Here is a 263,761-nt window from a genome sequence, read left to right as displayed (position 1 = left end):
CGGACTTTTTTTTTTTTTTTTTTGATTTTTTTTTTTTTTTTTTTTTTTTTTTGAAATGTCATTGTAACCCACGTCATAAAGAAATGTATTATATTTATATTATTTAATTATATTATATTTAGCAGAAGTAAATTTATTATAACATCTACTCTTCAGTTATTTATATACAATATTATTTCACCGCACTAATAGACTGCACTGACGTCACTCATCCACACGCACACACGCCAGCCAATCACAGACCAGTATCCTAGTATAAACAGGAAGCATGAGATACGGGAGGAGAAGGCTTGAATACGGGAAACGATCAAGCAGCAGCTGAAAACGCAGCATATGAACGGTAGCACGCACACCCGGTGCTCAGCAGACAGCACTTTACTAACTGTGCAGACCAGCGGTTGTGCCTTGCACCTGACAAAAGGAGCGATCGGCAGCAGAACGGAGGACTTTGTATAGGCGACTCAGATTGCATCGGCCAGGTTTTTTAAACCCCCCATGGATCTAAAGATGGTGAACTACCCACGGAGATGACGTAGTGGACGGTGAACTGCAGGTCTACCAGAGCGGTAGGACCGCCGCACCGATCCTCTTACCAGGAACGCATGAACTTCAATCCTACCAGGGTGGTAGGATCAACTTTATTTAATTAGGTTCTCTTCCAGTGGACCAACCCAACGAACTTCAGTCCTACCAGGGTGGTAGGACTGACTTCATTTATCGTTGGAGTGGAACTATTTTTTTTTTTCCCCAGGCTGTGACGCCTTATGAACTGAGCTAAATCCCAGCGGGTGAACTGGAGTCTGTTTTGAGACCACTTTTGTTTATTATTATTTTCTGTAATATAATAAATCCATGGTACTTATTTTCTATAAACAACAAATTGTCTGTCTATTCTCTGCACATCTTAGTAATCATTCCCAACTCACACTTGAACCTAGAAACTAATCTCAGAGAAAAAATTTATTAACCAACAGTAAATGTACAATTGGCTACATCATCTTAATGACAACATGCACAAAAGGGCACTATTTGTTTTAAAATATTGTAGTGGCATTATGTACAAAAAGTGCACTTTAATTTTGTGTTTTGAAATGCCATGTGAGTTGCATCCTGCACTAATGTCTTGTTTTGAAATGTCTCTGTGACAATTTTGCACAGAACGTGCACTTTCTGTTGACAATTTTATGTTTGAGCCACTCACTGTTTAATAAATACAGTTATGTCAACTTTGACTTAGTTGTGATATCCCCTTTTTTGCATGAAAGTTTAAAATTGGCATATATTAATGCAGTATGATCAAGAATGTTTTAATGTAGACATATAGAATCATCATACTGGTGTGATTTTGTGCATCAAAGTGTTAATTCAAGGGTAATGCAAAATATCGAGATATATATCGTGTATCGTGACATGGCCTAAAAATATCGCGGTATTTATAAAAGGCCATATCGCCCAGCCCTAATCACACATATCTATTTCAAATGCATTTGCTGTACGTTTTATTACGTCACTGAAAAACCAATAAAACAACTAGTGTTGCTGCAGTACACTAAAATGCTGTGGATGTGTACAGGGTAAACGTTTAACTAAAGCAAGCTATTATAAAGCAGAATAAATGTAAAACTAAGTTGTTGAATTGCATTCTTGTCCCTTTGATAATAAATAAAAAACTTCAACTCCCAGTAAGTTGCTGCACACGAGTGTCTGTGTTGAGCCGCAATCGGGATTCGAATTGAATCGGGGACCCAAAGTCTGGATTCAAACCAAATCATTGGTTGAGTGTATCCTTACACCTCTATTTAGTAAATAATAGATATCATACAAAAAGAAAAGGAAACAACTATAATTAACATAAAATAAAAGTTATTTCATGTACAAAAACTGTATTACTAGAAAGTCTACTGAGATAACGTATTACCAAACAGAAAACCAAACCCAAAGGGACTTTAAACCTTAAATGTACAGAGCACAGTGATTCAAGTGGACAGATGCCATATCCAGGCATGTTTCAGCGGCACCCCGTAGTGTCAGGCACTTACGTCACTGTAATATTACAGAACGGATGCATCCTGTGAACTCAGCGGAGGAGATGTCACCTAATCAACAAAGCTGTGTTTCACACTGTAGCTGAGACAATGCTCAGCCTGAGCAGAAACAAGTCTGTGGTGACACTGCTCTGCACAAAATAATACCAACGGGCAGGAAAAAGAAGCCCAAACAACAAGAAAATACCTGCTAAAAAAGCTAGAGAGATAGTAGCAGGCATTGATTCCTCTATGTATCGTAATAATCGTGGTCATTTCACTAAAAAATATTTGTACTTGTTACTCTGCCACCTTAAATATATTCATACATTTTCTATTCATTTGCCCCACCGTCCCTTCATGCAATTATCAATCTTGTAGACAAACTTCTCACCACCACTTCCTTTTTGCCTCAATGGTAATAAAAACAGTTTTTCCGGACTAAAATGTGGCAAGTGCGAGTTGTTGCTCCATAAAACAGGAAGTTGATAAAGAAAACATGCCCAGTCAGCAGCACAGCACAGCTTTGTGTTTCCAAAACCATAGTAAAAGTTTCTCTTATACACAAAATATCCACTAGCAGTTGTTTAGAACCAACAACTTTATTTCAATAATACAAAATTAGACATAAGGAAGAGTGAATTCTGGTAAAAATCCAAGCACGACTTCATTCTTTATATCAGATGTAGGCAAGTGGTATAATTTTCTGCAGCCCCTAAAACTAAATTGTCATTCATGAAGTTGGAAGTTATATGAAGCTCAACATGAAACACAAAACTCCAGAAACACAGAAAACAACAGCAAAACACACACAATATCAATGAAAGTACACAAAATGATAGACAACCACTTAAGTACAAAATAACTACAAAAACAAAAGCGTATACAAAATGTCAACAAAATGACAGATTTTATTTTTTTTAAATGACAAAAACACAAAAAAACCACAAAAAGACAACAATTAGACCTGGGCCGATAAATCAATTAACCGGACGGTAAATAAATTGAACTCGGTAAGTTTGCCGGGCTCGGTATATTGCCATATTCATGCGTATTTGGCGGCGCACCTGTTGGCTGCAGAGGCCAGTGTTAGCAACGAATATTAAATAGAAGATAACTCAGTCAGTTCTAATAATTTCTCAGTGAACCTGCATCATAATTACTCTAAAATAGTATACCACCGCCAGGCAATCTTAGATTTAGGTAAATCAAACAGTTATAGTCCGGTAGATGCGGCAACTCTGGACCTACTACGCAGCTTCGGATTGCTACGTCGACTACACCCAGCGGCCTGTGAGACAGCGGAGCCTCGTACCAGCGATGTCTGCCAGCAGAGGAGACGTAAGCGGTGTGATCGGAAGCAGAAGCGGGGATGCCGAGCGGGGCTAGCAACCAAGCTAAGTCAGTATTTGTTTTCCTCGTCTTTCCTCCACACAGGCTGGATGACAAGGGGGTTCACCCTCAGCACCTGCATGTTCGTTCCATAGCGGAATGAACGGAGTAAACTAGAAACTATTTTGTCCATTCTGTATAGTTTAAGACTGAATGAAAACGGAAACGCTAGCATTTTTGTTTACAAAAGTTCTAACTGGATTGTGTTACCTGTTAAGGAATGTACAACTATATGCCTCAATGTTTATTATTTATTGCAAGTGCAGATTTGTTTTTTGAGAGAGACTTGATAAATCATTTTATTTATTGCTTTGGTTGTGTGTGTGGTTTTGCATTTGAGGTGTTTTTTTTCTTAACAGAGACAGGATCTATTTTATTGTTTTTGTTTGTGATATTTATTAAAGTGCAATTTTTTGCTAACAGAGACTGAGAGTCCATTTCATTTTAATTGTTTGTTTCATGTGTTTAAAATATTTAAAAGTTCTTGACATTCCAATTACAATGGTAAAAAAATACTGATGAGAAATACAAGTTGATTGCATTCGAAAGGTTGTATTTAAATTATTATGTTATCATTATATTAGTGGTTAATTTGGTCAAAAAAAAAAAAAAAAAAAAAAAAAAATCGACAATAATATCGTTTATAGGCAATAATTTGTGGGAAAATATATTGTCCAGCATAATCTGTTATCGGCCCATGACTAACAACAATAAAAAAAATCTAACAAAAACACACAATGACTCAAAAAAAAAAAACACAAAAAGGCAACAAAAATTCACCATATTTGCAATTTTGTTTTTTTCCTGTATTAATGCTCAGATTGGGCATCATAATTAAAAAATGAATTTCCAAAAATAGCACCTCCAGATTGGCTAAATAGATCCTCTTAAAATATAATAAGTTATTGTGAATACTACTGATTCTGAAGGATATTCATTTTATTTCTGTACTTTTCAATGTTTTTCTTTTGGCAATATGAACCAAAACTCATATCTCAAAATGTATTTCAAAATGTCAATATATGATATAAATCTGATATAAATATTGATATCTTAAACTCAAAGTCTTACCAAAGACAATTCTAGGTTAAATTTGCTGATGAAAAATGCCACACAGGTACATTTATTAACAAACAGTTGCACAATATGTGCCTCCTTTAGCTTTTTTCCCTATAAGGGGCAGTACGTGTGAGTGAGTTCTGTAGTGTGGCTTGTTTAGTGGTAGGTCTAGATTAGGACGCACTCAGAAATCATCTAACTGTGCTAAAAAAAAAAGGGAAAGCAGTGACTTCTAAACTTGGTATTTTTTATACAATATAAGATATAAAACAAAAATACATCAATATATGCAATAATGTGATTTTCTATAACACAAAAATAGAAATCTCGATATAGCTTGACTCTCGATATATTGCCCTGGTCTATTTGTAGACTCTGAAAGCTATATGCTTGGTTTCCAACACATTCTGCACTGTTTTCACATAACCTCAAGGTCATGATGCAGTCTACTGGATTGGTCATGGTGATAAATCAGCCCAAACACGTTTGCGCCAGCCTGCCCATTGTACGCGCCCCCTTTTTAGAGCCCAAGAAGACTCCCAAAAATCTCTGCACACGCGCACTTTTCCTTCTGATACTCACCTGCATGTGAGCTGTTTGCAGGAACAGCAGGCCTGCTAAAGCATTCCTTGTGACTAACTAGAATAAACGACACTGAGAAATAGCACTACTCTTGTCATCTGTCCTCGGAGATGTTCAATTAAAAGATCCGGGAAGAAGGAATAAGCTTGAGAGAAACCTTACATTACCCTTAGCATGTGTACCATAAAAATGAAAATTGCAAACCAGCAAACCAAAAAGAAAACAAAACTTACAAAAAAATGCTGTAACAACTTCTTTTACCTGTCATTTCTTCAGGGCGGAAAAAAAAAGTAAACTTCCTTCATTTCTATGTTTTTCTTCAACAATAACCACTCAAATTTAGCTGCAGGTCATTCCTGCAGATATTTACAGAATCTGCCTCTTATGCAATCTACAGAGCCAGACTCAGCTCCCCGAGTCAGACGGAAAGGTAGGACAAGGAAAAGAAAGGGAAAAAGTGAGGATCAGGGCTGAAAATGAGCCAGGTGGACCAAAATGACACAGCTGATGGTTTGGCTACTGGTTCGTTGGAGAGATTTCAATGACGGAGTAGAAAAAATAGATACGGCATCCAATAATGGAAAATAGTGCTTAAAATAACAAAGACAAAGAGATTTTACTGCAACAAGGACAAACAAAAATTGAGCTTCAACGTCTATCTTTCTTTCTTTCAGAAAAGAACAAAATTGCAGGGTAATAATCTCACTGTATTTCTGTATGAAAACAATAATATCTCTCCTTCGAGTTAAGGGGTTACTCTATCGAATTTAAAAGCTACCAGAGTGCTCATTAGTGGCATTTCTTCAAAAAAGCAGGAAGCAATAACAAATTCTTAGGGCATAACTTTCTAAAGACACCTTTAAATGAAGATAGAAAACACACCTGGTTAATTTAGCCTTTAAAGAGTAAAAAAAAAGTCAACTATTAAATGCTTTTTGTTACCGTGTGACTCCCAGTATGTGTATAACATTTTTCCAGGTTTAAAACATAGGTAATAAATTAAGAGACAAAATCCTAGGAAGTGCAGATGTTTTTCTATCAGGTTTTTATTTTCTATGAGATAAATCCCTCACATCGTAGAAAGGCAGAAGATGGGTTTAAAATTTTTTTTTTTTTTACAAAGATCATATCGCGTCTCAAAGTTTTACTTCAACGCTTGTCTTTATTTTAAAGTCAGTACTGAGAAAAACTCATTGTGAGATAAGATCTACTCTTTCATCTGTGATGTCATGCAGACCTAGAACAAGGAGATGTTTAAACAATGATGACTAATTAACCTGGTCCATGACTGGATTTAAATGATTGTTTGTCTAGACTTTAACACTGGCTACGTTTACATGAGAGCTTTAATTCCCCTTTAATTCAGAATAAAAGTTAAATAATCTTTAAAAAGATTTTAAAAAAAATCACCTTGAATACACCCAATTCCGAATGAAATTGTACATTCCAAATTAAACTGAAACTAAGTAGAATACAATCCTTTTTATTGTCATTGCATAAGTACAACAAAATTGTACATGACACTCCCAACAACAAGTACACAAAGACTCAAGCCAAACAGACACAATCATCATAAAAACAACATAAGGAAGGTACGGTAAAAGTCTGACGAAATAAAAAAGTTCATCAGTATAAAAGTGCATGTTATAAAATATTACAAAAGAGACAAATTTAAAAAGAGAGTATTTCATTTTCCATAGTAAGTTTTTAATTTCGAATTGATTAATTCCTCAATGTTGTCAAAAACAAAAGTGAAAATAGCTCTTATTTTGTGGTCTTATATGTTGTAGCTGAAAAGAAAAGATGAGCTTTGTGTTTTTTCCCGGTTGACGTAAATACATAATTAATTCTGAATTATAAAACATCACGTAAACGTAACCAAAGATACAGTGCAAATACACATGCATTAAACAAAAAGGCACCCGTTAAAGCAGGTTAATTCCAGCGAGTTGCTACATACCTTTAACCACAAACATTTTTCAGACACATACCTGGTATTTCTATTACACAATAAAACAACACAATCCAACTGCACACCTGCCTCAGTGTTATAGTCCTCTCTGCAGTTTTAATTTAGTACAACATTTATTCCCAACGTTAACTTGAATTAAACCATAAATGTAATGGAACAAAAACTTTAGAGGAAAAAAAGCACCAGTAAAAGGTGTGACCTGCATTGACAAGAGATTTTATTTCTGTGATGAGGTCATACTGACCACTATACCACCATGCTGACTAATTCCTATGTAATTGCCCAGTGACTGGACTGAAAAGAAACTTGTGGGCCATTAAGCTAGGGTGGGAGCGACTTCTGGTGAAACTAAATGTATTTGCATTCCGTACGTTGCTTCCACTACTCACTGCATAATGGCACTGTTGGTTCTTTCTTTTTCTGTTTTTTTATCATACAAAGGTTCATTTTCTTTTTTCATTTGGTAATACCTAAACTGATATTACCACTTGTGGCTCAGGCTGCAACAACAATAAAATCGATAAAAATAGCGTTGGCAACAAATTTCATCGATTTGTTGTGTTGTGGGATACTGCATATGTCACTGACCGTGACGCAGAGCTGTTTGCTTCACCTGCAGAGCTTTGTGCGCGCGTAGGTGCACCACGAGTGTTTGTGTGGGCATGCAGTGTGTGTGTGCACGCACGCAAGGCAAATGTATTTGTATGGCGCATTTTATACACAAGGCAACTCGATGTGCTGAACAGCTTAAAATCTATAAGAACATCAGATAAAATCATCAGTAAAATAATTTAAAATCATCAACAAAACGCATTACATCAACATGAAAAAAAAATATCCCTCTCAAACATACGTAGGGCCCTATAAAATCTGTTTTATTTTTTTCCAAATTCCGTTTTTTCTACTTTAATTTTTTTAATTCCGTTTTTTTTTTAGAAACAGTCATAGTTTTTTTAAAGAAAATATTAGTTTTTAACTCCTGTGAGGAAACCAAGTAAATGCTAATAAATAAAAAAATTCATAATTAAAAATGTATATCAAAAATAAAGTACGATACAATTAAAAGGTAAATATAAGTTGTAGTGACATGGATTATTCTGACCCTTTTGAATTATTTATATGTTATAAACATGTATGAGAACTGCATTGACGACACCTGATTTCCTCTCAGGGATCAATGGTTTACTGAATCTGAGCAGGTTTATTGATTAAGTTTTGAATGATCCTGTCTTCTGTAGCTCTGGTGAGCTGTTATTAGAATGTAACATTCTAATAACGTTGCTCCAATGGACTTTTATTTTGTAAACCAGAAGTTCCCATTATAACTGTTGTTCTTCAGGTAGCCAGAGTGTGAATGTGTACCTACGAGGTACGGACAAAAAGCTGGAATCAAAATAACTAAATTACAACACGGACTAAGTTATTCTTAGTTAGCCAGGCACAACAGTTCGACTACTGACTAGGGGAAGATGATTAAAGCTCATCACGTTCTCACAGAGCACCGCTGCATTACACGAAAAACGGACGGAGCTTCACAGGCACAGCAAAGTTAAACGGGCACTGGTAACTCTGTGTTTAAGAGTCAGTGATGATTTGCGTTGCTTTTTAGACAGTGTTTGTGATGGTTTAAGATGAGTGTAATGCAGCCAGGACAGGAGGAGGGAGGGCGATGCACCTAATATGCGGTCCCCGGAAACATTTCCCCATAAAAAAAAAAATTCTTTGCTCTACGGTGACGGTGCTTCATGCCGATCGTTCATTTCCGTGTTTAACCGTTTTCATTGGTCAATTCCGTGATTACGTCCATGATTCAGTTATAGCGGATTTTATAGGGCCCTACATATGCAGAAGAGAAAAAAAGTACCTTTAACTTTGATTTAAAAATGTTCACATTAGATGCTGACTTCCACCTCTTTGCAGCATAACAACTAAAAGCAGCATCGCCATGTTTACTGTGCGCTTTGGGCTCCACTATCTGACCTGTCCATAGATCTGAGAGACCTGCTGGGTTCATACCTGACTAACATCTCACTGATGTATTCTGGACCTAACCATTCACAGATTTATACACCAGCAGCAGAACTTTAAAGTCTATTCTGAGGCTGACTGGGAGCCAGTGGAAATATTTTTAAACTGGAGTAATGTGTTCTGACCTCTTTGTTCTGGTTAAGACCCGAGCTGCAGCGTTTTGAACCAGCTGTAGATGTTTGATGCTCTTTTGGGGGATTCCTGTCAGAAGACCATTACAATAGTCCAGTCTGCTGGAGATAAAAGCATAGACCAGTTTCTCCTGATCTTTCCGAGTCGTTAAACCTTTCACTCACGAGATGTTCTTTCGGTGGTAGAAGCTGTTTTTGTAATAGAGTTGATCTGACTGCTGAATGTCAGATTTGAGTCAATCAGAACACCAAGGCTTTTGACTTGGTCTTTAGCTTTTAAAAATCAAGACTCAAGACACTCACTGACAGCAGTCCTCTTTTCTTTGTTACCAAAGACAATCTCCTCCATCTTGTCATGATTTAGTTGAAGGAAGTTTTCACTCATCCAGCAGTTTACTTTTTCTAAGCAGTCACACAAGTGCTGCATGTGTGCCAACGTTTGTGTGTGACTTGCGTGCGCGCCCGTTTGTGCGTGAGAGACTTTTATTTCAGTTTAATCAGCTTAGGCAGGGTTTAAATGTGCTTTATAGATAAACTGTTCTCAAAAAAATCAAAAAAAAATCAATTAATCGATTAATTTATTGAACGATTAATTGATTATGAAAATAATCGTTAGTTGCAGCTCTGCGTGTGGTCTCTGCGCCCTCAGGCTATAAAAACTGTATCATTTTTTGTCATGTAAAAGAACATGATTATGACAAACCACTACAGTTCAACACACTGCAAAGAATTATCAAGTGATGAGAAAAGCAGATGGAAAGGTAGCCGTAAGGCATGAGAAAGAAATGTGCTGGTGGCGCTCCAGCTCTCCGTTACGCAATCCGAGGAAATGGTTTGAACATGTATTTTCTCTAAACTCGTGTAAGTTCTTATGGTGTTAGGTTGTTAACAGCCGGTGGCATCTTTGAGACATGAATATGAAACAGATGATATCCTACACAGCGTCTACAAATCTACAACTACAGCAGACGCAGGAATTATGCTGATCAGATGAGGATTTTAATCCACTAGGGGGGAAAAACCCATAAAATTTAAGCAACTAATAATCAATCAATCAATCAATCAATCTTTATTTGTATAGCGCCAAATCATAACCAATGGTATCTCAAGGCACTTTACAGTAGAGCAGTCTTAAGGACGGACTCTTCATTTTATGGATACACACATATGCATATATACGTATATACACATACATATGTATCCCACACCCAACATGAATTCATCATGGCGGCAAGGAAAACCTTCTGTTAAGCAGCAGGAACCTTGTGTGGATCCCATTCCTATGATGAACAGCCATCCACGTTATGCTGTGTTGGGTGTGTGCAGAGAAAAGGGTGGAGACAGAGCCGCTGAGTCTCTGTAACTCCACACTGAGGATCCCACAGACCTGCAAGACAAAAGCCAGAAGGAGTACAGGAGCAAACACACAAGGGAAGAAGCAGACATAGAGGGAGTGTTTGAAAGAGGAATGGGACCCTCTCCGGTCCCTCTCTAACCTAAATGACCTCTCTCTTAACGCCCTCTCCAACCTCTCTCCAACCGAGCATGCCAGACCCCCCCCCCCCCGGCAGTCTATGCCTATTGCATCTTAATTATGAGCTATGAGCTGGTTCCTAACTAAAAGCTTTATCAAAGAGGAATGTTTTGAGCCTAACCTTAAAGGTAGAGAGGGTGTCTGCCCCCCGAACCGTGGTTGGTAGATGGTTCCAGAGAAGTGGGGCCTGATAACTGAAAGCTCTTCCTCCTATACTACTTTTAGAGATGAATGGAACAACGAGTAGTCCAGCATTTTGAGAGCGTAGTGTTCTGGGGGGATTGTATGGCACTACAAGCTCCTTGAGATAGACTGGTGCCTGTCCATTTAGGGCTTTATAAGTGAGAAGAAGAATCTTGAATTCTATTCTATATTTTATGGGAAGCCAATGCAGAGAGGCTAATACAGGAGTAATGTGATCTCTTCTCCTAGTTTTAGTCAGTACATGTGCTGCAGCATTTTGAACCAGCTGAAGTGTCTTAAGCGACTTGCTCGGGCAGCCTGCTAAAAGAGAATTACAATAATCCAGTCTAGAGGTAACAAAAGCATGGACTAGTTTTTCGGCGTCGCCCTGAGACAGGATAGATCTGATTTTAGCAATGTTACGGAGATGAAAGAAGGCAGTTCTTGAAGTTTGTTTTATGTGAGAGTTGAAGGATAAGTCCTGATCAAATAGAACCCCAAGGTTTCTAACAGTTGTGCTTTGTGCCAGAGTAATGCCATCTAGGGCAGTTAGGCTAGCATAGGTTTCTCTAAGGTGTCGCGGGCCCAGTACAATGACCTCAGTCTTGTCTGAGTTGAGAAGAAGAAAATTTTGGTCCATCCAGGCCCTAATGTCCTTTAGACAGGCCTCAAGTTTAGATAGCTGATTTGTCTCACCTGGCTTCATTGATACATACAGTTGGGTATCATCAGCATAGCAGTGGAAGTTAACAGAGTATTTTCTCATAACATTACCAAGGGGGATCATATAGATACAGAAGAGGATTGGACCTAGCACAGAGCCCTGAGGAACCCCGTAGCTTACTTTAGTGTACACAGAAGACTTATTATTCACGTGTACAAACTGGTACCTATCAGATAGGTAGGACTTAAACCAGTTTAGGGCAGTCCCTGTGATTCCAAGTAATTTCTCTAATCTCTCTAGTAGAATATAGTGATCTATAGTGTCAAAAGCTGCACTAAGATCTAATAAAACCAGCACTGACAGGTATTTGTGGCAGTGTGGTTGTTACATGTTAAGTTATGAGTCTTGCTTTGGTGCATTTCCTGTTACATTTGAGGGTAATCTATTAATAAGCCAACAGCTGAACAAGATATGTTCTGTTAACTGTGGTTTAGCAAGATAAGTGATATTCTGCTGTCTTGTAAATACTAAAGGGTACCTGTAATGGAAATGTATATAAGCATGAATAGGGTTTAGAGACAATAAACAAAATATGTGCACTTTAGCAAAACAATAATTCTTTTTTTTTTATTTTAACCCAGTGTTATTCAACCTGAAATGTCTAGTAATTGATAAAAAAAGTTACTTATCTTTTTTTTTTACTATTACTCTTTTCAAAATTAAAACACACAACCTGAAACTACCTTATTCTATATTTTCCCTTTCTCAAATATAAATCTAAAATATAATATGTAATTAGGGCTGGGCAAAAAAAAAAATCAATTTAATGATTTATCAAATTTGTAAATAAAAATGATTTTATTTTGCAAATTTGAGTTTCAAAAAAAAAAAAAAAAAAAATATATATATATATATATATAATTTTTTTTTCCCCCACCGCGGTTTTTTTGGACTTTTGCACGTTCCGTCCTTGTGGGTTACCATAGCACGATGTGGGCTGGCCCCCTCTTTGTTTACATATTGAGTAGGCTATATGTGTGCCACAGCCATGTTTAATTTTTTTATTCGCACTATGTACTAATATGCCAAGGGAAGATTTAATATTTTTTTAATTGTAATGTTATAAGTTATAAAATATGTAGTTATCTGATTTATTAATCAGAAAATTTAAGCAACTGTGAAGTTGCTGTTGCACATTTGCTTAAACCTGGGTTAAAGCTTGAAATTGTTGAATGACAGAGGCTCATTTAAAAATAAAGTATTTGGGGTCACCAGACGTTTGTGAAATTAAAATAGGGTCACAATCCAAAAGAGGTTAGGAACCACTGTTTTAATCCATAAAATACAAATCCATGTGCATATTGGCTGGCTACTACCTGATTTCTCTTTTATGTTCATTTTTGTAGTACTTTTCTTTAATATCATTTTATTTATTACTACAATACGAGGATGTGTATGAAGCTGTTAATGTGAGCACCACAAAAATAATTATATATGAAATTGTCACACTTTTAATATTTAGATTATTCAAAGCTACAGAATGACAATTAGAAGCCTAGAAACAAACTACTGCCAAAAAAGGGTTTGTGTTGTTGTTCTTTTCAAGGAGTGAAGACTGCTCTGTGCCATCTGATGCTTAGTTTATCTTAAATTAATGTAACTTAAGTTGTTTAGAATTTGCAAGTTCTTTCAGGAGATTGTCATAATACACATACACTGAATGCATCAGGGTTTCCTTAAGTGTGGGGCAGCAGAAAGGGAATGTAGAGAAAATGTATGGTTGTATTCATGGCTTTGAAAATACATTAAAACATTGGATTTTAATCCCCTCATATTTGCATTGATTTTTAGCCAATTGAGGATGTATCCTTACATTCCTAATATATACAGTATATATATAGCATTTCAGAATAGGGCTGCACAATTGTGGCAAAAAAGATAATCCTGATTATTATGATCAATATTGTAATCACAATTATTTATAATGTTGTGGAAAATAAATCTGTTTTTATTACACTACTTTTAAACAACAATGTATACAGTTTACAGTGCAAAATTAAGCTTTAAATAAGAATTATATTTAAAAAAAATATAAACAAAATCAACCCAAGAATTTAAAGTGTAATAAAGGCGAAGTGGATAAATACATTATTACAGAGTGCAGAGCCCGTATTCTAAATGTAAATATTGGTCACGATCAGGTTAATTTAATTGTAACAACCAAATCGTGATCAAGATTAAAATTCGATAAATTGTGCAGCCCCATTTTAAAATGACAGATGACTAAAACTGTAGAATTGAGCGTTGTATAGTTCATTTTCAGGGTTTTTAGTTCATGTTAATTTACACAATTTAGTACCTTTAACATAACACATACAGAGTTGAACTTCAACATGTGCATGTGAAGGTAAATTTTCCAACACATTTGGCAAATGTCAGGTATGGGATTTTTCTCTGAGTAGGAAGAGAAACAGAGCAGAGCTAAGCTGTTTTGCATGGGAAGATCAGCTCTCTCATGACACAATACTAAGCTTATCTTACATGTTACACAGCAGGAAGCCAAAGAGGTTTGCACACACACATGCACACCCACACACATACACTAAAGTGGTCATTGGTTTCATTATGTTATGGTATTTTATGAGTTAATAAAGACAGTATCGCTGATGATTTGCCACCCGAGGTACAAGTACATATATATGCTACTCAAGTAGAAGTACTGTTCCTAGATTGAAATTATACTCAGCTATAAGTAATTCATACATAAAATACTCAAATACAAGTAAAAAGAAGATCAATTAAATAGTACTAAAAGTTAGTTACTAGTTATTTTCACCACCTACCATTATTTTTGGCAATAAATCTTGCCACGGTTCCCTTGCATACAGTAAAACATCTCATGTATGAACTTAAAAAGGAACAATTGGAACTTCATTTATTTTCCACAGACAACTGTATAAAATCAAAAAAATTACGATTATTTAAAAAAAAAAAAAAAGTAATTAATTCAATATTTTAAAAAATTATCAGGCTCTAAATATAGCTACATTTACGAACTCTAATACAGATGTTTTAAAGTTTTGTGTCTGTTTTGCACTGTGCATTAAATTTAATCTGATTGGTCGGCTAAAATGTGATGCATTTGATTGTTGTCTATGTCTAGTAGAGCTGGGCAATATGGACCAAAACTATTTTTCCTCAAAATAGCGATATACAATATAAAGCTCGATAATTTTATTTCAAATGAAGTCTGACCAAAAAGACAATTCTGGGTTAAATTCAAAGATCCAAAATGCCACACAGGCACAATTATTAATAAACAGCTGCACAATGTGTGACACTCTAGTCTTTTTCTCCTGTAAGGGACAGCACGTGTGAGTGACTTCTGTTATGTGGCTTGTTTAGGAGAAGGTCTTGGTTAGGCTGTACTCAGAAATCCATCTTAACTGTGTTTTTTATGCTGTTTTGAGAAGTAGTGAAATCAGCAACTCATAAAACAAGTATTTTAAAACAAAATAAGCTATAAAAATATATATAAATACATCAATATGGGCGATATTGTAAATATTTATACTAGAGATGTCCCGATACAACTTTTTCACTTCCAATGCGATGCCGATATTGCAGCCTTGAGTATCGGCCTATATCGATCCAATATCAGCACAAATCATACATACTTTTATTACTTATTTTGTAGCATGGAATGTTATAAAAGGCTTGATCGTGTGATGTTACTCAAACAGAAAACAATAGTCAGCAACAGTAGGGAGGAGAAAAACTGACCCATTTATTATTAACCTATTGGTCACATAAATTTTAACCTTCAACATAATATCTACAGTATTCTACAACTGAATAAATATATATATCGGAGATTTTAGATGCAGTCTGATAAAATCCAATATTTGTTTTCTGGCTGATATCGGACGGATATCCAATATCAATATCGGATCGGGACACCTCTCATTTATACCTCCAAAATAGAAAACTTGATATGTTGCCCAGCCCTAGCTGACAGCTGTCCATCCAGATGTGACATGTACTATCACTGATATGATGTGTTGCAAACAGAGGTGAACTCACATTACTACAACTATATATCGCCCAGCTCCATTGCCTGGTCATTTCATTTTTTGTAGTTTGTCCATTAATCGTTTAAAAAAAAAAAAAAAAAGTAATGATTCACTCAGTAACGGAAGTGTAACACATTACTTGGTTTTAAAACATATACATTACATAACTACAAGTCAATTTACGGATTTAGAAAAATACTCAAAAAATAGCACAAGTACTCATAAAAGCAAATCAATTACAGTAAGGTGAGTACTTGTAATCCATTACTTTCACCTCTGTTTGCAACCCATCACATCAGTGGTGGTGGATGTCACATCTGGACAGCTGTCAGCACCTATTGGTCAAATCAGCTGCAGAAACATGGGAGCTGGCAGCAGGCAGCATGCAGGGCTTAGTGTGGGACATGGAAACAACAACAGTGGATGATGGTTTAAGGGCATTAGATGGATGTTACTCACCGAGTGGTTTACCCCCCACATGAGCACACTGAGCAGAGGGTCACTGGCACGGAACAGCTTCACTTTCTGAGCCACGAAGTGCTTCTTCTTGGTCTTCGTTTTGCTCGCAATGGCTGCGGCAATGTTGCTAGCCGAAGCCATTTTAATTTAAAAAAGAAAAAGGGAATAAGTCTGGCTGGTTGTTGCTCCAATAATCCCGACCGACAGTCACACGGTACGGCAACCAGCTCACGATTCACTGCCTATCGATACTACTCATTTAGCCAAGTGTCCCGATTCTGACAGCTGCCGTGTCAATGTGTGGCTGCTTTGAAAACACACGGGGTGTGTTTGGAGCTAACACTGCAGCTTTTCCTCACCCAGCAGTCCTTTGCTTCCTCCAGCCCACATCATAAGTCATCAGTCTTCCGTCTGGAGCCCCTTAACACTGAGCTAGCGTTAGCATAGCCGCGTAGCGCTGCACTGCAGTGGCTGCTACACGCTAACGACACAAACACACAAACTCAACTGTAGTCATTAAAAGAGCTTGAATATGTTAAAAACAGGATATTAATAACCATTCCCATGCGGTAATCTCAGCTGTTTTGACTAGCAGCTAACGTTAACAGCCCCGACCTTCGTTAGCCCAGCAGTTTGTGTTAGCCTGGTGCTAACGACCCGAGAGCCGCTCGGTTCTCCTCCGCCTACGTGTTCTCAAGAACCACAAAGGGTTAATCCTCCTGTCATGTTCCTCTGCTCTGCTTGAATCACGGCACCGAGGAGCGGGTGGAAGCGAATAGAGCCGGTGGTCAGTAGTTCCTGTGCCGCAGCACTGACGCTCATGTGCGCCGCTGTCAACTGACAGCTGGGCGGGTAGGAGGGGCCAGCACGAGCTGTGCACTGATTCGCTGCAGTTTTCCCTATGATCCCTCTGCTGGTCCTGTGATCCATGTGATCCCTCTGCTGCTTCTGTGATCCATGTGATCCCTCTGCTGGTCCTGTGATCCCTCTGCTGGTCCTATGATCCCTCTGCTGCTTCTGTGATTCATGTGATCCCTCTGCTGGTCCTATGATCCCTCTGCTGCTTCTGTGATCCATGTGATCCCTCTGCTGGTCCTATGATCCCTCGGCTGGTCCTGAGATCCCTCTCTATGTGCCACTACACCAGCAATTCACCAGTAATTCTGATCCAAGGACCACATTTTTAACAGCAATGTTAGTATTTAGAATTATTAATAAATAATAGAACAAGAGATTTGTGTTTTGTTTTTGGGGTTTTTCGTTTTATATGTTTTTCTGACATTGTGTATAATTATGTTGTCATTTTAACTATTTTTCAATAATTTTGTGTAATTTTTTGTCATTTTAAATATTTTTCTGTAATTTTGTAAATTTTTTTCAAATTTTTTTCAAATTTTTTGTCATTTTTCTATTTTCTTATCATTTTTGTTGTAGTTTTGTATATTTTTTTGTAAATCTTTGTATTTTTTCTTGTCTTTTGTATGGTTTTCTGTCGCTTTGTGTATTTTTCTGTATTCATTTTGTTGTTATTTAAATATTTTTGTGTCATTTTGTATATTTTTGTTCTCATTTTGTATATTTTTTTATTCCTTTTTGTTGTCATTTTGCATGTTTTACTGTATTTTTTTGTATTTTTATATTTCCATGGTCTTTTGTATATTTTTCTGTCACTTCATGTAGTTTTGTCAGCCACTTGTGTTTTTTCTGGATTCATTTTGTGTGTTCTTTCCCTTTATTTGTAAAAATACATGTAAAAAAAAATAGATATTTATTTTAATCTCCGTGCCTCTATACCAGTGACTTACCATCGATTTGTCTCAGAACCCGCTGCAGCTTGGGTCTTAACCAGAACAAACAGGTCAGAGCACATTACTCCAGTTTTAAAGTCTTTACACTGGCTCCTAGTCGGCCTCAGAATAGACTTTAAAGTTCTGATGCTGGTGTATAAATCTGTGAATGGTTTTGGTCCAGAATACATCAGTGAGATGTTAGTCAGGTATGAACCCAGCAGGTCTCTCAGATCTATGGACACAGGTCAGATAGTGGAGACCAGAGCTCACAGTAAACATGGTGATGCTGTGTTTAGTTGTTATGCTGCAAAGAAGTGGAACAAACTGCAGCAGAGCTGAAGTCAGCATCTAATATGAACATTTTTAAATCAAAGTTAAAGGCACTTTTTTTTCCTCTACTGCATATGATTGAGAGGGAGATTTTTGGTCATGTTGTTGATGTAATGTGTTTGTTGATGATTTGAATTGATTTTACTGATGATTTTAATTGTTCTTATTGATTTTAAACAATTGAATGTTTTATCATGTAAAGCACATTGAGTTGCCTTGTGTATGAAATGCGCTATACAAATACATTTGCCTTGCCTTGCCTTACCCCTTAGCCTTTTGGAAATGCTCACATACCCACATATTATATAATCAAAGTGGACCCCCCCCCCCTCACTTTGTATATTTTTGTTGTCATTTTAAATATTTCTATGTCATTTTTTTGTTTTCATTATGAGTCATTTTGTATATTTATTTGTCATGTTTTGTCTTAAATGAAAAGCTATTTTATCAACAAAGGTATTTGGAAATATAGAGGATCATGACACAATCTCTTTCAATCCTGTTTTGTATTGTACTGTGATTATATACATCTCAAAATGAGTAGGAGAGCTGAAAATAACACTCCCGTATAGGTGGGGTCGCTATGCTGGGATTGGACCATAATCCGCTCATTAAATCTTTCCAAACATCATGACATTTTTTCATTTTGGACTCTGTGCGTGTGTGTGTGTGTGTGGGGGGGGGGGGGGGGGTCTGTCTTAATGTCAGTTATAATGTCCATCTATAGTAGAGGTACTATCATCTATAGAGGTCATCTGTCTTTCTGGAGTATAGGAAATGCTTCCAGCTGCACACTGCTGTGTCAGGCCTTACTCTAAAAGTAGGGGGCCATAATGTGCTGATGCTGTGTGGTTTTATGACTCACTCATTTCATCTCAGGCCACATTTGTAACTCAATGCCGTAAACAGGCAGCGCACGATCTTGTGCAATGACCTATATTGTAATGTGATTGTTCAACATTTGCCCCTCCTTTTTATGCAACATGCTTACAAGTCAGTACCTTGTCCTTGGTTGCATGCTGCACAAGTGTAGCACACAACACTGACATTATATGTGCAATGTCTAATTTTGCTAAGCCCATAATATTATTGTGCAAGTCATACATGGCTGATTTGGACACATAACATTTTTTTTTCTAAAAAAGATTTTATAGGAAATATAAGAATGTATTATTGGCAAAAACACCTTTCTTAAGTCAAGCGTATAATTTTTCAATTGTATGTGTTAGTGGTTATTGGAGTTTTCAACAAGTATTAGCCTACTTGTTCTATCTATTGTATGATATATAACACACGCACAAAATGACACCAAAAACAGACAGAATGAAAAATCCATACCGGCCCGGTCTTGTAAGATCTTGTAAGCTATAGCGGGTCTGGGACTGGTTAGTAGTTGTCCCCCACTGTCCTCCACTGTTCCCCAGGTGTCACAGTGGGGGACAGTCGTTCCAGTAGCATCTGTGATAGTGTCCTTGGGCAAGGCACTTCACCCACATTGCCTAGTATGTACAGTATGTAGTGTGTGAGTGAGTGTTGGTGGTGGTCGGAGAGGCTGATGGTGCACTATGGCAGCCTCACTTCTGTCAGTCTGCCCCAGGGCAGCTGTGGCTACAATAGTAGCTTACCACCACTAAGTGTGGAGTGAAAGAATAATGCCTTTATTCTGTGAAGCGCTTTGAGTGTCTATGATAAAGCGCTATACAAAATCCAATGCATTATTATTATTATTATTATTATTATTATTATTATTATTATTATCAAAAGTAAAGATAATTGACACAAAAACAAAACAAAATGTCAACAGAAACACATACAATTTACAAAATAACTCTTAAACCACACAAAATGATATCAAAAGTACACATAAATTACTGTAAAAACACAAAATGACAACAAAAACACCCAAGACAACAACAAAAACACATGCAATTCATGAAACTACTCCCAAACCACACAAAATAATATGAAAAGTACACTAAATGACTCCAAAAACACACAAGACATCAACAACAACACATAACATTTACGAAACGACTCACAAACCACACAAAATCACATCAATAGTACACACAAATTACTCTAAACACAAAGTGACAACAAAAACACAGAAGATGAAAACAAAAAAACATGCAATTGACAAAATGACTTCCAAACCAAACAAATCGATATCAAAAGCACACACAAATTACTCCAAAAACCCAAAATGACCCCTAAAACACACAAGAAAACAACAAGAACACTTAAAATTTACAAAACGACTCCAAAACCACACAAAATGATATCAAAAGTACACATAAATGACTCTAAGCACACATAAAATACTCAGAACACACAAAATGACCACAAAAATACACAAAATGACACAAAAACTCTATCTTAAATTTACAAAATGATAATGAAAACACACAAGACGACAACAAAAACACTTATAATTTACTTGTGCAAACAATGAAAAAAAAAAGAATCCCTGAAACTATTTGCACATCTTAACTGTACATAACTACAGTAAAGTTCTCTCACTGTACATTTTAACCAGCAGGTGTCCTCAGTGAATGTTGTGTCATAGTGTGATTTTTCACTGTGCTACGGTTGTGTAGCATCATTTAAAAGTGTTTTTATGCCTTGTTTTGTGCTATAGCTGATGTTAGTTTGTCTTTTGACATCATATATTATGGAGCTAGATTTCCTTTTATCGCGATAACTTCCGGGATTTCATCTCGCTTGACTACAAAGCTGGAGCTCAATCACCATGGTAACTGGACGGCATGTCGGGACCAGAGGGGTATTCCAGAAAGCGGGTTCTGTTCGAACTCTGAGTATGTTCTGGCTCAAATAGGGAAACTCTGAGTATCTCATTCCTGAAAGCAAGGTAAGGTCTACGCTTGTCTCTTTGTCACCATGGTAACATTCTCAGTAAACTAAACCTGCTCGCTGGCAGGTTTTGTGTAGAAACCCTGCAGGGCTTCTCAGGAACACTTTAATGTAGCTTCACACTTCCCTGACACAGTAGTAACATCACACACCACACAGACGTGCTCACATCATTACTAATGTTGTGCTGCTTTACGTGTTTTTGTAAACGGTAGTTGTCTTTACCGAGTGTCTATTCATACGTATCAATAGACAATGGTTCTATTAATACGGATGGCCGAGTGGTCTTAGCGCCTGACTCAATAATTATTTTTTATAATCTATTTTATAATTTATTTTTCAAATTAATGAACATTATACACAAACAAACATTGGCACATATTCATAAACATGCTATCTTCACAGGTTCGCCTGACTCAATAATTCTTGCCTCCGCAGCCTTGGGTTCGAATCCCTTTTTTGTCATATATATTTTTCATTTTAACAATATATATGAAAAATATATATATATATTTAACCCGGCAAGATCCACCATTAAAAATACATATATATATATATATATATATATATATATATATATATATATATATATATATATATATATATATATATATAAATATATAATGCACCTATCATGTCACCTAAACTGGCCAATGAGGGACGTTCCGTATGAATAGACTGGAGTTCTATGCATACGTTCAATGCTGTAAACCTACGGCCCTATGGTCAGTTTTAACCTAAGATTATTTTTAATATTCTACAGTAAAATTTCATGAAACTTATTACAGTGATACTAGGGAGTGTCCACTACAACACTGTCGTGGTTGTTTGTCTTGACATTCTGTATTTAATTTTATATATTTTTTTTAATATTGGCCCCATTACTGCCTATATCTATATTAATTATTTTAAAGTTCTTTAAAAAAAATGAAAATTAAAAAAAAAAAACTTTTAAAGAACTTTATTTTTTTTATAACAGTGACGTTTAAATCGTCATGATGATGGAATTCTTTTTACACCATTAAAATGTAGTGTATGAGTTTTACAAGCTGTTCCTGAATCCAGCACCGTCCATAACAAGCCTTTACCGTTCATGCTAAAATAGACGTGCAGCATTATTTTGAAGCTTGGATAGCGCACCCAGTAAGTAAGTAATCTTTATTTATAGAGCGCTTTTCACAGGTAAAAAAAACAAACAAAGCAGAGAAGACGTAGACTCAATAAACTTTGCTCTCCTCTGATAAGTCAGATGTTGGGGTTCAGAGCCAAGAGTTCAGCTGGGAGTAGGGGATTGGGAGGGGGGAGGGTGAGGACAGAGTCACATCTGTAAACATCCTGGTGAAATCCTTGAGCGTGTTGGGGGAGGCCAAACTAAGGAAATGGGAAGCGTTACTGCAGTCTCTTCCGGGTGGTTGCCATGGTAGTTTGTGTGATCTTTGCTCAATTGTTTATGGCCTTTTATCGCACTCGTGCACGTAAAGTAACCCAAGGTTTACATACTCAGGGTTGATTGACCCTCGGGATGTCCTGATACAACTTTTTCACTTCCGATATGATACCGATATTGCAGCCTTGAGTATCGGCCGATACCGATATTGAACCGATACGATATCAGCACAAATCATACATACTTTTATTACTTATTTTGTAGTGTGGAATGTTAGAAAAGGCTTGATTAAATGATGTTAATAAAACAGAGAACAATAGTCAACAATTCAAGTTCACTTCAGTTATATTTTACTGTCAGTATATGGTGCGAACAACTGAGGGAGGGGAAAAAAACAACAAAAACTTATTGGAGTTCTTATATCAAAGATTTTAGATGCAGTCCAATAAAATCTGATATTCGTTTTTTGGCTGATATTGGACCGATATCAATATTGGATCGGGACACCTCTAATTGACCCACTTCATACCAGCTGTAATGGAATCAGATATGGTATGTTGACTCAGAGTTTATGGATAGACTCAGAGTTTGTTGAACCTCCTTTTTGGAATACCCCTCAGGTTTTGTTCTGGCTTTTAGGATCAAAGCGAGTATTAAAGTCCCACCTCCTCACCAGTCATTTCTCTTCTAAAATATGATGTGGACGTTGACCGGACAGAGAATATTTAGAACATGGATGGAATCCTTTCGTTTAACGATGACATCATATTGGAAATGATCTAATGGACTGATAAAGTAACAGTCAGCTGATAAAGCCTGCGTACATGGGCGCTTTCAGACCGATAAATTCATTAATTAATTCATGTATTCTGGGGTGACGCACAGAGCCTCAGTCCTGTAAGATAATATCAAATATAGATATATTCCACCTTATGATTTAGGCTGATCTGCCTGAACACAGCATTAGAGCCACGGACAAGGTAAATGTGAAAGTGTCGGTTTATTCTCTGTTTATAATCTCATTAATTTAATCATTAACACTCATCAATTTATATAATACTTGTATTGTACAAATGTGATATATCATTTGCACAATATAACTATATTGTATGAACATTATACTTATATTGAACAAACATATCATACTGTACAAATAAGATTATACTGTGCAAACATTATATTGTAGAAATAATACACTTATATTGTACAAACATGATATTGTACTGTACAAATAATATGATTATACTGTGCAAACATGATATATTGTTTCTACAATATACTATATTGTTCATATAATATATTTATATATCCTGTGAGCGCTGCTAGGTGTAATTTGTGTGACAGAATGGGAAAGAAAGGAAAAAAGGAGATGGAAACGTCCAAGGAAACGGTGAGGGAATCATTGCATTTGAGTCTGATTAAGCACATTTTTGTTAGCATAAAATGCAGAATATATTTATGCTATACATGCTTACATGAGCAGTAAATATATATATTTCATTCTTTCTCTCTGACAGTTTGATCCTCTCCCTGTTGAAACCAAAGCTCCAGCGACGGTCGTGCTGCTGTTAAACTCACAGGAGGAAGACGTGTTAGTCAAAGCCTGTGAAGCCATTTATACATTTGCAGAGAAAGGTATGCAAAAAAAAAAAACTATATATAATTTAAGAGCGAATAAAAAAAAAAACCATTTAAACTACGATGCAAAAATGAAACAAGATATTTCTACTGTTCTTGGCTAATCAGCTAAGTGAAATAATACTAAAGTAAGTCTTGAAATTGTGTGCAATCATTCAGTATTTCTTTCAAAGTGAACACAAATGGATCTAATATAATATATAGATATTTTAACTTCTGTTATGTCTCTACACATTTAATACTGGTTATTTTCATATTTTTGTGAGTTAAAATGCAAGGACAGTTATTGTAAAGCAGCCTTTACTATTTTTTTGTTTTAACATTTAGATTTAGATATAATATTTAACATTTAGATTCAGATTTATCATTTAAGATTTAGTTTTGACATTTAGATTTCGATATAATATTTAACATTTAGATTCAGATTTATCATTTAACATTTAGTTTTGACATTTAGATTTAGATATAATATTTAACATTTAGATTTAGTTTTAAAATTTAGATTTAGTTTTAAAATTTAGATTTAGTTTTAAAATTTAGATTTAATATTTAACATTTAGATTCAGATTTTACATCTAAGATTTAGTTTCAACATTTAGATTTAACATTGACATCACATTTTTACGAGAAAAGTAAATACAAATATTGCTAGAAATCTGGTCATTTACAGTGTGTATTTATTTATGAAATTTTTTGAATGAGTTCAAATCGTTGAAAAAATATTTGCAATCTAGTATTGTTGTCTTTTGTGTGACGTCTGATTTATTTTGGTTTTAGTTGTGTATTGTGTTTTGATGAACCTTTGTATATTTTGTTATTGTAGTTATTTGTTAATAATAATAATAATAATAATAATAATAATAATAATAATAATAATAATAATAATAATAATAATACAACTGTTTTCTAATTCACTGTCTCCCTCTATTGGTAGGAAATGAGAACAAAGTTTCTCTTTTTGAAGTTGGGGCCCTGGAACCTCTCTGCAAGATCATTTCTCACAGCAACAACTTGGTCAGACGCAACGCCATCATGGCCCTTGGCTCTATGTCCACCAACGGTGAGGCAAACTATTTAAATTATTATTGAAAACTTAAATTTAGCTGGTCTCACTTCACAACACAAGTGTTAAACTCAAGGCCCGGGGGCCAAATCCGGCCCTTTAGGGCAAAGGTGGGCAACTTCTATAACAGCAGGGGCCACAAAAATGTGAGCACTGAGAAGAATGACCAGTCTGAGCATTAATACATGCTCATTTTGTGTGTTTTTTATATCCATTTTGTAGATTTTCTCCTCAATAAGGCTTTTTTTTGGTTTTTGTAGTCATTTTGTGTGTTTAAGTGGTTGTTTTGTGTGTGTTTGTTGTCATTTTATGTGTTTTAAATGAATCATTTTGAGTTTTTTTTTTTTTTTATCATTTTGTGTTTTTGTTACTTTTTGTACTTTTCTTGGCATTTTGTGCATTTTGTTGTAATTTTTTGTGTTTCTGGAGTTTAGTGTACTATGTTATTCTTCATATAGCTTCCATCTTTATGAATTACAATTTTGTTTTGGGGGCCGCAAGTGGCCCCCGGGCCACCAGTTGCCTATGTCTGCTTTAGAGCATCAAATTCAGCCCACCTGAGGAAGTAAAATATAAACATGAAACATTTTGCAAATGACCAACTAATTCAGTTGTAGATATCTCAGCCCCTCCAAAAAAAAAAAAAAAAGAAGATTCATTTGTTATTTCATGTCGGCATTCTCAAATTATTACACAAAATTTCCCCAAATTTGAAAAAATCAAGAAAATATGAAGTGAAGATCTTGCAGGGACTCTAATTATACATGGAGAAGCAAACCAGGGCACATTATTGTTGAATTTACTCTTTTTCCCAACGTGGTCCGTATTTGTCCCTGAACTAAAAAGAGTTTGACAATAATAATAATAATAACCATGACTTTGTTGTGTCGACCAACAGGTGAAGTCAAGAACGCTCTAAAGAAACTTGATGTCATTCCATCATTAATAGAAAAGCTGTCAAATGAAGGTATCGTGACATGTTTTTTGTGCATGTTTAAGAAACTCCAGGGATTGTTTCCACTTTTTTTTATATCTTTCCACAGAAGACGTGGTCGTCCATGAGTTTTCCACCCTATGTCTGGCCTCTCTGTCAGTAGATTATGTTAGTATGGCTCAGATCTTTGAGAGTAATGGATTACCCCCCGTCATTCAGCTCCTCAGCAGTTCAGATCCAGACGTACAGAAGAACTCACTGGAGATCATCTTTAATCTAGTCCAGGTTGGTTACCCAGCATCACAACAACGTTATCTTTAACCATATGATTTAGATCATGTAAAAATGTTATATTTTTACTATTATACACTCAGGACTACAAAAGCAGACAGGCGGTACATGAGTTTGGAGGGATGGTTCCTCTACTCGAACTTCTTAAGTCGGACTTTCCTGTCATTCAACAACTGGTGTTGAAGGTTCTGCAGAACCTCACCATGGATTTAGAAACGAGGAACACCTTCAGACAAGAACAAGGCTTTGAGAAGCTCCTGGAGATCCTCAGTAACCAGGTTAGTGTTTGTAGGACTGAATATGAGACGTTCTGCTCCTGTATGTCCTTATGAATGTGCTAACGGAGTGGTTCACAAACTTTTTCTGTTGTGCCCCACACCGCAACAACAATTTCAACATAATGGGTGACGAATGTAGACTTTACTTTGAAAAGGTAAAAACGTTGACTATTTTTCCAAATCTCATAAAGAGAACATAAAATGTGCAATCACATATTTTAGAACAGTAATGATAAAGTTCTTTGAGTGCAAAGAAAAACACATTTTTCATGCTTAATGTTCACCATAGCCCACGACTCTGAAAAACAGGAACAAACGGCGTGAAAACAATGGATGGATGGATGTTTATATATATATATATATATATATATAAGGACGCTGGGCTTGTAATCGGAGGGTTGCCGGTTCAAGCCTCACCTGGGCCGTCACTGTGGGATGTTGAGCAAGTCCCTTAACCCTGAACTGCTCCCCAGGCGCCATTAATGTACTAACATTACATGGCCAATTAAAGGCGAAAGCCCCGATTTATATATACTGTATATATATATATATTAGTGGTGGGACTGAATTAAAAAAATGTATCTAATGAATTAGAGACTTTGTAATTAATTATTCTTAATTAATATCTAACAATTTTTGACACGAGACGCAACATTTTTCCATTTTAAATGTATTATGGTGTATGACTGAATCAATGAAAACAATAAATTAGTTTAAACAACTAAATAGTGTTTAGTCAGCATCCAATGTGAACATTCTTGAATCAAAGTTAAAGGCACTTTTTTTCTCTACTGCATATGATTGATTAGGAGATTTTTGATCATGTTGTCGTTGATGATTTTAAATGTTTTTACTGATGATTTTAAATGTTTTGTTGCCTACTTTAATGTTCTTATTAATTTTAAGCTGTTTTCTGTTGCACTATTTGATCATGTAAAGCACATTGAGTTGCCTTGTGTATGAAATGCACTATATAAATAAATCTGCCTTGCCTTATTATTTCCATCACTGAGTGCTAACATAATGTGTAATATGAATTACGAATGTGACTGCATTGTTCACAAATCACAAACTTAAATTTAACTGTTATATTCATGCTTTTCTAAATTTTTTTGTAAACTTTCTCAAATAAATGTGTTTTTGTATTAAAATAAAAAATAAAATAAAACAGAACTTAGTATAGAACATTCCAGAGAAGTGGGAACTGAACAGTGCAAAATAGTTAGAATACATATACATATATATATATACAGTATATATTTATGTGTTTGTATGTGTGTGTGTGCAGTTTTTGCTTTAGCACATTTTTAGCCTTGTGTATTTTCTTTACAATATATCCTAATAGTCCTCTTTTATTTGTTTTTTTGATCCCAGGACTTCAGCGACCTACACAGTGACGTCTTACTAATCGTGGCCAACTGTTTGTGTAACAGTGAAACTATCCACAGTCTAGCTGAGGATGGAGGACTGGCCAAAGTGATGGATTTTATTCTCCTCCCCAGCGTACCTGAGATTCACTCCAATGCTATCAAATGCATCTCCAGATCAGCTCAGAGCTGTGAGTGTACACAGAGATACAAGATTAGATTCAAACTCAAAAACTGATTTAAAATCTGGCCCTTTAGAGCAGGGGTGTCACACTCATTTTAGTACAAGGGACAAATACAGAGCAGTTTATTTTAAGTGAGCCACGGAATTTAAGTAGTAAAATTAGTAATTTAATCATTATTGTGCTTTACTTTACATTCCACGTATAAATAAATGATAAAATATGTGATAGTCACAGTAGGATCTTCAGTCAATTTATTTGATTTTGTGACCCATTTTTATGTAATTTGAGGAAATTTTGTATAATAATTTTAAGTAAATTGCAGGATTTTGGTAACATTTAGAATTCTTTTTAATAATTTGAGGTGAAAAATGACTGCCATCATGAGAGTCCTGCAAATATTGTAGAGCTTCATTGAATTTGTGTATTCATTTGGAGATATTTACAGAAGTTGGTAATTTTCACAATGATTCATTCATTCATTGCTGCTGCGGGCCGGATTGGATGATCTAAAGGGCCGGATTTGACCCCCAGGCCTTGAGTTTAACACGTGTACTTTCTCAACTGGTGGGTCGGGACCCAAAAGTGGGTCGCGGACCTGTACTGGGTGGGTCGCGGACAGCTGGTCAAAATTAAATAAATGCTTAATGTCTCTCATGTTGTACTTTATTTTGACAGGCATACTGTGAAATGCATGTTACACATAGATTTATGTTTGAAAAAGTATCATATATGTGTGTTTTCAACAGCTATTTTTACATTTTGTTGGTTAAATTATTTTGAAAAAAAAGTGGGTCACGATTTAATGTCTGTGGCAAAATATGGGTCCCAGGGTGAGACCATTTGAGAACCCCTGCATTAGAGCATCCAATTTTAATGGAACTACAATATTTGTTGGGGTTTGCAGTTTTCCTTTGTTTATATCACATGAATCCAGTCATTTTTAATTGTAAATTGTGGACAGAACTCTAAATCTTGCAATTGCTTACAAACAATTCCACAAAATTTTTCAAAATTACACAAAAATTGGTTACAAAATCAAGAATTTTCTAAATTAAGATCCGGCAGGGACTGATATTAAAAACTACGGCACAACTGATGTTGAAATTGTTCTTTGGCCCCTGAACTAAAATGAGTTTGACACCCCTGATTTAGAAATTAAAATTATGTTTTTGGTTGCACTCTAATGCTTGTTGTGTCCACGTTCAACCCTTCATAGCTAAGTGTTGTAAAGTGCTCCATGAACATGGCGTGGAGAAGGTCCTGGTGGAGCTTCTTTCAGTGGAAAACGTCGACGTAAACATCTCCACGTGTCACGCAGTGGCAGCTATGAGCCTCCACCAGGCCAGCAAAGACACTTTCAGAGACCTCGGTATTTACTGAACCATCATAATATCACTCACGTCTCCACCTACAGATATTCAACTGTATTATTTGTCATGTTTTCAGGTGGCGTCGCCAAACTGGTGGAGTCAATGAGCAGTGAGAGTTTGCATCTGAAGGAAGCAGCGAGCGCCGCGCTTTCTAACCTGACACATGACAAGAACAATTCCATGTGAGTAAAGATTTTTTGTAAAATGTTAATCATTGTAACGATATAGAAAACAAGAGCACTCAGGACGCACCAAATCTCTGCTTTGCTAGATATTGCCAGTTATTTGGATCAGTGATCCTGATTAAAGTACTATGATCATTCACACTTTAAAGCACAAATGTCAAACTCAAGGCCCGAGGGCCAAATCCGGCCCTTTATGTCATCCAATCCGGCCCGCAGCAGCAAGTAAAACAAGTCAGAGAAACCATTGTGTAAATTACTAACTAATTCAGTTGTAGATATCTTCAAATTAATACACAAATTCAATGAAACTCCACAATATTTGTAGGGCTCACATTCTGCTTATATCACATGATGGCAGTCATTTTTAAATCTCGAATTATTAAAAAGAACTCTTAATGTTCCCAAAGTCCTGCAATTTTCTTTTTATTCCACAAAATTTTCCTGAATTACATAAAAATGGGTCACAAAATGAAATGAATGATAGTGAGGATCCAGGGACTGATATCTGTCACTTATTGCTTTGATATTATCAGTGCCGTACTTATTTTATAATTTATTTATATGTGGAAGTGCAAACCAGATCACAATAATGATTCAATTACCCATTTTTGGCTCACTTAAAATAAACTGCTCCATATTTGGCCCCTGAACTAAAATGAAATTGATACCCCCACTTTAAGGGGTAGTAAGAATTATTTATCCCTAAAATACAGTAGGTCCAAATGTATGGGCACCCCCATTTTTTTTTTAAATAATTTGCGATTAAATGTGAAATCCTGATATCGATTCATATGATACTCGATGGGGTATATGAGAAACCAACCAGACATAAGTGAGTCAAATTTAATTGAAATCGGTCAATTACAAACCAAGATATGTATAATTGAAATTTAGCCAATGATCAAACTGATCTAGGATCAGTATATTGATCCAGGTCCCTTCCAAAATGTAATGGAATGCTCCATTGTGTAAGGTCTATATTTGGTAAAAAATGTGTCCAAATTTGTTTTGTACTTTTTAACATAATCCTGTAAAAAACAAACAACAAAACAAATTTAAACACAGCTGAAAATTTTAACTCCCTGGAGGAGGTAATTACAGAAAAATACACAAAATGACTGCAAAAACATACAAAACGACAACAATAACGCACAAAACAATAACAAATGTATGCAAAAATATACAACAAAAATACAAAAAATGACAGCAAAATAGCAGATTATGCCATAAAAACTCTAATTGACAACAATAACACACAAAACAACAACATAAATGACAACAAACCCTTTGTTCTTTCCTGCAATAACGCTCAGGTTGGTCATTATTCTAAATGTCGACGTGAATGTGGATAATGTAGCTCTAGGATCAGAAACACATTAGACAGAATGTATCATCTTATCCTCTATACCAGGGGTTCTCAAGCTTGAAATCAGGACCCCATTTGGGGTCAGGAGACATTGGGAGGGGGTCGCCTGATGCCTTTAAGAAACTAAAAATATTTTCTAAACAATTTAAGCCCATTTTTGCTTATTTTTATCATATCTCTGCAACTACACCAAACTTGTTGTATTTGAACCTATTTTCAACACTTTATTGCCAAATTTTTGCTCCTTTTAATGCATTTTTGCAACATTACTCCAATTTGTGACACCTTTCCATCAAATTTCACTGCCTTTTCTGCACACTTTTTTCTACTTTCAAGACATTTTCATCACTTTTTCCAACTAATATGTTGACCTAATATTGTCACTTTTAGCCTTTTTTCATCATATTTTATGCTTTTCTTTTTTTGCCAATTTAACCACAATCACAATTTGTCATGCCCGTTATTTGCCAATTTAAACTAATTATTCCAATATTGAGACCACCACTATTTTTGCCACTTTTCTGTCAACTTTTAACCAATTTCAGTGGGTTTTTAAAATCCCATTTTAACTTTTCCACCACTTTTTTGCCACTTATAACCCACATATCCTAAACTCTATACCAGTGGTTCTCAACTGGTCTCACCCACATTTTGTCACAGTCATTAAATCGCGACCCACATTTTTTTAGAATTCATTCAATCTTTTTTAAAACATAAATCTATATTTTCCTGTGCAACCTGCATTTTACAGCTTGCGTGTCAAAAGAAAAGTTTCTTTCAAAATAAAAGACAAATCCAATTTATTAATTTTTGACCAGCTGTGCACGACCCACCCAGTACAGGTCCGTGACCCAGTTTTGGGTCCCGACCCACCAGTTGAGAATCACTGCTCTATACAATACACAATAATTTAGGGTACAGATGTAACACTACATCATTTTCCTATGTGTGCATTCAACCTCTTGTGATTTCCTGTTATTTTCCAGGACAGTGTTTGAGGTCGGAGGTCACACACTCCTCATTAAGCAGTTGTCCTGCAGTTGTCCAAAGACTGTAGCAAACTCCGCCTCCACTCTTTGTAACATGGCTGAACAGGTGAAGATCCGCCGTGGTATCTGGTCACACGGAGTTATGGAGGCGCTGGTGGAACCCCTAAAGTCCACTGACTCTCAGATTCTGCTCAACAGCCTGCAGTGCCTGGCTCTGCTGGCCTGTGATAGTGAAGCCAGGGTCGAGGTGGGTGTGTCATTTCTTTTTTCTCCTCTACTATCCGTATATATTATAACAAAGCAATTTTTATCTTTTTGTCTGATTAGTTTCAAAGTGCTGGGGGTCTTCCACCTCTGGTCGATTTGCTGCGTTCCCACCACAAAGATGTACTAGCCAGGGCATGTTTGGCAGTGGTTGGCATTGCCATTGATGAGTTTCCTGCTGTGGAAATGTACAAACTTGGGTAAGAAAACACATCTTTATGGTGGCCAGTAGGTGTCAGATGATATGCAAATACCAAAAAATGAAGGAAACCAATAACACAAATGCAAACGAGAAAAACACGAATGCGAAAGCTACACAATGACTACTTCAACTGTTACCTGTTATGGTTAGCTGTGTTCTGACGGACGATTGTCTCGGCAAAACTTTCCGAAAAGTAAGTAAAATGTTTTCTGTGTTTCAAAACTTCAACAAAGATTAATATATCTTCGTACGGGTCTCAGCTTGTGATAGAATAGATTGAATAATTTGAACATTATCATGTGGCTAATTTTAGCTATTTTTGGCTAATGTTACTATGCAAGTAGAATAAGTTTAGATTCTTTGTTTGTGAAAATAATAACATTAAATAGGGGCTTATAGAATTTCAATACATTAACTAAAATTGTGTTTTGAAAGGGGATTAATTTGCTTTGAAAATTGTATTTTAATTTGAAACTTTAACTCAATTCTAAAATTTCAAACAAGTGTATTTTAAAATGATAGTTCTCTAAATTCCGATTTAGTTCAAATGGGGAAAGTGAATCTATATTTTGAGAACTGAACATAAGTTAATATTGTTTAAAATTTTAGAATGGCGTTTCAAATTGAAATACACTTACTATAACACAATACCAGTTATTAATCTATCACAAGGTGAGACCCCGATGAAGCTATATTTATCTTAGCTGTAATTTTAAATCACAGAAAACAATGTTTTACTTACTTTTTGGAAGTTTTTGTGATGCATCCGTTCATAGCTTTTGCATTCTGGTTTGCATTTGTGTTTGTTTCTGTATTTGCGAATCGTCTGACACCTACCGGCCACCATACATCTTTCACTCAGCCAAAGTCTTCCTTGTAGTTAGTTGTAATACTGTAATGCACCACCAGGTGGTAGTATAGTAAATATCTAACTTGTTAGTCCTATGAACTTTTACTTTTCTATGTTTTAGGGCCTTGGAGCTACTTGAGGAAATCAACCTTTCTGTGAACAGAAGAAACAAATTCAGCAAACTAGCAACAACGGCTCTGCTGAAGTCTAACTTGTCAGTAAAATACAGCCTAACAGGTCATTTAGCATCAACTGACATCATTACCCATGGATTCTACGATGCTGGGAAGGTTGGTAACATGTTCGATCCTTAGATACGTTAACATCTTACAGTTTTCTTTACATTTGAGAATGTAAGATCTCTTCAAACGTTGTCCATGTTTTTTCCGTTCTGTCCCTCAGGCCCGTCAAGGTGAGAAGGTTCCAACGTTAGACGAACTGTTGACGCAGCCAGTCAACCAGCAACGACCAGTAGTCGTTGTCTACATGTCAGCAGAGTAAGATACAAACAACATACACAATTACACACCATGGATTCCTGATGCTTAAGCACACCACTCACATTTTTTAAACTGTCCTTGTGTGTCATTCAAAATGGTCATGTGACTTGTATTTCGGAAACGTTTTTCGCACATCGCTTTGTGGGATTTTGAGTTGCGTAGACAAATGCAATGAAAAGTTTCTTTAAGAAGTATTTTTCCTTCATTCTTACTGTGATTCGTGGAAAGCCACAATATCAACAACAGTCATTAGTGATGCACGATATTATCGCCCGTTATCTGTATCAGCTATGAAATTAAGTATCGGATAATCGACCACGCCATCAATGCAAATAACAGGCTTTGCTTCCTCAATCCACCCTTCGACATCATATACGTCGACGCCTCTTTGTTCGTGGAGGGGTGGGACTAAGCGCCGCCATCTTGAAAACTGCAGAAGTGTTAGTAACTTAATGAGAGTAACAAGCACTTAGAGTAGAATTATTTACTGAAGTCATCAATTTTTAAAGTGCTGGTTTTTTTTCTTCATACATAACTATGACAAAGAATGCTTTGATCTTGGAATTTTGTTTTTACCGCTTAAATACAAAATGTTAGCAGGTAGTAACTGTTTTGTGGAAGAAAGGCTTTTTTGAAATAATATGTTAAGGTTTCATTTATTCCGACAACTTTTTTTTTTTCCAGGAAATTTAATTTCAAATTGACTTTGATCTTTGGACATGTTTCAACTGCTAACTGTCAGTCTTCCTCAGAGGTATCTACTGATCTCTTTTCCAGAGACAGTCAGACGACAGGAGACGTGGCCATCCTGAGAGAACTCTCAAATTGGCCACGCCCAGAAAGAACTCAAAAGGACACATAATAATAATAATACTAATACATCCATTTTATATGATTCTTTTATGAAATAAAAAATTATGATAAAGCCATGAATAAAATGACATGTTTTAGTTAAAGTTAACATGATAAAGAATCTGCATAATAATACACACAGACACTACATGATTTCTACAATTTGGTGTGAGGTCAAAAATACCAGTATCAGTTATCAGCCAAATTAGTTAAATATTGGTGTATCGTATATCGGCCAAAAATCCTATATCGTGCATCCCTATCAGCATTACTTTGAATCTGTGAAAACAGCAGAAAAGTCACTTTAGCATTAGCAGCAGTGGATGAGAACAACTTTTGGATGACATACAGGTATACGGCTACATAATTATGCTAAATTATATATATATATTTTATTGAAAGATATTAGCCAACTATAAAAAGTGGTGTTGATTTCTATGCAAACCCCACCTCCTCTTTGCTCCAATTCACAATGCTCTTTTTCTTTGCCCCGCCCCTTTCCCTGTCGTGAACCTCTACTGTGGCCTCACAGGGTGAATAATGACCTTTTCTCCAGGCTGGCACTAAACTCAGAGCCTTTGTTCTGCAGCATAGTAACTTGTCCAAGTTCCCTTTAAGGTTCCCCAAGTGTTACTGTGCATGGAAATGTGAAGCATTCCTAAACAGTGTGTTACATAATCCAACTCTTACTTCTTTTTCTTGTGCTTCAGTCAACTCTACAAGTTATGGTTTGATGATTTTAAACTAAAATGCATAAAATCCATAGAATTCAGTATATGTTAATGTTGTTTATGTCACAGACAAACAAAGGCGATTAAAGAAGAAGAAGATGAAGAAAAGGCCAGCACCAAGGAAGAACACAAGAAATCAAGGTTTGGAGTTTGATAATCAAACATCATGTATTTTACTTTCTGGGGAATTTGGGGTCCACATAGAGTTCAAAGACATGCACAATCTGTTAAAGGGCTTAAAATGAGTTGATATATTTAAGGCACATGTGTCAAACTCAACTTAGACTTAGACTTTCTTTGTTGTCATTCAAACTTGAACTTTACAGTACAGATAAGAACAAAATTTTGTTGCATTGGCTCGTATAGCAGGAAAAAACAGGATAAACAGCAGCAAGCACTGACAAAAGGTAGTACTGTATTTTAAAAAAAAAAAGGTGCAGATATAAATAGATATCAAGAGGGAAAGCCATGTCTAAGATTCCTATACAGATAAGTAATCAATTATCAGTAAGACGTGTCAAACTCAAGGCCCGGGGGCCAAATCCGGCCCTTTAGACTTTAGAGTATCCAATTCGACTGAAAAAAGGACAGGAAAACATGAGTTATTGTGTAAATCACCAAATAATCTGGTTATAGATATCTTAAATTTACCTTTTTAATGAAACTACAATATTTTCAGGGGGTTGCAGCTTTTCTTTGCATAATATACAGTATCACATGAATTCAGTTTTCAAATTGCAATTGCAAATTGTGGAAAGAACTCTAAATCTTGCAATTTCTTACAAACCATTCCACAAAAATCGGTTACAAAATCAAGAATTTTGAAGTGAAGATGCAGTAGGGACTGATATTAAAAACTACGGCACAACTGATGTTAGAATTGTTTTTTTTTTGACCTAAACTCTGTGGCCCACTTAAGACCAAACTGGTCCATTTTTGGCCCCTGAGGGCTAAGAAAACTGAGAACCTGGTTTGGACATTAATTTAAACCCTAGGAAACTTTGCTGCTCTTATATTACGTTGACTTTTTTTCAGGAAGAAAAAGAAGAAGGAAAAAGAAGAGAATGAACCTGTGAATGTGGTTGAAGACGTTCATCTGCAGAAGTTGATAAAAGATGCAAAAGAATGCATTCTCCCACTGAACGATAAGGAGCAGTACGTCACGTTGGCCAGGTGATGAATTTACTGAACTTTAAGAGTTATTACTACTAGCTTTTTAAGTCTTATATAGTTAGTAAGTGTAAGAAAGAAGAGCAACAATTTTACCTCTGACAGCAGTACTATAAATATATATAATGCTATAAAATATATATTAATATTTAATAAACGTAATAAAAGGTATCTATTGTGATAGAGAATATTATTAATTTAAATATTGCCACACTATTTTTTATATTTAAAATGTATTGTATTGAATAGTATAATATTAATATTATGTACATGTCATGTGTATGTATGTATATGTGTATATATGTTTGATGTGCATGTATAAACTGTACATATAAAACTGTAGAATATATATTGAATGTGTATTGTAAAACTAATAGCATGAGTTTCCTTTTTTTTAATATTATCTAGAGAACCCCTTTAGGCTGATTCGTTCGATAATTGAGTTTGTTTTGTTTTCTGTTTTTCTGAAGACAGCCGAAATGAAATGTAAATTGAAAAATGTAAATTGGAAAATGCAAATTGAAAAATTCTAATTGAAAAATATAAATTGAAAAATGTAAATTGGAAAACTTGATTTCAAAAATTCAAATTAAAAAATTCAAATTGAAAACTTCAAATTAAAAAATTCAAATTGAAAAATTCAAATTCAAAAATTCAAATTCAAAAATTCAAATTCAAAAATTCAAATTCAAAAATTCAAATTCAAAAATTCAAATTCAAAAATGTTAATTAAAAAAATTTAATTCAAAAATATAAAGTTAAAAATTCGAATTTAAAAATGTATATTTAAAAATTCAAATTCAAAAATTCAAATTCAAAAATTCAAATTCAAAAATTCAAATTCAAAAATTCAAATTCAAAAATTCAAATTCAAAAATTCAAATTCAAAAATTCAAATTCAAAAATTCAAATTCAAAAATTCAAATTCAAAAAATTTAATTCAAAAATATAAAGTTAAAAATTCAAATTTAAAAATTGAAATTTAAAAATTGAAATTTAAAAATTGAAATTTAAAAATTGAAATTTAAAAATTGAAATTTAAAAATTCAAATTCAAAAATGTAAATTCAAATTCAAAAATGTAAATTCAAATTCAAAAATTCAAATTCAAAAGTTCAAATTCAAAAGTTCAAATTCAAAAGTTCAAATTCAAATTCAAAAATTCAAATTCAAAAGTTCAAATTCAAAAGTTCAAATTCAAAAGTTCAAATTCAAAAGTTCAAATTCAACTATCAGAAGGAATAATAATTTAAAAAAAAGCATTCATCAACTTGAGTTAATCTGTGTATTAGGTATCACGTGCAGGATTCATTTTTAATTTGGAACGTTTTATGTGTTCTGCTGGTTCAGGCTGGTGAGTGACACCATGGGTGGAGCTGTGGATCAGGAAAAGTTGCATGAATTTCCGTGGCTGCTACACCTCAGTGAGCTCAAATCCCATCTCCAGTCTAACGTCGTACCGATCGATTTGATCAAAAAGGCGATCTACGGCGAACGGGCACTTCTGTTCAAGGTATAAACAAATAAAGCACTCACGTTTAGATAATGTTTAACCAACATGTCTTTTCATATTTTCAGTGTTTGGCAGATCAGATTGGATTAAGCTGCACACTGGTTCGTGCTGAATACAACCGGGCGTTCAATGAAATAACGCTCTTCGACAGCCCAGACTCTCCATTACCCAGACGCTACATAGTGGACCTCATACACCAGCCTGGAACCCTCCTGGCCCTCAACACTCCATTAGCTCTGCAGTATCAGTCTATATAGACAAAGATTATTATATTCTGTGTGTAATGGCAGACATAGTAATCATGCAATAAAGTTTAATAACATTGATTTATAGCAGTAAAAAACATGGAAATGTGAGTCTCAGAAGAAATAAAGAAAGATAAGAACTAAGATGGGGTCACTTCATGTTATTCCAACTAATTTTCAGGACACTCCACACTTCGGTTGACAAAATTCTGAAGTTGTTACCAATTGTTCTGCGATGATATATATATATTCAATCGGCACACTGTAAAATTTGTATTTTTCTTCAATTTTCACCTTCCAATATCTCAGGAATTACATCACATCAGAAACTAAAAATTGGTATAGTAATATAGCTCACCCACTCTCTCAGCTATACATCCTATCTGGTGGACATGCCAGACCCTCAAATTTGGAAAAAAGTGAGCGTGTGTTTGGGCCTGGAACATGTTTGAACCTTCAGTAAACTACTTAGCATATGTCTCAGCTCCCTGTAATTTGATCAGCTTAGAGCTATGAACATAGACTGTTCACGTCACCAATGATTAGTCACATGTATGCATTGGTTCTTGGGTGACACGTTCTGGAAATCTGAAAAACTACTTTTTTTTTTATTATGTTCATTGGCCCATTTTTTCTTTACAAACGTGTGCGTTTGTGACCCATTAAAAAGAGAGCCACGTTCCATTTTGGGTCCTGACCCACATGTTGCGAACCTTTGCTGTAGGGCCGTAAAGCAGCTATTCATTTACCACGGCTCGCTCTTTGTACATTGCTATCACTGAAAAAAAAGGCAATAAACGTGCACTATAGTCTTTGGACAACATTAGGTAGAAGAACTGTGTGTTTGGATCAGATCAGATGAGGCGCGTCCCCTGTGCACGCTCTCACGTGCACACACACACTTCATACTGACTGAGCTACAGCAAACATGTCCAACATGTCCCGCTTCATTCGAAGACTTTTCACGGTTGTTTCCCAGCCTGGAGCAGCCCGCAGTGGTCTCACATCACCCAGGACTATTCCGGTGTTCTTCCGCCCTGTGACAACATCTCAAGGTACCATTGTTTTTATTAGATATGAGCTGCAGGAATAGTGACAGATCTAAAGGTGCATCTGCAAAGCTGTTATTTATACTATTGCTGAAGTAAGAGTTACTATATTTTAACTACACAAACCAAATTTAATCAGTTCATTTATTTTAACCAGGCGCATGGTGGCTTAGTGGTTAGCACGTCCGCCTCACAGCAAGAAGGTCCTGGGTTCAAGCCCTGGGGTGGACTTGGGTCCTTTCTGTGTTTCTGTGTTCTCCCCGTGCTGCGTGGGTTTTCTCCGGGTACTCCGGCTTCCTCCCACAATCTAAAAACATGACTGTAAGGTTGATTGGAGTCTCTAAATTGCCCATAGGAGTGAATGAGAGAGTGAATGGTTGTCTGTGTCTGTGTTGCCCTGTGATGGATTGGCGCCCTGTCCAGGGTGTACCCCCGCCCAGCGCCCTATGAGAGCCGGAGATTGGCACCGGCAGACCCCCGCGACCCTGTTAAACGGGATTAAGCGGGTACGAAAATGGATGGATGGATGGATTTATTGTAACCCTCTATTTCAACAATACACTTAAATGATCAAAAGCTATAATAATGCTCATGTAATTATTTAGAAGAAAAAAAAGTTAAACGTTTCAACGTATTTCCAATAACCAAGAGGTGGTTTAATTATTATAAAATATTATCCTCCTGTCTGCTTTGGATTAGCGCGCCATATGTTTAATACCATGACCTACATTCTTTTATAAATATGGTAGCAATATATTGTGTGTAAAAGTGGATTCCGCACACCCATTATTGTTGTTTTTTTTACTGCAAAAGCTATAAATCCTAATTTTTATTAGCCTTTTGTGTGTAAAAGTAGATTATTTAGATGCAAAAGCAATAAATCATTTTTTTTTATTAGCATTTGGTGAGTAAAAGTGGATTTCTTAAATGCAAAAGCTATAAATCATAATTTATTTTAGCTTATTTTATGTAAAAAGGACTACATATGACAGCTTTCTGGCTAAATTGGGTACATTTTCTACTTGGATATTAACGTTCACTGTCCCTGTTAAATAAACCAATAAACAAATAAACAGATTTTTTCTCTATTTGTGTCTAAAAGTACTGTAGATTTATGCAAAATTTCTAGTAGCCCTTCGTGTGTGAAAATTAATTTTAAAATGCAAAAGCTGTACATTATAAAGTATTTTAGCCTTTTGTGTGTAAACATGGATTTTTTTAATGCAAAAGCTACAAATCAATTTTTATTAGCCTAATGTGTGAAAAAGTTGAGTTTTTTAATGCAAAAGCTATAAGTCAACATTTATATCAGGTGTGTTTTTAGAACCACACATGATTATATGGACTTGACCTCTGTCCCATGCAGGTCTGCAGTCCCTCATACGCTACGACAAGACCAAAGACTGGCAAAAACAACTGACCCCAGAACAGTACGTAGTCACCAGAGAAAGAGGAACTGAAGAGGTGAGACGGAGGAAACAAATGAACCATTTTTCAGCCAAAAATATAGTCCACGAGTACAGGGCGCTGTGCTGAGTCAGCTCTTATCTCTATGTACCAGACTGATCCATAACGTCACACAACAGGACTTTGATCTTGTTGCCGTTGGCCTACACAGGGTCACTCAGCCCATTATCAAACATTTGGGATGTTTTGTAGATATTGAACCATGACGTGTGTTTTTTTAGTTGTTTGTTCAATAAACAGAACAGAAGATAAAGATTTTTTACAAACACATTTGTTAAAGCAATAGTTTCTACACTTTATCCTGAAGGAAAAATACATATTTTAATGTGAACACCTCAACCACAACTTCAGTGATTAATTACGGGAGCAGATTAGGGCCAATTTTGATGGAGAAAATAATTTTGGGCAAATCAGGAATAAAGTCGAAATGTCGAGATTAAAGTTGAAGTTTCGAGATTAAGGTTGAAAAATAATGTCGAGATTAAAGTCAAAAAACAAGATTAAAGTTGAAAATTTGAGCTTAAAGTTGAAATGTTGCGATTAAAGTTGAAATGTCGAGATTAAAGTTGAAATGTCGAGATTAAAGTTGAAATTTCAAGAATAAAGTTGAAATGTCAAGAATAAAGTTAAAATGTCGAGGATGAAGTTGAAATTTCGAGGATAAAGTCAAAATTTCTAGAATAGAGTCGAAATTTCTAGAAAAAAGTCAAAATGTTGAGATTAAAATTTAAATGTCGAGATTAAAGTTGAAAAGTCGAGAATAAAGTTTAAATGTCAAGAATAAAGGCAATTTTTTTTTTAATAGAGTCAAAATTTCTAGAAAAAGTCAAAATGTTGAGATTAAAGTTGAAATGTTGATAATAAAGTTTAAATGTCATGAATAAAGTTTAAATTTCTAGGAAAAGTCGAAATGTTGAGGTTAAAGTTGAAATGTTGAGATTAAAGTTTATAATTTGAGAATAAAGTCGAAATTTTCAGAATGAAGTTGAAATTTTGAGAATAAAGTCGAAATTTTCAGAATGAAGTTGAAATTTTGAGAATAAAGTCGAAATGTCAAGATTAAATTTGAAATTTTCAAAATGAACTCAAAATACAATATCGTAATAAAAGTAAAAGATTTACTATTAAAATCAAATCTACGGAAGCTGACTAGAGCCTCTACATTTTGACTCTAATCTAGATTTTCCCAAAATGACCTTAATCCACTTCCGTAATTAATAAATCTTCACCGACATTTATTTATTTATTTGTTTGTTTGTTTGTTTGTTTGCAGGATTACATTAAAAGTACTTGTTTTTATGCCATGGAAGATTCTATTACATTTTGGAGGAAATCAGTTTCATTTCCTGATTCTGGATCTGTTTGAAACATCAAAAGACACTAATCCTCATTGTTGGTGAAATAAAAAAAAACAAAACATATTTTAGTTTGTAATTGACCAATCTTTATGAAATTAGTCTCAGTTATGAAGGCTTGGTTTTTAATTAACCCACCAAGTGTAATCCGGATTGGATCCAGACTGTGCATTTCTTTGTGATTTTTCAGGAAAATGGGGGTGTGCCCACACATTTGGACCTACCTTATGATTATTAATGAGGATAGAAATGTCTTCTAAGCTTTTAAATATTCACTAATCATGGGACCATGATCAGGATCAATAATCCAGAAAACTACTGTATATAATTATCTGGCACTTTGCACAGATATGCTTTAGTTTTTATTTTGACTCTACATTATTGTGCTGCATCTTTTTGTGTGTCCTCAGCCATTCAGTGGGATCTACCTGAAATGTTTTGAAAAGGGAATGTACCACTGTGTCTGCTGTGATTCCCCCCTGTTTAGGTAACAACCTGGATTTCACCAATGACACCCTTCACAAACTGTAGAACCTAAATCTAATATATACTTGTATTAGATTAATTAATCTATACGACTATATATGTTAAAAGAAGATCCATTTCTTTCTCTACCGTTAGTTCAGAGGCAAAGTACGACTCTGGAACTGGATGGCCAGCGTTCAACGTGGCTCATGGGACGTGGGAAGGTGATGAAAGCCACGCCTCCATTTTACGTCGTCCTGACAACAGCCTGGGTAGCCCTGGGACGGAGGTCATTTGTAAAAACGTGAGTTTAGTTCTTACGTTACGGTAACTGAGTTGCTTTTATGGGTACTTGTATTTTTAAATCAGTCATTTTACTTAGTAAAATAATTTGTTACATTTCTACACCCAATCATTACTAAGTAAATTATTATTTTTTTGTTTTAAAATGATCAACAAAAACTACAAAAAAAAAAAGAAATGACCAGACAACAATCAAATGCATCACATCATAGCCGACCAATCAGATTAAACATAATAAACAGCATAAAAGGTTATTTTCTCAGTTTTAGAGTTCATAAATGTTGCTATACTGAATTGAATTAATTCATTATTATTATTATTATTATTATTATTATTATTATTATTATTATTATTATTATTATTATTATTATTATTATTATTATTAATAAATCTTTTTAATTAAAAAAAAAAATTGAAAAAATGATAAAACATTTTTATGTAAAAAAAGGACTTTTTGTGTGTATTTGACAGGGACAATGTACATTCATAAACATTACAGTATATGTAGCAGAGTTAGCCTAATGGCTATATAGGACAGCTGTTAAAAGTCACCTTAAAAACAAAATCCATCCACATTAGAACAATTAAAAAAAACATCACATTCTAAAACAACATAAAACATTTAATACAACTTTATAATTCACTTTACTAAAAATGTACAAGTCATTTTCAATAAACAGTTCAATACATAATTTAAATATAAATATAGAATAAAATTGCGTTTTAAAATTGTTATTTTTTTTAAATTGTACATTTTGACAAACCTTTTATTTGTGGAAAATAAATTTAATTCCAATTGTACAAAATGTGGTCTCTTTCTTCCTTTTTACGTGTATACATGAGATGTTTTACTGTATGCAATGGAACTGTGGCAAGATTTATTACTAAAAATAGGCGACCGTGGCTCAGGTGGTAGTGGGTCGTCTTCTGATCGAGAGGTTGGGGGTTCGATCCCAGTACCTGACTATGTGTCGAAGTGTCCTTGGGCAAGACACCGAACCCTAAGTTGCTCCCAGTGGTCGACTAGCGCCTTGCATGGCAGTCCTGTCCCACTGGTGTGTGAATGTGAGAGTGATTGGGTGAATGAGCTGATGTGTAAAGCACTTTGAGACTGTTTCAGTGTGGTGATAAAGCTCTATATAAAATCAAGACCAAATAATCGTGGGGGGTGAAAGTAGTAACTTTTACTTTGAGTAGTATTTAACCAAACTACTTTTTACTTGTACCTGTGTACAATTACAATTAAGTAACAGTACTTCTACCTGAGTAGATATATCAGTACTTTTTACACCTGTGGTTCTCAATGTGTGGTATATTTGACTTTGTATTTACTCGTCTGTGTTTGTGTGCTGCACAGTGTGACGCTCACCTGGGCCACGTGTTTGAAGACGGACCGGAACCAACCGGAGAACGCTTCTGCATCAACAGCGTCGCCCTGACCTTTAAACCCAGAGTCACATACAAACCTGAGAAAAATGAAGAGGAGCCTTAAACCAAGCTTTTGGTCAATGACATTCCATTTCAACCACCTTTTCCTGATTTTGAACAAGAACATTAAAAGGTTGGAACTATGATGTGAAAACTACTGAGCATTGCCGTCTATTAAACAGTTAGCTTACAAAGAATATTTAGACTGCTGTCATTGTTGCTATCTGTGAAGTGATTAAAAAAAAGACCAAACTGCATTTAATAATCAGGTTTCTGACATATTAACGTAAAGAACCTAATAAAATAACTTTTGGTTTAATCTAATACATTTGTCAAAGCTGATTGGAAGAGTTTGAATTTAGAAAGAAGAAACCAAGAATATTTTTTAAACAATTTGAGACAATTTTTGCTTATTTTTACCCTTTTTCTGCAACGACACCAAACCTTTCACATTTTAACCTATTTCCATCACTTTTTCTTGCCATATTTTTGCTCTTTTTTTAATGCATTTTTGCTACATTTCTCCCACTACATAAAATATCAACGCCTTTTCTGCACATTTTTTCCACTTTCAAAACATTTTCGTCACTTATAAACCCTTTCCACCTCTCGTCCCACCTTTTGTCACATATGTTAATCAATTATTGGCACCTCTTTTCACGATACACCATACTTATTTTGGCCAATTTTACCACATTCCTGATTTGCCATGCCCATTTTTCCCCAGTTTAAACTAAGTGTTACTACAAATTGTTCCAATATTAACACATTGAAGCCTTTTTACCACTTTTTCTGTCAGTCTTTTTGCCGTGCATTTCAAGGATTTACACCTTTAAGATGACTATATACTATGGTACAGATAATAATAAAATTCCTGGATAACAGTGAATATTATTCAGATCAATAAATAAATGTGGTTATCACAGATTCACAGAACAATGGACCATCATTTTGCTGACTTTATGGATGGGCCCCAAAAAGCTCTCCAAAAATTACAAAAAGTAAAAAAATGTGTAACAAAAAGTGGGAAAATGTAGGGAAAAAAAATGAAACAAGTGGTATTTATTAGGCAAATGTTACCGGAAAAGTTACTTATTTGGATGGAAAGTGGCCCAAAATCTTTAAGAACGGACAAAAAATAGATAAAAGTGTCAAAAAGAACTTGCAAAAATGGACAAAAAAATAATCTTTATAATCAAAAGGTAGCTAAAGTCTGAAAAAAGTGTCAGAACTTTTTGAAAAGCGGGAAAAATGGGACAAAAATGTTGCAAAAGGAAATAGGTATAAAAAGGGGTTAAAAAGTTTTCTGGGAGAATAATCATTAAAATTAAGACATAAAAAGCCACATGTTGAGCATCATTGACATAATAACAGCTTCTAAAGTACATGGTGTCACTGATAATGTAGTGGACTGGTCTGAACAGAAAATGCCAGGGTGGAATGTTTTGTCCCAGTCCACCACTGGATATGAATAAATAGATAAATCAACGTTGTGTTTGTTCTGTAAGTTCAAGGTTCTGCTAAACTAACTGTGGCATTATTGAGAATTTGCTTTTGGCTGAAACAGAGTTCAGAGGTAGCGACACAGGATTTACCGTATAGTACGTCCCTAGAGAAAGTTAATGTTTAACTCCATCCATCACTGTTTGCCTCCAGTTCTCTGTTGTTTGTTTGTCCGTCCTTTGTGAACATGAGTTGGACGTTTGCTAAAGCAGGCGGGTGATGTGGACGGAATAATCTGGAACCAACGACCGCAAGGTTTCTCACAAGTTATTTCAGTTTTGGTTAAGTTTTAATGATGGTTGTAGTTTGGCGCTGCGTGTTGGTGATGTTAGTGGTGATGTGCGCTTGCCTCTGTGGCTACACCGAGGCTGTGGGGGGAGCAAAGAGTCGTCAACGACCCCAGAGGCGACCGCCTAAGGAGCCAAAGGTTGAGCCTGTTGATCAGCTCATACCAACGCAGAACATTAACATACCACAGGTAAGAGAGACAATAGCAAGTGTTTGTACAGTTTTTATACATTTTTAGTTTGTTTTTAAGAAAATATTTATTTTCAAATCATTTACGGTGACAAAAGATATTTTTTGTATGGGGAGCTAGCTAGTAGCGCATGTTGGTTTGTCTTTTGTTTATACCAAACTGTTGACTTGCAACCAAAACTGTCAAGGAAATATTCCCAAAAATTATAGGAATTCCAAGTCATTATAGATTGTTAGACCCTTGGGGCCTGTACTACAAAGCTGGATAAGCATATCCGACCACCTGTCCAAACATTCTACGTCAGAGAGAAGCTGTTCTACGAATCACAATATGAAGTCGCTAATAGAGTTTATTTCAGCCTGGCTACGTGCACGTCCCAGTGGAAGGGGCGGAGATTGCAGGGTCAGACCAATCACAAACAGAGAAACTGTGCAGACTTACGAATAATTCTTTCAAAATAAGAATTAAAATCCATAATTCAGACCAAAAACAACACTGTTGCTGCAGAAAAAGCAGGAAGGAAGGAATGCAGACATAAAGCTGCCGACGCTGTTAATATGTAAAAGTGTGAGATTATACAATATGAATTAATGGGATGATAAATCAACTATCCTACTTCCAAACAGGTTAGGTGTTCAGCCTAAGTTACCATGGTGATTTAGCCCTGTAAGAAGTTAGCCAGCGTCATAGTACAGGACACACTGAATAAACCACATGCGGCCCTCGCTCTAACTGTACGTAACTCTCAGAATATAGTAAAAACATGGCTTAAAAGAAAAACATACACTAGAAAAAAAAAATACACAAAATGACAAAACTACGATGACGAAAAACAAAAGAAAGAAAAATATACAGAATGACAGAGAAAATTTACAAAACAACAACAAATGACCACAAAAACCACCAAAAACTCTCTAAACGACAACAATAACACATAAAACAACAACAAAAATATTTAAAATGTTCCCTCTTATATCATTGCTCAAAATGGTTTATATTCGACTTGCTGGTATGAATGTTATTAATGAGGCCCACGAATAAGTCAATCATATTTTCTTTGGCCCCCACCGTCATAGCGGTTTCCCACTCCTGACAGAAACGGGCAACTGGTGGCCCAGGGGCCAGTTGCAGGCCTCTGTTTAATTTTGTGAGGCCCCCAAAGCAAACTCACAAAATGACAATAAATAAACAAAAAGACTCAAAAGGACAACAAAAACACACAAGACGACTACAAAAATGCACAATAATTGAAAAACATGTAAAAGAACAAAAATATGCAAAAATGGCAAAAAAAAAGCCCTATAATTAATAATAATAATAATAATAATAATAATAATAATAATAATAATAATAATAATAATAATAATAATAATAATAATCAAAACGATAGAAAGCAGGTTTTAGTAAAAAAACAAGCAGCAAAAAACTATTTTCTTTACGTCTGGTCTTTGTGTGCTGCAGATGACTGGAAAGTGGTACCTTCTGAACGTCGCCTCGAAATGTCCTCACCTGATCAAACATGGAACTCAAGTGGAGCCGACCACCATGACGCTCTCTCAATCCTCCACTCCTGACAAAACACTCTCCGTTAGCACCAAAACACGCCAGTAAGTACGAGATCAAGAGAAAGTGTCTACAGTATGGACCAAGACACTTGGAAGCAGTGCTGTAAACAAAGGCAATGACTAAAAAATGAGGATATTATCAAAACAAAAGATTAAAAGAGTTCATTAAATCAGAGCTTAATTAATCAATTCATTCAAAGTGATCAGAAGCAAACTACAATGACCTCATGTAAAGGATTTTCAATATCGGTGAAATAACCCAAAGATGGGGTTCAAAATAAAAACGAAGAAGTTGCATAAAGAGAAATTGTTTTATATCCCAAGAAAGTGTAATGTTTATACTATAAATTAAACTTTTTTCTTACATTCCCACATGCAGTTATGGGCCAATGAAAATAATAAAAATAGCATTTTGTTGGATTTTAAGAGCATGTCACCCAAGAACCAACGCACATATGTGACTAATCATTAGTGATGTGAACAGTCTATGTTCATAGCTCTAAGCTGATCTAATTACAGGGAGCTGAGTTATATATGCTAAGTTATTTACTGAAGGCTCCAACATGTCCCCAAACAAACTTTTCTCCATTTTCGAGGGTCTGGCATGTCCACCAGATAAGACATACTGTATAGCAGATATTTTTATATATTCTGAGAGAGTAGGTGAAGCCGTATTACTATATCAAATTTCAGTTTCAGATGTGATGTAGTTCCTGAGATATTGGAAACTGTAAATGGAAGAAAATAAAGGACGAGCAAAAATCAACACCTACACACCTCACTAAATTGGCCATTTTTCAAAAAATATTCACCCGATCGAACTATTGGATAATTAGGAAAAAATTGGTAAAAATTTCAGAATTTTTTTTTCCTCGTGTTTTTCCAGTAACCATCAGTGCTGGGAGATTCTACAGGTTTATTATCTGACTCCAACTTCAGGACGACTCATTCTTAATGGCAAGTTCAGCAGAAATCATACCTGCATAAGTCGCTTTTTAGCCTTAATAATAACATTCTGTTGGGAGGAGTGCTTTGTAATTTTAATTCTGTCATATCCACCAGGTACCCAACCCGGGAGGAACACTGAGATATCAATAAAAGAAACCGACTACACCACCTACGCCATCATTTACTACCGAAAATATGGCAAGGTGACGATGAAGCTCTATAGTAAGATTTGCATCTTTCTCCACATTGTTTTATTTGACATGATTAAAGACGTAGCGTAAGCCTCAGAGCAATCAATTAAAGATCATTGGCTTTAAAAAAAAAAAAAAAAGATGAAAATGACAATGCATTGTGGGATGTGGAGTCCCGTAGACGAATAAATGGAAATGTTTGCCCTCCAAAAACTGTGCAAAAAGTGACTTCCCAACACTTCTAAGGTGTTTTCACGGACTGGAAGTTGTGGCAAATCAATGGTGGATGTTTATTTCTGGATTTATATGGAAAGATCAGAATCTAGCAAAAATGTAATGTCTCGTAGAGTGAGTTAAGTCAGTGATGCTCAACGTGTGGCTCTGTATGTCTTACATTTCATTATCATTCCCCCACAAAAACTTAAAAAGGGGAAACTTTTTAACCCCTTTTTACCTATATTCTTTGGCCATTTTGCAACTTCCTTTGTCCCATTTTCATAAAGTTCTGACACTTTCTTCAGACTTTAGCTACTTTTTGCCAATAAATATTTATTTTTTCCAATTTTTTTTGGTCAATTTTTCCAGTTCTTTTTGACACTTTTATCCAATGTTTGTACTTTGTTTAATTTTTCTGGCCACTTTTAATCCAAATAAGCTATAAATCCCAACAAATACCACTTGATTCCCTTTTTCCCTCAACATTTTGCCTCTTTTCACTATTGTTTGCCACATTTTTCTCATTTAAACCACCCTTTGCCATTTTTGGCCCATTTTAGTCACTTTTCACTCTTGTCTTGCCACTTTTGGACAATTTTTGGCCACTCGCTCATCAAAAAAAATGTAGCGGACCAGACCGGCCCACCAGGACGATGCCAGATGGCCAATCCACCCCAGTATCACAGGGAATACCAGGAACAAACTATGGTGTCAGCGAATCATTGACCTTGACTTTGCAAAGACACACAAGAAATTTACACTAAGAATGAAGTTAAAAAAAGCAACCTTTTTTGCATCTGACTACAGAACTCCACATCCCACAATGCAATGCGTGAAAATTTTCCAAAAATGATAATAAGAATTTGTTTACAGTGGCAATTTCAACCTTTTACATATTTTTTTTGAGCAAAACGGTCTTTATTTGCTAAACAACAATATTCAGTTAATATTGACTTGTTTACTGCTACAGGCAGGGTTACAGATGACCTTTCAGAGCCACTGCTGACAAAGTTTGAAGAACAAGCAGAAAAGCAGGGCCTTGGACTGGCCTATCATTTCCCCTTCCCTACGTACAGTAAGTTGAGTTTTACTCATCTGAAACAATCCTTCATGCACAGTTTCTCATTTAATGGAGCGTAGGGCAGGATTTGTGAAATAAACACATTTTAAGTCTTTTAATGCTAATGGGTGATAAAGCGTTCAAAACCAAATAGAATGAGCCCACACACATTTCTCCCTATTGCCTTGAACAGACTGCGATGCATTTTATTCTGCAATTCGGGGCCTGAATTTCCCACGTAGTTCTGCAGACGTGACGTCAAATGACGTTGGTGCGCGTTCTCAATGGCTTGGAGAGATGTCCACTCTGCCAGAAATAATGAAGAAGAAGAAGAAGAAGAAGAAGAAGAAGAAGAAGAAGAAGAAGAAGAAGAAGAAGAAGAAGAAGAAGAAGAAGAAGAAGAAGAAGAAGAAGAAGAAGAAGAAGAAGAAGAAGAAGAAGAAGAAGAAGAAGAAGAAGAAGAAGAAGAAGAAGAAGAAGAAGAAGAAGAAGAAGAAGAAGAGGAAGAAGAAGAAGAAGAAGAAGAAGAAGAAGAAGAAGAAGAAGAAGAAGAAGAAGAAGAAGAAGAAGAAGATGAAGAAGAAGAAGAAGGAGGAGGCTTGGAGATTGAAAGAAGAGGACAAAATACTGTTTGTCATGGAGCAGAGAAGGACAGCTTTGAAGCCACAATCCTTCTTCTGCACAAAAACATAAATTATCCTGAGTTTTGATTTGTGGATTATGTAAATAGATCCTCTGGGTCTCTTGCACGCACTACGTTCCACTCTGCCGTAAATAAAGGAGAAGAAGAAGACCAAACTACTATTTGGTTTCACGGAGGCATGCGCAGAGGTCTTGCAGTGACAAGTCACATGAACTGCGAGTAAATGGTTTGTCCACGGTTCATTAAATAAAAACAGTGGCTATTCGTACGGTTGCCGTATCAATATACCGACATTCTATCCGTACGCAGCGCCCCTCATTGGCCAGTTTAGGTCACGTGACTAAGACGCTACGTAAGTGTTTTTCGGTAATCATACCAATAGCACCGGGGGTTGTCCATACGCCAACCGTACGAATAGACACTTTCTTAAATAAAACACTCCCAGTTTTTAACAATAATTTTACAGCCAATAATGAAATACATAATTATTCTACCCGAACAGTTCTCAAACTTCAACCCCCCCCTTTTCACGTACCCCTACTTCTCTATTTACAAAATCCCGAGGTCCCAGAATATGGAATTCTCTTCCTCCTCATCTGATCAAACTTTTCCTGCTCATTTGAAACCTACTCCTTAATAATTAACCAAACAACGGTTGCTTTTCGTTCTGTTATTTGTTGTCAATGTTTTGATTTTGATGTCGATGTTTCCTGCTCCTTTTCAAAGTTTTGCTGTCGTGACGTTGCTTTATTTTGCCTCGACTTTATTTTATTATTATTGATTTTTTTCTCTTTAGTTAAAGTTTACATGTTATATTAGGAGCCCTCTTCTCCGTCATGCCCGTTGAGGGTTTTTTGGGTTTTCCCTGGCATGACTAAAGCGTATTGATTTCTGTTTATGTCTGTTCATTGTGATCATGTTTCATTGTATTTTAAACTGTGCCAAATAAAAAACAATAGGAAAAAAAAAAGAAAAAGAAATGAAAACCAATAACCGTTGGAATGCGGATCCGAGTCCGACCCGACAAGCATTTAGATATTTATACCCTAGACCAACCCATCTATTTACAGAAAAAAGCCCAGAACAGCAGAACAAAATGCATCACACAGTCTGTTCAAGGCAATAGGGAGATGTATGTGAACTCATTCTTTTTCATTTTGAACGCTTCATCAATCATTAGCATTAAAGTACTGCCCTATCCTCTGTGTTTTTAAACTAACTACTATGTTTTGTGTGCTCTCTTTAGGCCATTGTGGAGACACGGACCAGGATCACATAATCAGTAAGCAAATAATATTCTTTTATACAATAAAAAAGAAAGGTAATTCAACTAAACTAAACTTTCCCTCCATAATTTTTTATTGCTGCAAACACAAACATGTGTTTTATTATATTGACTGAACAACAGAATAACTTTGAGGTTTGATGGATTTTATCATAGCTTTTCTAACTTCTCACAGGCTGCTCACATGTTTTGAATCAATGTGCGGGTCGTCAATAGCGTTCCGTCTGTCAATAACTCATGTGCCTCTTTTCATAACTCTTTTCTCTTCTCATAACAGACTGTGTTCCTACATGCTGAGGGGGTGGAGCTGCACGAAAGGAAAATTCCGAGAAAAGAAAGAAATAAATCAAGGATCACTAAAAAAAAAAAAAATGTTGAAATAAAAAACACTGAGGAAACAATGTTTTTTCAAAAGCTTTTCAAAAGTGCACAGGGTCACAAAGATTTATCTTTACATAAACAACATGAAATAAAAAGCTTGCTCCAGTGTGAATGTTTCTGCTGCTTTCATAACGACACATAAGATGGATGTGGGGGATGGAGTTCAGATGAAAATGATAACAAAAAAAAAAAAAAAAGAGTTGAAGGAGTTTGAGGATGATTTGGAAACTTGTTTCGTAACCAGTGTTAATCTGAAAAATGTGCTTCTATTAAAAACATATAATAATGATCCTTTATTATTATTATTATTATTATTATTATTATTATTATTATTATTATTATTATTATTATTATTATTATTATTATTATTTATTATTTATTATAAATATCCTTGGTCAGGTCACTTTTTCAAGGTCTATTTTCTGAGACAAGCTTCAAAACATTTAATTTTGACCAAATCTAGCCGATACAACCCCAGTGACACACAATATCACTTAAAGCTGCAGTTTGTAAGTTTTTTTTTTGGCATCATTTGGTCAGAAATCCATAATGAGCATTGAGCATATTGTAATCCAAAGTGTTCTGAGTGGACAGTGAATCTATTCTCGTTCTTCTGGATCTGTAAAATGAACTTTATAAATCCAGGAGCGTGACGCTCCCAGAATCTGGATGTTTAGCCAATATAAGATCTTTCTACAAACACGTGTGCTCCATGAGCTGCTCGACTGAAGTCAGGCGCATTCACAAACCATATAGTAAACGTGCATTTGCGGATGTTCCAGCAGAAGTCTCGATAACAGCGTAAGGCGCAACAGTTACACAGCAAATCAAGCGAAAAAAAGGCAGACCGAGGTGAAGAAGCAACAGAATAAAGTCAAACACTGAGGAGGAGCGGACCACTTTCGCTTTGCGTTCTCGCGGACCTCCGTGACTGCACAGGGTCCGCCGCACACACACACTGGCTTCAGTGGGAGAGCGAGAACAGATGGGATAAATCGCGTGTAAACCTAAGAGAGGCTAAATCAAGGTGAATTCCTTTTACAGTCTGAATGCGGCAGCCCCCTCTCTGTGTGCTCTCTCAGGCGGGAACGAGCCGATGCCAGCAGCCGCTGCTCAGTACAGTAACTACAGAGTAATACGTGCATTCATGTTATGCGTCACAAATTTTTGCGAAAGCTTCCGCAGGATTGAAAAAACGTTTTCCCCATATTTGCTTCATATGCGCGTTTGAAGCAAATATAAAAGCGCCGCCAACCAGAGTCCCTTTCTTTTCACCACCAACTATTAAGGACCCCAGTAAAATCAATGCTCTTTACTCTCTGTGGAAGCTTAAGTGCCGTCAAAATGCTTGAAGCCGGCGTTCCTTGATTCACTAGGTTAACCAGCGACGCATCCAACTTGGTGAGATACACTGTTTTTCTCAGGTGCTGCGCCAAATCCTTCTTGATCCAGTCCCGGTAAAAAAAACTGGCCGTGTTGTAGAGCTCCAGGTGGTCACACAATGCCACGATTGTTTTCTCCTCCTTGCTGAAATGGATAAACAGACCGGTGTCTGTGTTGACGGCCTGACGTCATTGTTAAAGAGAACTCTGATAGGCTTTCGCGCCTGCGCGTCACACGAAGCAGGAGTTCAATATTATCAACTCCAGCGAATGATGAATGTCTCGGAAAATTGGAAGCGCGCATGCCGTGGCCGATGCTCTTGCCGCACGGATCAAACCGCGCCGCCCAACAAGAGAAGAATTCGCCACTTAGCGCGTCAATTCCATTGACTTTGTATGTAATCTGTCTTAATGAGTCTCCATAACACCAGAAAAATCTCCTTTAGCACAAGATAACGTCCATACATTTGTCACTATGTCTCTATTGAGAAAAAAGTTGCTAAAAGCGTTCACAAAACATACCAGTAGGGAGGTTGGGTTTTAGTTTCAGTTTCAAAATGGAGTGGAGAGAGGATTCTACAAACTGCAGCTTTAACCTTTGACTCTGTCTCTCTGATGCTTCTCAGGTTTGAACAACTACTAGAGTAATTTCACTCTATTCTAACAAAACTCGATTTAAACAACATTCTGAGTGTGTTTGTGCAACTCTTCTTATGCAATAATCTGATTACAAGTTGGTGCCAAAGTTCTGCAATTTTAAGCATCAAAACTTCTTCACTTGCAATGACTCAAATATTCGCAGATAGTGTTTTTGCACCCATTTTGCAATACTACAACATCTGTGTGATCTGTGTACCATATGGTGAGTCAATCTGTATTCTTACCAAACAGCCACTGTGTTGATAGGCCACGTTTAAAGGAGGGGGAAGAAGAAGAAAAGGGGGACGTTAAAAGGACCCTATTATGTTGCGGCTTCTTCTCCCCCCCCCGTCCATCCACATGTGCCAGTTGTGTAACTGCAGTGATTTATTGGCGAGCTGTTGGGTAATTGGAGGCCAAAAGGTTTTGTAAAGAAGAAAAGGGGAGGAGACAAGAAAGCGTATAAAGAAGCCTCCTGTGCAGACGTTACCTTACCACTTAATCTCCACGCTTTGCTGAAGACGCTCAGACACAGGAGAGGAAATCATGACGAACTCACTGCTGAGGATGATGACCACACTGTCATGTTTGCTGATGGGCGTCTACGCCGAGGTCACGCCTGTGCAGGACTTCAGCTTGGAGAAGGTAAAGTTATCACAAGGATTACACACACACACAAAACACACACAAAAAGGATTAATAGTTAATTAGAATAACACAATTCTTTCCTAAATAATTCCAGCAAGTTCACGTTATTCTTTTTTGAACAATATATAAAAGTACACAGTTCAAACTTAAGGCTCGGGGGCCAAATACGGCCCTTTAGAAAAGTGTTTCTCAAACTTTTTTGGCTCAAATACCCCCTTACTCTTACTAAATCCAAGGCCCCCCTTTGTCCGACGACAACATTTATGTTAGAAAACTATTTAAAAACAACTATAGACCATAATGATGGAAAACATGAGTGATAAAACACATTTTAAAGATTCTCATTTTGTGAATAAGTGGAAAGAAACATTATTTGGTGCAGTGGTTCCCAAAATTCTTTGGGAACGTGACCCCGTTTTGATAAAGAATTTCTGGCGACCCCAAAGACATTTTTGTTCTAGGGTTAATTACTTTTTGATCATGTTTCTTTTACTACGTTTTAGTTTAACTAAATTTATATTTCACATAGTAAAAGTATAGTAACACAGTTGTTTACAATTGTGTTTTAATAATAACAATAATGAAAAATAAACAGAATTAAAACATTTCAAAAATCTATTCAAATTTTTCAGAAACTCGATACAAAGTTTGCAAAACCTTCATTTAGTGGCTCCTGAATAGATTTATTTCTATAGTTTTTATCATTTCCAGTAGTATCACGCCTGGTGTGGGACCAAGACTGACAATTTATTTGTTAATTTTCCATTATCTCTTTCTCTTAAGTACCCCCTGTAGTGCCATCGCGTACCCCTATTTGAGAAACACTGCGTTAGAGCATCCAATTCAGCCGGCGCAACAAGCAAAAAAGTCAGAGAAACCATGAATCATTGTGTAAATTACCAACTAATTCAAATTTTCTGTTTGAGCTTCGTTTATTCAGACATCTTTTTATTTTTAGATCGCTGGGAAGTGGTACCTCGGAGGCATCGCCACCAACGCTGAGTGGTTTGTTAACAATAAGGCGAGTATGAAAATGGGCACCGCCATGCTGACGCCAACTGAAGAAGGAGACCTGGACCTCACTTATGCCAACCTGAAGTAAGAAATTATGTTGGTATCCTAATATGTCAAGGTTTTATTTATTCAGACAAACTTTTGTCAGGAAATTCATTTTAATATCCTGACATGTTTTGATTGCCAACTGTCAGTCTTCCTCAAAGGCATCTACTGATTGCTTTGATGTGTCATTATTTCTGGGTGTGGCCAACTTGAGAGTTCTCCCAGGCTGATCACGCCCCCTGTCGGTCTTTGGAGAAACAAAAATTCCTCCCCCTCACTTTTCACAGAGGAATTCATTGTTGAAAACATATTGGTCCAGTTAGATTGATTGATGTGATCAAGCCAATCACAGCCAGCCATTTGATGAATCTGTTGTTCAAAGAAGGTCAACAAAGAGTTAACAGCAATAAGAAAAGTGTAAGTAAAGTGGCAAAAAATAACAGGTGGCAAAAAATGCTCCAAAAGTGACAGAAACGTAGCAAAAAAAGAGTGAAAAGTGACTAAAATGGGACAAAAGCAGTCAAGAGTGGCAACAAATTGACAAAATAGAGGAAACTTGTGGAATGTAATAGCAAAAGGTAGCTTAAAAGAGCAAAATGTCGAAAACAATAGTAAAAAAGGGCAAAATGTGGAATAAAAAGAGACAAAATGTAGTGAAAAGGGTATTTAAAAGTGGTATTTATTTGGCAAAAGGGAGCTCATTTGGATGAAAAGTAGCAAAAAATGGTTAAAGAATCAACAAAAATTGCATAAAAATGATTAAAAAGGGATATTTATTGGCAAAAGGAAGCGAAAATCCCCCCAAAAAACTAAAAACTGTGGGGCAAAGGAAGTTGCAAAATGGCCAAAGGAAAAGGTACAAAGGGGATAAAAAGTTGAAGTTTTTCTAAACCTAAGTCATAAAGAGCCACATGTTGAGAATAACTGACTTAATAATGGCTTTATCATGCTTTCAGAAATTAATTAAATAAATTAAATTGGAAGATGACAGTTGCCCTACCTATAGAACACCCAAAGCCATCAGTAGATGCCTCTGAGGAAGACTGACAGTTGACATTCAAAACATGTCAGGAGCTAAAAGATAATTTGCTGAAAAAATTGAATAAATGAGACCATAACATATTTCATATTTCAAAAAGAAGACACTTGCTAGAATTATAATTTTAATAAATGAAAATTATTATGATAAATATATCATAATAAAGCATCACATTTGCCAAACTTAAGGCACGGGGGCCAAACTTGTCCCGCCACAGCGTCCAGTCTGGAATGAGTTTGCACACAGAAAAATCTACTTATGATTATCTTAAGGGATGTTATGTAATGTTTTTCCCAATCTGGCCTACGTGTGAATATTAAAGCTGTATAATATGTTTCCTTCACATCTCTGACGATGTTTGTTTCTCTAGTGCTGATGGTTCCTGCTGGAGAATGACCAACTTAGCCAAAAAAACAGACACCGCTGGACGCTTCACGTTCCACAGCGAGGGTGAGGAGAACACCCCACACTCTATTCTTTAGAGTTACACACCTGCTGCTTAGTCATTTTTACTGGTTACTACCTGCTGCTTAGTCATTTTTACTGGTTACTACCTGCTGCTTAGTCATTTTTACTGGTTACTACCTGCTGCTTAGTCATTTTTACTGGTTACTACCTGCTGCTTAGTCATTTTTACTGGTTACCACCTGCTGCTTAGTCATTTTTACTGGTTACCACCTGCTGCTTAGTCATTTTTACTGGTTACTACCTGCTGCTTAGTCATTTTTACTGGTTACTACCTGCTGCTTAGTCATTTTTTATCTATTTTTTGTAGTATGGAACAACGACAACGACATGCGTGTTACGGATGCCGTGTATGATGATTACTCTATCACGTACACCATCAAGACAAAAGAAGGCGTGTCTCATGTTCTCATCAATCTTTACAGTAAGTTCTGTCATAATAATTAATTACGACATATATATAATTGTAATTGAGAAAGATGTGTTGCTATTGTTATTGTAAATTAATTGTAATTGAGGTCAGATAATTGACTTTGTAATTGTAATTGGCACGGATATTCAATAAAAATGGTAATTTACAATTTTCTTGAATGCAAACAGAGAGAACCATGTTACAGTTCTATGGCTTACACCACATGTGTCAAACTCATGGTACGGTAAACACAGTAAAAATGACAGAGAAAACATTAATTAATGTGTAAATTACCAAATAATCCAGTTGTAAATATCTTCAATTCCCTATTTTTTTGAAACTCCACAATATTTTTAAGGGCTTTACATTTTTCTTTGTTTATAGAATGTAATCATTTTTAATTGCGAATTGTGGAAAGAATTCTCAATTTTTCCACAAATCTTGTACTTTCTCACAAACAATTCCACAAAATTATTCTATTTCCCACTACCTGTCAGTTCTCTTCAGGATAATTTTACCATTTTACAAAAACTAACTAACTAAATAAATTCATTTAGGGGAAAAAATGCACAGATGTCCACAATAAAAATATTAATACCAATATTTCCATTGAGCCTAATAAGGTAACAAAGAGATAAAAACAAATTGGATGATAAATAATATATTTTTTAGTGTATTTTACAGCTGATGTAATATATGGGTCAAAACTGACCCGTCATCATAGGTGATGCTAACACAAGAATTAATTAATTTAATTTTTTTGAACTTTATTAATTGAGAATGTAATTGACTTTCAAGGGAAAAATATTAATTTTAATTAGAAAAAATGACAGACACCAAAACCATAATTCAGTTGTAATTAAACATGGGTAGTTGAAGACTGAAAAATGTAATTGACCCCAGCCAGGGGTGGGGTCAATTATAATTGTAATCACATATTTGATAATTCAAATTATGGCGTAATTATAATCATAATTTTAAAAATCTGTTGCTCTCATAACTGTAATTCATTTGTAATTGAGTTTAGATAATTCACTTCACACTAATTGTAATTGCCATGAAAATTCTATAAAAATTGTCAATTATAATTCAACGTAAAGTCGGGGAACCATGTTACAGTTCTATGTACAGTTCTACACATATGTAGTTATTATTATTTAAAATGTGTTTCATATCAAGCTTTCCCAAATTTTACTATTTTAAAAACAATTTAAATCGAGGGGTATAGAACAACACCAAAAATATTAAAACTTAGATTTTCAAGGTAACCGATAGGGGGAAAAATAGAATATATATATATATATATATATATATATATATATATATATATATATATATATATATATATATATTTATTTTTAGTGTATTTTACAGCTGATTTAGGAGCCGTTATCATAAGAGATGCTAACATGAAGCTAACACAAGAGGAAAGTTCAGTTTTATGGGGTTATGTATTAAAGGCTCAGTAATTGCGATTCATAATGGAACTTTAGTAATAGAGAATTAAACTGTAATTGACTTTATGAGGATATAAAAAAAGAATTGTAATTTAATTGTAATTACAAAAAATGCTGGGCACTATCTTAATTGACTTGCAATCGAACATAAATAATTGAAGACAGAATTGTAATTGAAAAAAATGTAATTGACCCCTGCTGCTCTGTTTGTGCAGGTCGTTCCCCTGAGATCAGTGCTGAGCTGCAGCAGAAATTCACCCAGTTTGCTTTGGCCAATCAAATCCTGGCAGACAACATCGCTATCCTGCCAAAGAACGGTCAGTTATTATCACCTATAGGTCACACTGTGTGATATAGATCTATAGATATGTGATATTGACTTGCTTCTTGGTTGTTTTGCTGCAGAGGAATGTCCTGCGGTCTGAGGAGTTCCTTCAATCATCACATCTCACACATTTCCTGTGGATTCCTATAAACTGCGACCCAAAAACCCACTGCTGAACCATTTTTTTCCCCCTTTTCTTTTCTATCTGAAAATATTAAAGGGCTAAAGTCAAATCTTCCAACTGATGATTTTTTTCTGGTACTATTTTTATTTTAGTTTCAAAAAATGAGCTAAAAACCAACAAATAAAATCAATAAAACAGGGTCATTCCATGTCATTTCAACAAAATGGCCCACGCACTTCACTAAAATTTTCATCATTTTTTCCATGGTTATTTAATGTGCACACACTGCACATTTTTAGTTTGATTGGATGAAAACTATTTGACATTTGGCCAATTTAGAGACTGGGTTATTTTTTGATTTTTGTGCGTTCTTCCATTTTCAGCTTCCAATATCTCAGGAACTACATCACATAGGAAACTGAAATGTGGTGCAGTAATACAGCTCCACCTACTCTCTCAGAATATATAAAAATATCTTCTGTACATCACATCTGGTGGACATGCCAGCTCCTTGAAATTGGAAAAAAGTGCGCCGTGGTTTGGATCATGTTTGGTCCTTAGCATATGTCTCAGCTCCCTGTAATTATTTCAGCATAGAGTTATGAACATAGACTGTTCACATCACTAATGATTAGTCACATATATGCATTGGTTCTTGGGTGACACACTCTTGAATTTCAAAAAAATATCCTTTTTTTTTTTTTTTTTACTATTTTGATTGGTTCATAGCTGCATGAGGAAATGTAAGTTTTAATTCATAGTATAAAAGTTATTCTTTCTTGGGATATAAAACTATTTTTCTTTATGCAACTTCTTCATTTTTATTTTGGACCCCAACAATGATAGAGCCCCAAATCAGTTCCTGAACTTTTAAAACATAAATCATCCAAAAACAAATTAAAGAGTTACAGAAAAAATACTTAGAAGATGAAGGAACATATACTGTATATGAAATCAAATTATAAATACTGTTAGACATTTCCATTTGTGTTTTTTTGTACGGACACCGATTCTAAAAAAAAAAAAAGGTACCTCTTTATCTAACGATATTTATCTTAAAAACTACTAAAACATTTATTACCAGTGATGCATTCAGCTGTTTCAATGTGTTCATATACACACTGTTTTAAGGCTTATACTTACAATATTACTGCACACACAGTAGCATAATTCATTCTCATTGGGATTAAATCCCTGTGACTGACTGACAGGTTTTTAATCATTCAAATGGACATCAAGGCTGGACTAATACTAGAGTATATACAATATATATATATGTGCAGGATAAAAAGACTAATTAAACTGCTCAAAACAATGATTTATATTCAATTGTTGCACCAGAAAATGTAAACCTACAAAATAGTTTTAAAAAGAGGGAAAAAAAGACGCATGAATCAGGAGGTCAAATATGGCCACAAGAGGGCAGCATGTGATCTGTCACAAATGGGAAAAAAAAAAAAAGTCTGTTCAACACCAAAAAAACACACTATAACTAAAAATATTCAGATTTTTTTTTTTACAAACCACATTCTGAATGGATCCAAGACAGAGAAACAGAAAGATAAACTTAAAATGTGCCTGTTTTCCTGATTCACTTTTTCCTTTTCTACCATTTTATTTTCCTAAACATGCTTTGATGATTAAATTAACTAAAATAGGCAAAAAGCTAAATTTTTTAGTTACTTCATTCCGCACCATTTCAAACAAGGTATAATTAGATACGTTGTTAAGTTATCTCTTTAATTTTTGCCTTTGCACTTTTTATATTTTCTTTGTTTTCTTTTAACCTACTCGCATAAATAAACAAAACAAAATCACGTCAATAATTTGAGCTAAACTAGTTATTTTTTTTATGCAAAATTAAGGCACATAAAAGTTATCACCACAAAGTTTAAATTTATTTTGACCGAATATTAAATAAACATCAAACCACGAAAAGATGAATTTAATGCATCCGCTATATTTCATTAATGTTTTTCGAACTGAAACACTTGATAAACTCCGCCCCCTACACAGTGGAGCTTCTACTGCCTCTTTTCATTTGAAAATAAAAAAATCTTTTTTAGATCAGTGCATACAAACATACACATAATACTCACTGTAACTCAGAATCATCGTGATTGAAGGTGAGAAAGCAGCCATGCAGCACTTTACCTACAAACTCAGGTCCAGAGCCTTTTTTTTTGTTCCTGAACAACAAAAAATAATTAAATATTTTAAAGAATCACAACCACAAACAGTCAGAAAATTATCATGTCATAATTTAGTGGATAAATAACATGAATCTAATCACCATCCTTTCTTTTTTCCTTTATGCAGACGAGACTCTTCTATTCATCCATCACTGCAATGTTTCATTTTTCCTAAAGAAACACTAACTAGCTAACGTGTTTTGCTTAGAACCTTTAATTCTTCTTGAATCACAGAAAAAGACGACATTAAAAGATCAAACTTATTTTTATTGAACTCGAAACAAAACTAAAAGCAGAACATAATATTGTAGTGGTTTGGTTTGTGGGCACAGATTATTCCTCCTCATTAGAACTAAACCAACATGCTTAGGGTGTGTGTGTGTGTGTGTGTGTGTGTGTGAGACATTGAACAACTGAAACAGAAAGTGAACGAACAGAAGGAACATCAGAATGGAGCAGATCTTCTTTGTGGGAGAAGGCGGACACACTCTATCAGCTGAGCTGAAGTCAGAGAAAAGGATCAATACTCAACAATCATCACTGAGGTGATCGGGAGGAGGACGCAATAATACCAACAACAATAAAAAAAATGCATTTGTTTCAGTGAGCCGTGGGAGCAACGTGACAAAAGCACAAAAAAACTGAAAAACTAAATATCTGCATCAGAACAATGTTGGCATCTGGTTTCCACGGTAACACATGGCATCAAACAGAAGTTCTGGAAAGGTTTAACAGGAAAACATGAGCGAGAGGATCATCATCATGTGTTGGTGAAGCTCAGTGTGGCTCCGCCCACGTCCGAAGCAGATTGAAACAACAACTTTGACTCATGCTTCATCAAACGTGTGCGTTTGTGTGTTTGTGCGTCACAGAATGTAGAGGTGAACACTTCATATTTATGATTATGTTTAAATCAGCAAAGACGTTTCGGGCCTGTACTAAGAAGCTGGATAAGTATATCCTGGATTTATCTCCGTTAGCTACAACTAACCAAATATTCTCTGTCACAGAGCAGCTGTACTACGAAACAGGATATAAACACGTTCGCTTAAGTGGAGTGATTTCAGCCTGGCTACGTGTGCGCTTTAGTGACAGAGGTGGAGACTGTAGCATCAGACCAACCACAAACACAAAATATGAAGAATTAAAATCCATAATTCAGACCAAAAACAAGAAAAAAGAGGAATGAATGAACATTCACAGGCAGGAAGCTGCTGACATGTGTAAAAGCATGAGATTTTACAATATTAATCGATGGGATGATAAACAAACAACGCTCTCATCATTTATGAATGTAGAAATGTAACAAGTCAATAAAATCAGGCTTTACGTTAATAACGTTAATCTGTCGTTAGAATCGGAAGGAAAAAGAGATTTTATCTGTGGCTCAGACAGAAAAATAAGGCCGATCCTCACACTACAATAATCTGATCAAATCAACCGGTTACATTGTTTTTCAAATTAAAAGTCTGCTTTATTATTTTCACGGACATGGCCCAGTCCGCCTCCTTTGCTTCAAACCGCCTTCATTGACAGATTTTCGCGCTTTTGGTTAATATACACGCGATGGGCGTGTCAGGAACCTGGACTGGAGAATAAGCGCCGGAGAGAGGCGCGTAACTGCAGGCGTGTAAAAAAGCGTTTAAGTCCAATACGGCCCGTAGTCCTCCTCAATTGATCACACACACACTGGGATGGGATATCACTGTAGTATGTTCCTGCTGAGGTCATTATAGCGTATGAATGAAAGGATCAATCAAGTAATGACTTCATTTGTTTGCAATACAGGAGCATCTGACACAAGTTTCATCAACTGACTGTAGATCAATCAGATATGAATCTATATCTTTCATAAATGATGTCATCTCTAAATGAAAGGATTGCATTTATCTATAAATAATCTTTCATTCCTAAACTCAGCTGTCAGATCTGCATCAACCAGGACCTTCTCACAATGGGCAGCTCATTTTACAGGAGTACTGATTGGTCAGGGGGCGGGACTTTAGCAATCACTCAGATCTTACTTTATAACCTGGACCTGACCAGTTTAGGTGTTCAGCCTAAGTTACCATGGTGATTTTGCCCAGAAAGAAGTTAACCAGCATTGTAGTACAGACACAAAGGGTCTGACGATCCATAATGACTTGGTACTTCTTTCATTTTGGGAATATTTCCTTGCCAGTACTGATTACAAGTTAACAGTTCGGTATAAACAAAAGACAAACCTACGAGCGCTAAATCTGAGCTGTTAAAGTCACTTTCATATTTGGTCCTAAATCCGATACGTATCCGATTTTTTGCAATGCGGCTGCAGTCTGGACGGCTGAGGCACTCTCCATCCGACTCCTATGTCATCACCATGTGAAAACAATACCCTAGCCCAGGTGGCCATAACCAAACAGTCCGCTATAAAGATGTAGCAGCATCACAGCAAACGGCTAGAACGATAAACCTGGTTCTCTTCTTTTCACTCTCCTTAAAGCTGATATCCGGAGTTTCTGAGAAACGTCTCGATGTCCCTCCTTAAACAGCCTCACTTCCTCCCACTGCTTCTGCCAATCTACCAGAAGCCACACCTCTACTTGCATCACGGAACATAACAAGGTCGCATTGATATAGGTCTATGGGTCAAAAACATATTTACCTGTATGCTGTTGTGATGCGCGGCCTTGTTTCCGTGCACAGTTCCACGTTCACTTTGATTGACAGTCTCAAAACAGGAAGTCTGCAATAGTTTCCATTTGTATAGGGGTCTTTAGGACAAAGGCGGGACTTCTATACATTAATAGATATGAATGACCACCAGCAGTAGACCATAGTAGAGGACGAGTTAGGTGTTTTTTCACATTTCAAAAGAATCATACATAAACATAGATTTCTCAGAAACTCCAGATATCAGCTTTAAAGCTATAAAGTGGTGACTTCTGTTGGAAAAAAACGTTCTCAGTGCAACACATGGTCCTACACTGGACGTAAACAGTATGTGAATGTGGGGTCATGGGTCACCTCAGGACCTTTTCTGCCCATGCGGCTCACATCAGGATCACATTCCGAATTGCTTCATTTGAGTTGATTTAGCCCTGTGCGAAGTTAGCCAGCTTCGTAGTACACACTGAATAAATCCCTTAAGTTAGCGTGGTAAGAGGAAATCCAGCGTCGTAGTACAGACGCCTTTATGTGAGCAGTAGTCCAGTGTTGCTGTAAATTAAGCTTTGGTGAAATGGTTCAACACCTTAAAAAAAGGCACAATGGGTTAAAAAAAGCCAATTATGTCACTTTCATGATCTCTATTGTTGTGAAATTTGAACAATTTGTTGGTTTCAAGCTGCTTCAGCCACAACGTATTGAACAGTCTTGCACCCTACCACAAAGACGTAACGATGAACAAAAAGCTTGAACGTAAATGTTAATAAATTAGGCAAGAATAAAGACATGTTTGGCAAAAGAGAAAAAAAGTGTGAACGAGTAATAAAGGCTCACGGTTTCACTCACTTTCTGAAATCAAAGAAGCTGCAGTGGGGAGTGACGTCATCACATCTCTCTCGCTGCCCTTCCACAGAAAGGAAAGTCCCACAAAATCGACGTCATTGAATTTCAACACAACACTCTCGGTTCCACGCTTATGTCATGTAGACATGAAATGTATCACTTTTTTTTTTTTTTTAATTAATTGGAATCTGAATATTTATTTTAAGGAGAAAAAAAAACAAAAAAAAGTTAAATTAACACAAACTCTTGTATTTACAAAATGAATTTTGGTCACAGCAGCGTGAGAGAAACCCCGTCTGACGGACAGCTCGGGAAAAAAACCCATAAAAATAAAATGATTTGGCGTTTTGATTTGATCCTTTTTGATAGAAGACTTTTGTCGTTAGAATATAAAACTAAAACGCAACAGGGAACTGGCAATAAATCTTTTGCTATCACATGACCCGATAGTTATACTCATTTATCATATACAGTATTCAAAGAACAATCCTGAAAACTCCCAAGCACGATACAAAGAAGGACAAGCCGGTTAGTATGTACACTGTCTCTTTAAGCTGCTGCATGAGCAGGATTCTCTCTAATAATCTGCATATATATAAAAAAAAAAACAAAAACCATCTTTGTACACGTCTTCCTCGTCCCAAGCTTCTCTGGGAGATTATTGTCCTATTAATAATTGGCCAACAATAGTTGCTGAATAATGCAAGGCCCCTCCCCCTCCCGAATTTGTCTCTGTGGTTAGACAAATAGCTTGGTCTGATTGGCCGTTAGATGAACCACTCCTTCTTTGATTCGTCGATGGTCTCGGGGTTGTCGGTGCCCATGATGGCCGTGTCCGCCGACTCCCCGGCCGACTCACCCCCCCCACTTTTGGCCTCGTTGGTGTGGTACGTGCCTTTGTGGCGGAACATGTAGCGAATCAGGAACAGCAGCGTGCAGAGGATGGTGAAGATCACCACGGCGATGATACCTGCAGCACACACACACGTACGCACACACATACAGAAATTATTATTATTATTATCATTATCATTATTATATATCAATTTTATATAGCGCTTTTCTGGGTACTCAAAGACGCTTTACAATGAAGTGTCAACTATCTAATGTTTTTTTTTCTTTGGTCATTTTATTTTTCATTTGTTTTTTGCGTCATTTTGTGCGTCGCCAATTGCCCACGTCTGTTATATGTGATGCAATAGCATCACAGAATAAGTATTGAAAACTCCAATAATCAGATAATCTTTTCTAGTTTCACAAACAAAAAATATATTATTTGCTCAGTAACGGTTTGGGTGCAGAAATGTAATAAATTACTTTGCTTCTTTTAAAATGTATTTAAGTAGTAGTAGTTTTTATTAGGTCATTTCATTCCATTAAACATTAAACAAAACTTTCCATAATTTTGTGCACAGCATGAAGTTAATACTTATTATGTCGAACCCTGTTTACAAACTTCCACAAGACAAAACACAAAGATTTATAATAAACAATTTCAAGTGTCCAACAGAAGAGAAATACACATGTATTTAGAATAGTTACATACATTTCATTTTACGTTATTTTTATTTTCAAACAAAATCCCTCTGCACTTTTTAACTAATTTATTTGGAGTTTCTTGAAAAGAAAAAATATTCATTGAATGGCATTTTTCATATTCCAATGTGTTACGCTGAATATTTGTGTTGCTGTTTGTTATTTATTAATGAGGGAAGGATGGTCACAAACACTTTGTATTATTTAGCACCATATCAAAACCAAGGACCATTTAAATGTCATTTAACATCATAAATAGTTTAAAAGAAGAAGAAGCCTGTAAAAACATCTGTACCTCCAATGATGGCTGAGTCCCTGTTGACTCCATCAGGAATAACTCTTTCCTCATTAAAGGGAAACTCTGCATCTATAAACAGGAGAAAAAATCAACAGGATGAATTAAAAAGGGATGATTTCACGAGAACTGTTGGTAAAATATGTGAGAATCTGAGATGAGGCAGAGATGCTGAAGTACCCATAATTCCCCTGTGTGCTCAGGAGTGTGTGTAAGAATAGAAACAGCTCAACATTCACCAGAGACAAGGTCGACTCAATGATAAAGGGAAAAAAAATGCAATAAAAAAAAAAAGGAAAATAATCAATGTAAAGCCAGACAACTGCAATCAATAAAAGCAAATAATGGGGAAAGGAAGTATAGGGACATGTTTTATTTATGGGAAACATAAGAATAAAAACCATAAATAAAACCCTTAAAGTGGACAAATGACTGTGTGGTTGAACCTGGAGACGAGATCGATGGATCGGATCAATGGAGAGATCAGATCTTCTACAGATATCGCGACATGGTACACGTCTCCGGAACAATGATACAACCATATTAAACACAGACACACAGTGTAACAATAGACACTAGTGCAGGGTTTTTTCAACCTGGAGTAGTCTAGTAATAATAAAATATATATAAAAAAATACTGATTAAAATTAAAAACAGTTCAAAAACAACACATAATTCAAGAATTCGGGATTTTTATTTGTCATCATGTGCATGAACATGTACATAATATGAAATAACGCTCCCAAGTTGCCCCTCAAGCCCTTAAAGTAGTGGTTCCCAACCTTTTTTGGGCCGTAACCAAAAATAATAAATAAAAAAAATCACATTTCTGGCGACCCCAGAGAGTTTTTTTTAATTTTTATTTTTAAATTACTTTTTGATCATGTTCACATTTTTAAACTAGATTTAAAAAATTTAAAAAATTGTTTTAATTTGAAAAAGAACAATAATTAAAAAAAAATACAAAAGCATTATTTTTATTTTCATTATTTTTAATTAACTGTTTATTAAATTTTTTATATTTTTCGTTTTCTTAAGCAGATTTATATTAGAGGAAGTGAAACTATAAAATACAGTTGTTTAAGATTGTGTTTAGCATTTTTTTTGGAAAAAAATTAATTATCTAAAAAAAAATACAAAAAAATGATTTTAATCAGTATTTAAGAAAAAATAAAAACCAGTTACAAGACATTTCAGGTGACCCAATTTGAATTCCGGGCGACCCCACATGGGGTCACGACCCCAAAGTTGAAAAACACTGCCTTAAAGAATAAATAGTAAAATAGTAAAATAAAAATAGTATAAAAAAATACAAATTGAAAAACACCAGTAATATAAATAGAATTTATGTAAAAAATAATACAAATATACAATGATTTACAAACCACTAGTGACAATAAAATCATAGAAACAGATGTAGAGTGTGTGAAGGGGCAGAAAGCTCAAAGACAGCTTAAATAATTAGTATTATTTTTCAAATTAGAACACAACATACGTTCTCTAATAGCTGTATGCTAAACTTTCACTTTCTCAAATATAAATCTAGTTCAAATAAAAAATATCTGAGCTGGTTCATGTTGTCAAAAACAAACATGAACTACTGTATATGTGAAAAGGTAAAGGAAAAGGTCGGAAACCACTAATGAGAATACCAGTATATTTATGTAAAGGTGACTCAAGTTTCGACCAAGATTTTCATTGGTCGACCAGCAATGATATCAATTTCAATACCGTTAAAAAAAATGGTGATAAAGATTAAATATCAATATAATGTATTTAATGCCTAAACATGTTCAGCTACAGCTCTGTATGAGTGTGACATCAGCTGTCAGCGCAGTGTGCTGAGAGGGAACAAATTAAGACAGGCTTGAAGCACAAGCATCCACTAATGAATCGATGCTTTTTCTGCACGAGAACATGGATTATCCTGATATTTGATTCATGGATCATGTGAATAGATTCACTGCTGTCTCTGTGTTCCACTGCACACCTGTGTTTGTACCCGTGCGCTCATCTGATGTTGACATTGTTTATTAATAAAAGCAGGCTTACCACTAAAACTAATGTAAATATGTCATTTGTATGACGTTTTCTGTCAAACAAATGACAATGGGTTTTAATTGTCGGTTCAGAGTTGGGCTCTGATATAAACACCTAATGACCTGTAGGTTTCACTTTTGCTTTGTTGGGTTCTGGTCAAAGCTTGAATGAGGTTCATATCAGAAATGGTCTGTGTTTAAAGGCAAATCTGCTCCACAAAAAGCCCAAAACTAAATATTTGTCTCTCTTTTTCTTCCTCCTCGTCCTCCTCTGCACCTGATCATTCTCTGTTTTAATTTTTTCTTATTTTTTGGTCGACTAAACGTGTGCCATAGTCTTTGTCGACCAATCATTTCCTTGGTTGACTACAGCCCTATAGTTCTGACCCACCTGTGTTGTCCAGATGCCAGGGGTCCGTTGCAGCAGACATGGGTGGGATGGTGAGTGGTGACGCCCCACAGTTGGACTCCACCAGTTTTCCTAGGTGAGCCGCGGGCGACGAAGAGTCCGTCTGTTTGTCTGTGTTAGCGTCTGTAGCTGCCGAGCTTTTTGCTCTCAGGGCCGTCTTTAGGGGCGCGATCCCATTAAACTCCACCCGTGAGAGACACCCGATGAACCCTGGCGTGTTGTAGCTTTCAATAAGGAGAGGGTCAACGTGGCCAGTTTCTGTGGAGGGACACAAATAAAAATGTTAAGCTGAAGTAAAAGTAATAGATTACAAGTATTCACGTTATTGTAATTGAGTTGCTTTTATGTGTAATACAGAGACCATATAAACTCATTAACAACTGGGCCACATCCAAAAGCACAAATACAAACACAACACTATTTGCTACTGGCAATAGGTAAATATGATATTGTATAGGGTCCCATCAGCCAGTGACGAGGGGCCCCCAAAGCCAAGTCCTCTACCTCATCTGAGGCAAATGAGATTCATCCATAATTTACCCCTATTAAGTTTAAAAATAAATGTAAGATTAAGAATTCCTGCATGTAACTATGCCCACAAAGCAAGAAACGGCTCAGTGCACAATCCTAAAAAAACAAAACAAATACAAATACAACAAATTTTACATTCTGCTCGCAATGCATCATGGGACAGTTGAGTATGACTAGTGTGCACATTGTGCATAATTAAAAAATGTCCTCATATAGTATACATCCTGGTATTTCTTGCATACTCAATCTTTTCATACTATCTAATGTAAACGCATTCCATACTCATTTAGACGTCAGACTTAGTATGAGTAGTAGATTAGCATGAGGTTTACAATACAGCCTAAGGCCTGGACTGCTTTAGTGTGTGTGTGTGAGTGTGTGTGTGTGTGTGTGTGTGTGTGTGTGTCCTGTTGGATGGGAAATGTCTGAGTTTCTGGATCAGCTTGTAATGCAATTCTCTGTCTTTATTTCATTAAGATGGGATATGTGTGTGTGTGTGTGTGTGTGTGTGTGTGTGTGTGTGCATGTGTTTTTATAGATTGTGTGTGTGTGTGTGTGTGTGTGTGTGTGTGATTGATTGTAAGACCTGAAACATAGTCTCTCTGTCTGTTATCTCAGTAGCCCTCCTACAGACATGATGATGATTCTGCAGTAATTTAAGCTCCTTTATCAGTCAGTTTATAATAATACATTATTATTAAAATAAGTGACAATGGATGGACTCTATAGGAAAGCAGAATAACACATTCGGGTTTTTTGTCCTTTTACACGTTGATGAGACGTTGACGTGATGAAACTGTGGGTTTATTAGCATAGAGGTGACAACATAGACATAATACTAATAAAAACTGATGTCATTACATTACACACAGTAGACAGTATGTGTCATGGATGCAGAGGATGAACACAGTTCCTCTCTTTCTGTGCGTGAACATGAGTAGCGTGTGAATACTGATCAGCTCTGTCTGCAGGAGCAGGAGCTGCTTTGCATACAAAAGCCACACGTTTTGCACAGAGCGCATGTCACATACACGACGACTGTGATTATGAGTGCTCACAAAAAAATAAATAAAAAAACAAAAAAAGAAATATTCAAGGAATAACACAAACACTACAACAAAGATTAGGATTACATTTTAACAACAGTGCATTATTATTAAAATGGAAAAAACTAAATAAATCCAACAAAAGGTGCAATTTAAGAAAATAAAGATGCTAAACTTGTGTTTGGAAAAAAAAAAAAATCTGTGAAAAAGTATCGCCACCTACTGTTAGAAATATGAATTGATATATGAACTTTATCTTTACCATTTTTTAAAACCTTATAAATACAGATTAGATCAAAAACAAGGGAGTCAAAGAGATTTTAGTGTCTTTTTAAAAAAAAAAAAAAAAACAATCCAAATCTGTTCATTAGTATAACAAGAGAGCATGTCATGGCTTTTAATTTAGGATCTATAAAAACAGATTGACCCCAAATATAAAATGTGTTATGGTAATATTTGAGGATAAAATGAGGGTTAATTATTCATAACAAACTGGTAAAATGGGTAATATATTGTTTCCTATATTGGTCTGTTGGGGCAAACTAATCAATAAACCATCAGTGTTTTTTTCACACACTGGGAGAACAATGGACTGGATGGATAAAAGTTAATTAAATTTGCAGATTTAGTCATTTTTCAAACAAATTCAAGTTGAATTTAAGGCCAAGAATAAATGATTACCATATAACATTCAAAAGCTGTTTATTGAGAAGGAAGGGGCTAATACAAACTGAGAAGTTCAATTAATTTTAGGTCTGTGAGTGTGCGGACAATGAGGAAAAGATTGTGCAAATATCAAGCAATTTAAAGAAAAATATGAACATATGCACGCCATCCTCCTTTTGTTTCATACGTATATACTGTATAACTAATCTGTTTCTGTCCTGTACTTTTTTTTTTTAAATAATTTTGTGTTTCTACTGATATTGTTTGTCTTGCAATAACAATTTTTTTTAAATAAAAAAAAATCAAAAGAAAGGCAAATAAAAAAGAAAAGGTATTTATGTTGCATGACAATTTTGAAAGTGTATAATATGTATTTTTGTGTGTGTATTACAATGTAATCATATAAAGATGAGACACAATTTATTTATTAACAGCAGCAATTGTTAGAAAACAAGATGCTGAAAATTAGATTATTTGTTTACTGTATTGTAGGAAAAAGGGGTGGGACTAATACGTTTATACTTCCACCCACTCCCTTTTTGAACACAAAAAAATATGTGTATGCAGTAATATATGTATTATTGCATTTTCAAATTGTTTGAAATAAAACAGTAAAATCTAAATCATCACATGTGATATGTTAACATGTGCTGATACAGTAACTTCATATGGTCATTATAGAATTTATGAAGCTGTGGTGATCATATAAAGATGTGATCATACACATGTTAGAATATAAATGTAGACAAAAAGGAAAATCGGGTGTGGCCGAATCCATGAGAGGAAAAGTGCCAGACGTGACTGTAGGTGTCTGAGTAAAGAAGAGAGAGAGAGAAACAGAGGGATGGTCAAACAGAGGGTGGAGTGAGATCAAGCGCAGTTGCCATGGCGACAAATGGAAGCTGCTTTGAGGATTTAAGGATGCTAGACTAGAAAGGGAAGAAAAAGGCAGATCAGTGATGACACAATGTCCCTTTACATCATATGTGTCAAACTCAAGGCCCGGGGGCAAAATGTGGCCCTACAGAGCATCAAATTCGGCTCACAGGAGAAAGTAAAAATGGCAGAGAAAACGTAAATCATTGTGTAAATGAAATTCAACAATATTAGCAGGTGCTCACAGTTTTTTCTGTGCTTACACCACATGATTTCAGTCATTTTTTAATGTTAATCAGTTGAAAAAAACTCAAAATTCTTACAAAATCCTTTAATTTTCCTCAACTTATGACAGTATTTCCCTGAATTAAATATACATTGGTCACAAAATCTAGGAAATTTAAAGTGAAGACCTTGTTTGGAATGATATCTGTCACTTATTGCTTGAATATAGTCGGTTTCTTACATATTTAGTATGTTACGTATACGTGGAAGTGCAAACTAGGGTACAATAATGTCGAAATTAGCTTTTTCCCCAGCCATGACATGCTCTCATTATTTAATGAACCGATTTTATTGTTTTTTTTTTTTTTTATAATTCTCATTGGATTTTCTTTAAAAAGACACAAAAAATCTATTTGTTTCCCTTGTTTTTGATTTAATCTTTACTTATTAGGTAAAAAATCAAGGTAAAGATGAAGTTCAAACAACAGTTCACACTTCTAACAGTAGGTGGCGATACTTTTAACCCTCATTTTTCAAAACGGAAATTTTGCATATTGTATCTCTTAATTGGCCCCTTTTGTTGGGTTTATTTGAGGTTCCTTGTTTTAATATTAAGTACATACATTTGATATTTATATTTGAATTGTGGCCCACTTGAGATGAACTGCTCTATATTTGGCCCCTGAACTAAAATGAGTTTGACACCCGTGCTTTAGATGATAAATTGTAATAATAATAATCCAAACACACCCTTTAACTAATATTTGCATGCTCAGTAGCAAACAGAAGAACTCTGCAGCAAAAAACCACAGAGGGTGAAACTCCAGTAAACAAAGAGGAACACACCTGTGAATGCAACACACACCCATATATCCCCCGTCCCCCCACCACCCCACACACACACACACACACACACAACAAAGGTGGGTGTGTTCGTCCCAAACTGAAGCTTCCTGAAGAAGCAGGATGTCTGCTTATATAAACACCAAGGTATAAAAATATAAGAAAATAGTTGATGCTCACATTACCACAGGTTACACAGGTTAGTGTAAAATACAACAATGCAGTTAAAGCAGTGGGTGAATTGCATGTGGAAATAGAAATGTTGAACCTATTTGAATAAAACCCTATTTTAGCGCACACACACACACACACACACACACACACACACACACACACACACACACACACACACACACACACACACACACACACACACACACACACACACACACACACACACACACACACACACACTCACACACACACACAAGTATACTCACATGTACTGCAGTGAGGTTAATGAGCAAATCGTCTTCCTCTCATCTCTTTTTTTTTATTCTCACCTTCATCCTGTGTCAGTTTCTCACCAGTTAACCATCTCCCTCTACCTCCTCCTCTCTGTCTCTGTTTCACTGCACTGCTGCAGTCCCTCCCTCCCTCCCACCCCCACTCACTCCGTCACATCACTGGGGTAAAACATGGAGCACTGGAGGAGCACTGACGTGGATCAGGAGTCAGCAGTTTTTTAAGGTTCAGTATTACGTTATTTTTCACACATCTCCAATGGTTCTAAGAACCCCAACAACATAGTATTTGAGGTTTTTTTTCTCCAAACTCGCCTGTTTTCTGGAGTTTTAGCCTCTGAAAAGTGCCTGTCAGAGCGCTCCTAAAAACAGGCTGTTTTTTGAGCCTTCATGCATCTGCATGAGTGGGCGTAAACAGCAGCAGCAGTAAATCATTAACAGTCTACCTTCTCCTCCTCACCTCTACTAACCACAGAAATAGTCAATTTAAGATGCTATTCCACTGTTTTTTTCTGACCGCTGCATCGCATTGGGTCATAAACACGTCAGGTCATCCCATAAAGACGATATAACGGCTACTTTATCTATTTCATGGATTATCTATATACGGAACGTAAAGATATTAACTGTAATATAATAAGTTACGTCTTGAAGGAAAGTCGTTACGCAGTTTAAATAGATATTTGATTGTAAATATATGGTGGTTTTGTTCTAACCTCTATGATCTGAACAAGACGTTGGTAGAATTTCCAGCAGGAAAGATACTTATGTTCTTGGCGTAACTGGGCTTGCGTAAGTTATCAGGGCAGTACGCTAAATAGGCGGGGCGTGTTACCAGAGCTTCTCCCACAGGACCCTATTGCACAAACAACGTCAAATTTGCAAGATAAAAGCGCCCCTAAGCGCTGTATTTTGGCTTCAAGAACATTGAGTGGGAACAGCTACAGTGCACGCCCACTGGGTAGGAGGAGCCAAGAGTGTCAGGAGGAGGAGTTGTGCTGTCAGTGCGAGAAAAATCCAACTGGCCCGTTTGGAGCTGACTTTTTACAAAATGTGGAATAACAACTTTTTCAACTTTGGCCGTCTGAAAGAGGCTAAAGCGATGTATATCACTGTTAATTTTTCATAATATTGCCCCTTTAAGTCAAACTCATGCAGAAATAATAATAATCTGTAACTAATTGATCTATTCTCTATTTCTCTTCTATTATCCTTGGAGTCAATTTGACCACATTCAATGTTTATCATTAAAAAAAATAATAGCTGACTCTTTTTTTGCTTCAAATTTCATGAATTTTCCTAATTTGATGGGTGCATTTGATTAAGCATAAAATTAATCACACATATTGCATGCATTGGTGTTCATCTGGGGTCAATTTGACCCAAAGTTGTTTCAGCTGTGTAAAACTAGTCTGTGTATTACAATCTGCACCTTCACTCTCTCTCTCTCTAAAATGTCCTCTAGGAAAAGGTTTACTGTCAACGAGGTTTTGGGACAGCTCTTTCACAGTAAAAGTGACGTAGAGAAAAACTATCGTGAATAACCTCAAATATGTTCCAAAAAGAGATAAAAATGAGTAAATAAATATGTTTATGAGAGTGCCTGACACAAAAACTTGGTCAACAATTTTCTGAAAATAATTTTCAGGAGGCAAATATCCCTGGGGTTAGATTGACCCAGAGGATAAAATGTATTTATAATATTTGAGGATAATAGGAGGGCTCATCTCTTTTTTAATCTCACATAAAAAACGCTCTTAACTTGAGGTATTTTCATTTAAATTAATTACATTATTGTGGCAGATCAAAAGATTGATATATAACAAAAAGGCTTTATGAAGTAATTTATTGTTTTTAACAGATGTGAACACATGCAGGCATAGCCATTTACAGTGCAAAAAAAAAGCAATTACCAGTGTTATTTTTCTTAAGTATGTTATTTTTCTATGAGTCATTAATCGCAATTTAAATCGCAGTTTAAAGTCCTAGCCCTAAAGAAGATGTCATTCTTCACTGGACAAACCCGGAAAAATCAATTACCATCACACTGGAAAGAATCGGGAATACAATACTGGGAGAGATAAGAGACTAAACAAATATGTGTTATCAGTATTCCTCTACATTAGGGGTCCTCTGCATTCTAATCAGGGACAAGATGTCTGACAGCGATGAATACAAAGGTCACAACACAAAAGACTGACGTCGACAGCCTCGAAGAGAGAAAATCAATTGGACTTTAAAACACACCCAAGAACACATTTTCACTTAAAAGGGTTACTCAGTAATTTAAAAGACACCAAATTAAGGAAATTACACAAAACAGCGCAAATACATAGGAAAACAAAGGCAAAAGGTATAAAACAACAAGAAAATTAGACAAAATTACGTCAAAAATAAAGAAATAAAAAATGACTCCCAAAAACAGCCAAAATCATTACAAAAACAACAGAAATATATACAAAATGACTCTAAAATCATTACAAAAATAACAGAAGAATACACAAAATCACTACAAAAATAACATAAATAATGCAATTTTTCTACATTACTCCAATTTCTGACACTTCTACATCAAAGTTTATCCCCTTTTTTGTACTTTTTTCCACGTTCAAGACATGTTCAGCACTTATAAACCCTTTTCACCACTTTTCCACCTAATGTCACATATGTTGACCCATTATTGTCACTTTTAACCTCTTTTCACCACATTTCATGCTTTTTTTTTTTAACAATTTAACCCCATTCACAATTAGTCATGCCCATTATTTGTTAGTTTAAACTAATTGTTCTTACTTTTTGGATATAGAAGTATTTTAAGTTGTTTATTCCTTATTTTTTATAGGCCTACACATTCATTCATCTATTCTTCATGACTAAGATGTTTTCTAGGGACGCACTGTCCTCAGAGAGGAGACATCTCTGTGATCACTGAGTGTGTTTCAGTGCCTGGCAGCAAACACAGACACGTCTTTCATCCAGAAACAGAGAATGATCTAAGCTAAGATGTCCGACAGCCGCTCCGTCTCCAGAAACACAAAGAGAACAGATGTGATTCAACGTGCTGAGAGGTGCTTGTCTTCTCCTGGATTTCCTTCCTTTCGGTTCACAACTCCTCATGTCTTTTTTTAAATAATGATTACCTAACACTGAGTACAACATTTTTTTTCTTAATTGTTTTAAGTGTTTCTGGAGTAATTTTGTGCATTTTTTGTTGTCATTACGTATATTTTTTATTTTATTTGTGTGTATCTTTGGAGTCAATTTGCTTGTTTTTGTTGCCATTTTGTTTGTTATTGGATTAAACAAAAAAAATGTTTTTGGAGTCTTTTTGTGTCATTTTTTTTAGTTACTGTGTGCTTTTTTTCATCCTTTTGTGAATCTTTCATTCTATTTTGTGTGTTATTGAAGTCAACTTGTGTATTTCTTTGTAGTTTTGTGTGTTATTGCAGTCAATTTTGGCATTTTTGTTGTCATTTTGTGTATTTTTTATTTTAATTTTGTTATTGCAGTCAAATTTTGTTCTGTCATTTTTGTGAAATTTTGTTGTTGATTTGTATCTTTTTTGGAGTCATTGTGTGCATTTTTGTTGTAATTTTGTGTAATTTCTTTGTTGTTTCATGTGTTATCAATATTTGTGTGTTTGTTGCTCTTTTGTGTGTTATTGGTATTTTTTTGGTGTAATTTTGTGCATTTTTTAAATTTTAGTTTGTGTGTTATTGGAGTCAATTTTTTTCCTGTCTGTGTTTTTTTTGGAGTCATTTTGTGTAATTTTGTTGTGGTTTTGAGTGTTATTGGAGACATTGTGTGTATTTTTTGTACTTTTGTGCAATATAGGAGTCAATATTTGTGTTTATGTTGCCATTTTGTGTGTTATTGAAATCATTTCATTGTCATTTTGTGTATTTTCATGTTCATTTGTATCTTTTTTTTTTTAGTTATTGTGTGCATTTTTGTTGTCATTTTCTGTATATTTTTGGATGTATTTTGTGCATATACTTTGGGGGCTGAACAAAATGAGATGGAGGGTCGCGTGTGACCAATGCAGAGATAACACACACTCACCAAAGACTTTTCCCAGGAACAGCGACTTGACGAGGTTGAACTGTGTATCTGAAGCATCTGGAAGCTTGTAGCTGACTGCAGGGTAATGATCCAACTGAAAGGACATAAAAAGGTGAAATCATTTATCAGCATCTGCATTAGAAGTGGACATTACCAGAGTAAATAAAGACACAGGGAAATGTAGCAGCCAAACAATAAGTACAGTGTAAAAGAAAAAGATAGAGCTGATGTTCAGAAATGGCTCAATGGCTCCCCCTTGTGTTAAGTTTTATTCTTGGGATGAAGCAACAGATTGAGTGAAGGAAATGTAGTATTGTTTTTAGAAACAGGTTGGTGTGTGAGTATATATATGAAAGAAAATAATTAAAAAACCTCAATAGTCATCTCTACATGGTTTCTCTGCACGTGCAAAATTGTGATTGTCTGATCCGAGGGCCACATTATCAACATTCCTGTCAACATTTAAAAAAATGACCAATCTGAGCATTAATACAAGCTTAAAAACAGACATTTTGTGTGTTTTGAAATTCATTTTGTAGATTTTCTCATCAACATGGTGAATTTTTGCTGTCTTTTTGTGTGTTTTTCAAGTCATTATGTGTGTTTTTTGCATATATATTTTCTTTCTCTGTGTATTTTTGAGTCATTTTGTGTAATTTTGTGTGTGTCAAAGTCCTTATTATGTGGTTGTCTTTGTTGTCATTTTGTGTGTTTTATGAATATTTATTTGTATTTGTATTATTTGTATTTTTTTAATCTTTTCGTGTGTATTTGTTGTTACTTTTTGTACTTCTCTTGATTTTTTTTTTTGTGTTTCTGGAGTTCCAACTTCATGAATTACAATTTTGTTTTGGGGGCCGCACAAAATGAGACAGAGGGCCACAAATGGCCCCCCTGTTGGTCGTCAGTTGCCTATGTCTGCTCTGCACCCTCCCACAATATTTTACTATATATATATATATATATATATATAGTGGTGGGACTAGATTAAAAAAATATTGTAATTAATTAGAGACTGTAATTAATTAATCTTGATTAATCTAAATGAATCTAAAGTAATCGACAATATTTGACACGAGAAGCAACATTTTTCCAATTTAAATGAGCTTAAACAACTAAAATAGTGAGTTCTAACATAATGTTTCGGCATGTACAAAAAAAAAAAAAAAAAAAAAAGTGAATGTAACCATGTCGGAAATAAACTGAATAAATAAAATAAATAAAATAAATGTGTAATATGAATTCATAATATGATTTCATTGTTCACAAAGCACTAATTTAAATAAGCTGCTATATATTCATGCTTTTCGGGATTTTTTAGTTTGTTAACTTTATAAAACAAATGTGTCTTTGTGTATTATGAAGCTGATTAATTTAGTTTGAAACTGTCTTCCTTCATAAGTTGAGTCAGACAAAAAAAGCAATTAACTGTGTTATTATTCTGGAATTAATTAATTAATTAATTAATTAATCACAATTACCACATCCCAGCACTATTATATAATATATATCATAATTTATTTTGTGTTCTTGTCCAGTTTCACAAGCTAGATACAACAACAAAAAAAATTCATAATGCACATTGGAATAAATAAATAAAATATAAAAACTATTCTTTGAAAACTATTCAATCCACATTTGCATTTTTTCTTCTGTTGTCGCTGTGCAAACTGTTTATTCAGTCCATGTCCCTTTTAATCTATTCTGCCACTTATTTCCACCGTCAAGTTTATCCATTTTTCCATTTCTGTCTAGTTTAATTTGTTTAGGACAATTACATTTTCTGGTGTTTCTGTTTTTGTTTGTCCATGACAATGATTTTTTTTTCGGGCGTTTTCAAACAATTTGCACAGCGTTGCATCATTACAGTGTTTTCTGCTGCCACTATTGTGATGGCATTCTTTAGTTAACTAATTATAGTAAAAATATTCTAATAAAAACTAAACAGTTGCACATTAGGCACATGAAGTCAATCACTGAATAGTCAAAAAAGAGACCACTTGTTTTTTCTAATTTAAATAAAGTTTCTAATTATCTTGAAGGCTGTAGTTATGTGTCAACAACACAAATTGTTTTTTTGTGTTGAGGAAATACAAGACGTTTCCTTGTTCTCGTGCTCTGTATTCATATGAGGACTGTATCAGAGGGAACACACGTCGGCCAATGGCCACAGAGGGACAGAAAGGACTTTTGTTTCCATATTTGACACTAAAAATGTGTTCTTTGAACGGCTAACGTGGCTGCATGCTGATGAGAAGTCACTGTTGTTTACATAGAAACACAATATTCCCATGCTTCACCCCTACACACTTGTTTTTGGACCTCACGTATCCACATTTTCTTCTCTTCTCCAGTGTGACTGCAGGGTTAGATGAAGGGCCACAAATCTAATGTTCTCAGTTTATTCTACTTTCATCTGAAAACTCAACATGGCTGCACACAGCCAGGCAGGTTTGGTTTGAGGTTTGAAACCCACACAAAAAAGTCCATCCAGGGAGAAACTATGAGGCGCCGATTGTAACGTTGCACAACAAACAAAATAAACAGCAACTTTTGGCAACAATTATCAACAAAACCACATTTAAAAAAAACGTGTTTTTTTTTTGTTATGTTACTTTTGACCAGATTAACAGCAATAGTTGATGAATTTGTGATTTTTTTTATGGTGAAAATATGATGTCAATGTTAAATCTAAATGTGAATTCTAAATATTAAATCTAAATGTTATATTTAAAAAAAAAAATGTTAAATCTAAATGTTAAATATTAAATCTAAATGTTTATACAAAAATCTAAATTTTAAATCTAAATATGTGCTAAATATTAAATCTAAATGTTAAATACAGCCACACAAATGCAGATGTTGGAAATAAACGGATCACCACAGAAATTTTTTTTACAAAAACAAAAACTTTACATCTACTATAAATGTTAAATCTAAATGTTATATTCAAATCAAAATGTAAATCTAAATCTAAGTGGTAAATACAGCCACACAAATGCACACGTTGGAAATAAACGGATCACCACAGGAAAAATGTAAATCTAAATGTTAAATTTCAAATTTAAATGTTGAAAACAAATATTAAATATTTAATGTTAAATATTAAATATGAAATATTAAATCTAAATGTTAAATCTAAATCTAAATGATAAATGTTAAATATTAAATCCAAATGTCACAGGTGAAACTAAATATTTAGCTAATATGCAAATTCACCATTTAGACTTAGCTTAACATTTAGATTTAACATTTAGATTTAACATTTAGATTAATCATTTAGATTTAATATTTGTATTTAACATTTAGATTTGAAATATAACATTTAGATTTGAAATATAACATTTAGATTTTACATTAGTATTTAAATGTAACATTTAAATTTAAATTCAACATTTAGATTTAACAATTATATTTAGACTTAACATTTGTAGTGAAATGGAACATTTAGATTTAACATTGACATTTTATTTTTATAAGAAAAAAATATCACAAATTTCACAAATAATGCTGTAAATTTGATCCAAAGTAAAAAAAAAAAAAAAAAAGAATTCACACATGTTTTTTTAAAGGTGGTATGTTGCTAAATGTTGCTAAAAGTTGCTGTTTATTCTAGCAAGCACAACTTTACAATCGGCGCCCCATTAGAGACAGCCAGAATGAAAACCTAATTTTAGCAAACTTAGTCAATTATAAGTGCAGTTATTGGGACGCTTTCACGAGTTACACACCACGCTTCCCCTCTTTTAAATGCTGTTTGCTTCTATAAAGCTTACATAGCAAAGTAATCAGAGTTCGACAGAGAGAAAATTAACAATGGGTGAAATCTATTTCCCTAACGATGCCCTCACACAGAATCTAATCTCATCAAAGGCGCCGTGTGTCTCTAAACTACTTTACAGTGCACTGAGCGGGTAAAGCAAGTTTCCTTAATGACATTTAGGGGATAAAACCAGTCCAGTCATAAACTGGACTAAGTGGAAACAAACTTTCCATTTTTATTTGATCAAAACACGAGGTTTGTGACGCTGCCACATCTCTGAATCACGACTGAATTTAATGTAGAAAATTCATTTCCATCCAGATTACTTGGACTGTAACGATCTATGACGGGGTGTCAAACTTATTTTAGTTCAGGGGCCAAATACAAACCAGTTTGATCTCATGGGCTGCAGGTTTTATGCAGGAAAATGAGTAATTTCAACATTATTGTGCCATAGTTTGCACTTCTACATAAACATTAAAATACAAAATATGTAAGATACCAACAATATCTAAGCAATGACTGACATATCAGTCCCAACATGATCTACACTTTAAATTTCCTAGATTTTGTCACCAATTTCTATTTAATTAAGCAAAATATTGTCATCATTTGAGGAAAATGGAAAGATTTTGTAAGAATTTTGAGTTTTTTCAACTGTTGAACATTAAAAATGACTGAAATCATGAGATAAAAGCACCAGGAAAACTGTGCGGAGCCCCTGCAAATATTGTTCATTTACACAAGGATTCAATCATTCTGTATATTTTTGTTGTTTGATGTGTTCTGAGTAATTTTGTGTGTTTCTGGTCATTTTTGTGCATTTTTGTACCTTGTTTTATAATTTTGCATGTTTATACATCATTATTTAAAAAAAAATGAAGTCATTCTGTATCATTTTTTGTCATTTTTGTGCATTTTTTTTAATATATGTTTAGTTATTTGTAATAATCTTATGTTTGTGAATTAATGTGTATTTTTATTGCCCTTTTTGTGTATCTTTCTGTAATTTTGTTTGTTTATTTTTGGAGTCATTTTGCATTGTTTTTGTTTCTTTGGTATATTTTTCTGCCATTCTGAATATATTTTTGTTGTTTTATGTATTCTGAGTCATACTGTGTTATTTTGGAGTCATTTATGTTGTCTTTTTGTATATTTTTCTTTTAGTTATTTGTCTTGTCTTTTGTGTTTTTGGATTATTTTGTGTGTTTTTGCAGCCCTTTTTGTATATTTTTCTGTAATCTTGTATGTTTTTTTGGAGTCATTCTGTATATTTTCATTATTTTATGTGTTCTGAGTCATTCTGATTATGTTGTATTTTTGGAAATATATTTTTCTGTATTTTTGTTTGTGTTTTTGGAGTTTTTTTTTAAAACTAATAATTTTGTAGTCATTTTGCATTGTTTTTGTTTATTTGTTTGGTACATTATTCAGTCATTCTGTATATTATTATTGTTTTTGGTGTTCTCAGTAATTTTGTGTGTTTTTAGGGTCATTTTTGTTATCTTTTTTATAATTGTTTGCATTTACTTTAAGAACAAAATGTTAACATATCATTGTATGGAAAAAAACCCCCAAAAATATGAATATTATTGTTTTAGTCAATTATAGAGCAGCCTGTAGCTAAAAGCAGCTTCATAAAAGCTTCACAAATGCTTGATGGAATAAAACATGCCTAGTAAAAGTAGCTTTTGGTATTACATATATTTTTTTTTATTTATTTTTGTATTTATTCAGTTTATTTCCGACATGGTTACATTCACTTTTTTTTTTTTGTACATTTTTTTTTTTTTTTTTTTTTTTTTTTGTACATGCCGAAAAAGGAGACGAGAGAAGCAGTTTGCTTATCTGGGTCCCGTCCCCTGTTTTACCATCGCAAATTTACATGGGTTTACATGTGTCTCTGGTCAAACATTCTTGAGTTGTTCTGAACAGTCCTTTTTCGTGTGTTCTCATCTGTAGTCAGTGTTGTCTTTTTTTTTTTTTTTTTTTTTTTTTTTTAACACATGAGCATCAATAAACCAATCTTTCTTTTGACGTTGAGTAACTTAATGATGTGAGTCGAGTATATTCTCTGCATTTCATTTAAATGAGACGTTAAGACGTTATCTCGCCTGCAGGATAAAAGTAAAGAAACTATGGCTGATAAGAATATGTGAGGAGTGTGAGAACAAAGACAAATCCAGATAATGCAGGTTTTCTCCAACGTTCAAAGCAGTTCTACGATACGGTCTCTCTTTAAAATGTTGGTATGCATGTCCACAGTTTTTTTTTTTTCCATACACATGGATAATAAGTGTGAGTGTGTACCTGGAGAAAAGCCTGAAGGCTGCGATGCAACATGAATACGTTTCAATCATCAAAGTGATCCGCTTTGAACACCTTCCAGCACTTTTTTTCATGCCCTATCGATGAACTTCATCTATTATCTCACTCCTTCCCTCACCCACCGCCTCCTTGTTCATGTGCTTTTTTTTTTATTCTTTCTTAAACCCACATAAACCCACCAGCGTTCCTAATTCCTAACAAACTTTGGTGAAAGATAAAATTCAAAGGATTGTTATTTAGGGCAGTGGTTCTCAAACTTTTCAGGCCGCAACCCCCAAAATAAATGGGAGAGCTTTTTTGGGTCCATCCATAAAGTCAGCAAAAATATTGTTCTATGAATCTGTGATAAACACATTTATTTATTTATTTGAATAATATCCACTGCTATCCAGGAAGCTAATCATTATTTGTGCCATAGTATATAGTCATCGTAAATCCTTGTTTTAATCAGAAATAAAATGGGTTAAAAGTGACCAAAAACATAATGCACATGACAAATTGTGAATGTGGTTAAATTAGCCAAAATTGTCATGAAATATGGTGAAATAAGGTGAAAGTGACATTAATGGGTCAACATATGCAACATAAGGTGGAAAAAGTGCTGGAAATGTGCAGAAAAGGCATTGAAATTTTATGGAGGAATGGCGGAAATGGGACTAATGCAGCAAAAATGTATTGAAAGGAGCAAAAATATGGCAAGAAAAATTTTTTTTAGCCAATTATATAGCATTCTGTAGCTTCACAGGAGTAACATTAGTGTATATAAACTTATACTGTAAATGCTTGATGGAATAAAACATGTAATGAATGTAATTTAAAAAGTAGGAACAATTAATAATGGACATGACAAAGTGTGAATGTGATTCAATTGGCAAAAATAAGCATGAAATATGATGCAAAGGGGTTAAAAGTGACAATAATGGTTCAACATATGTAACATTAGGTGGAAAAAGTGATGGAAAGGCTTTATAAGTGTCGAAAATGTCATAAAAGTGGAAAAAAAGGGGAAAAAAAGCATTGAAATTTTAATTTGAAGTGTCAGAAATGGGAGTAATGTAGCAAAAATGCATTAAAAAGGAGCCAAGATTTGGCAAATTTAGTGTATTTGCAGAAAAAAAATCATTAAAAACAACAATGTTTTAAAGGTATCTTACTATTATTTACCCATTAAGAACAATTAGTTTAAACTGGCAAATAATGAGCAAGACAAACTGAAAGAACTGTAATGAAATTGGCCAAAATTGGTATGAAATATGGTGAAAAGAAGTTAAAAGTGACAATAACAACATGAGACATTAGGTGGTAAACCAGTGAAAAGGGTTTGAAAGTGTTGAAAATGTATTGAAAGTTGAAAAAATGTGCAGAAAAAGCATTGCAATTACAAATTTTAGCAAAAAATGCATTAAAAAGAAGAAATATATGGCAAGAAAAAGTGATTAAAAAAGTTTAAAATACGGCAAGTTTGGTGTAGTTGCAGGAAAAGAGGAAGAAAATTAGCAAAAATGGGCTTTAATTGTTGAAGGAATCTGGTGACGCCCTCCCAGTGTGTCATGACCCCAAATAGGGTCCTGATCACAAGGTTGAGAACCCCCGAAAAACCCCAAACTAAGAATATTCACTTGGTCAGTTTAATGAAATAACGCTCTGGGCTGGACGTGGATGGCACCATGTCAGGTGTTATCTGCTACCGTTCAGTGTGTGTGTGTGTGTGTGTGTGTGTGTGTGTGTGTGTGTGTGTGTGTGTGTGTGTGCATCTTTCTGATGCTCCAAATACTCTGTACCAGTAAAAAGCATTATATTATACTGAAATACTCCCACTGGGGCGATCAGGATTCATTTTGCCTCCGTTTCTCTCTATAGTCGCTGAAAGCAGGTGCTGAGATTACAGAATATGTAATCTGAATGAGAAGTGATGATGTGCATAAAGGAATGCAATGACTGCAGGTTTTTCTGGAGTTCTGTGATTAATTATGGAGTAGATGTGACTTTATCTAATGGGAGCAGCTATAAAACCACTGCACTGGGACCTGTGATGATCGTAAAAACACCACAATTTAAATACAAACTCTCTCCGCATCCATTTCTCATCCTGTTGCCCTAATGCGACTATCTTCCCCCGCTAATCTCTCCATCCATCCATCTTCTGTAGTTGAGTGCTGCAATAGCCGATCACTGTTTACTCACAGCAGAGCGCGTGAGACATCAGAGGTTCACTCATTACCCACCGCCATCAATTCTAACACTAGCATCAATCTCACATAGAACTGTTGGTGATGCAGGATACCAGAACACCCAATAAAACACATGCAACTCACTACATTTAGCTCACCTCATGCCCTTCAAGTTAAAATACTTCATATCCATGTTTGTATTGAACAAACTGCACTGTCGTATTCAAATTAGGAGCACTATGATAATTTAGGAAGTGGTTTCCTTTTCATGTGTTTGGAGTCGTTTTGGTTGTTTGTTTGGTATATGTTTGTTATTCTGTATATTTTTGTTATTTTCTGTGTTCTGACATTTCTTTTTGTGTATTTTTAGTCATTTTTGTGCATTTTTGTTATTTGTAGTCATCTTATGTATTATTGTATTAATTTTGTGTATAATTGTATTAATTTTGTGTATTATTGTATTAATTTTGTGTATTATTGTTGCCCTTTTTGTATTTTTTTTCTGTAATTTTTTTCTTGGAGTCATTTTGGTTTTTTGGTATATTTTTCTGTTATTCAGTATATTTTTATTTTATGCGTTCTGAGTCATTGTTGTGCATTTTTGTAGTCTTTTTGTTATTTGTAGTCATCTTTTGTGTTTTTGGATTCATTTTGTGTGTATTTGTTGACCTTTTTGCATATTTTTCTGTAATTTTGTATGTTTGTTTAACGTTATGTGTACTCAGTCATTTTTGTGTGTTTTTGGAGTCATTTTTGTACATTTTTGTTGTCTTTGTTATTTGTAGTCATCTTTTGTGTTTTTGGATTCATTTTGTGTATTTTTGTTGCCATTTTTGTATATTTTAGTCATCTTGCATTGTTTTGTTCATTTGTTTGGTATATTTTTCTGCCATTCTGTATATTTTTGTTGTTTTATTGCATTCCGAGTCATTTTGTGTGATTTTAGAGTCATTTTTTTTTTGCCAATTTTTGCCAATTCTGTCTCCACATGACTGTTCTCAATGTTCATGTCTGTGTTCAACCACCTTCAGCTACAGTGGGGGTCCCTGTTCTATGAAACCTTTAATTTTGGGGTTCGCAGGCTGAAAAGCTTGAGAACCACTACTGTAGATGGATGTGTAGAAGTGTTTTACCTTCATTCTTACTGTAACTTCAGTGCATTCCCCCAAAAAACTCTGCCTCCAAACATATTACTGATGTTTAAAACGATTAAAAGTGGCAAATTTTCATTTTTGGGAAGAAATCGCAGTAAGAATGAAGGGAAACACTTCTATCCATCTGCCTCCAGGACTCCACATCCAGCGATGCAATGCGCACAAGTGTTCCAACAATGTCAATAAACCGAGTGTTTACAGTGGAGAAGAAAACAAACTTTTGAGTGGCAATTTCAACCTTTTATGTCTCTGTTTTTTTTTTTTTTTGAACAAATGATCTTCGATTTATTGACCTCGTCTCCAGCAGCTTCAGTGTAAAGTCCAACGTGCTACAACAAAAGCAGTAACACCACATGAGAGGTTTAAATTGTTTTTTCAAGAGTAAGAGTTGGATTTTTATTCCTATATTGTGATGAGAGTATTTCTTTAAAAGCCAAAAACAGTCCATAAAATGTTAATATATTCAGAACAAACTTTCAACTATCTATTTCGAGTCACGTAGAATTCAAGGTGAGAAACCACATTTTCTAAACCAAGTTGGTAATATTTTCCACTTTATCTTCGACAGAAAACGACTGAGGCTGGACGCGTGCCTTTTAGATTCAGTGACACTCACGTTAACCTAATGAAGGTAAATATGTTGCAAAAATGAAGAACTGGTACAATGTAATGTGAGAACTTGTATTAACAAGTTCTGATGAATTACGGCCAGGCCTGCAGAACGTCTCCGTGCCGAATAGACACAAACCACGTTCCCAAGAATTCAGTCAGGGGGCCCCCGGTGCCCCTGTGGCACAAACAAAGTAATGGGCCCCATTCATATATTGGTATGTCACCAACTGTTGCAATATTTGACTTTAACAACTTTAATGAAAATTGCCGAAGAAAGGGGGGTGGCCGCTAATGAAATTGTACGAGGCATAATCGTGATCTACGATGAATTACCTTTGAAACGATATATCACACAACTTTGTTCCCATAAACTTGGAAATTACCGGAAATGGGGGGTGGGCCCCCCAGGCCCCATTACAAAAAAAGAGCTCCGAGCATCTCATCATATTCATTCATAGAGTATTCATACCAAAATGCATTCCGATCTAATGAGAACTAACAGAGAAAAAGTAATTTGATAAATAGGGCCCCCGGGGGCCCCCTGGCGCCCCTGTGACACGTACAGGGTAATTGGCCTTATTTAGATGTTGGTTTGTGCCAATGATTCGGTTCCACCAACCGTCTAAATATCTGACTCACGAATAAATGAGAAATTGACCTTCCTTTTTCTTTTTCTTTTGGGGCCCCTTGAGGCCCCCCTGTGCCCCAAATCAAAAATTGGGCTGAAGCATTGATGTGTACACATCCATAGAGCATACCTACCAAATTTCAGCCCAACCGTTCAAGAATAACAGAGGAGTAGTGATTTTAACTAGTGTACACAACAACAACAACAACAAAGTGAGGGCCTAAAAATGTGCGTAAATGTTGGATTACAAGTTTTCAGCTTTCAATTTATTTGTGAATATTTTTTCTGTGACTTCACAATAAGATCACACACGTGTGACTATTTTCTTTGGCTTTGAATTTGAACTCTACAGGTTCACACAGGTTGTACTTGGTTACGTGTGTGGGAAGTTCAACGTACCTGTACAGTGACACTCCTGTCAACGCGTGACATTTTAATCGTGTGCGTTTGTCCGTTTGCCAGGTTGCGTTCGTCCACGTTGATGGTGAACGGCTCCCTTAAACCACCCAGGTTGTAACGCACCTGCAGCGAACCTGAAAACACACACACACACGGGTTCAATGGAATCGTAGTTTGGCTATTTGTGTTACTTTCCTAGTCATTTATCAGGGGTGGAACGATACACTGAGTTTACGATACAATATGATAGACGGCCATATAACCTACACATTTTTAGTTTTTTTGGAAAAAATAAATACAAAAGAAAATACAGTTAGACAAATAGCCATCCTTTTATTTGACTAAAAACATGTAGGCTTCATGTTTTCATCTCCACTGTAAACACGCTGTTTATTTTCATTGTCGAAACACTTTCGCGCATTGCATTGTGGGATGTGTAGTCCCGGAGACATGTGCATGGAAGTGTTTTTACTGAGATCAGTCTGAGTAAACATCAGAAATGTGTTGGGGACTTCCTTTGGCAGAGTTTTTGGTGAAAAAACACCGGAAATCACAAGTAACAACACTCAGGGACTCAACATCCCACAATGCAATGTGAACCTTGTTCACACGGAGGCTAAATATCTCTGTAAATTCTCCACCTTTGAAAGTTCTGAAAACAGTTTAAGTGAGAAAGTGACCAAGTAGAATATCAACATGTGCTCATTTCATCCATAAAACTCATGGAAACACATTTCACGGACATTTTGGAGAGCCTCTATTGTGCTACTGACTAAACTTCCTGTTGACTTCAAAATAAGAGCCCTATTTACAAAAGAGTTAAAAAGCTGATGGAGGACAAGAAGATGTTTGATTTTTAGCTTGACGCCAGTCCCAAGATGAATTTACCTTCTGCTCGCAATGCATCATGGGATGGTTGAGTCTACATTCGGGTATTTCTCCCGTCCTCAATCAAATCAATCACACTACATACTCATTTTTACGTCAAACTTAGTATGAGTAGTACATTAATACAACATTTACAACACAGCCCATATGTTTACTGTAAAGTTCAAAAAGTAAAATTCAGAGATAAATAATAAATTTCACTGTAGGGCTACATTATGTATGACATTATGTTATTATGTTTCTTAAGTGTGCAGGAGTAGGAGGTACTTGGCTTCAGGTTCAATCGATAATTACCTTTGAGTCATGTTTATTACATTTGGACTGTAACAACAAATTACACAGAAATAAGGCAGTAACTGCAACAATAACATTTGCATGCAAATAGGGCGGTGACAAAAAGGCGTTTTAGTGTATTTGTGAATCCATCCATGTTTTTTGGTGCAGTGAAAATCTCCAACACTAGATGGCACTGTCAACATCTTAATAATTCCTCTTTATCAAAGGCTCAGCTGTCTGTCACTTCCTGACTGAGTAGGATTTCAGGAGATTAGGAAACTTCCAAAAGTGCAGAGGACAGATTTTTAAAGTACAGCAGATTTGAGAAAGTGCCAACCACACATGTGAGAATGTGTGTGTGTGTGTGTGCGTGTGTGTTTCCTACCATTCGGCCTTAACACCACGGCCAGATAGTCTCGAGTCTTGGAGCTGACGTACAGGAGGATAGCTGGAGCACTGGATGTGCTGAAGCTAAAAGCCACTTCTTCTTTAGTCAGATTCACTTCACGTGCTTTTTGCTCGTGTGTCAACATCCTGGAGTCTCTACTGGCCCCTGCAACGGCTTCAGGCAAAAAGCTGTATCTCACCAGCGCTCCCGCCTCAAAGAAACCTCCAACGTCTAAAGGCAGAGAGAGAAAGAAAGAGGAAAAGCTCATTTATTTAGCAAAGAACACGTGAAAAAAAACAACAACACATATTGGAATTTATATATTTCTGTGACAAACTCAAGGCCCGGGGGCCAAATACGGCCCTTCAGAGGATCCAATTTGGCCCACAGGAGAGAGTGAAAATGTCATTGAAAACATGAATCATTTGGCGTGTTCCCACTGGCGGCATCGGCTCGACTCTACTCTCCATTTTCCGTTTCCACTGAGAAAAAGTAGCTGCTCCGTGGAACCTGGAGGTACTTTTTTCAGTACCTGCTTTGTAGCCATTGCAAAAAAAAAAACATCTCGGGTAGGAAAATGTGGCACAAAGACGACACTGATTGGTTCAGAGAATCCTCTCAGTTGCGTCATCAACACACGCAGAGAGAGGAAGAAACTGGCCGCCATTATTGTTGTTTGCTAAATTTGAGGATGGCTACAAGAAAGTTCACTCCGTGGAGTCTGAATGAGGTTCTAACCGTCCTCACGTTGTTTGCTGATGACCACATTCAGAATGAGCTGGATGGCTGTTAGCAACGAGCGTGTGTAAATGACCAAATAATTCAGTTATTAATACAGTAGATTTTGAAAGAACTCTTAATTTTTCCAAAATCCTGCAAATATTCCTCAAAAAGGAGCCTATCTATACATATGACATCATTGGAAAGCTCAGCTCATTGGCTAAACAACCCATTAGTCAAAAACAACATGCTTCCCATTGGTTTGGTAGTTTAGCCTAGGTTAGGTTAAGTTGGGTTGGTCTTTTCTGCACGGCTGACTCTGGTTGGACATCATAGCCTGTAGTTTAGAAATACTGGGTCGGATTGGCTAAAATGTGGTGTCGATCAAACCGGTAGAGCCGTGATATCCCATTTTAATCTAACAATGAAAATCTTTAAAGATGCGGTCAGCCTCACAGAGCTAAAAACACAAGAAGAAACTAGCATTTTTTATTGTGAATAAAATGTTTGTTTTTTTTTTTTTTTTACAGCATTTTTACTGTGTTTTGGACTAAATTCTGAGATTCATTGGATTTTTGAATGTCTTAGGAAAACCACTTTTAATGGAATATACAGTATAGAGTCAGTCAGACATGGCATCATTTTAAAGGTGGATGTGTGTTTTTTTTCACCAAGTTTGACAAAATTATTGACTGTGTTTGCTGTGATGGTTGTGCCTTAAGCCCTATTCGCATGAGATTAGTTTTACCTAGGGATCACATGTGATTTATAATAATTGCAAAGAATGTCTGTGATGTTAATTCCGTGCAAATCGGCCATGTCAGTAAATTGTAAAGTAATAATTCCCCCGCAAAATATCTAATATAATTTGCTGAACTCCGAGGTCCTGTGATAATACTAATCCAATGCCAATAGGCATCTCGACCCCAACCCTAAACTACCCCAATAAACCAATAAAACACGTGTTCGTTCACTTTGAAAACAAAAATAAACAAAACTGAATTGTTTTTTTAGCAAAAATTGTGCATATATGCTCATAATCAATCTCAGTACGAGGTAAACTCAGACCGTGACACCGGGACACATGTTTATTGACTTTTGGTGAAAAATGGAGGCAGCATTGGAGTTTTTAGAAAAGCTTTTGGGTCCCGGGCCAGCAAAACCTTATTGGCCCGTAACCTACGGCAACAGAAAAAGAAGGAAATGATAGATCCTGTCCTGCTTTGCAACGTGTGGTAATCATTTTTGTTTTTTCTGTTTGTAGCCTTTTATTAAATACAGCTAGCTAGCGCTAGCAGTAACAGCACCGAGCTGTGGTTCAACGTCTGCAAAGTTGTTTTAACATCAACTCACACTGCTTCACGTTTTCAGATCTCAGGCTTCAGTTATCCTGTGCTAATGCGCCACATAAAAATCAGACGTTGGGGGGTGATTTATTAATTACATGTGGTCCCTAGGTAAAACTAATCCTATGTGAATAGGGCTTTAGAATAGTTGATATGGTTAAAAACAGTGGATTCTAAGCTTTCTAACAGTTTATGATACATGTGATATGCTGCTGTATTAGAGAAGCATTTAATCCCATAAGTGTGAATGAATAAATGAGAACATCTGTCACATATTGCTTGGATATGGTTGTTGTCTTCCATAATGTGTGCAATTTATAACTGGAAGTGCAAACTTGGACACATTAATGGGGAAATTGTTTGTTTTCCCACTTAAAACATGTGGCACTTGTGATCAAACTGGTCCTTATTTGGCGCCTGAACTAAAATAAAGGCAAAGAGAGTGAAAAAGCTCATTTATTTAGTAAATAACACATGAAAAAAAAAACCAAGATGAGAAAGCAGAGCCAGAACGGAGGACGGAACCTTTCCATCAGCAACGAGCCACAGGGAGCCACGACGCTCCAGACGCTCCAGCCATGACACATTACAGCACCAAAGGGGAATAACTACACACATAAATATGGCGGTGCTCAAAAGGTGGAGTAAAGTGGGTGTTAAATTGTCCTGCTTCATGTTCTGACACCAGACAATACACTATTTGCCAGTACATTAAGAAACCTAATGGTATTGCAGGAGCCTTATTGATTCTTATAATCAAATCTTGAGAGGAAGGGGCCTTATTTTTTCCCTACTCCTTGTTTGTGATGTACCTTGTTTGTTTGTGCAATAATGTGCAATGTGTGTGTGAGTGTGTGGAGAAGATAAAGGATATAAGAGGCATTATAATAAGTGTGAAATTAAAAAGAGGAGCAGCAGGGAACACAGGGAAAAATGGTTTTGTGGGAATATAAATGCTTTTTCTCTCTGACTGGAGACGAGTGTCCATCTGCTCTTAAATCAAGTGGGTTTCATAATAACAATAACAATAACAATAATAATAATAATAATAATAATAACAATAACAACAACAACAACAATAACAATAATAATAACAACAACAATGAAGAAGGTGCTAGCTTCTACATGTTTAGGATTGAGGTGCTAGCTTCTACATGTTTAGGATTGAGGTGCTAGCTTCTACATGTTTAGCACTGAGGTGCTAGCAAACTGCAAAGCTCCGGTGATCCACAAACTTTTTCTTGCATGATTTGCAAAACACTGGGCGTTTGTTTTACATCCAGTGTTTTTATTTAAACTAAATTAATGCCAACAAAGCACAGCAATGGCTTCTCTTCAGGTTTTCCCGTTTCTTGTGGCTGTCTCATCTACCTGGAAGTTGGGCAGATAGACGCTCCGTCTCCCTCCCTCCTCCCCACCACTGATTATATTTCAACGCCTCCGTCCGCCCTCTCTCCATGCAAGCTACTGTATAAGGGAGGTGGGTAAAGCGCCCACAAGAGGCTGCACGCGCGCGCCCCCCAGCGGCTGCCAATCCCTTTCTCCACCCTGGCCCTCACCCGAAATACAAGTTTATCCTCAGTTATCCTGAGTTTCATTCCGAAGCTGGATTGTAAACAGTTTCCGTTTACCATGCCGGGATTTGGTGGCGTTTTTGGACTAGTTCGCTGCCGATGGAGAGTGAGCTCTCAGCTGACACAGGAGCTAGCTTGAGGCCGCCGCCACCATTGGACGAGGCCTACTGATCCATCCGCCGTGTCGAGGTGTTGGAGAAGGAAGTCTTCTTTTGGCTGGTCGGGTGTGTGCGGTTACCTGGCTGTCCATCACTGTCATGCTGCTGGAGAAGGAGGAATACCCGAGGGATTTCTGTACGGTAGGAGACATCTCCATGTTGCTGAAGGGAGGTAAAGCTTTCCTTTTTTCTTCATGAGCTCCAACTTTAAATCCCGCCAAAGAAACTAAAAGCAAGCTTGCTAAAACAATTGGTAAAGAGCGCACTCTGGTTTAACACGGACTAAAATACATCTTAAACATCCAGTGGGGAGGGTCATTTTTTTTTACAAGGTTAAAAAATGCCATGAAGAACATACACATGTAAAACTGAGCTTCTGTGTTGTGTTGTTTATTTCTGTGTGATTTAAAGTGTTATAGTGACATATTTTTGGGTTTCTTTTAAGGTATAGTAATAATATTGAATGTTAATTTTATATAAATATAATATATGAATATCATAACTCACCTGAGTTTCTTTGTAGCTTCAATTGCTATGTTCAGAGAGTTATACTTAACCCTAGATAGTTCTTTTTTTTTTTACAATGGAACGTTTCTTTCACCACTAACTTGAAAATGATAAATACTGTAATATTCTGGTGAATATAGTGTGTTCTATTTGGCGAGTCGTGGTGAAAGGGGTACAGTACATATATACTCATCTCTCTCTCTGTCTGTGTCTGTGTCTGTGTGCATATACATCATTGAAAGCAAATTTAAGCCCTTCACAGGTAATAATACCTATATTTTTCTTCTACATGTGTTCCAAAATGCTCCTTGTGCACATACTGACTACTGGTCACCCTCAAGGGTGAAAAAGCAAAAAAAGAATGAGAGTGTACAGTAATAACACTGCGGGGGGCCCCTGAGCAGTGTGTAAATATGGACACAATGGAAATCCACTGCAATTATGGCTGTATTCATGCATTTTTCACTCGGTGGGAGAAAAGAGAAGGCGATTATCCCTGTAAAGCCCGAATCATTAAATAACTGATTCCAGTGTTTTTAAACTGGAGTCTATAAACAACCAAATAAATAAATAAATTCAAACATCAATTTCCATTTATGAGTTAATTTGTATCATATTTGACACATCCGGTCGCAATGCTCAAATATTGTTTTTTTTCATCATTAAAAACACAATAAATAACCAACATGTCAACAAATTGGTTATTCCACACATACATAACGGTGAAGTCTATAACATAACATTTAACTTTTTTTTCCTCACTTTTTATTGTACATCTCTATCTACCTATCCCATGTTGGTTACCAAAGTATGTAATTTAAACATTTATTTGAAAAATAAAAACTTGTGGTTGCTTGATGATATGTAAAATGCAGGAAATGCAATAAAATTGACTGATTTAGAGTTGTTTGCATGTATATAATCGTATACATTGGGTTTTTCAAGAAAAAAAAAACGTCACACTAATCATGTAAAGAGTTCCAAAATTCATGCATGAAATATGATAAAAGCTTTTTCAGGACATTTCTTTTAATCTCCTGACATGTTTTGACTGTTAAAAGAAGACTAAAGGAACTTGCTGTAATTATAGCAAATATGACATGTTTGGTGTTATGGGGTTAAAATAGGAGAAAGGGGCAAACTTGAATTAAAGCATGCAGTGAAAGCAGGAAAGGTTTAATTTACAGAAGAACAAGGGAATCTTGGAAAAAAGAAGGAAAGTGGGAATCAAACAAGTTATTTTAAAAGAAAAGAAAAAGACTGAGAAACGGAAAGAAAAGGATGGATTTGCGCGAATATGGACTGAATTTTAAAAAGAGAAAAACACACACCAAACACGAACACAAGGGTGTGCTGTCTCCCTTTCACTCCCTGAACCCTTCTCCAACACACGCACGCACGCACCGCGCACACATAACTCAACACTCTGCAGCGACAGTAATCTTTATTCTCCAAATCCTGAAATGCCTGATTGGTTATGACAGAATTCTGAGGAGGTCCTTTCATGTCTTACACACACACACACACACACACACACACACACACACACACACACACACACACACACACACACACACACACACACACACACACACACACACACACACACACACACACACACACACACACACACACACACACACACACACACACACCACCGCCAAGAACACCATTCAAATGTAAGGAAACAAATTCATTTAAGTGTGGGGGATCAACTCTGACTGGGAGCTCACAGTAAGCATCTGACAGCAAGAGAATTTCACCAAAATTGAAAGAAGAACTTTTATAGTTTTTTATATCAAAACCAAATGAAGCAACGCTATATGTAAATGATAAACGGGCTTCATTTGCATAGAGCACATTTTAAAAGTTTTACTAGTACTTTCTGTAAGCCTTTTACAGGGTTCCTGCCAGCGCTGTTGAGCATAAGGCCCCCTGACGTTGTAATTTTGCAGTTTTCAGCAACGTAGTTTTTTCATTTTTCAATCGGCACCGTCGTAATAATTGTTGCACACTTAGACACAAAAGAAACTTCCAGGCGTGCAAGGGTTGTTCTCTTTTTAATCTCCATAAATGAGAAACACATACATCAGCCGCACGGTCAATTTAATACAGGCGTGCTCTGATGCCCCTGTCTTTACCCGAGGATCCAGAGGACCCCTGCCGCCACTTAGCTGCCCCTGATGCTGCCCGTGTACTTACTCCACTTGGTAACTACCATCCAATATAAACAGTGTAGTTTTAACCAGACGTAGTGTGTCGCACACATGAAACGTGTTCGGGCTTAAAGAGACATCGTTTCCATTCTGGTCGGACAGGTTTGGGGCGTGTTCTCTCGGGCCGGGGCTTCTGTGTACATCATCTGTGTGTGCGCGTGCGTTCACCAAGCGCGCGTGTGCGTGTGTTCTTTCCAAAATTACTGCAGGTCCCACATAATACCTCATTAAAATTTTAAAAGTGCATCTTGGAATCAGTCTTTTGAATAAAATATTATTTTTTGTCTATACAGCGTGTGTGAGTATTTATTAGTGTGTATATACACAGACCACAGACTTTGGCACAACACCGAAGCTGGTGTTGTGCCAAAATCTGTGACCCGAAAAAATCTGTGACCCATGCGGCTTCTCGGCAGTAGAAAAGAAAAGTGCTAAACCTCTTCGTAGCTATTAAGGAGCTATTTACTCCCCCTTAAACATTACATCTGCCAACCAGCTGCAGTTTGAGCACAAACCAGGAAGGAGCGAGAATGATGTTGTGCTGTCTTGCCTGCAGGGTTACTCGGACCCTCGTTTGCAGTGTTGCGCCGACATCTTGGGCCAAAGTCAGGCACTGCGACCAGTTGATGTCACATGGGCAGAGTCGCGAGACTACACTAAAGTCTGTTCAACCCCTAACTAGTACCGTTAGTAAAATCAAAATGTCTACTCATACTACTAGTGGCAGTTAATGTTAATGAGTAGGTGGGACAAGGATGTATCTAGGGATGTAATGATTCACTCAACTCCCGATATGATTTGATTCACGATACTGGGTTCACGATACGATTCTCTCACGATTTATTTTACAAAATGGGACTGTAGAAAAAAGATGACTGAAAAATATTCCTTTATTTTTTTGGGAAAAAAAACTATAAAAAACTGTACTGTTTTCCTTTTATTTTTCATTGTCAAAAGAATCCCTTGATAAACTATTCAAAACAATGCAATTTAACTAAAAATAAATCTTGGATGAAATAAATAAAGGAATAATACAAATGAAGAAGCCTATTAATTTAAATTCTGGTTCTATAGTAAACAATGCAAAACTGCACAATAGTTATTTTTAAAAGTGCAACTGAAAATGTATTTTGTGCCTTAACAATTGGACTTAAAAAAAAAAAAACCAGTCATTGCATTGTATTTGCCTCAGATATTTGTTTGGACCAGCAGAGGGCGCTGGTAACCCAGTGGTCGGTTGGCATGCAGATGTTCTTGCAGTGAAGAAGAGATGCTATGCTAGCAGACAGAGCTATTAGAAAAACGTGACTTTTACAGATAGTCACATAATATTACAGATATTTTTTGGTGCTAAAGGGGCAAGGAATCATTTATGAACATGTTTAAGAGTAGAAGGCGGCCAGAAAGAAAGTATTAGCAGATTCCGCCCGCCGCCAACACTTCTGGAAAAAAAGTACTGCGATTCAATTTTCACAGTATCGATGTGAATCGTCTATCTATCAACAGCAATGACACTAAACACATGAAATTGCTTTTCCATTGTGGTCATTTAAGTTTAATCGACAAACAAAGCAGTGATATCTTATTATATAAAACGGAAATGCAGTTCCACAGTTTTTATCTTAATTTTTCTATCTTCCTTTTAACATATTAATATGAGCGTTGAATGACCAGGACAGAAATAACTTGGCATGGCAATAAGAATGACAGTAAGAATTATATCGTGCCAAAACCTTCACTTGTAGTACTAGTAGAGCTAATATAAATGAAGTGAGGGATTATAACCAAATCCTGGACTCTGATTGGTTGTAATATTGTCAAAAGCCAAAGGCAAGCCTGAATTTAATTTCTCTGCCATCTTATGAGCATTTAAAGCTTACCAGTAGTACCAGTAGTGACACCGTTTTACTAGTAAAGTGTACTCATGTAATAGTAAACCAGAATTGAGTACATGTACTCCACATTTGAGCACTAGAAGAGAAAATGTATGCATAAATAGCTTTCCATAGTCCCCAAGTCTTTGACACGTTGGTCTCTTCCTTTTATAAAGTAGTGTTTTTAAAGTCAGAAACAGTTTGCTTTCACTCTAAAGTCAACAGAGAATTGTCGGGTAAGCACAATATCACTGGGAAACGATGCCTTTTATCATAAGCTGTTAAATGTTGAACGCTGACAGCTCCAAACAGAACAGGAAGTATAGGAACAATCACAAAGCACAACCATTGAGACAAGACTACGTACTCCTCTGGTAATCCTAGCCCTCTTTGACTCCGGCTTTGTGAATTAAGTGGGGCTGCAATCGGCGGCACGCTTTGACAAATACAGCCATGAAAGCCATTGGAATGGTGTTGACTGAGGGATTAGCACTCAATGTGTCATCCCAGCAGTCTGAGTGGAACACTAGTTTGAGATTGGAGAGAATCTCTCTCTTTTCAGACAAAAAGACAAAAACAGTGGCTAAATCTATCCATCCATCCATATTTAAAGTGATAAATGATATAATCAATCTGTAAATAATAGACTAGATACCAATTATATTTATAAGGTCATTTCAAGTCCATGCACTTCAGTCTAAACAAATTCTGTAATTTTCATCAGTTGTTTCCGTGATTATTCAATAGTCAAACTGTACATTTTTAGTTTGATCTGATGAATACTGGGGGGGGGGGGGGGGGGGTATGTGTTGATTTTCTCAGTTTCCAATATCTCAGTAACTACCTGTACATCACATAGGAAACTGCTATACATCCTATGTGGACACAAGTTAGTGTGTGTTTGGGTCTGGAACATGTTTGGTCCTTCAGTAAATAACTTATTATATGCCTCAGCTCCCTGTAATTTGATCAGCTTAGAGCTATGAACATAGACTGTTCACATCACTAATGATTAGTCACATATATGCATTAGTTCTTGGGTGAAAACAACCTTTTTTTTTTACTATTTTCTTTGGCCCATAACTGCATGTGGGAATGTAAGAAAAAAAAACTGCTCTGTTTTAATTTATAGTATAAATGTTACTCTTTCTTGGGATATAAAACTATTTTTCTTTATGCAACTTCATTTTTATTTTGGACCCCAGCTTTGGGTTATTTCACCACTTGTAAATTTTGAAAATCTTTGACATGAGGCCATTGTAGCTTGTGTCTGTGTCTCATAGTCATTTGTTGCTATACTGTATTTATAGTTTTTCACTCGTAGTGTAAAATATATAAAAACCATTGCATCGGAACAAAACATTTATTTTTGAAAAGAATATTTATTATGAACAAATTTCTCATGTTCTACATTTTCTTTTTTTTGCTAAGAAGGTAATAGTTTTTTTTAATTTATTTTTTTTAAGCAGCGTTATTTGTTTGTTAGGAAGATTACATCAAAAGTATGCTTAAATGTCCAAAGCATCAGAGTCAATATAAAGATTCTGGATCAATTTCAAAAATCTAATTTGTGTCAGATTGGTTTCTCAATTACCCCAGAGTTTTATCTCGCATTAGGTATTTCGTCACGATTTTTCTAGAAAAAAAAATGGAATTGTCCATACATTGTATTGTTATTAATAGGGATATAATTTCTTCCAAGCCATTAAATTGTGAATGATCATTATACCATGATCAGGATCACTGATCCAGATAATTGCCAATATCTGGTAAAGAGGAGATTTGGTGCTTGCCGTAGGTTTGCATTCTCTGAGTGCTCTTGTTATTCTCATGAATTATTTAAAAACAAACAATAAATAATAATTCAAATGAATAAATAAGGAACATTAAGATCTACTTTCAGTTTTTGGGGCTACTAGACCTTGCATTGGATAGAGCCACTGCCCAGTGTGGAGCTCAAAAACTGTTGGTCCCCCAGTTCATCAATGTTTGTACACTTTGTAATGGACTGGTTCCTATATGTTAATGGAGAAAAATATTGATTACCAATATCTTCTTACCTCTTGTGCAGAATGGCCCATCGTAAGCAGTGGCAGTGCAGTCACACAAGTAGCCGTTGTACTTCTCCACGCACTTCCCTCCATTCTGACAATACATCCCAAAACTAGTGCAATGGCCTTGACACCCAGGTTTGACCCCGGGGGTGACTTTGGCTCTTTCCTCCAAGTCCAGGGTAACACCGTTCATTCTCAAGGCTCTGATGCAGCCCAGGAAGCCTCTCTGTCCTCCTGCGGCACCTGAAAGAACGATCAAGGAGTAAAGAGAAGATGTTAGTGAAGCATTGTGGAAGCCAGGATCAGAGGAGGAACTCCTGGGCGCGTCCGAATATTCCCTTCTATCTCCTTTCCTATCCACTTTTTCTTAACCCCCGGAAGTGTTTAAGTGGCGGCCATAATAAGGACCGTTCCAATTCTCTAAAAGCTAAGGAAAGGAGGTTCACTGCTTCCTTTATGACCTCCTGTACCCTAAGAAACACTGATGCATCATTCACCAAAGGAGACCAGATAATGCTGACCCACAATTCCTTGTGATGACAACATTTAAAGGGACCCGCTCATCTGAGTGTTCACGGAAACTCACAAAGACTGAAAAGTCATGTAAGTTGGTGATTCTCAACCTTTTCAGCCAACAACCCCCAAAATAAAGCTTCCAGAGACTGGGGACCCCCACTGTACTTGAAGGTGGTTGAACACAGACATGAACATTGAACAACAGTCATGTGGAGACAGGGCCATCTATAAGGGGGAATAAAGGGGAGACATTTTTGGGGTCCATCCATAAAGTCAGTAAAATGATGGTCCATTGTTCTATGAATCTGTGAAAACCAAATTTATTTATTCATCTAAATAATATCCACTGTTATCCAGGAACGTTTATTATTATCTGGGCTATAGTATATAGTCATCCTAAATATGTACAGTAGATCCTCAATTTAATCAGAAATAAAATGGGTTAAATGTTACCAAAAATGGTGGAAAAGGTGGTAAAATGGGATTTTAAAAAGTTGCAAATTAAAGTGGCCAAAAACATACAGGAAAAGTGGTAAAAAGGTTCAAAGTGTCAATATTGGCTAAAAAAGTGGCAGAAATGGGGCAAATAATGGCAATCGTGAATGTGGTTAAATTGGCAAAAAAAATAAAATAAAATAATAATAATAAGCATGAAATATGGTGAAGAGTTTAAAAGTGACAATAATATGTATATGTGTAACATAATGTGACATTAGGTGGAAAAGCGGTGGAAAAGGTTTATAAGTGCTGAAAATGTCTTGTAAGTGAAAAAAAAAAATGTAAAGGTATAATTTGATGGAGAAGTGGCAGAAATAGGAGTAATGTAGGTAAAATGCATTAAAAGGAGCAAAAATATGGCAAGAAAAAGTGATTAAAATGGGTTTAATATGGGCTTAAATTGTTCAGAAAATATTCGTAGATCTCGCAACCCCAAAGTTGAGAACCCCTGATTAAGTTACCAATGGAATAATATGCCTTTAAATAATCTAAAACCCATATCTGAACTTTGAATGTTATGCAGAAACACAGTAAAGAGTGTGAGCAAACATTCTCAATGTCCTGTAGCCTGCTAGCCACGTTTCCTTTGATTTACATTCAAACCTTGTGATATTTGAGATTATATCAGCAATTAAAGGCACAGGGGAAAGTGTTTAGTAGTCCATTTTTGGAAATTAGTAGTTTTTTTCACTACGGCAAGACGTCACAATCCTTCGTCGCTGTCAAAACAAACGTGATGGCTTTTCCCTAACTCCTTTAGGAAGTCTCCTAGCAAATTTCCTAAACCCTGTAATGTCATCCACAGGGTTACGGAAAAGTGGATAGGAATGGAGATAGGAGGGAACATTTGGACACACCCTTTGTTTTTAGGAACGTCTCTATATTCTTACGCCTGAAGAAAACCACAGATGTGCCGCTAATTGTTCCGACTGTGGCGTCGCTCTTGAAGACAACCTTCAACATCTTTGATTTCCTCTCTAATCAGAGCGGCCAAATGAACACACTCATCTCACAAACACACAGACAAATAAACACATATTTACAAAAACACCACACACAGTTCACCGGACATTAACGAGTCAATACAGTCATTAACGCCTTGCCTTAGGGCGTCAATAGCCATTCCTTTATAGTGCTTCCCTAGTCATTCTGGTCATGAGCCATTACAATCTAACCACCCATTACTTGGAAAAAGTGGGGGTGTTAAAGAATAATTTGGAGCTAAATGACCATAGCAATAAACATACTCATAAACATAGACCCACAGGTATAAAATGAAACATACACATGGGTATGGTGACACTGTGTGGGTAAATATAAAATATTTAAACACAATCATTACTAAGATCCAAAGAGTAGTTTAGATATTAAAACATCTGGGAACACTATACAATAAAAGTCCCTTATTTAACGTTAGTTAATGCATTATTATTATTATTATTATTATTATTATTATTATTATTATTATTATCATTTTTTTTATTTAATTTAATTTGAAAATTATAAATGAAAAAATGTTAATGTATTATTAAGCCTTAATTAACAGTTTAATACTTTTTTATAATTATTATAATGTATGAACTAAATTAATTAATCAGTTATTACATTAATAAGGAGTTCATTAATGTCTAATGCACAGTTCATTAAAACATTATTAAGCATTAATAAAAGATACATAATGTAATTATCCTTAGGTATGCATTACTTATTAATTAATAAATTAATTAATTAATGTATTAGTTAAACATAACATCTCAAGTATTAATTTACTGTTTATTAATTAAGATATTACGTAACATTAGCAACTTGACAAAAATCTTAATAAATGCGTAGGGTATACAAGCAATACTTAACCATAGTTAATCATGAGTAATTGCTTATTTGATTTTGTTTTTAGTTATTAACCTTTACTAGTAGTCATATATATATATATATATATATATATATATATATTCATGCATACATAAGGATAACTAAGTACATTATGCAACTTTTATTAATAATTTATAATGTTTTATGTTCAGATTAATTACATATTATCATTGCTTTAACTGACATGTTAATTAATGTTCGGTAATTATAATGATCAATAACATATCATTAAACTCTAAATTAATGCTTAATAATGCATAAACTTAGGTTAATTAAAGGGGAGGTATGATGAAAAAAAATCACTTTATAAAGGTTTTGCTACAGTGATATACATTCCTTGAGCCTCATTCAGAGAGACAGAGTTGAAAAAGTTGTGTTTCCTCCCTTGTTTTTCCACATTTTGTAAAAAATCAGCTCCAAACGGGAGAGTTGGATTTTGCCCAGCAGGTGACATCACTTACCGGATAGTCCTCCTCCTGACAATCCTCTCTCCTCCTACCATGGACATAATACATGCCTCCTAGAATTTGAGCTCCTCCCTCTCCAACTATCTTACAGCTAAAACAAACACTGTTGTTTAATATAGAATGTATATTATACTTCATTGCAATATATGTAAATACAAACCGCACTACTTTTTCTGCTGCCGATCGTGTTGGGAGTCACTGCTTGGAGCCACGGACACATTGTTCACACACATCAGCCGTTAGCACTTCGTGCTAATGCTACACCAGCCTATGCAGCGAGACCCGGTGTAATGTAAGGAGGAAACGATGGGAATGTTTACAGATTCGTGGTCACAACCAACGGACTCGGTTGTGCAATTGGACGCCTTCCAACTTTTACGCGGTGACGTATTAATGGAGAGTGGAGAGCAGAAAGGAGAGAGTCTGGCTGTGTTTGTGTGCAGAAAGGAGGAGCTGCTACTGTTGATTCCGCAGCAACGTGCGCACACTTTTCTGACTCAAAATCACAATAGCTGTTTAAATAACCATGTGTTTTACTGTAATGTGCAGTTTTTTGGCTGAAAACAGTAACAAGAGTGTGTGCATAACAAAAGATAATTGCTAGTGATCGCTGTTGTGTGTGAAGTCAGAGTCTACAGACACGCCTATTCATGAATATGCAAAAGTAGGCTGTCAATCAGCCCGTTTTAAGAATTACACTGAAAGTGACTTTTCAGAGGGCTTAAACTGCAGAAAACAGGCGAGTTTGGGAAAAAAAAAACCTCAAATACTACAGTATGTTGTTGGGGTTCTTAGAACAAATGAAGATGGGTGAAAAAAAGCATCATATTGGACCTTTAAGGGACCATTATTGTAAAATGTCAATGGCGTCATCTGGCGTAAATAGTAGCATCCATTGAGGAGGAAATTAATGTAAACAAATTGAAATTGTCCCTTGCATACTTTCCTTTATCTTCATCAAAACTCTGCGCTAACGTCGCTAATGCATGCGTTTGAAGTAGCGTTTGAGAATAAATTATACAAGTATCAGCCATGCTTTCTCCACTTCTCCTCCCTCCAGACTAAAGACCCAAGAAGACCTTAATTAATCTATTTTGTAACAGTGATTGGCTGGAGGTTTCAGCCACCTGTTTACCAAGGGCTAAATCAGTCTGATTAAACAGACAGCAGGCTCTGGGGCCTCCAGGGGCCACGGCTGATGAATGCCCACTTTCTGTTTGATGGTTTTAGAGGAAATGGGCAGCACATGTAGAAAAAATGTCAAATGTCTTCACAGTAAAAGCAAATATACCCCGATAAGGTATTGTGTATAGACTTTTTTTTTTAATCAAGGCATTTTAGAATTTTAGCTAAACACCAATTCATGATAAGCAACGTAAAGAGTAACTAAACCCTGAGGTATTGGCAAACGTGTCTAGGCTAGAAAAAAAAAAAAAAAACACCTTGATTTTGGGCGGGGTTCCTAGAGCAGTTAAGACACGCCCAGTCTATGCTATAAGTCTTCCAAAGAACAATCTACTGTATGCTATGCTAACTGGCTACTAGATCAGACGTGGGGAACTGGTGGCCTAATTCTGCGTGGCCCCCAAAGTACAGGGGGGAGGCACAACATTAATCCAAATACACCTAGTGACAGAAAAATACTCAGAATGACGACAAAAACACACAAAAGTACAGCAACAAAATCACAAAATGTCTCCAAACATGTTCATTACATAGAATTACACCAAAAGACAACAAAAATACATAAAGTTAATCCAAAAACACACAACAAGAACAGACAAATGTAGAAAATACAAATAAAGAAACAAACATTAAAAATATGATGACAAAAACATACACGATTAGAGAAAAATTTACAAAATAACAAAAACAGACAAATGTGCAAAATACAAATGACAAAAAAAAAAAACAACAGAACAACAAAGATAAACCGATGAAAAAAAACAAATACAATGATATCATAAACATACAAAATGACACCAAAAACTCACAAAATTTGACAAAAATACACAAAACTACAATGAAAACACAATATTAGAGAAGAACATAGAAAATAACAACAAAAAAACACACAAAACAACAACAAAAATATACATAGATGACAAAAGCCTTTGTTCTTCCCTGCAGTAATGCTGATATTGGTCATTATTCTAAATGTTGACATGAATGTGGTCCTTGGATCACCTCCACCTACTGTCAGGAAGTGTTTGGCTATTAATACTGTGACGGTACTCTGACATTTACAAAATATGCTAATAAAAATATCACTTACATACAGCAAGCTAATAAAAAAAAAAACAACAATTTTCAGTAATATTTAAGTGAAATGGATGATTCACGTGATGAGCTTTCATATCACGCAGTGGTTGGAATAATCTTAAAGTGAAGATGCTTTACTCTGCTTTCTCACCCATGTCCACCTCACAATGTAGAGTGGAGTTAAATTATTAGATACTCATAATAATAACATCACATTCTCACCTTGGTCAAGGATTCATTTAATTCTGGATGGAATCCTACTGTGAATGTGTCAAAGATCACTAATTTAATTTAGCAGCAGCTATAATGCAATTAATTTGCAGCTCACGACTTGTTTAAAAAAAAAAAAAAAAAAAAAAAAAAAATCAATGTTCTTTGCAACAAAATGCTGCTGCACTGAAAAATGTGACACATCTGTGAGAACCGACCCTGGCCCAAATATCTGATGGTACAGTAGCTCATCTGTTGGTTAGGATGGCCATTGATCCACAAATAAATCTGCTATAATCCTATATTTAATAATAACACAATTTTGTCCTAGATTCTGAATAATGTAATTGTTAAACTAATATATCATATGGTATATACATTTAATAAAGAGTTTAGTTTCTTTGGTAGAGGCGTACCGAGTAACTTGATTGAAGTTGTACTCAAGTACAAGTAGAAGTTTTACTCAGGTGAAACTCAGAAGTAGCTCAATTAAAGAGCACTTAAAGTAAAAGTTACTAGTTATTTTCACCCCCACATGTTTATTTTTGGTAATAATTCTTTCCATGGTTCCCTTGCATACAGTAAACATCTCATGTATCAACTTAAACCTTCAACCTTCCCATATTCCGTCAACATTTCCACAACTCTTATTGTTGTTTTTCTTCATCTGATATGTAGTTGTTGGTTTTCGATCAATATCAGCCGTATGTACATTAAGTCAAATATTGCTCTGCACATGCCCCGAACGGACAAATAAAACTGTGCAGTAGCTGCAGAGTTGAAGAACACACAATATACAGTATTTCTACACCTACTTATTGACGGGGTTGTTTTTGCCTTGAGGAGATGTTGCCCAGTAATGATGCGCTGATGATGAAGCATCTTTTATTCATTAGGATATACAGAAAACTCACATTTATTGCATTGGATGGAATTGATTTGTGTGTGTTTATAGTTCAAAAAACTATATGTAAAAATATGCATTTGAAAACTGAATAGAGTATGAATGATGCTTATGGAAAGCTCAGTAATAATCCATATTAATAGTAGCATTCTATGTTTAAGTTGCAGTAATCATGGAGCCGGATGCTTGTGTTTGTTTGTTTGGATCTTGATTTATGTGCAGCACAGTCTTCACTCCACGTTGGATACAGATTTTAAATTATTCAAAATGTGGGCAGATTTAGCTTAGCTTTGTTTTCCAGGAGAAAATCAGGCCTTTACCGACCCCTGCTTCAGTTCAAATCAAATATATTCACTGGTTTAATAGGCATTTTGGTATTTAACAGAATATTACACATGATAAACCTAAATATAAACATTATGCTCTTTCACTTAAAGGCACAGATGAAGTGGTGATTAGTTTTACTTTGTTAAAAAACTAAAGCTTTTCCCCCCTAAAAAGATGCTTTTTTAAATCTTTTTTTAATTATATTATATCTTAACAAATCCTACACACTGCAAGAGGTAAGACAGTAAATTTACAGTTTTTTTTTCACTGCATGATTATAGCTTTGTTCTGTTTGAACTGTGCTAATTTCTAACTAAACCAGTCCTTAGCCTGAAACATGTCAAACTCAAGGCACATTGGCCAGTGAATTTGCATATGAGCTAAATATTTAGTATCACCCATGACGTTTAGATTTAGATTTGACATTTAACAATTAGATTTAGATTCAACATTTAGATTTACCATTTAGTTTTAGATTCAACATTTAACATTTAGATTGAACATTTAATGTTCAGATATAACATTTAGTTTTAGATTCAACATTTAACGTTTAGATTTAATATTGAACGTTTAAAATTTACTTTTAACATTTAAATTTCACATTTAACATTTAGATTTAACAATTAGTTTAGATTCAAGATTTAACATTGAGATTTAACAATGAGTTTAGATTCAAGATTTAACATTGAGATTTAACATTTACCTTTTAGATTTAGATTAATGATTTAACATTTAGATTTAAAATTTAGATTTAAATTCAATATTTAACATTTAGATTTAGATTTAACATTTAGATTAAACATTTAACGTTAGATTTAACATTTAGATTTAGATTTAACATTTAGATTAAACATTTAACGTTAGATTTAACATTTAGCTTTAGATTTAACATTTATATTTAAATTTCACATTTTCAACATTTAGATTTACATTGACATTATGTTTATGACAAAAAATATCACACATTTCATACATATTGCTGTAAATCGGGTCAAAAGTAACAAAGAAATGCACATAAGTTTTTTAAACATGGTTTGTTGCTAAATGTTGTAAAAAGTTGCTGTTTTTTTTTTTTTTTCTCCAACCATCTCTCCTCTCACATATTCATGGGATTGCTTCCCCAAACACCCATTGAGGTTGAGAAAATGTATGCTTTAAAATGAGCAGCTATCTGCCTTAATACATCACACCTAAGTCTTAATGTGGGACATCAATTACAAAGCACCAGAAAGGGGAAAAAATCACATTATATAAGTGTAAAAAGAGATCAAAGCCTGAGCAGTAAAAACTATGGCCTAAAGGAAGACATGTTGGATGGATCTGTATCACAGGGATGTTTAATAAATGTTACCCACTGTCTTGGCAGGTGAGTGAAGCCGGCTTCCCTGTGACAGGTGTCGCACACACATGCAGAAGAAGAAAAGGTGACGATCCATGAAGACACAGGCCAGAGACGGGAAAGTAGAAAGCAACACAATAAAGAAAACAATCCAACCATGACAGAACTGAAACAGAAACATGCAAAATCAAGCAGAAGAAATGTGAGCAATGATATATATATATAAAAGAAACAGAGTGGGGATTGCCAGAGTATGTGGAAAGATTTATGCACATGTATGGAGCGCTTTAAAAGTTAACCATGTGAGATAAATGACAGCAGGCTGATGGTAAAACATTTACTCTCACGTCTATTAGAGCAAATGAGCCACTGTGCAGTAAACACTAAAGCATTTAAATGCTTGATAAGGATCGCATTAATTGTGAAAGAGCAAAAGGAGAAAATAAAAACAAAAACAAATATGAGACCCTGCAAAGCTGAAATATAGTTAAACATCAACTTTGAAATATAAAAACTTAGTGAAATTACCCTTTGGCATGATATTTTTTAGTCACTAACTAAAACTATCCTCTTTTTAGCTGAATTTAAAAGTTTTTACTGCTAATTTAAATGTTTTTATTGCGGATTTTAATGTTTTTACTGCTGATTTTAGCCTTTTTACGGATTTTAAAAGTTTTTAGTGCTGATTTTAATATTTTACAGCTGATTTGAATGTATTTGCTGCTGATTTAAATGTTTTTACTGCTGATTTGAATGTTTTTACTGATTTTAAATGTTTTTACTGCTGATTTTACTGTTTTTACTGCTGATTTTATGATTTTATCCACTAATTATAAATGTTTTTTCTGCTGATTTTGATGTTTTTACTCTTGTTTTGAATACTTTTACTGCTGATTTTAAGTTTTTACTGCTGATTTTAATGTTTGTATTGATTTTTAAACTGTTAAATGTTTTCTAATGCAATTTGTAATCATGTAAAGAACATTGATTTGTAGGGATGTAACGATTAATCGTATCATAGGTATCACGGTTGATCGCAGTACTGTTTTTAACCAGCAGAGGGCGCTATCCACAAGTGTAGGCGGCGGGTGGAGTCTGCTAATACTTTCTTTCTGGCTAGCATAGCTTCTCTTCTTCACTGAAAGTTATCTGCATGCAACCGACCACTGTATTACCAGCGCCCTCTGCTGGTCCAAACAAATATGACGTAAATCATTGCAATCACGGTTTTTTTTTTTTTTTTAAAGTCCAATTGTTAAGGCACAAAATACATTTTCAGTTGCACTTTTAAAAAGAAAAAGAACTATTATGCAGTTTTGCATTGTTTATTATAGAACCAGAATTTAAATTAATAGGCTTCATTTTCATTTGTATTATTCCTTTATTTATTTCATTTAAGATTTATTTTTAGTTAAACTGCATTGTTTTGAATAGTTTATCAAGAAATTCTTTTGACAATGAAAAATAAAAGGAAAATAGTGCCGTATTTGTCTACAGTCCCATTTTGTAAAATAAATCGTGAATCGAATCATATCGGGAGTTGAGTGAATCGTTACATCCCTATTGATTTGCCTTGTGTATGAAATACGCTATAAAAAATACATTTGCAATCACTAACAGTGTCTGCGGACAGAAAACCTGGTGCTGAATTTTTGCTCTTTCCAAATCTGCACATCAAAAACACACAAAACAGAGCTGATTTTAATCCATTTTACAGTGCCAGAGGATGATTTTAAGCCGCTTCTCCTGAGTGGCTGGGTCACTTTGTGTGCATCACACTGTAAACTCTCAGAGCCTATTCAAAATAAGGATTAAGTCAGGATTAGAGATCAGATATGAGGTGTATCCACCATTCTGGCTGTTGGCATTGCCTTAAGGTATTTAAAAAGTCTGTGAATATTATCACAGTACCTTTTTCTTGCACAATTTTTTTTTGCATTAATGTGTTAAAAATGCATTTTTTTTAAATTGAAAAATGTGCACTACAAAACAAGGAAACTTCATTAAACTAGTAAGTGTCTGCAGTCATTTGCTTTGACGGTGAATGAATTTATAGGGTCACTGAGCAAAAAAAAGCCTGTGTGCAACACTTCCACACTGGAAAATAACAGGACTTTTGGTAAAATAATGTAATTATTATTAATAAAGATAATAATTTAGAAAAAGAGAGTTGCTCTTTCCTGCAGTACAGTAATGCGGACAGACTGCTGTGCCTCAGTAGCTGAATGTAAAAGTGCAATAATTTGTGTCTGAACAGATTTGAATGTTCAAGGTTTCCATTGATACAGCAGTTCTCTCATATTGATACTGGGATTTTCTAAATGTATAGAAATAGACAAATAGATTTTTTGTGCACTTTATTTTAACACTTAAAAACACAATAAAAAAAAAAAAAATGCACTACAAGATGGGGAAACTTTAGCAAACTGGAAACAATTTGCATTCCCATTAAAATGCAAGTGAGAGCACGAAGATGTACTACATTTAAGTCAAAGATTGTCTTCTCAAACGTTCAAAAGTGCAACACGACACAGTCACGTGAAACTTCGGTCCTGTGTTAGGAGAAATACTGGATGTCTCCAGCAGGGGTCTCCACTATTTTTAAAGTGTTGTGGGAGTGTTCAGAATGTTCAGACAAACTAACAACAAAGTTACAGGGGCTTTGAACTGAAGTCTGCAGCCGTTTGCTTTGACTGTGAGTGAATCTACTGTGTCACTATGCAGAAAATGATTCCACACTGTGAATAATAACAGGATTATAGGTACTTTATCCTAGTTAATATTAATAGTAATATTAGTCATTAAGAAAAGGAGAGCTTCTCTTTTCAGCAGTAAGGCAGACAGACTGCTGTGCCTCAGCAGCTGAATGTAAAAGTGCTATAATTTGTCTGAAAAGATTTTAATGTGCAAGGTTTTTATTTAATCAGCAGTTCTCTTATCTTGACACTGGGATGTTCTAAGTTTAAAGTAATAGACAAAGATTATTTGTGCACTTTATTTTAATGCACACTTTCTTTAAATAAATAAAAAAGTCCCATTTTTTGGAAAAAAAATGCCTTAGTCTGCATTGTTCACATTTTACATTTATCCATGTTTGTCTTTATGAAAACAAATGCAATAACACATTCATTTCATGTAACTGTTTCAGAATAAACAGTTTCTGTGCATTAACATGATGAGTTGTTTATGTAATTAATCATGATTAATTATGGTCACATTTGAATTTAAGTTAAATTGTTTTTTCTTTCTTTTTTTTTTAATGATTCACACCCCTTATATTTATGCATCTTTTAATTTTAGCTTCAAGCCGTGGCCTGAGTTTTTTTGTGTTTGAATCTGTGAATAAACAATGACTGAATATCTATCTAGAATCCATTATCTTTCCAGTTCCATTACCACAAGGCACTCAGGGACTGAAGCATTTCTCACCCATTTCCCTTTTCAATAAGTAGAACTACAAATACACTGAAATATAAATTGGTATACAGTGAGGTGAGGATGCTTTGGCTGCATTCAAGTCAGCAGCAGTGATGAAACGATGAAATTATATTACGAGCAGGGATCAAGAGGGTTAAAGCTATCACGTCGGGATGTCTGATTGAAATTTTGAACTTCTCTCCGTGACCCAGTAGGAAGTCCATGATTCGCCTCAGCACTTTTTCCTTTTATCCGCAAATCCCTAAAACTATTTTAATTCCCATGTTACGTCTGCAGAGGAACGTCAGCTCAGCACCTACGAGACCCCTGAGTGAAGGGATCGTAGAGCTAGCGCTGAACTTCTACAGTAAAAAATCAAGTTAGAGACATCTGGAAAAAGGTTTGTCAAAGTGCTACAGTGTGAATTCATTGATTAGAAGTAAAAGCTGAATAAAATAGTTTTCCATGGATGGCAGCAGTGACGTGCAGTCAGGGTAGGCAAGGTAGGCAGTGCCTACCCAAGGGTGAATTGATATTTTGGTTATTTGTTTTATTTATAATATAATTATAATGTATTTATTTATCCATTTCCAATAGCCTACAGTACCTATAAGTTTAAAAGTGTCCGCATTTTACTAAACAGCGCTATTTCCTGGAACGGCTGCCGTCTCACTCCGCTGTAAGGCAGGAGGAGGCCACACCCCCTCCCAAAAGCACACGGCTGCTCTACCTCTGTTCTCATAGCATGTTTTTATGTTTGCGCATGCGCAGTCAGTTCCCCAAGATGTCAACCATCGGCTACTCCCATTTCGGGGGTCACGGAACAAATGATTTTGAAATGACATACAGGTACAGCTTAAAAAATGTGATTTATGTGGTTAAGCAGCTTTAAAAGCAATGGTTTTTAGGGACCAGAGGTAATTGTTTTGACAAATATTTTGTCCATTTTTAACTAAAAATAACCAGATTAAACTAAGACCGAATGCAAAACAAGTAGTGACCTGGTACTAGAAGATCAATGAACAGGTCACCTTTTATTCTATATATTGTAGTAATAATGTAGGGTGTCATGTCCTCTTTTCTTTCTTATCAGGGTTTTTTTTACAAATTAATGAATTTGTCTGGGTTTCCCAGGGACCATGAATGCATTTCAGGGAACACGTTAATTTAAATGACCGTAACTTCCCTAATATTTGCTCTATCAGAGAAATTCCATCAGTTTTTGAAAGCTAATGAGTTGGTATTTACAGCCAATATGGTGTCATTACGGTAACATCACTCACACGTGAGGGAATCATTAAAGATGCTGCTTTGTTTTGACGAAATCGTCAGACACGAGAATCAGAGAAAGAGCGAGGGCCTGATAGCTATAGCCTAGGAAGTTAAGGTACGTTATGGATTTTTGTTATAGTTTTAATTTCTAGTAGGTGATGTTTATTATCATTTCAATGATAGAGATATTTCAAAAAGGTTTGTATAGGATTTTTATAGTAGTTTAGAAGTCTTTGTTATAAAGAGAGAAAATCATTTCTGAACAATAACAACTTATTTATCTGCTATATTGTATTTTGCTTTAGATTTACGAAAACGTTGAGTACTTTGAGTTTGTCAAGGTCGGCCCAAGTGTTCTCTTTGTTGGAATGCATTCCCTGCACGTTTTAATTTTCTTTTCTTTTTTTAAAATCATACTCATGAAGATTTAGATGACTGAAAGTAAATCGAAGAAACAATTAATTAAAAAATCAGAATAATTAATTGATTTTTATTTTTTTTAAATATGCCATTGTCATCGGTCAGGAATCACAGTCTGCAGCCCAGGATTTAAACAGTGTCACTACCCACTCCCCCTGGCTGTGAATATGCAGTGATAAAGCTTCTCTTAAAAGACGGGAATGTGATTGATCACATGTTCTCACTACCAGCAGCACTGTATATAAAACACTTACACTAAGTTTCCTAATTAGCAGTAAATCCAATGAGGTTTACACTGTTTGTGACTTCTGAGGCATTTGTACATAATTACAGTCTGGTAGTCTGAGTTAGCATCTGTGTGTGCACTAGTCAGTCCTACACACTGATTGGATCATTATGGAAATGTCGTACCCACGTAGAGCTGGCTGAACAGTTCCAGACGCGTGTGGCCCTGAGCCGGAGCCGGCCGAGACGCTCGGTAAACCTGATCCACCAGGAGAACGGATTCTTTCACGTTCCGTTCGGCCGTCACGCGATGCCACAGGTCGTCGTTGAGCGGCGTAGTCGACTGCACGGTTAACTCCACAGGTCCATTCCCAACGTCAAAGGAGAAGGAAACCACGTGTGGGGCTAAAAAAACAAAAAAAGATACACAAGACATTGATTAGATTGATTGATTAGATAAAACAATGATCCAGGGGGCATTGCCCCCCCCGTGCTCAAAAGTTTTTAATAATTTTCCCAAATTCATCTGAAAAAATGAAATTCTTAATATAATGTACATAATACACAGATATTTTAAGTGCCATAAAACACTGACTGTACAAAATATGTATGAATTCATTTGTTGTTCTTTTACAAATAGTAAAAGTTATTTTTGACACTTCAGTCTTGTGATTTGGTTCTGTTGCACAATTCTTTTTCATATTTCATGTAGAAAAACAAAGAAGAACGCAGCCGCCCGCCTGATTTTATCATGAATTTACAACATTAATCAGAAAATGAGGATTCAGTCTCACAAAGCCAAAAAAGGAAGAAGAAATCATTGCAGAGCTGCTTTCTTCTTGTAAATAGGACGTTACTTTTTTTTTTTAACAACAGTTTTTGGACTAAATGTTAGGATTCATTGGATTTTTGACCGTCTTAGGAAGATTGTGAGACCACTTCTGATGGAATATATGGATTCAGTCAGACATGGCATTGCTTTAAAGGTCAGCAGTGCTGGCTTGTTTATGTCACCATTTTCACGTTTGACAAAATAACTGACTGTGTTTGCTGAGATGGCTGTGTCTTAGAACGGTTTATATGGTTAAAAACAGAAGATTCTAAGCTTTCAAACGTGCATTTTGACCCGTATTTGGGACGGTGGACGTTACGACGCGTCAACGCAAATTTTTGTAGTCAACAAACTAATCGTTTTGCATTAGAGTATATGTTACACACCATGTGGTTGGTGTGAATCTCAAGACGGTTTATATATTTAATTCTATTATTTTTTTTTGTTTTTTAGTCCCACGTGGCAAGAATCTCAAACTCCGCCAAAGCCTTTAGCTCCATCATCTTCTGCTTCTGAACCTAAATATGCTTTTAGCTGCTAATCTAATGGCTCATTGGCTACAGGGATATTCATTTGGCTTGTATAGATTTCAGCTTTGTAATACATGAATGCGCACAGCTTTGGACAGGTCTAATCTCAGATTGTCGATAGATGCCAGGAAATGCTGCTTTTGGCATGACACGAGCAATAAGTGCTGCACTTCTTACACATGTGCTTTACTTTGGTTGTTTTTCCACTGGTATATTTAATCTAAGGAGAGAGCGAAAAAACAAACAATGAGACAGAAACACAGTGAAATGATTGTCATTAAGTGTATAACTTTGTGCACTGCTAGCCACAGTTCCTAAGCTCTATTAGCCAAAGTGTTTCCTCTTAATTTTGAGCGAGAGTGAGGCAGAGAGGCCGAAATGACCATCTGTCCATTCCAGATGTTTTTGCATAGGTTAGGGCAGACATAGGCAACTGGCGGCACAGGGGCCACACGCAGCCCATAGGTCTAATCTTGTGCGGCCCCCAAAACAAAAATGTAATTCATGAAGTCGGAAGTTATATTAAACCCAACATAGCACACAAAACTCCAGAAACACAGAAAACTACAGCAAAATGTCAACAAAAGTCCACAAGATAACAAAAACACAAAAAGATTTAAAAACCCACAAAACAAACACAAAATGACTACAAAAGCAACAACATATACAAAAAGGACTTCAAAGACACACAAAATGCCAACAAAATTGCACAAAATTACAACAATTACACCAAGGATGTCACACAAAAAGACTACAATGACTAAAGTCTGGTTTTTTTTCTGTGTTAATAATTGGTCAGTATTTTAAATGCCGACATGAAGGTTGATAATGTGGCCCCTGAATCAGACAATCACGTTTTTGTGGCCCCCACTCTGTTAGAAGTTGCCCACTTCTGGGTTGGGGGTTTGAGTGGGAGTTTTTTTAATGCAAAAAATATAACCAGTTACATAATCAGATTACATCACGTAATCCAATCTTGGTTTTGATAAGGATCAAACCTTTAGTTTGGGTTTTTCAGAACTTTTGAGCAGGACTTGGATCATTTTGATCCAAAAAAATCTGGATTAAACTGATTCGGTTGAAAGTGTTTGGCCTGATGAAATAATCCCAGTCAATATGAACCACAAATAATATATTTAATTATGTCACTAATTGATGTATATAAAAATATATTCCTTTCGTTTTTAGAGCATTTTTTAGTGATGTATGCAATGATAAAACAGAATAATAAAGCAACTGGTTTTTGAAATCCAAAACAAATCTAAATCAAAAATAGTGTCTAAATATTACGATGAGCACTGATCATCCAGATTTGGTGATCCTTAAAAGTTTCTAGATTGATCCAATCCAATGTTACTTAGAAAAACCGTCTAAAAAAATTAAAGGGATTACGTGATCATGAATAGCAAAAAAAAAAAAATCGGATCAATTTCACCTGGATTCAACCTTTTGAAAAAACACGCCCTGTTGGGATCAGTTTAATCCAGATTTTTTGGGTCAAATTCATCCTTAATCCGACTGAAAAGTTCTGAAAAACCCAAACTAAAAGTTTGATCAAAGCCAAAATTGGGTTGTGTGATCTAATCCGATTACATAATCTGTTTTTTTCATTTGAAAAATACATTTTCAAGATTTGATCCAATCTGTTATCCAGAATCTGAGTTGATTCATTTTGAAAAACCAGGCTTTGATGGGAACAAAAGCCGAGATGTTTTTGGATCAAAGTGATCCCAATCCTTTGGATTAAAAACCAAAATTGGATTACGTAATCTAATCTGATTTTGTAGTCAGATTAGATTGAGTTTTTTCTTTTGAAAACCCATTTTTAGAATTTGAGCCACTCTATTATCCAGAATCTGAGTTGATTACTTTTGAAAAACCAGGCTTTGATGGGATCAGTTTAATCCAGATTCTTTTGGATCAAAGTGATTCTAATACTACTAAAAGGTTCTAAAAAATCCAAACTAAAGATTTGATCAAAACCAAAATTGGATTATGTGATCGGATTAGATTCCGTTTTTTCTTTTGAAAAACTCATTTTCTAGATTTGATCCAATCCCTTATCTAGAATCTGGACTAGAATTGTTGACATAGTGGAAACAGAAAACCCTTAGGCAACGCAAAAAAAACTCTTGCAAGACAGTTTTGTTAGCATTATTGCGTGCACGGCTGGTTACAGTGTGAGTTTGCACCATTCTAATATAGTAATGTTAGTCTATCTATTCTAGTCCTCACTGATTCATCCATGATGTATTCTCTTTCTCCTCCCACTACCTGATTTTACTCATGATTATCTATTGTTTTCTATAGCTCCTAAATGATCAAGTGTGCACAACTATGATGAAAAAAAAAAAAAAACTATGTATGTACTATATATGCACTGCATATGTTTGTATAGTATAGTGAAACACCAAATGTAAAATTTAAAATGTTATTTTGTGAAGGGAAGGCTTTTCAGCACTTTCTCTTATGAATGCGTCATATGTAAACTTTGCACATACACACAAATATAGAGGCAAACTGTATATGCAAACAGCCCTCTCACAGCTTTTAGTGCAATGAATTAATAATGTCAAAGCAGGAATGCAAGGAGCAACATTGGTTATTCATTTTAAATGCTGAAACATGTCCAGAGCGTACGTCTTAATATCGTACGATTCACTGAGCCATTGAAGCAAAAGTGCAGGTGTGTGTTTGAAAATGTGTGTATTGTTTGTGTAGCGCCACAAAGCAAAAGACGTATGGGCAACAACTTGGTGTCTACGAGCAGGACTAAGAGCTAAAGTGCCCTGAGAGCCTCCTGTGTTTGCATTGTTGTGATGGATGATGTCATCAGTGTGTGATCACAGATCTGTGTTAATACTGACAAACATGCACTCTGAGGTTTTACTGCACAACTCGCTGCTAATCGCTTTATTTCTTTAGCACAACTTGTTTTATTCTTTCATTTTTATCATTCTTTAATTATGAAAGCTGAGAAAAGACAACTTGTAAATTTTGCATCATTACAACACAAAACAATTTTAATTGTTTTGTGTTTTAAAATCACCACCGTCTGCCACCGACCTGTTCTCATCTACTTCCTCAGTTGAAGAAAACGAATTAAAAATAGCGATATTATGTTTATTATATCATTAGTCAAATGCAGAAATCTGTGGATTAATTATTATTCCCAGAGGTGCTAGTGTCCAGAAGTTTATGTTCACCACCACTTAGATTTGAAGATGATAATACAGTTATTTTTTTCCAACAATGAGAATTTTTTATACCTACAAACAGAAGGTTTAGATAGTAGTATTTAATATTATTATTATTATTATTATTAATAATAATAATAATAATAATAATAATAATAATAATAATAATAATAATAATAATAATAATAATCTATTTCTGTTATTTTTTCTATTATTTATAATTATTTTAGTGAATTTGTGTACTTAATCATATATGTATTTATCTACATTTTTTAACATGCGTTAAGACAGTTTTTCAACCTTGGGGTCATGACCCCATGTGTGGTCGCCTGGAATTTAAATGGAGTTTCCTTAAATGTCTAGTAATTGATAAAAAAATAAAAAATAAAAAGTTTGTGATTAATATTATTATTTTTAGTTATTATTTTCAAAACTAAAACACAATGTTAAACAACTATATTCTATATCTTCACATTCTCAAATATAAATCTGGTATATAATCTAATGCAGTATAAAAATATCTGAGCTGGTGCAATTTTCCTACTGTCAGTCCATTAATAACCTTCACAAAATGGACCCACAGTGTCTTTCCATTGGCGTTAATGGTTAAATGGTTCAGTTAGAAAACAGCACTGGAATCCCCAAGAATGGAACACATTCTCTCTGCGTGAACCCCAGAAGGCAGTGAGCGTATATTAACGTTTAGAACTCTATTCTAACGCTCTGGTTTCTAAAGAAAGTGGAAATATAGTTGTGAAAGCTTCCAGTAACAAGACGTTCAGCAGCGTGTGAGTTCTAACTTCTATGACTGACGTGTCAGGCAGCAGGTTCCTGTGATTATGTTCTCTTGGCTCAAATTAAATTTCCTTTCACTCACAGTGGAGCTTGTTCTGATCAAGCACTTTCCAGGCTGTGGCTTCAATTTAATCACAGCCTTCCATTGTTAAGGGGGTCGCTGGCACAGCAGGACTGTCCGTTGGTGACTAATTGCATTTCATTGGGATTCAGAGGGATTTTAGTCCAAAAGAAGGAAGTCTATGTATGTTGCCCGTTAACCAATGTCAGGCCTGGCCCATTTTCCTCCAATGTACTGAGAAAAGAGCAAAAATAAAGACACATTTAGTGAGAAAAGAAGATTTAGTCGTCAGATTAAAAGTGATATGAAGCCTTTAAGCTTCTACCAAAGATCAACACATGGTTGTTTTTTTCAGATATAATGTCCTTGTGAGGACAATGAGATATTCTAAGTTTTTTCTAAATTTTCACTGAATGCGTAGCGGTAACGAAGCAGAAACGTTTCTATTAAAGTCAGATACGCAGAGTTTCTATTTTTGCCGGACACTGGAACAATGCTGCATACATTCGACAAAGATAAACTTGTGGGACAGGAAGTAGTGCACAGTCACAGAATAATATATCTGGTTTATTTTCAAAATAAAATATACGGCGCCAGGATTTTGACTGTGGGTGGACCCCCAGAAAACCGGATGGGTGACTTAAAAAAAGTCCCCCAAAACTAACGTGCTTTCCTTCATCTTCGTTTCAACATTTTTCTGCGACACCGACGTTGCGTTCAAGGCCACTCTGAGAAATTACAATAAAGGCAAAAATGTTTGCGTGACTAAAGCTGTGATTATTCTGAATAGCATTTTTATATTGGTACAACAAAGCAAGGCAACATTATGTAGCATATTTCAGAAACATGGCATTCAAAATGATTCATGTAAGGCTTTAAAAACATGACACAGCTCAAGCAAAATAAATAAAATCCATGTCCAGGCACAATCAACTGTATGGCTTTGTGGTTCTCTTTGTATTCACTACAACTCACTATATCACATGATTACGTGTGGATTAGCGAGATCTATTGAGTCCTTGTTGCAACAGATGTGACGTATCACAGATGGAGGTGGTGGGGATGCGACAAGTCATTGTTGCCAGATTTTCTGCCAAAAAAATTGAGGGTTTTTGTGTGTGATTAGATTTTAAAACATAATGTATATCTGGCAACACCGCTGGATGTACTAATCCTACATTTCACACTATGTTGTGACGTGTCATGCAACAATTGGCTACGTGATTACGTTAGTGTGAGTGTAATCGTTTGGTATTGGAGAAGACAAATGGAAAGGTGCAAAACAAAAAATGGGAGCTGAAATTAAGCTGTAAAATTAGTTCGGAAAAAACAAACAAACGTGGAGATATTTATCAAGTGAAGTGCTAAAAAGGAAGTCTGCTGCTGACTCAGGGGAAAATTACGATGAAAAGAAGAAGAAATTGAGGAGTTTTATTACTAAATAGATGTCGGGTCGTGAGTGGCTGGTATTCCACCATTTGTTCACCTTTAAAATGTGCACTGAAGAGTTTGTGGGGAGTGGGATTTGTTTACATTTGAAGAGCAAGCATTTTAGTAAAACAATTTTTCTCTACAGTACATGTAATTCTTAGTACTGATTACTTCTACTGTATTCGTTCTAACTTCAAACAGTGTTCCAAGGATCCAATTTTCATCTGAGTTAAGTTTGTTTAATAAGTTATTAGAATATACTTCATAAAAGGTTCACTACTCCGACACACCCAAAGTTCCAAATTGCACTTTTTAGGCATTGTTACAAAATTGCTCTTAAATTAAATGGGAGGAAAAAAAAAAACTTCTGATATTTAATTAATATTTTTCTTATTGTATTTTTCACATTTATGTGTTTTCTACTGCTGGAGATATTGTCACTTCTCAGCGGAGCAGCCTAACTACTGGTCATGTTCACCAGCTCCTGTTCCTACATAAAAACCTGGAAAATTGTGCCACTTCCGCACAGGCACAGCAAAGTTAAGCAGGCACTGGTCGGCTCTGTATTTAGGAGTCAGTGATGAGTTTAAAAACTTTCCTTGCCTCACGGTGACGCATTTCATGCCGATTCTGTCCATTTGATTTTGTCCACGATTCCGTTAACGTGGATTTCATAGGGCCCTATACTTAACATGTGTAATGAGGGAAAATATTAAAAAATAAAAAATAAAGATCGATATTTGGTGCCAGTGAATCGATAACCTACCGCTAGACGAAACCTTGAGATATATTGCCGTATGGAAATTTTGGCACACCCATATTGGACATGATTATAAAATGCCTTACACAAACTATATATGTCAACATAATCATTTCTGCCTTCTCCCTGGTGCAAAACACTATCTGCTCCTATCCAGTCAGGCCATGAAATAAGCAGCATTACGCTACAATAACACAACTCACATTCCAGGAGATAAAAGCGCATAAACACACATCGAACCTAAGCACTAAGTGGTTAAAACTCATCTGTAGGAGTAGGAGTTTGGGAAGGTGCACTTGACAGAGGACAGATAAGTCACATGCTTTTTAAATTCTGCTTGCTCCGTGGCTTAAGGAAAAGTACACAGCAGCGTATATGTGATGGGTCAAGTCAATAAATGGCAGCATTTTCATGCCTAAAGGTTCAGAACATTTTCAGTCTATCCAGCAGATAAATGGGCGACCTCTTCTCTCCAGAGGATTCTGTCTCGCTGCCAGCTTTTCATGCCTACACCTGACACTGAAACATTCTGTGTGAGTTTCAGCTTTGCTCGGCGCCTTTTTAAGCTTCTTCAAGTGTTACCTGACACTTATTAAAAGAAGGGGAAACGGTGATCTGTGAAACTCTTAAAGTAAGTCTGTATATTAGTGTTTGTATCAATTATATCAAGAAATTGATCAAATGACAATAGAGAAATCAGTTTAAATAGGGTTTTTAGGTCCTTTTATTGTCATGGAAAATCCTCCACACATTCCAGCTTCAAGAGTTTTAAAACATTAACTCTAGATAAAGTTAGCAGATCAACCTGATATCATAATATCAGCCCAAATCTTAAAGAGTAACTAAACCCTGAAGTTTTCCATTCCAAAACATGCCTTGTTTCTGGGCGGGGCTTGTGGAGCAGTTAAGACACACCCAGTCCTTACTATAAAATCTCCAAAGAACAATCCATGCTATGCTAACTAGCAACTAAATACACCCTATTACTCTTATATTCACAATTCTCTCAATCCAACCTACCCAAATACATTCGTTTTCAGCAGAAAATATTATTATATTTGGTGTTTCGTGACTCTTAAAACATTCAGGGTTTTTTACCTAATCCTTCAGTATGTACAGTAGTTAAATTATATTATTTATTTAATATATTAGCTCAATGATCTCAATTGATATATGTTGTTTGATGATAAAATGTTGCTTTTTGATGCTGCACATTATGCTCTCTGTTGTTTTTGTACCAAAAATGTTAATAAGACTAAAATACTGGATAAATGCTCGTGTGTGGTTGTTACGTGTTGGTACATTAAACAAACAGTGGGGCGCTAATGTGGGTGTGTATGTGTTTTCCTTAAAAATGGGTGATTTTGGCAAACAAAGGCTTGTAATGGACATAATGATTGCACACAGCAATTACCTTAAATAAATAATTGTGCTCTTGTGCAATTACACAAAAAGTATAATCAGGGAGGCAATCGAGTGCTGATGGTTTGTGTGTGTGTGTGTGTGTGTGCAACAGATTTCACCCAATCTGTCTTAGACAGACCAATGGATATGAAGAGGCCAACAGAAAACAACAACAACAACAAAGAACTTGAAGGCATCTTACATTTAAGCTCCAAGCGAATGAAGTCGGTGTTGCCGAGGTTTTCCAGGAAGACGCCGTACGGAGCGCTGGTCTTGAAATAAAAGGCGATGTCGGCGCTGGTCTCACCCTGGAACGTGGCAAAGTGCAGGTAGGAGGACGGGGTGGTGAACGAAGCGGCGTTCCAGTAGTTATCTGTGAAAAAAACAGGATGAATGACTCACTTATGAACTCTAAACGCCCTTATTTAGCACAGACCAGGGGTGGAATGGGACCAAAATTCAGCCTTAGAATTTTGTGTCCAGACCAGCACTACGTTATCAGTGACACCATGTAGAAGCTGTTATTAAGTCAGTGATGCTCAACATGTGGCTCTTTATGTCTTAAATGTAATTATTATTGCCCCAGAAAACTTTAAAAGGAGGAAACTAACCTTATATATATATATATATATATATCCTTTGCCAATAAATACCCCTTATTTCCTATTTTTTGCCCATGTTTGCAACTTCTTTTTCCTACTTTTCACCAAAAAAAAAATGTTATTGCTTGGATTTATATAGCGCTTTTTTTAAAGAGACAGCAGGATTCAAACCCCCAACCCTTCGGTTACTGGACAACCCACTCTACCACTGACCTTTTTCACTATTGTTTGCCACATTTTGCTCATTTAAACTACCCTTTGCCATTACATCCCACCTGGTTCCTCTTTACTTGTCCATTTTGTGGCCACTCTTGAGCATTTTAGTCACTTTTCACTCTTCTCTTGCCACATTTTTTGCTACTTTTTAACCATTTTCGGTCACCTGTTACCATGTCTGCCTCCACTCGCTCATCAAATAAACCCCAAAAACGTAGCAGACCACCAGTAAACCCCTGGCACAGACACAGACATTAGCGGTGCAGAAGATCTGATTGGCTTTAGAAATTATTTCAAATTATGTCAAATTATTCTGCCCCCGGTTCAGCATTTCATTCAAAAGCCATCAATTTATTCATAATAAAGCTCTCTTATCTTAAGTCTTCTGTTTAATATCATTTTATTGGCAGAAATCTATTAGAACAGGGGTGTCAAACTCATTTTTGTTCAGGGGCCAAATATGGAGCAGTTTATCTTCAGTTTTTGGCGGGAAAATTTGTAATTTAATCATAATTGTGCTGTAGTTTTCACATATAAATTAATTGTAAAATATTTAAGGCACTGATAATATCAAAGCAATAAGTGACATATCAGGGGAACATTTTGAAGAAAATTACAGACAGAATTATTATTTCTATTATTATTTCTAGTTTGGAAAACTACATTAGACAATAAAGCCTCCAAACAAACCTTTACATTATGGAAAAAACTTCCAACACTTGACATTTTTAACTTATAATAAAGCATGAACCTGTCAACAACCACAACCACCATGAAAAAACTAAAACTGTTTATAGTGGAACGTCTATAATTCCTGTTCCTACAATAAATCAGTATTCACCACCAAAACTGCTAATGCATTACTTTATTTATTTGAACCTCTGCTTCCTTTTACGTCTTTTCCACATTAATTTGTGCAAATGTAATCAGCTGTGTTCCTGAAGTGTTCCTGAAGTGTTCATACGCCCGTGAGTGAGTGAAGGTATGTCTCTCTCTCTCTGTCTTTATGAGGCGTCTCTGGTTTTGTGCGATAAGCGTCGCTCAATGATGAGGCTGAGCTCCACCTTTCCTCCTTCTCTCCTCATGTCCCGTCGTCACCAGGGGCGAGTCAAGATAGCACACACACACACACACACACACACACACCTCATGATGCTGTCTTTGTGATTGGTGCATTTGAAGTCTGCGCAGTGTTTCATTTCTCTACGGGAGGCACAGCCAACGATTAAACTGTTAATTCAATGCTAAAGGTAAGGATGTGCACTAACAGAGGTCAGAGAGGCAAATACGGTGTTCCATATGCATGGGAAAATTTACATAAAAACCTGAAACAAAAAAAAGAAACCAAAGCTGTGGATCAAAACCGGCCATGTTTACATGAGAGCTCTAATTCCCCTTTAATTCAGAAGTTAAGTCCTCTTTAAACTGACCTTGTAAACATTTAATTCCAAATGAGAATGTAATTCTAAATTAAACTTAAAGAGTAAGTACACCCCTGCCTTCTGCTGACCTGCCACTAAGAGGGAAATTCAAAAAATGCGTTGATTATGGGCGTTACTGTTGTTGCAATAAGACACGCCCACTCAGATAGTCCGGTCAACGCTGTGCACAGACAAATAATGTGTCTGTACACACACACACACACACACACACACACACACACACACACACACACACACACACACACACACACACACACACACACACACACACACACACACACACACACACACACACACACACACACACACACACACACACACACACAGCTGCAGCACAAACTGTGCTCTCTTCCCAACTTGTCTTCGACCCTCGGTGACAAGCGTCTGATTGGATGAGCACAAGCGTCCAACTAGGGACGTTAGGCATGATTTTGGTGCCCGAAAAGCATCTGATCTGAACACCGCATTAGACTTCCTTAGTGAGGCTGTCAATCACTGCTCACTGAAGGCTGTGATTGGAGGAAACCATCTCCCTCCTCTCAACTTTTATAGGAGGGGCGGGACCAACAGTGAAAGTTGATGATGCAGGGGAATCTTAAAGAATCTGTATCAGCCAATAGCAAAATTCACTCGTAATAGCCGGCGTTAAACCCTTAATGGCTAGTATATCAGACATTTGACAAGTAAATACGCAAAATGTAAATACTTTTACTAAAATGTGAAGAATGGGACTAGGATCAATCAACAGCACTACTTCATACCCAAACACATACTGTATGTATTCAGCAGAAAAAAGTTGGTTTGGGGTGTAATTACGAATTATGTGGCAGGTTTATTCCGATTTTAATTTCCGAATTAAATAATTCCTCAATTTTGTTAAAGCTTAATTCCGCTTTAGGTTAACTCCGATCGTTCTGCGCATGCCAGTTCTGTCGCGATGACGTGACAAAATCCAAGATGGCCGCCCAGACTCGAGCCGAGTCTATTTGTTTAATAAGAGCCTTAGAAGACATGGATATAATGAAAAGAGTGGATGGATGGAAGCATAAACGTGAGCATTCACACGGTCATCAGCAAACGGAACAGGCTACAACGGACGGGTGATACTAAAGCCCGGATATGGAGAAAATTCTGCCCCGTACTGTATGCAAAGGCTGTAATATCACCAAGTTCATCATTGTACCAGGTGTTAGAGCTACTATCTTCACCAGGAAGCAAATATTTATTCCTAGTTATTGTTTTATTTGGGCTTTATTTACCAGCGATTAGTTCCTTTCTACCTTCTCCTGCTCAGCTGACTAAAGTGAAACAGTATGATATTGTCAAGCTTCAAAACTACAATCAAAATAAAAGTGAAAATAGTTCTTATTATGTGGTCTTTTATGTCAAATCAGAACCTTTCCCAACCCCCAGACCTAAAGTGGAATTCAGTAAAGTCGAATAAATGTGTTTTCCATGTAAACCTCAATTCGGAATTACTATTTACATATAAACATGAAATGGAACACTTTAATTACAAATAATTTAATTCAGAATAAGTAATTCCAAATTAAAAAAAGATCATGTAACCGTGGCCATTAATTAATTATTATTATTCAGCCAATAGGTAATATTACTATAGGCTACTACTTATGCACAGTTTGAAGGACAAAGAATAATTGAACTTCAATGGAAACAATGCAAGCAATTAAGCCATTTTCCTATGTGTATCGATGTGTTCAAGTCTCGCCCGCAGAGAAACGATCAATGACAAAAACCTTCTGGAAAGTGTGTCAATCAATGGCCAAGGACAATTTCATCCCAAGTTGTTTTTTAAATGGAATCTGAAGAGTTTTTCTTGACAAGCCATTTTTCTCTGTCGAATTAGTTTTTAAGTTGGCGCCAATGTACAGATGCTTTTCTCTTGTGTTAGCGTCTTATGATAACGGGTTCAAAATCAGCTGTCAAATATACCACAAACAAATATCTATCATATCATTTATTTCCTATCTATTGGTTACATCATTAGGTTTCATAATCAATGAAAATACAGGTTTTAATATTTTCCCACATTTTACCATTTGAAAAAATAAATAAATCTAGGGGTATACAGACACAAAAAAGGCTCAGACACCCACACTACAAATATTAAAACCTATATTTTCATTAATTATTAATCTTAATAAGGTAATCAATAGATAGGAAAGAAATTAGATGATAAATATTTGTTTTTAGTGTATTTTACAGCTGATTTAGGACCCGTTAGCATCAGAGATGCTAACAGACAGCTAACACAAGAGGAGGATTAACTTTTATTAGGTTATTTATTTCAGGATCAGTAATTGTGATGAATTATAATTGAACTTTAGTAATTGAGAACATAATTGTAATTGACTTTCTGAAGATAAGAAATTATTGTAATGCTGGTCACTGTAATCGTAATTGAACACGGGTAATTGAAAACGTAATTGTAACTGATAAATGTAATTGACCCCAACAATGGCTGAATGTAGGAAGTAGTAAAGATATTAGACAAAACTGACATTTTTAGTTTGTTTTGAACATCCTGGTTAATAAAATATACGTTAAATGAATGATTGGCCAATAAAGCAGCTTTCAGACACTAAAGGTCACTCATCATTTCAGAAGGTTTTTTTTTTAACTAACATTATTAGCTACAGCTCTACAGAGGCTAAATCTAAAGGGACTAAATCACCGTTTCAAAGCTTTGTATTCAAGCAGCCATTCCTGGAATTAGCTCACAAGGGCAACTTGTTGTGTTTTTTTCTCCTTTCAGTTGCAGTGGAGCGCGCTGAGGTGTGGACGGTGACACAATGTGTAATACACTTTGAGGTGAAGTTTGGGCCTGGAGGCCAATTAGATGATTCATTTGTTCGTGCTTGACCTGACGGGTTTTGTGCCAGTATGAGCAGATGGTACGGATGACTGACTGTCACTGTTTCAGGTCATTAGAAACTATCATTTACAGGCCAACCAACACACACACACACACACACACGCGTACACCAACACACACAATAAGACCCACGACAAACACTGTGTGTCTGCAGACAAGTTGAAACACTGTACAAACTACATTATGTACCATGTGGACTTCACATATGTAAATTTTAAATGCAGTTTTTCTGCTGTATAACTCAGATTAAAGTCGACCAACAAAGTAGGAAATAAACAAACAGTTCCTCTAAGATCGTCTCATACTGTATGTACGATGGCGTATTAGGGCCACATTATAATAAAAAATAAAAAAATTTGAGCACTACGAGATTAAAGTCGTAATATTTTGAGATTAGAGTTGTGATTTTATGAGAATAAAGTTGTATATTTTAGTCCTACCAAGCCTTTTCTAACATAACTATGTAAACATTTATTGTGATACATTTTTTTTTAGCTGTGAAAAATGTTCAGTGGTTCAGAAAACAGACAACAGAAAAAACAGAGGAACTAAAATGAAGGAAAATTACTTCTAAAACGTGTCAAACTCAAGGTTCAGGGGCCAAATCCAGCCTTTTAGAGCATTCAAATCGGAAGAAAGTAAAAATTATGGGTAACGCATTCTTCACTGTGTAAATGATAAGTTCATTTGTAAAGTTTGAAAGAAAGAGGAAAAAACAAGTTTTACACACACATTTCATTAATGGTGAAGGACAGGAAACAAGAAATACTTACAATATATTTACTTTGAAGAAGTATGAAACAAAAACTTTTCAGGGTCTAAATTGCAACTAAGATAAGAAATAAAAGTATTCATTCATTCAATACATACATATCTCCATGAATAGGGAGGCCGTGCTTCACTAAATACAATACACTTTGTTCAAGGTCATATTTTTAAATAATCAACCATGTGGTTAAAAATCCTCACTATCATCAACACTTTAAGGGGACTTTTCCTCTTGTCCAGGTATCCTCCTATTGTCTATTCCCCTCAGCTCTATCTTTGAAGTCATTTTTGTCTTTTTCAGACCGTTGAGCATGAAATCCTGTAATTGAAACTTTAAATCCTTTTTAATCTCAGAAACTAGAATCCAAGCCAAGGCAAAGAGTAAAAAAACCACAAAGCTTTATCTGCACCAACTGCAACCCAACATTACCACTTTCCTTCACCACTTACAGGTGAAGAAAAGACCCAAATGTGTCTTTTTATAGCCCGTATAGGATACAAATTATTAGGAAAGAGGTTAACTACACATCAAAGTTGTTGGATGCAGAAAGAAATGGGCGTGTGTACGTTTTTAGATACATTTAATAATGTCCACATTATAGTAGCCGAGGTCAAAGCAAGGCAAATGTATTTGGATGGCGCATTTTATACACAAGGCAACTCAATGTGCTTTACATGATCAAAAAGTGCAACAGAAAACATTTAACAGCTTAAAATCTATAAGAACACTAAAGTCGGCAAAAATAGAAATAAAAATAAACATTTAAAATTATCAGTAAAATCGTTTAAAATCATCAACAAACACATAACATGACCAAAAATCTCCTTCTCAATCATACGCAGTAGAGAAAAAAAGTGCCTTTAACTTTGATTTAAAAATGTTCACATTAGATGCTGATTCAGTTTGTTCCACTTCTTTGCAGCAGAACAACTAAAAGCAGCATCACCATGTTTACTGTGAGCTCTGGGCTCCACTATCTGACCTGTGTCCATAGATCTGAGAGACCTGCTGGGTTCATACCCAGTGTCGGGAACATTACTTTAAAAAAGTAATTAGTTATAGTTACTCACTACTTGTTCCAAAAAGCAATTGAATTACTCTATAATAAAAGTAACTCATTACCAAGGAAAGTAACTATTTGCGTTACTGTTAAAAATAAAAAAAATGTTGCTATATGTCAAAGAATTCAGATTTTTTAGAAGCGTGTGTTGTGAGGTGCTTCATTAAATTTGAGTTGTGGACAAAGTCTTCTCTCCTGCATATAATGAACACTTCACATGTACGTTCTTGCCTTTGACCACAATTAATTTATAGTGTTTGTATCGCCACCTTAAAAATGTCAACTTTTCATCGGACCGCTCCACGCTCGCCATCTCTGCTGCTTCATCCAATCTGTAGTGGTTGTGTGTGGCGCGTGTGCTGGCACACGTGTAAAAACACTGGCTCTGAGTGGTTACCATGACGCCACCTTAGCCAATCATAATCGTTCACCTTGTTTTTATCTCACCTCCTCACTACAGCTGCGTATGAAACCAGTGGTGCTCACGGATGATTTATTCAATCAACAACGACACTGTAAGGGCGTTAAAAGTGATTAGTTAGAATACCCCGTAACTAAAAAAAAAACGCCGTTATTTTAACCGCCGTTATTCCAAACACTGTTCATACCTGACGAATATCTCACTGATGTGTTCTGGACCAAACCCATACACAGATTTATGGTATGGTTTTTATTTAGACAGGGACAGTGCACAATTTAACACTGACCAAAAGGAAAGATGCATTGCACCAGGTTGTAGCAAAAATGCTAATTTCCACCTGTAGTCCCTGGGCAGGTTGATGTTACAGTAAAAAAACTGATTTTAAAAGTAAATGAGCATGTGACCATGGATTTATACATTTTAACATCATCATTAACATACGTTTAATTTAAACAAGTTTGAAACATTATAACATTTTCCACCAATCCTTTGTCCCTCATGACGTCGTTACCGAACATGAGTTCAGGTTTGATTTTCTAGAAGTCCTTTTTTAGTTGAATGAGCGAATGCTTTCAATGCAGTACATGCAATAATCTCTGTTATACACCAGCAGCAGAACTTTAAAGTCTATTCTGAGGCTGACTGGGAGCCAGTGTAAAAACTTTAAAACTAAAGTAATGTGTCAAGGCTAAAAAATGCTGAAGAAAAAGAAATTATGTCTGTTTTAAAAGTGAAATAATAGTCTGAGTCAATGCTGAGATCTACCAATAGCTCCACAAATGTAGAAATTGAATTAAAGTGGCCTTGTGGGTGTGTATTGACAACTTGAGAAACACTTCAACAGAATGCAGTATGAAAAAAAAACATACAAGCAAACGATGCTTTGAGTGATTTGACGCTGGAAAACCTTGGATCTCACTATACAGAGAATAATTAGTTGAAAACAGAAAGAGTACATGAGCATTGTGTGTATACTTTTATACAGAAACGGCTGATGGTGGAACCTTTATCAGCAGCAATATCCATCTTTCCAGAAAGAAATGGGTATTCAGAAAGTGTTTGATGAACAAAAATTTTTTTTTAGTTTTATTCGTATCAAAAGTCTGGAAATTTAAGCCACAATTTAGACAATGTAGACTTTAAGTTGCTTACCTCCAAATCCCAGACCGGTCTGGAACCCCAAAAATAAACCGTCCGCATCTGACCAGCAACCCTAAAGCTTGACTCCGTCTCATTCATCAAAACTGCCACAACACAAACATTGTAACTGTCAAAAGTGAAAAACAATGTTGCAATGAAACCACTTTAATTTATTATCAACTATGTGATTTGGATAACATTAAGCAGACATTTCTTAACTTGAAAGGATTATTTCAAAGAAGATGTTATTATAATATTCATTATTTCATTTTATGAAAGTAAAAGGAACTCTGTGATTGGTTTAAACCTCATTTCCTCCACAACCTTCAGGCAGGTTTTAAAGTTACTTATTTACTTTCTTTGTTTACTACTAATACGTCTTTGTTCAAGACAACTTACACTTCAAGTTTGTGATATTTAATTTATTCATTATTTTATTAATACTTATTATCTACAATGATATTTTATGTGTTAAATATAACAACTACACTATGAAATACATGTTTTATGTCATTGTTTTAATTCCTCTCTGTAAAACATGCTGTCACAGAACTACAGGGAAGGATTTAGGCATGGGCGTTAAAAAAGCAGTCCAACATATGTGCTTCAAAACAGAAAAATAATCGTGACTAATCAACTAAAAAATAGTAGATTACAATAATAATGGTTAGTTGCAGCTCTAATGTAAACCATGTAAACCAAAGCCAAGCTTCGTGTGGTATCTGTTACTTTCATTGTAATTTATTAAAATGTCATAACCCTTTATCATTAATAAATGAGATTAATCCCTCTCTGTCCACCGGTGACTGCAGATGCTACTATTAAACTAGCCATGGAAATGGGCTCCATTAATACCAAGGAAAATTTGCATTGGTCGATGCACGTAGATGAAATAAATGCGTGTGAGAGCGCATACATCCAGACACCTAAAGACCTCCTTCCCCAAACTTTCCCCGACTGCTCCAGTCATTAGTCACTTGCCTATGAAAACCCATTATATAGCAGCCAATCATCATTGCTCTGGCTGCGACGGAGCCCCGTGCACAGTATGAGATGCATCAATCATACACTGAGTACCTATTCACGTGTGAAATCTCAAATATAGAGTTAATAAGCCTTAATGAGGCCAATGCATAATGTATGCTCCTTGTTCCAGCGCCTTGACAGCATTGTAGCAAATACGCCTCAAAGTCGTCTTCGCTTTAAAGTTTGTTAATTTGCTCAATCAATATAAAGAGCGATAAGTCTCTGTGTGAAGAAAACCAAGTAAGACAAAGAGAATACGGCTTCATCCAAATGACACACGGATCCATCTTTGGTAATTGTGTTTGCCACGCCGTGACATGATAGTTCCCCTCGCACACAAACAGATGTGATGTCATGGGTCATTAAATCATGGTTTGTTTGTATGCTGGCAGCTCTGTGATGGGACGACATTAGGTGGCGCCGGGTTGTTGATGTGTGGTGGGGGGAGGGTGGGTGCGGAAATAAGTGGGACACCGGCGAGGAAGAAGGGCAGGTGTTCTGTCATGTTTCCACACATTCGACAGAACCAGGACACTTCCTGTCTGCCTGATGAACGAACCAATGACTGAACTCCAGGAAAAATAACGATGAAAAACAGTGCAGGAGGAAAATGAAATACATCTTTGGCCTTTTCTTAGTTTAAATGCCTTTGCAGTTTTTATCAAATAGTTCTTATTTAGTCTTTTGAAGAAGTGATATGGGTCTACAGTTTGTTAAAAAACAATATAAAGTAGCAGCAACCAAAACTGAAGATCAGAGGCACTCGAGGTGTAAAAATCTTTTAAAACAGGGATGTCATGTCGATGCGTTTCAACTCACAGTCTTCATCAGGACATGATTAAAGCAAGTAAAACCATCAAATATTAAAATAATAATACTAATATATGTATCATTGCATAAAGATTATTCTGTTCTTTTGTTAAGAGCTAGTTAAAAGATAGGTATCTATTTCATAATGCTAAGGTATTATATTTATCATTATAAATAAAAATAAAAAATATAAATCTTTTAATATTAAAGACGTTACTGTCTGTGACGTCACGTCACGTGTCAGTAGACAACAAACAAAATGGAGAAGCCGTACATCACCACCAGGCCCTTCTGGTAGCGTTCATTACAGCAGCACATGTAGCGTTAGCATTAGCTCTGCAGAAAACCTGAGGCTCACCATCAAGTTATAGTAAAAGGAAAAGTATCAGATTCAACCCTTGCTCATTTAACCTGAACAGATCTCAGTTGTGCTTCATTTTTTTTATGTTAATATTGTATTATTTTCATGTGTAAAAAACAAGAGTCAGGTAAACCTAATTTGTATTTTTATCAAAAACATATTGAGTATTGAAAATGAGAGCAGAAAAGTTGAAATCCTGTTAATTTAAACTGAAGTGTTGGTTGGACTTAATTCAAATAAAATGTGAATATACAGTATTTGTCATTAAATGTTTTTTTTACTTGTTTGTTTATGTCCATAGGTAATTTATAGATGATTCCCTTACAAGAAACATCAGGAATCTATGAAACTTCACCAGCACTGTGTATTTATTCCACTGTGTATTTATTCCACTGTGTATTTATTTCACTGTGTATTTATTTCACTGTGTATTTATTTCACTGTGTATTTATTCCACTGTGTATTTATTTCACTGTGTATTTATTTCACTGTGTATTTATTCCACTGTGTATTTATTCCACTGTGTATTTATTTCACTATGATAGAATTACTATTTTGGCTAAAAAGGTACTAAATCGATTTCAAGTCACTTCATCGAGTCGTTCTAAATTACCATGAATCGAATCGGTAACAACAACGTGATTCAAATCAAATTGTTGCTAAAATAAATTGTTACGCCACTATTAGTCAGAGATAATTATTTGCATAAGTAGCAGTTCTCAGAGGTGACTCATGCTAACCCAACCTTTTAGCTCTAATTCCAACCCTTCGATCACCCTCAGGAAACATCTCTCCGTGTCGAAAGACATTAAGTCTTAAGATTAAGATTATATTGGAAAATGAGGTTGAATTACATTACTTTTCTTTTAGCATTCATGATTCCCTTGTACTTTATAACCCAACTTGCTTCTGCAGCGTTTCATCCAGTCACCTCTGGTATTTGTGTTGGTTTATATCAAAGGAATAAGGTTTTAACTTGGTCACCGACCGTCTTGACAAGGATGGAAAGAGAGATTGTTGAGAACCTTTGTCCTGACCTCCAGTCCTTCAGAGACACAGTGTGCTAACAATGATTAGAAAGTAGACAGCAGGAAAAAATAGTGAGGATTAAACTCCTCTCAGTGAGTTTTGGACCACCTGACATGTGATGTTTACCAGAGGAACAGATTGAACTACAGGGACCCGACAGAACTGGATGAAAATACTTTGAGGTGAGTTCAGGAAACTCTAATCAGGCCAATTCACACAAGTACTCCATTTACAACTCATTCGTAAAAAAAAAAAAAAAAAAAAAAAAAAAAGTGCTGAAAAGCCCAAATGGTCCAAATTCACAGTATAAATGTCAAACACAGGCAAGGCTTAAACTTAAACACTCGAGACTTAATTTGGGCTGGAACAAGATTTTAACCGGCACTTATTTGATTGGATCCAGCACCTCGTTTTGCTTTTAGGTGTTTTGATTCAATTTTGAAGTATTACATTTGGACAGCTGTGTCTTTTAATTGAGTTGAAATCACCAGAATGTTCATTGTACACACAAAATGTAATGTAAAAATGTAATTGTACTTGTTGTAGTATCAGTTTTCAATGAAATGTTCCCAAACTTTATAGACTTTAGGTTGGTTCTTCTTCTGTTGCACAATTCTTCTTTGCAATAATAAATGGTAAAGCGACACTGCGCCCAGCAGTTCATGTTATGGTACTGCAGCAAAAATGAAGCAGAAAAATGTCATCATGAATTTACAACATTTACGTCGACACAAAATGTTTTCAATTATTATCAATTATGTTACTAATACTTTTTGCATTATTGTATATGTTACACCAATCCCGAGACGGTCTATATATATATTTTTTTTTTTTTTTTTTTTCCTCCCTTATGAGTAAGAATAAAGTAAAAACAACAAAATCCCACAATGCAAAGTGTGAAACCTTTCCAGAAATGTCAATAAATGGAGTGTTTACAGTGGAGATGAAAACACAGCAGTTTCACCATTTTACATCAATTTTTTTTTTTCTTTTTTGAGCAAATTATCTTCAATTTATTGATGAAGAATTATCATGTCCAGCAGCTTTAAATTGTGAAAACCTTTAGGACAAAATTATTTCTGACATTTGCTCTAAGAGTAAAAAATCTGCCTCAGACGCGACTGTCAGCTCTGTCCTTAATGATGTCGACTGGTGTGGCATTAACGAAATATGTAAATGAAGTTCAAAATCCTGGGGAAGTCACATGATACGAAACCTGACCATTTTCTCAGCACCAACCGTTGCAGGTGACAGGTGCACGACGTATAATTAAATGAAGCTGCTGCGAGCTTCACGCCATGACAAGCTTTATATTACGTGTGCATGTTTAAATGCTTTGTGTTTAATGGATGTTAATATTACACGCATCATCTGCTGTGCTTAAACTGTCAAAGTGGTTCCAGTCGCTCGTAAAAAATAACACTATCGCACAGACATTTGGGTGATTACGAACCTCAAGCAGCTTTACACAGTGACCAAGTTTATCAACTTTGACTAGCAAAAAGACACATATCTATAAAGCAAGGAATGTCTGTGTGTATGTGTGTCTGTGTGTGTGTTCCTCAAATATCCCTGCGGATCAGGCTCAGATTGACCTGAGACTTTCAACATGGCTGCTGCTTGGTTCAAAGGTGTGTGACATTGGATTTGTTTGGACTACAATGATACCGTTAATGATTTATTTCGTAAAATTGTCCACCGACAGCGGTGCCAGCACAATCACGTGTACGCAAGAGCCAATCACTGGAGAGCTGGGACTGATGACATCATCACTGTGGAGGTAGGACTGATGAGCCTTTGCTGGATTTGATCATCTTGTTCATTAGGAATTAAGTGTTTACAAGGTCAGTTTAAGAAGAATTTAACTTGTATTCTGAATTAAAGAGGAATTAAAGCTCCTATGTAGTGTTTCTCTAGGCATAACTTCATGCTGGTGCGTTGCTTTTTCCCAATTTATTCATTTAAATATATAAAAACACAATAGTTATTACTCTACACATTTCACAACAAACCTAAATGTCCATGACGTCCCACCTTCAAACACAGCCTCATTTAACCATCCATAAAAAAGCTACTGAACCTCCCACTTTTCTATAACAATACATACTTCCTACGGACACTGCACTAGTTGTAAAGAACAGACCATGAAGGGTTCTCTAGTTTCTTAGATCAATTCAACTTTATTTACACAAATTACAACAAAGTCATATCAAAGTGCTTTACAAAATATGCAGCCCATAGTAAGAAAGAAAGAACCCAACAAGATCCACATAAACAAGCATTTAGTGACAGTGGGAGGAAAAAAGTCCAACTTGGAAGAACTCTTAGCCTTTTGCTAACTAAATGAGCCAATAATATCACGTGAACACAAACAACCAATGAACCTAAATGTTTAATAAAATAATGATGAAACATGGACACCCGTCTCTCATTCTGAGCGACAGCTGTCAAATCAGCACCAAGGACAGCGCAACATCACTGCTAATTCAGCCACTCTCATCACAAAAACTCACAAATACTAAATATTTACAAACTTTCACACCCATAAGGACAAAACCCCCCTAGTCCAGTGTTTCTCAAAAGGGGGTACGTGTACCCCTTGGGGTAGGCGATGGCACTACGAGGGAGAGAATAAGTGGAAAATTAACAAATAGTGATAAAGTGTGAGTCTTGGTCCCACCCTAGACAATTATAGAAATAAATCTATTCAGGAGCCACTAAATCAGTGTTTTTAACCTTGGGGTCGGGACCCCACGTGGGGTCGTTTTGAAATTTCAGAAAAATTTGAACAGAATTGTGAAATATTTTGAGTTTTTTTTTCCCTGTATTTTTATACATTCCCTTTGTGAAATATAAATCAAGTTCAACTAAAATGCAGTAGAACATTTTGTTTTTTTATCTGAGCTCAGACGTGATAAACTAATTCTAGACAAAAAATGTCTTTGGGGTCGCCAGAAGAATAGGGTCACGATCCAAAAAAATGTTGGGAACCACTGCACTTAATACTGTATTTTTCCACTTATTTACAAAATGAAATCCTTTAAAACAGTGATTCTCAACTGGTGGGTCAGGACCCAAAAATGGGTCATGGACCTGTACTTGGTGGGTCTAATAAATACTTATTGTCTCTCATGTTGGTTTATTTTGAAAGAAACTTTTCTTTTGACTGGCATTCTGTGAAATGCATGTTGCAGAGGAATATATATAGATTATTATTATTAAAAAAAAACAAAAAAAACCTTATATGTGTTTTTTCAACAGCTATTTTTTAAAAACCTAATTTGGTTGGTTGAATTGTAAAAAAAAGATTTAATGACGTGACAAAATGTGGGTCCCAGTGTGAGACTAGTTGAGAACCCCTGCCTTAAAATGTGTGTTATCACTCGTTCATTCCATCATTATGATCTATAGTTGTTTTTAAATAGTTTTCTAAGAAAAATGTTGTAGTCGGACAAAGGAGAACCATTGCTCTAGTCTAATGAATCAGCAGCGCAGCAGAAAATAAAAATAAAATGCGTGCTTAGCTTTTTTATTCGTCCAAAACAGCCACAAAAACAAATCCAGCCATGAAGCCATTTGTATCCTCAACACTTTTTTTAATATTGCACAGCCGAGGCCTGCTTTGTCTTTCATAAACCTATAGTAGTAGCTCATTGAACTGAACCTCTGTCCACATTTCCTGGTCTTAATGTCCATACCAGAACTTTCTCTTCTCTCTGTCCCTGAGTTCTCCTCATGTCCCCTGGATAGTTCTCCTCCTGTGTCCTGTCTGTTGGAGGCAGGTTCTCCTGTATTAGCATCATCGCTACAGGTGCTGCTACTCGCTACGCTAACTGCTGCTGCACTTTTCCACAATTTCCACAGAAACAACTGTGGACTTCGTTACTTCAGACTTAAGCCCTATTCACACAGAATTAGTTTCACCTAGGGACAGTGACGTGCCGTGACCACTAGGGCTGGGTAGGCACTGCCTACCTTGCCTACCCTGATGGCACGTCACTGCCTAGGGACCACATGTAATAAATAAATCACCCCCCAACGTCTGCTTTTTATGTGGTGCATTAGCACAGGATAACTGAAGCCTGAGATTTTACTGAAATTTATGGACATCTGAAAACGTTAAAACAACTCTGCAGATGTTTGACCACAGCTTCGTGCTGTTACTGCTAGCACTAGCCAGCTGTATTAAATAGAAGGCTACAAACAGAAAAAACAAAAATGATGACCACACAACGCAAAGCAGGACATGATCTATCATTTGTTTCTGATATTGCTCCTTTTTTTTTGTTGCCGTAGGTTACGGGCCGATAAGGTTTTGCTGGCCCGGGACCCAAAAGCTTTTCTAAACACTCCAACGCAGCCTCCATTTTTCACCAAAAGTAAATAAACATGCGTCCTGGGTTAGTGAGATTGATGATGAGCACATATGCGCATGTATGATACAGGAAACAAAACAACAAGTAATCACGCATCAGATCCCGCCCATTTCTGTCCAAATCACAGAGAGGCCTACTCACGTTGGATTAGTGTTATCACAGCAAAATATATTAGATAATTTGCGGGGAATTATTACTTTACAAATTACTGACATGGCCGATTCGCACGGGATTAACATCTCAAACATTCTCCGCAATTGTTACAAATTTGGTCCCGAGGTAAATCTAATCCCGTGCGAACATTTTACAAATTTAACAACTATAAAGTGTAACAATATGCATGTATAAAATGTAACAAGGTGTTACATTTTGTGCAAAACGTTTTTACATTTTTGGCTCCGCATCTTGTTACATTATTTACCAGTTATTACTGAGAGAAACAATTTTGGTGCAAAATCATACTTTAGACGTAGCGTGGGCGTGGCCTGACCATTCCCCTCTCTTTATCACTCGCACTCGGTTTTTACATAAAATTTTGTGTGTACGGTGAAATTTCCGGCGATTTCAACTCAATAAAAGACACAGCTGTCCAAATATAATACTGCAAAATGTAATCAAAACACCAACCACAAAGCAAAACAAGATGCTGGATCCAGTCACGTGAAGGGTCGGTTAAAATTTGGGAGGTGGCGGATCTGGTTTCCGGCCCAGATTAAGCCCCGGTTACACCACTGATCTTTAACCTTTGTATAATTAATGGAATATATCTCATCATCCTCTTGATATTTCCAAATATTCACTCATATATTTGGCCACTAAAACCCATGGAAGACACATCCTCAGTGGTTTAAAACCAGTATCAGTGACACAGTACTTACCGTCTCCTTGACAACTCAGAGGTCCGACTGTCAGCCTGGCCTCAGAGCCCGGTCGGTTGGTGTCGCCCACGGCAACCTGGCTGACGGGCAAGTGTTCTTTATAGATCAAAAGACCAGAATCTTCCCTCCTGTGAGACACACAAGAAATAACACACACACACAAAAAAACCTGGTTTGATTTGTTTTCCACCATCTGTGATTGAACAATATATTGCTTTTGAGAGCCTGTAGCTAAAATGAAACAAAGAGAAAGTGCTTCTGCGCTTACAGCAAGACAACTCTCAAACTCTGCTTTCAGGTAATAAATCATTGTGATGGAATAAAAATACATTTCGATGCGTGGAATTACTATAAATATACAGTATATATCAACTGTGTGGTTTATAGTATACCACCTGGTGAGCAGAAAGCAGGGAATCAGTCTTGAATAGTGGCGAGTTTAAAAAAAATACTCACCTGTCAGAAGTGGAAACATCATAACTCTATTCTATGATTCTATTTCTATTTCATTTTGTCTCCCATCAACTTCTATTTTTTTTAGTCGTCTTGTTATATCTCCATGCTTATTCTGAACAGTATCACAGCGATGCTGGAGATGATTTTAGCTGAAATATAGTCTATTAAAATAAAATAAACTTTTTATGTTTTTAATGTGACGAGGGTAACTTTAATCATCTGAAGGTGGTGAAAGCAACACAATAACATCATTTCAGCTGAAAAAGCCCACAAACACATAGAATTCCTTCTTTTTTTTGTCCAAGGACTGGAATCTTCAAACATCATGTATGTAGAAAAAAACATTAGAGGTGGGACTTTAGCGCATTAATCGCAATTATTGAATTACAGAAAAATAACACGCGCACACAAAAAAGTGCTATTTTTTCTAGTTTAATACATACAAACATCAGAAAAGCATGAATATAACTTAGTGAACAATGCAATTATAATATTTATTCACATTACATTAGGTTAGCACTGATGGAAATAAACACTATTTTGTTGTTTAAGCGCATTATTGTTTTCATTGATTCCGTCATAAACCAAAGTACATTTAAATTGGAAAAAACGTTGCTTCTCGTGTCAAATATTATGTGATTCATTAGATTAATCAAGATGAATTAATTACAAAGTCTCTAATTAATTAGATTGTTTTTAATCGAGTCCCGCCACTAAAAAAACATGAAATTACAACAAATGAGCAAAATCTACTCTGAAAATAACCCGTTAATGGCAGTTTCTGATATCCTATAACCTTTAATGATTAGAAATTAAATGAAAGACTACTTGGAGGATATGGTTGTAAAACCGTGTTCACTGGAGAGCAGCGTACATTACATTTATGTCATATGATTATGAGCAGCAGCAGGTTGCAACAACTGGACTCATTAAGACAGATCTCTGGTGATGATGAACTGCTATCTTCAAAGTAATCTCACTTTTTCCTTTGAATGAGAAACATGGCGTTCTTTTGTCGTCATTGTTATGTGAACACGTGTCGTTCTGCGATCACAAACCAGCGTGAATAATTAACTGAATAATTGCGTGTGGTTCGTTAGAGAAAGACTGCAGCAATTAACAAAACACTGGGTGTTGAATTTGAACCAATAATTGAATGATGTGCAGGTTCAGAGCGAAACATTAGCAGCTTAAATGAACTCACGTTGTACTGATACAAGCCTCATTTGGACTTTAATATACATCCAACATTGAGGCGTATGAAGATAAAAACAAAGTTATAAAATTAAAATACAATTTTAGAAGACTAGTACAGTGCCCATCGGAAGTATGTATTCATATAGTGGGAGGAGCTTAAGTAGAGTTGTCATTTATGGTCAAATGAGTCTGTGTTTGAAGGTTGGATGTACAAAGAGGTGTAAGTACTCTGTAGTGTTATAAAAGGGGTTTTACACTAAGTGAGTCCTTTAGAGGCTGGATTCCCACCACCACACCATGTTAGAGGTTAGTTTGCTAGTGGCTTAGTTCTTAGTAGTAATAGTACGTAGTATCAGTGGGCGTGCCGCTCAGACGCTCCTCCCTCTCATGTCTTGTTTGGTCTAATTTGTGTTGATTTCAAAATCAAAATAAACGTTTTGAAACATAAATCTAGTAACTATAGTATGATTAAAAAAATATATAATATTAATAATAAACAATATTAAATAATGATAAAGTAATATAATGATAATATAGCAACACTAATAATACAAATAGAATACCAGTAACTATAATAATAAATTATTGAAAAAAGAAAATAAGAATATAATGGTAATTATAAGAATAGCAATAAGATTAATGCAGTAGTTGTACCAATAATAATAATATTAATAATAATGGCAATAAAATAACATGATGAGAATTAATTAGTCAGCATGAAGGCTGTAAAAGGTTGTGCCTCTCATTTCTTCCTTTTACCTAATCAGACAAAGAGAAATTTAGTAGAAACATCATTTTGGGAGGGTTTTTTTTTCTTTTTTTTATTGATTGTGGAATGAGTGACAATAGTTTTTGTGAATTTTAAAGAAAGTTTTCAAGACTTTATCTTTTCTGACTTGTGACTTCAGGAAGTCACAGAGTAAGACAAGCATCCCCAACATTTAAAGCTTTCCATTTATTTGACTAGTCAGTATTAAACTACACTTCCAGTCCAGATTTTGCTCCAAGTCTGTATCAGCTGATGATGTCCATGATCAGATCTTTTACCTCCTCTGCCATCGCTTTGTCAGAAAGTTGATGAACCTCTTAAACACAGATTTCTTCTTTGGAGGATCTTTCTCAGGTTCACTGATGTTCATGCTGAGATTTCTTTTCAACAGATCAGTTTCTACTTTAGCAGAGGCCTTCTTCTCCCTCAGCAGCATGATTTGAAAATGAAGGTTCTCCTGCTCTTTCATGGCCTGAACGTGTTGTTCTAGAAGTTCTCCTTCCTTCTTCTTCAGCCTGGTCTGAAGAAGGTGGATCAGCTCCTTGTCCTGTTTTTGGACGTCGTTCAGTTGCTTGTATTTCTCTCTTGTTTCTTCAAGCTTTTCCTGTTCAGTAGTGAGACAGGCCTTCAAGGTGGAAATCATTTTTACATTTTCAGCCTCCAGATGAGCTTTATTTTCCAGTTCCAGGACTTGGATGGAGACCGTACGCTCAGCTGTTTCCCATAAAACGCTGAGGCGGGAGATTTCCTCTTCTTTGAGGTGAATCATCAGAATGGTTTGCTGTTGTTGAGCATCTTTTTCTGTCGCCCACTGCTCCTTCAGCACCTTAAAGTCTTCTGATGATTTCTCCAGAGTCTGTTTGAGGTGGTCAATCATCTCTCGTTGCTGCTCAAAGATGGTCTCCTTCTCCTTCTGTGTGTCCAATAATCTGGCCTTGTCTTTGTCCCACTGGGTCAGTTGGGCCTCTAATGCTTGTTGGGACAGGTTCATAGACAGTTTAAGGTTGTCATTTTCCTCCTTCAGTTGGTCCAGCACAAAAGTGTCATTTTGGACCTGAGAACATTGGAGGATGGACATTTCCATCGGCTGAGAGCCAAGGAGTGAAGTGTTCTCCTTTTCAGGACTCAAACCATTTATTTCCTGGTCCTGTTCGGTCTGTGTGTCCTTCAGATCCTCTGTTTCTACGTCCAGTGAAGGACCAAGCTGTGTGAGCTCTTTGTTCATCAGCTCCAGAGCTTGTAGTGAGATGACTGTCTCATTTTCCACCGTGGAAATGTTTTTGTCCTCATTGTCCAAGCACAGACTCTCTGTAACAGACTCTGGGTTGTGAGCCTTGTTGTCTGCTACTGAATCTTTAACTGGTTTCTGGTGTTTAGAAGATCCATCAGGACTTGGTGAAGGTTGTGAATCAAGGAGGGAAAAAAGCTTTGTCCAGTCAAAGTCTTCAGTGGGAGCCATCACTGGATCATCTTTCTTATTTTTCTCAAAACGGCGCCGACCCTGTCTGTGAGCGTTCTTTTTAGGCATTTTAGTAGTTGAAGTTTGAGGATTTAACAATGTAAATGTTTCTTCTCAGGCTCTGAACTGCTTTGTGTGTTTCTCTTTTCATAAGATCAAAGACGAACTGAGTTCTCTTAAAATAGATGAAAGAATCAACAAAAATGTTCCAAAAACATCACCATAGCAACGATTCCAAGTGAAGCAGAATTTATGCTACTGCTAAGCTAATCTTTTTAGCATCTTTTGAGTCATGTTTTATTTTAAATAAAGTGTCACAATAAAACACAAATGCCCCTGAGTTTTGAAGACTCTGTTCACTTCAAAGAACACAGATAATTTATTTCAGGCCGTTACTATGGAAACGTTAAACGTAATCATAAACTACCACTTTATGCATACGCAGCGCCCCTCATTGGCCGGTTTAGGTCACGTGATAGGTGCACCACATGACTAAAAGTACAGGAAAGGTCAGGCAACGTCATCGGTCGTACCCATAGTCAGGGGGGCTACACTGTAAAAAGTCTTTCATCGATGTAGTTGGTATGACTATTTTAAAAAGAATATCTGCTCAAAAAAATAAATTTCAATTTATTTTTGCGTTTGTGAAAGTTGGAGATAAGTAATAAGTGTGAATATTTACCTAACTTATCATTTTACTTTGTAAAATTAATTTTACTGAACTTCAAATAAAAATGATTAAACAAACTCATTTTTTCAGCGTTTACCAAACCTAAAACTTAAGGACACGCCCACACTGGAGGGTAAACTTGTCTGGTGACGTCACCGACACCTGCACTGAATGATTCAGTTGGACTGAGACTCAGAGACGACAATGCATCATGGCAGACATGTAAGTGTTTTTATTTCTCTAAATGAGCTTTTATTTGAATGAATATGAGTGTGCTGCAATATTTAATCCCAACTTTAATGCCAAAGCATGGCTTGTTCACCCCCCCACTATTTTTGTCCATGTGCGCGGGGCTAATGCTAACATGCTAGCTAGTCATTAGCCGCACAGTTTGTGCTAAATTATCAAAGGTCAACATTACAAGAAGTGTAATCATTTTAAGACAGCAATGCATGTTTTGTTATTGCAATTAAATATACTAGTACAGTGCCCGTCGAAAGTATGTATTCATGTGGGAGCATAAGGGGTATATTTGCGGGTGCAAAATGTGGGTGCAGTTTTCCTGGTTTAATTCTATGGGACATGTGCATGACTTCATCACTTTTATATTTTTTTGTATGGTGTATTTTTCTGTAACGTATGATTTTTGGAGTCATGTGTATTTGTGTATCTTTTTGTTGTCTTTTTGATGAGAATACCAGTAACTATAATATAAAATAATTTAAAAAAAAGAATATAAGAATATAATGGTAATTATAAGAATAGCAATAAGATTAATGCAGTAGTTGTACCAATAATAATAATATGAATAATAATGGCAATAAAATAACATGATGAGAATTGATTAGTCAGCATGAAGGCTGTAAAAGGTTGTGCCTCTCATTTCTTCCTTTTACCTAATCAGACAAAGAGAAATTTAGTAGAAACATCATTTTGGGAGGGTTTTTATTTCTTTTTTTTTATTGATTGTGGAATGAGTGACAATAGTTTTTGTGAATTTTAAAGAAAGTTTTCAAGACTTTATCTTTTCTGACTTGTGACTTCAGGAAGTCACAGAGTAAGACAAGCATCCCCAACATTTAAAGCTTTCCATTTATTTGACTAGTCAGTATTAAACTACACTTCCAGTCCAGATTTTGCTCCAAGTCTGTATCAGCTGATGATGTCCATGATCGGATCTTTTACCTCCTCTGCCATCGCTTTGTCAGACAGTTGATGAACTTCTTAAACACAGATTTCTTCTTTGGAGGATCTTTCTCAGGTTCACTGATGTTCATGCTGAGATTTCTTTTCAACAGATCAGTTTCTGCTTTAGCAGAGGCATTCTTCTCCCTCAGCAGCATGATTTGAAAATGAAGGTTCTCCTGCTCTTTCATGGCCTGAACGTGTTGTTCTAGAAGTTCTCCTTCCTTCTTCTTCAGCCTGGTCTGAAGAAGGTGGATCAGCTCCTTGTCCTGTTTTTGGACGTCGTTCAGTTGCTTGCATTTCTCTCTTGTTTCTTCAAGCTTTTCCTGTTCAGTAGTGATACAGGCCTTCAAGGTGGAAATCATTTTTGCATTTTCAGCCTCCAGATGAGCTTTATTTTCCAGTTCCAGGACTTGGATGGAGACCGTACGCTCAGCTGTTTCCCATAAAACACTGAGGCGGGAGATTTCCTCTTCTTTGAGGTGAATCATCAGAATGGTTTGCTGTTGTTGAGCATCTTTTTCTGTCTCCCACTGCTCCTTCAGCACCTTAAAGTCTTCAGATGATTTCTCCAGAGTCTGTTTGAGGTGGTCAATCATCTCTCGTTGCTGCTCAAAGATGGTCTCCTTCTCCTTCTGTGTGTCCAATAATCTGGCTTTGTCTTTGTCCCACTGGGTCAGTTGGGCCTCTAATGCTTGTTGGGACAGGTTCATAGACAGTTTAAGGTTGTCATTTTCCTCCTTCAGTTGGTCCAGCACAAAAGTGTCATTTTGGACCTGAGAACATTGGAGGATGGACATTTCCATCGGCTGAGAGCCAAGGAGTGAAGTGTTCTCCTTTTCAGGACTCAAACCATTTATTTCCTGGTCCTGTTCGGTCTGTGTGTCCTTCAGATCCTCTGTTTCTACGTCCAGTGAAGGACCAAGCTGTGTGAGCTCTTTGTTCATCAGCTCCAGATCTTGTAGTGAGATGACTGTCTCATTTTCCACCGTGGAAATGTTTTTGTCCTCATTGTCCAAGCACAGACTCTCTGTAACAGACTCTGGGTTGTGATCCTTGTTGTCTGCTACTGAATCTTTAACTGGTTCCTGGTGTTTAGAAGATCCATCAGGACTTGGTGAAGGTTGTGAATCAAGAAGGGAAAAAAGCTTTGTCCAGTCAAAGTCTTCAGTGGGAGCCATCACTGGATCATCTTTCTTATTTTTCTCAAAACGGCGACGACCCTGTCTGTGAGCGTTCTTTTTAGGCATTTTAGTAGTTGAAGTTTGAGGATTTAACAATGTAATTGTTTCTTCTCAGGCTCTGAACTGCTTTGTGTGTTTCTCTTTTCATAAGATCAAAGACAAACTGAGTTCTCTTAAAATAGATGAAAGAATCAACAAAAATGTTCCAAAAACATCACCATAGCAACGATTCCAAGTGAAGCAGAATTGATGCTACTGCTAAGCTAATCTTTTTAGCATCTTTTGAGTCATGTTTTATTTGAAATAAAGTGTCACAATAAAACACAAATGCCCCTGAGTTTTGAAGACTCTCTGTTCACTTCAAAGAGCACAGATAATTTATTTCAGGCCGTTACTATGGAAACGTTAAACGTAATCATAAACTACCACTTTATGCATACGCAGCTCCCCTCATTGGCCGGTTTAGGTCACGTGATAGGTGCACCACATGACTAAAAGTACAGGAAAGGTCAGGCAACGTCATCGGTCGTACCCATAGTCAGGGGGGCTACACTGTAAAAAGTCTTTCATCGATGTAGTTGGTATGACTTCATTTTAAAAAGAATATCTGCTCAAAAAAATAAATTTCAATTAAATTTTGCGTTTGTGAAAGTTGCAGATAAGTAATAAGTGTGAATATTTACCTAACTTATCATTTTACTTTGTAAAATTAATTTTACTGAACTTCTCATAAAAATTATTAAACAAACTCATTTTTTCAGCGTTCACCAAACCTAAAACTTTCGGACACGCCCACACTGGAGGGTAAACTTGTCTGGTGACGTCACCGACACCTGCACTGAATGTTTCAGTTGGACTGAGACTCAGAGACGACAATACATTATGGCAAACATGTAAGTAAGTGTTTTTATTTCTCTAAATGAGCTTTTATCTGAATGAATATGAGTGTGCTGCAATATTTAATCCCAACTTTAATGCCAAAGCATGGCTTGTTCACCCCCCCACTATTTTTTTTCCATGTGCGCGGGGCTAATGCTAACATGCTAGCTAGTCATTAGCCGCACAGTTTGTGCTAAATTATCAAAGGTCAACATTACAAGAAGTGTAATCATTTTAAGACAGCAATGCATGTTTTGTTATTGCAATTAAATATACTAGTACAGTGCCCGTCGAAAGTATGTATTCATGTGGGAGCATAAGGGGTATATTTGCGGGTGCAAAATGTGGGTGCAATTTTCCTGGTTTAATTCTATGGGACATGTGCATGACTTCATCACTTTTATATTTTTTTGTATGGTGTATTTTTCTGTAACGTATGATTTTTGGAGTCATGTGTATTTGTGTATCTTTCTGTTGTCTTTTTGTGCATAAATGTTTGCTGTTTTTTATTTAAATTTTTTTGTAATGTATGTTTTTTTGGAGTCACGTGTATTTTTGTATAATTATTGTTTTTGTTGCTATTGTAGTGTGATTCAGGAGTAATTTTGTGTATTTTTTTGTATAAATATTTAGCTTTGTGTATTTTGAGCCATTTTCATATTTTTGTTGTTTTCTGTAAATGTATGTTTTTTTGAAGTCGAGTACAGTGCCCGTCGGAAGTATCTATTCATATAGTGGGAGCTTAAGAAGAGTTGTCAATTATGGGCATAATAACAACAACATACTCTGTAGCATTATAAAGGGGTATATTTGCGGGTGCAAAATGTGGGTGCAATTTCCCAGGTTTAATTCTATGAGACATGCGCATGATAAATGTGTTTTTTTTGTTTGGTGTTTTTTTCTGTAATGTACAGTGCCCGTCGGAAGTATGCATTCATGTGGGATTATAAGTATTTAGTTTAGTGTATTTTGAGTCATTTTCATATTTTTTGTTGTTTAGTGTGTGTGTGTGTGCCTGCCTAATTTTAACTAAACTTATCTATTTTCAGTAGTTAGGTGTAGTTGCAGGTGTGTCGTGAGTGAAGCTGCAGTAATCATCAGGCTTCACTATGTAGCACCGTCTACGATCTGACTCAACACTACAGTCAATACCACCCAATGAACGGGTGTTGTGACACAGACTGTAACCGGACTAAATGGTGGTCCATTACACACGTAGACGGTGCGCGATAGTAAAGCGCACCTGATCGGTGTGTGTGTGTGTGTGTGTGCGCGCGCACGTGTGTGTTTGAGAGACTACCTTGCACACAAATCTCCTCCGTTGGTTCTCTCACACACGCGTGCTGCTGAGAAATGTGCAGCTTTCAACACAGCAGCCATTGCCGTCAATAACTTCCGGGTGAGGTCTGTCCGGTCTAAATAGCGAACGGTCAAACTAACATGAAAATAAACGTTTTGAAATGTCATCACCAAATAAAGAACAGTAAAAAAGTAAGTGAGCTGTGTCGTGGAATAGATATAGCTGTGCGCTAGCGCCCCCTCACACCCTGAGGTCAAAGGTTGAATAGGTCCTTTTGCCAATAAATATCCCTTTTTCCTTATTTTTTGTCCATTTTTGCAAGTTCTTTTTGACACTTTAATTGAATTTTTGTCTTTCATTAGTTTGTTTGGCCACTGTTCATCCTAATGAGCGAACTTTTGCTCAATAAATACCACTTGTTTCCTTTTTTCCATACATTTGACCTTTTTTTTGTACCATATTTTTGCCCTTTTTCAATATTGTTTGCCACATTTTGCCCAGTTAAGCTACCCATTGCCATTAAATACCATGTGGTTCCTCTTTATTTTCCCATTTTTTGACCACTCATGACTGCTTATGGTCCATTTGAGTAAATCTACACTCTTTTCTTGCCACATTTTTTGCCACTTTTGGACCATTTTTGGCCACTTGTTACCATGTCTATCTCCACTCGCTCGTGAAAAACAAAACAAAAATGTAGCAAACGGGTCTGACCCACTTCAGGACAACGGCCCACCGGGACAATGCCTGGTATGCGCTGATAACAGCGTAATGTCAGTTTTTATGTAGAAAACTTCAAGTAAACTATTACCACATAGTCTCAAAGTTTGATCAAGTTCACAAACAGCTTTGTAACTTTCTCACGAAACTGATTTGAATTAATTTACGTTTTGTGTTCTTTGTTCATCAAACAGCTAGACAGTCTCATTTAAAAAAACGTGCGTATGTGCATTTCAGCGTACAGTATCGGCACGTCTTTGTGTATGCTGCCAAAATATGGGTAACGAGCGGAAACATTCAGATTGGTAATATTTCAAAAAGTCACTCAGCCAAACAATGAGACATTAACGCACACAATATTAACGACCAGAACGAGACAGTGTATGACTTCTGTGTAATCTCATCAGTTGCACAGATGAGGATCGAGACATGAAGGCAAATGGAATGTCTTCTTCCTGCTAACTCTCGGTAATTACTCATGAATGCACACGTGCACACACACACACACGTGCACACACACACACACATCGACAGCCATGCAATTGGCTTTAATGAGAAAATCCATCAGCTGGTTAAAAGAGCTTTGAAACAAACTGTTGTGGAGGCGAGAATCTTTCTAAAATAAGCACACCACTGATGGAGGCGTTCGTCATTCAGTCACTGCAGAATTTAAAAAAAAAAATACCAACCGCGTCATTAAGACGAACATTAGCGTTGGAATAAGTGAGAAATGTAGCTTCAGCTGAACTCTGAAGTTTAGTTTGAAGTTTTATGTCGCAGACTTTTGGGCTGACTGTTTTGTATTAAACTTCCTTATTATATTAAATTAAAAATAATCGTGGAACCAGAAACACATTCGAACACACGTAGATATGTCACTATTCCTCACCTCGTAATTCTTGGTCAGGGTCATTTTTGATGGAAAAAAAATATTTTTGGCCAGAGTAAAGTTGAAATGTCGAGAATAAAGTCAAAATGCTCCGGTGAATTGACTTCATTAGCAAACCTTCGACTTTTATTATGATATTGTGTTTTGAGTTCATTTTCAAAATTTTGACATTAAATCTTGCCATTATATTTTAACTTTATTCTCAAAATTTCAACTTCATTCTCAAAATTTCAACTTTTCATTTCATTTTGATTTGGCCAAAATTATTTTTTCCATCAAAATTTGCCCTAATCCTCTTCCATGTGAAACAATTGGATTTACCAATTTTAAAGACATTTTTTTTTTTCACAACAGATTTTAATCTATCCCAAATAGACAATGTTTTTACCAGTTTGTCTATATTTAATTCAGAGTTTTGTGAATGTGTTATTTTTCTTTAATTTTGTTCACAATTATTTCACTTCGTCACCATAAACCATTAAATTAGGAGATCTAACATATCATTTAACAATCTCTTTAAATGGATTTGTTCTGAATGGTTTGAAACAGACTGAATTTAACAAATGGCCCACGTGCTTTAGTCTCAAATTCAAAAATTTGTACCAATTGTTCTGTTATTATTCAATAGACACACTGTACATTTTTAGTTTGATTGGATGGACAGTTTTTGATACGTGGCCAATTCAGCGAGGAGGGTGTGTCCATTTTTGCCTTATTTTTCTTCCATTTTCAGCTTCCGATATCTCAGTAACTACATCACATAGGAAACTGACGTGTGGTATAATAAAAGAGCTCCACCTACTCTCTCAGAATATACACAAACATCTGCTATACATCCTATCTGGTGGACATTCCAGACCCACAGTTTGGGTCTGGAACATGTTTGGTCCTTCAATAAACAACTTAGCATATGTCTCAGCTCCCTGTAATTAGATTTAGCTTAGAGCTATGAACATAGACTGTTCACATCACTAATGATTAGTCACATAAATGCATTGGCTCTTGGGAAATATGAAAAAAATACTTTTTTTTTTATTACTATTTTCATTGACCCATAGCTGTATGTGGGAATGTAAGAAAAACATCTAATCTGTGTCCTTATTCATAGTATAAAGATTACTCTTTCTTGGGATATAAAACCATTTTTCTTCACGTGATTCATTCATTTTAGGCCTTTGTAGCTTGGCTCTCTGTCTTATAATCATTAGTTATTCACGAGTAGCATAACGCCACAATTTTCACACTCACCACTGTTTGGCGTCGGCGTCGCAGTTGCAGTCGTACTTTGCGTCAGTGCAGTTCCTGTCGATGCCACAGGCACATTTCTGGATACCCGGCCCCGAGCCGCCCCAGTAGAAATGCTTCTCGTTGCCACGGCCGACCCACCAAGTGTAGGGCGTTCCATCTACACACAAAACACACAAAATGTCATCATTTCCTTTCAAATCCAACATCATCCTGGGTTGGGGTCAATTATAATTGTAATCGTGTAATTTTAAAAAATGTTGCTGTCGTAATCGTATTTAAATTGCAATTGAGTTCAGATAGTTGACTTGGCAATTATAATTTTTCTATGTACAGTTCTACACATATGTAGTTAACAATTATTAAAACATGTTTCATGTCAAGCTTTCCCATATTTGACCGTTAAAAGAGGTATAGTGACACAAAAAAGGCTCAGATGTCCACACCAATAATATTAAAACTATATTTTCATTGATTATGAAGCCTAACAAGGTAATCAATAGATAGGAAAGAAATTAGATGATAGATATTTGATTTCAGTGTATTTTACAGCTGATTTAGGACCCGTTATCATTAGAGATGCTAATAGACAGCTAACACAAGAAGAATGTTACAATGTATTTATTTCAGGGTCAATAATTGTGTAATTGAATGTTATTAAGTGAGAAAAAAATGCAGGTCAGTGTAATTGTAATTGAACTTAGGTCATTTAAAAACTTAATTGCAACTGAAAAAAGTAATTGAATCCAACCCTGCCCGCAAAATTCTGTTTTTTTCTTTGTTTCTCTCCCCTAAACTTAAAATACAAGAGTGCAAACTTTAGCTAAACAGTTTACTTTATACTGCAGGTGATTAATTGGCAAACTTTTAAGTATTCAAACCTTTCCCACATTATTGTGATTTATAGTGACATCCAGCAGCTGCATGGCTAATGTGATTCATTCACTCAACATGTTTTTTACCCAGCTGGATGGTAAATGCCTCAGAGACTGGCAGCCACACTTGCCACATACTGTATATATATATATTTATATATATAACTCCTTTGAGCTGCTGGTACACAAACCACTCGACTATGACGGTTCGTTTCTGCGTAAGCGTGTTTCTGGTGTAAATTTGTGTTTCATTATTAATTGTAGAGAGAGAGAGAGAGTGTGTGTGTGTGTGTGTGTGTGGAGAGGGGGGAGGTCATTGCTTTTCAATAAGAAATGCAATAATCTTTTATTTGCCTTGGATAATGTATTCTGGCCTTAGTGATAACAAGGCAGAGACATAGATGTAAATATTTCTGGTGTCAGGAAATATATCACAGAAACAAAATAAGAAGAGGAAACCATATTGGGTTTCTTTCTTTATTAAAAAAAATAAATAAATAAATTAAAAAAAAAAGAAAGGCTTCTTTGTCAGAGTCCATCAGAGGCGATCACATCTCCAGAACTACTTTTATTCTCTCTTAGAAGGGATTGAAAAAGGCTTTGGATGCAGCGTAATTACATTAGGATGTGAGATATATATATATATATATATATATATATAGAAGTTTCATTAAGTTATATAACTTTTCTTTCATTTTACGTGGATAATTGACTAAATACTTAAAGTAGTGAAGGCACTGTTTGATGGACAGTAGTTAATTCTATCAAAGCACCCGTAGTGTTAAATGTTAACATGAGGACGTGTCACGTAATTTAATCTATTGTTTCGTATGTGCCATTTACCCAGAAATGAATGTGAACCAGCACAAAACATAATAATTAGGAAATTCTGTATGAAACAATAGAGTAAATCAATGTTTTTCAACCTTGGGGCTGTGACCCCATGTGGGGTCGCCTGCAAATAAAAAGGGGTCGCTTGAAATATCTCGTAATAATGACATTTCTAAACATTACTAATTAAAATTAAAAGTTTTCTTTTAAATTACTGTTCTTTTTCAAAATAACACACAATCTCCAACAACTGTATCCTAAACTATCACTTTCTCAAATAAAATGCAGTATAAAAATATCTGAGCTGGTACAGCTTGTCACTTTGTGTACTAATCCTGGATACTCTCTATTTGTAATTGTAACACAGCATAACAAACATGACCAAAAACGAATTTTAGAAGGAAAAAAAAAACATCTCTGGGGTCAGCAGAAACTTGTAAAATAAAAAATGGGGTCACGACATATTAGATTAAATTATGTGACCGAGACACAAAAACAAGCACACCCATCTTCACCATGTTTATTCTAATTATACAAGTAAGAACTGGAGCTTTACGTTAATATAAAAGCAGTTTATTTAAGATGTAGTAAAAGAAAAAGTGGCAAATGATCATTTTTTATGTGACTTTTATTATAGTATCAAAAAAGATGAAAATCTAGAAAAACACTCCAAATAACAGTTAGGGTTTTATCAAGTCATGAAAATGGAAACAAACTGAATTTGGCTTTTAATTTTTTTTTAGATAAGGCTATAGGAACACCCCATCAACTGCAGCTAAGTATCAAAAAATGTCAAAAACCATTCATGCTTTGACAGAAAAATAAAGAGAATAAGAGTTTCTCTCCCTTCTTTTCTTTAGAACTCAAGGAGCCTCAAAGATTCTGATTCAAAGAACATTTCTATTCAAGTGCAGTCACCTTAAATACTGAGACATGATACGTTGTGACCTACGTCGTGATTGATCCGTCTATCTAAACTAACTTATCCTGTTCAGGGTCAGAAAGTCTTCAACTGACAATCTATCACAGCAGGGCAAACAATTAAAGGACTGGAAGATGGTGAGAAAACTACGGAGGTGTAAAGAGTACCGATACATTCTACTCAAGCAGAAGTACTGTTATTTGATTGAATTTGTACTCAATACAAGTAAGTCATACATAAAATACTCAAGTACAAGTAAAAAGTAGCTAAATTAAATAGTACTCAAAGTAAAAGTTACTGGTTACGGTCACAACCCATGTTTATTTTTGGTAATAAATCTTGGTTCCCTTACATTCAGTAAACATCTAATGTAGACACTTAAAAAAAAGGATTATAACTTAATTTATTTTCCACAAAGGCATCTGCACAAAATAAAAGGTTTGTCAAAATGTACAATTCGTTACTGTTAGTAGGATGTATTATTAAAAAAAAACAAAAAACATATATATATATATATATATATATATATATATATATTAAATATTGGAGATACCAATGTTTATTTTCTCTATTTCTTTCACATTGTTTTGCTTCTTTTGTATTTCATGATGTTGATTGTTATGTGAATGCTGAAAAGCGTTGGATCTTGCATTCTTCAACAAAAAATATCAATAAAAAATGAAAATGTACAATTAATTTAAAAATAAAATAACACCAATGAATTCAAGTCAAAAGGCTCTTAGTGTAGCTAAATTTATTAACTCCAAAATTGAGAAAATAACCAACATTCAATGCTGTTTTGGCGCCGAGCATTACGTTTAATCTGATTGGTCGGCTATGATGTGATGCATTTGATTGTTGTTGTCTGGTCATTTAATTTTTTGTAGTTTCACAATGTTTGTTGATCATTTTAAAAGGAATAAAAATAATTTCGCAGTGATGGTTGGGTGTAGAAATGTAACAATTCTACTTCTTTTGAAACTTAGTTAACTACAGGTAAAATTACTGATTTAGAAATATACTAAAATAAGTACAAGTACCCATCCATCCATTCATCCATCCTCTTCCGCTTATCCGTTATCAGGTTGCAGGGGCAGCATCCCTAGCAGGAAGGCCCAGACTTCCCTATCCCCGGTCACTTACTCCAACTCTTCCGGGGGATGCCGAGGCATTTCCAGGCCGGCCGAGAGACATAGTCCCTCCAGCGTGTCCTGGGTCTTCCTCGAGGTCTCATTCTGGAGGGACGTGCCCTGAACGCCTCACTAGGGAGGCCTCAGGGGGGTATCTCAAGTAGGTACCCAAGCCACCTCATCTGGCCCTTCTCAATGCGGAGGAGCAGTAGCTCTACTCTGAGCCCCTCCCTTGACTGAGCGTTCAAATACACATGAAAGCAATTCAATTACAGTAACGTGAGTTGTTGTAATCTGTTACTTTCACCTCTGGAAATAAACACTGCAGTCCTAAAGAAGTAACAACACAATCCTTACGGTCTTTTAAAAGTTATTGTGTGAAAGTATTTTTTGTATTTCATAGATCTGTCAGTATAGAGGCAATGGTCTTTTTCTGTAGATTTATTCTACCAGTGTTAGTAGGTTTTTCTATGGGTTCACAATTAAACGTTCTATATGATTTTACAATATTTCTGCTTGTCTTGTCCATATTGACAGTTTTCTAAGTCCGTCCATCCCTGCTTAATTTAATTAATATCTTGATTTTAAGTTCAACCTGGCACTGTTTTTATTATTAACACACACGCACGCACACCTGCAGCTTTCTCCTCAAATTAGGCTCCGATGGGAACGACCATGATTATAATGCACCTGAGTTTTAAATCCAGGTTTTTCTGAATACGCACAGAAAACATGCCCCTGGGCTTCATGTTGGCAGAGCATTCCCTCAGCAAATCTCTCCACCAACTCCTTGCCAGTATGATTCTATCGCTCGTTTCTCACATCTTCATCCATCCATGCTGTCATACTCTTTTCTCCCACTCCACTTTCTTCTGCCTCCTCTTTCTCTCTCTCTCCAATCCCGACTTGTTTGTTTTGGCAGCGCGAGCTGACTCACTCAAGAGACTTAAACTGGCACGTTGCATCGTTCCCATTCCACCTGATGCCCTGCTGTTCCCTCCTACACCGTTCCTTTCCTGATCCTCCCCTCCTTTACTGCCCCACTCATTTCCTCACAACTAAACAAAGGAAAGGCTAAGATTTGTTTTACAACACCTACGTCATTCGAGTTAAACGGAGGCTGAGAAGTACAGCAGCAAGACTTTGGGCGTATGTGGTTGTTCACTTTCTACTTTTGGTTCTTGGCGTTAGCGAGTATTCTGAGGATTCTTCCAGTTGTTCAGGATTTGAGAAAAAAACATGACAATACAAACAAGGGGATTGTTGGGTGGAATTCAGGCTTGACTGGAATTTTTTGTTCCAGTCAATTTTTACTTTTCTCATCATCTTCCAATCCTTTGTTTGCCCTGTGATAGATTGTCAGTTGAAGACTTTTTGACCCTGAACAGGATAAGTTAGTTTAGATAGACAGATCAATCACGACGTAGGTCACAATGTCTCAGTATTTAAGGTGACTGCACTTGAATAGAAATGTGTTTTAATCTGAATCTTTGAGTCTCCTTGAGTTCTGAAGAAAAGAAGGGAGAGGAACTCTTATTATCTTAATTTCTCTGTCAAAGAGTTAATGGTTTTTGACAGTTTTCACGGTCTTACTATATCCAATCCAGTCCCATGAGTTTCTGCGTCTCTTTCAGACAAACCTGAAAGTTAAGGATAAGTCTTTTGTGTATTTTGTCATATAGTACAAACTAAGTGTTTCAAGTATTACAATCCTGGAGTCTCTTGAAAATCTTAATGGCTTTAAAATGCATGTTGCGTTATTTCTTTAAATCATATCGTCTGATCATACCCTGGATAATCGGACTGCAAAATGAAAAGGTCAGTGAATTCAAAATGGCACTAGACATGCTCAGCTGCTTGCATCCCAAGAGTGAGATCGTGGCTTTAAAAAAAAAATGCAGACAATTGAAGCTGAAATGCCAAAAAGACGTTCATAATCCAAGGATTTGACAAGCACATAAACTGGTCCATACCACCCACTTTAAGTCTGCACCTTTCTGTAAAGTGCTAACAGCCAACAAGCAGGGACATACGGCATTTGGAAATCTAAGCTGCACGGTACAAACTAATAAAATTTGAAGGCGAGAATTATTAAAAAAACTGCTATTTGCCCTTTAGACTGATTTCTAAAGAGCCTGACTGAATCATTACGCTCTTTCAATCTCGACTAATTACAGCAGCTACTGAATCTGTGGGTGAAAAAAGAAGGTAAACTCATGGATAATTAGCCTTAGAATACCTTAAAAATAAGATTCTGCCTCATCCTGGATCTGTTCGAGACAAAGACAAGTTCACAGAGTTGCAAACATCTAGTTTCCTTGACCTTCGTCATCAATCACTTACTTCGTCAGTCCTTGTCATTGAACTCTTGTTTTTTGTTCTTAGGTGACCTTGTTTGATGTCCTCACCCTCTAGCCTCGTTGACCCCTGATTGTATTTTTCATGACGACTGTAGGCAGACATATTAGCATAGCTATGGATTCAATTCGAAAACTATTGAGCATGAGTTAGAGCGAGGGTTGTGTGCCTTTGTCCTTATGTTTATCTCTAGGAATGCATGTGTGTCTGGCACACTCTCCTCTCTGCTTCTTTTAATCTGTCTCCCAGACTTTGCCAGGCTCCCTTGTCTCTTTCCATTGTCTCAATCTGTCTTCTCTCCCTAACCACCTATCCATCAAATTACTTTGAGGACCTTCTCTACCACCATCAGCTTCCCCACATATCTGTGGCCCTGGTGCATTTAGGCCCTTATTTGCCTCCCCTCCATGCTCTCTCATATCTCCAATTCTCAAAGGTCTTCTTTTCTTTATCTCTCTACCTAATACGTCTTTGTACCTTTCTCTGCTATGCTCTCATTCTCTTGTAACTTTCTAGTGCACCTTTTGCTTGTTTTCGTGTATCAGTCGGTCTCAGCGGTCCGTTTCTTACTCTCTCTATCTCTGCTTCATATCAGTCCATCTTCACAATGCTGCCTTGGCATCTAATCTCTTTATGTTCCCATTAGTCCTTCAGAAATCTGTCCTTTAATCTGAGCTAATTGAGAAAAACTCTTGCTCTGATCATGATCTAAAGTTGTATTCAAAGCATACACACACCCTCCCGGTCTTCCCTCTTTGGTTTGATGTGTGATTAGCTACGATGCATAACAAAGTATTGAATGCCTGTGGTCTGGATGTCCTTGTATTGCATTTGGTTGAATAAATGTCAGAGAAAGGTTGCTTAGAATATTAAGAACTCATCAAATTGTGGTGTCATGATTGTGGGCTTAAACATTACTGTGCATTTAGTTCATAAGTTGTTGCTGGGAGTTTGTTTTTACTGAAAAAAGTTTAATAAATAAAAAAAAAAAAGTCTGGTACATTACAATACTTGTATAACTGGAAGGAATTGGGTGCCAGTTTTCAGCCAGTGCCAAGTTTTGAATGCTTTTGGACTAAAGAACTGGGTCTTGGCTGTAAGAGCAGTTTAAGCTGCCAACAGCTCATTTTCTGGACACAGTGAAACTGGTTTATCAAAGGGCCAGGGTAAGGCTGTGAGAACACAGACTACTCTGCTTGGCATTAAAGAGGAAGGTTTTGGTTTAACTTAACCATGTCTAATATCAATTGTATACATGTTGGAGATGGTGGAGGAGTCTGGATTGCTGAGAAGAAAGACCACTAGAGAAAAAATGCAATTGGGACTCAATGATCAAACTGTCATGAGGACTGGTACATCACAAAACATACTGTAACTCCACCAAAACTAAAGATACCCAATTTACAATTTAGAAGCTTCACATGCAATAAAATGCAAAATTTTAAAAGTTGACATGCTTGACAAACTGTGACAAAGTAATTACCCAAGGAAGTTCTCCATTCACATAACCTGAACGGGTTTTAAGAGGTTAAAGGTATCCAATCGTTCTGATCATAGCATAGACTTCCACATTTTAATAAGGTGACTATATTTTGATTTCCAAAAAAGAAGACACTTGGGCCGACATCGGCATAATCAAAGTACCCAATGTTCTCTTGAATCTACCTTGTAATGACAAAAAATAATCTCCTCCTAGAAAGTAAAACTATGAAAAAATGGTTTACAGAACATTAAATAATCATTAAATATACACTTATGAACTGAAAGATTTCATCACATTGTCCCATGCTGACTCTAAGCTTTATTCTGTCTGTTATCCGTGGAGACGGGAGGTGATGAGGTTTAGACTCAGATGGACTCAAGTCTCTTTCAGTCCATCTTGGACTTTAGTCTCTTTCTCTTTTCTTCGTGTGACAATTTCATCAAACCAAAACGGTATTTTTAACCGTTCCATCACATGTGAGTAAAATGACCACATTGACATGATATCGGCTGCAAAGAGCAACTCCTTAGCTTTCGGAAACTGGGGGAATTTCTCAGATCGAGCAAATATTAGCGTAGTTATGGTCTTTTAAATGAATGTGTTTCCGAGATGCGTTCAGACATTTTGATGAGTTAGTACAATCCGGCTGGACGGTCTGTACAAGATGTGAAAAGTCTGATTTATCGTTTTATGGTAATGTTCCTGGTCTTCTCATGACTATGACCATGACACGTAACAAAGTGTTTGAATGTCAGATAGAAATGTTACTTCTCTATAGATTTTCCAAGGTACCAGAAAACAAAGAGTAATCCTGAGGTGACAAGAACATGATATGCAGACCCTGATTGGCTGAAAATCTCCTTCTCACACAAATTAGCAACAAAGTAGTATTATTTAGCTTTAGACCTATCATCTAAAGTGTATTCATGTGATGGGTTGTGTATCGCTTTAAACTGGACAAGATCAGATCAGTATTTTACTAGTGTCACTAAAGAATTAACAGATTTACATTCAGATTCAGAGAACTTTGTACCAAAGTAGTTCCATGATGCCTTCCCACTAGCCCTGTTTGGTCTTTTTAAGGCTTCTTTTACACCTGGATGGTCAACAGGTGAACCAAAATGCTAAAGCTAGAGAACTTACAGGTACAAGCAGGAGAGAGCATATTTATCCATTATTGGCTTTCTTTAATTTGCTTCCTGTAAGATCTAGAGTAGAATTTGAAATGCTTCTGTTACCATATAAAGCTCTGAATGGTCAGGTTCCAGTGTATCTTACAGACCTGTTAGTGCTCATTGTTCAGGTAGAACACTTTGCTCCCTGTCTGCTGGTTTCTGGATGTTTGTAACGCATCTAAAAGTCAAACGGGAGTGTTTAGCTATCAGGCTCCTCCCTTATGAAAACCAGTCTCAATACGGGAGGCTGGAACGCTCTCCTACTTATAAGTTATTTATTTGAAAAAGTGTATAACTATAGGACCAGTTATTTTTATTATGAGTGCCATGAGATGACATAGAAAGTGAACTCAGATTTCTTTATGAGCTGTCAATCTTGAATGCCAGGGTGATTCATTTGCTAATTGAAGTAACGGTACTTTGTGACATGTTCAATTATACCTTGATAGACTTGCAGAGATGTTTTTTGTCAGTGCATGTTTTAGGTATTACTGCCATAATTAGCAACACAGACTGCTTTAATAAATGTGATTTCATGTAGAATGTGAAAAGAAGTTTTAGAAGACTTATCTGTTCTAGATTAATAATAAAAATTGAGCATAGAGAATCTTTTACTTTTGACCTACCTGCATCTCCTGTGTTGTAGTGTTTTAACAATTTATGAATGCAACATTACTTTTCTTTAGTTCAGGTACTAAAACATGGAGTAGTTGAGGTTGTTGTATCCTCATCGGAACAGCTTTTTTTTCTTTCTTTTTTTGCTTGAATCCTTCATTTTGGTGATGGAAGTGGGAGGTTAAGTAGGAACAACGCTGTAAAGGAGTTTACTCGTCAGGTGAAACGGCGAAAGGCCAATGAGTTATTTCAGCGTTCTCTACTTGAGCACACCCGTTGCAGGAGCCGTTCCCTTTTAACAGCTCGGAAACCCAACCCTTCACCCCCTGTTCAGTCCACATCATGCTCTCCTTAAATTCCCTCTGCATAGCCCTGCACCAATGTACAGGTTATCACAGAGTGTATCAGCCCAGTAAATGAAAAACACCTTGCAAAAAAGAAAGTTGAGGAAAAAGAGGGAATTAATATTAGCGCTCGCTCGTCTAATTAGCTTGTCGACTTGATGAAGGACACAATAACCAGCAGCAAATGTTCCCTCCTTCACCCTGTCTTCATGACACTCCAAAAGAATATGGCCTCGGCTCAGCACGTGTGGATGAATAACCATGTAAACACCTCCAGTAGCAATTGGAACTGACAAAAGAGCAAGTTTAAGACTATAAACAACCATAATCATCAATAGTGCAGCGTCGTCATAATTAGCATGTGTCTGTGCATTTAGGACTAAATCTCATTGAGCCCAGTCCCCCCTGGGTTAAAGCCAATAAAACTATGTGTCAGTGTTTCACAAATGGGGGTACGTGTACCCCTAGAAGTACTACAAGGGGTACTTGAGAGAGAGAGAGAGAGAGAAAAAAGAGGAGATTAACAAATAAAGTGTCAGTCTAAATCAGTGGCTCTCAAACTTTTTTGGCTCAAGTCCCCCTTTATGTCCCACTACAACAATTCTGTGAAAAAACAACTATCGATCATAATGACGGAATGAATGAGTGATAACACACATTTTAAAAAAATTCATTTCGTTAATAAGAGGAATGAAACAGTATTTAGTAGCTCCTGAATAGATTTATTTCTATAGTTTTTATCATTTATGTTCATCTCCCACCATGGGACCAAGACTGATCCTTATATTTTCAGTAAATGTTCCAATCTATATAATTTCTATGATTTTGTGTCATTTTGTTGTTGATTGTCTGTTTTCTTTTAGTATACAGTATATATTTCTCGTATTTTGTGTATTTTTGTTGTCATTTTTGTGTGTTGTTGGTATTTTTTAAATTATTCTCTCTCAGTGTGTGTGTTTTTGGTGTCCTTTGGTTGTTTCTTATGTCGTTTTGTATGTTTCTCTGTAGTTTTTTGTGTATTTTGTAGTAATCTTGTGTAGTTTTCTCTCATTTATAGTGTGTTTTTGTCACTTTGTGTGTTGCTGATAATGGTAAGTATCTTCTTCTGTTAGTGAAAAATTAATTTAAAATGCAGTAAAAATCTAAAAAAAAAACTCTGAGCTAAAAAAATGATCAAAAACTAATTCTAAGAAGAAAAAAATGTATTTGGGGTTGAACCACTGCACTAAACAATGTTTCCACCTTTTTACAAAATGTGATTCTTTAAAATGTGTTACCACTTGTTTATTCCATCATTATGATCTATACTTGTTTTTAAATAGTTTTCTACAAGAAAAATGTTGTAGTCGGACAAAGGGGGCACTTGGATTCAGAAATAAGAGAAATGGGGTACGTGAGCCCAAAAAGTTTGAGAACCTCTGTCAACAAACTCCTTCTCGCTTGTCTTTTTTACTCACATCATCCATCTCGCTGTATATCCGTCAGGCCCAGTGTAAGGATGGGGATATAGTGAACAAGCCTTATAATTACAAAGGTGGGTGGATGGGACATAAACAACTTCACAGAGATGAAGAAGACAGGAGGCTAACGTGGCAAAGGGGAAAGCTAATAGAAGAAGAAAGGCCTAAAAGAAATGAAAAAAAGGCAAAAGGGTTGTAAAGGATACCCGCTAAAGTACGGTGATATATTAAAGTATGACAAGAAGGTTGTGACTCACTCTGCTGAATTTTGACCCCAAACTTTCCCCCTCATAATAATCATAAGACGTTTAAAGACAATAGTTTTTGATCAAATAAAGACATAAGCTGTGTTTGAAATGTCATAAAGCTAATGAGTATCTACGGTCTACTAGGGCTGGGCAAAAAATCGATTTAATGCATTTATCAAGTTTGTAGATAAAAACAATTTTTATTTTGCACATTCGAAAATAAATAAATAATTATTGTTTTATTATTATTATTATTATTATTATTATTATTATTATTATTATTATTATTATTATTATTATTATTATTATTATTTTCACCACAGTATTTTCTGACTTTTTCACGTTCTGTCCTTGTGGGTTACCGTAGCGCGATGTGGGCCAGCCCCCTGTTTGTTTACATTTGTTTATCTTTTGAGTAGCTATATGTGTTTAATCTTTTATTCGCTATGTACTGAGATGCTAAGGGAAGATGCTAAGGGAAGATGTTCTAAAATATGTATCAGAAATCAGAAAATTGAAGCTACTGTGAAGTTGCTGTTTCACTTTAGCTTAAACCTGGTTGAAAAATGCAACTCACATCTTTGTTGATTGATTGCATTACTTATGTGTGTATCATTTGAGAAAGGTAACAAATAAGCATTTCATACAGTATATTTGAAAATTAGTGTTTTATTTGTACGGTTGCCATACGGACAACCCCCGGTACTATTGTTACAATTACCAAAGTACAAGTACGTAGCATCTTAGGGTTAGGTTTAGGTTTAGGGTGATGGTTAGTCTTAGTCACGTGACCTAAACTGTCCAAATAGGGGCCCTGTGTACGGATAGAACGTTGGTATATTGATACAGCAACCGTACGGACAGCCTATTCAAAATGTGATTTATGTTTGAATATTTTTTGTTAGACTGAAACAAACAACTAAGCTGAAACTTGCTTGGACAAAGATCATCTTTTGAAATCCACTACAGAAATGTATCCATAATGACTTGGACGTCACACAAGACTTAAACTTGGCTTTGGTTCGTGTCAGTGAAATTTTTTTTGTCTGAAGAATTATCAGCTGTAAAAACTTTAAGCATGAGAGGATGTTCAACATGCAGCGGTGGCGCTTACCGCTTGGTAAACACAATTCTAGAGGATTAGGATTATGTAAAGCACAAAAGATGAAACAACATTTTATCACAAAAACATCCCCTCCCCCGTTATGACATGCTGCTGTGTCAAGGTAAAATAACCTATAAATGTTTATCTTGTAAAAGTTTTCCAACTGAGTCATAAAATTATTCAGAGATGAAACTGATCTTCTGCTACATGTAGAGAAAATAAATAAACATATAAAGCAGATTTAGAAACTCTTTCACATTAAAGAAACAAAACGAGTCTCGATGGAGTCAGTCAGTTGTCTGGGAATCTTGTTGAAAGTTGTCTTTGTAAAACTTTGTAAATTCCACAAATTTCAATGCAGCATTTATTGGGAAGGGTTCTATGAAGGCTGACATTACGCTGTCATTATTATGACATGACACCTGTCATTAGCATGAATAGGGTGTCATGAAGGCTGTCATTAAGTGTGGTTCAATACCCTAACCCTAACCTAGGGGGACCAGATTTTTAAAACTCAAAACCGGTGTTATGTATTGAGTTTACCTCTGTACTGAGATTATAATCCTAACTAGGGATGTAACGATTCACTCAACTCCCGATACGATTCGATTCACGATACTGGGTTTACGATACGATTCTCTCACTATTTATTTTACAAAATGGGACTGTAGACAAATGATGACTGAAAATTATTCCTTTATTTACTGAACTGTACTATTTTCCTTTTATTTTTCATTGGCAAAAGAGTCCCTCAAAACAATGCAGTTGAACTAAAAATAAATCTTGAATGAAATAAACAAAGGAATAATACAAACGAAGAAGAAGCCTATTAATTTAAATTCTGGTTCTATAGTAAACAATGCAAAACTGCATGATAGTTCTTTTTCTTTTTAAAAGTGAAACTGAAAATGTATTTTGTGCCTTAATAATTCGACTTTAAAAAAAAAAAACAGTCATTGCATTGTATTTACGTCAGATATTTGTTTGGACCAGCAGAGGGCGCTGGTAACTCAGTGGTTGGTTGGCATGCAGATATTCTTGCAGTGAAGAAGAGATGCTACACGTGAAAAATGTGACTTTTACAGATATTCACCTAATATTACAGATATTCTTTTGGTGCTAAAGGGGTAAGGAATAATTTATGAACATGTTTAAGAGTAGAAGGTGGCCAGAAAGAAAGTAGTAGCAGATTCCGCCCGCCGCCAACGATTCTGGACAAGAGGATAAATATATAGCGCCCTCTGCTGTTTAAAAAAAGTATTGCGATTCAATTTTCAGTGTATCGATGTGAACCGCGATACCTAAGAATCGATTTTTAACTGCCGTTACGATCAATCGTTACATCCCTAACCCTAAACCTAACATAATCCAATAAACGAATAAAACACGTCTGTTTATTTTACAAAAATAAACAAAAATGAATTATGTCTTTGAGCAAAAATTCATTTTCCGGTAGTGCGCATGTGCGCGCAGACGCATATACAATCTCAGTACGATACGCACTCAGTACATGACACCGGGACAGTAATTTAACCAAAGACGACGACAGATTTTCAAAAGAAACTATTTGCATAAGCTTTCATTTGTAATAATAAGGTCACATAAATTACATTTCTTCTTTCTTCTTATTGGATGCAATGTATTATTGCAACGACTGAACCAAATTTAAAGCGGCCATTAGTAGAAAAAAAAGCCAAATTTTAAGTTCCCAAAAAAATCACAATAAGGGAGGCTATCAATAATTTAAAAAGGTAGGAAATGTTGGTTTGTTTTTCTATTGCTATTGCTCCATTTTCATTTAATGAAGTTTAGTTTTTTTTATAGAAAATCCACCTTGCATTTAAAGAAATTATATATCTTACATATATTATATACATACCACTGACCATACTCCATATCTGTAAAACATTTGTCACAATATTTTTTTGAAAATAAACAAAGGTGGTTAATTTTATACTCTACTAAGCACTGACTACATCTGTCATATGTATTTATCTTTGTGTGTTTGAATCCTGGAACGTTAATCAGATTATAGATGGAGCTCATTGATGACTAGAGGTGCTGAGGGCCCCTCACATGGTCCATGTGGGCTACCTGGGGCCCACGGGCAACGTGTTGGTGACCCCTGCTTTAAAGGTTTAACGATACGGGCACAAAAAAAACACGATAAAATGTGCAATCCGGATCTGATCAAGCCCAACGTAACAGTGTCAAATTTTATAAAAATCAGTCAATTACAAACCAAGATAAGAGTTTTTGATTTTGATGTTTACATTGATCCAGAATCAGTATATTGATCTGGATCCCCTCTAAAATGTACTGAAATCATTCAAAGCATGAGGATATCTTTGGTTAAAATGTTGATATAATCCTGCTAACAGACAAAAAAACGACTTCCTTGAAGGAGATAATCATCCATGAAACACTCGTTTCATGTAAAACTTCAGATTCGTCCCCTTTTATCTTTAACTTGCGACTCCTTTTTCACACCTATTCAGGAGAAACCTGCACGGCAATCTACATAAAAGCTCCTCCACTTCCATCTTTTTCTTTTTTTTTAACTACTTTTAAAGGCACTTAATCAAACAATGGGCTTATCAAGGCATAGTGAGATTTAAGTGAACAAAGATGATAAAATGAAAGCACGATCAATGAAAAGCAATCAATGGAAGGGTGATGTCGTTTTATGCCTGTTTTGATTTTCCTTTGAGCTTTACTTTCTCAATAGTTAAAAAAAAAATAAAAAAATCATAAGGGAACTGTATGTTTGGTGGTAATATTCATGTTTTGTGATTCTTGAGTACACAGAAGTAAAAGGTTTTGCCGGTGTTTAGCAATACCTTTGAATTATTGTGTCCTCTCCTCCATGGTCGATGGTTGTGCTCTGCTGTGTGTGCAGGTCAAGAGTCTGACAGCAACATTAACCCCTCTGGGTTTTTCCTTTGAGCGCACAATGAACCGCACATCATTCTTTCACACTCTCAGTCTCTGTTTTCAGACTCGTCTATTCTCCCTGTTCGTTGTTTATTTAGTATATTAACTCATTCAGTGCCAGCCATTTTCAGATTTTCTACCCCCCTCAGTGCCTGTCGTTTTTGAGCATTTTGACTGATTTTAAAGACCCACAGAATATTTTCTACTATGACTATCTGAAATCTAACACCAGATTCTGAAAGATTAAAGCCTCTACGTTTTGTTTCTGGCTCGTTTCGTTCTTTTGTAATCAATAGAGCAAGTTTTACACAAATTTTCAGTTTCAGAGCAAAAAGCTGAGAAAAAAAGCCTGTTTGTAAAAAAACCCTGTCAGTGACTTTAAAGCTATTTTTTTTTTTGCTTTAGTGACAACTCTAACATCTGAACATTGTTTCCTTATATAAAACATTAAAAAAAACACTGAGACAGGGCTTTTGATGTCAAAATTATTATTATTTTGCTATCTGGGTCAGAGTTGAATAGATTTCTTACTGTATTTTGGCATTCCTCCAACTTTCTCTGCCATCAGTCTGCACACACGCAACTTCCTCTTCCTCCCGGACATGCAGTGTCACTGCTTGCCCCGTTTTTTCATGGTTTTATCTCACCATCGCCACACTATCCATGAGTTCCACACATGCTCTGGTCAAGTGTGCGCTGCTGGAAAGTCAACTCCCGTACGTAGCGCCATTTTCTGTCTCGTAAACGCCTTTCCTCCTCTCCCTCTGAGCTCTGCTGAGCATGCATAATCTCTCATCCAAAGGCGCGCTGCTACCTCCTACGTGTCACCTATTATTTTGCTATCTGGCTCACAGGCTGGTGGTATTTTGTAACCCCCCCCCCCCCCCCGACACGCAGCGATGACCCGTTTGGCCCGGTTAGTTGATGGTTTTATCTCACGATCACAAAATTATCAATAATCCACTCAGGTCCACACATGTTCTGTGTTAGTATGTGGAGCTGTGAGCTGCTGGATACGTCACAATATCACTCTGTAACGCCATAATCTCCCTTTTTCCTGCTTCTTCCTGCTTTGCTGGGTAGCATCAATGGCTAATCTCTTATCTAAAGGTGCACTGCTGCCATCTTCAGCGCACAGTTGGTCACTACAACACCCCACAGTTTAGATATTGATGAGGGACCTCCGCCAGGGTGTTTTCTAGTAATCCCTGTGAAAAAACGCAAATGACGAGATATCTTGTCAATGGCACTGAGCGTTTGGATTTGAAACGACACTGGCACTGAGTGAGTTAACCATAGACATTGTTTGGTTCTTTTTTCAGACATTAAGTGTAAGAGTAGATGTTGCTCTTTACATTTTTTGCTTTACAGTTTTGACGATATCTCTCGTCTTCATCAGAAGCGTCTCCCTGACAGCGTGTGACGTGTCAGATCTACCAGGCCAGCCACGCCCACACCAAACTGGTGTGTCGTGGCGAGCCCAACAGATCCGACCGCCCCGCCAGGCACACCGCGCTCCCCGCTAACTACTTTTTCTGTAGTAGGGTGTCCCAGGCCTGTGAAAGTGTGTAGCCCCCCCTCGTCTCTGTTCATGGCCTTCTTCGCACGCTTCCTGATTTCTACGACCTCCGTTTGTTTTCTTCTACCCCGATGATCCTCGCCCCGTCCCAGTCCATAGCGTGTATTTTTCTCTTTGCAGTGGTCTGATATTGCATATTTGAGGTTTTCCTGTAGTGCTGTTCTGACAGCTCTGTTGGGCGTGCCGCACGTGCACGCTGACACATCACATGCTGTCAGTGAGACGCTTCTGATGAAGGCGAGAGGCATCGCTGAAACTGTCAAGCAAAGAATGTAAAGAGCAACATCTACTTTTACACTTAATGTCTGAAAAAAAACCCCAAAAAACACCTACAGTAATAAGAAGACATGAAGGTTTTTGAGCTAATATTAACCATACATAAAACCAGAGGCAAAATTAACGGAAGTACTCACGTTACTGTAAATTAGTTGCTTTAATGGGTACTTTTTTAAGTACACGTACCCCCATTTGAGAAACTGGTCTAAATGATAAAAACTATCGAAATCTATTTATTCAGCAGCCACTAAATCAGTCTAGTAATTGATGATAAAAAAAATAGTTATTGATTACTATATTATCACTTTAACAAAAATATGTAATATAATACATAATATAAAAAATAATATGAGAAATAATAAATGAAATATAAATGTAAAAAAAAAAAAAAAAAAAAATCACTAATCCTGATCAAAAACTAATTCTAGAAGGAAAATAAAGTGTTTGAGGTTACCAGAAATTTACGATATTAAAATCGGGTCATGAAATAAATAATGGGAACCACTGGATTAGTAGAACTGGATAAATATTAATGGCATTATTTTGCAACTTTTTCTTATCTTGGGACACATTTTCTAATCTTTGACAACTTGAATGTGAACAAATTATTTTTGGGTGAAACAATAATTGATAATTGACTGATTTCTTTCAATAATTCTCTTTCTTCTGATGGTGATTACTGGGTCACCAGTCCCACTCCCTACCCGTCACTGGGACTCTGTTCCAGTTAATGAGCATCAGAATGATGGAGTGGGCGTTTGCTCGACTCGTCTCTTTTGCAGTCAAGAACAAATGGTAAATACACTCCCATCAATCTGATGCTGGGCTTCATCATACGTTCAAACTGTCAAACAGTCATCAGGACTCGCCCCAGGCAGCTGGCGCCAGAGCCTCCTGTTCATAATTGAAAAGTGAATTTAGAAATGTCGTGTGTGTCCGTCCGTCTAAAATTAAAGAGGAAAATCCCTGTTGGTTCACAGCATGTCCAGGCTTGACAGTTCCTTTCAAACTGAAGTCTTTTTTTTTTTTTATTAGGCAATAGACAATTCACAGCAGGGGAGGATGTGGTCCATCTCCACCCGTTTAATAATGTCGTTTTAACTTTTTCTTTTGTTTTTATACACTTTAGTGTTTCATCTTCACACTGAGACTGAGACAATATCAGCTCATTCACCCATTCACACTCACATTCATACACTAATGGAACTGAGCTGCCATGTCCTTGGGCACTTCGACACATCAGAAGATGACCCCTCTACCACCTGAGCCACGGTCGCCCTTTTGACACTTGTTTTTTAAGACTTTAGCTCCCTTTTGCCAATAAATATCTCTTTTTCCATATTCTTTGTCCTATTTTGCAAGTTCTTTTTGACAGATTTATCAAATATTTGTTCACTTTTCATCCAAATAAGCAAATTTCTCCTCAATAAATACCACTTGTTTAATTTTTTTTCCCTACATTTTGCCTCTTTTTGCTCATTAAAGCTACTCGTGCCATTGAATACCACCTGGTTCTTCTTTATTTGCCCATTTTTTGGCCACTCTTGACTGCTTTTGGCCCATTTTAATCCCTTTTCACTCTTTTCTTGCCACTTTTGGACCATTTTTGGCCATCTGTTACCATGTCTGCCTCTACTTGCTCATCAAAATAACTTGCAGTGGTCAGATGGTCAGTCCACCCCTGGTAAAGGGTACCCAGGTTCCAAAGGCGGGGAAAGTCTGTTTTATATATGTATGAAAATGCATTTTAAACATTTTTAGATGATTTATATAGGAAAACAAGTTGGTTGTTAAGCTCATGCATCAGGGCCCTAGCTACCACCCCCTTTAAAACAGTGCTAATGGTATGACCCACATGTGGTTCTGCTGTACTGTGGGTGGTCGTCTGAACTGTGGTTGTGACAAGTAGTGGGAGATAGACAGCAGCAGGAAACTGTGTCTTTCCTCAAGAAAGAAACACCAGGAAGAAAGAAAGAAGGAGAGAAGCTGATAAATTACCAGTCGCCACTACATTGTTGCAAAAGTATGTCACAAACAATATATTCAATAAACCATTAAAATATAGTAGAACAGATTTATAAAATATAAGCAATGGATATGGAGTCATTAGGTTATTGTGAAGAAAAAAGAAAACTTGTATAATAATGTAAGAATGCTAGTATAGTGTCCGGGTGAGAGAAAAAACAGTAGGGGCCCAACAAGATGGTTTGTACCCAGGGCCAGGGGTGGACTGGCCATCTGGTCAGCTAAGTTTTTAAAAAATTATTATTATTTTGACATGAGCCATCAGTTAAGTGTAAGTAAAGTGACACAAAATGAGTAACAGGTGGCATGAAATGGTCCAAAAGTGGCAAAAACGAAGCAATATGAATGAAAAGTGACACAAATGGGCCAAATAAAAAAGGCAACTAAAGGCCAAAGGCAAATGGCAAAAGGTATCTTGAATGAGGAAAATGTGGCGATTAATAGTGAAAAATGGCAAAAGTATGAAACAAAGAGGCAAAATGTTGGGGAAAAAGGAAACAAGTGGTATTTTTGGATGAAAAGTAAAAAAAAAATTAAAAAAAAAAGATTAAAGAAAGGACAAAAATTGGATAATTGTCAAAAAGTAAATGTTGTTGGACAAAAATAGTTTAAAAAAAAAAGATATTTATTTGCAAAAAATAGCTTATTTTGATGAAAAGTGGCAAAAAAAAGGTTCAAGAAAAGGACTAGAATTGGATAAATGTGTCAAAAAGAACTTAAAAATAAACAAAAAACAAAAAAAGGGCAAAAGGAGCTCAAATCTGAAAAAAGGGACAAAGGAAGTATCAAAAAGAGCCAAAGACAAATGGGTAAAAAAAGAGAAACAAGGGGATATGTAATAGCAAAAATAAGCTTAAATGAGGAAAATGAGGCAATTAATAGTGAGCGGGTAAAAATGTAGAACAAAAAAAGGCTAAATGTATGGAAAAATGGAAACAAGTGGTATTTATTGGACAAAATGTAGCTTATTTGGATGAAAAGTGGCAAAAATGGTTTAAGAAAGGACTAAAATTGGTTAAAAGTGTCAAGAAGAACTTAAAAATGAACAAAAAAACAGAAAAAAGGGGATATTTATTGGCAAAAGGAGCTACTTACATGTGACTTTCCCAAACACAGACTTAGCAGCATCACAAACAAGTGAGAACCTGAGTGTAGTAAATGAATTCACCATCTACATCCAAGGTCTAAGTCCTCCACAGTGGTTTCTAAGGGTGGCAAATGGAACGCTAATCTATTCCGGTGCAATCAGGCTTTGACCTGGTTAATGGAAGCAGCGTACCCCAGGGCCACATGTAATCAGGAAGACAGTTAATAAAACTAATCGTCGTCATCTCCCCCTGACCTTCCCCAGGGTCACACATGCATATGGATGAACATCACATGGCATGACCATATATGACGGCTGATTAATGTAAACCCATCGTTTAATAGGCAGGAGTCAATGTTGCAAGCGTTCATTTAGCATCATCATCATCATCATCATCAGTATCAGTATCCAACAGGAAAATCATTGGTCCCCACGCAACAGTAAATTTAAACTTTAATGATGGAGAGAAAAAAAAAGGACAAGGTAAAAAAAAAAATCATTGGTTAGCACTGACAGCTGTCAATACTAGGGCTGGGACTTTAACGCATTAATTACAATGAATTATTTACAGAAAAATAACAAAAAAACAACACAGTTAATCTTTTGTTTTTTATATAACACTATAATGATGCAATGTGGTGTAAATCGTTTGAAAAACGCCCAAAAAAATCAATGTAGTGGACAAATATTAACAGCAAAGCGGCAAATTAAATTGCCTTTAACAGATTAAACTAGATGAAAATAAAAGAAATGAATAAACTGACAGTGAAAATAAGAAAATAGAATAAATAATAATGTGGATTGAATAGAGTTTAAAAGAATAGATTAATTCTATAATTTTTTATTTTATTTATTCATTCATTTTAAATATGCGTTATTAAAAAAATCTCGTATCTAGCTCATGAAACCGGACAATAACCCAAAAGAAAGAAGATAATTAATTTAAATAAAGATAATTACCGTATGTATTAGGGCTGGAACGTTAACGCATTAATTGCGATTAATTAATTACAGAAAAATAAGACACTAAAAAAAATAAAATAAAGCTTGTTTTTTTTTGCAGATAACACTATAATGATGCAATGTGACGCAAAACACCCACAAAACTGACAGTGAAAATTAGTTCCAGAATAGAATGAACCGTTGAAAATGTGGATTGAATACAGTTTATAAACAAATGCAATAATACAAAAAACAATATTACAAGAAGCAAAAGATTTGATACAGAAAAAACAACAAAAAACAAAACAATATTTACATATGTTACCGCATAAACATACTTTGTGTTCGAAAGGGTTAAAAGAATAGATTTCAAATTACCTTCATTATTTTTTTCATTATAAACCTTTTCCACTACTTTCTCTACCTAATGTCACATTATGTTGACACATTATTGTCACTTTAAACCTCTTTTCACCATGTTGCACTCTTATTTTTGCCAATTTAACCACATTCATGTCACAGTTTTGTCAGTTTAAACCAACTGTTGTAATATTAACACTTGGAAACATTTTTTCCACTTTTTAAGTCTGTTTTTGTCCACTCTAATTTGCAACTTTTCACAAATTTCTGTGGTTTTTAAAACCCCATTTCAACACCTTTCCTTGTAACTTTTAACCCATTTTATTTCTGATTAAAACATGCAGAAAAACATCCTGGATATCAGTGGATATTATTCAGATGAATAAATAAATGTGGTTATCACAGATTGACAGAACAATGGACCATCATTTTGCTGACTTTATGGATGGACCCCAAAAATCTCCTCCTTAATTCCCCCTTATTAAAGCCCATGTCTGCTATTTAAAAAGGATACAAAATGGTAAAGATTCTGTGAACGTGTACTTGTATTTGAGCTTGTTTTCTGATTCTCTGTGTAATGAGATTCTTACCTTAGGCATTGGTTGATGACATCATCCCATGGGTTTACTGTCGGTGTGAGTTGCACTACAGCAACATGGTGCATTACAGCAGTGCAGCAAAATGAAAATATAATTGTCTGAGCGCTTGAGGGAAATACAAGGCGAGTAATTGTGAATGATTTCCTGTTGGAGTACGATCACTTGGTGAACGTCTATTCTACGTTCCCTAATGGGCCCTCCCTCCCTCAGTCACAGCATCACAGGTTTGAGGAACGGGGCAGGTTTGAGTGATAGATTGAGTTCATTGTGGAAAAACTGTGACAGCCACACTGTCATTGTATTATCACCATTTGACAATATTTTAATTAAGATATGCTGTTACAAGCTGAAGAAGCTTAACAGCAGATATTAAAGTAATGGATTACAAGTGTTCATGTTACTGTCATTGAGTTGCTTTCATGGGTACTGGTACTTTTTTTATTCGTACATTTCTAAATCTGTACTTAAAGGAGCATAGGGCAGGATTTGTGAAAAAATAAACATTTATTTTAAGTTTTATTTAAGGCTAATGAGTGATGAAGAGAATGAGTTCACACACATTTCTACATTTTGTTCTGCTGTTCTGGGTCTGATTTCCAACGTGCAGTTCTGCAGATGTGACGTCAAATGACGCTGGTGCACGTTCTCGACTGCTTGGAGCGTCCTAACACCCCGGAAATAACGCAGAATAAGAAGAAGACGGCTTGGAAACTGAAAGGAAACAAGCACGGTGGACTAAACTACTGTTTGGTTCCACAGAGGCATGTGCACAGGTCAGTCACATGAACGGAGAGTAAATAAATAACCGTGTCACAGTGAGAGTGTGGATTGGGACGCATTTTCTCATCCGAGTCCGTCCCAACATTGAAAACCTCAGTTTTTTTAGACATTTATGTTTGTTTTAGTGGTAATCACTGATTTTATTAACCAACAACTATTAATGTCAACATCAGTTCAGCGCGCGGTAACAAGCAAAAGTGAAACAAACTGGCACAGTGCACGCAAGAGACCCATCGGATCTATTCATATAATCCATGCATCAAAGATGAAGATGATCCATGTTATTGTGCAGTAAAAAGAATGTTTCAATGGCGTATTCCTTTAAAATATTCCTCTGCTTTATTCTACATGACTGTAGTTACACTAACCACCGTGGTGTCACTATGGAGTCTGATTTATGCGTCCTGTCCTATGATCCTTTAAGTTTGTTTTAAAAGAAGGAAAGTTATGCATTACATTTCTACACCCAACAATTACTGAGTAAAATATTATTACTTATTGGTTTCCGTTTCATATTCTCTTCATAAACTTTTATGAAAGCACATTGAACATAATCCATTAGGGGTGTGCCATCTAGGGAAACTCACGATTCAGAGCGCTACGATTCGATTAATCAACAATTACAATTAGTACGATTATCATAATTTTCTTTTTCCCTTACTTTGTGGTTATTTCATACTTTAAAACAAGGTATAAGTGTCAGTATCCATTAATTTATGTCAAATCATAAAATCCAACAGTAATATAAAGACAAAATAAATAAATATACCAATGAAAAAATAACTAAAATATTATTCATAATCTTACTCAGCTAATTCAACCTGAACTAACACAAAAGCTAGCTTATTTAATAAAAATAACGACTTCCAAACTAAATCTTCAATGAGCAGCATTAATCCCATCAGGAACCAAATACACAAAGCAGCGTAAACAACTTTTAAATCACAGGATACAGGGAGTGAATCTCATGCTCACTAACTAGCTAAACAGTTAGCTGCCGCTATTTATGAATCGTTATTAAATCATCACGTGTCAAATTAAAAAAAAATCTAATATCAGAGTCAGAAATACTTTAATAAACCCAGGGGGAAATTATTTTCGTTACAGCTCCAGATATACAAACAATATATATTATGCAAGCCACATCTATTAAAAACAATATAAATATAACTACACATACATAACATGTCAACTGTACAGTTTAATTATGTGCAAAAAGAGCAAAATGAAGAAAAACAAATCAATGTTTTGGCACACTGTAAATGCCATGTGTTTATGGGTGAGATACAAACAAACTTAAGCAACAATCTTAACCTTTTACATATTTTCTGTATAATTTTACATGCAAATAATCTTTGATTTATTAATCTATGACCCTACACTATGGATTTATTGGATAAAAAGTATTGTTTTACTGTACATATCTGTTTCTCTTCTCTCAGTTTATTTTTCATTCAAACTATTACAAATAAACTAAATAAGTAAATCCACCTTGGTTAAATAATTAATATAAAAGACTTGGAGAAATGCACTTCATGTTATGAGCTCTCCTGTTGCTAGGCTAGCATTAGCGTGACCTTGTCTAAGATGATATGGTTATAATGTCCTAAAGGCACATTTATCTCAACAGTGCATCACTATTTCATATAATAGCGATGCTTCCACAATAGCACATTTAAAACTGTGTGTAATGCATGGAATAGACAATGAAATACAAATCCACACCCATCAGCTACTGTATGTATTGCAAAGGAAATCAATGGCTACACCTAAACGTGATGGACCTTCATGACCTTCAAGATTGTCTGGAGTAAACAGTCCAAGGAAATCATTGGATGGAGAGAGGTCAAAACCAAGAGAACGGAGAGAGTTCTTTGGTAATTGGACATGGAAGTGAAAACAAAACAACAACAAAAGAAAAACAGTTATATTGAGCACAACCATTGGCATGTGGGGGCGAGTGCAAACAAGGCACTGTAACACTCATTTTGCTTAGAAAACTATTTATTATTTAAAAACAACTATAGAGCATAATAATAGAATGAACGAGTGATAACACATTTTGTAAATAAGTGGAATGAAAGTTTTAAGTGCCTTCTGAATAGATTTATTTCTATAGTTTTTATCATATACAGTCATTTTCCTCCTAATGTGGGACCAAGACTGATCCTTGTATTTTTAGTTCTTGTTCCAATCAAGATAATTTCTGTCATAATTTTGTATGTTTTTGTTGTCGTTTGTCTGTTTTTTATTATTATTATTATTATTACAGTATGTTTTTTTTTCCTTATTTTGTGTGTTTTTGTTGTGGTTTTTGTGTTGTTGGTATTATTTAAATTATTCTCTCTCAGTGTGTGTGTTTTGGAATCATTTGGTTGTTTCTTATGTTTCTGTTATTTTTTGTGTATTTTCAAGTGATCTTGTGTATTTTCCTCTGTGTCTGTTGTTGTTTTTGTGTGTTGCTGGAAATAGTAAGTATTTTACACTCTGTGTGTGTTTTTGGAATCATTTTTTGTAATTTGTTGTTGTTTTTCTGTTTTTTTGGGGGGGGTTATGTAATAAATCTAGATTACCTCTTATCGCGCTAGCTTCTGTGATTAAATCAGTGTGTGCTGGACTACGAACCTCGCTCTCTGCTGGTCCAAACAAACATCTGACCTAAATACAGTGAAATTACTGTTTGTTCTTTTAAGTCCAATAATTAAGGCATAAAATACATTTTCAGTTGCACTTTTAAAAAGAAAAAGAACTATTATGCAGTTTTGCATTGTTTACTATAGAACCAGAATTTAAATTAATAGGCTGCTTCTTCATTTGTATAATTCCTTTATTAATTTATTTCATTCAAGATTTATTTTTAGTTAAATTGCATTGTTTTGAATAGTTTGTCAAGGGATTCTTTTGACAATGAAAAATAAAAGGAAAACAGTATAGTTTTTTTTTTGTTTATAGTTTTTTCCCCCAAAAAATAAAGGAACATTTTTCAGTCATTTTTCTACAGTCCCATTTTGTAAAATAAATCGTGAGAGAATCATATTGTGAACCCAGTATAGTGAATCGTATCGGGAGTTGAGTGAATCGTTACATCCCTACTTTCATTTGTTAATTTCTCTTTCTCTCATGAAGTGCCATTGCGTACCTCCATTTGAAAAACACTCGTGTACATGAACTCTTTCTCATATCAGGGTTTCAGCAGTGTTGAACAGAGAGGACATTGATAGAATGGTAGAAACAAGTGTTCCTCTTGTTATTACACACTGATCTCTACGTGTTGTCACAGAAACATCTCAGCACTGCAGACAAAGGCTAATACTCCACAACTGTAGATGCCAACGCACGTACCATCCACTTCCTCTCTCCGTGCCTTGACTTCTTTTTCTTTCCCTTCTCTCGTTTTTTCATTTCCACCTTCCCCAGTTGTTTCTCCACTCTCAATTTCTTTTTACTCTCTTCTCTCTATTACCTCCATTCTGTGTCCTTTTTACTCTGCGGTCCTCTGTGACAGCATGAAACATGACCTCTCGCTCGAGATGAACTCTACGCAGTTGTGCACACACACACACACACACACACACATAGACACACCTTCCCACTCAGAAGAAATCCCAAATGCTATTTCCAAGTGTTCTAAAGCTGAGGGAAGATGAGGGCTTATTGAGATGAAGCACGGGGGCCTTGGGGAGGACAACACCGACATGATTGTCTCCTGAAACCCATGCCCACTCGCGGCCACAGCTAACCACAATGAGGGAAAAAAGAAAGAAAGAAGAATAAAGTAGTATTTCAACTCTCTGCCTTTTGCAATTCATCACCAGTGTATACCAGCAAGCTGTGCAGTTAAGCTATCGCTCCCGTGGAGAAAAAGTGCGTCCTTAAATCAGATTGTCCATAAAAGTAAGCTGCTGGTCTCGCCAATCTATATCATTCCTACACAGTGGTTTCCAACACGCCTGATGCAACAGTCTGTGCTGCTTTTATAATCTCAGTAGATTATTGGTGGAATATCTAACAATGGAAGGGTAATGTTAAAGAATAAGAAACTACCCTAAAAAAAAGCTTTTTTTTAAATTTAATTTATTTATTGATTTATCTATTTATTTTTTTAATCTATTTTATTTCTTATCTATTTATTTATTTTATTTTTTTAATTTGTCTGCACATGCTGTTGAAGGTCAACACTACATGGAGTACAATCTTTTAACAACAGCAATGCATGTTTTGTTATTGCAATTCAATAAATGAATTGATTTTATTGCATAATGCAAATAAAAAATAAAAAAAGAAAGCTTTAACCATCGAGCCTAAGTGGGCCGGTCCACTATGTTTTGTTATTTTTGATGAGCGAGTAGAGGCAGATATGGTAAGGTGGTTACAAATAGTCCAAAAGGGGCAAGAATAGAGTTAAAAGTGACTAAAATGAGCCAAAAGCAGTCAAGAGTGGCTAAAAAATGGGCAAATGAAGAGGAACCACTTGGTATGTAATGGAAAAGGGTAGCTTTATTGTAGCAAACAGTAGTGAAAAAGGGCAAAAATGTGGAACAAAAAGAGGCAAAATGTAGGTAAAAAAAGTAGTATTTATTGGGCAAATGTTGGTTTATTTGTATGAAAAGTGGATAAAAGTGTCAAAAAGAATTTGCAAAAATTTACAAAAAACATAAAAAAAGGGATATTTATTGGCAAAAGGTAGATAAAGTCTAAAAAAAAAAGTGGCAAAAGAGGCAAAAATGTGACAAGGAATGTTGTGAAACGGCCAAAAGGAAAAGTAAAAGTGGTCCTGAAATGTCCATGCTATCTTTATTTAGTCCTGTAGTTGTAAATAAATATCAAAAAGTGGTGATTTACAAAAGGAAATTCATATGGTGATAAAAATATTTTAGTCAGGTGATCATTTTTTTACCCAATCAAAAAATGCCATTTTCATGTGTTTATGAGACTATGCCTTCACCAGAGACACCTCAAATACTCCAGAAAGAGGTGGACCAAAGACCAAGTCTTCAGATTCATTTTTTTTATTTTTTGTAAAAAAAAAATGTGTTCTTATGCTCTTCATTTTTCGGTAATTTTGGTTAATATTTTTACACACAGACAAAGTTTAAAAAGAAGCAATGCATAAGTCACATTACTGGTGAATTCAAACGTTATTAATACATAAATAAATCAAAACCAAAAAATGGATGTTACGTAAAAAAACATGCTAATGATATGTGATTAAAGGAACCAGAGGTGATGTAATGAATCTACTGGCGCTCCTCGTTTCTTGTGATCAACTTTCGTGTGTGTTGACGGCTGCTGTTAGTGGTATTTATAAAATAAACATTTTTACTACCCTCAAAAAAGCTGTAATTGTTTTTGTTTTGTTTTAGAAACATCTATTGTTCCTCACACCAGCCTCACAGTCGATAGTCAGTCACCAGTTTATTTGGATACTGTTTGGAACGTAACACCGTGAAACAAAACATAACAATGAGCAGCTTTTTATGAGCTAAAACATCCACAGACTGAATGAAAACTGCTGAAATCAATCCTAAACAGTCCTATTGTGTGTGGAGAACTGGTCCAGGACCTGGGGAGAATATCAAAATATCACACAAACAGAACAAGTTTAAAACAGAAAAATGCTGCTTTTTAGGTTTTCTGTATTTCTGTTTTTGGTTTTAAATCAGTAAATCTAAACAACCATTGTTTATTTGTTATTTTGATTTGGTTTTAAAACAGAAAAACCAAAGAATGAAGGGTACACAGATTGAAAACCTTCACCAAGTAGAATACATTTTGACCTGCATTTGCATTAATAACAATACAGTAAATTGAAATTAATCACCATTTTTTAGACAAATCTAGATGAAATCCACAAAATGAATATCTAGTGTGAACCTCAGGGCTAACAGTATGGATGCTTTCTGTCTCTGAAGAGCATCAGCTTCACCTTTAATTAACTTCATAAATGATAGATAATATGCTGTAACCTTGAGAAACTTAAAATGTATTACTTTGTAAAAAAAAAAAAAAACAAAATATCTTCGTTAAACCAATTTTCACAAAGAATCCCTTTGGACCAATTAGTGCTGGTTCTTATAACAAAAAGCCTCTACAAGCATGTTTGCAACTATATTTTTAGGTTTAATCTTTCTAATCGTGCTTTGTTGGTAATTGATCCACTTTTAATTCAAGCCAATCCACAGAGAATATCACCGTCTATTTAAAAGCGTGTTTGATTTCAAACAAGGGCCTTTTCACAGACATTCAGCTGTAGTAAGAGGCTCTCGTTATTGGTGCATTTTGAAGTTCTGCTTGAATGTGAATATTAGATCCTCACAAAAAAAAAGACATGAATGGATAAAGAAGAGGAAAGAGAACAAAGATAGACTTTACAGCAGGGGTGGACAACAAGAAGAAAAAGAAGCCTTTATCAAGTATGTGGCTCTTTACAGTATATCTTAATTCTAATTATTAATTCCCCAGGAAACCTTAGACGGGGAAAACTTTTTAACCCCTTTTACAAATTTTCTTTGGTTATTTTGCAACTTGTTTTTTGCCCCTTTTCAAAAAGTTTTAACACTTAAGCTACCTTTTGTCAATAAATATCCCTTTTTTTGCCCATTTTCATTGTTTATTTGACACATTTTTTTGACACTTTTTATCCAAAGATACTACCTTTTGCCCAATAAATACCACTTGTTTCCTTTTTTACCTACATTTTGCCTTTTTTGTTTCATATTTTTGCCCTTTTGTTACTATTGTTTGTGAAATTTTGCCCATTTAAGCTACCGTACCTTCTGCCATTACATACCACCTTTCCCGCTTTTTTTTCGCCTACTTATTGGACTGCTTTTTGCCCATTTTGCTCTTTTCTTGACACATTTTTGCCACCATTATTTAACTTTTGTGACTTGCATTGAGGGAATTTAGAAAATGTAGAAAGTTGCACCGGCCTTCATAAGCCGTGTGATGGGTCATGTTATAATAATCATTTAAAAAAAATAAAAAATGTCGCGCCGGTCCACTTTGGGTCGACGCCCGGTATGTTAGATGGCAAGTCCACATCTGTATATAAAAAAAGAGACAGGCAAACAAATCAAAATATTTTCAAGCTCTAATTTTATGCGGCCCCCAAAGTAAACGTACAAAATGAAAGAAAAATGCACAAAACAAAAGCAAGAACACATTACAAAATACAAGGAATTACAACATTGCAGAAAAATACAGTAAAAGACAAAAAAAAAACTGAAAGTACTTCAAAAACACACAAAACTACTACAAAATGATTAAAAAACATATATGAAATTACAACAAATGTCTGCAAAAATACAAAAAAAAACCCACAAAAATAACTCTGCAAACCCTCAGTACTAACAAACGAGCAAAAACGGCAACTGAAATACACAAAAATGACTACAAAAAAATGCAAAATGACAGCACAAATACACAATGACACCAAAAAGCATAAATGTTATGGAAAAAATACATAAATGAACAGAAATGCACACAATGCCTCATAACAAACAAGACAACAACAAGCATACACTGAATGACAGAAAAACACAAATTACTATAAAAGTCTGCTGTGCTTGAGGTTTTTCCTTGCATCGATACAATCGATTGATTACTTTTAAAACGGCTTTAGATCGATCTATGTCATCAGGAAGGACAACTTGCCGAGCACAGATCAATGTAGTTGGATGATAGTTGCACCCTTAGTGGATACTGTGAATATTTAAATGTGAAAATCTTTCATTAAATTGAAGTTAGGCTCCAGTTGGTTCATGGTGGATACTGTAAAGTCATGTCCTGAAGAAGTACATTACACAGATTTAGGACATTCTCACAACTCATCTACGTTTGGCATGCACAGAGGTGTTTCAATATCACACTGTGAATCTAATCGTCCACCGCGAGCTACGAATCTTCCAATGCACCCGGAGAATAGATTATGATAATTCCATAACTACCTTGAAAGCAGGAGTCATGGGGATTTGTGCGGAGACATCAGCCACCTGCCATTACTTCCTGCAGAGGTGGAACAGCAGGAGGCGGAACCATGGAAATTTATCAAGACACACTCGCACACAACCTTTCACCTTCTTCTTCTGCATTCATTCTGTGTGGGCACTGTGTGTGTGTGTGTGTGTGTGTGTCTGTGTGTGTGTGTGTGTGTGTGTGCATTTTCTGACACACATGGTCATCTTTGAATGGTTTAATTGTAAAACACTAAAGCTTCTTAGACAAACCTTTGGTCACGTAACTAAACGTTAATTCTGAATACGTCTGAGTCCATCTTTGAGGTAAACTTCTACTGGTTTTTTTCTTCACTTGCTCTACTAGGAAGCTAACTAGCTACAAGCTAACTCGTAGAAGAATGGGGTCATTTCACAAATGGCCCACGCACTTCGGTCTAAAAAAATTCGAAAATTTCCGCAAATGGTGAAAGTCACAAAGAAACATTGTTTTATAACCCAAGAAATATTAACCTTTATACCAGAGGTAGGCAACTTCTGTCACAGCGGGGCCACAAAAAAGTGTATGTTTGATCGGAGGGTCACATGATCAACATTCATAATTCATAATTAGAATAATGAGCTATCTGTGTTTTTCTCTCATTCTGTGTATGTTTGTTGTTGTCTTGCTCGTTGTGAGGCATTTAGTGCATTTATGTTGTCCTTTTTTGTATGTTCCTGTAAAATATATGTTTTTTTGTAGTCTTATTGTGTATTTGTGCTGTCATTTTTGAATGATTTTTGTGTATTTCTGATGTCCTTTTGCTTTTTTTTGCTAGTGCTGTGGGTTTGCAGAGTTATTTTTCATGTTTTTCTTGTCTTCTGGTGTACTGTTGTAATTTTCTGTAAATTTGCATATGTTTGTATTACTGTTGTCATTTTGTTCATTTTTGTAGTAGTTTTGTGTGTTTTTTTGAGTATTTTCTGTGTTTTTCTCTTGTCTTTTACTGTATTGCTGTTATAATTCTTTGTGTTTTTTTAATGTATTCTTGCTCTTGTTCTGTGTATTTTTCTGTCGTTTTTCTATATTTCCTTTAGGGGACGCATACAATTAGACAAAGGGCCACATGTGGATAGAAAAATAGAAAGAAAAAATAGAATATATGGACCGTCTGGAGATTCACGCCAACCAAAATGTGTGTAACATACAATAATGTAACATAATTGATAATGTTGATTACAAGAATTTGCGTTGATGCATTGTTTAATGTTGTAAATTCATGATAAAATCTTTCTGCTTCATTTTTGCTGCAGTACCATAACATGAACTGCAGGGTGCAGCGTCACTGACATTTACATTGTGAAGAAAAATTGCGCAACAGAAGAAGAATCAAACGATGGTCACGTGACTCGAGCGGCATGGGGAAATTACAAGATAAAAAGTCTTAGCTAGATTACATAAACCGTTTAAGAACAAAATGTAAAAAATATGTTAAAAGTCACAGAAAATCAGGGAAGATTTTCGGATAAAAGTATGTTTTAAGAAGTGATTTTAACATCACGTCACACAATTCATCCTTTTTTTACGTGCTTCGGTTTCCATTTCCTGTTTTGAGCCTCTAAAACACACACTTTTTAGAAATGTGTGAAAGCTTTGTGAAAATATGTGGTTTAGTTTCTGGTGAACGGACAAGGAGGTTTATGGGAAAAATATTGTGGCTCAGTCGACATCGCTGGCAAACTGATTTACAGGGTGACATCATAACCTTTCATATTTCTTGGTTTGTTGTGATGGCGTGCTATTTTCCACTACACCAGCACGCTGCGTACAAAACACTCCATAAGTACACACCTGAAGGTTCTTTCTTCAATTGCTATAAAAGTGAAATAGGAGCCCATTGTGAAAATCACCTAAATCTCATTTTCTCCTGCAGTTCAGGAAAAATGTTGGAAAAAGTCTTAAACTGTATAAAAAAAAAAAAAAAAGTTGGATTACCAGTGTAAAATATAAGTGGTAGATAAATTAGTTGGCGGTCATAAAAACTCTGCTTTTGTGTTTCTGAGTGACTGACGTGTTTGGAAGTGATGAAAAATCCAGTCAGTGTAATTTTCCTTTAATTTGGAAGCAAAAAAAACGGTGATTTTTTCTCTAAATTGAAACTCCTAAATTGCCACACGCATGCCATCTTCAAAAAACACGTTGAGCACATTTAATAGCATGAATTTATCTGGGGAAGGTTGACTTGATTTTAAGAAAGTAATTCAAGCATCAGCCACAGCACTTAAATATCTGAATCAGACTCACAAATAACATAAAATATAGCTTTTAAAATAGGTTTTTATTACATTTTTGGTGTGAGCTATGAAAAAAAAAAAAAAAACCTAACCATGACTGAAGCTTACAGTATTTTTCCTCAAGCAAAGTAATGGGTTTTATTGTAATAAATGTAACAAAAAATAACAACAAAAGCTCCTGGATTATTTTAGGAACAATGAGTTTAAATACTAAGCTACAGAAACTATGGCCATGTCAACTTTTTATTCCTGTGGAAATGAAATGATTTAAGATACTAAAGAATGGCGTCCTTGCCATATAAGAGTAGATTAACACCAGGTAAATGATAATCAAGTACCGTATGTTATCATTTATTAACTATTTTTATTTTATTTTTATCTTGAAAAGCAAAATGTAAAAATAATCTTCTTCCGTCCTGTACTTTGTCTGTTTTTGTTGTTGTTTTTATACACTTTTGTGTTTTTATTTGTATTGTTTTTCTTGCAAGTAGAAAAAAATAAAAAATAAAATTAAGAAATAGTCCATTGTGCAAAAAAAAAAAAAAAAAAAAGAAAGAAAAAAAAAAGGCAAAATCTATTTAAAATAGAGTTGGACAACATTAGCCATAAAAGTATATATCGGGTGATATCGGTATCTGTTATTCCACAGATATTGATAAACCAACATTTGATGTTTGTGCTTTATATATAAAGAATGGCACTTTTTTCCATTACTGAAGTTAGAGAAGTATTATTATTTTTTTATTTTGTTTCTTTGTGGATTACGTCTAGTTAGGAATCACATTAAAAATAGCCATAACCTTTTATTTCCATGGAGATAAATATGATCTGACCTAGAATTAGGTTAGTGGGGAGGAAAACTGTGTATATGTCTATATCTGTAAATATTGGAAAAAAGAAAATATAGTTTTTGTACAATATCAACATATTGGATATCAGCAAAAAGCTAATGTAGGGTTAACCATTAGAATGTGTGTTTTTTTTTGATAATTCAACAATGCAATTATGTAATAACAAATTTATTAAGAGACTCAACCAGACTCAGTAACATTAGCATTAAAGTTCATTAGCATTTCATGTTTTAGTTGAAGGTTTCACAAGTGTCCCACCCAAAATGACTTCTTTTCTCTGGGTTTGTGTTTGTCTTCAACAGTTCATGATTACTCGCCAACTTCAGCCACCAGAGTGTGTAAGCGCACTGTTTAAGGGAGAGTAAAGGTTCCTTAGGAGAGCTCTTCTTCTCTGCTTCATTGTCTACTACCAAAGCGCAGAGTTAGAACTGTCGCCCCCTGTTTTTATCCTCTTTCTGGAAACAAAACATGGTGTCATACATGCCTTTCATTTTGCCTGATTATTTAGAGCAACCAAAAGCAGCACAAGTTGGTATTTTTACCAAAAAAGCTGCTAAATTATATTTTAAAAAATGAACCCTTTACTCCAGTAGGAAATAAAGGCACTGGGGCCGTGTGACATCATCAATCACGTGATTTCAAGATGGAGGAACACAGGCTCTAAAACTGTAAAGTAGTCCTATTTTTAACAAGGTAATAACATGAATATGATAATGTGTGCAAAATAATGTGTTTTGTTAGACATAAATCTATTAATAAGTACATGTCAAAGGCCACATTTGCAAAAACAGTGGAGGATCCCTTTAAGAAAAGGTAACCTTAGCTCATTTAATGAGAGTTTTGCTACATACTGTATGTTGAGTCAATGTTAAGGAGGAAAAGGTGTTTAAGTTGGTGGTTCTATTGTTTTGGCTCCAGTACCCCCTTTCTCTTATTTCTGAATCCAAGTACCCCCTTTTTCCGACTACAACATTTTACTCAGAACACTATGAAAAAGCAACTATAGAGCACAATGACAGAATGAATAATAACACATTTTAAAGAATCTCACTGTAAATAAGTGAAATTAAACATTATTTAGAGTCTCCTGGATGTTCTAATCAAGATCATTTCCATCATCATTATTATGATTATCATTTTTTAGAAAAAATAAACAAATCCCCATATTTTTTATGCTTTCTTTGTTATTTTTCCACTTTCTCTCTTTCAAGGACCCCCTGAAGTGCCATCGTGTACGTACCCCCATTTGAGAAACACTGGTTTAAGTCACGCTGACTGCAGTTCACGACTCCATGACGACATGACTGAAACCCCAAATTGAAAAATGGCTCCCACTTTGTCCGGGTCAGTGAACTCAACGCGCGTGTGTGTGTGTGTGTGACAAAAACAGAAGCGCAAAATCAGCACTTTGTTCAGGAATAGATAGACTGCATCTGCATGAAAGGCAGGTTGAAATAGTAGAAACCTTTTAGTGCCTTGGTGGTGTACTATATATATATATATATATATATATATATATATATATATATATATATATATATATATATATATATACACTATAAACGGCCTTTTATTGAGCAACAAATCAGAAAGGACTACACAAATGTGTGCCGTCTCCTTCCCTCATCTTTTTGTCTCTTTTGGTTGTTTGCGTGTGTGTGTGTGTGTGTTGCTTCATGACAAGCCAAGCCCCCCCCCCCCCCCCCCCACCACCACCAGCAGCCGTCTTATCCTCTAACATCCTGATCCATCATGCTGTGGTTCAGACACCACAGCGCCCTCTGCTCTCATCTCCACCTCCACCCTCCACGCTGCCCTAGCTCAATCTTCCCATCCCTTCACCCGCTAACCTCCCTCTCCTCATTTCCACCGCTCTGTGGAGATCTGACCCTAGGGTGTAGCATTTCAACATCCTTCAGATTCTTCCAACTTCATCTACCTTCCTCTTCTTAAGTGTTTCTTTAAGTTTCCCATATTGGCAAGAAAACTACCGTATTTTACTTCTCTTCCCGCCATCATCCCATATTAGTATTCTCCCGTATTATAATGTAATAATAATTTAAAGATAAATGAATGAAAACATTCCTCTGCCTCTCCAATCTGAAAGCCGTCCCTAGCTTCATGAGAACTGCCACTTAAAGTGGCCTGGGTGGAAGTTCTCGCGAGTTAAGAGATTAGATTAGATTAGTGCCGACAGCAGAAACAAACCCGGAAAAAACTAAAAAGAAATAGATGGATGTAAATAAAGAAGCAAATCTACCTTCCTAAAGCAGGGTACAAGTTCTTATTTGTTCCCATCATTTCAAGTGTGGATTTTTTATACACAAACTCACATCACATCCTGCAGGCGCTCTCATTTTGCAACATATCTACCTTTAGAGCTGCAACTAACGATTATTTTCATAATCGATTAATTTGTCAATAAATTAATTGCTAAATTGATTAATCAGATAAAAAAAAAACCACTTTGTAAAGCACATTTAAACCCTGCTTAAGCTGATTAAACTGAAATAAAAGTGTCTCATGCACAAACGCACACGTGTACGAACACAAACGCTTATGCGCACACAAACAAAAAATTGTGCGCACAATTACAAAATCCCTTGTGCGCCCACAAAACTTGTGGTGCGCGCACACACACACACTCGTGCGCGCACACAAACACTTTGTGTGCACGCACACAAAAACATGTGGTGCGCACACACACACACACACACACACACTCGTGCGCACACACAAACACTTTGCGTGCACACACAAACACTTGTGCTTGCGCGCGCACAAAAACTCGTGATGCGCACACACAAACACACACTCGTGCGCACACACAAACACAAACACTCGTGGTGAGTGCACACACAAGCTCTGCAGGTGAAGCAAACAGCTGTGTCACTTTCAGTGACATCCCACAACGCAACGAATCGATAATGAAATTCGTTGCTCTGACTCCCCTGGACCCTAGTCCGGGGTACAAACTGCCCACGGCCACTTGCCCACACAGCTGGAAAATTAAGAAGTTGTCGGGGTGAAAAGGTTCAGAGTGTTTTTGTGTGTGAGAAAATGAGAGAAGTAGTCATAGATCAGTCCTGTGAGTGGGTTAGAGGACGTAGAAAGCTATTACGTACTACTGTGAGACCATTGGCAGAGAATGAGAGATCAAGTTAAGCAGACTAGATGGTGCAGATGGTGGAGGGTGTCCAGCTGTTACTCCACCACAATGGGTTAATGAGTATCACAGTATCCATCCAACTCACCATCTCATTCACATTAGCCTGGCACTCTTTGTTGAGGAGGATGAATATGAAGCCTTGCCAAACATCAGCCACTGTGGGTTATCCACTACAAGGATAATAGTGCTAATAGTGCATAACTTCACTGCTCGTCTTTAATTCCAATCCAAACTAAACTCCCAGTGGGACAGTGGAAACACTAAAACAGAGTATTAATACTTGATGTGCTGTGTTCCCACTGAATGTGAATTTTCCTAAACAGGCCGGTCATAATATTGTGGCCTTGACTTAGTCCTTCACAAAGTTGCTTCTGGGTTTTTTTTTTAGAATTTTAAAAACTGGCTTTAGGTTGGTGTTAAGACAGCTTTCATATTCACTTAGTTTGTAAAGCTCTGAATGACCTTTCCTCTTTGTATTCATCTGATATCTAAAATGGATGCTAAACCCAAATAAAAAAAAAGAGCTCAACAGAAAGATTATTACATGTTAACACGACCAATAGGAACGAGCAGCAATTTAGACGCTGCATTTGCAAAAAATTTTTTTAAAAAAAGCACACGCTTGTGTAGGTCGACATGTTTGACAAACTTATTGATTACTCAAGGAGGTAGGGATGTTTTCCAACTTTTGTACTTTATTTGGTACTGACCACATTCCGTCATACTATAAAGTACAAGAAGAACACAGGAAAATGCAAAATACTGTAGCTACAAAAACACACAAAATGATCCAAAACAAAAACAAAATGGAAAGGAAAAACACAGAAATATGGGGACAGAAACGTACAAAACAGCAACAAAAACACAAAATAGCTTAAAAAACCCCACACAAATGACTCCACAACACACAAATCAGCAACAAAAACACACTGACTGAAAAAACACAAAACAATAAAAAAAAAAAATGACAAATAAATCCCTCAAATCCTTGAATTCACTTCATCAATCAAAAATTCAGCTGAACAGAAAACATTTTAAACTATTATATGATAACGGGAAATAAATGACAAAAATTAGTCACACAAGTGGAAAATCGACACATGGTCATTTGATCCATAAAACTCACGTAAACACATTTCATTACAATATTTCGGAGACCCTCCATTGTGTTACTGACAACTTCCTGTTAACTTCAAAACAAGAGCCCTATTTACAAAAAACTTATGGAATACAAGAAGAGATGCTTTTATTTTGAAAAGGGGATATTTGATTTATTTTTTTTTTTTAGCTCTAAGCTGGTCCCAGGACCATTTTACATTCCACTCGCAATGCATCATGGGACTGTTGAGCATGACGAATTGACGCATTACAAAAAATGTATGAAAATGAAGCACAATTTGTATCCCTTTATTTTTTTTTACTCCATCCACTATTGTGCATTTGTTTTAAACGTATTTACTCTCTATGGATCCTAATCACACAGTTTCTCCAGAGAAAAGGAAAGAAATAGGAGTACGTAGAGCTGGATTTTAATTTGTGCATTAGTAGGAGGAAAGAAAAAAAAACACTGATCAGTTGTTAAGGATTTTCATATGGAAGAAACACTGCTTTGTGAAACAAATGCAACATTAAAATTACTAACTGTTGAGTAAGAAACATTTTCAATTGGTACAAAAGTGTATTTACAGGTAATTTTATAATTTATTTTTCCTGATGGGGAGAAGTTTTTAGAATTTGCTTTCTTTCCACCCATATATACTGTGTATGTATGTATATATATATATATATATATATATATATATATATATATATATATATATATAAATAACTGTACACAACTATGATATACATCATTTTGTGAAGTGTTTTTCTTCTTCTACATAAGCTTTGAATAATGAATGTTAAAGCTTATGGATGATATTTTAGTTTATTAGCTCGTCAGGAGATGATCTATCCAATGCACATTTGTAGTCAGAAAGCATTAGTCCATGGTTTGAATTAATCAGAATTCTGATTAATTTCTGACTCCTCTGGCTGTTGATAATTAAGTTATTACACAGAAACATTGCACGGTACATCAACACAGGATAAGATGATCCAAATGAATATGCATGAGTTTGTTATCGTGTAACATACGACATGAAAACCAGTCTGCTGGGACATGTCATCAACACAACTTTAACAAAACAGGACAAAAGTTACATAAAGATACATTTATTTATTACATAATAACCAGTTATCTTGATGGTGTCTTTTTTATTAGCACCACTGAGTGACTTCTCTATTCTCTCCCATTCCTCTCATTGTGTTTTTCACTTTGTCTAATCTCCCTCTGTCCAAAGATCCAGCTCTAATCTCAGAGCAGCGTTAAAAAGACTCCAACGATCGCTGGGTACACAACAACCGGCGCCAGTAGAAACCGCTCAATGTCTCATGCTGCAAAAAACACTAATGACCCTGGAAGCACATGATGGTCAGGATAAAACGGAGATGGACAACTGGTGGCTCAATATGTGGCCCCCAAAGCAACTGGAACAAAATAACTACAAAGACACAAAAAAAATGACTCAAAACACAAACAAAATGACAAGAAAAACACAAACATGGTGACAAAATGTGCAAAACAGCAAAAGAAACACAAAATAACAACAAAAACACACCAATAACTACAAAAACACACAAATTGACTCAATACACAAACAAAATGACAAGAAAAAAAAGAAACATGGTGATAAAAACGTGCAAATCAGCAACAATAACACAAGATACTGTAGCTATAAAAACACACGAATAGCTCCAAACAAACAAAATGACTAGAAAAAGACATATATGTTGACCAAAACAGGCAAAACAGCAACAAAAACACAAAAAAGCTACAAAAACACGCAAATAACTACAAAAACACACAAAATGACTCAAAACACAGACAAAATTACAAGACAAAAAACATAAATATGGTGACAATAATGTGCAAAACAGCAATAATAACACAAGATAGCTAGAAAAACACAATTATCTACAAAAACACTCAAATAAACAAACCAAAAAATAAACAAAATGACTCCAAAAACACACTAATCAACAAAATTATGCATGAATGACAAATAAAACCTTTGAATCCTTGTAACCACTTCATGAACCAAAAATTCAGCTAAAACAAACATTAAACTGATACATTTATTATTTCATCCTCATGAGAAATAAATGTCCAAAAAACAACAAAATAAACAAAATACAAAATGCCAAAAACACACCAAACAACACAAATACACATAAAATGGCAAAAAATATTCAAAATGAATTATTGATACCCCTTTAATTAACAATCACTTTGTGCCAAAATAAAAAATTCAGCATAAAAATACACATTAAAACAACAAAAACAAAATCCTTTGTTCTTCCTGTCTGCTCAGATTGGGTTTTAATCTAAATGCTAAAATGAATTCTAGATGTTTCATGGCCCCTGCTGTAAAAAAGTTGCCACTCACTCCCTGGTATTTAAGTTAAGAGCACGTGAAAAAGATGTGTAACTTCCATCAATTAAACTTTTATTATCAGCTGTTGGTCACATGACGCATGTTAGGGTGTTTCCAGTGTTTTGTAATAAACAATCAGTGAAGCCAGAGCTGCTATGGAGAGCTTGAAACTGAGATAGACGCCTCAGTGTGTCGCAACTATGGAGAAAACATCATAATTACTCCTCAAGTGTGCCTTTTCCATTTTCCCCTTCCACTTTTGATCCTTTCACCAGGCAGTGTCCATATGTTGTGTTGTTTTTTGTGTGTGTGTGTGTGTGTGTGTGTGCGCTATGAGACGGAGCGAGGAAAGCTTGGAAAATCCCATTAAGGGGATATGTATTGGTTTGCAGTGTTATTCAAGGCTTTCTGGGACATTAGTAGCGACATATCTTTCAATGTCAGTGCGAATGGTGGAAAACAAACTAATCTGCTTCCTGCCTCGCTCTCCTCTCCCTATTTTACTTGTTTTCTTCACTCTGTCACAGCGCATCAATCTTTGTCTCCTCACCATTTCTCCCGTCTTGTCATTGTTTGGCTACTGCAAGGTCTAGCATTTTGCTTTTGCAACCTTTTCTTGGGGCCACAGATATTATTTTTGTTTGCAACAATAGGAAACTATTGTTGCAAACAAGGAAACAAAAATAATATCTGTGTTCTTTCTACTCTGAAACTTTTTACAGTGCAACACAAAGGCGGAGCTTTTGATTCTTGCCGGGGGAAAAAATAGAGTTAAATATATACTATAGTAATTATGCAAAAATGATTAGTAACATAATTAATAATGTTGACTCGTCGCGTTGACGCGTTGTTTAATAGTGTAAATTCACGATAAAATCAGGCAAAAAAAAAAGGGAAAAATTAAGCAATAGCAGAAGAACCAACCTAAAGTTTAAAAAGTTTGGGACCATTTCACTGAAAATGAATATTACACATTTGAGGTGGAACTAACATCTGTGACATGAAACTAACAGTAATTCAAAGCAGCAGAAAACTTTTTTTTTAATATTTTTTCAAATGAATTTCGGAAAACTGTAATGAAAACTTTTGACGTTTTGTAAACGCACTCTTAATAAAATAAAAAATAAAAGTAGAAAGACAGAAGGTATCACATGTGTTAAAGGGATCCTTCACTGTTTTTACAAATGTGGCCTAAAACCTCTGAAATGTCCTTATTCATAGATCTATGCCTAACAAAACACATTATTTTGGACCATATTCGTTTTATTAACTTTTAAAACTAGGACTACTTTACCCTGTGCACGCCATGTAGAGATGACATCATTGATGATGTGATTATCCTCTTTTAGTCCATTGAGTTCTATTGGAGGTGAAGCATTCAGGATCATTTAGCAGCTTTTTCAGTCAGAATTACAACTTGTGCTGCTTTGGGTTGCTCTAACAATCAGTAAAACTTTTAAAAAGTCCATGTAAACCTATTTTGTTTACTGAGAGACGATAAATTAAAACCTAGACTCTGTGTGCATGTAAATAAAGGCAACCAGGATTCACTGCTGCTCATTGAAGGAGGATTCCTGCAGATCCTGGTGGTCTTTATTTAATGCACATGGAGCTCTTCTTCTCTCATTAATGGTGTCTACGAAACAGCAGAGTGGGAACTGTCGCCCCCTGTGGCCACAGATTTTTTCGGGTCACGGTTTTAATTCATTGTCTCTCATTTAACAAAACATCGACTTTTTTTTTAAGTTTTACTGATTTTTAGTGCAACCCAAAGCAGCACAAGTTGTCATTTTGACAGAAAAAGCTGCTAAATGATCCTAAATGTATGACAAATTGAAATACTTAATACTTAAATACTTTTGTTTTCAATAGAAAAAAATATGGTTTTGGGGGTTTAGTTACTCTTTAAAAAAATAAATTAATTTTATTTCATTTCTATCTATGTTCTGGTAATTTAAACAAAATGACAGGAAAAACATACAACAATTCAGAAAAATACACAAAAAATACACAAAAGAACAAAAACACTCAAAGACAACACAAACACACAAGAGGAAAACAATAATGCACAAAAGAATAACAAAAATACACAAGGACAAAACAAAATATACATATTTTATTTTGAAATATTATTTTGCGCTCATACATCCTTTATATTTGACTGCATTTCATTAGACTTTGAAGCTTCGGAGAAACATTTACCGGGCGGGAGACGTGCGCACACACTTGTTGACATAGCAATACCTAATAAAACAGATATTGTAAACGTAACCAAACATCTCTTTAAAATCCCTTCGTGAGAAAGAAAACAAAACCAAGAAACAACGTAAAGCGAAGGTTAACAAAACTTCAGAAAGAAACTTTGCTGTCACGTTGAGCAAATGAGATGCTTATTTAAATTGTGTTGTTTTATCCCCTAGGGAATGTCTACAGGCGACGCCGCATGTCATCGTACGAAAGTGCTCATGCGTGCACCGTCAAACTACACATCTAAAAAACATATTCCTCTGGACAACAAACCGAATACCTAGAGCTATAAAAATGAGATTTTCTCCAAAGGAGATCAATAAACTATCTGCTTCATGTTATCATCTCTCGGCATGCTCGTATCAAACATCTTGCCCACTTGAATGCTAACCATGCAGAGCTCTTACTCCCCCGAAGAGGATTCCATTTGATGTTGCCTTCTGATAACAATCTCTGCTGTTTATTATCTGAAGCAGGGACATCAACGGGACGGAAACCACACTCTGATAATAGAAAACCACCCAAATACAAAGGCCTGAGAGGCATATCTTCTCCATTATTGTCAGAAACCCATTTCTTGTTTCCCTATAAGTCGGTTTTGGTCACTGAGCTACAAACCATATGCGGTTCCTCAGATGTATTAGCACATAAAGATGCTCAACACTCTGCGCAACAGGTAAAGTGCTTCATGAAAGACACTCAAACACAAATCTATTTCAGGCGGCAATCGCAGTTGTTTGCCGGAGCGATATTACACGCTGGTGGTTCGATTTGTTGCGAGTTCTCCCTGACTTAATGCGCCTGTGTGTATTACATCTATGAGTTGTAGCTCAGTGAATGCAATGCCTACGGCTCACCCTAAAGCTCCGAGCATGAGAAATGTGGAAAGAAAGAGAAGCAATACTGGTGGAGAAAAAACGGATACAAGAGGAAAATAGAAATATAGCATGTATATAAATTATAAATAATAATAAAGAATGAATAAGGCATATTTAATGTGGGTATTTCATGTTGGCCAAATTCACACAACACGAGCATTCACTTACACCAGGGTTGTCAAACTCATTTTAGTTCAGGGGCCAAATATGGACCAGTTTGATCTCAAGTGGGCCACAGATTTTATGCAGGAAAACGAGTAATTACAACATTAACGTGCCATAGTTTAGAAGGCTTTTATTGTCATCATACACAATGTACAACACAAGGACAACTCTGGTGGTGCAAGAGTACAGGTATAAAGAAAAAAAAAAGTTTGCACTTGTACGTATAAATAAAATACAAAATATGTAAGAAACTGACAATATCTAAGCAATAAGTGACAGATATCTGTCCCAACAGGATCTTCACTTTAAATTTCATACATTTTGTGACTAATTTCTATTTAATTAAGAGAAATATGTCATTATTTTTTAACTTTTCAAAATGGAACTACTTTATTGTTTAAAAGCCTGTATTCTGCAATCGTGATTGATGATTGGCCCCACTTTCTGTAAACTTGTAAACTGCATTTAAATTTTCTACATTTTGTGACCAATTTCAATTTTAATAAAAGGAAATACATCATAATTTGAGGAAATTTTTTTATTATTTTGTAAGAATTTGGAGTTTTTTCCAACTGTTTAACATTAAAAATGACTGCAATCATGCAGTATAAGCACCGGGAAACTGTGAACCCCTGCAAATATTGTTGAGTGTCATTTACACAATGATTCGTGTTTTCTCTGCCATTTTTACTGCAGCAGAGAAGAAGAGCTCTCCTAAGTGACCTTTACTCCCCCTTAAACAGTGTGCTGATATGCTCTGGTGGCTGAAGGTGGGAAAAATAATAATTTTATCAATTGTGCAATAGTTTTTCATATCAGTCCATTTTTTGTGTATTTTAGAGAACTTATGTGAAATTGTTAGTGAGAAATTGCAAGATTTGTGAAAAAACGTGTTTTTTCCACAATATGCAATTAAAAAACAACTGAATTTGTGTTATATAAACAAAGGAAAACTGCAAGCTTTTATTAAATTGGTGAATTTGAGATCTCTACAACTAGATTATTAGGTCATTTGCACAATAATTTGTGTTTTCTGAGCCAAAGTGGATGCTCTAAAGGGCTGATTTGGCTCCCTGGCATTGAGTATGACATGTGATTTCTCTGAATTTTCTTTGAGTCTTTGAGGACGTACAGTGTCTGTGATAAAAAAAAATATAGTTTTAATATTTTCCTTTTTCTATAGGGGCTGTTTTGTGTCCCCTCTCAGCTAAGAGGTAAAAAAAAAAGAAAAAACAAGACCTAAAATGCCTTGACTTCATTCCCGGAAGACCATAAACAAGTTTAATGTCCTATTCTGAGTTGTAATGCACACAATGGCAGTAACAAAACCATTAGCAAATCGTTGAAGGTACTGAGCGCTGAGAGCAGCTTTTTGTGTATGGATAATGGGCTTCCTTTGTAAGCTCTTTATATTGACTGATGCCTAATTTTGGCTGAAAAGGCAGAAACAATAGGCTGAATGTACGTTTGATCCTGTTTGGGTAAAGGCTTGTATTTGGAGGTGCAATGTGCCACGTTTATACAGGTCCAGATTTTAGTCTGAGCAAAATAGTGAGGAAAGCAGTTTTTGGAGAAAGTTTTTACAGAAGAAACAAGAAGTAAAAGAAGAAGTAGAAAAAAAAGAAAAAGAAAAAGCAGAAGAAAAATAAAAAGTAGCAGAAAAAGAAGTAAAAGAAAAAGAAAAAGCAAAAATAGAAGAAAAAGAAGAAGTAGAAGAAAAAGAAAAAGTAGAAGAAGAAAAAGAAGAAGTAGAAGAAGTAGAAGAAGAAGTAATAGGAGAAGAAAAAAAAGAAGTAATAGAAGACAAAGTAATAGTAGTGGAAGAAGAAGAAGACAACAAAGAAGTAATATTTGAAGAAGTAGAAGAAGCAGCAGAAGAAGTAGACGAAGAAGTAATGAAGAAGAAGACAAAGTAATCGTAGAAGAAGAAGAAGAAGTAGTAGTAATGGGAGAAGAAAAAGAAGTAACAGTAAAAGACAAAGACGAAGTAAAAGTAGAGGAAGTAGACGAAGAAGTAGAAGTTTTAACACCAAGGAGAAAAATGAGAAAGTGATTCAAACAATGTTTTATCACTGAAAAGTGAGACGAATGTAAAAAAATCCTCAGCAGTATTTATCTTTACTGTGGTTTAATGTTCTGTAGCTAAAAAAAAAAAGAGTTTAATTAAGTTTTCTACATGTTAATGTCAAAGCAGAGTACAAAGAGTTTCTGTAACTCTGACTCATTTCACCCACACAATGAGAAAAAAATAAAATAGCACTTTGACCGAAAACACTGTATACAATAAACTGAGTGAATACAAAGAACAGAAAAACAGATAACAGATCAATTCAACAATGTTTGATTGATGAAAAGACGTTTGTACAAGTGAGAAATCTATTAATCATATTCAAATAAAGGATGAAAGACGTGCTGTGTAACTGTTGTCAATAGCTTTTTACTACAGTAATCAGTTTGAAATATTCTGTTTTCCTCTCTGTCACAGGGAATTAAACGTTAGCTCAGTTCCCCATACTAAATAAATAACTATATAAAAAACCATTGTAAATTGTGAATTTTTTTTAACTCCAACAGGTTCTTGAAACTTCAAATAAGGTTAAAAAGCTCAATTATATTCAAATGATCAATTTATTTATCTTGATTTCTTATGAATTAAGTGTATGATTGATTTTTTTATTTTTATTTATCCTGTAAGCGCACCTCGTGTAATAAAATATGTAAAGTAATTCATACTTTATTGTGTAACAGTAAATTAATTTTATCAAGATCGCTCGAAAACTTCAAAAGTTCAAACACTACAAGCACCTCAAATCATCATTGATGGGAAAAGTTTAGTACATATATCTATAAAGCATGAACATGGACAACTGGTGGGCCGGGGGCCACATGCGGCCCCCAACGTAAACGCACAAAATTAAAAAAATACACAACACAAAAGCAAACAAACAAAATGACAGTAAAAAAAAAATAAATAAAATAAAACACATACAACAATTCAGAGAAATAACAATAATACACAAAATTAAAATACTCAAAGGACAACAAAATACAGAAGAGGGAAAAAAAAAATACCACAAACACAAGAGCACGTCAAAATACACAAAATGACTCCAATAATTATATACAATTACAAAAACATGAAAAGGACAAGAAAATATCCAAAATGTGACCCTTAGATCAAACAATGACATTTCTTTGACAAAAGTTATATCTAAGTTATATATAAGTTATAAAAATAATCTATATACACTGCAGTGACTTTTCCCACCCTCAGGAACTATCAGCAATTGGCAAACAATAATTAAAACGACTTTAACAAGACATTTTAGTGAGAAACCTACAGTCAATTCAGAGAATAACAGATACTGTATGCTTAGAGCCGTTTAAAGAAAATCAATCATCTGTTCTCTTTGAAAGCTTTCCCTGAAGTGCCTGCTCGTATTTATATTGGTAAATAGAGACGCTTAAATACATGAATATATAACCACTGTGTGAAACACACGCACGTAAACAACCAAAGCAGATCTGGGTGGCAAAAAGTTAAAAAAGCAACTTTACGCAAACATTTTCAATGGTAGCCTTACTTAAGATGGCTTCACAGCTCATAACACACCACAGCACACATCACTCAGTTCATACGCCTTGTTGTCATGTAAATAAAAGCAGCCACTTTACAAACAGACACCAAACAGATCTGCATACCTTTATAAGTTTATGAGCATCAGAAGCTAAACTAGAGAATAAAAGTCGGGAAACTAACAGAAAATATGGGTCTCACTAATTTTTTCAACAAAGTTGAGTGGAAATTGCAATATAACACTGAATATATGTGGAATATATCTGTTAACAGGCAGTCAGAGAAACAGAAATGTCAATTCACAGTATCTCGCTTCACCTTCTGAAATGAAAATAGCTATAAAGTCACAATAAACTTGCACAATATCACACTTTTCCACGATATTTTTAATTCTAGTTTTAGCAAGTGTAGCAAACGGCTGGATGTCGAATCTCACGCAAAATCTCAAGTGTTTTGTTTCAGAGAATTTCTGCTTAGATTAATGACCAATAAGTACCTGTAGTGGAAATATGTATAACAAAAAATGTTTTTTGAGTGCACCTATTTTTGTTTATTGATATACATTAAACACATTTTTGTCATATACATTTTCCCCAGAGGTACCATTGAAACATGTTTGGTACGACTTCAGGAGGTTTAATAGGTTGTGGTGACATTTGATTTGGGAACGCTGATTTAAAGCAGAACTAAGTAACTTTTTCACATTAAAGGTCTCATATCATGCTATTTTTCACCATCTCCATTTCTTCTAAGAACCCCTAAAACATAGTATTTGAGGTTTATTTTCCCAAACTCGCCTGTTTTCCAGAGTTTTAGCCTCTGAAAAGTCACTTTCTGAGCAACTCTACACAAACAGGCTGATTTGCGGCCTACTTATGCATATTCATGAGTGGGCGTAGGTGATGTAGGGCCAGAGCACGGCCCGCCCTCGTCCCACATAGCCAAGCTCATGCTGCTTTATAAACACGAGACAGAGCGTGGGGGCGGGGCGTTCACCGGTACATACATAGACTCTAGAAAATACATACATAGCACTGCACGAAGGACGCTGAAATGCTGACATTTGTGGGAGTGTCTGCTTACATGTTAATCACTGCAGAGAGCTTCCTGGAGGCGTGGCTTCTCCAGCTCATTGCCGCGCCAAATTCATCATCAAAGTGGTAACGCATCATCAAATTGTAACGAGGTGTTTGGGCTCACCCTGCAGTAAGAAAGCAGCAAATCACCCTCTACCTAACGATTGAAGGAACCAATGAAAAAACTCTTTGGGCATGTGTATGAAGTCCTAATAACACTTTATCATGTTTAAAGCACAGAAAAGTCCATTGTGCTTTCATTTCTCCTTCTGCTGTTTCTAGCCAGAAAACAGCACTTGCAACTTTCCCTGCCTCCGACCCGGTGACAGTCTCGCGGCTCTGTTCTCGTTCTCGTGACAACACGTACTGCTTTACGACAGCCCAATACACACTAAAGGTGCGTTCACACCCAACACGACTGTAGCAACTGCAGTCGCTTCAACACAGTGGTGCTTTTTAGTCACTTCATTGCCCCAGTGACGTCATTACCAGGGAACGTGTGTGTGTGTGTGTGTGTGTGTGTGGGCGCGCAGCAGGGTGACAGGGGAAACAACTGGCTGATCACTTCCTTTACTGATCAACTTACTGAGTTACTAAAGGATGAGTTCACTCAGAATGTATACGCTTATTCAAGATTAACAGCTTTAATTTTGTCCCGGTACGTTTAGGATTCCCCCTGCTGCCTGTTTCTCTAAAGCAGGAGGGAGGAGCTGCTGCCTCGGGGGTGTGGAGTGTTTACGTCAGTGACATAACCAAAAGGGACCTTTAGGGGGAGCGCTAAGCGCAAGTTAGTTAGTTCTGCTTTAATGAAAATGAGTAAACTGCAACGGAATTGGAGATATTTTGAAACAGAAAGTCAGAGTCTATAAAAGAAACGACGCTACTCTTGCAAACACCTGATTACTGTGGCCTAATGTAACGGAAAGTCTTACACCATTATTATTTTGAACCAACACCTGCGAGGCTACGAGACACATGAATGACTCCGTCAACTCAAAGGATGATGGCATTATCCTGAACAACGACGCATCACTAAGGAAACCAATGCGGTTGATTCGAGAGGCAATCGCACTCGCTCTTTTTCCTTTAAGTGTCTTCTTTCATTGAGCAGTGCCATTGTCACAAAAGTCTAGCATCCATCCATGCTCCGGTGTCGACACGCATTCACACGCCTGCTGCACAACTTATGCCACCGCAGATGTTTTCAAGAGTGTCTTTTGTCAAGTATCTGAAAAGGCTGTGAGAATTCTTAATGCCTGCTGCGACACAACGCTAACCTCACATCTCTCGCTAAAGTGATCATCAGCCTCCTCAGATAACCCATTTCTGTTTGGGCAGATTGGGAAACATAAGAGAAAGAGAGAGAGGCAGATTCACACCTGGGCTGTGGAAGTGGGGACGGTTTGAGTGGATATTTGTGTTAAATAGCATCTCATCTCCAGGGATTGTGACAATGGGGAGGAAAGAAAACAGCAGGAGACGGAATGAGCAAGTAAAACGCCTGAGCACTTAGATGATAGTTTGCTATTCCCTTTTCCCCAAACTACAGTAATGTAACCAGAACATTGGTTTGGTGGTGGAAGATGAAGCTCATTTGGGGGAGGTGGTGGACACAATAGTCAGAAAACAGAAATAAATGCATGGAATATAATCACGTTGAAATGACTCTTCTATAGTCTACATATGCATTCATACTTTTTGCTTGAAACCATGGTTTCCTGTGCGGTAAATAAAGAGAACAAAGAGAAACCGGCTCTGTGCTGTGAGAGCTATCAAGCCATTCACTTAAAGTAAAAAAAGAAACTCATAACTCATTTAAATAGCTTATATTTGAGACGCACCACGAGAAAACAATGAACAAGTCACCAGGGGACGTGTTTTTACACTTTTACACTTGTAGACAACGTTAAAAAGCCTTTATTAAGGTTTGCGCTGGAAAAACAAGAAAAAGTTATTTAACGCGTTTCAGCCAACATGGCCTTTGTCGGGACAGGTATACTGGGTCTGCTGCACAGCTGCAGCTTATAATGAATCAGAAAGTCATGTGATCAAAAATGTCACATGATCACCAAAAAAAAACAAGAAAACACAATTCCAGAGAAACAGGTGAACAACAGAAGTTAAACACACTAAAGTGACAAAACTTTAAAGGTCCCATGTCGTGCTATTTTTCACCCATCTCCATTTGTTCTACGAACCCCAAAAACAGTATTTGAGGTTTACTTTTCCAAACTCACCTGTTTTCCAGAGTTTTAGCCTCTGAAAAGTCACTTTCTGTGCAGTTCTGAAATCAGGCTGTTTTGGAGTCTACTTATGCATATTCATGAGTGGGCGTGTCTACAGACGCTGACTCACTTCACGTCTCACTCTTTTACAGGGTGATCAGTGATCACGAAAGTGATTTTATTTTTGCTATCCACACACTGTTATTGTTTTCAGCCAAAAAGCTGCACATTACAGTAAAACACATGAATATTTAAGCAAATGTTATTGTGAGTCCGTCTTAGCGCTTCAGGGCAGCAGCAGCAGTCATTCATACTCTCACCGGAGTGTTAAGCTGCTGAGTCACTTTCTTCTCCTCCACTGCTCTACTAACTACAGGAATAGTGCATTTAATGTGATAATCATTTGTTTTCTCCAACCGCTGTGTCAGATTGTGTCACAAACACGTCAGATCAGCAAAATGAAGCGACAGAACAAGTTCACCAATGCGCCAAACCACAAGACTACAGTGTACGTTCACTGTGCAGACGCGGCACCGACAGCAGGAAAGTTCTGTATTTAGTTTTACTGGTAGCCATCACTCCTTCACTAGCGAGAAAAGCAATGGCAGACCTTCTCCAAAGTTTTCATCAGGTTGGGGGTGGAGTCCATGGGTGGAGTAACCAGCAGAGGGGAGGGCATTTTCTTTCCCTAAAATTTTGTGACATTACAAACCCAGCAAATTTGAAAAGGAGCACTTTTCTCAGTGTTGTAAGACTTACAAAGACCACAAACAACTGGATGGTTTTATTTCACATTTTCTGTGCTGGTGGAAACTCAAGTTAACTCTTATATGATCAAAAAATGTGCAAAAGTGGATTTTTCATAATATGTCCCCTTTAAAGGCAGGGTAGGTCATTTTCGAAAGCTCGCATGATTTTGAATGTAGCATCCTCCGAGGGCTCCACCTTTTCTTTTTTCATTGATCAAAGTTTTTACAGGTTTACAGCTGCTACAGATGACAGATTTTCTACCTTCCTTTTTCAGAGCACATCAGATCTTAATTTCTGTCAGGACATAAAGACAATTTCAACCAAAAACTTCAAAAGTGTATCTGGAGAAAAATACCTACCCAACCTATAATAAAGGCTTTTTAAAATGGAATTCTGCACCAGAAGCAGAACTTTAAAGTCTATTCTGACTAAAATAAAGGTTTCTGTGTTTTTTCTCCGTTGCTCTCAGACTGTTTTGTTCCTGGTTTTGCAATGGCGTGTCACATTTGGTCTAACAGGGACATAACCACAAACAACATTGTTTTAGGAAGAATTTCCAACTAGCAAATTGCAAAAAAAAAAAAAAGACTACAGACTACGGTAGATGTTCGTCCTCACTGCTACATGTGTAAATATTCATGATGAAAATGCAAAATAAGTCATCAGGCAGTAAATGGCCATTTCGTGGTGTAAGAAAGTGTGCGTTATTATTACTGTGTGCGGCTGCTGTTTGTTACTCATGAGGCAAAAATTGAAACTGAAAGCTGATGATGATTGGTTACCACGCTACGCATAAACACTTCCTCATTAGCCCCAAACCAAACTCTACGCTCACATCTAATTTCCAGACACTCTCGTTTCCTTATGTTTCCCTGAACCTTTTCTTCAATCGTCTCTCACTCCGTTTGTGTTAATACTAACTTTTATATAGTTTGCATATGAACTTTTGACTCTGGCACATTTTTGGACTACTTTTATTCAAATAAAGTACAAACTAAAGACATTCTGCTTGATTAACAGTCTCAAAAATTGATGCTAACCAATTTTTGCTAGTTTTTTCTTTTCTTTTCTTTTTTTCCCCAAAGGGGAGCATTCCATTTCAGATATAGATATTTCAATAAAATTACATTTCGCCGTAATGAAATCACAAAATAATTGGACCTCGTCTTGTCAACAACTATTCTATACTACTTTTTTTTCCCTTCAACAGGAGACAGTCTTTAAACTGTGTACATTACAGGTAGTTCTGTCTGCAAGCGTCAAAAATAAATCAGCACATTTTTTAAAATAGATTTCCTCCTCATCAGTGTGGATGCTGTAAATGTGAGCGTGAATGGCTTGTGGCAAATACAAGACGTACAGGGAAGCACAACAGGTACTTCATTATAAAAAGCCCTTTAGCTGGAGTGCGTGTGTGTGTGTGTGTGTGTGTGTGTGTGTGTGTGTGTGTGTGTGTAATAATAACAGGAAACTGGTGCATGTACCGTACATTCTTTGATTGCTGTGCTTGTTCTCATTTCAGGGTCTTTGAAGAAACACTTGATTACTTCATCTTATCAATATGTACGATTTGTAACTTCAATGTTAAAGTCATTAGAAATGTGGTCTGAGCATAGAAAACTTAACTGAACTTGAAAAATATTGAACTTGCTTACTAGATAAGAAAAAAACATTATATTAAAGCTCAATTATCTTAAATATGAGGACATATAAAGACAAAACTCTGTATGTAGCCTTATGTCCCCTATATTAGTGGTTCTAAACCTTTTCAGCCCATGACCCCCAAAATGAAGGGGCTGAGTGAGCAAAATGATGGTCCACTATTCTATGAATCTGTGATAAAGTTTTTGTTGTTTTTGTCTCCGCCCTCAGTTGTTCCCACCGTTCAAGTGAACATGAATTGTTGACTATTGTTCTCTGATTGAGTAACATCACTTGATCAAGCCTTTTCAAACATTCCACACCACAAAATAAGTGCGGAATGTTAAAATATAAATACATAATAAAATAATATCAATGCGATACAATGTCGGATCTGGCCAATACTCAAGGCTGCAATATCAGTATCGTATCGAAAGTGAAAAAGTTGTATCGGGACCTCCCTAATCTTAAAGATGTAAATCCTTGTTTTAATCAACAATAAAATGGATTAAAACTGACCAAAAAATGGTGGAAAATGTGGTAAAATGGGATTTTAAAAACCATAGAAATTGGTTAAAAGTTGCAAATTAGAGTGGCCAAAAACAGGTATAAGAAAAAGTGGTTAAAAAAAAGTTTAAAGTGTCAATATTGCCTCAAATGGGGGGAAGAGGGGTTGGGGTAGTGTCATTTAAAAAGTAGGAACATCTAGTTTAAACTGCCTAATAATGGGAATGACAAATCGTGAATGTGGTTAAATTGGTAAAAACAAGTATGAAATATGGTGATAAGAGGTTAAAAGTAGTGACCATAATATGTCAACATATGTGACATTAGGTGGAAAAGTGGTGGAAAGAGTTTATAAATGCTGAGAATGTCTTAAATGTTGAATATGTGCAGAAAAGGCATTGAAATTTGATGGAGAAGTGGCAGAAATGGGAGTCATGTAGAAAAAAATGCATTAAAAAGAGCAAAAATATAGCAAAAAAGTGATGAAAAAATTGTAAGTTTGGTGTAGTTGTCAAAAAAAAGAGTAAAAATAAGCATATATTTTGTCCGTCTGACAATGACGACCATCGTAAAAGGTGTAGAGACAAATTCTGTGATCCAACAAAATGATGATTTCAGCAAATCAAAATCCGGATGCGAAGCGGCAGTGAAAATGAGTGTTTAATTAGAGATTACGGACAAACCGAGCATTGTTTGGCACTTTTATTACCAGATATAAACATGATTTTTTTTCCTTCTTCATAAAATAAGATGGTGTCGAGCTCTGATAACTTTACTTGGGGAAATGTTGCAATAATTCCAGTCTCCAGTTGGATTCAGCCTCCAGATCAACATTAAAACTGCCTTATGACAATAGCCCGGCTGCAGTAATACCACTTCACACATTCAAATACGCACAAACAGCGGGAACGCAATTCAGACTGTTTGTTCTGTCCACAGCAGGTGGACTGTTCATATTTTAAGTAAAGTCATTTAATGTCATGGTTTTTCTGGAGCTACTGGGACCACAGGCTGTGGTTTTTGACACCGCAGAGAAAAAGTCGTGTGACGGCACGGTATGGATTCTCTGCTGATTAGGAGGGAGTATTAAATGAAAATGACTGAAAACTAAATGCTATTGAATGTGTCATGTCATGCTCCCATGCTGTTTTTTTTTCTTGGTTTTGCAGTGACGTGTCACAGTTGGTCAAATAGGGACATAACCACCAGCTACATTCAATTCTGATTTATTTACAACTAGCAAATGGCCATCAATCAATAAATCGATCCATCTATCAAACAGGAAGTTGTCCTAACTCATATCCACATTAACGTCTCGAGGGGAGACTATTTGTAGTTTGGGAAAGTTCACATTACATGGTATTTCCACTTAAATAATGTTGTTATAATTTTTTAGAAATAACTTAAAAAAATAGATAGATAATGACCAGTGTTGTGCTAGTTACTGAAAAAAAGTAACTAGTTACCGTTACCTGTTACTTCATCCACAAAGTAACTGGAAAAAGTTACTTTTGAGTTACTTAGAATTAAAGAATGTATTATTTATTTTGGGTCATTTGTGTCCAAACAGCTTCATGTTAGTGCTGTAATAATATAATAATCCACTGTTGATCAACTGCTATAAAACAACCATAAATGCTGTGTATATAAAGCACAAAACAGCTGCTCCAAAATTAAAACAGTAATTTTTCAGCCTTAGCACAGTAATGTAAAGTAAGCTGTGCATATTCCAGGTGCACATTCTGCTGTTGAAAATGCTTATGAAAATAAATATGGAAAAAACTAATTCACTGCATTTTTCTCACTAAATTCGACAAAGTGTGGAAGGCATCAACAATATCTAAGCAATAAGTGACAAACACTTAAAAGTAGAGATTTTGTGGAATATTTCAAGAAGAATTGCAGGGATTTTGGAAAAAATTATGAGTTCTTTCAACAGTTAACAACTGAATTATTTGGCAATTTACACAATAATTCATGTTTTCTGTCATTTTCACTTTATCCTGCGGGCCAAATCGGATGCTCTGAAAGGCCGGATTTGGTCCCTGGCCTGGAGTTTGACACATGTGCCCTATGACAATTTGCGTACCCCACTTTGGTAACCTAGTCTCTAAACCTCTAACACTAACACATTGCTGTGTGCGTTACAAAAGCTCCTGGATAGAGGCTAATCAGAGCACTAGCATTAAATGAAGGCAGTGGCTATCCGTACGGTTGCCATATCAATATACCGACATTCTTTTTTTTTTTTTTTTTTTTTTTTTTTTTTTTTTACCTTGTCTGCACATGCTTTCGAAGGTTAACACTACAAGAAGTGCAATCTTTTGACAGCAATGCATATTTTATTATTGCAATTAAATAAATTTATTTATTTCATTGCATAATTGTGACCGTCACCAGCCCTCCCTAGGGAAGGGTAAGAAATACTTTATTAAAGGGAGGATGTAAAAAAGAGAGGGCAGTGTTACACCAAGGTGAGGGGTTGGAGGGGGGTGGGGAAGTTAGCAGGGAAGAGGGATACAAGATAGGATATGGAATGGGTGAGGAATAGTTTTAAGTGATGCGATGTGAAATTGTGGTTGTGTATATTGTGTTTATTGTTGTGTTGTCAAGCCAGTTTGGTGACCAGTGTGTGGTTTAGGAATAATGGTGGTGGCTGTGAACAGAGGAAGAGGTGAGTGGAAATTCCATAAAACAGGTATTTGGGAACAACGTGTCTAAGGTTGAGCCCAGTATGAGTGTTATCCCACAGCCCAAGGCCAGTGCATCCATGACAAATGTATTTCCAAGTACCGCCACTGCAAAACCCAAGAGCCGCCCCCGGGCCCGAAGAAGCAGTCAGGCCAGCAGCAAGAGCAGGCAGCCTAAGGGCCCCCGGCGACCACCCCACGGCCAAGCAGTCCCCCGAACGCCCCCAAGATCCCAAGCCGAGAGGCAGCCATCGCCCCCCCATACACACCCGAGAAAGCCCCAAGGAGCCAAGGACCCAGCGCACCACGCCACCGATCCCACCCCCAACCCCCAGACCCCCCACCCCATCGACCCCCCCACCCCCCCACCCCACCCCCGCGCCTAACCCCCCGAGGGGAGGGCCCAGAGAACTCCCTGCCCGAGGCCCCAGCGGAGGAGCCGAAGCCCACACCCAGCAGACGACCAGAACCGCGCCGAACAGGCAGCCAGTGGGCACCCGCCGGCGAGCCCAGAGCCAGCAGGGGCCCGACCCCAGGCCAGAAGGACCCGGAACGGATGCAGCACCAGGAGCAGCCCGCCCAGGGAGGACGACCACACCCCAAGCCGCATAAGGCACCAGGGGGCCGCTGGGAGTCTCCCCGCCGGCCCCCAGGCACCCCAACCTAGCCCCCCACGGCGCCCCAGATCACCCCTCACTGATGCCGCCCGCGCCACGAGCTTCAGTTCTTTTTTTTTTTTTAAAGCCAGGGCCCCCTCCAAGGGCCAAGCCAGACCGCCCCGCCGGGATGTGGCCCCCTATTCCGGCCCCCGACACCCTACCTATATACCGACATTCTAACTGTACACAGCGCCCCTCATTGGCCAGTTTAGGTCACGTGACTAAGAACAAGCCTACCTCTAAGATGCTACGTACTTCGGTAAATGTACCGATAGCACCGGGGGTTGTCCGCACGGCAATCGTATAAATAGACACTTTCTTAGATAAACGGCTCTTGATTACTTTCACCTGTACAAGTGTGGAAAAAACGTGGGATTTTTTTTAACAAGTGTGCGTAGGAATATCCTATGATTTGCACAGAACTGCAATTGGTTTTTCACAGGTTAATTATGGCTAAAGTGAAATCGTGATCTCATTAGTGAAAGGTGCCTATTTTTATAATGTAAGCTATGAATAAACTACTGATAAAAAATTGTGTTCAACATAATCAGTGAGAAAAAAAATGGAAGGGCTTTAATAAGTGAATTTTCAGGTAAAAAAATAAATAAAAATCGCAATAAAGACTTGAACTGATGAACTCAATGTGGGAGAGAACAGAGAGTGATTAATAGCAGAAAATAAAGAAAAAATGCAGGAAAATAAATAATTACTGTGGAAAGACAACTTTTATGTAGAACTGTGTGTCTTAAAGTTCTTTTTTCATACATCCTCTCTTCCTGTGCGTGAGTAGAATGAGTGAAAGCAGGTTCCAGATGTTTTTGACTGAGAGGGGGACGATTAAAATTAATAAGAGGACAGAGAAAGAGGTGAAGAAAGGGGGTCAGGTAATTAGCACAATTACTTTCCAAGCTTCAAATTACCAGTGTCACCAGTGGCAGGATATAATTCCTATTTAATGCTTGGTTTAGCTGCAAAACGCCAGGCCTGGTTTCTGATAGATGAGATCTTTGTGGGAAAGAAGGAAGGAAGGACGTGCACGTTGGGCGGTGGCGAGCGTGTAGACCCGTGTGTGTGTGTGTGTGTGTGTGTGTGTGTGTGTGTGTGGCTCGCAGTGGAAATGATGTTGACCAAGTAATATGATGAAAGCTGACAGCTCATTTATGAAGCATATTTTGTGAGTAAATGATTTTTCCTTCTTCTACAGTACTTTCTCTGTCATTCTAAACTGGTAATTGGATTTTCCCTACATTACAAGGTAGTGAATTAGGACAAAACTGGTTAATGAAGCCCTGCCGCCCAGTCCACTGTGAGCACGACACACGGGGAAAGGGGCGTAGCACCACATTTTGGGCCCTGGGTACAAACCATGTTATTGGGCCCCTACTGTAACCCATTTTCACCCAAAACTTGTATTCTTGCATTATTATTCATGCTTTCTTTTTTATTCACAATAACCTAAGGATTCCATATCCATTGCTTATGTTTTCTACATTTGTTCTTCTATATTTTAGTGGAGGAGGACCCTATGGTTTTTGCTATTATTTAATATTGTTATTATTCCTTTTCACGATGAATCTTAAATTTGGGTCCCTGACCACACCCCAAGAACTCCCCAATATCGACGCGCACCTCAGAACTGGTGAAAAATTTGATAACGTGGAGCAATGAAAAAATTAAAAATATAATAAATCTGTAAACAAAATCATAAAATAAAAAGTAAAAAAAAAAAAAAACCGATTCATACGAAATTCGCCACATTTATTATTGACCCCAGGATGAGCAAAAAATTACATCATGACTATGCCCAAAACCAAACAGTCAGCCATTTTGGGTTAAAGGTAAAAAATGGTGTTTCGCCCTGGAAAGGCATTTGTTGTATTCTTTTGCTACAATTTAGTGGCGGCTGCTAAAATCTTTTAATATTTATATATACACACATAAAGCAAACGTGTACAAAGAAGGTATTAATCTAGTTCACAAGTGAATTTACATGCATGAAAACAACCAAATGACCACTATGGAATCCATTGCTAATAGATCCTATATTTTTTTTTACTGTGTGGCTAATAAAAGTATTTTAATCATATTGCTATATTTATCTGGTGAATAAAAGGTAAATATAAAATGATTAGAATCATGGGGACACGCTGGCCACCTACTTAAGGTTTGGTGGTGGCAGCAAAATGTACTTTTCAAAATATTTAAAATATATATATATTTCCAATTAAGAATGGAAATATAAAATGAATGTTCCAGCATTTAAATGTGGAGAGTGCATGCACATGGTTAATTTCAATCAAATTATTATATTTCCTAAAAAAGATGGTTTTCTTTTCTTGAGAAAAGATATGGTTTCCTGCTGCTGTTTATCTCTCGCTCCTTGTCACATCCACAGTTCAGGGAATCTACCACAGTGCTGCAGCAGGAACACATGCGTGTCGTACCATTTGCACCGTTCTAAAGGGGGTGGTAGCCCTGATGGAGCAGGAATAATTGTTTTTAGTGCAAAACTGTGCTAACAACCAGGTTATTGTCACACAAGGTCCTTTTTTATTCCAATATAAATAATCTAATAATGTATAAAATGCTTCTGAGGGGTCCCCCGTGCCTTGGAACCTGGGCACTCAGGAACCTTTACCCCGCCTCCCAGTTCGACACCCATGGATGGGGGCGTAGGTTTTTCGCACAATAGCACTTTAGGTTATAATAAAATGCTTGTGTGCGTCTCCCCGTGTGTCCACGCACATCGTTTATAGAGCAAAGTACCACCTCTTGGTGCACTCCACGTTAATTGCCAAGTTTTGGTCGGCTGCACTAATACTCAGCCATTACCAACCACCTTTTACTTTATTCCCACTCAGTCAACCAAGCACTGCACACACACACACACACACATCCACGTCTTTCATCCTTCTTCTTCGCTTCACTCAGTTTAATTGCCTCAACTGTCTTTTCTTTTCTTTACATTACAATTCTTGACGGTCGACCACGTGCGTGCGTGCATGCATTTGTTGGTTGTGTATGTACTGTTGTAAACAACAGAAAGCTGAATTTTCAGATCAACAACATTGTTGGTTACTGTAAATGTGAATCATTATTCATGCTTTGTTTTTTTTTTTTTTACATATTATAATGATATATCCTTGTGCTAAATATCCTTATATCCAATGACCAAAATCTATCCATTTTCTGGTTCAAGGGCAAAGAGTTTTAAAACATCAGATTTTAATGCATGTTATATTAAGACCTTCCAAAATCAACTACAGCCACATATTTTACATTTTGCAAAATAAAATACTAATTTATTAAGAAATATGAGTTATTTTCTTTCAACCCGGAACTTGAGACGTGCAGGTTTGTAAACACTTCCAGAGAATGTATTTCAAATATAAAGACAAAGAAGTGAGTATAGCTAACATTTAGCTACAGGTTTATTTTACTTACGGCTGTGGCCTCTCCATCAGTGGGTTTTATTGTGGGAATCGCTCCCGTTACAAGACTTAATTTACTGGACAATCCACTTTGGAACTGGCCATGGTTCACCAAGCAGTCTTCTGTAAAGTGACGGTCACAGACTAACGGATGCTGGATGGTGTGTCACGTGCTCCCAGAGATAAATTCCAACCACTTTTGGCGAGTAGACTCTTCTTTAGGAAGTTTGAACAAATTCCGTGGACTTTCACACTCAAACACGCATTTTCAGTTACCAGACATTATCGTTTGGTACAAAAACAAAGTCAGTTTATTTTACTTGTGCAGACTGGATAATAAAGGACAATGACCAAACAGATGTTCTTAGGCTGCTCGCATGCCTCTACCACCAGAGAGAATGGGCGTGAATGTTCACTGTGGAGGGGCGGCACCAGCAACAGGTACTTCCTGAAGGGGGATGGTTCAGAATTCTCGTGACATCACTAGAATTCTGAATAGCTTGTTTTTCAGAAGAGAGCAGAGAAGCAGCTCAGAGAGCAGATTATTGAGGATTTCTGAGAGATGCAGGAAAGAATCCCAATAATACTTTTTTGATAAGGAATTAACATTGTAACAAGGTTAAAAGCTCAAAAAAGTGGATTTGCATGATATAGGACCTTTAACTAAATCTAACCAGCAACACAAGCTTTACGTAAGCAACGGGACACGTCGTGCAAGCACGACCAAGTGCAAATATCTAAAAAAAAAAAATTTTAATAAAAAGTCTGCCTTTTCTTTTAAATACTAAACTCAATACACATTAAAGGACTCATATACAAATACTAAATAAATCAATTTATATTTATATTAGATTGTTTAATTCCTAAATTGAAAAAACCTTCTTATTAAAGACTAATGTTAGATATAAACGTTTGAATTCCTGCCTGGCTCAAATAAAATGTGTGTATGTCTTTATCTCTTCATGTGCGACAGCTAATGACTCTGACAATCAGTAATGTCTTATATAACATAACAAAAGGAAACACATGGCCGAAACCATGTGACACGCCCAAGAGAGGAGGGACACTAGATAATGACTGGATAGAATGCTGAGAAAAACTAGAATAAGATGTGTGTGTGTGCCTGTTTTCTTATTGACTTGATATTCTTATTACGATTTATTTCTGTTCATTTAAAATCTGTTAATAAACGACTGATTTATTCAAGCAAAGCAAAACCTCTGACTGTCTCTGATGCTGCTCAGGTTTGAACTACGAGAGTAACTTCACTTTATTCTAACATTACCTCCACAAAAGCCATTATCCATTAAGCTAAACACAACAAAAGATACACACACAATTCTCATTGGCATTATATGAGGCAGATTGTCAATGTGGATGGAATACAGCTTCCAAAATGTACCATCATTGTCATAAAAGATCTGTGGTACACAATGGAGAAGCCATTCAAACCCTACTGGGAAACAAACCAAAGGCGTGTAATCCAGAGGTAAACCTAAACACAACTCTGTAAAATCACAAACCTCACCAACTGCTTGGCACTTCTCAAAGAGTTCATACAAGTTTGCAAATGAATATAATCCAAGTTAATCGACAACAGCCGGGATACGACTCCATTCTAGTGGGCTGTTCCAGTCCAATTGACTTTTAGTGGCTCAAAGAGACTTTTTAGGTTTGGTGATATTTTTTATGGACTTAACACAGTGTGAGACTGTGGTTCATCAGTTTCAGCAGGGAAATTAAAAAAATATGTCTAAACAAGCTAAAATGTGCAATGGTTGTCCATTTTTAAATCCAACTTATATCAAATGACTCTGAAGTCCTTTAGGACAGGGTTTTTCAAACACTGTGGGCGAATTTATTCAATATCACCTAATTGGTCTAAAAATCATTTTTAAAAATAACATTCTTAGCATTTAACAGCACAGAACAAAATGTACTACTACTAATACTATTATTACTAATAATAATAATAAGAAGAAGAAAATACATTTAACAAAATAAAGGTCTTTATCTAGTTCTAATAACATTTTATGTTTTGTTTAATATTTGTATTTAAGACATTTTGATAAGAATTACTGCTTATTGTTAATAATAAAATCATAATAGATTTTGTTGTTCAATTGAATTACAATTAAAAACACTTTTATAGGAATAACTGTATATTGTTAATTGCACTTTTTATTACAAGGAAAAAATATGAAAGATCATACCTTTTATTTGCGTTTATTTGATTCCTATTCAAGCCACTTTGTAAGAATGACTATATATTGATAAGATTGACTGTTTTTAATATAGGCTACAATACAGGTGTGTCTTGGGGAAAGATGAACCATGGCTCAAAAAAGGTTGAAAAACTCTGGCTTTAAGAATCATTGACCATTATTTATGCACTCAACCCCTAATTGATCACATTGTTCAATGCCAGAACAGTGAAAGCATCTCTTAGCAACCATCAGCCTTTACCTGGAGTGTTGAGCAGTCTGGACATGCGACAGCTGTAGGCGATGTGCTGCTCACAGTACTCTGCACTGGTGGTGATGGCCGTCACCTGAAAAGCACAAGTACGGATACACAGCTTTCATCTCATTCTATTCATCCAGACAGAGGAAATTATTGAGCTGTAAAATAAAAGTGCAACAAATTATATGTGTTAAGTGTGCATCCCATTACTTTTACACACTTGGAATATGAAAAGTGATCTATTTAACTTATTATCATTGGGGTCAATTTCACCCCATTCAATGTTTATTACTGAATAAATAATAGTTGACTTTTTTGCTTCATCTTGCATTACTTTTCCTAATTTGATGGGTACAATTGATTATCATGATGCTATTTTGCATATTGAACACAATGTACAGTAGAACTGATATTTCCCGCGCTGTGGAGGGCGAGGTATTCCCGCAAGGAAATTGGTTTATCCAGATCATTCCTCATTGCTCTCTGTGTGAATTGCAATCCGCTTAAAAATGTCCTCTAGGAAAAGGTTTACTGTCAATGACGTTTTGGAACAGCTCTTTCACAGTGAACGTGACGTAGAGGAGATGACAGATGACTTTAAAGTGAATAACCTCAAATATAATACAAAAAAGGAGATACTAATAAGTAAATCAATATGTTTATGAGAGGACAGGGAAGGTCACTCATTCTGTGAAAGTCATCTCAAATTAAAAAAAAAAGATTTGGACGAAAGATTGTCAACACCAGTAGGACAGGTAGTGAAAAAAGAGGTTATCTTTGGAATGGGAATGACAATAATATATAACAACCCACTGTGATGTTTAGGGTGTCGACTGTTAGCTGTGAGAGCAGTTCTTTATATTCTGCGTGTAGATGGGCTACAGGCAGGTAGCACAGGAGGGAGGGTAAACACTCTGTTTAGTGTTTTAACACTTCATATTTAATAAGCTGGAATAGCAGATTGTTTTAGCACCAAGTGGATATGAAGTGTTAGTCAAAAATACATGCTAAGTTGATTTTTGTTAATTAAACGTTACCCTGGTTATAAAAAGCATTGTACTTGTGAGGCTGTTATGTTTTTTTAAACATTGTCTCGGCCAAGTACAACTAGTACCAACAAACTATTTGGTTTTTAACTTTCTTACTTATTACAAAAAGATTTTATATAAACCCAACGCTGACTAGTTAATATCTCATGCTAGTAAACAGGATTTTGACTTGCACAGTTCTTTGAACTGGGTTAAAGTGGGTGGTGAGTGAAAAATGAATAAGCTTGATTATAAATTTAATTATTGAAATACAAACTTCACACTCGTCTAGTGAGACATCATGACAATAATAATCGCTTGGATTTATATAGCGCTTTTTTCAAGGAGACTCAAAGCGTGTACAGAAACTATTATTCATTCACACCAGTCACTCACTTCAGTCGTACTGGTGATGGTAAGCTACAATGTAGCCACAGCTCCCCTGTGGCAGATTGACAGAAGCTTGGCTTGCAATTTGCACCTACAGCCCCTCCGACCACCACTTCATCAACATTCATGCACAATTCATACCTATTGATACGAGGCAATGTGGGTAAAGTACCTTGCCCAAGGACACAACAATAATGACTTGGATAGAGCAGGATTCAAACCCCCAACCCTTCGATTATTGGACAACCCACTCTACCACTGAGCCACGGTCGGTCCCATCTCAACCCACAGACACGTTAACCTATCCATCCATCTTCCAATCATTCTTCTTTCATAGAAAACTCTGAGTGTGTGTGTGTGTGTGTGTGTGTGTGTGTGTGTGTGTGTGTGTGTGTGTGTGTGTGTGTGTGTGTGTGTGTGTGTGTGTGTGTGTGTGTGTGTGTGTGTGTGATCTACCTGGGCCATGGATGCGCTGTAGTTGACCTGAAGGATGGTGCGTCTCTCTCTACTTGAACCAGTGATGGCCGTTTTCGGGGGCAGGTTGTTGATAACTGTCGTCCATACTTTGTCCTCTACACATGTAGACATGAAACAAAATGATGAATGCTCGTGAACCTCTATGTAAGTCCTTTCCAATATCTGCCCCGGAGAATTGTAACACACAGTGCTAGTCTTGAGAGCAATCAAACTCCCAACCTCTGGATCAGAAAACAAACCCCTTACCAACAGATCCAACAATCCAAAAAACGATCAACATTATTTAGGGTGAATTCACACTGGTTTAGTCCTGGAACCGGTCCGAATGGGTAGAGGACGGGTGCTTATCACCTTGGTTTGGCTCGGTTTGAGTTCAGAGCGCAACTTCTGATCAACTCAAACAGACTCTGGTGAGGTTACATGAGCTCACCATTTGAGGATATAGAAATTTCTATTGGCAATAAAACTGAAACCCAACAAAGAGGCTTTCAACAATGGGTTAAAGCGAGCGCATACAGACGGGAATACACTGTGCAATTTTTTTCAATTGTTGTAAGTCACTGTCCATCCATACACAACACGTCAGGGTCTTGTTTCCGGAAATGCAACGTCAACATTAGAAGAACTCTGAAGCGTCGCCATTAGAGCAGAAGAAGGAGAAGAACCCGGAATTAGATAGAAACTTGCAATGCAAAGGCAACAGAGCTTTAAAACAGAAAAGTCGGCGATGTGATGAACCAGGAACTGGCTGGACAGACGTTGGCAGTACAGTTCGTCTATTCTAAGGCCTTTACTTCCTGTGTTTATATTTACGGTGCTCCTTATCGTTCCTGAACGCTCTTCGATTGGAAATGCTTCGAGGCCGACAAAAACAATCGCTCCAGATTCGGCCCGTTTGATCCGCTCTAGACTTTGTTTGCATGTTCGCACCGATCAAACGAGGTGGACTATCAGAGCAAATGAATCCTAGAGCGTTTTAACCACTCTAGGATCCATCGTTGTGAACGCACCTTTAAAAAACATACATAAACTACTAGTAAATACAGAGGCAGTTAAAAGATGGCAGTTTTTACCAGAAACCTCTATAAGCAACAAGTCACTCAGTTACACATTTCCTCTGTGGCTCAATCCCATTTAAACACAATGCATGGTGTTGGGGTGGATTTGGTAGCTCTCAGGTGAGTGCCTGCATGGCAGAAACTCTTAACATTTCTGAGGTGTGTGTGAATGAGCTGTTCAGCGTGACTAAGGAGCGAGCAAGTGGAGTGCACTGACATTTCATTAAAAGTCTCGCCTTTGCTCTGCCTGCGTGGTTGGCTGTTCCGCACTATCTGCTTATTACCCGTCGAGTGTGTGTGTGTTGCATTGCCATGGAAACAAGGTTGGGAGTTCCACATCCTTCATTGGTTACCAAGGCCAGGAGTGAAATAACAAAGAACAGCACACCTGTCATGTTGCAGTTGACTTTGAAAGGGCCGAGGGGCCCGCTGCCATCGGGGTCGATCCAGTAGGTGTCCGACGACCTGCCCAAATGTTTGTAGGCTTCACAAGAAGGCTCATAGATGGCTGGAGATTAGTGCAGAGGTAACATGGAGGAAAAAGGATGAGAAGATGAGAGTGAGTGGAGGCTCAGAGCAAATCAACAGCCACCAATAACTTATAAACTAGTTTACAACGGTTGAACAGTATTTCTACTGGGTGTATCTTAATTACTCTAGGAGTAACGCCCGAAATCAGGGCTTCTTTTATTTATTTTTTTTTACTTTGTCCAATTTTTGCCCCTTTTCAAAACGTTTGGACACTTTTTTCTATCTTCCTTTTGCCAATAAATATAAATTTGTTCCTATTTTCGTCCGTTCTTTTTGACACTTATCAAATTTTTGGCTACTTTTCATCCAAATAAGTTAACTTTTGTTGAATAAATACCACTCGTTTCCTCTTTTCCCTATATTTTTCCACTTTTCATTCCACATTTTTCCTTTTTTCACAATTATTTTCCACATTTTGACCAATTAAGCTACCCTTTGCCATTATATACCACCTGGTTCCTCTTTATTTGCCAAATTTTTGGCCACTATTGACTCCTTTTTGCCAACTTTAGTCACTTTTCACTCTTTTATTGCCACTTTTGGACCATTTTTGGCCACAACTGGCCCACTTTTGGGTCGATGACACACTGGGACGATGCCCGGTATGCCAGATAGCCAGTCTACCCCTGGTTAAGCAAGATGTTTAGTGGGTAAAGTCATCATCAGAGCTTTTCCTTCTCACCCCCAACTCTCTTCACCATAATACAATATCTGTGGTGTATGAGGAGTGCAATTTTCTAATTTTCAACCCTTTTATGAGAGTTTTTTCCACTGCTTTGCTCTGTTCATGATCTTTGTGAAGACACAATGTGGAGAAAAGCTGAGGTCTGGGAGCATTTCAAAAGTTCACGAGTCCCATTGGTGAGAAAGAGCTAAATCACACAAAAGCAAACAGAAGATGAGAATTAAAAAAAGGACTGATACTGTGACACTCACAGGTGTGGCAGGTGGCACCGGTGTATCCCGTTCCATCACAGGTGCAGCTGAAGCCATCCCACGTCTGCATACATCGACCACCGTGTTCACAGTGGTTGGGCATACACCTGGAGACCACAGGTGAGGGTTTACAACCACACTTCACATACATATGCAATACAATTAAAATTAAAGGTGATGAGTTGGGGCGATTGCATGTTCCCATTATTCTTCATTTTTCCCAGACTCTAGCTCTTATTACCTGAAAGTTAAAGAATCAATAGCACATTTTACATACATTTAAATAGGTTTTTGATATACAGACGACAATTTCAAACAAGGGCCATTTAGAAACAATCACAGATTACCAAACGTGTGAATGAGATCGCATTTAAAACTAACCATTGATGATGCAATAACTTTAAATATGGAGCTTTTTAATTTCTAATAGAGCAACTTTTTCTTTTAACTTTACTGGACAATATTTCATACTAAACATTATTATGAAAAGATGAGTGTAAATTGCCAACTTTTGTTTATTGGCTGACAACAATATATATATGTGACTTTTTAATGTTTTATTTTACGAACTTGTATGTTTTTTATGTATAAATACTGTTGATTTTGTAAATGGAATTGTATGTAATATTATGTGGTTGCATATTTTCACTGTATATTGTATCATATATTTCCTGTAATTTGTGTAATTGGTAATATTTTAGGGTTCTGTCCAGGGACTGCAGATGAAAAATAGCCTTTAGCTAATTCTGGTATATTTTCAGTATTCAGTAATGTACACTACCCCTGTTAAACAAACCAATAAATGAAATAAAATATAAAATAAATATCAGCTTTAGCAAGATAATTAAAAAAAACAGAGAGAAAAAGCAAGTAGAAAACATCGAGCATCAACAAATTAGATTTACAGAAGTAGTCAATGAAAATGAAGAATAAAACTAAGGTTCTAAATGCCTTTATTCAAAGTCTAAATACTACATCACCCACATTTCATGGTGCTAGCTTTAGCAACCTGTGCACGTGTAAACATTTAAAAAAAGGTGTGTTTGTATGGTATGTTTCTACGCTTGGATTACTGGGAGGTCTCTTCACTAAGGTTTCTTTAACTGTGTTGAGGGTCCTCTCCCTAGAAAGAATGAGTTTTCCCTATAGTGGGGATTGACGGAGAGGCAGCGTTTAGCCTCAGAGGAAAAGGTGAGGAACTTAGAGATTAACAAGTAGCTTTGAGTAGAACACCCGATAGGGAGGCCTTCAGTTCACCTCCAGTACGAGGTGTACATCAAACCAGGAGTACCTTCGATATAAACTCTGAACTCCCTCTTGGGATTAAGGATCTCATATCGGTCATCTGACCAGGAAAGACTTTGGGATTCCCACAGAAGGAGTTGGAAAGAGTAGATATGGAGACCAAGGTTTACACGGATTTGCTGAACCTGAAACTCAATACAAGGGATGTACTGGTCATCTGGCGTACCAGGCATCACCCCAGTGGGCCATATCAATCTAAAGTGCTTGGGCCCGTCCGCCACATCTATTATTTTTATTTTGACGAGGGAGTGGAGGCAGACATGGCAACAGGTGACCAAAATTGGTATAACAGTGTTAAAAACGTGGCAAGAAAAAGAGTGTAAAGTGACTAAAATGGGCCAAAAGCAGTCTAGAGTGGCCAAGAAATGGGCAAATAATGAAGGAACAGATGGTATGTAATGGCAAAGGGTAGTTTAAATGGGCAAAATGTGACAAACTAGTGAAAAAAAATGCTAAATGCAGGGGAAAAATTAAACAAGTGGTATTTATTGGGCAAAAGTTAGTTCGGCCAATAAGTGGCCAAAGAAATTCAAAGAAAGGACAAAAAATTGGATAAAAGTGTCAAATGACTTGCAAAAATGGACAAATAGGAAAAAAGGGTGTTTTATTGGCAAAAGGTAGCAAAAGTCTGAAAAAAGTGTCAGAACTTTTTCAAAAGGGGCAAAAATGAGACAAAGGAAGTTGCAAAATGGCCAAATAGGTAAAAGGGGTTACAAAGTTTCCCACATTTAAGGTTTTCCGGGAGAATAATAATAAAAATTAAGACAAAGAGACTGAAAATGCCAGGGTTGAATTTTTGTCCAGTCCAGCTCTGCTTGATGCTGAATGTACAGGAAAAGCTGTTCTTACTGACTGCTTGAGCCAAAAAGAGAAATAAATTGGTCTTTGCTGGGTTGAAAATGATAAAAAGCAACCATATCAAATAAAAAAGTTTTAAAAAATAAATAAATAATCTTTTATACCAGTTGCTTGAATACTTTGAATATTTTACTGATAAAAAAAAAAAAAAACAAGCACTCAACATCAAAGTGAAACGATGACACCCACATCCATCCTGTGAGTGAAACACCTGCCTGTCATGTTTACTACATTTCCATCTGATAGCGATGGAACATCAACACCAGACATCTGTGAGTGAGTAAACATCCTCAGTGTGAGCAAATGAAGACTGCGCACTGGATAGAAGCTCCATGCTGATTATGCATCAGTGGAAATGGGATAGCAAGATACAATGAAAGTGTGCGTTATATTATTTCCCTGTTGTTGATGTTGTTGCTGCCCACACTCATTACTAATATTCAAAGATGAAAGATTTCAGATGGCGAGTGGATGAGATCAGACTATGAGATAGGGTTATGTGCTCAGACACATGGTGCTCACTATATTTTGGTCATTGGGATTTCTGTTAGGAAAATTATATTAAAAAACAACAAAAAATAGTGGTTATTGGATTTTCATTTTAAAATTAGAAAATTAAGATGGAGCTTTAAGACATTATTTCATTATGAGTCAGGAAGGGATAAACAAAACTTGCAGGAAGTTGCCGATCTCAAAGTAAGAGCGCGTTTGAGGATGAAGCGTTAATGTGATATCAGTGATATTAACCATAGATAAGCTCTATTGTGCTCAAAATTGGAGTACATGTATTTAATTTTGGCTTGCTAGTGCACGAGTAGACTTTACTAGTGAATAAAATAGTAAACAATAATTTAGTTTTACTAGTAAAGGTTTTTGGCGCACTAGTACATGAGCAGACCATACTAGTAAATTGTCTACTAATAGGCAATTGTGTGTTACTGGAAGTGTTAGTTGCCTTAAAATATGTTACTAGAAAAAACTAAAATAGATACTAGTAATACACGTAACACTACTATTACTAGTAAAGCTACATTAGTAGTTAACAGGATATCAAGGTAACATGTCACGATATCAAGGTAACGTGTCAGGAGATCAAAGTAACACGTCAGGAGATCAAAGTAACACGTCAGGAGATCAAAGTAACACGTCAGGAGATCACAGTAACACGTCAGGAGATCAAAGTAACACGTCAGGAAATCAAAGTAACATGCCAGGAGATCAAAGTAACATGCCAGGGGATCAATGTAACATGTCAGGATGACAAAGTAAATTTTAAAGTGTACTACTTGCACACTAGTAAACCAACATTTAATACATTTATTCCAAATTTCAGCACATTTGTACAAGGTTGCGGTAATAAATCTGAATTTAAACCTCCCTGCCGCATGACAGCTTTACATAGCTCAGAAAATAAAATATAGTGTGTTTAAAGTGCTGATGATTTCCCATTTTGTCCTCACAATAGGCTTTGATCGACAAGTGCTGGCAATTACAGAAGACATTATGCGCTGCACACTAAAGCACGCCCTTGTTGCAGAGTTAGTAGGGGGAAAAAGCCTAAAAAACACTCTGTAGCGTGTTTGCGTTTTGTGTGCCAGGGCATGTGTGTCATTGTGATACTCTGAGAATGGATCAGGGACATTTTCCTGAATCTGCATGGCCATGGTGTGTCTGCATGGGAGCATATTTGCCCAAACAGAATCCCACAATGGAACGGCATTGATCAAAAGGAGGTCAGACAAAGCTATTGAACTGCCTTCAAAGACGTTCTGATTAGTCAGATGGCAACACTGCACCCATTCATCTTCCCTGGCAGAACAAGGCCCACCTCCAGCACTGCTGGGCTTATACGCAGCATTAAAAGTCATAGAAGTGGGCGAGACGGCAGATAACAGAGAGAAAGTCGTTGTTTTTTAACACTGTCAGCCTGCTTTTGGGGTCAGTTACATTTTTAATTTACGTCTTCAATTGTCCATGTTTAATTACAACTCAATTGCATTTTTTGCAATTACAATTAAAAATACAATTATTTTTTTCCCTGAAAGGTGATTACAACTATGTTCTCAATTACTAATGTTCAATTACAATTAACCACAATTAATGTGCCTTTAACTTAACCTTTGTCTTGTGTTAGCTTTCTGTTAGCATCTCTTACAATAGGTTTGTTTTAACCCATGTCTTAAATTAGCGGTAAAATACACTAAAAATATTATCTATCATCCAATTTATTAGTTTTCTTATCCTTGAAAATATTGGTAAGAATATTTTTTTGCGTAGTATTTTTTAAATGGTTAAATGATCTTTAAAAGAACTGTCAAGTAGTGGGAAATGTTGATATGAAATGCATTTTAATAATTGTTAACTACATAGGTGTATGCCATAGAACTAATATGTCTCCTCAGGTCAATTAATCAAATTGTAAATAATAGTTTTTATAGAATCACAAAGTCAATTACTCTGACCTCAATTACAATTACAAAAGCAACAGATTTGAAAAAAAAAATTATACAATTTCAATTACATCATAATAGTAATTAATTATCAATTACGTGATTACAATTATAATTGAACACCAAATCTACTGTCAGTCTGCTGTTGGCTCCCATTGGCAGCACTAATGCACCGCAATCTGCAGTAATAATAATAATCATTTCATACAACATTACCTCACACTGGCATTGCAAAGGCAAATCAGATGATATTCAAAACTAAAAGGCTGCCAACGTTTATACAAATTAAACATTGGCACAAGACAAAGCAACAAGAAAAGGAACTTTGGACATTTGCTTTAATTTTCTCTAAACGTGTAAAAACACCAAATTGCAACCTTAAAACTCAATCTATAAACTGGAACCCAGTGGAAACGGGACACATTTTGCAGCAGGTGTGATAGAGACGCACACGAAGCAGCAGGAAAACCAGCGTTCCACAACAGTGTGTGCGCCCCTCATGTTCATTCTTCTACGTGTGGCAGACAGGGAGAGGATTAAAATGAACAGCTTCAGTGCTCCATTGGAGAAAATTGGTCAGCTGGCAACACGTTCACATCTGATCGGATGAGTTTGTGTAATGTTTCAGGGACTGGGTAACACAGATCAATGAAAGATAAAAACAAAAGGCAAAAACAAAATGAAACATCTGGGATATTCCATGAGATATGAGCAGTATCCGTGACAATTAATTTCATTTTTTGATTTTTTTGTGTGTAGCCTTAGGCTTTAGCTACACAAAAGAATGGAAAAAAAAAAAAAATGCCAGAAAGCACAAAAAAAAATCACCTCACAAGACTAAACACAGATCTCATTCATTCTTAGTAGGTAACTATCAAACGCTTGGTGAATTCTTTTTCACAATATTCATTTCTAATGTTGCAGGTAGCCATTTAATACGGAAGAGGATTAGGGACAATTTTGATGGTGAAAATAATTCATAGAAAAAGAATAAAGTCAAAATTTTGAACTCAAAATACAATATTGTGATAAAATTTGAAGGTTTGCTGTCATTACTACGGAAGCTGACTATAGGACCAATTCACCATATTCAACAAGTCTCCATCCAAACTGGTCTTACGCTGTTTCTATAGCTCTTCAATAGCCACAGATTGACTGAACGCTCCACCTCTTCCAAACTTGACTTTTTTTTCTTCTGAACAGATTAACAATATATCTTCAAAGTCCTTAAAGAGATTACAACGCCGTGTTTACTAGCTAAAAATACAGAATCTTTTTGTTATTAAACCCAACTTTAAAGTGTAGTTTAACGCATTCATCAACACACAGCATTTTGTAGACGGCCACGATCCGCCGTTCATTGTCATATGGTGACTCGGCCTTAGTCAGCTTCCGTAAATCATTAGCAGATCTTTGACTTCTATCACAATATTGTATTTTGACTTCATTTTTGAAATTTCAACTTTGATCTCGACATTTTGACTTTGATCTCGACATTTCGACTTTGGTTTTGATTTGCCCAAAATATTTTTCTCAATCAAAATTTGCCCTAATTAATCCTAATTCCTTAAATTAATACACAACCAATGATTGAAAAAGGTATGCTTAAAAGGACATCAATAAGAGGTGGATAAAACTGCTGACTAACAATTTTCCCCAATAGACGCACCATATTTGACTTTTGAAGCCGAGCCCAAAAAGGTGTTTTTATGTTTTCCAGTTTCAACACGTCTCTTTAAATGTTACTGTGCAGCTTTCACACAGACAAACAGGTTAAATCTTTACAACAGTTGACTCTGTAAATGCTTTGTTTTGGTCTTTGTTTGGAGAGAACCCCTCCGAGGTTTATTCTGTGGGGGAAATGTCAACATACTGTATATTACATATATGAGTGATACCAAATTTAAGTTGATGTTTAATCTCACTAAATTGTTGAAAAGTTCAGTATTTATTTATCAGTTAAATATTTAATCAGCATTTATTTATTTACTTATTTGTTTATTTATTTGTCTGTTAGCAGGATCCATCAAAAGTACCGGTACTTAACGGATCAAAGGCAAAATTTTAGTCCAAAATAGACCTTGTGCCATGGAAGATTTCATTAAATTTTGAAAGGGATCCGGATCAATTTTCTGATTCTGGATCAATTTGAAAAATCCCCATATTAAACATATTCCCCCTGGGATTAATAAAGGAATTTTGATTTTGATTATTAACAATAAAGATCCTTTCTAGTTTTCCTATAACTATGCTTTTCTAAAATGACTTCAAATCAAATCCTTGATGATTGATAGGTGTCCGTGCTTATCCCGCCACTCCCAACTAAAATCCCTTCTCCCCTTCTACGAATTAGTTCCGACGTCCACGGTTTATACAGCAAACAGGGCCTCAAACCTCACATTGAAAAACAAAGAGCTTTTCTGATCTGCATTGATTCATATGAACCATCAATAGCAGGGATCGTCTTTACCATGGCAGAAATCTTAGTGAAAGTATTTCTAAGAACTTGACCTCAGGATACAGATTTATTAACATTTAGGGGTGAGAGCTGTCCTCGCTGCATACAGAGATTCAATATTTGACATGTGGTTCAGACTCAGATGTTTGAATGAATTAAGCTCAAGGCATGAGAATCTATTGTTTTTCTTGTCCATGACAGGAAAATAAATGCCTGCCGAGTGTGTGACATCACTCTAAATTCCAAGCTTTGCTCTAATTTGCAATAAAACAAAGACAATGAGGTATAGGTTCTGTGTATGATAATGAACTTATGAGGTTTTTCAAGGATAAAACAGTCTGTTCGCCTTCAGTTAATGGTAGAAAAATGTATTTACAATCTTACCCTCAATTGCATTCATTCATCAGGATGACAAGCACACAAAAATCAATCAGCCACACACAAACACTTTGCAGTTACACAGTCACACGTCTCCAGGTACGAGCTCAGAACGCCTTTATTTACTTTAACGTGTTGTTAAAACCGTTTGATTTATGACTTTTGACTGGTTTATTGTGCTGTGCATGTCGCCCCGGTCCGTACTTTCACTCTTACCTGTCAATTATAGCACACATATCAAGGCTGACATTCTCGAAAGCTCCCACAGTGCCTTTCTCCACGGCGTGCAGGTCAGCAGGTTGGTCATCCACCAGGATTGCCTGCATACAGCCCTGGAACGATTGCTGCGATGGCGGGAAAAGGGTTTGAAGGAAATACCCTAAAACCAAAACAGAAATCAAGATGATGAGTGGTCATTTTTAAAAGTGGCATTCAGTCTCTACCAGTGTTCATTTTGACTGCAAAAATTTATTTACCTTTAGTAGTAGTCTTTTGACTAAAATGCAACTTAGTTTCAGTCAAAATGTAGCCATCAGGACTCATTTCAGTTACATATGCTAGTCTTAGTCAACTACATTTAATTAAAAGACAGTAACTTTGCTAATATTTGCTCTATCAAAGAAATTTCAGCAGTTTCTAAAAGCTAAGTATTTGCTCTTGGTGTTATTACAGTAATTTTACTCACACGTGATGGAATCAATTGTTTTGGCAAAATCGTCACACACGAGGAAAATAAAAAGTGCAAGAGAAAGAGATTAAAAGAGAACAAATAGCAGTGGATTTAAATAAAAAGGTTCTTTATTGAAGTGTATATTTAATGATCACTGACTGTTCTTCAAGCCTTGATTTTGTTATAGTTTAACCTTCTGGGACGCAATGTTTCTCATATTGTTTTAATAATTGTGAGATTTTAAGATTTATATGAGGTTTTGCAAGGATAGATTGTTAAAGTGCATAATAAAGCCACTGATTTCAGATTTGTTTTTAAACCTTATTGACAAAAACAACTTATTTATGGTATTTTATTTCACTTTTACAAGGAAAATTCAGGTATTTATTTCAGTCACACTGGTTGAAATATTGTTTTGAATAAAAAAGGTTAATGAATTGATTCGGATCGAATCGTTTTGAATAAACCAATATCGTCCTTGAATTGAATCAGCAACAACTAATCGTGTTCATATGAATTGGTACACCCCATTCATAAAAGACTAGGACGCTTTTAGGCTTGTTTTCTAATGGACAACAAACCAAACCAGCGCTCATTTTTCTATTCTTTATTTCTTTTTTCACAGGAACATTATTTTTCATCAGTCGTCTTGTTGTAGAGCATATCCTCTGGGCCCATTAAGCTGCACATCTCAGTTCAAAGTGTGTGATAGGATAGAGGACATACAGACTTTTACTACATACTACATACTGCTTCTTTATGAGATGGAGTCAATGGTCCATCCACCGGTAGCAGTGGGCCTTGAGTGAAATAGGGACAGGGCTAGGACAAAAACAGACGAGTGTGTATGCACAAGCTTCATAATTCATACGACTCTACTAATATAACATGTTGTGTGAATGTTTTCTCTCAGTACATTGTTTAGGTGAGGGTGTGAACACTAAATGTGTGTCTAAAGGTGAAAGATGGGAACTCAAAGTTCTCTCCCTGCTGTCACCAGCACATATACAGTAGGTCCCCCATAAAACACTGGCTCTCAGTGACATCTCCATCATGGTGATGTTATAAACTGTCATACACCCCAGCATGTCCATCAGCCTCAAGGCCAAAGCATCGAACAGGCTTTTTAAAGAGAGCGTACAGTATGTACAGTGTGTATGTGTGAGGGTAAGACACACAGAAAGGGAGATTTATTCCTTTTTATATACATATATCACGTGTCAAACTCAAGGCTTGGAGGCCAAATCCAGCCCTTTAAAACACCCAATTTGGCCCACAGGGAAAAGTAGAACTTTACAATTATTCAAGTGGAGGTTCATCGAATTTGTTACAAATCCATTGAATTTGTCACAGATTCAATGAAACTACAATATTTGCAGGGGTTTTTAGTTTTCCGATGCTTATATAACGTCATTTTTAATCTCAAATTGTAGATAGAATCCTAATTTTTCCAAAATCCTGCTCAATCCTCAAATTATTTGACAAAATTTCTTTAAATTAAATATATATAGTCACTACCCGTCACCTATTGCTTGGATATTGTCGGTGCCTTATATATCACATACTTTTATAGAATTTATACATGAAAATGCAAAGTGTCACTATATTAAAATTGTTTAATTCCCCATCTCTGTGGCCCACGTGAGATCAAACGTATCCGTATTTGGCCCCTGAACTAAAATGTGTTGGACATCCATGTTTTATATCTTCTGACTTTAATTTCCTCACCAGAAACTTTCTTCTGTCATTCTCACCATCTGTCCCTGCTCCTGCCACACCTGCCTGCCGCTGTTGGTTTTTTTTTTCCAGAGGATCGGGTGATAGACAGAGAGAAAACGGGAAAGAGACACAAAAAGAGAAGAAGCAGAGCAGGAGATGGAAAACGGTGCCGACTACAGCCGGCTGCCAGCACTTGTGTCCCACGGATAGACTGAGAACGTGAATGCTAAAGCAGTGGATTTTTTTCTTTTGTATTTCTGACACTTTTTGGCAGATGGAGCCAAGTGTAGCATGAAACAATGGGCCGGATGGATTTATGTTATTATGCCGTTAAAAGGCTGCTTCGTATATGCCAGCGAAAAGGGCACTTTCCACTTAGACGAGGCATTTCTTTATTAGCTGCCATAAGCTTTCACCTTAAAGGCTAATTTAGTACAAAGACTTTTTGTCCTTGAAGGGATTGTTGCCGTTAGGAATAATCAGTTACTACTGAAAAATAGTCGTTTTTAATGAAAAACTAAATGGACATGCAATAAAATTCAGATTAAACACAAATATTATGAAAAAGAAGAATCTGAAAATATTCTATTGTCCATAGAAGTCAACATCCAACCAGAGAAGATTACGTACAGAGACTGACAAGAGATGTATTATTATTAGGGCTGGGACCTTAACTTTAATTGTGATTAATTCATTACAGAAAAATAACACGCAAAAAAAAAAAAAAAATGCAGTTAATCACTTTTTTTTGCGCTCTAAATAGAGATGTTGTTGCTTTGCTTCATGGGCGTTAATTGTAGTTTAAATAAAAACACTGGATGAGAAACAAAAGCCCAGTTGTGTGCAAATTGTGCAAGAAAGAGTTTGTCAATCATTGGAGTTTCTCAGCCTGCGGTAGCACCTCAATGCTAAACATGTAGCAGCTAGCACACACAGCTAGCATGAACACAATATTCTCCGAGGAGGCAGTGGATCTGTTTGGAATTGCATTCAAATGTTATATACACTACACACTCAATGAGTATATACTGTCTACTATATACTTTAAGTATGATTAGGATGATGATCGTTCCCACTGAAGTATACTTCCAAGTTTCCCAAGATGCATTTAGAACCTACAGCATTAAAAATCTTGTTCACACTGAGGCTAAATATCTGTTAATTCTCCACCTTTACTTTGAAAGTTTTGAAAACATTTTAAGTGAGGAAGCGACAAAGTAGAATATCAACATGTGCTCATTTGATCCATAAAACTCACGGACATTTCAGAGATTTTCGGAGACCCTTCATTGTGCTACTGACTAAACTTCCTGTTAACTTCAAAACAAGAGCCCTATTTACAGAAAAGTAAAAAAAAACAAAAAAAAACAAAATTATGGAAGAACAGATGCTTTTTTGCTGGAAGCAGTATGACTAGTGTGCCCATGCATACGGAACAAATGTCCCCATATAGTATACATCCGGGTATTTCTCGCATACTCAACTTTTTCATACTATCATATGTGAACACACTACAGTACATACTCATTTAGACATATATGAATAGTATGTTAGTACGACATTTACAACACATCCATCGTTTCCAGTCCACACTGGACAAGACGACAGGGTTCAGAGCCAAAATGAACAAAGTCAGTGGAAAAATAATTGTAGTGAACTCTCAGTGGTAGAGGATGTGGGCGGGGCTAGAAGCGCTGCTACAGAGAGCATCGTCTGACCCAACTTATCAACTGCTATGTGTAGAAAAACTATTTCAAACTAAACTCATCAGTTGCTCTATTTATTTCATGCCACAGCAGCTCCTTCAGTGTAGGACTGAGCGCTACCACAGGTCATACATTCCCACCGTAGCACGACATATATATATATATATTTACATTTATGTATTGCTTCTATTATTATATTGTTTATTTCACTTTATCTTCATTGCACTATTACTCGGGTGTCTTTCAGGTTTTTCCTGTGTGTTGCCTGTCTGTTGTCTTTTTTATTGCACTTTCTAATTTGAGCTGACATGTCAGTAAATTTCCCCACTGAATAAAGAATCTATCTATCTATCTATCTATCTATCTATCTATCTATCTATCTATCTATATCTATCACAGATATTCTAACTATTTTACAATGTTCAGTTTCCACTTCTCTCGAATGTTCTGTACTAAGTGCTGTTTTTTATTTTAATACACAAAAACACATTTGTCCGCAAAACCATGAATATAACTTAATTAAACTTAAGTGTGTGCTTTGTGAACAATGCAATTATAATATTCTTTATTCATATTGAACATTAAGATGAAAATAACAATTTTAATTAATTACAAAGTCTCTCATTAGTTAGATTTTTTTTTTTTTTTTTTTTTTTAATGGAGTCCCACCACTAATTATCATTAAAAAAAAATCAGCTTAGAGATGAATCCTGCACAATAAAACTTTATTTGTACACATTTCCACAGTTGTAATTCAGCTGTGCATGAGCTAAATGCCTCCTCATGACGTGATGTGCTTTTAATTTGGTGTAAACAGCTTCCATATCCCCACAGGAACATGAGCATCAGCATTAATCCCATGCAGTCCTATCGGCGCTACTTTCCTTCACCGCTCTCCTGTTGTGCCCCAAAGAGCTCCTCTGACACACACACACACACACACACACACTTCCAGGCTATGTTTCGGCAGCCCAGCACATTGAGAAAAGGGCACTTCCACAGGAGGCGAGCTGGAAATGTGCCAGAATGCTTAGAGGTGGAATTATTAAACAAATATTCACAGGATGTTGCTCCACAGCACAATCTGTAGGGACGCCGACTGTCAAAAACATATCTATTGTGTCTCAAAGTCCAAAGTCGCTCTCGGAAAATAAAATAAAAGAAAATCCAGGACAAAAATTCATAGTGCATGAGTTCCATCTTCAGATTTTTCTCTCAATGTAAGAAAAAAAAGAAGAAGAAAAGAAAATCTGTCCATTTAGATGCACATGTTGCACAATTAGGACAAGATACAGGACAGGGATGGTTTTTGATCAATCGTGAGTATCTCATGTCTAATTCATCACAACGCTCAACATGACGAGGAAGACTAATCTGATACATAATACACGTATCACCAGTTAAATCACACATTCTATTCATTCTACGTGTGCTACAAAGGACTATAAAACTTAAATGGCTACGCACCAGTTTTTAATGGAAATGCAAAGGATTAACATCAAGAATTACCTTTTACAAAAGAAATGAAAAACATATTTATCTATACCTAAAAAAATATTTATATCAAAGTTACAGAACAGTGTTTCTCAAATGGGGGTACCCCTAGGGGTACGCAATGGCACTACAAGGGGTACTAGAGAGAGAGAGAGAGAGAGAGAGAGAGAGAGAGAGAGAGAGTCAATCTTGGCCCCAAAACTATAGTAATCAATCTACTAAGGAACCACTAAATTGGTGTTTTTCAACCTTGGGGTCGGGATCCCATGCGGGGTTCCCTGAAATTTCTGAAAAATTGAAATAGATTTTTGAAATGTTTTTTTTTTTTTAATAAAAGAATCTTAAACAACTTTATTTCTATACGTTCACAAAACAAATGAAACAAAATAAAATAGATTTTTTAAAAGCCCATGTTATGACTGATGCCACTTTTTCGGATTTCCTTTCCCAGAATACTGTATAACGAGGGATGTACGTAGGAAAAAGGACCTCATTCATGCTTTTGAATGTATATAGTTTCTTAAACTTTTACAAATGTGATGCAGTATTTAATCAGTAATGTGATTAATTATCGGTGAAATTGGCTGAAGGCATAAACACAGACAAGGGTCAATACTTAGCATTTTGACTGTGAAGTTGTTATTGCACACAGGGAGGCAGACTTCACCTGTTCAGTAGCTGATGCTTTTCCACAGAGCGTTTAAATGTGCTTCTTTAAGCCCAGTTTTCACACCTTCAAAAACCATATGCCAATTTTTCTTGTTTGACTTCAAGAAGTTCACGACAATCTAATTTAGTTTTTTCACGTTTCATGAATCACATGCAGGTCCACAAATTAGCACGCGTTTTCATGCACGGTTGATAAATGAAGGCCATTGAATGTATTCTTTTTGTTCTTCTTCTTCTGTGTGTTTTTTTTTTTATTTTTATCGCTTACATTATTTGAATTATGTGCAAAATAAATAGAGAGAATACCTCCAAACTTCTGTTGTCAGAGCCATTGAACGACTGCTATCTGACTTCTCTCATTAGTGTATCTATCTGTCCGTTGCCACCTTTATGGCTGATTGTCTCTTATTGCCTGTGTTGCTCAACTGTACGACCATCTCGTCTCTTGAGACGTTCAATTTGTGTCTGTCTAAGAAAGTGAAGAAAAGGATGGAGGTGAGACAAAGAGATAAATGGATGAGAACAAACGCATGATAAGCAAAGGAAATAAGCAAATAAGCTAATTAAAAATGGCAGGAAGTAGACGAGGTATATAGTAATTGAAGGGGAAATTAAAATAAGAAGAGATGAGGGTTTGATGACGTTCATTTCCTCACACTGACAAACCGTAACTTAAACTGAAAACCTTTGAAAACACAATTAATGAGCACGTCAGTTACACCGTAATCCCTGCTTATGACTGAGAGGGAGATATTAAATCATTTTACTTTAAATTTAATGTTTTTATTGTTGATTTCAAACTCAAATGTTTTAATGTTTTTATTAGATAAAACATTGATTGATTAAAAACAATGTCAAATTAATTAGACACATTGTAACTGATAAATCTTGATTAATCTAAATTAATCGCATAATATTTGACACGAGAAGCAATTTTCCAATTTAAATAGTTTTTGGTATATACTATTTACATATATAAATTAAATTAATAAATTAGTTTAATATAAACATAATTTTGTGTGTTTTTTTAAGCCATTGTGTTTGTTTTTGTGCATTTTTGAATTACCCTGTGTATGAAACGTGCTACACAAACACCTTTTTTTGTGTTCAAAGTTGAAACCTAACAGTGACTAAAAATCAATAAAAATGCTGAAACATACAAGAGTTTGAAATTATTGATAAAAACATGAAATCAACAATAAAATGTTTTAAAATCTCACACGCACACAATCCCTCTTTTGCTCTCATCTGCTCATGACAGAGCGAGATTTTAAATCATTTTGTTTTTATCATTTATTTCAAACTGTTAAAAATCATTTTACTTATGTAAAAAATATTGAAATATTGACTCTTTTTAAGCAATTTTGCTCATTTGCTACGTAGCTTTGTGTGTACTCTCCTTGAAGTGAGATCCATATTTATTTTAATAAAGAATAAAATGGGTATGAAATTAATTTCAATGAGGGTTGTGCGTTTGGCAGCAAGGAGAGAAATCTAAAGAGATGTAGTGGTAGTGATAAAGAAAGTGTTTGACACTGACCCATCATAAGAGAGTAAATTTTAATTGAAATAGGAAAGTGTCCTCATATTGGCACAACATTTAATAAAAGCATCCTTTAACTCAGTGTTTCTCAACCTTTTCTCATCTTAAAAATGTAAATCCTTGATTTAATGAGAAATAAAATGGGTTAAAAGTGACCAAAAGTTGTGGAAAAGGTGGTAAAATAGGGTTTTAAAATCCACAGAAATTGGTTAAAAGTTGCAAATTAGAGTGGACGAAAATGGACAATATTTGCTTAAAAGTGGCAAAAATCGGGGGAAGGGTAATTAAATAAAAAAAAATAGGAACAATTCATTTAAACTGGCAAATAATGGGATTGACAAAATGTGAGTGAGGTTAAATTGGCAAAAACAAGCATGAAATATGGTGAAAATAATGGTAATAATTTTGTGGAAAAGTGATTTTGTGTGAAATTTTAATTTAGTTTTAGTCTTGACTAAAACTATTTTAAGTTTTAGTCAAGATTTAGTCAAATGATTTGTTTTAATTTTATTTCAGTCGACTAAAATACCAAGCAATTTTAGTCGACTAAATCAATAACTAGACATTTTTTTACTGCCGGTATGGGAAACAAACTAAACCTACTGTAATTTATGTGTATATGTAATATCTAAAACACAAATTTAACTTTATTTCAACACGACTGTGTCTTTATTTCAATATAAAAGCAGTAATGAATAACACAGGACTGTCAACTTTGAAATGGTATCTTTCTCCCATAATAATGCAAACAAAAATGTGCAATAAGTATCAATTTGCATCTCAGTGTATACTAAACAAATAATGCAAATGTCAAAGATCATAAACGAAGCCACACCCATTTCCTTAATTTTTCGGGTGTCAAAATCGTGCCTCACACCCCTCGTTGGACGCTTGTGCTCATTGAATCAGACGCTTTTCACCAGCGTTGAAATGCTCTGGACGCGCATCCAAACAAGTTGGGAAGAGAGCGCGTTTAGGGGAGGGGCTTCTCTGTTGCCGGTGGTGTTCATACAATAAATGATATTGTGGCGATCAGTTATGTTCATAATTCACCCAGTGACTGTGAAGTGGTGGAGAACATTATTGTGTTGAGAAGGCCGTGTTTCTGGTCGGATGTATTATGGTGTGACTCAGCATGTGCACTGTGATGTCAGAGGGCTATAGAGAAGTGTGGGTGAAGTTTGGAGCTCCTTGCTGAACACGCCGCCTCCAATTCCGTTCAAACTCTAGTTTTCATTTCGTTTTCGTCCTCAAAAATTTATTTGTGACAAAAATATTTAGTCAACAAAATTAACACTGGTTTATCAGTGCCAAACATGTCTTGAAAGTGGAAAAAAAATGTGCAAGAAAGGCCAGAAAGAAAGAATGAGCGTTGACATTAGATGAAGATGTAGCGAAAATGCATTAAACGGAGCAAAAATATGGCAATAATAGGTGATGAAAATCAGTATAAAATAAGCATGAAATATAGTGAAAAGAGGTTAAAAGTGACAATAATTGGTCAACATACACGATATTAGGTAGAAAATTGCTGAAAATGTCTTGAAAGTCGAAAAAAATTTGCAAAAAAGGCATTAAGTGGCAGAAATGGGGGTAATGTAGCAAAAACGCTTTAAAAAGAGCAGAAATATGGCAAGAAAAAGTGATGAAAATAGGTTAAAATATGGCGAGTTTGGTGTAGAAAGAAAGAAAATGGGTATCAAAGAGACTGGTGGTGAAATTGGATTTTAAAAACCACAGAAAATTGGTTAAAAGTTGTGAATAAGAGTGGCCAAAAATGGACAGAAAAGTGGTATAAATAGGTTCAAAGTGTCAATATTGTCTTAAAAGTGGCAGGAATGGAGAAGGGAGGGTTGGGGGCAATGTAATTTAGAAATTAAAAACAATTACTGATTGTTTGTGTCAGTTAAGACCTTTTCATATGCGTTTTTGTGTTTGTTTGTATGGTTATTATGGACCCCCGAGTCTGAAATAATCTATTTCTATCTATCTATCTATCTATCTATCTATCTATCTATCTAATTAGTTTAAACTGGCAAATAATGGGCTTGACAAATCATGAACGTACGTAATTGCCAAAATAAGCACAAAATATGGTGAAAAGAGGTTAAAAGTGGCAATAATAGGTCCAAATATGCGACATTAGGTGAGAAAGTGGTGGAAAGGGATTAAAGTGCTGAAAATGTCTAAAGTTGAAAGAACGTGCAGAAAATTTTAATTTGGCAAAGAAGCAAAATGGGCTCAAATTGTATAAAGGTATATACTTTACATTTAAATCTCCCTTTAATCGTATCAAACAACACACTAGGTTTAGTCAAAATCTGCGTTTTCAGCTTTTTAAGCAGCGTTTCATATGTATGGTGTGCATCCATGAATATGCACGGCTGCCACACTTCAATGTGACACTAATTAGTTGTAATTTAGCTTAATGTGACAGTTGGTCATGGTTAATAAACACAGAGAGGAGGGAATGGTGTAAATAGTGAGTAATACACAAACTGACGGATCGACCAACAACTCTTTCCTCTGAATAAAGCAATTGGAGCACCTTCGCTATTATTGGAAATGATATGGTTTCAATGAACTTTAAATATCAGCATCTTTTCTAAGACGTATTTTTCACTGAGGCAGATCGCTTCAATATGTCTGTGTTCACAGCAGGCCGTGCAATTACAAGGAGACATCATCATCCTCATCATCCTCCTCCTCTCTGACACTCTTCACGCTTTGTATTGTCTACTTTAAAATGAATAATTGTTTTTTTTTTTTTTTTTGAATGGAAATATTTTGAAATTCAAAACAGAACAAGTGCATTTTCATATGTGCTTTTAAGACGAGACTTAGTTTAGCTCAGGTACCAACCATTTCCCTTAGAATTCCTGCACAGATGTTTCCAAATCATGTCTGAAGTGCATTAAAGAAACATCAAAGCAATTTCAACACAAAGTCTATTTTTCCACTTCAAAGACCACATTCTTCTTTTGTTGTTAATGGTAGAATAATTCATTTTTCACCAACTCTGCGTACCACTTTGGTGTTAAAACCACAATTTTAATGCAAACGTCAAAATATAGGTACAATTTTTTAGTTCTAGGCTAGAGAAATAATTCCCGTTGTGTAATACTGAGGAAAAGTCTTCCACCTTTTACAAACTTTATTCTGGTTTATCAACTTAAATTCCTACTGAGTGATTTAGTGTTTTATCGCTCCATCAACTCCACCGCATCCCTAAGGACGTCTTCTAATAAAGAAATGTTACTGTAGCATTTGTTCGCACTGCTTCAGATGATCATGCACTTGTGCTCTTTAGTGTTGTTTGTTGTTGTTGTTGTGACTTGCCAAGGGACTAAAGGAGCAAAGTAGCTTCAAGATAATCTTGTAATTAGGTTTACCTATTGAATTAATAAGTTTATGACTATTATCAGGACAAGTGGGCTCAACTTCACTCTGCATAAACCTGAAGAATTAAAAACAATCCATATTTGAAGCTACTGGAGACAAAATAAATCAGATGAATACAGTGTAGGCCTCAAAGATTAATCAATCCAAGATAATTTGTTCGCAAAAAAGATATTAAAGGCTTAAAGTCAGCAAAATGATGGCCCATTGTTCTATGAATCTGTGGTAACCACATTTATTTAATCATCTGAATAATATCCACTGTTATCCAGAGTTGAATGTGACAAAAAATGGTGGAAAGATGTAGTAAAATGGGATTTTTAAAAAAAAACACAGAAATTGGTTTAAAGTTGCAAATTAAAAAAGCCAAAAACTTGTGTTTGGTAAAAAAGTGGTAAAAAGGGTTCAAAGTGTCAATATTGGAAACAATTAGTTTGAACAAATGTGCAAATATTGGATATGACAAATTGTGAATGTGATTTAAATTGACATTAGGGTGGGAAAAGTAGTGGAAAAGGTTTATAATGTCTTTAAAAGTGAAAAAAATAAGTTAAAAGATACCAGGGGTGAAATTTGGATTTTAAAAACCACAGAAATTGGTTAAAAGTTGTGAATAAGAGTGGCCAAAAATTGACAGAAAAAGTGGTAAAAATGTGTTCAAAGTGTCAATATTGTCTTAAAAGTGGCAGAAATTGGGAAGGGAGGGTTGGGGGTCATGTTATTTAGAAAATTAGAAACAATTACCAATTGTTTTGTGTCTGTTAAGACCTTTTAAAAATGTGTTTTTTGTGTTTATTTGTATGGTTTATATGGACCCCGAATCTGAAATCTATTTATCTATCTAATTCAAAACTGGCAAATAATGGGCATGACAAATAATGAATATAGGTAAATTGCCAAAAATAAGCACAAAATATGGTGACAAGAGGTTAAAAGTGACAATAACGGGTCAACATATGCGACAGTAGGTGGAAGAGTGGTGGAAAGGGTTTAAAAGTGCTGAAAATTACTTTAAAGTTGAAAGAATGTGCAGAAAAGGCATTGGAATTTGATAGAGAAGTAGCAGAAATGGGAGTAATGCAGCAAAAATGCATTAAAAGGAGCAAAAATATGGCAAGAAAAAGTGATGAAAAGAGGTTAAAATGTGGCAAGTTTTGTGTAGTTGCAGAAAAATGGTAAAAAATACGCAAAAATGGGCTCAAATTGTTCCAAAAACATTCATAGTTTCTTGCGACCCCAAATGGGGCCCTGACACCAAGGTTGAGAACACCTGGTCTAACCTATAGTTGATGAGGGTTGATCTGGATAAAAAGGTGAGAAAAGGCCACGTTATATAGTTGAGCTGCTGTTGATACTCAGAGGTTTTCTGCTAATTGTAGCTGTGCAGCGATAAAACCCTGAGTCATAGTGAAAAGTGCTGATGGAACACTGCAGCAGAGCGTTAGCGAGGCTTAATGTGCACGGCCTCTTTGACTCGTCGAGCTCAGCTATTAGAGAGAGTAAATGAGGCCGAGGCAAAGGCTAAACTATTTTTCATGCACTATTCTGTTACCTTAGCGCTGGTATGGAGATTGACCTTTGACTGGGATACGCTTCAAATTTAAAATACTGGGTCAAACTGTTCATGGTTTTAATGTGTTTTCTGTGAAACACCAAAATACTGATGATATTTTATATATAACAACAGTCATGTGTAGACAGGGCCATCTATAAGGGGGAATAAAGGGGAGAGATTTTTGGGGTCCATCCATAATGTTAGTAAAATGATGGTCCATTGTTCTATGATCTGTGATAACCACATTTATTTTATTTATCTAAATAATATGCACTGTTATCCAGGATGTTTAGTATATTTGCGCCCTAGTACATAGTCATCTTAAAAATGTAAATCCTTGTTTTAAATCAGAAATAAAATGGGTTAAAAGTAGCCAAAAAATGGTGGAAAAAATGCTGAAACAACAAGAATTGGTTAAAAAGTTGCTAATTAAAGTGGTCAAAAAGGGTTCAAAATATCAATACGGGAACATTATTGTTTAAAATTTAATGTGGTTGAATTGGCAAAAATAAGCACAAATATGTTGAAAAGAAGTTAAAAGTGACGATAATGGTAAGAATGGGTGAGAAGTGGTGGAAAAAGGGTTTATAAGTGCCGAAATGTCTATAAAGTGGAAAATAGTGCAGAATTTTGATGGGAGAATTAGCAGAAATGGGAGCAATGTAGCAGGAATGCATTAAATGTCAAGTATGGCAAGTAATGGGGATGACAAATCTTGAATGTGGCTAAATTGGGCAAAAATAAAGCAATGAAATAGCAAGTGAAAAGAATGTTAAAAGTGCACTAATTGGGTCAACAAATATGCACATTAGGTGGAAAAAGTGGTGGAAATGGTTTATAAGTGCTGAAAATGTTTTGAAAGTGTAACAATTTGCAGAAAATGCATTAAAATTTGATGAAGTGGCAGAAATGGGAGCAATGTAGGAAAATGCATTAAACGGAGCAAAAATATGACAAGAAAAAGTGATGAAAAAAAGCTAAAATATGGCAAGTTTGGTTCAATGGGCTCAAATTGTTAAAAAATATATTCTTAGTGTCTTGTAGGCATCTGGCGACCCCAAGGTTGAGAACCCCTGTACTCATCTGTACTGTAAGTGCTCTAAACAAACCTATTTACTGTACTTGCTGTTCTCCATTTCTCCTTTCCATAGGAACAATCAGCAGTTTTGCATCCCTGCAGCCATCAGACGAGTGTTTACTACACAGGCTCAATGCTCCAACGCACTCAGTGTGTCATGTAAAATTAATGAGTAAAAACTCAGTCACAGCTGCTGCCAATTTAGCCTGAAAACTGCCTCCATCAGTGGGGAAAAAACTATGAAAATGCTGCTTTTTTTTTAAGTGTGTGCGTGTATGTGTGTGTATGCATTAGTATCCAGTTGGTGTCCAAGTGCTAATTCACCTTTAGTGTGAGGTAACACATGGTAGGTGAGCAGTGTTTATAATGCTAACCCCTCTGATGTCTTCATCAAAGCTCAACCACGCACACACACACACACACGCACGCACACACACGCACGCACACGCACGCACACACACGCACTCACTCGGGGGTGAGTCCATTCTAAATTCATGCGCACCAGACCAACGAACACGTAAACGAACGATGTACCCTGCGCCTGCACGTCTGATCTACATTTCCCACAGACTTAGAATGGGTTCACGGGCACAATGCACAAGTCATGTTTGCATGTGTGCTTGCAGACGTGTTAACGTGTTAACAGACGCTTTAATGTGCATACACATTTAAGGTCCCATATCATGCTATTTTTCCCAAACTTGCCTGTTTTCCAGAGTTTTAGCCTCTGAAAAGTCACTTTCTGACCAACTCCACACAAACAGGCTGATTTGCGTCCTACTTATGCATATTCATCAGTGGGCGTGTCTATAGACGGGACACTGGCTTCCTCTTCCGGCCCGCCCTCCTCCCACCCACTCCGTAGCCGAGCTCATGCTTCTTTATAAACATGAGACAGAGCGTGTATATGCACACATATGCCACACCTAACAAACATACATATATCAGTCACACGTGAACGCAGGTGTGGCGTGAGTGAAGCTGTAGTGATCAGGTGACCTTCACTATCGATCATCGCCTACGTGACATGTAAACACTTAGAAAAGAATATTAGGCGCTTACGCGTGCAGGTGTGAACACATGTGCAGGTATGAGTGTATAATGGACCACCATTTAGTCTGGTTACAGTCTGTGTCACGACACCCGTCCATAGAGTGGTAGTGACTGTAGTGTTACGCTCTGAGTCAGATCGTTGATGTGATTGGATAAAACACTCACACTTACATACCTGCACAAGGGCACACACCTGCACGTGTAAGCGCCTGACTATTTTTTTTCAAAGTGTTCACATGTTACATAGACGGTGATCAATAGTGAAGGTCACCTGATCGTTATAGCTTCACTCACCCCACACCCGTCACAACACCGAACTACTTAAATTAGGTAAGTTTAGTGAAAGTTAGGCAGTCATGCGTGGAATGGACTGGTGCGTATGACTTTAGATTCAACACACACACGCACACGCGTAGCTCAGGTTCCTCTAATCAATCGAGAACCAATTGCATTGGACACAAGAAGGAAAAAGAAAAACCAGAGAATAATAAAATGTGAAGCAGAAACATGAGTTTAAATGCTTCTTTCTGTTCTTTTTAATCCTTTGAAGTAAAAAAAAAACATAAGGGATATTCAGTCCACTTTTAAATATTATGGAAAAGATTCCAGTCAGAAGGAAATGTAATTATCAAATCTAGGTCTGACAAACGTGGATGTTTTCAGCTGACTGAAGAAAACCATCTCTATTATAATCTGTGTGTGTGTGTGTGTGTGTGTGTGTGTGTGTGTGTGTGTGTGTGTGTGTGTGTGTAATAATCTCTATTGCGTAGGCCGAGGAAATGGTTCTGCCTGATGAAGAAGATTGAACAATGTTCACGACAGAGACTCCATAGAGAAAATGTGTCAAACTCATGACCCGGGGCCCAAATCCGGCCCTTTGGAGGATCCAATTCAGCTCGCAGTAGAAAATGAAAATGACAGAGAAAACATGAATCATTGTGTAAATGAAACTTTTGTAGGCACTCACAGTTTTCCAACCGCTTCCATCACATGATTGCAGTCATTTTTAATGTTAAACAATTACACAAACTCAAAGTTCTTACAAAATCCTTCACTTTTCCCCAAATTATGACATAATATTTCCCTTAATTAAATAGAAATTAGTCACAAAATCTAGGAAATTTAAAGTAAAGACTCTGTTGGGACAGATATCTGTCACTTATTGCTTGGATATGTTTGGTTTCTTACATATTTTGTATTTTATGTTTACGTAGAAGTGCAAACTAAGGTACATTAATTAAATTACTAATTTTAATACGATGTCTTCCTAATTCGAACAGATACGATTCACAATTTGCATGTCGCGATATGATATATGGCGATACTAATCAATACGACAAACATCACACTATATCGCAATATCATTAATTACAAATCTCATCTTTACAAGTAAAAAACGTTATGAAATACAAATATTTTCATTTTTTTTAACGTGCGAAAACAAAGTAAAATCAGTGGTTCTCAACCTTTTCTCGGGTCACGACCCCATTTTTAGATCCCAAATATCTGACGACCACAAATGTTTTTTGAAAATTCATTTTTTATCATGTTTGTTATGGTATTTGAGCTAGATTTATAAAGTGAAGGTATAGCATACAGTTGTTTAGAATTGTGTTATGTTTTAATTTGAAAAGGAATAATCATTTAAAAAAATATGTTTTTTTTTTATTCAATCAGTAATTATTTTTTAGACATTCCAGGTGATCCCATTTAAATTGTCCACAGGGTTAAAATACACTGAAGTAAAAGATAACTAACTGTAATTCAACCATAAATAAATAAACCAGTGTTAAGTTTATCAGAATGTCAAAAAAAAGTTTAACTTTTGCTTCAACAACAGAAGTTCTTAAATTTGTTTTTTTTAAATATACTTATATGTAACAGCATTCATCTATAAAAGTGTACAGTATGTTTATGAAAATGAAGTGCAATAAACTTCCAGCTAAATGCATTGAGTAGTGACGTAGTTTAACAAAGTCTGATGGTGCGTTCACTGACATCTAGTGACTGGGAGTTTACGTGCTATGCTAGTGTTAGTGCAATTAAATGGTTTTTCCGTTAAAAAAAACATGATTAAAAAAAATCGATTTGGACATGTTTGGGATTGATACGATAATCCCGCCGTGAAATATTGCGATACATTTCCAAATCAATGTTTTTCTTCACCCTTACTGGTTTCTAGTTGAAAGACCTCCTCAGATCCATGAAAAGAGAAGGAAAACATAAAGCGACGGTGCTGGTGTCCCGCCTACCTCCCAGGTGATAGGTTCCTCCTGTGGTGATGGACAGAGGAGACGTGGAACGTACTGCTGACGCCTCGTCACCGTCTATCGTCAACATGGCAAAGTTTTCCTTGGCCACCAAACGAATGGCGTGCCACTGGCCGTCGTTGAGACCAGAACCTGTGAGGGTGTAAAGATGGAGATTTTAAATTATATTAGTGGAAAAAGTGTGTTATAAAAACAGGTCAAACCAAATGTTTATTGTAAAATAAAGTGCCAGATCTAGACCCATGGTTTCTCTCTGGTGCTACTTGCACACAGTCTTTCTTAAAGATGAGTAAAATGGAAATGCCACTACCTTAACAAATGTCATGACCTAATCACAAGACATGCTTTATAGGTGGTGGAAGACCTTAATGACTATATTTCTCCTCTATATCCTTTTACACACTTATCTTATACTGCTACAGTATCTATTAGTCATGAAGAAAGTTGTGGCTCTCCTTTTTTTTTGTTGCATTGTACTAAAGGACAGTGGGTTCTTAAACTTTCTACGCTCTCGTACCCTTAAGACATTTAACCTGAAGCCATGTAACCCCCTACTGCTGCACACTTAAAAAACACAATAATGTAATGTCATATACATGTTAATTTGTCTCTGAATTTTACCTATCCTGTTGAGAATTAACATAAAAAAGAATAATAATCAATAAAACATCTTATTCAGAATGATCATTGTTTACAAAAACACACAAAATGACTCGTAAAAAAAAAAAAAACAATGATGACAGACACGATCACACACTTAAACAAACTAAATGACTACAAAAACACACAAATTACAGAATAGCTCCAAAAAAACAAAATTTATACAAAATGACATAATACAGAAAAACCACAACAATACAGAATGTGACCCCAAAAAGGCACAAAATTACAACAACAAAAAAATCAACAAAATTACAAAAAAAAAATTAAAAGTAAAAATCATGTTCACCCACAGGAAGCTGAGCTTTCTAATAGTTAATGAAACATAAAAATGAATTAAAGCAGCACTAGATAGGTCCTTGTTATTACTGAGGCCGCTACTTCTGTAATAATAGATGTAATATGTTCATAAATAGATAAATAGAAATATGAGAATCAGGCTGAAATAAATGGATTATGGTTATGGTTTTATCAAAGCAAATAATCTAATTACATTTATTTAGAAACAGCTGCCATTGTTAATGATTTTAGGCTTCAGGAAAAATGTATATAATACAGAAAAAGCAATTTCACCTCATTTAAAAAAAAAATTGACCCTTTTTTTTTTCATAATCGGGGCAAACATGACACAGAAATGCCTCACATTTTTGGGAGAATCTTACACATCACCATGCTATTTTTTCACTGGAAAAAAGATGCCTAAATATCAAGAAAGTTTTGAGAAATGGACAAATGTGTCCGATCGAAATCTTGCACCACTTGCTACAATTTGATCATCATATTATTAACGTTAAAAATCTAAAAAGGCACTGGTGCAAAGATAGGTTTAGCCGTTTCCACAATAACCCGAGTGGCTGAAGGTCAAAAGTGTAGCAAAGGGAATGTAATCTTGCGTGATTTTAGCGCATCTCTGCCGTTTCCGTTATTATATAAAAGTTTAAACTAAAGGGCTCCTCCGCTGTTTTTTACAAATGTGGCCTAAACCTTTGAAATGTACTTATTAGAAGATCTATGACTACAAAACACACTATTTTGCGCCATATTTGTTTTATTAACTTTTAAAAAAGGGACTATTTTACAGTTTTAGAGCCTGTGTTCCTCCATCTTGAAACCACATGATTGATGATGTCACAAGGCCCCACTGCCTGTAAACATCCCATTGTTTTCTATTGGAGTGAAACATTCAGCCTGATTTTTAGATCATTTACCAGCTTTTTTCAGTCAAAATGACAATTTGTGCAGTTTTTGGTTGCTCTAAATATTCAGGAAAAGTAAAAAATGTTAACGTAAAGCTTTGTTTAGTGAAAGAGGATGAAAAGAGTTGTGACCTGAAAAAGATGTGTGACCACAGGGGATGACGGTTCCAACTCTGCGGTTTGGTAGTAGACAATGAAGCAGAAAAGAAGAGCTCTCCTAAGGGACCTTTACTCTCCCTTAAACAGTGTGCTGATATGCTCTGGTGGCTGAAGTTAGCGAGTAAATCTGTTGAAGGACTCACACTCTAAACGACTTCTATTCTCAGGATTTTGTGTCTTCATTAGATCTTTTAATTTTCAAAGGTTTTACAAAAACATTGGAAGATTCCTTTAATAATAGTAATCAACTCTACAACTTATTAAGATTGTTTAGTATAATTTTAGAAGTTTAATAGTAAGTAAAGTCTTTTGAAGAGGGAAAGAAGATCAAACAAAATGAAACAGTGTAAAGCAGTGTTAAATTCAAGGCCCGGGGGCCAAATCTGGCCCTTTAAAGCACGCAGGAGAAAGTAAAAATGACGGGGAAAACAAATTATTGTGTTAATTACCAAATAATCCACTTGTAGATGGACAATTCAGCAATTTATTGAAACGCCACTATATATTAAGGGCTTGCAATGTTTCCATTGTTTATATATCACATGAATGCAGACATTTTTAAATTGAAATTGTGGAAAGAACTAAATTTTTCCCATATATCTTGCAATTTCATGTAAATCCTGAAATGGAATTAGGGGGAATTATGAAACAGAAAATCAGAGTCTACTAATTCCCAAATAACAGCTACGTATTCACTAATTGTGCCTACAGTAGCACCTTCTGAATAATGGTAACTTGGATGGTGCAGTATTTATGTTAATATATTGATTTATAAACCTAAACCTGAACTCGGTGGATCATCCTCCTGCCACTTTGACATCAGCTCGTTTTTTCTGCCTCCTCTACCTCCCTCTGACTGCAGACTTGACTCTCTGGGCCCCTGTGTCTACAACTCCATTAACTCTCAGAGAACCTGTTTCTGCCTCAGTGCCCAAGTGCATACGTGCACGCTCCGCTGGGTGAGTGCAAGTCCCAGCGCCCCACGTCTCACGTGGTGTGTGTGTGTGTGTGTGTGAGTGAGATTCTCACCAGGGTTGGGGTCAACTATAATTGTAATTGGGTAAATAGATAATTAATTACAATGATGTAATTATAATTTTTTTTAAAAATCTGTTGCTGTCGTAATTGTAATTACGTTTAGGATAATTCACTTTTCAACCGCAACTGCATTGCAATTCAATTATAAATTCAACTGGGGAACCCATGTTTACAGGTTCTATGTGCGTTCTACACATACGTAGTTAACATTATTAAAATAGATTTCAGTAGTTTCTAAAACAGGGGTACGTGTATCCTAGGGTTACAGGAGAATATTGTAGGTGGTACTTGAAAAGATTTAACAATTACTTGAAAAATAATGGTGAAATGTCTCTAGTTCCTTTTTAGGCTATAGTTTGGACAAATTCACCACAAACTAACAGTACTACACTTACAATTTATAGAAACAGCATTACTGTACGCTGTAGAGGACCATTTTATCACACTTCAGACAATAGGATACAATAATTAGCTACATTTTATAAAATGGACTCTATTCATTGACTATTGAAGTAATCACAAAGTAGAGTTTAAATGAATTCCACTTTAAAGTCCACTCATTGTTTGAATTGGTAGATTAAGTATTAAGGAACCAATGGTTGAGACACATTGAACCACTGATATATTGCATATCAAGCTTTCCCATATTTTAATATTTAAAAAAAAATTAATCAAGAGGTGTACACCAACACCAAAAATATTAAAACCTATATTTCATTGATTAGGAAGCCTAACAATGTAAACCAATAGACAGGAAATAAAATTAGATGATAGATATTGTTTTTAGTGTATTTTACAGCTGATTTAGGACCCATTATTGTAAGAGATGCTAACAGGAAGCTAACACAAGAGGAAGGTTAAGTTTCATCAATAATTATGATTGATTGTATTTGAACATTAGTAATAGAGAATGTAAACTGTAATTGACTTTCTGAATTGTAATTAGATGCTGGTCACTGTATTATGAAAAAAATCACTTTATAATGGTGTTGCTACAGTGATATACATTCCTTTAGCCTCATTCAGAACTTCTGTTTCCTCCCTCCCTCGATATTCCACATTTTGTAAAACGTCAGCTCTAAACGGGCGAGTTGAATTTTTCTCGCCTTATGACTCATAAGGGACACAGACTCCTCCTCCTGACAATCCTGGCTCTTCATACATAACATAATAATGTGAGCTCCTCCCTCTCAAACTACCTCACAGGTAAAACAAAGATGGCAAAAGCAGGTTAATATTACAGTTAATATCTTTACGTTCAGTATATAGATGATCCAGTATATAGATAAACCAAAAAGCGCTCACAATCAGTTTCACTTTTAGTAGCAGTTATACCGCCTTGTATCACCTTTATGGGATGATCTGACGTGTTTATGACCCAATGCGACGCAGCGGTCGGACAAAACAGTGGACTAGTGTGAAGTAGTGTGTGTGTTTACGCCCACTCATGCACATGAAGGCCCAAAAACTGTGTTTTTAGGAAAGCTCAGAAAGTGACTTTTCAGAGGCCAAAACTCCAGAAAACAGGCAAGTTTGGGAACAAATAGAGATGGGTGAGAAATAGCATCATACTGGACCTTTAATTGACTTGTAATTTTACATTGATAGCTAAAAAACGTAATTGAAAATGAAGGATTTTATTGACCCCAAACCTGATTCTCTCTCACACGTATATTCTGGGTTTTTCTCTTCTTTTCCGTGCTCTGTTGAAGCCGTGCTCCATTAAATATGAGTGATGTTTGTGAAGGGAACATTGCTACTGGAGCAGAGCTGCACTCTTATCGCCCTCACCTCTATACATCACCCCATTCTGACACCAATCTGCCTCACTCTGCCTATCCATCCCTGATTCCTCCATCTCTCTTTACTTCTCCACCAGCACATCTGCATTTAACCTCTGTCCGTCTTCATACCTCCGTCCTCTCGTGGCCCAACTGCTACCGCCACCATTATTTATCTTTTTAAACGGCTTCGGTTCACTGCTTCACGGCTGTAATACGTCGATAGAGCAGACACTGGAGCCAGGTTCAAAGTGCGGTCATGTGCAAAATCACCCTTGTGCACGTCGTCCTCGGTGCACGGGTGAGTCGATACACATTCTTTAAACATGCTACGTGAGTCGGTGCAATTTGTACCGTTTGGAGCATGTGTATGTGCGTGCGTGTGCGTGTGTGTGTGTGTGTCAGTCGTCACCACCCACCACCCAGCCATTTTTTTCCCAGGATGCACTTCAAAACACAGACGTTCACATCAGCAGGGTGTGTAATTCATCAGCAGGAAAGCTGAGCGTGTTTATGTAAATACGACGTGTTGCCACATCAGCGACCAAAGCTATTAGAGGGGTCACTATGGCAACGATGTTCAGTGCTACACACGCTAAAAATCTGTGTTGTTTTGTTGATCAAAAATTGTAAATCGACCAAAAATTTACAATAACAAGACAATGACTAAACAAAAAGACAGTCATCAACATCCCCCTCCAGTTTGGTTCTCATTATAACTCAACAACCTTTTCCTAAATGTCCTAAATCTAATTAAAAATTTCTAAGAAAAGCTGTCCCCTTTGAAGATACCTCAAACATGCACAGTTCATACCCATTCATGCAAGACAATGTGGGTAAAGTGCCTTGCCCATGGACACAACGTCAATGACTTGGATAGAGAAGTATTTAAAACCCCAACCCTTCGATTATTGGAGTAAAAAACTTGATTTTTATTTATTTATGTCATTACTGTGATCAGCAAATAAATCAAATCTTTATTTTTCTGAAATTCCTTTTTCGTCGTCACTTCTGCCATGAACAATGGTAGAATCCCATTGGTCAGCAGCTCGTTTTGATGCAAAAACCATTCGTGAGCGCCTTTACATTGACCATTCATGGTAGGGCTGTGATTCATAATGGGAAGAAGTGTAGATTAAATATGGCCCTGATGACTACGTTCTGACTAGAACTAAATTGCATTTCACTCAAAAAACTAAATCAAACTTTGCTGTCAGAATTAACACTGGCACCAACGATGGGGGTATCTTATAAGAAAAATCACTTTCTCAGGCAATTGCCATAAAAATTCATGACAAAGCTTCTTTTTTTTCCTCGTTGCACTTGGGAAAACACGAGTCAAAATGTGTTGGTGGGGAAATAAGGCAGGATGTTTGATTCATCTGCACGACAAGTTGTTTTAAGGTGCCCTTGATAACCGCTGTCACTGCCAGTTGCATCTGTGGTTGCGGCACGTCGGCTTGATGTACGCAATCACCACCGTGCTTCCTGTTCCATCACATCCCTCTCTATAACCTCTTCAACATAATGAAAAACAGATAATGCACAACCTTGTGTCTGTTTGACATCACCTGCAGTAGTATATGAATGATGAGTTTATCAGAGAGAGACAGGGTCACTGCTCCTATACGCACATGTTTCAGCTGAGAGTCTATTCTGGCTCTCTCATGTTCTCATATCTCTGCATACAGGCTGGCTGTCACACATGGAAAACACCACAAATTATCAAGTGAAGCAGAGAAGAAGAAGGGGAGGAAAATAAATCAGATCGAACATGATTAGGCAGTGTTATGGTCTCCTGTCAGTGGTTTGCAGGTTTTCAAAGGCATGTGAGGAATGTTCTCACTGGGATTGACAAGATGTGAATTCATGTAAAATAATTATCATCTCATGTTAGCACTTTTATTTTATATTACACACTAAGGGGGTAAGAAAAAGTCTATTTGGTATCTATCCAAAAAATGTCATTCAGTGCCAGCCATTTTCAGTTTGAGCATTTTGACTGATTTTTAAAGACCCACAGAATACTTTGTGCTATGACAATCTGAGTTTGACCAGATTCTGAAAGATTAAAGTCTTTAATTTCGCCACAAAAAACACTTTTGTTTCTAGCTTGTTCGTTCTTCTGTAATCCACAGTTGAATAAAGGCAAGTTTCACACAAATTGCCAGTTTGTGACAAAAAGCTGAGAAAAACTGCTTTTTCTGAAAAAAACTTAGTGACTTTGAAGCAATTTTTTTTTTTTGCTTTAGTGACACCTCAACATTTGTTTACTTCTATAAACTACAAAAAACAACACTGAGACGGCTTTTGATGGCAACATTATTATTATTTTGCTATCTGGCTCAGAGTTGAATGTTTTACTTATTGTATTTTGTATCTCCTCGCCCCCGTCAATCACACAAACGTAACTTCTCCTCCCGATGCGCAGAATTACCCGTTTAGCCCGATTAGTTGATTAGTTTTATCTCACAATCGCGACAATATCAATAATCATTCAGGTCCACACATGTTCTGTGTTAGTATGTGGTGCTGTGAGCTGCTGGATACTTCACAATATCACTCCGTAGCGCCATAATCTCCCTCGTTCCTGCTTCTTCCTCCTTATCAGTGGCTAATCGATCATCTAAAGGTGCCCCGCTGCCACCTTCAGGGCACAGTTGGTCACTACATCACACTACAGCTTAGATATTAATGAGGGACCTTCGCCAGGGTGTGTTTTAGTAATAATCTTCATGAAAAAACGTAATTGACGTAATATTACATCAATGGCACCGAGCGTTTGGATTTTAAATGACGTATTATTACGTCAATGGCACTGAATGAGTTAATCATGTTTTCTTAACAAAAAACATAATTGCGCTAACATAAGCATAGCACGTCACTAGGTGTCAGTGGACCACATCAGATCTTGTTAAACAATGTCACTCCTCAATACATTTTAGTTTGGGAGTTATTTTATTTTCATAAAACCAGAATACCTCTAAAACCAATTTGATTATAATTTTCAACACGATAGGAATTATAAAGCACCCAAAGTCTGGCTGCATCAATCTAGTGTGTATCATCATGAACAGGTTTTAATACTAAGTATTTTAAAATTATCCAACGTCAACCACCAAATCTCCTCTTGCCAGATATTGGCAGTTATCAGGATTAATTATCCTAATCATGGAATCATGGAACCTCAATCATTTACACTTCAAAGGCTTGGTCCAAATGTATGAGCAACCCCATATCCAACATAACTGAATCAAATTTCATAAAGATCTGTCAATTACAATCCGAATTGTGAATTTTGAAAATTTGCCAATATATATGGACTTTTTTTTACATTTTTTAAACTGATCCAGAATCAATATTTTGATCCAAATCCCGTCCAAGATTTAATGGAATCTTCCATTGGGTAAGGTCTATTGTTGGTTAGAAATGTTGCCAAATGCCATTAAGTATATTTGATGCAATTCTGCTAAAAAAACAACATCCCCCGCCAGATTGGTTGTCATAAACTCACAACCTTTTCCTAAATGTCCTGAATCTAAGAACGTAGATGTATACATGAGAAAATATCACATCGGAATATAAAATGACCATCTTAAACAGCTGTCCCCTTTGAAGATACCTCAAACATAGTAAAGAAAAACGGAACAAGGGCAATAACTCCTAAAAAGACATTTGCGCGCTTCTCATTTTCAAACTCCATCAAGGTATTGATACCCTGAACATATCAAATTTGGTTATCCTATCTTAAACGTTTTCTGAGGTAAAGCTGTCCCCTTTGAAGATTCCTCAAACAGAGTCCAAAAAACGGAACAAGAATAAAAAAAACTCCAGAAAAAAACATTTGCACGCTTCTCATTTTCGAACTCCATCAAGGTATTTATAACCTGAAGCCACACACCACATTTGGTTATCCTATTTTAAAACAGTTTCTGTGAAAAGCTGTCCCCTTTAACTCCAACAGACAAACGAAGCTGACACCTATATCCCCCTTCTACACTTTGTGTGGGGGATATAAAACACAGGTGAAAATATGACCTCATGGTGGAAGGTAATAATGTCGTCAAGTAGTGGAGGAAAGCCATCTATGAATGAGGGAGTCTTATCCTGAACTTTTCACGATGTTCCATACCCAATAACCCTGAGTTGAGAAAAAAACTACACTGAACTTTCCTGTGAGGTAATGCTCCAAACATTCCTCATTCCATCTTTAAAATTATAATCTGGTCCCTTTAAACTTTGTCACTCAACGGGAAACAGCGAGTCATCACATCCAAGGTCATACGCTACAACGCATCTGAGGCACTGCTCATTATTTATTCAGCAAATTAATTAAATTCACATTGTTGGTCTAGTTTGCCACTGACCGTCTGTATAAAAAGGACCCCATCTGTGTAACACAGCAAACAATCATGCTTATGATAAAATATGCTTTTTTGTCATTTTCCGGCTAACGATGAATTCTTGTGGTGTGAACAGCTGTGAGTGTTTACAGCGCAACACCTTTTATAAATATAGTCATTGGCAGCGTTTGGTGCCAACTCGGCCAGGAAGAGACAAGAGAACGCTGTTTACAACAACATTTAATGCATCTGTGGAGTCTGTGATGAAAGCTGCTCTGCCTCTGAGGAAGACTGGCAGTTGACCTTCGAAACATGTCAGGAAATCAAAGTAAACTTCCTGGAAAAAAGTTTTAATAAATGAAACCTCAACATATTATTCAAAAATGAATTAATTTGCGGGAATTATGACGCAAAGTCAGAAAACATCAAAATGATCAGCAGATGCCTCCGAAGAAGTCTGTCAGTCAGGAGATCAAAGTAAATTTCCTGAAAAAAAGTTATTTGAATAAATGAAACCTTGACATATGATTTAAAAAAATAAGACAAAATTAACTTTCTGGAATTATTAAGCGTAAGTCAAGAGAACAGAGTGATCAGTAGACGCCTTTGAAGAAGACTGGCAGTTGACAGTCGAAACATGTCAATAGATCAATGTAAATTTCCTGAAAAAAGTTGTCTGAATAAATGATACCTTCAACATACTTTTTATAAGCTGCTGGAATTATTATGCTGGAGTCAAGAAAAAAATCAAAGCTATCAGCAGACTTCTCTAAAGAAGACTGGCAGTTTGATAGTCGAAATATGTCAGGAGATCAAATTAAAGTATCTGAAAAAAATCTGTCTAAGTAAATGAAGTCTTAACATATTTAGAAAGAAGACAAAACTAAATCTCTGAAATTATTACACGGAAATCAAGAAAAGAGAGCGATCAGCAGATGTTTCTGAAGAAAACTGGCAGTTGACAGTAGAAACATGTCCGGAGAGTCAAAAGTAAATTTCCTGAGAAAAAGTTGTCAGAATAAATGAAACCTTAACATACTTTTCTGCCACTGCTGTCCATCCATCCATCCATCCATGACTTCTTAATAAATCAGACTTGACTCCCACATCACACATCTGTGCAACACCTCCTATTTTCACCGTAAAAACATTGCAGGCCTGCGACCATCACTCAGTCGACCAAAAACTGTAAATCTCTTCCATACCTTAATTTCCTCCACACAGAACTACTGCAACTCACTGCTTTTCTTCATTTCAAACAAAAGCACCCAGAAGCTTCAATATATCCCGTACAGCTCTGCATCAGTGCTTTGCAACACACAAAATCACAAGTACATCACACCTGTCTCCACACGCATCAATGCTGCTACTCTGACCCTTTGCCATGCAGTTCGAACCAAACAGTTTGAAAATTAGTAAAATAAGTTAAAAAAAAAAGTTAATTTATCTTCTGTGTCTAAATGCAAATGCTGTGTTTTTCCAAAGTCATCAGTCATGGAATCCATCCATCTTCTACTGCTCATCTGTGGTCAGGTAGTGGGGGCAGCATCCTGAGCAGCGAGGCCTACACTTCCCTCTCTCTGGCCACTTCTTCCAGCTCTAACTGAGGGATCTCAAAGCGTTCCCAGGCCAGCCGATAAATAGTCTTTCGGTCATGACCCAAACCTCATGACCATAGGTGAGGATAGAAACAAAGATCTACCGGTAAATCGAGAGCTTTGCCGTTTGGCTCACCTCCCTCTTCAACATGACGGATCAATGCGGACGCCGCACCAATCTGCCTGTAGAGCTCTCACTCCATCCTTCCCTCAATCGTGAATAATCCTTTGGTACTTGATCTCATCCCCAACCCGCAGAAGGCACTCCACCTTTTTCTGGTTGAGAACCATGGACCCGGATTTGGAGGTGCTGATTCTCATACTGATCCAATGAGAGTTGAAGATCACGGCCTAGTGGAGCCAATAGAACCACATCATCTGCAAAAAGCAGTGACACAATCCTGAGGCCAAACAAACCGGACCTCCTCCTAGCCCTGACTGCACCTAGAAATTCTGTCCGTACAAGTTATTTAGAGAATCGGTGAAAAGGGCATCCCTGGTGGAGTTACTGCCAGCAATATGAATCAAGCTCTGGAACCGGTCTTAAAAGGGGGACGGATTAGGAGGAAAAAAAGAAATGCTTATTTGATGCATCAATCATTAATTCATTGGATTGGATTGCGGCCCCCATAATCAATCACATCATGAGGCGCTAAAAGATTCATACCCCTACCACCCAAAATGTGGAACTCCCTAATAGAAAGTCTGAGGGAACCAAGGATATAGTCCTTTAAAAAAAGGCAGAAAATATTTTTAGTAGCTTTTGTGATGTTTCAATTATTTGTTATATTCTTTCATTGAGATACTCAAGGTATATTGTGATGTCTGTCTTTAAAGCCTATTCCCTCTGCCTTCACCAACAGTAACGCACTAAGAATAAATCATGACTACTCCGTCCTATTAAGACTGAAGTTACTTCGTCCTCATTGTTTCAATGTCTCTGTGATGAGAACCAAATGACAGCAGCTGAGTGCTAAGTGACAGCAATTATAACAAAGACTGCACCACAGCTCCAGCAGAAGACGGTGAAGGAAACCCGGATATTAATTCTGGTTTGCAATTATGAAATCAGAGACTTGATGATGTTTTTTTTTTAAAAAGAAAGAAGAATAATGAGCTTTTATGCTTTAGTGCAAGCACTGACAGTCGAGCCCTGCAATGGTGCAACTACTCATAAACAAGCACTATGAACTGATTTAATGAGCTTCCATTAAAGAGGAACGTTTATCAACTCTTTTTTAGAACAATCATAGTAGTTTTAATAGATATAAAATCGCTATTTATTATATCAGCTCAGTCGGTTTTGTTTATTTTACACAATAAACATAAACATAGTAAAGTTAGCAACCTGTCAGATGCAGGTGGATAATGATCCCACCGCACGCATTAGCGGTGACGCTCTGGGGAAATATAGCAGTAAGAAAACCAACACGTGTGTGTGTGTGTGTGTGTGTGTGTGTGTGTGTGTGTGTGGTGTGTGTGTGTGTGTGTGTGATAGAGAGAGTGAACACCGATGCATTGTAAATGTTACTGAAATAAAAGTAGTTTATAAAACAACAATGTTCCATAAGAAAGGATTATTGTACTAGTTCAGATTACATCTTGTGCTTTATTAAATATATTTAGAATCAACTTAAATTAACTTCCATGTGTGGCAAACACAAAAAAAAAGCTTTTGTTAATTGAGCTTAAAATAAACTAGACAAACTGCATTTCCCAAAAAAAAGCAAGTGAGAATGCATAAGAGGAACCCCTTAAAGTCAGTATAACTCTATAAGCCAATAGCAGCAGCACTAGTGAACTAGTGATGGCAAAAGTATGTAGTAACTTACTAGTGTAGGGAATATAATCACTACCATAGTTAACTAGTTACAGAATAAAAAAATAATGTTATAAAGTTGTGAAAAGTGTGCACTAACTGAAGTTTCCTATGAATCATGACAACCAATAAAAACTTACTATAGCAGTGTTTTTCAACCTTACGGTCGGGACCCCATGTGGGGTCGCAAAAGGAGGATTGCCTAAAATGTCTAGAAATTGGTAAAATAAAAAATAAAAATAACTTATCGGATTAAAGTTATATTTTTAAATACACATCACACAAAATAAATATCACATAACTGTATTATATACTTAAACATTTTAGTTCAAATACATAAATGATAATAAACGTGATCAAAAACTAATTCTAGAAAGAAAAAAAAAATGTCTTTGGGGTCACTGGAATTTGGGATATCAAAACTGGGTCACAACCCAAAAAGGTTGGGACCTCTGCTCTATAGCAGCACACGTTCAAGTTTAGTTGGATTGTGACTCAGATTTGGTTTATTTCATTTTAAAGTTATTATTCTATTTAATAATTTTTCATGGAACAAAAATTACTGTATCTATATTTACATACAGTACATTATTTAATACTAATAAGGGTTATTAAGTTAAATGCATGTTAATAAATACACAATATACATTAGAGATGGGGTGAGTTGGGGGCCCTGCTTCTTCTTCTGCTACCTTTCTGTTCAGATTTCCAGTTTCATACTACTTCTTATTATTGTCTCCCATCCCTCTGACCCCCCAACCCCCCCCCCAGCTCTCTCCTTGCCTCTCCCCCGTTTCTATTACATATTGATCCTGTGTGTAACTATAAATGAATTTGCTGTGCTATAAATTTATGGAGCCCTCTGGCATTCATGGATTTATTCTAGCCCATCTCCTCTGAGATATTTAGTCCTCTGAGGTAATTTCAGGAGCTTTGCACGTCTTCACTGATGGCAAAATGCCAACCGCACAAAAGCTAGAGAATATGACACGTTGGGCCACATGTAGGTTGAAACGCAGACACACTTACACTCAGGAGGAATGAAACAATATGGCACAGTAATCGGCAGTGGCTGTGGTGTGTTTTCCCCTTCAAATCTACACCTCAGGCCTTTTCCATTATTCTAATGACATATACCTACTGTTTTTGGACTGTGCAAGTAGCCTCATGTGTGACCGAAAGTAATTCTGTGACTCAAAAGAAACTGATGGTGTTTCCACAGAGTAACGAGTGTTTGAAAACACATATCCATATTTCATAAAAAAAGGAGCTTTTGGCAGAAAGAAAGTTAAGTTTTAGCAACAGAAACTAAAAAAAACAGTATGAATACATATAAATCTGGATTTACTATTTTGTGCCTATGTAGATTTGTTTACTAAACTTTTGGCCCCTAGTGGCCACAAGCGCCGCAGCACTGTCGCAAAAATGAACAGTCAGTCGGATCAGCCTTCCTTGTCTTTTGATTGTGTATGCAGACAGTAGTTGACCTGTCACTTCGGGATAAGGATTGGCTTTAAGGGCTGGGTTGGTCGTGCTGGGGTGCGAAGCGGGGCTGAACTTGCGTAGCGGTTGAAGGAGCTAGGAGTTAGGTAGTTGAGCACTTGTAAAAATCTTTGATTGGCTGAAAAGGCGTGTCACGCATCGTGGACTTCTAAAGCTCAAATACAGAGCCAAGAGAAGCTGCAAAGTTTCCGTTTCCTCTTAGAACACTTAATTAGAGGTGATTATGATTTTTCACCAAAGGAAGCCAAAGAAAACTTACATACCGCAGCTTTAAGATTGTCTCCAAGCACCTCAACATGACCAAAGAACACAGCGATGACAACATTGAATGTTAGATGGTGGAAATATCTTCAACTTCATAAAGACATCAGCAAATTGTGTAGGAGTGATGAGTAAGCTGAATATAGTGAATAGAGAGCTTCTAAATTGGTCTCATTGCTGACTCCATTTCTAATTATCTTGCTGTCTTGCTGTCACTGTCAAATTACACGCAGAGTAGCGTGGGATGCAACAAGCCCATTCATATCCTAATAGTTTTCTGAAGATGTTGAAGCCTATTTCATCACAGTGGGTTAATCATTGAGGTCTGCATCTTATTTTTTTTGTTTAGTTTTTCTGGACAAAACCTCATTAGGAAGTTGAAAGCTTTTTTTTTTTTTTTTATACAATTTTTTGTTTCTTGGTCAGTGCAAAAGCTCGGGAGACAGAAAGTCTGGTCACCATAGAAACAATGCCTGTGCTCAAAAGTTGAACAATAAATCAAAGGACAATGAAAGGAAAGCTCACTCTAATACGAACAAAAAAAAGAAAAAAGAAAATGCTATTGAAAGCATAAAATTAGGTTTTGAACATCAACTTTAATTAATTAGATAATTTCATGGTTGGCAAGAGGAAAATAGGAGTTTGATTTGTATTTGAACCAATCCAAGAATGCTTTGGTCTTGCTACACGGTGATTGAGGAAATGTTTTCAATCTAACTTGACTCACAGATTTTTTTTTTCCACAACTGAATGAAAGCAAAATAAATCACTGTTTGAAACCTAGTGACTGTGACTAATAGTGAACCAAAGATTTACATTTCATCACATATTAACGTCTTTCAGGCACACACTGAGTTCTGCCCATCTGCACCAAAAAAAGGAAGAAAAAGAAGAAATTATCTAACATTAAAGAGGATATTTGACAGCCTAAGATATAAAATGCCACCTTGCTCCATCACAGCTTTCAGAAAAACAATGTGGTGATTTTAAGGGTAGATTACGCTAGCTGCCATGTGTGAGCTGCTTTGCCTAGTCCATGTTCTAAAGACAAATCCACATCTTCAGCAAAATTGATTAGGTATGTCGAAATGTGACATTTTGTGGACAATGCATGATTTACTTGATTTAAAGCAGATTTAACCCTCCCATAAAGCAAGGGCCAAAGCTTATGCAAAGGCTAACAGCTGAAGATTGTCATTTCTGGCACGCCACCAATACTCATCGCCTTGTCTATCATCCATTACTATTTTAGATTGCATTAAAAACTCAATGAGTATATACTGTCTACTATATACTATAAGTATGGTTAGGATGATGAACGTTCCCACTGAAGTATACTTCCAAGTTTCCCAAGATGCCTTTGGAACAACAAAAAACCTGAATCACACTGAGGCTAAATATCTCTGTTGATTTCTGCCTTTGAAAGTTCTCAAAACATTTTAAGTGAGAAAGTGATTAAGTAGAATATCAACATGTGCTCATTTCATCCATGAAACTCAAATAAACATTTCTTTCCGATATTTTGAAGATTTGCAGAGACCCTCCATTGTGCGACTGACAAAACGTGAGGTAAACTTCAAAACAAGAGCCCTATTTACAAGAGTTAAAAAAAAACAATTGAAGACAAGAAGAGATGCTTTTATTTTGAAAAGTGGATGTTTACATTTTTTCGCTTCAAAGCCAGTCCCAGGATGGTTTTACGTTCCGCTCGCAATGTATCATGGGGCGGTTGAGCATGATTTGTGTGCCCACCGTGCATACTTAAAGAATTTCCCCATATACATCCGGGTATTTCCCACATACTCAATCTTTCTATACTATCTAATCTGTTTCACTCAGCTTTTAACATTGAACCACTCACTCACGCCTTTTACTGATGTTCTTTTTTTCCACTGAATCAGAAAATACAGATTTTATGCCAGATGCCAACCCATATTTTCTTTGTCGACTCACATGGTGTTTCTTTATCGATTAAACAAGGTTTTTCTAAAACCTTCAACAAAGGACAAAGCTTATTTTATTTAAAAATATTGCATTTGTGCATTTACTGAAAATTGATAGTTTCAAAATACTTCTGTTTTACCTGTTTTTATATTACACATATTGTATATTAGGGTGGTCCAATTTTTGTGTGTTTTTTTTAATTTTTGTTTCTCTAGATTAGAAAGATTTTTCCATATCTTGACAAATTATTTGGGTCCATTATTTATGTAAATTAATTTAGATTTAGAGATTGCACAAGACACTTGAAAATTGCTCTGTACTATAACATAGCAAGCCAAACAAAGAAGGCATATTGGAAAATTTGTGGTTTTGTTTTGCAAAAACTAACTGAAACTTGCATAAAAATGTCTATTTCCATCAAACTTTGAGCAACTTTTGCAACCTCTAAAACATCTCTTCCAAATAATCATCTTCTGGATGCCAAAACCTACTTAAGGGTTCAAATCAAGGTTATCTGAAACTTTTGTTTCCATGCTTTGATGGACCAACCTAATTAATAGATATATATGCGACATGTTGCACTTATATTCACTTCAAATACACTTTTCCAGTTAGTTTTATTACAAAAACAACTTGTTTTTGCCAGTTGACGTGTAAACATCCTTAATTCTTATTCACTTATACATCTGAATATAAGACATTTCTGATGTCTTATTTGCATGTGAATGAAACCATTTTAAAGCCATTAAAATGACTGCTGCCACACGCATAGATAATTGTAGCTATACAAATACTGGCTTCTTCATCGTTTTGAAGATTTTGGAAGTTAAAGGATGTAAATGTATATGGTGGCATCATTTTTTTTAAATTATTTTCGTCCATTCCATCAAACTCATGGTTATGTGTAAAAAGGTGTTGTCACCAGACAGCTTGAGATGCAAATTATTCCTTATTCCCACAGAGAAGAAAAATACACCATTGCCTTCCTGAGCGAGATGCCCGTGTTTTCCATGTCTACAATCTCCTCCTGTGTGTGCATCCCTACAACTCGCCTCGGTTTGTTTGCTATTAGGACGGCCTGACTATTTCATTACAAGTCGACTGAACTCCCACTGAGTCTTTGAAGCTAGGAGACGGAAAGGCTTTCTCTCTCACAGATACTAATAACGGACTCGATAGGAAGAAGCATCTAGTTTGCATCTTCAAGTGTTGGAGTGTGGACGTGTACAAGTAAAGTTGATGTAATCACAAGCCTCGAGCCCAAGTAGCCCAGAGGGCAATGATGTAGGGATTCCAACCCCATGGCATAATGGACCATTAAAGCAGCAGTGGACAGAATGAAAGAGTTGGTCAAAGGCAGGACAAAGAGGAAAGAAAAATCACAATATATCTAGATCAAAAAACCAAACAGTTTTTCACTGAAACACCCAAATAAGACCAAAATCAGAGTGAAGTCATATACTGAAA

At 36.1% G+C, this 263,761-nt stretch overlaps 5 protein-coding genes across 11 annotated transcripts; 4 read left to right on the top strand and 1 right to left on the bottom strand.

Annotated features, from left to right (window-relative positions):
• Positions 1 to 21,064: 21,064 nt before the first annotated feature.
• Positions 21,065 to 38,483, top strand: armc3 (armadillo repeat containing 3). 6 transcript variants are annotated; one of them, XM_028434522.1, is made up of 18 exons: positions 21,065 to 21,090; positions 23,806 to 23,869; positions 23,997 to 24,114; positions 25,052 to 25,177; positions 26,079 to 26,147; positions 26,224 to 26,399; positions 26,489 to 26,683; positions 28,058 to 28,241; positions 29,452 to 29,604; positions 29,682 to 29,787; positions 32,143 to 32,392; positions 32,473 to 32,609; positions 33,583 to 33,751; positions 33,864 to 33,958; positions 35,614 to 35,685; positions 36,580 to 36,717; positions 38,064 to 38,226; positions 38,292 to 38,483. In XM_028434522.1, exons 2-18 carry the CDS (start codon positions 23,825 to 23,827, stop codon positions 38,481 to 38,483), a joined length of 2,388 nt encoding a protein of 795 aa, XP_028290323.1. In that variant the 5' UTR covers positions 21,065 to 21,090; positions 23,806 to 23,824. The 6 variants fall into 6 exon arrangements, with proteins under 6 accessions (XP_028290323.1, XP_028290325.1, XP_028290324.1 ...); XM_028434524.1 differs by having other exon boundaries at positions 21,066 to 21,090; positions 23,824 to 23,869; XM_028434523.1 differs by lacking the exon at positions 21,065 to 21,090 and adding an exon at positions 22,976 to 23,459 and having other exon boundaries at positions 23,824 to 23,869.
• Positions 38,484 to 39,272: 789 nt separating this feature from the next.
• msrb2 (methionine sulfoxide reductase B2) lies at positions 39,273 to 44,735 on the top strand. The gene is made up of 5 exons (XM_028434631.1): positions 39,273 to 39,526; positions 40,887 to 40,984; positions 42,753 to 42,829; positions 42,964 to 43,111; positions 44,468 to 44,735. Exons 1-5 carry the CDS (start codon positions 39,400 to 39,402, stop codon positions 44,600 to 44,602), a joined length of 585 nt encoding a protein of 194 aa, XP_028290432.1. The 5' UTR covers positions 39,273 to 39,399; the 3' UTR covers positions 44,603 to 44,735.
• A 1,489-nt stretch (positions 44,736 to 46,224) lies between these two features.
• On the top strand, positions 46,225 to 52,852 carry c8g (complement component 8, gamma polypeptide). Of its 2 annotated transcripts, XM_028434735.1 has the most exons (7): positions 46,225 to 46,519; positions 47,981 to 48,126; positions 48,971 to 49,041; positions 49,147 to 49,254; positions 50,410 to 50,514; positions 52,389 to 52,424; positions 52,705 to 52,852. In XM_028434735.1, the coding sequence occupies exons 1-7, from the start codon at positions 46,334 to 46,336 to the stop codon at positions 52,722 to 52,724; spliced, it is 672 nt and encodes a 223-aa protein (XP_028290536.1). In that variant the 5' UTR covers positions 46,225 to 46,333; the 3' UTR covers positions 52,725 to 52,852. The 2 variants fall into 2 exon arrangements, with proteins under 2 accessions (XP_028290536.1, XP_028290535.1); XM_028434734.1 differs by having other exon boundaries at positions 48,971 to 49,254.
• Positions 52,853 to 55,296: 2,444 nt separating this feature from the next.
• On the top strand, positions 55,297 to 60,472 carry LOC114454144 (lipocalin-like). The gene is made up of 6 exons (XM_028434378.1): positions 55,297 to 55,474; positions 56,436 to 56,575; positions 57,946 to 58,025; positions 58,351 to 58,464; positions 60,125 to 60,226; positions 60,315 to 60,472. The coding sequence occupies exons 1-6, from the start codon at positions 55,376 to 55,378 to the stop codon at positions 60,332 to 60,334; spliced, it is 555 nt and encodes a 184-aa protein (XP_028290179.1). The 5' UTR covers positions 55,297 to 55,375; the 3' UTR covers positions 60,335 to 60,472.
• A 4,710-nt stretch (positions 60,473 to 65,182) lies between these two features.
• Positions 65,183 to 246,124, bottom strand: LOC114454080 (contactin-associated protein-like 2). Its single transcript, XM_028434222.1, has 17 exons — positions 245,975 to 246,124; positions 229,053 to 229,215; positions 221,388 to 221,494; positions 220,309 to 220,428; positions 218,842 to 218,957; positions 216,971 to 217,055; positions 153,809 to 153,965; positions 141,853 to 141,980; positions 125,029 to 125,199; positions 116,003 to 116,221; positions 102,094 to 102,330; positions 91,636 to 91,869; positions 90,087 to 90,220; positions 79,032 to 79,125; positions 70,301 to 70,576; positions 67,871 to 67,942; positions 65,183 to 67,009 (listed from the first exon to the last, which is right to left on the bottom strand). Exons 1-17 carry the CDS (start codon positions 246,060 to 246,062, stop codon positions 66,807 to 66,809), a joined length of 2,604 nt encoding a protein of 867 aa, XP_028290023.1. The 5' UTR covers positions 246,063 to 246,124; the 3' UTR covers positions 65,183 to 66,806.
• Between the last annotated feature and the right edge of the window lie 17,637 nt (positions 246,125 to 263,761).

The sequence above is a fragment of the Gouania willdenowi genome, chromosome 20 (genome assembly GCF_900634775.1).
Source record: "Gouania willdenowi chromosome 20, fGouWil2.1, whole genome shotgun sequence".
NCBI classification, from domain to species: domain Eukaryota; kingdom Metazoa; phylum Chordata; class Actinopteri; order Blenniiformes; family Gobiesocidae; genus Gouania; species Gouania willdenowi.
This window is presented reverse-complemented; position numbering and strand designations above follow the sequence as displayed.

Excerpts from the sequence above, each read along its gene's own strand:
- armc3 (XM_028434518.1), top strand. The coding sequence starts at position 23,735 with ATGATATATTGTTTCTACAATATACTATATTGTTCATATAATATATTT. Across the intron at positions 23,870-23,996 it reads TGGAAACGTCCAAGGAAACG|TTTGATCCTCTCCCTGTTGA; the intron begins GTGAGGGAATCA and ends TCTCTCTGACAG. Across the intron at positions 24,115-25,051 it reads TTATACATTTGCAGAGAAAG|GAAATGAGAACAAAGTTTCT; the intron begins GTATGCAAAAAA and ends CTCTATTGGTAG.
- msrb2 (XM_028434631.1), top strand. The coding sequence starts at position 39,400 with ATGTCCAACATGTCCCGCTTCATTCGAAGACTTTTCACGGTTGTTTCC. Across the intron at positions 39,527-40,886 it reads CCCTGTGACAACATCTCAAG|GTCTGCAGTCCCTCATACGC; the intron begins GTACCATTGTTT and ends TGTCCCATGCAG. Across the intron at positions 40,985-42,752 it reads GAGAAAGAGGAACTGAAGAG|CCATTCAGTGGGATCTACCT; the intron begins GTGAGACGGAGG and ends GTGTGTCCTCAG.
- c8g (XM_028434734.1), top strand. The coding sequence starts at position 46,334 with ATGATGGTTGTAGTTTGGCGCTGCGTGTTGGTGATGTTAGTGGTGATG. Across the intron at positions 50,515-52,388 it reads TTTCCCCTTCCCTACGTACA|GCCATTGTGGAGACACGGAC; the intron begins GTAAGTTGAGTT and ends TGCTCTCTTTAG. Across the intron at positions 52,425-52,704 it reads GGACCAGGATCACATAATCA|ACTGTGTTCCTACATGCTGA; the intron begins GTAAGCAAATAA and ends TTCTCATAACAG.
- LOC114454144 (XM_028434378.1), top strand. The coding sequence starts at position 55,376 with ATGACGAACTCACTGCTGAGGATGATGACCACACTGTCATGTTTGCTG. Across the intron at positions 55,475-56,435 it reads AGGACTTCAGCTTGGAGAAG|ATCGCTGGGAAGTGGTACCT; the intron begins GTAAAGTTATCA and ends TTTTATTTTTAG. Across the intron at positions 60,227-60,314 it reads CGCTATCCTGCCAAAGAACG|AGGAATGTCCTGCGGTCTGA; the intron begins GTCAGTTATTAT and ends GTTTTGCTGCAG.
- LOC114454080 (XM_028434222.1), bottom strand. The coding sequence starts at position 246,062 with ATGTTGACGATAGACGGTGACGAGGCGTCAGCAGTACGTTCCACGTCT. Across the intron at positions 220,429-221,387 it reads CGGTGCCACCTGCCACACCT|CCATCTATGAGCCTTCTTGT; the intron begins GTGAGTGTCACA and ends ACTAATCTCCAG. Across the intron at positions 153,966-216,970 it reads CAGACTGCTCAACACTCCAG|ATGGAACGCCCTACACTTGG; the intron begins GTAAAGGCTGAT and ends TTTTGTGTGTAG.